Source organism: Arvicanthis niloticus, chromosome X (genome assembly GCF_011762505.2).
Source record: "Arvicanthis niloticus isolate mArvNil1 chromosome X, mArvNil1.pat.X, whole genome shotgun sequence".
NCBI lineage: Eukaryota > Metazoa > Chordata > Mammalia > Rodentia > Muridae > Arvicanthis > Arvicanthis niloticus.
This window is the reverse complement of record NC_047679.1, coordinates 114,564,749-114,798,580: the sequence shown is the minus strand read 5'-3', so window position 1 is coordinate 114,798,580 and position 233,832 is coordinate 114,564,749. Positions and strand designations below refer to the sequence as shown.

Genomic DNA, 233,832 nt, shown 5'->3' with positions numbered 1-233,832 from the left:
GCTGTGTGTGCTGGACCACACAGGCAATCCCAGCTCTAAGTGCAGAACAGAAGAGCTAGGGAGATTGGTAGTGTGAGGTTGCCTGACTACATAGGGAGTTCAAGGTCAGATTTGGGATATAAGAGACACTGTCAAAAGGAAAGGGGAGAGAGGGATGGAGAGGGAAAGGGAGAGGGAGAGGGGGAGGGGGAGAGGAAGAGAGAGGGAGAATTCTTTTGCTCCCTTCAAAGAGAGAGGGAAGGAGGGAAGGAGGGAAGGAGGGAAGGAGGGAAGGAGGGGCGGACGAAGGGAGAGAAAGCTAGCTATTGGAGACAATTATCAAGATAGAAGCCAGAATTGGATTTAGAGCTGAGTGAGAGGTGATAAAATGGAGGTACTTGGTGTAGATTTGGTTTGGTTACTATTTAAGTTACAGAATTACAAGAATACTATATAACCCCCTTTAAAAATCAAAACAGCCAGTGATGGACACCTTTAATCACTGGTCTGCCTTGCCCCAACTCCAGAACATCCATGGCTACATAAAGAGATCCTGTCTCAAAGCAAAACAAAAAGATTACTGAGAAGATGAAAATTCCGTGATATTAACCTTAGTTTCTCTTCCATCTCCCATAAAAAAGCTTTGCTACATGGTTGGTGTGGTTTTCCTGCTTTTTAATTTACATGCACACATATATACACAGTGGTATATATACTTAGTTATATGTTAATTTTGGTATGGCATGGCATAGAATGGACTACCTAATTATTTTAAGATATGATATTAAATTAGCATATCATAGGCTAAAGAGATGACTCGGTACTTAAGAGCACTAACTCCTCTTGCAGAGGAGCCCAGTTCAGTTCCTAGATTGCATATCAGGCCCCTCAAAATTGCCTGGAATTCCAGTCCCAGGGTATCTCAGTGGACACCTGCATGCATATGGTATACATAGACTCATGCAGGGACACATACATGCACTTAATAAAGGCACATCATTTTTTGAGAGTAGCTCATCCTATCTTATTTGACTGTTTCTCTTTTTGTTTTTGAAACAGGTCTTCATGTTCCTCAGGCTGGCCTTGAACTTACTGTGTAACCAAAGATGGCTTTGCATTTCTGATCATCTACTTCTTAAGTGCTGGGATTACAGCTGTGAGTCTCCATACCTAGCTGTATTTATGGTCATTTAAATTGTATTTTTTTCTTTCTGATCATTAAAAATTCTATGAAAATATATTTTATGTATTATACCCTTCACCTGTTAGATACTTTTCCAGAATGAACTGCAAGAAATTTAGTAGAGCCAGGTATAGTGGTGTATGCCTTTAACTCCAGCACTCTGGAAGGAGAGGCAGCCGGATCTTTGTGATTTTCAGGCCAGCTTGGTCCATCAGACCTTGTTTTAAGAAAGAAGGGGAAGGAGGAAGAGAGGGAAGGAAGGAGAGAGACAAAGAGAGAGAGAAAATAAAGAGAGAGGGAGGGAGGGAGGAAGAGAAGGAATGAAGGAAGGAAGGAAAGAGAAAGAAAGAAAGAAAAAGAGAGAAAGAAAGAAAGAAAGAGTTTAGTAGATACTAATTATACTTTTTACTTTCTTAGTTTCCTTTTTTCTTTTATTGAAAATAGATGTTTTCTCATATAATATATCCAGATTATGGTTTCCCCTCTCTCTATTCCTCGAAGTTCCTCCCCTCCCATCTGGACCCACCCCCTCTGCTTCTCATTAGAATAAAAACCAGACTCTAAAGGATAATAATAAAATAAAATATACTAAGATAAAACAAAAACTAACACATCAAGGTAGATCAAAACAAACAAGCAGAAGTTTAAAAAAAAGCCTGAGGGAAGACACAAGAAATAGGGTCACTGGTTCTCACACTCAGGAATCCCATAAAAACACTAAACTGGAAGCCATGATATATCCACAAAAGATCTGAAGGGCAAATAGAAAGAAAAAATATAAACAAAATAAAAACAAAAAGTTATAAGATACTTTTAAAAATCATTTATTTATTATGTACAGTGTTCTGTCTGCATATGTCCCTGCACTCCAGAAGAAGGCACTAGATCCCATTATAAATGGTTGTGAGCCACCATGTGGTTACTGGGAATGTTCTCAAGCCTCTGAACCATCTCCCCAGACCTAGATACTTTTCTTTTAATTTAAAACAAGAGGAAAATTCATGACAAGCCTGTATGAGACAAAGCACCTTCAAAGATGCTGTTGTTCGTTTCCTGTTTGCCATCTACTGTTCGAAATGCAGCTTACCCATAAGAGTCATTGGTTTCCTCAGTGAGAGTCTCTTGGAGGGAACTAATTTTTAAAATTCACTTTACATCCCACTGACTGCCCCTCCTTCTGGTCACCCCCTCCCACAATCCTTTCCTCCTTTCCCCTCCCTTCTCCTCTGATACTCCCCTGGGCATCCTCCCACCCTGGCACATCAAGTCTCTGTGGGGCTAGGTACATCCTCTCCCATTGAGGCCAGACAAGGAAGCCCAGCTAGAAGACATCCCAGAGACTTGCTCTTCATGTGAGTCCAAAACAACTGGACCAAGTGTTATCCCAAAAGCTGTTGCCTGTCTGTGGGAAACTAAGTTTTTATTTGCAAGTGATTATTACCTAGAGGTAGCTTCTGTGTTAGGGATGGAGTGTGTGTCCACTTCTCCTTTCTGCTCTAGGACCCCATTTGGTGCAGACCCATGCAGGCCCTCTGTGTGTTGCCTCAGTCTCTGTGAGTTCATATGTCCATCATATTGATTTAGAGAGTATTAGAGGGTTTTTTTGTTTTGTTTTTGCTGTTTTGTTTTTGTTTTTCTTGGTATCCTCCACCCTCTCTAACTCTTAAGACTCTGTCTCTCTGTTGGGGTTCCCTGAGCTCTGAGGGGAGGGCATGATGGAGACATCCTGTTTAAAGCAAAGTGTTCGAAGGTCTCTCACTTTCTGCATAATGTCTGGCTGTGGGTCTCTGTATTTATTCCTATTTGCTCTAGAAGGAAGCTTCTCTGGTGATGGCTGAACAAGGCACTTGTGTCTTGAGACAACTTCCCAGTTGTCAACTTGATTGCATCTGGAATTAACTACAATCCAGAAATGGAGGGCATACCTGTGATCCAGATCTTGAGGCTGGAAGACACAAGTTTCTGACCTGGATCTTGGCATGAAGATCTTGAGGCAAAAGTGGTCATGAAAATCTTAGGCCCAGGCAAGGTAGTACATGCCTTTAATCCCAGGAGACTGAGGCAAAGAGATCTTTGAGTTCAAGGCTAGCCTGGGACAAAGCAAGTCCCAGATCCAGGCATGGTGGTACACACCTTTAATCTGGGCCACACCTTCTGCTGAAGACCTCCTTAAGGACATAAGAAGAAGAAATATTCCCTCTTCTTTGCCTGTTTGTATTTACTTGCCAGCACATCTGTTAGAATCTACTTCAGCATTCTGACTTATACAGAAGGTTGTGAAACTGAGCAACTACTAGATTCTTAGACTTCCAATCCACAGCTGCCCATTGTTGGGTTACTTTGATTACAGACTGTAAGTCATTCCAGTAAGTTATTTTAATAGAGAGAGACATTCTATAAGTTCTGTGGCTCTAGAGAACCCTGACTAATATAGCACTGATCTATGAGTATGAAAGACTGTCATTAGGAGTCATTTCATTGCTTTGGGTTTTGTTTTTAGAACAGTAGTATTTTTGATTTTACCTTAAGTCTCTGGGCTGTCTAGTCTCAAATTCTTGGTCATCTAAGCAGTGTCAGGTATGGGTCAAATCTTTGTATGGTTGGTAACTCACACAAACCATTGCAGTAGCATATCTTGCAGGTAAGACAGCATTGTAGATCAAAGGGGTTGTAGCTGGGTTTGTGCTTATCTTTCTCTTTCGTAGCATGCAGAGTACCTTCCTGTAGAAAAGGCATTAGCACATAGGGGAGAAAAAACAAATGCTGCTTTGTTCAGGCCTGGCATGTTGACACATCTTTATTTCCAACACTCAGGAGGACTAGACAAGCAGATCCATGTGAGTTTGAGGTCAGTGCAATCTACATGGCGTTATGAGGTATCATCACCAGAGAAGGCTACTGGTGAAAGGGTTAAAAATTTTCAAAACCTCCTAGCAGACTGAACAGAACCAAGAGTGCAGGTCAGCTTGGTCATGAGCTCTGTGTTTCAGGAACTTGGCTGACCACAAGAGAGATGGTTGATTATGAATAGGCTCTTAGAGAATAGCCTATACAAAATGTTCCCCATGACTGTTCCTTGGACCGTGTCACAAACTGAATAATGGGCTGGGACTTTCCACAGGTGCTCTCCAATACCCCTCCTTTACTCCCCCTGGGTTGTGGTTCCCCCCTGAGTTGTGGTTTTTTGGCTTTAAATTCTCTCTGTCTCCAAAGCCCCGGGGTCAGAACCCATTGCCCCTGCATGGGCTACAGGTCTTAACCTCAACATGTTGATTGAAATATACCTCTTGCTGATTGCATCAAGTTTGGGGTCTTGTGGGTTAATGGGTGACCGAGAATTCCTGAGGCTTGGGTGAGGTCCTCCCTTCGTGGGGGCCTTATACTGGGACACAGTTCAAGCCAACAGAAAGTCTTTATTACCTTGTTAGCAGCTACATTGGGTGTTTGGGACCTAAGTGCAATTCTAAGCCTTTCTCATGGTGAGCTTTTAAGCACAAAACCACATCCTGGGCTGACATACCTCAGTTAGCAAGAGCAGTTCCAGAATCGAACTACAGAAGCTAAAAAGCAAGGTTAGTACATTCAGGGGCTTTCCAAGAACTATGTATGGACTTTGATGGATTAAGTCTTTGCTCCCATTTTGCCAGGTGTTAAGGTCTACATGCTGACCTGTTAAGTCAGAATGGTGCCTAGGTGTCTCTAACATGATGTCAGATTTGCTGAGGTCTTGGAACCTGTCATAATAGCAAGTTCAAGGCCAACAAGGACTACAGAGAAACCTTGTTAAAATAAATCCCTGCCCAATATGGGTGCTGAAATGGGAGGAAGAGAAACAGGATGGGTACAGAACTGTGTATATATTCGTGCTTCCTGTGGGTTGGAGAGTTGGGTCAGAGGTTAAGGGTGGCCCAATGCTCTTACAAAAGACGTGGGTTTCATTCCAAGCAGCCACATAAAGGCATGCTCACAAGTGTCAATAACTCCAGTTCAGGGGTGGGGCAATCTAATCCCATTTCTGGCCTTACTACATGCAAATCACAAATATAGACAACATAAAACAATAAATCTTTAAAAACTGTTGCCTTTTACCTCACCCTAACCCCACGTTTGTGGTTCTATGGGTCTGGGGCTACACAGAGACTTTGCACTGTTTTGTAGCATGAATTGAAGTCTGAGAACCACTCTTATACATAGTAGGACAAAAAGAAACAGGATGAGTACAGAGCTGTGTCCATAAGCATGAAAACAGAAGATAAAGAAGTTCCTATACTAGACTTTACACTTTTTAACCATGAGTATGTATGTAAGTATATAAAATAGGCATATAAATCAAACATTTAGTTATAATAAACTATATAGAATTCATTACACATAATCCCAACTGAATGTTTGATACTGGAGAACCTAGAGCTTCTTCAATATTTTCAGAGTTTATCAATATTTTTACTTTATCAAAGTCAATGCTGAGAAGACTGCTTCACATACATAGGTAATATCAAATGAAATACATGGTTAGAGTTGTTTCAGAAATTGTTGAGAATTTTGGCTTAGTCCCAAGCCAAAATTAATGTTTTTTTTTCTCTGTAGATAGGGTCTCTCTACGTAGTCCTGGCTGTCCTGGAACTTACAAAGATCCTCCTGCATAGGCCCCAACTCTAATTAAAGAGTGGTGCCACAGTGTTCATCGTTTTTAACATTTGTATGTGTGGAGTAAAATTCAAGTCACTAACTCAAAGAGCAATCATTTAGGGACAAGACAAAGCTGCTTGGAGCCCTGGATAACATCAAAGCCATTATATATTTAAACTTGCTCTTGAACTACTAATTCTCCTTTTTGTGATGGCTAGTTTTGGTTGTCAACTTGACAACATCTGGAATTAACTAAAATCCCCCAAAGGCAGGGCACACCTGTGAGGAATAATTGCTTAATTTGAAGTAGGAAGAGCTACTTCCTGTGTTTGTTGTGGGCTTTTTGTTGTTTTGGTTTGTTTTTTTGTTTTGTTTTGAGGCACAGTTGCCCTGTATAGCCCAGGTTGTTCTGGAACACACTTTGTAAACCAGGCTGGCCTCCAACTCAGATCTGCCTGCCTTGCCTCCAGAATGCTGCGATTAAAGGCATGTGCCACCATGCTCACTGGAAGATCCATTTCTAATCCTGACCTTTTAGGTAAGACATACCTTTAATTCAGACCTTTTGATGTGGGAAGACTAGATCTGGATCTTGAGGCAGGAAGACACACACCTTTAATCCAGATCTTGAATACTGAAGACACTTTTAATCTGTGCTACACCTTCCAAGTCTCCAGACTGCTCCTCTTTCAGTCTCTGTCCCACGCTTTGTCTCCACATTTGCTCCCTAGAGTATTTTGTTACTCCTAAGAAGGACAGAAGCACCCAAACTTTGGTCTTCCTTCTTCATGAGCTTCATGTGGTCTGTGAGTTGTATATTGGTTATTTCAAGCTTTTGGGCTAATATCCACTTATCAGTGAGTGCATGCCATGTGTATTCTTTTGTGATTGGGTTACTGCAGTCAGGATATTTTCTAGTTCCATCCATTTGCCTAAGAATTTCATGAAGTCATTGTTTTTAATAGCTGAGTAGTACTCCATTGTGTAAATGTACCAAATTTTCTGTATCTATTCCTCTGTTGAAGGACATCTGGGTTCTTTCCAGCTTCTGGCTATTATAAATAAGGATGCTATGAACATAGTGGAGCATGTGTCTTTGTTATATGTTGGAGCATCTTCTGGGTATATGCCCAAGAGTGGTTGGTATAGCTGGGTCCTCAGGTAATGCTATGTTCAATTTTCTGAGGAACCACCAGACTAATTTCCAGAGTTGTTGTATCAGCTTGCACTCCCACCAACAATGGAGGAGTGGAGTGTTCCTCTTTCTTTTTTTTTCAAAACACTTTATTTATTAATATTTGTATATATACTCATACACATATACATATATAAACAATAATTAAATAATAAGATGTATTTAAAAAGTATGGGGGGTTGGGAAAAGTGGGAGGAAGGAGAAAAAGGGGAAAATTATGCAAATACAGTGTTTATATGTGAAATTGTCAAAAAGGAATCCAGTTTTTTAAAATGTTCAACAGATCAAATAGCATTTTACAATACGAAAATAAATATGACCTATAATTATGTTAAAGGACATTTTAACTCACTACAAACTTTGAAGTTTAAAATGAGATCAATAAAAATTATTTTACCCAGCATACTAACAAAAACCACAATAACGTTTTATAATTCAAAGTATTGCCAGGCAGTGGTGGCGCATGCCTTTAATCCCAGCACTTGGGAGGCAGAGGCAGGCGGATTTCTGAGTTCGAGGCCAGCCTGGTCTATAGAGTGAGTTCCAGGACAGCCAGGGCTACACAGAGAAACCCTGTCTCAAAAAAACTAAAAAAAAAGAAAAGAAAAAGAAATAATTCAAAGTATTTCTGAGAAAAGAAAATAGATTATCAGGAGCCAAGTCAGCAGAACCAGGGGTACACTGTGTGTGTGTGTGTGTGTGTGTGTGTGTGTGTGTGTGTTTATCAAATCATAATTTTTACTTTTTAACATGGGGGTTATAAACACAAAAATGCAAGATGTGGGGAAGAGGATGACACAAGAGCATAGGTGTTCAGGGGGAGTACAGATATCTTTCAGACCAGGGTATCAGCTGGGTGAAGGTTCAGGGGTCAGGTCACTATGACTCTGCCTATGATTCACTTGTCCTTATCTAATTTGGTACTATCTGCCAAAGGCTGCCTATTTACAAGGTCTATGACTATTCAGGCTGGTAGATTTCAACAAAAGCTGCCTGTTTACAATAGTTTATAACCCTCTGTTTCAGTGTTTTTTTCCATAGAGACCCAAGACTTTGTGTTAGCAGGCATGTAAGTCAGACCTATTGCTGATTTTACGCTTATGGCTGACTTTAGGCCTTCAGTATATAAGCAGGGCTGCCCCTGACATCTCCTCCCTTCTCCAAGTATAGAAGGGCTATGGCGATTCTAATCTTGTCAAGGCAGGGATAGAGGCCTGACCTCCAGTAATTAAAGGGGACCTTATAATGGCTCCAGTCCTCCTGTCATTGTTCAGTGAAGCATGAGGGCCATACCCGTCCTGATGTCTTTTTCCTGGAGAGGGGATACTTTTGACATCAACCCCTAATATGCAGTCAGGCTTGTCCCTCGGGGAACCCAGAAACATATTTTTAACTTTTATTTATATTCCCTTGCAGTGCTTAGCCTCGCAGCCTACGAAAGAATTCAGATCGCCAGACAGAGGGGGTTCTGGGTGACCCCTCTCTGCTTGGTCTAGGGGCGGAAGTCCCCTCTTTTAGGTTGAGTGGAGATGGAGAGCGTTCCTCTTTCTATTCATTCTTGCCAGCATCTGTTATCACCTGAGCTTTTGATCTTAGCCATTCTGACTGGTATGAGGTGGAATCTCAGGGTTGTTTTGATTTGCATTTACCTGTTGACTAAGGATGTTGAGCATTTCTTAAAGTGCTTCTTGGCTTTCCCTTGGTTGAGAATTCTTTGTTTAGCTCTGTACCCCATTTTTAGTAGGGTTATTTGGTTGTCTGGAGTCTAATTTTTTGAGTTCTTTGTATATTGGATATTAGCCCTCTATTGGATGTAAGATTGGTAAAGACCTTTTCACAATCTGTTTCTTTGTATATATTGGATATTAGCCCCCTATCTCGATGTAGGATTGGTAAAGATCTTTTTTCCAAACTGTTCATTGTCATTTTGTCCTATATTGACAATGTCCTTTGCCTTACAGAAGCTTTGCAATTTTATTAGGTCCCATTTGTCAATTCTTGATCTTAGAGCATAAGCCATTGGTGTTCTGTTCAGGAACTTTTCCCCTGTGGCCATGTGTTCAAAGCTCTTTCCTACCTTCTCTTCTATTAGTTTCAGTGTATCTGGTTTTATGTGAAGGTCCTTTATCCACTTGGACTTGAGCTTTGTACAAGGAGATAAGAATGGATTGATTTGCATTCTTCTACATGCTGACCTCCAGTTGAACCAGCACCATTTGTTGAAAATGCTGTCCTTTTTCCACTGAATGGTTTTAGCTCCTTTGTCAAAGATCAAGTGATCATAGGTGTGTGGGTTCATTTCTGGATCTTCAATTCTATTCCATTGATCTTCCTGCCTGTCTCTGTACCAATACCATGCAGTTTTTATCACTACTGCTCTGTAGTACAGCTTTAGGTCAGGAAATGGTGATTGTCCCAGAAGTTCTTTTATTGTTGAGAATAGTTTTTGCTATCCTGGGTATTTTGTTATTCCAAATGAATTTGCAAATTGCTCTTTCTATCTCTATAAAAAATTGAGTTGGAAATTTGATGGGAATTGCATTGAATCTGTAGATTGCTTTCGGCAAGATGACCATTTTTACTATATTAATCTTGCCAATCCATGAGCATGGGAGATCTTTCCATCTTCTGAGATCTTTGATTTCTTTCTTCAGAGGCTTGAAGTTCTTGTCATACAGATCATTCACTTGCTTGGTTAGATTCACACCAAGGTATTTTATTTGTGACTATAGTAAAGGGTGTCATTTCGCTAATTTCTTTCTCAGCCTGTTTATCCTTTGAGTAGAGGAAGGCTACTGATTTGTTTGAATTAATTTTATATCCATCCACTTTGCTAAAGTTGTTTATCAGGTTTAGGAGTTCTCTGGTGGAAGTTTTGGGGTCACTTAAGTATACTATCACATCATCTGCAAACAGTGAAATTTTGACTTCTTCCTTTCCTATCTGTATCCCTTTGACTTCCTTTTGTTGTCTAATTGCTCTAGCTAGGACTTCCAGTACTATATTGAATAGGTAGGGTGAGAGTGGGCAGCCTTGTCTAGTCCCTGATCTTAGTGGGGTTGCTTCAAGTTTCTCTCCATTTAGTTTGATGTTGGCTACTGGTTTGCTGTATATTGCTTTTACTATGTTTAGGTATGGGCCTTGAATTCCTGATCTTTCCAAGACTTTTACCATGAAGGGATGTTCAATTTTGTCAAATGCTTTCTCAGCCTCTAGTGAAATGATCCTGTGTTTCTTTTTTCCTTTAAGTTTGTTTATATAGTGGATTACATTGATGGATTTCCGAATATTGAACCATCCTGCATTCCTTGGATAAAGCCTACTTGATCATGATGGATGATTGTTTTGATGTGTGACAATGTACTGTAGATAGAGCTGCAATGACTTACACATGCCCTTCATGTGAAAATGTAAGTTAGACAGGAGAGCTGCAACTTAGTCACCCCACAGTAATCCCCATTTACTAACTGAACTGGGGGTGGGGGGTAGCTTTAATCCTAGCATTCCAGAGGGAGAGGAAAGAGGATCTCTGAGTTTGAGGCCAACCTGGTCTACAGAGAGAGTTCTAGGACAGCCAGGACTATGTATAGAGAGCTTGTCAATAGGCATAATGACAATAAATAAGTAAGTATACAAAGCTTCCCCTCCCCCAGCTCTTTCTGACTTCTTTTTCTTTAATTCAGATCTTCAGTTATCTTTCCCTGATTTCTTTTTTTTTCTTTTTATTTTATTTATTTATTTATTTATTTATTTATTTATTGTTTTTTTGAGACAGGGTTCTCTGTGTAGCCCTGGCTGTCCTGGAACTTACTCTGTAGACCAGGCCAACCTTAAATTCAGAAATCCGCCTGCCTCTACCTCACCTCCCAAGTGCTGGGATTAAAGGTGTGTGCCACCACTGCCTGGCTTCTTTTTTTTGTTGTTGTTGTTTCTTTCTCTTTTTTTGACAGCTTAAAATTCTGACAGGTTTTATTATGAATACAAAAGAAGGAGGGTAAATGAGCATGAAAAAACAATATTGATAAAAGCACACTAATGTTACAAAACCTGGAATAAAACTGTTTATACATGTAGACAAGTCCTTTAATGTAGCTGCACTCACGAATGATTTTCACTTTTACAGAGATGTAGGCTTAGTTACAGGAGGTAACACTTGATCTAAACACATATCATCATAGTCATGACTCAGAGGCCAACCTACATAAAGGCAGCTGTGTTCATTCTTGATAATGAGCTGTACAAGGCTATTGGCTTAAAACAGGAAAAGGTAATTCATGTGATACCATGTCTTGAAAACAAACAAATGTTGGGAAAAAGCAAAAGAAACTTGCCCTAAGGACTGTCTTTTTGTTACCAACCTCCATTTAATCATAAATTCAAACTAAGTTTTAGGTCATAGGGGATCTGTGTACTTGACAATATCTGACCAGCTTTCATCACTCATGTTTTGTTACCTAAAACATAGCAACTGTTCCTAACCATGATTTCTGTTATTCATGTTTTATTCCTCAAAATATAATGCATGTTTCTAACCACAAAAGAACAAATGGCTGTGATAGTGTAGACCATACAACCTACATTCTGTATCATTTGACATAGAGTAAAACAGAAAAAAAAAAAACGTGATTGGGAGAAAAATGTAGCTGTAACTTGGCACAGGACTTTGTGGGTTTGACTTTTGGAAGCTATATAACTTTCTGGTTCAGGGTGGGGGTGAGGCTGGGGTATTGAAGCTAAGATCCTGAGTGTAATTTTGTGGCCCTGAATTATCAGCAGTTACTTGATTACAGTAAATTCTTATCATTTGCCTTGTCCTGTGTTTGAGTTGCATTGAACATCAGTGGACCCCATAACATAAAGGCTTAACCACAGTATGTAACCACTATCCAGTATGAATATTTTCATAATAATGAAGACTTTAGAGGTGTGCAAAGGCTTCATTATCTTAAACATATTAATAAAGTTTTTCTCTAGCACATATTCTTTCATGATAATGAAGACTAGAGAATTGTGCAAAGGCTTGACTGTATTAAATACAATCACAGGGTGTCTGTCTTAGTGTTTCCATTGCTATGAAGAGAAATGATGAACAAGGCAACTCTTATAAAAGCAACAGTTTAATTGGGACTGGCTTACAGTTTTAGAGATTTAGTTCCTTTTCATCATAGCAGGAAGCAAGGCAGGCATGCAAGAAAACATGATGCTGGTGAAGAAGCTGAGAGTTCTGCTTCTTGATCCAAAGGGAGATAGGAAGAGACTATCTGCCAGGGAGATAGTAGGAGGGCCCATTCTACACTGGGTGGAAACTTCAACGCCCACCCCCACAGTGATGCACTTCCTCCAACAAGGCCACATCTCATAATAACATCCTCCCACTCCCTGAGCCAAGCATATTTATACTACCACATTCCACTGCCTGGCCTTCATATGATTGTACAAACACATGAGTGTATGGAGACCATATTTAAAAATAGCATAATACAAAATATTTGAGGTTCAAATTAAAAAGTCCCCATCATCTATCGAAGTCTCATAAATGTTAAAAGTCGAAAGTTCAAAGTGTCTTCTGAGATCATTCCAATCATGTAACTATAATTCCTTATACTTTACAAAACAGATAGTATATCATATCCATCCAAATTCACAGGATATACGTCACCATTTCTAATCACCATTGTGAGGAAATACTGGGCCAAAAGAAGACCAAAAGCCAGCAAGGCAATCTCCAAACTCTGCATCTCCATGTCTGATGTCAAAGCCTTCTTCAGATCTCCAACTCCTTCCTGCCCTGCTCACTGCAGCACAATTCTTTCTCTTTGGCTGATTTTATTTCCTGAAAGTAGTTTTCCTGAGAAGATAGCTTGGGAATCTAAAACTCTTGAGGTCTCCAAAGTAACTTCAAAATTACAGATTCTTGTTCCAGTATCTGGGATCCACAGATGATCATCTGAGCTCCTCAAAAGAAGCTGGGTCTCTCTCCAGCTCTTCCCTCTATAGTACACTAGGTTCTGCTTGACTCCACCCAACTGCTGCTGCTGTTCTTTTTGCTCATCCCACGGGACGGACATCTTCAACATGCTGGGTTCTTCTGTGACAAACAGTCTTCACTGCGTTCCTCTCATGCTTCCTTCATGGTGCCAAGCCTCAGCTGCACTGCATGAAACATTCATGCCTTAAAACCAGTGCCACCTGGGTGATTCTTACACAGGACTGAGTCAAGCTGCACCACAAGGTACAACCTTGTCTACCTATGGAATACAACTTCGTTCTCCTCTCAGAAAACACTTACCAGAAGATTTTACATCAGTGGTGCTGGTTTCTTCTTCATCCCCACTAATATTTTAACTACAGCCAACCAGCATCAATTGTCTCAGTCGTTTCTTCTATTCTTTCCTCTAAAGCCAGAGCCACATGGACAAAGCTCCTGAGTTCCTCTGCTTGCTGGGGCTCGAACATGGCCCCTTCTCTTACATCATCACCAGCTTTCTACTTTTCAACAACTTCACTGCCTAAGCTTAGCTGTCCTTGAACTTGCTCTGTAGATGAACCTTGAACTCAGAGATCTGCATGGCTCTGTCTTCTGAATGTTGAGTAATACATGTGTAACACTGTGCCCATACCTAAAATTTCCTTACTGAAAACGTGTTCTGTACCAGGAAGACTTGAATCAGAGATCTGCTTGACATTTATCTGGGATTTAAGACGTGTACCTCCATGCCTGTACTTAAGTATTTTATTTTAGATCTTAAAATGATAACCCAGAATAGTAATCACAATCCATCAATTGTCAATGTTACACATACTGGTAACTCTGGAGTCCACATGAAAACAATAACTAGGTAATAATAATGCCTAACATGATATAGTTCTTCTTTGTCCAACTTCACATCCATACGTTTAGGTGGGTGGAATCTTGCCCTAATGTCACTGTTCCTTTAATTCCATTTAATATCATTGATCACAGAATTTAGATTCATTCAACTTCCTGGTTAGTTTTCCTTTTTTGACCTAACATTTTATATTTTTTTTCTTTTTAAGATTACTATGCTTGCTCAAATCATCATGAGACTAAACACAGGTCAAAGGCTTTGCTGACTTCACTGAGGCTTCCTTTTTCAATGCGATGAACATCAACCTCTTTATCTTATCTTCAAGGACACGCTTTCACGCCTTCTAGAACTTTGACATTGTTCTTCAATATGATGATCTTCCCAACTGTAACCTATAGCAGTGAGGTTTCGGTAGGTCTCCAGCAGCACATCTTTGTAGAGATTCTTCTGGGAAGGATCCAGCAAATTCCACTCTTCTGTAGTGAAGTTCACATGCACGTCATCATAAGTCACTGCATCCATGACTCGATTTCAGAGCTTCCCTGAGGTCTCCACACAGCACCCACAGCAGAGCTCAGAGCAGGGCACAGATGACCATTCAAGCCTGCACAGGCACAGGAAACCTGCAGAATCTTTTGGTTTTTCGAGATAGGGTTTCTCTGTGTAGCCCTAGCTGTCCTGGAACTTACTCTGTAGACCAGGCTGGCCTCGAACTCAGAAATCCGCCTGCCTCTGCCTCCCAAGTGCTGGGATTAAAGGCGTGCGCCACCACTGCCAGGCCTGGCTTCTTCTTTTTTTTTTTTTTTTTTTTTTTTTTTTTTTTTTTTTTTTAAACAGGCAGTCAGCAGTCACTATGGCTTTACCGGTTGGCAGTCATGCTCTTACCTCAGCCTACTGAAGTGGGCATGACAGACCTGAGCCACCACAGTCTGCTGTTTGGATGTGTTGATCAAATTTCTCCTCCCCAAATATTGTTCCCTAAAGCCATCTAGTTTACTTCCCCCTGGTGCTAGTCACAATATGTAGTGATTTGTTCTATTTTTTTTAACTGGATATTTTATTTACATTTCAGATCCCATCCCCTTTCCCCATTTCCCCTCCCTGGAAAACCCCTATCCCATACCCCGTTCTCCTTTTTGCTTTTATACATTTTTTAAAATGTTAACCAAAGGCTTTATAAATTTGGTAATGCTCAATATCAATCAGAAGTGTAACCTAATACCCAACCTAGATATATCAACTATCTTTCACTGGTGGAGACATGTGAACATCTGCCTCCATGTCTGGCCCCCCTCTCTCATTCTCTCTCATCACCTAGCTCCTCCTCTCCTTCTCCTCCTTCTCTCTTATTCCTCCTCTCCTTACTCCTCCCACCTTAGATCCTCCTACATATCACCCTTCCTGTTAAAATAAAATTTTTCTCTCAAAATACAGTTAGAGCATAACTATACCAATTTATGTCAGTTAGGTGCAAGATAGACCTAATACCCAGTCCATCATTTTGTTGACTAACCAGAACCTCTGTCATCTCTCCTAAATAAAAGACTTAGTTCTGAACCTGGCTTTTTTTTCTTGGCTTTAGAATGAATGTCAGCTGAAAACCATCCTCTCAAATCTTTTCTCTCAAAGTAAATAGCCAGGATTGGCTATGAGACTATAAGTTTTCAACCCCATCAGAAATCTAGAGTGACTGAGCTAACTGAAATTGTGGGAAGCACAAAGCATAGCTTCTAAAACTTAGCCAATTTATAGAGACCTCTGAACACCTGGACAGTCCCTATACTACAAAATGTTGGAGCATCTGATCTTCAGCCTTCTGGCCCAGGATCATCTGACAGACCTAGTGATGCAGAATTATTAAGGGCTGATTACTCTGTCTAGGCAGATATAATCAGTCGACTGTTCTGCAAGTGTGTCCTTTTCTGGACAGTAATTTGTCTGTAGATGGAAAGAGGCAATTCTTGCCTAGTGGCTGTCTCACCACAATTGGAATAACTCCAAAGATGCTCAATTTCTTCTTAGAATCCAAGACAGGAAGCTGTCAGGAGCAGACAGGTCTCTAATCAAAATGAACATTAATACAGAAATGTTTCTGTGGATTTCTGATGTTTTGAAAACCTTGTTCTGTTTTGTTAAGTGAAGTTTTGTTTGGTTTGTTCTGAGTCAGGGTCTCACCAAGTAGCTCTAGCTGTCATTGAACCAGACTGGTTTCAATCTGAGATACCTGCCTCTACCTCCCAAACTGGAGTTAAAGGTATGAGCCACCACAATGGGTTGAATTTTTTTTAACTTGTAAGGAAATTAAAAGCCCAGCCAGTAGGGTGACGGTCATACACATCTTTAGGGATCTTTAGATCCTTACACTTGGGAGGCAAAGACAGAGAGATCTCTGCTATTGAGTCCAGCCTGGTCTGCAGAACAAGTTCTAGGACAGCCAGGGAAATCCTGTCTCATGAAAAGAAAAGGAAAAGAAAAAAAGAAAGAAAAGAAAAGAGAAAAGAAAATCCCAAGGTTAAATTGTAATTTTCCTTTCACAAGGCAGATAAAAATTTTGAATACAGAACCTGGTATGGTAGCTCATGCCTATAATCTCAGTACTTGGAAATTTGAGGCAGGAGGATAGCTGTGAATTCCAAGACCACCCTCAGCCTGATTTACACTGTCTCAAAACACAAAACAAATTATGAATGCCCACTTGAAGTTCAAGCATACCTGGTAGCATTTTCTTTTGTTTTTGTTTGGTTTGATTTTTGAGACAGGCTCTAACAAAGCCAGAATGTTGAGAGTCCTAACTGCCCTACTTCAGCGTCCCAAATACTGGGATGAAATGTGTGGGTAAACACTCCAGCTATCGTCAGGGATTTTTATTTTGCTGTCTTAACCCCGAGGCACCTGACCCTGGTCTCACTTGTACACGAATCTAAGTTAAGTATTCAGTAATTGTTCTATATGGATGCTGGTTTTGTGATACCATTACGTCCTGTTTTCACTTAACACTTAGCAGATTCTTCCAATGTATTACTTATTGCTCAAGAAAATTTGGCCAGTTATGGAGTAGCAACAAAACTTCTTTGTTTCCTATTTCTACAACATTGGCATTGTACTAGGTACCGTTCTCACCTTGCTTTTGGAATTAGGATTTTCATGCAAAAGTAAAAGTTTTGCACCTTGCTTGACCTACTAGGTCGCTCAATAAATTTATTTCTCTACTCAATAAATCCCGCGCACTGTTTTAGCATAAAGCTAAAAGGCGTCTTGGAGGAGAATGGATGGGGGCAGGGCAAACGGTTAAAATTCTGTACCGGCCAGAACTTTAAGAGACACAGGAAAGAGGCGGAGTGACTAGTGAATGACAAAGGAGACAGCCAATGAAGAGTCTGGGAACCAGTCCCTTCCCTCCCTTCGTGCTTCAAATTCTAAGCTTAATTTCCATCCGGGTTCTTCAGCCTCGTTCCCGGGTAGTATAAAGATTGCTGTCTCCTTTGTTCGCCCTCGTTGCGCAGTCGTCCTAGCGTCATTTCTGTTCAGTTCTGAGAATCGGTAGCTGTCACTTGTGCGGCGCTGCTCTGGAGGCCCCGTCCAGCGAGCTCATAGGAGCTTGAGACCGTCGCAGTCCCCTCGGGTAGGACCTTCCTTTCCTTGACCTGTTTTCCATACAGACTTGTCCTGTTAAGGCAGGATATCATTTGTTTCCCGGGAGATAGTGGCGGCGAGCGCCATTTTAAGACACCCAAAGGTGTCAACCTATTTAAAGCAGAAGGGGTGGAAGCAGCACACTGAGGGGTCCGTTATCTTGGGTGCGTCTCCCGGAGGTTTGGCTGTTCCCTGTCGCCGGAGGGCGGAGGGCGCTGCTTTGTAGGTGGGGCGGGACATTCAGGGACCGCGGGAGTAGCGCCGGAATAGCGTCGGTGCCAATGATAGGTTGGTGGACTTCACTGCGGCTTCCTCTGGTCCTTGGCGGTAAGAAGAGGAAGTCTTCAGAGTTTTCGCTGCTAGTGTCAATGCAAAAGTTAGTTTGCCCGAAGGTTGTTGGTAGTTCTGGGTTGGATCCAAGTGTCGCCATTTTGTCTTTAACACGCGGTTTTTAATGAGTGTTAATTAGGTGCCAGGACTGGAGAAGAGTGTTAAGAGTGTGTGATTCGGAGATCCGTTATTTTCCGACTCTGCCACTTTTATCTTTTCAATCGGATAACAATCTTCCGTTGGGCTAGATGCAGCGACTTTGTTCTAAGTTTTGTTCCTAAACTTAACTAGGAAATCTAAATGTGGAAAGGAAATCTAAATGTCTTTTACTTGGTGCGTCTGGCTGGTGACCTTGAATGAATAGGAAGTTTTTTATACCTTTCGCTGCGGGTTAGGGGCGGGGAGGGGGGCGGGTAGCAAGTAAGATGATAAGTAACCAATTGTTTTAAAGATAAGAGATCAATACCTTAGCCAGGTGTAGTGGCCCCCCTCTGTTAATTCCTGCACTCTAAGGCTGCAACCTTGTACTAAAAATAAAATATATTTAGAAGTAAAAGTAGTCTTTTCAAGTGTTGAGTAGCTGTTCATTGACTAAATCATGTCAGGGCAGATGAAAACGGTAAATTAGGCGGGCTTTTTCAACCCCGTTAATGAAAATTGTCCTGCACTGTTAGCCAAAGTATTTTAATTGTTTTTTTTCTGTACTTAAGGTTTATCAGTGTCTTTAGTTACTAAATAATACAGATTTTAATAAGACATGAGCCATAACTAAGCTGTTCAATAAACTTAGGGGACTTTCTTCCAAAGAGGTAATAATATCATTTTTCAGCAGACCCCCGTCAGTTGAGAGGAAAAATGGTTGAAGCAGATCGCCCAGGAAAGCTCTTTATTGGTGGGCTTAATACAGAAACAAATGAGAAGGCCCTCGAGGCAGTGTTTGGCAAATATGGACGAATAGTAGAAGGTGAGTTATCTAAAATTATGTGCTATATTAATATTATTAAAAGACAAGCTGTGATGAATTTGAATGAACTGATCATCTGACATGATAATGTATTTTGTCCTCTAAGAAGTTCTGAGCTTGCTTTTTGCAAATATGCTCTGATTATCTTTGTTTGAATGAAAGTAACCCCCCCCCAATTGTTTCAGTGCTTTTGATGAAGGACCGAGAAACCAATAAGTCAAGAGGATTCGCATTTGTCACCTTTGAAAGCCCAGCAGATGCAAAGGATGCTGCCAGAGACATGAATGGAAAGGTATGATTGTTTAATAAAAAGGTGTTTCTTGGTGACAAAAATAACTAAAGTGTTATCCAAACTTCAGTCAGAACAGCTCTGGAATTTTTATTTTGTGTATGTATGCATAGCCAGAGACTTTTCATCACAGCCACTACTCTTCTGAATTTTATTTTATTGTATTTTTTTTTTGAGTCAGTTTGAGTCGATGTATATAGATTTTGTTTTTTTTTTTTTGTTTTTTTTTTTTTGTTTTTTTTTTTTTTTTTTTTTTTTGTAGTCTTGACTATATAGATCATGCTGACCTCAAACTCACAGATCCTCCCCTGCATGCTAGAAATAAAAGACCATGCCCAGTCTCAGGTCTGATTTTATTGTGATTCCACAACCAAATTTTGTGGCTAATGATAAGGGTTATATGCCTAAGAAGAGTTAGTTCAGAGCAGTATATAATGATGTTATGTGATACCTTGTATATCTTAGAACCCATAAACCATAATTTGATAACTTAGCTATTTTTTGTTTTGGTAACAACTTGAACACATACTTAGACGTTTATTTTCCTAAGGAGTAGTATAGTGAATGTCTTGCATCTAGTAGAAATTTTAAATGAATGGAATTGTATTATATATAGAAATAGTATTTCCATCATTTTTCCTATGATATTTGGCAGATAAAGCTATTTTAAAGGGCCTATTGGAGTCACAGGGCATAGTGAGTGGATCTTTTAAGTTTTCTTTAAATCTTGATACAATTTTTTTTCTCTTTGAAGTCCTTAGATGGAAAAGCCATCAAGGTGGAGCAAGCCACCAAACCATCATTTGAAAGTGGTAGACGTGGACTGCCTCCACCTCCAAGAAGCAGAGGCCCTCCTAGAGGTCTTCGAGGAGGAAGAGGAGGAAGTGGAGGAACCAGAGGACCCCCCTCACGGGGAGGACACATGGGTAATGATTGGAACTCAGGCTTGGACACATGAGTAATGATTGGAATTCAGGCTTGGGGTTTTAAGTTAAGCTGTAGATCTACATTGGTGTGTGCAGTCTTTTTCAAAGGCTAAAGCCTTTGAAATGGAGACTGACGACCTTACTCATGACTTGAAAGGAAAATGTGGATGGCCCAAATTATATTACAATGTTAAAATTATGGACCACATAGTCTTACCAAAGTAAAAAAAAAAATGAAGGGCAGGATTGGAGCTTACCCAGATCATTCTTTTATTTTCCTAGTCTACAGGAGGTCTGGATTTCTGAAACAAAGTTTCCCTTGTTAATTGAGGCTGGTCCTGAACTCTTGTCATGCTTGCTCTTGCTCAATGGAAAACAAACCCAGCCTCCCCAACTAAGCAGAAAAGATAATGTTGTGACCCATGCACGTGCACATAATTGTGTTTTTTTTCCCTCGAGGCAAATAGTTCTTAGTCTTTTTCTTGGGTTTTTTTTCTTAATTATTGTGTTAATGTATTTTCTTTCTATTCTAATATAGATGATGGTGGCTATTCCATGGATTTTACCCTGAGTTCTTCGAGAGGACCTCTTCCAGTAAAAAGAGGACCACTGCCACGAAGTGGAGGTCCTCCTCCTAAAAGATCAGCACCTTCAGGACCAGTTCGTAGCAGCAGTGGAATGGGAGGAAGAGGTAGGTGTGACATACATTCAAATCTGGCCTGCTATGTCAGTCAGGCAAGGTGGTGCTAGTCCAATTCCAGCATTGGGATGTGAGGGATGTATGTGTGTAGGAGGATCATCAAGAGTTCAACACCTTTTTTATTTTTTTAAAATGCTTGGCCACTGAGATGACTCAGTGGGTAAAACATTTTTACCCACTGAGTTGATTAAATCACTTTTTTTAATAGCCTGTGCTATTCGAGCATAAGAACTTGAATCCAATCCCCATTCACACACAAAAGTGGAAAAGGCATTCACTACAGAGTTGTCCTGATCCACATTTACGCCATCACAGGCACAAAAGCCTCCACCATAAATGCACAGTAATACATTTTGTTTAAATGCTTATGCTTATAATTGATGGATGGATTCCAGTTAATCTCATAATTAGTGAGCACTGAAATGATGCGACTGGGAGGCTTCCTGTCTTAGCTACACTGAACATTTGATTAAATCACTGTCTTTTTATTGTCTGAGCATAACTGACATTTTAGCTTGTCGATGGCTAGATTTTAATGATTATTTTTTTTCTTTAAGCCCCTGTGTCACGTGGAAGAGATGGTTACGGAGGTCCGCCACGAAGGGAGCCGCTGCCTTCTCGTAGAGATGTTTATTTGTCCCCGAGAGATGATGGATATTCCACTAAAGACAGGTAACAGAAAAGTGCATTTTCTTTTTAAGAGTCCTGTTGAAAGAAAGCACACCAGAAGCATACACCAAATTTTCTTTTATTGCAGTTATTCAAGCAGAGACTATCCAAGTTCTCGAGATACGCGAGATTATGTGCCACCACCAAGAGATTATACTTACCGTGATTATGGTCATTCCAGTTCACGAGATGACTATCCATCAAGAGGCTATAGGTAAGTGGCTACTAACTATGATTGCTTATAGGAATTTTCTGGCCGGGCAGTGGTGGCACACACCTTTAATCCCAGCACTTGGGAGGCAGAGGCAGGCGGATTTCTGAGTTCGAGGCCAGCCTGGTCTACAGAGTGAGTTCCAGGACAGCCTGGGCTACACAGAGAAACCCTGTCTTGAAAAACCAAAAAAGAAAAAAGAATTTTCTGTAAGACTTCATGCCGTGGGGGCTTGAGAGGTAACTTAAGCTGTTAAAAGCACTTTACAAATATCCCTGGTTACCCAACTTCCAGCCTTGAAACCTGTGTAAAGATGGAAGGGGGGGGAAGAGATTCTTTTGACCTCTACAGGATTGCCATGGCTCGCAGATTTCTCCTCTCATACACTATTTATTTTTACATCAGACAGTTAAAAACAGAACAAAGTAATAAGAGATTTGAGACTTTGAAAGCCCTGTTTTGTTTTGTTTTTGTTTTGTTTTTAGGATTGGGATATTTTTAGAATTTATTATGAAATAATATTTTAATTAAATATTTAATATATTTTAATTTAACAACTGCTTTTATTTAGTGATAGAGACGGATATGGCCGGGATCGTGACTATTCAGATCATCCAAGTGGAGGCTCCTACAGAGATTCGTATGAGAGTTATGGTAAGATACCGGTTAAGGATCTTAACCATCACCAGCTTGAGGTTTTAGGTTCATGAGCTGGATTAATAGGCTGCGTGGTGCTTGCTTTTCAAAGGGACATTTGCTTGCTTTCAAAGGGGTAACTTTATCAGCTGGGCTTTTCCTAGTTTCATGAAGGGTGTTTTGGTTCTTTCCTTGTTTCATTTTTGTTATTTTGTTTGTTTGTTTTTTTTCTTTTGAGGCTGTTCGCTTGCTTTGGAGGGGATTTTGCTTGCTTAAATTGGCAGCCTTATGTGTTTTCCCCCAACAGTGAAAATACAATTTAAAAATTTTATTAACCAGATCAATATTTACCATTGCAATATGAAGGAAACTCAACAGTTCAAAAATTGCAACTTATCACTGGAAAGTGGCTGAGTGTCTACTGTAAATAACAAGCTGTCTGGAATGTCCTCTTGAAATACACAACGTCTTCAGTCTTTTCAAACAAACATTAAAATCAATCCGTACCTCAGCAGATGAGCAATTCCCTCTTATGGCCAGCAATGGTAGAGTTTAAAACTTCCCAGTTGAGAAAGTAAACTTTTAATACACACAATTCTGTAAATTCAGATTTAAATGTTGTATATATACAATTTATAGTGTTGCCATATTACCTGACCATTGACCCTGCAGGTAACTCACGTAGTGCTCCACCTACACGAGGGCCCCCGCCATCTTATGGTGGAAGCAGTCGCTATGATGATTACAGCAGCTCACGTGACGGATATGGTGGAAGTCGAGACAGTTACTCAAGCAGCCGAAGTGATCTCTACTCAAGTGGTCGTGATCGCGTGGGCAGACAAGAACGAGGGCTTCCCCCTTCTATGGAAAGGGGGTACCCTCCTCCACGTGATTCCTACAGCAGTTCAAGCCGCGGAGCACCAAGAGGTGGTGGCCGTGGAGGAAGCCGATCTGATAGAGGGGGAGGCAGAAGCAGATACTAGGAACAAACAAAACTTGGACCAAAAATCCCCATTCAAAGAAACAAACAAAAATGGAAACTTTGTCATAAACTACCCAAGAACTACTAAAAGGAAAGATTGTGTTACCTTTTTAAAATTTCCTATTCCCCTTAATAATTTTTATGTTCTTGTGAGGGAAAAAGTAAGACATGATTAATTTTATTTGCTATTATGAGTTGCTTTCAACAAGCAAATGGTAGAGATGTGTAAGCCTTGACTTGTTACTAGTGTTGTACTTTTCCAAGTAAAAGTGTCCCTGAAGGCCACTTCCTGATTTTTTTCTAGTCAATGAGGCAAGCAATCCCAAGATCTTCCACAAACGTTCAGCCATCTAGATGTCCTTTGGTCTCCATTGAGAGATGAATCACCCTTCCTGTGCAGACAAGCTAGCCATTAGAGAGGGTTGGTTGGGTGTGCTACTTTCAGGATTTTATGGTGTCTTCCAACTGAAATCTCAATGTTCGAAGTATATATATTAAAACAAACAAACAAACCTGAGATCCGATGCCTAGGGATGTACTATTTACCCAGAAACCCAACAAAAAAAGCAAATGGATACTGGCCATATTTTGCTTTTCTGACATTTCCTTGGGAATCTACAAGAACCTCCCTTCCCCTCCCTGAGTAAGACCATTTAAGTGTGTGTTAAAGAACTACAAAATACTCAATAAAAAGTTTGGCCAAAATCAACCATGAAGCTGCAAAACGATGCTTGCTCTTACTGTTTCAAATTTTTGCAACTCTGTAGTGTCTCACTTTTAAAGGAACAGCTTGATTGCAAAGGAGAAAATAGATAAGCAATGAAGTTATCTCCAACTTCCTAAAGGCTTATGACTTCTAAAAAGTGAATCTATCAGCATTCCACATCAGATTTAAAGCACCAAATGCCTGTGAAACCGCAAAGATGGTAAGCAAAGCAAACTAGTTTTTCCGTCTAAGTCGAAATTGAGCACTTACCTTCCTCATAGTACAGTGAAGCCTACTGTACTTCATGGCAATGGAAATGCCTTCTAGATTTTAAAAAAAAAACTTGGAAAAAACCCACAAATGTTCAATAGCGTATTAGAAGTCCTCCAAATTCAACACTTGGAATTTTTTAACGCATGTATGACACTTAGAGGCATTAATGCAGCCAGTTTGTTTATCAATAGCAGTCTGGGAACTGGGAGGGGGAAATTTTTTCTTACATATTTTTGATGAAGACCTGTAAACATGCTTCATGTTTTGACTTTTTTTTTTCAAATTAGTCTTTTAGTCAATATAAGAAATGGCTTAGGATTGGGGTCCCCCGTCTGACCCCTATAAGCCATTGCAAACTTGACCTTTAGTTGGATGCCTGACTTGTTTTAGTTCTATGAAACTACACTGTATGGAGAAAAAAATCTATTGCAAGTGGTCTTTAAAAAAGCAAAAAACCTGAGGCAGCATGCATGACCCAGGTCCAGCCATGAAGTTGAAAAAGATGCTCTTGAATATAGTAAACTTGAAGACCTCCAACTAAAAATCCTTAGACTGCACTTATTCCTTCAAATGTTTTGTCGGTTCAACTTATGGATTTAACGTGGCAGTGCACCATTGGAAAAGAATGAGAATCCATAAGCCATGCAACTTAACCATTTAAGCCATTCCAGTCCATCCCAAGCCAGTGAACCTTCCACCAATTAAGAGAAGTAGTAGAACATGAAATATGCATTAAGCTGCAAGTCTGAACTTGCCTGTTCTTTCTGGAAAAAGGTGTGTGGGGGGAGCATAGGCGAGTGTTCAAGAACTTCCTTTAGAGAAATAAGTAGTTTTCATTCATGTAATTTTTGCAGGTTGAACCTAATGGTCATTTGGTCATGGAGTGCTGATTGATTCACAGTAGATAAAGCTGGCAGTAAGGAACAGTCAGATGCTCAGGTGAGTGTTGGAAGCAGTGTTGAAATACTTGTAGCTTTGTCATTGGGTGGCCATAATACTGACAAGCATTTTCTGACCTCTAATTCATCTGTGAAATGTGGATAATGCTCAACTCTGGACATGTGGATGAAGTTATTTTGTCATGGAACATCTAGCCCATCCATTTTGAGTGAATGCATATCGATGTATTTTCATTTAGAGTATCAGTAGTATGGTAGTACAAGCTGTTTCTGAAAGTTACTAACAGCTCTTGCCTGCAGGAGTTCTTATTAAAAGAGCCTATCTAATTAATGGTTTGCTGTGTGAGCAATGTATGAATTGCACGCTGTTGGGGCTTGCTTATTTTCAATTGACTAGTTAGTGATACAGCTGCTACTGCAACTTCCAAATTTCGTGGGCACAGGGTGGCAGGGTATCTGATTTTAATGTGACAAAACTAATGCTTATAATAGTAGTTGTAATGAATATAGCCACCTTTGGAAGCTGGCACTTTAGAGCTAATACTTAAACTGAAAAACCAAGACTGAGGTACTTTACATTGTAAAATTTTCTGTAATTTGATCCTATGCTTTTCTTTGCAGAGTTGTTGAAGCAGAGGAATGCTGAGACTAAGCCACAGCAGTTGCTTGCCCAGTGCGCAGCAGAATTGGTTTGGTACAGGCAATAGATTTTTTTTTGTCTTCAAGGGAGGGAGGCTGATTAAACCTAATCTCAGTGCTGGTTAACCCTTTAGGGAGTGGTGATCACTTAAAAACTGACTGGATAGAGGGAGACTAATTGTTAAGTGGAGGCACCTACTCAAGAAGTTCCGGTGACTCTTTGTAGACGTTCAGTGGTTCCGACAAAGTAATGGAGCAACTCTTCAATTTAGAGCTGATCACTGACTAGAGGAAACTTGAATTATCTGGGACTGTAACTCCATGGTGGAATGCTTGCCTGAGTACCAGTGAGGCCTAGAGTTCAACCCCTGGCAGAACACACAGAAACACTTCAGTCATAAAAATTACACCTCGGTGGTAACTTTATTCATTGATGTCTGATTTTCAGAAGGAACCCATTTGATGAATTGCCTCATCAGTAAGAAACATAACTAGTTGTCCTGTAAAACTTAGAAGGGGAAGGGCAGTGCTGGGAAATGAAAGCAAAAACTGGAAACATTGTTAGACTAGTGGAAAGCATATTGAAAACAAAAATAGGTCACTGGGTCATTGTAGTTTTATAAAGGTACTTTACCCTCAGGTCTCCGTCTTGAAAACGAATCATGATACAGCTCTAGTTTACTGCTTTGGAAATTAAGAACCAGTAATGTAAATGCAGATATTTTCAACAGAAGCAGGTTGAGTTATAGGGTCAAAGAATTTAACTCAACTTCTGTGATTTTTCTTAAGAATTTGTTACAATACTGTTATAGTTGAGGGAATTTCAAGACTTTAATACTCTAATCAGGCCTGGAGTGGGTTCTTCTGTCAAGACCTTTAGGCTCTTGATATTTTATGTAGATTTTTTTAGTTTGTCATGGACAATGCTACACTGAATACGAATATTAAATTCAAAGTAGGGAGTAGATGGAAAATTTTAAGAGACTTTTTTGACAAATGGTAGAATATAGAACCAGCAGGCCTAAAATTTGCAATTAGAAAAAAATTAGCCTTGATTCTTCTGGCTAAAGTCTGGTTGTAGAAGAATTTAAATACAGAAAGTGTTGTGGTGTGTTTGGTCGCTGGATGTAGAACATAGGTATTATAGATCATTTTTTGGAATGTTTCGCATTGAAACCCAATAAAACTTGAACATGTGTCTTTGTGGTGTTGGGTTCTTTTTTAAGCCCTTTTTGTAAATAGAAATTCATTTTAGGCTTTTCAGGTTTTTTTCCACCTAATTTTCCTCCCCAAACTTCGGTTCTGGGGCACTGTTGGTACAGGGACATCCAGAGTCCCTGAGATGTCTGACCACTGGCCTTCCTCTACTATGGCAAGTTAAAACCTTAGGTAAACATGATGATTCAGGTGCTTTCCTTAATCCTTAACATAAAAGTGAAATGAGAGCTGTCATACCTAAGAAGTCAAGGCTCATATACCAATGATTTCCCCTGTTGCATCTACCTTGATTTCTTGCATATCTTGGAACAATTTTTCCCCCTTTGAGTTAGATTCCCTAAGGAGGACTCCCAGCAGACCCTTACCTTGACAGGTATACCTAGTAACTCAGAGTATAAGATTGGGTTTTTAAGTGTGACCTCTGGGACTACCCATGTAACATGCATGCTCCACGATCCAGCTGGCCTTCAGAGCTGTTTCTTGCTAATTCTGTTTTCTATCTAGGTTGAAGTAGGGAATGGTTTTCCAGTGAGTTTAAATCCCAGTTTCCGCATTACCACTTGTGGGAACTTTGGAGAAATTAACCTGTAGCTGGTCTTTCACCTGTAAAGAAGGTTGATATTATATGTATCCCGAACGTTGATATTATATGTATCCCAGATGTAGAGGAGATTGAGTTCATGAACCTGGCTCATATAGTAAAAGCTTGTTATTATTTTACATCAATTTCCTCTTGTGTTATCTTCAGGGCTGGGCTTTGGAACTCAATATGTTCTGTTAGTTTCCCCTTTTATTAGGGACTGAAAGTTCTTACAAGCTAATTTTTTTTGAAACACTTTATTTCAGAGGCTTGGGGGAAACTTGTAGAAGGTTTCCACTGTCTGCTGTCCTATGCAGGGCAGACCTTAGAAATCTGACCGTTGCTGAGAGGACAAGCAGATTTGTTTTCTCCTAAGTTAGTCATATTCAATTGTTACATTATGATTAGTCCACAAGTGTTCTCATTCTGTTTTCACTTTCCTCCATCCACACTCCACCATTAGCAAAGTACCATGTATGTCCCTATGTATGAGATCTTATTAATTAAATATATATCAGGGTTTTGTTTGACAAGGCTCTCTCTACATAGTCTGGCTGCCTTGGAACCAGGGTGGCCTTAAAGTTACAGAGATTCACCTGCTTCTGCCTGCTGAGTGCCACCACACCCAGCCTTCGTATTGATATTTTTTTGAGACAAGGTCCTCACAGAACATAGGCTGACCTTGAACTGCTGACCTCTGTCTTTCTCTAGTATGTTAGGTTTATCCCGTACTGCCACACCGAGTTTTTGAGGTGCTGGGAATAGAACTCAGGGCTTATGTTCATGCCAGGCAAGCACTGTACCAAGTTATATCCCCAGCCCCATATTGATATTAGTCCATTGCTTCTGATTATAACGTAGCCTTTATTCCATGCTGACACTCCACCCATATTTTGCCTATGCATTCTTCCCAGCTTGATTCATATACCCTTAGGTTGTGTGTCCGTGCCTGCTCAGATTATCCTGACTTTTGGCTCTGGCTATTCAACTGTGGGTTGAATATGGTTGTGGTGAATGTAGAGGAAGATAGAATCTTTCAAATTGTCCCAGGAAAATCGTCTGATTTTTTTGTTAAGCAGAAGAAGGCTCATTTCTACAGACTATAGGGCAAGGTGCTTCGAATTAAGCTGTTAATCTGGGAGAGGTCCAGGTATCAATGTTCTGTCAGATGAGAGACTTGCTAAGATTCAGTTGTCATTCTGAGTTCTTCATATTGAGCAGTATCTGTCAGAAGATACTTATTTCTTATAAATAAGCTTTTATAGAGCTGTGGGGAAGCCCTGATTCTCAGAGCTTCTTGTGCTGAACACCCGAGCTTGCAGTTTTCTTTGTAAGCACAGTAAAAGTCAAGACTTCATGACGTCTCTGTTTGGAGGTCATCCCTACTGCTACCATAGTGCACTTGGGGTTTCAGTTGGTACTTTATGAATCACAAAGGTACCTTGATTATGATGTTCCTACCTGCCAGACATTTGTAGCAGCTCATTTCCGCTTCTAAAGAGTATTGTGCTGTCTGAAGACATTGCCTAACAGACCCCATATTGTGGATTCGAGGAGGAGGTACAAGGAAAATTTGGTATGAAGAATTTCTTAATGGGTAACAGTGATGGAAGTAAAGGAAATCAAAGAGTACAGGAACACCAGATAAAATAAGAAACATTACATTACTCTAGTCAATACTGGTAGGGTTGAGATTAAGGTACCCAAGGGAGGACCCTTCTCCACCTTTCTAGTCTTCAAAACCTACTGCAGGGCTGTTCTAGAAAATCAAGGAAGAGTCTCACCACTTACTTAATGAAAACATGGAGAGACATGCCTGAGACTTGTTAAAAGTTTAAGGGATACTGGTACCAAACTAGTAGAACCTACTAGAAATCTGCTCTGGCTGTTGGAGGATCTACATAAGGAAGTGTCTTGCCAGATGTACTGTAAAAACAGCCTATGGTTGTTTCTGGGGACTGTGCAGAGTCCAGAACATATGTGCCCTGAAGGACCATAACCCAGACAGGCTCCTCAGGCTAGAGACGTCTGTGCTTTGGAACCAGGAAACAAAATCAAGTCCTGCGGTGGCTTACTAATACTCCACTGACTTACTAATACTCCACTGACTTACTAATACTCCACTGACTTACTAATACTCCAAGTGTGCCAGCTGGCAAAGGGTCAGAATTCGTTTGCATGGAGACAGAATTAATTTGGAGTCACACTATAAAGGGTACTGGTGGTCACCTAAACTAAATTAGGAAATTTTTCTCCTTTGTAATTAAAAAAATAGACATAGCCATTTCTGAAAATGTCATAGCCAGGCAGGGTGATTACACAGTTTTAAATCCTATCACTTAATCCCAGCTAGATTTCTCTAAGTTTGAGGCCACCCTGATCTAAACAGAGCCTAGATTGACCTTGAACTCCTACCCATACTTCCCAAGTGCTGGTATTACAAGCCTGTACCACCACTGTAACTAGTTTATGTGGTGCTGGGGATGGAGCCAAGGGGTTTTTGCATTGCTGGACTAAATAGCATGCACTTTAGGTAGGCGTGGTGATCCATACCTATAATCATATTATTTGTAATATAGAGACTAGAGGATCAGGCTGTATCCATTTCATAGTTTCTTGATTTGTAGGTAACAGTAGCATTTTACTTAGTGGTGTAGCTGAGATTGAATTGCTTTGTGGAGTGAGCCTTTTGCATTTTACCTATGTGTTGTTTCATTGTGGGATTGACCTAGGACCTTGTGCAACTGAGTTATATCTTCAGTCTATTCCTTGGTTTGGTTTGATAAGGTATTTTGAGACAGTTTCACTAAGTAGCCCAGTCTGGCCTAGAATGTTCTATTGTAGAGCAACCTGCTTTTGCCGCCCACATGCTAAGATTCTTGGCATCAGTCAACATATTTTGCCTAACTGTTTTTTGAGGCAAGATCTCGTAAGGCTAGTTTTGAACTTAACCCTTTCAAGTACAAAAATTTTGGATGTGTACCCAGTTTTATGTGCTGATGGGAATTGAACTCAGGGCTTTAGTTAGGCAAGGCACTTTACAAGCTGCTGAGATATATCCCAGCCCTGGCTTGGCTTTTTAAAAGTATTTGTATTTTATGCATAGGAGTTTTTTATGTGCATGTGTATCTGTGTGCCACTTGCTTAACTGGTGCCTGAGGAGTCTAGAAGAGGGTGTCTGATCACCTTATAGATGGCCAAGAGCTGCCATATGGTGAGTCCTCTTGAAGAACAGCCAGTGCTCTTAACTGCTGAGTCATCTCTCTCTTCACTTGGCCAATAAACAGGAAAAGATAGGCATTCAACCTCATTAGAAAATGCAAATCAAAACTGTTGAGATTCTATTTACTCTGTTAAGAATGACACTCATTAAGAAAAGAGTAACAATGAATACTGGCAAGGATGTGGAGAAAGGGAACCTTGATTTTGTGTGAATATAAGCTTGGACAGCCATTATAGAAGTCAGTATGGGGTTTCTTGTTTTTTTTTTTTTGTTGTTGTTGTTTTTGTTTTTGTTTTTCGAGACAGGGTTTTTCTGTATAGCCCTGGCTGTCCTGGAACCCACTCTGTAGACCAAGCTGGCCTCGAACTCAGAAATCCGCCTGCCTCTGCCTCCCAAGTGCTGGGATTAAAGGCGTGCACCACCACCGCCAGGCCAGTATGGGGTTTCTTAAAGGTAAAAATATATCTTGGATATAACCCAAGCTATACCATACCTGGATATTTACCCAAAGGACTTCAAATCAATATTAGAGAGATACTTCTACATCAGTGTATACTAGTCACCAAAACTAAGTTATGGAACCAGCCTAGTTGTCCAAGAGAGAAATAATAGTTAAAGAATCTGTGCTACATGTCCAAAAGGGATTTTTTTTCAATCACGTTGTTTATAGGAAAATGAATACAACCAGAAATAATCATTAAGAGAACTCAAAAAACAAATTGATGTTCTCTCTCTCTCTTTGTTTCTAAATTTTGTGTAGAGAAACAGAATCATTCATTCATTCATATGTTACATGACTGTAGAAGTGAAGCTATTTGGAGAAACCAAGGCAAGGTAGAAGAAGAAAAGGTTTGGGGAGTATAGGTGAGAATATGTTCAACATAATGCGTACTTAAAACATTTGCACCTCTTTTGAAACTTTGATTTATAGTGGGGCATGTGTGCGCCACGTATTTCCATTTCCAGGACATTCTGTGAGAAGGGAGCCATGTGAGAGGGGCCCCAGGTTTACTCCTGCCTAGGGGACAAATTTTCTGATAGCATCACACAGGGAAGTAGAGTCTGAGCTCAGTACGTAAGTGTTACTGGACTTGGGGCAGAGGTCATAACTGATGGGGCAGAGGTCACAACTGAAGTTTCAGAGAGGAAAACGGGAAAAAAAGCACAGGGTCTCCCAGATGTCACTTGGAGCTTTCCTTGTGGGTCATTCATTAACAACTAGCTTGAACATTCACAGTGTGACATTTTTCCAGGCCTAGAAACAAATCTAGCTGCTGTGGAGCTGAAAGAAGAACAGAAATACTAGAGGTCACACAGTGTTGAAGCTCCTGGGACTCTGACCTAGTCAGAGTTCAGTCAGCTTAACACCCAGTTGAAAAGCCACACTTGAGAACCTGTCCCTGAGCTGGGCGGTGGTGGCGCACGCCTTTAATCCCAGCACTTGGGAGGCAGAGGCAGGCAGATTTCTGAGTTCGAGGCCAGCCTGGTCTACAGAGTGAGTTCCAAGACAGCCAGGGCTACACAGAGAAACCCTGTCTCACAAAAAAAAAAAACAAAAAACAAAAACAAAACAAAACAAAACAAAAAAAGAGAACCTGTCCCTGAGTAAGGACTATTCTCTGTGCAGAGGCTTGACAAAGCCTAAATTGTGCTTCACAGGGAGCAAGGAAATTCACTGTGCTCAAAACAATGTTCTCCTTTAAAAAAAAAAAAAAAACAACTATTTTTTGAGATAGGATCTCTCATGTAGCTCAGGCTAGCATTAAACAGACCTAGCTTTGAACTCTTCTCCTTTCCTCTTCTTCCCCTTTCGCTCCTTTCTCTCTTTTCCTTCCTTCCTTCCTTCCTTCCTTCCTTCCTTCCTTCCTTCCTTTCTTTTGCAGTTGTTTTATTTTTGATTTTTGAAGCAAGGTTTTACCTTTATAGCTCTGATGACCTACAGTCACTGTGTAGACCTGGCTGGCCTCAGACTTGACTACAAGGATCAATGAATTTGGGCATGAGGCAGGAGAATCATGGAGTTCCAAGCCAGTTTTAGCTACATGGAGAATTTAAGGCCAGCCAGGGATATATGAGAAAATTTATAGAGACAGAAAATAGATCCATTGTAGCATAGACGTAAGGAATCTTAGATGGAAATTTCCTATTGGATTTTCACAATGGTCACATAGCTTGTGTTATAGAACCAAAAATATAAGTGTTAAGTTTTTGTTCCAGAACTACTTGTATGTGATAGAAATTTTAAAAGGTCAAACAGAATTAAAGTTCATCTGGCCTTAGGATGAAAGTTATTTATTGGGACTCCAGCCCCATCATGTGTATACGTCTTTTGTGTATCAGGCATTGGGTGAATAGTGCTGCCATGTGCTACAGCCATGATATTCGACCTCATTGTAGGCTTATAAGCAATATGCTAATATTCTCAGGTACTTGCCCTTTAAGAGAAAGGTAAAACATATACTCGTGCCAGCTTTATAATTTCCAACAACTAGGGCCAGAGATGGTGGATCACACTTAAAGTCCTAGGACTTGTGAGGCTGAGGCAAGAGTATCAGCATCTTAATTTAAGGCCAGCCCAAACGAGAGAGTGAAGTCCTGTCTGAAGGAAAAAGTACATAAAAATTAGCCAGAAATCAGAAATGATTGGAATATTTAGAGTTGTGACTGAATAAACAAAAGATCATATAATCATTTGACAGCATACTGTTTAGCAATAAAAGAAACATGTGAATACATATTACAACATACAACTTCAAAAACAACAAAGAAGGGGCTGATGAGATGGCTGCAGTTACTAGTACTCACAAGGGTGTGCTCCAGGGTGTCTTGCACCCTCTTCTGTCCTGTGGACACTGGATGCACATCTTGCATATACGTAAATTCAGGCACTCAGCAGCTACAAAAAACCATGTTGTCTATTTTTCCATTTATGATAAATATTCAAGAATGATGAATTTATAGAGACAGAATTCTCTTAGGTTTGAGGAAGTAAAGATTAGCTGTGAATAGAATTTCATCAAAGGAAATTACTCATATCCAAATTTCATCTATTCCAAAAATTATTGGATTTTTGAAGATGGTCATACAGCTTTGTAAACTTGCCCAAAAATCTGTTACAATTATAACTGAATTTTGTGCTTTCTAAATGACACATCAATAAAGCTATTTTTACAAACATCTGTTGAATGTGAAAGTGTGATAATTGTCACTAGTATTTAATGGGGATACAGTCTAGGAACATGGTCATTTTGTTTCCCTCTAGTATCCCAGAAACCGGATTGCTGGATTTTCCAGTTTCATATGTGCTCCTGTGTTTTAGTTTTTGAGGAGCCACCATACTGCTGCACTAGTTCGCTAACGTCTTCCCTATCGTCTGTGTGCAAGGCTCCCCCATTTCTTTATAGCCTCACTCACACACACACAACAGCCTACTGGGTCAAGGTGACATTTCAACATAGTTTGATTTCTATCTCCCTGATAGTGACATGGACCATTTCCCCCTAGATCTATGGGTCATCCTTTCTTCCTTCTCTCCTTCCTTTTTTGTCTTTCTGTTTTATTTTCTGTTTTGAAACAGGGTCTCAAATTATAATTGAGGCTGGCCTGGAACTCATTGTAATCCTCCTGCATTGGCCTCCTAAGTGCTAGGAATATAGGTATGTGCCACTTCCCTGGCTCTGTGTGTCTTAAAAAATATTTGTTTAGAGCTAAACGTGGTGTCATTTACCTCTGAATTCTAGTTACTCACAAAGCAGAGTCAGGAGACTGAGTGAAAGGTCATCCTGGCCTACATAGTAAGACCCTGTCTCAAAAATGTAACAGCAACAAAGGTATGGCAGGGGGAAATAACAGAATTTTATTAAGATATTTATTTGGCTCACTTTAAAAATAGGGTTACTTCTTTCAGGTGTCCATCCCACCACTAGTAGCCCAGGATAGCCTCCACCTCCTAGGAAACCTTCTGGTGAGCCTGTAATATCTAGACTATTTTTTGTTGGTTAGTTTGGGATATTTTTTTTTCCTTTTTAGCTTTGACTCATTTGAGTGGTTTATTAATTTTGGATATTAAAAAGTAGAAAAATGGGTGTTGGCAAGATGACTCGTTGGGTAAAAGCAATTGCTTTGAAAGTGATGGTATGACTTTAATCCTCTGATGGAAGGAGAGAACCAGTTCCTAAAAGTTGTTCTCTGATCTACACACACACACACACACACACACACACACACACACACACACACACACACAATAAAAATTCTGGATTATACCCTCTTGACAGATATACAGACTTTTGCTCTGTTGATGATTTCCTTTGCTTTGGCTATATAAAAGCATTTTGTTTTGATGTAATCTTATTTGTCTATTGTTTGTCTCCAGTGTTTTTGCTGCCTTATCAAAAACTTGCCCATTACGGTGCCATGATGAACTCTCCCTTAGTGTTTGATCTGTTTTGCATTGATTTTATTTTATTTTTATTGTTTTTTGTTCTTTGTTTGTTTTTTTAAAGATTTATTCATTTATTTTTATGTGAATGCACTGTCCCTGTCTTCAGACTCACCAGAAGAGGGCATCAGATCCCATTGCAGATGGTTGTGAGCCACCATGTGGTTGCTGGGAATTGAACTCAGGACCTCTGAAAGAGCAGACAGTGCTCTGAACTGCTGAGCCATCTCTCCAGCCCCTGGTTCTTTGTTGTTGTTGTTGTTGGTGGTGGTGGTGGTGGTGGTGGTGGTGGTGGTGGTTAGAGACAGGGTTTTTCTGTGTAGCCCTGGCTATCCTGAAACTGACTCTGCTGACCAGGCTGGCCTGAACTCACAGAGATCTGGCCTACTTCTGTCTCCTGAGTACTGGGATTAAAGGAAGACATCCATCACCACCATCAGTCAGCCTAAGTTGATTTTTATAACTGACAAAAAGTAGGAATCTGGTTTCATTTTTCTGCTGTGAGTTTCTAGTTTTCCCTAGCACTGCTTATTGAAAAGACTGTCATTTGTTCATTTTACATTGCCTCCTTTGTTTAAAATCAGTTGGCTATAACTGTGTGGATTTATTTCTGTGTTTTCGACCCTGTTCCTTGGTGTCTATGTGCATTATTATGTCCGACACGTAGTATTTTGGTTATTATATCTTGGTAACGGGTTCTCTTTTTTTTCTGTTTTGTGGGTCATTATCCTTCCAGCTACTTATGCTGGTCACTGCCCAAAACCATCATCCCCAAACCATAGGACTCATGTTCTAGGGAATTCAACAACAACAGCCCAGATCACAGTGTTTCAGCTGTTCTGACATTTCTTTTTTTAATTAATTTTTTTATTGGATATTTTATTTACATTTCAAATGTTATCCTCTTTCCCAGTTCGCCCTCATAACCCCCATCCCAACCCACCTCCCCCTGGGTTTTCTTTAGAAAAGAAAGATCCATTTGTGTATGTGTGTGTGTGTGTGTCTCTGTGTGTGTGTGTGTGTGTCTGTGTGTGTGTGTTCCTATGTATACAGGTGCCCTTGAAGGCCAGAAGAAGGCAGGCATTGGATTGGTTGGAGCTGGAGTTACAGGTAGTTGTGGATGCAGGGAACTGAACTTGAAAAGGTGTTCTTTACTACGAAGCCATGGCTCCAGCTCTGGGGTGTATTGTAAAGCCAGGCAGGGCATGCTTCCAGCCTTGTTCTTTTCACTGAGTGTTTTCGCTGACATTGCAGGCTCACCAGGATTCCCATGAGATGGAGGCTAGCTTGGGCTATAAGCGATGGAATGGACACCTGAAAGTAACCCAATTTTTAAAGTGAGCCAAATATCTTTTTGTTGTTGTTGTTGTTTTGAGACAGGGTTTCTCTGTGTAGTCCTGGCTGTCCTGGAACTCACTCTGTAGACCAGGCTGGCCTCGAACTCAGAAATCCGCCTGCCTCTGCCTCCCAAGTGCTGGGATTAAAGGCGTGCACCACCACTGCCCGGGAGCCAAATATCTTAATAAAATTTTATTATTTTCCCCTTTGACTATTTAGGGTCTTTTGCAGTCCCTTAACAATTTTAGGATACTTTTTTATTTCTGTAAAGAATGTGAATAGAATTTTGATAGCAGTTGTTTTGAATTTGTTGATCACGTTGGGTATATGGACTATTTTGAAATATCAATTCTGTCAATCCATGCCCTGAGTTATCTTTTTATTGCTGTGAATCACTTTCAATTTCTTTCATAAATATTTTATACTTTTCAATGGCAAGACTTTTTTTACCTCTGCCGTGTTTTGGTTCTCATTCGTACTGTACACACTTACCAGAGCTTAGTCTCTAGAGAGATTTATGTTATGGAACCTTAAGGGCTAGAGCTTAGTAGGAGGTCCTTAGGCCACTAGGGTGTGCAAATAGAAGGCATTAGGTAGTCAGTCTGGGACTGTGAATTCTTCGGTTTTAACTTTCTTCTTCTTCTTCTTCTTCTTCTTCTTCTTCTTCTTTTTTTTTTTTTTTTTTAAAATTTCTAGCATATATACAATGAAAAAGATCTATTCCCCATTTTCTTCCTCTAACTCTCCTCCGTCCCCCTTCCAAGTTTGTCTTTTTAAAAATAATCCACAAAGTTCACTTAGTGTTGTCTATATGTGCATGGGTTTGGAGTCATCCGCTGCCCGTGTCAGCACCAGTTGACTCGGGATTTCATGTACTCTGGCTTGCTCCACTCCCCCGAGGCAGTGAGTTAATTGGGCTGAGTTAATTCTTGCCAGGATAACATATTATAAAAGCTGTAGCCTGAGATGAAGCAAATGGTGGCTCTTTAATCCCAGAATTTAGACAGCAGAGAGGCAGAAGGATTGCCACAAATTCAAGGCCAGCCTGGCCTCCTAAATAGTTAATATCAGACTAACAAGAGCATAGAGTGGGCCCTTTTCTCAGAAGACAAACAGATGTGCTGGATAGATAGCTCAGCACTTAACCCGTCTGCTCTTCCACAATGTGCAAGTCAGAGGACAACTTGAGGGAACTGGTTCTCTCTTTCCACCACTTGGGTCCCAGGGATCAAACTCAGGTCACCCAGCTTGGTAGCAAGTTTTTCTACCCACTGAGCAACCCTGCCTGCCTTTTTCACATCTAGATTCCTACTCCATTATGAAACAATTTACCATAGCCAATCTAAGGAATCAACCCGTGTCCATCAACAGATGAGTTCTCTGTCTCTCTGTCTCTCTCTTTCTGTATGTGTGTGTGTGTGTGTGTGTGTGTGTGTGTGAGAGAGAGAGAGAGAGAGAGAGAGAGAGAGAGAGAGAGAGAGAGAGAGGGAGAGAGAGAAACTATTCGTCCATAAACTGGGTAAAAATCTGTCCCTTTCAACAACATGGATATATGGATATCAGAGAAATAAAAATACCGAATGATCTCATTCATGCATGGAAGATTTTAAAGCAAATATATTTATTTAGTATAATGTAAGAGTGTGCAGTGGGCATTGCAGTAATGAAGGAATGTCCTGTCCACACTTGTAAGGTTTAAAAATTGACTTCTTGTATATTTGCATATGTGCGGTCACAAGACACTGGGGAGGGTAAGTGGGAGATGTTGGGTAATAGGTATGCTGTTGTAGTTAAACAGTAGGGATAAGTTCTGGTGTGCCGTTGCACAACAGGTATCTAGTGAACAGTAATGTAGGACATATTTCAAAATAGCTGGAATGTTGTGAATACTGTTATTAGGAAGGTTATGGATATGCTAATTATCCTTATTTAATCTCAAGGTTTAATGTTATACCCCTATGTATTTAGAGATATCTGTGAATTGCAAACCAAGTTAGGAACTGCTGTGGTAGTGCAGGTCTATAATCCCAGATACTAGAAAGGTTAGGACAGAAGGAGTCCAAGTTCAAGATCAGCTTGGACAAATTAGTGAGATTCTATTCTAGAGTAGAAAAAAAAAGTGACAACATTTACAGTTCTTTTTTTTCCTTTTTGGATGTGGTTTTATTTTGTTTTCCTGGTCTGGAAGTATTTGTTGGACTGGGTTTTATTTCTTTTTTGTCTTTATTTATTTATTTACAGTCCAGATTTTATTCCACCTTCCCAGTCTACCCTCCGACTGTTCCACATCCCATACCTCCTCCCCACACCCCTGTCTCCAGGAGGATGTCCCCACCCCCACCCCACCAGACCTCTAAACTCCCTGGGGCTTCCAGTCTCTTGGGGGTTAGTTATGTCTTCTCTGACTGAGTCCAGACCCCGCAGCCCTCTGCTGTATATGTGTTGGGGGCCTCATATTAGCTGGTGTATGCTGCCTGGTTGGTGGTCCAGAGTCTGAGAGATCTCCGGGGTCCAAGTTGATTGAAACTGCTGGTCTTCCTATGGCGTTGTCTTCCTCCTCAGCTTCTTCCAGCTTTCCCATAATTCTTTTTTTTCAGGCCCATAGTGCACTCTGGCTGAACTCCCACTCTCCTCCTTTGGAACAAGAAGGGAGCATACATATCCAAGCAGCAGCTGCTCACTGTACCCACGGGGCACTCAGAGGTGGGCAGCTTTCCCATAATTCAACCACAGGGGTCAGCAGCTTCTGTCCATTGGTTGGGTGCAAATATCTGCATCATGATAGGCCCCTTTTTGTGAGCACTCGATAGCCTCAGTAACAGCGTCAGGCCTTGGCGCCTCCCCTTGAATGAGATCCCACTTTGCGCCTGTCGCTGGACCTTCTTTTCTTCAGACTCCTCTCCACTTCCATCCCTGCAGTTCTTTCAGACATTTTGAGAAAGAACTTGTGTGGGTAGGGAGGGGCAGAGGATCTGGGGGGACTTTGGGAAAGGGAAGAATATGATCAAATGTGAAGTTTGTTTTAAATGATGAAAAATGCAATACTAAACAAAGAAAATGAAGACTGGGATATAGCTCAGTTGCACGGCACTCACATGCCACATGCGAGGTCCTAGGTTCAGTCTCTAGCACTGCACAAGACAAGTCAGATAGGTCTGGGAGGTGGCTCCCCGGGACAGTGCCTGCCTAGCATATGCAAGACTAGCAGTTCATCTCTAAAGGGGCTCAGAATTTTTAAAATAAAAATAAATAAAACAAAATAAGCTCACAATGGTAGAACATCATATGCCTACTGGAAAGGGTAAAGAGGTTAGGGAGTAGTAAATTCTGGAAGATGTGGAGAAAGAAGTTGCTTATCTGAATGGCATGGTGTGTTCACTTTGGTACACAGATTGGCAGTTTCTTAATATGCAAGTAAGTTTATAATATAGCTAGTGATGTTCCTCCAAGATATATGCCCAAGGAGGAATGGGTAAGTATGAATGTACAAAGACTAGTACAAAAATTTCCCTAGCTGGATTACTTATGCTAGCCAAAATGGAAATGGTCCGATGTCCATCCTCTGGTTACTGCATAAGTAAAAATACAGGGTATAATATCATTAAGCCATAACAGAAATGTCCTGACATGTACTACAACTTGGATGAAGCTTGAACACATGATGAAAGAAATCAGACACAATAGATCACATGTTATACAAGTCTATTTATATGAAAAGTTTATAGTAGGCAAATTCATAAAGATAGTGATTGCAGGAGCCTTATGACAAGAAAGGGGATTTAAAATAAATAGAATCTAAATAAAATACCTAAAACAGATTCATCCTGATAGTTATATAATTTGGTATTATCTTTTTAAAAATGTCACAAACCTACTGGGTGGGAGGAGGGGGAAGGAGGGGCAGGATCAAGTATGGGGAGAGACAAGAGGGACACCCAGAGGGCCAGGAGAATGATAATATGCAGCAGTGGGGGTTAGGGGGAAGGGGAAGCTCTAGAATGTCCAAGAGATCTGGGATATGAGAGGCTACCAAGACCCAATGGGGATGACATTAGCCTAAATGCCCAACAGTGAGGAGATGGAACCAGAAGAGACCACCTCTAGTAGATAGATGTGGCCTCCAGTTGAGGCAGGGGGACACCCACCCACTTTCAAAATGTTTAACCCAGAATTGTTCCTGTCTAAAGGAAATGCAGGGACAAAAATGGAGCAGAGACTGAAGGAAAGGCCACCCAGTGACTGGCCCAACTTGGGATCTGTCTCATGAGTGCACACCAAATCCTGACACTATTACTGGGGCCATATTGTGTATGCAGACAGGAGGATGACATAGCTGTCCTCTGAGAGGCTCTACCAGCAACTGACTTAAACAGGTGCAAATACTTTCAGCTTACCATTGGATTGAGGTCGGGATCAATATGGAATAGTCAGAGGAAGGACTGAAGGAGCTGAAAGGGATGGCAACCCCATAGGAAGAACAACAGTGCCAACTAACCAGGACCCCTCAGAGCTCTCAGAGACTAAGCCACCAACCAAAGACCATACACAGGCTGGCCTGTGGCCCTGGGCATGTATGTAGTAGAGGACTGCCTTTTCTGGCCCCAGTGGGGGAGGATGTGCCTAATCCTGTAGAAACTTGATGCCCAGGGAAGAGGGATGCTAGGGGAGGGTGGGCAGGTGGGGGAGCACCCCCTCAGAGGGGGGTGCACAGAGTGAGGGGATGGGGTGAAGAACTCATGAAGGGGGCTTTGGGAAGGGGAGCAACTTGGAATGTAAATAAATAAAATAATTTAATAAAAAATGTCAACAGACCAAGAGGCAGCATAAAATGTTGGCTAGAAGAAGGGTGGGAACAGTACAGAATGCTGACTCTGGGAATCACTTTGTGGCTATTGCACTCTTGACCCTACAGGGGCTGTGATTGCTTGCAAAGCGCCTCCACAAGACTGAGCCTGTCAAAACTCCATCATGGCTAGGCATGGTGGTATTCACCTTCAGTCCCAGGACTCAACAGGCAGATGTAGGTGGATCTCAGTTCCAGGCCAGCTATGGCTTATATAGAGATGTTGTCTCAAGAAAAATAACAGCAAAAGCAACCAAAAACCCCATGACATGGAAGCAGGGAGAACTCATTGAGAACTTACACACAATTAAATGTTGATGGGGGAATTAGAGATACTTTCTTTAAGTGGTTTAGCTACTAGCCAGGCACCAATGCTTCTATAAACAACTCTAATGACTTATTAGGTCACACTAAAGAAAAAGACTTGGTAGAGGGTTGCTACCACAAAAATGGGAATGAACAGGAATGGGAGTGGAAGGAGGACAAGAGGGTAATGGGAGGTGAGTATAATCAGAGTGCAGTATGGATATATGTATTTATACACATATAGATAATAAAGCTTACTATGTACAATTAATATATGCTAATAAAGACATTTTAAATTGATAAATTGGGTCAAGTATGGTGAGTGGCACAGGCTTCTCATTCAGTAATTGGTGGCAGTAGAAAGCAGGTTGATTCTGAGTTCAACATCGTCTTCAGCTATGTAGTGAGTTCAAGGCTGACCTGGGCTGTATGAGATCCTGTCTCAACAAACCAACAGAAGAATTGTGTACTTTAAATGGATAAATTCTATGATATATAAACTATGTATGTAGCTGTAACAAACTAATAGTGAATTTCAAGATTGAGGTCAGGGATCAATATGGAAGAGTCAGAGGAAGGAGCTGAATCGAATTGCAAGCCCATCAGAAGAACAACAATGTCAACTAACCAGGACCCCTCAGAGCTCCCAGAGACTAAGCAAAACAAACAAACAAACAAGGAACATTCATTGACTGGTCCATGGCCCTGGTTACATGTGTAGCAGAGGACTGCCTTGCATGACCTCAGTGGGAGAGGATGTGCCTAATCTTACTGTGGAAACTTGATGTCCAGGGAAGAGGGATAACGGGGGGGGGGGGGGGCTGTGGTGGTGGGGTGTTGTTGTTCTGTCCATATGTCTTTTGAGTCTTAACTGGTTCATTTTGTGGTCATTCTATCTTTCCCCCAGGCTGGTCTCAAACTTGTGATCCTCCTGTCTCAGCCTCTTGCGTGCTGCTGAGATTATAGGTATGAACCACCCTGCCCAGCTACAGTTTCTGAGCATTCTTTTATATATGCTATCCCATAAGGCCTATACTTTGTCTCTTGGGCTAGCAACTTAAAAGGAAGGTTTAGTTTAGCTCATGGTTTCAGTCCCTAGTCACTTGGCCTTATTGCTTCCTGACCCATATGTCATGAGTCATCATAGCAGACGCATTCGGTAGGAAGAAGTGCTGATAGGCAGATAGACAAGCAGTAGGACCAGGTATTCTCCCCAGAGGCAGGCCTGAGGAGCTACTTCTCACCAAGCCCTCATTACTCCCAATAAGGTCATATATAACTCCATCAGTGAATTAAGCCATTGATTGTATAACATGCTTCATGACCCAAATGCCTTACCAAAACCCCAGCTCTAAAACATTGCACTGGGGACAAATAGTTCATCATATGAATTTTGAGAAGCAGATCTTGAATCTGGAACCTTAGATCACTTAGGAATCATGACACCCAACCTCTGAGTTTTAGAATGACATGGTCACATCTGCTGTGGTTTGATCATCATGAGATGCTAGGGTTCCTGCCTAATATGGGCACAAAGTCTGCCTGACATTCAGTGACCTATGGGAGGAGTCTCTTGGTATTCATTATCTATCCCTTGATGACCTTAAACTTGCTATGTATCCTAGTTTGGTCTCAAACTCATGTTCTTACATCAGTGTGAGTGCTAGGATTACAGATGCACACCATTATACCCTAGAAGGACAGTTACTCTGGATAAATGACCACATTGGTAGAGCTTCTTGGAAAGCTGTTGCTCCAATTGAATGAGTTGCTAGTACTTATGGGATGAATATTGTTCTAAATGAAGTTCATATTTTTTAGGAAGAGTGAGACAGTGAAGCTCCTCTTCCTTTCACTCTGCCCCTGCCCTGCATGCCCTAACCTCTGCCCCTACATCTCCCTCCTCCTTCCTTACCCTTTACCCTTCTCCACCACCAGTTCTCTTCTAGTGGACAAAGTCTGATCCTTGTTTGTTTCTGCTTATGCAGGACTCAAGCAAAGGACTTCTCATGAGTTTTGAAACTCCCTCCTGCGTAAATGCTTAGAGAATTCATTTTACCAGAGGCATCTATAGTTTTTTCACTTGCTCAGAGTCCCAAACACCAAAAAAGGAATGGAAACTGATGGAAAGTTTCAGTCTGAGAGCCATCCTGTTTTGCAGATCAAAATGACATGCTAGAAAAAAAACCATAGTAATATGTTGGTGTATGTGCTGAATTTTAATCCCCATTATGTTATCAGAAGTTGAGGATGTGAGGTAGCAGTGCCACTTGGTGGTAGGCAACTTGCCTGTGTCCATGGCGTTTATCCTCAGCCATACAGAACAAAATCAAAACAAGGAAGAAGCTGGACATGGTGGCCCCTGTAATCTACATCCGTGGGACATAGAGACAAGAGGGTTCCTGTGAGTTCCAAGGCAGCCTGATACACACTGTGAGTTTCAACTTGTCCAGGGCTGCATAGTGAGACCCTGTCTCAAGTAAACAAGCAAACACCAGACCAAATCACCTGAAGGAAACAAAACCAGGAGCCATGTATGACAAATGCCTGTAGTCCCAGCACTTGGGACACTGAGGAGGAGGATGAACTCTACATTGTGAAGCAGGCTCTTTACTGACTGAGCTCTCTCCCCAGACCCAGAATTCTTTTTTTCCTTAAGTCTTACAACATTATCTGAATGTGCTTCACTCTCATCCACATAGACTGCAGGTTTTGAAGATAGTAATAAGAACATAGATTACCAAAATACAGTGCTTGTTTGGGGAATCATGACCAGCATTACATTTTCTGGATAACCACACACAGACACATGGGGTATATGGAACATCCCTTACTCCTTTGCCCCACACATCTTATTCACAGCAGATGCTCCTATTTCTTTGAGTGTGGGGGTAACATTCGGCAACGTGAAATTGCCCGTGAATGTAGCTGGCATATTCTCAGTCACTAATGGTAGAAGGATGCTTTTTCTTTCTACCCTCTTTTTGCTGATTAATGGAATCAAAATGTTTGAAGTGTTGGAACTCTTAAATGATCATGTTTTACAATCCAGGATAGTCAAGGAGGCAGGCAGACCTCTTTGAGTTCAGAGCCAGCCAGGGCTACATAGTGAGATGCTGTCTCAAAAGAATAAAAACAAAAGTGCTCTCTTTAGGTTTTTTTGTTTTTTGTTTTTTTTTAAAGCTGGAAAAAACAACAGAAGAGTATCCCTACTTGTTGAAACATTAACATTAAGAAAACTTTATTTTGCTTATATCATTTAGATTTGATACCAAATGTGTGCTTCATAAAAGGAAAAACTTTTTCCTTTTATGGAGAAATTGGAGTTCATCAAAAGAAAACTTTTAATTAGACATGGTGATACACCTTTGAATCTTAGAACATGTGAGGTGGAGACAGGAAGAACAGGAGGAGTTCAACATCATCCTTGGCTACATAGCAAGTTTGAGGCTAGCCTTGCCTACATTAAAATTCTGAAAATTCAAGCTTTTATTCAGCAAAATCCTGTATAAAAAAATGGCAACCTACAAACCAGGAAAATATTTTTTAAAAATTAGGCGCTAGATTAAGTGATTAGTTCATAGGACAGAATACGACTTAGTAATAAATGGAGTGATTGTAATCTTAAGACAGAAAGACATGAAGACCAGGAGTTCAAGTCCAGCCCGGGGACTAGAATTTGAGACCAGCCTAGGCTGCTTGAGATTCTGTTTTAAAACAAGCAGAGAGACAGATAAAACAAATGGAAGGAAGAAAAAACACATTCAAAGTTTCAAAATTTCCCTCTTTAAATGATTTCTCAGCTAATGAGTCTCAGCAATGAAAAACATGACTAACACTGAAATATATCAGACAAAAGATTTGTAGTAAAATATATACAATAATAACATCTATAACCATTAGCAAAACCTAAAACTAACCATAAAAATGTTAAAAAAAACACTCTGGAAAAATATATAAATAGCAAAAACACATGAAAAAACTTGTTCAACATTGTTTATCATCAGAGTACAATTACTATGAGATACAATACATATTGCAAGAATAGCTAAATTGTGATGGAGAAATGACTCAGTAGTTAAGAAATCTCGTAACTGTGAGGATTGGATTCATGAGTTTGGATCCCAGAACTCATGTAGAAATGCCCAGAACTCCACCTCTGAGATAGCCATTGCCCTCTTTTGCCCTCCAGGGATGCAACCATGAACATACATGTGTGCATACAGTCCAACAGACATACACATACATACAAAATAAAATGATTTCTTTTAAAAATGCATTTACTTTTATAGTGTGCGAGTGAATATATGAGAGAGAGAGAGAGAGAGAGAGAGAGAGAGAGAGAGAGAGAGAACAAGAACACACCTGTGAATACGTAGGAAGCATATGCAGCATGCATGCTAACAGAAGTCAGAGGGCAACTTAGGAAGTTGGTTCTCCACTCCCACCATGGGAGTCCCAGGAATCAAACATAGGTCCTTAAGCCTAGCAGCAAGCTTCTTTACTGGTTCAGCCATCTTACAAGACCATAAAATCAATCTTTTTTAAAAAGTCCCTAACTGAAGCAGCCACAGCAAATGTTGAGAAAGATGTGGGTCAGCTGCACACTGCAGATGCTATGGTGTGTGTGAACTAGAGTAACAACTTTGGAAACCATGTAAATATTCTAGTGTTAATTTGGTTAGTTTTAAGTTTTTAATTCTTCGATAATTTCATACATTTATATGATAAATTTTAGCCATTTTCAACCTCCATTTGCCTCTCAGCCCCTCCTTCTACTTCCTGACAAGTTGCCCTCCTAAGTTTGAGTCCTCTTTTTGTGTGTAGGCCTCTAAGTTTAGTTAGAATTCTTCCCTGAGTGTGGCTGGGGAGTTATTTCATGGAGCAAGGAGAATTTAGCATTGGCCGCCCAATGAAGAAAATGACACCCCATACCCCAATGACTGTTAACTGCTAATGGTCCATGAGGACCAAGCTGAGTTTCTTGGGCCCCTCCCTCTCTATGATGCAACGTTGAGGGGCCCAGTCTTGTGTTTTCTGGGTATAAATACCCACAGCTGCAGTGAGTTTCTGAGTATGATTGCTTTGTCTTATCCAGAAGATGTATTTTGTTGCACATCTACGTATTTTCTGGCTTTTCCATTTTTTTCCTTCCCCCCTTTTCCAGAATGTTCCTCGAGCCTTGGTGAAGATGATGTAGCTTTTCCATTTAAGGCCAACTGTTCTGTGATCACATATTCTCAGCACTTTAGACAGTTATGGATTTCTGCGTTAACTGCCATCCAGCATACAGACACATACATACATATTATTAAAAATAAAATCAAAATATTAAAAATTCCTCCTGTGAGATTACTGCATGTATGTTATTTGTAATAACTCCTAACATTCTGTTATCTGTTCTCTCCATCTTATCTCTGTATATTCAGATAAAGCTACAGCTGTAACATCATACGAATTTTTATTTTTTTTCTCATTTTCGTGACAGTATGAATCTCTACCATCTGTAGATTGTTTTGTTCTGGTTACAAATGTATACTTATAGTATAATGTATTATAATATAATATTATATAATATAATTATAATATAATATCATATATATAGTATGTAAATTCACTTTTATTCTGTAGATGTGATTGTCATCTCAGAGGCTTACTTTTCCCATCTGCTAACCTAGGCCTAGTCCTGGAAGCCTGTGAACAATCTAATCTAGGCCTAGGATGTTTTCAGCCTCTGAGACTTACTACTGAATAAGTCTCTTTCTAGCTCTTTCTGAATTCTTGTTGGCTGATCCAAATCACGTGTTCTGGCTCAAACTCCTCTTCAAGCTGATTGATTCAAGCTCACTTCTCTCACTGACTGAATTGCTCCACTTGGCCTCAAAATAACTCTAGCAAGCTGTTTTAAGCTTTTGGCTCCTGATTCTCTGGCTCATTCTGTCTTCACCTGTGTCTAGCGTGTTCTGTCTTCAACCTGTCTCTGTAAAACTCTCTGGGTAAAACTACTCGAGTTCCAGGAATTGAACTGCCATGAACTCCATTCGACTCTACTGCCTCTCAACTCACTGACTTAACTAAACTCCCTGAATAGAACTGACTAGAACTCAGAGGTCTTCCTGCCTCTGTCTCCTGAGTGCTGGGATTAAAGGCATGGACCATCATGCCTGGATTTAAGCTTTTCTTTACCTGAAACTTACTCTACACCAGGCTGACCTTGAACACTGAGATCTGCTTGCCTGTGCCTCCTGGGATTAAAGGGACATTCCAGTCAGATCACACAGACAGAGAAGGCCTTTGGATTTGATCTCTTGTCAGAGCAGCCATGTTCTGAATTAAATTTTCTCTACAACTGTATTCATCAGTTATAAAGAGAGTCCCTCATCCTCTTTCCATTCACTCAAGAGAGTCCTGACTTTGAGAATGTCATCGTACTTTTTTCTATTTTCATGGTGCTGGGAAAGAACTCCGTCTTGTTGGACAGGTTTCTACCACTAAGCTACATCCTCAGTCTGCTAAGGTGTTTTTGTGTCTGTTTTCAGACAAGAATTTGAAGCTGCATTTCAGGCTGGCCTTGAGTTTATGTGATCCTCCTATCTCAGACTCCTAATTTCTGGGATTACAGATTTGTGACACCATGGAACTTTTGACTGTTATTTATATATTTATTGTTATTCAATAATCACTTGTTGTGTGTCTTTCTATGTGCTGGATAATTTTTTTGACACCAAGCATATCTGTAGTCGTAAACCAAATAAATGTTGCTGACATCATGGAACTTCGTTTGTGGTAGGAGTTACTAACAAATATTCAATCTGCCGGGTGAGTGATGCAATATAAAGAAATACAAACAAAATGAAAGTGATAGGGTTTCTATCGTCTTGTAAAAATCTTTTACAGGAAGGCTTTTTACTTTTGTTTGGTTGGTTGGTTTTGAGATAGGTCTCACATATTAGAGGCGGGCCTAGAACTTAAAATGTATTTGATAATGACTTTGACTTCTGACCCTCAAGCCTCCCAGGAGCTGGGACCACAGCACACCCACCCAGATTCTGCAGTGGGACAGGTAATATCCAGGGCTTTGCACCTGCTAAGCACCTACATTACCAGTTGAGCTCCAGCTCCAGCTTTGTCTTTTAAGTATTTTTACTAATTCCTTGAGAAATTCATAGAATGAATTTTGATCATACTTACCCTTTCTGCCAACTCCTCCCAGGCCCACCCATACCTCCTTACTCACTTCTGGTCCTCTTTGTTTTGAAACAATGTGTGCAACTCAAATACTCTTGGGTATGGGGCCACTCCCTGGAATGTGGTCAACCTAGCAGGGATCACACCCTGGAATGAAACTTGCCGTTCTGCTCCCGGTGTGGAAAACAAACGGACAGTTGCACGTGTGAACTCACAATTGTGCTGTCAAGATCTGTGTATACGGGAGCCAGACAAAATCCCACTGTGGTGGGGGGTGGGGTGGGCATGGAGTCCTTGGTTTTTGCTTTTTTTCTTTCTTTATTTTTTTTTTTTTTTTTTTTTTTTTTTTTTTTGGTTTTTCGAGACAGGGATTCTCTGTGTAGCCCTTGGCTGTCCTGGAAATCACTCTGTAGACCAGGCTGGCCTCGAACTCAGTAATCCGCCTGCCTCTGCCTCCCAAGTGCTGGGATTAAAGGCGTGCGCCACCACTGCCCAGCTGGCTTTTGCTTTTGCTTTAGGTGTTTTATGATGCTGTATCCTAGTGTGGCTGCACACTTGGGATCGTTGTGCCTCAGCCTTTGAATTACTGGGATTATGGGTTCATACTACTACCCCTGGCTAAAGGAATAATATTTTAGTAGCTGAGATAAAGACAAATGCAAAGGTCCTGTGGTTGAAACTTCCTTGGTGTGTGAAGAATCCATGGGAGCAGGCCACACAAGAAGTACTGAAGAAAATATAATTTAAAATAGGCATAGGGCAAAGCATACTGGCCTACCTGTCCAAGGTCAGTCCTTTGGATTTTATCCCAAATATTTTAAAAACCCCATTGGAAGAGCGAGCACACAAGAAAAAGGATTCTTTCTTTCTGTTGGTTATTGACACAAAACCACCACATCCAGCTCATTTGTGTTTTAAAACATTTTTTTCCTGAGGGGTGGGACTATAGGTCTGTTGGTAGAGCTCCTGCTTAGTATGCATCCAACATTGTGTGTCATGCCCAGTATGGACTAAACCTGGGCATAGTAGCCCTTACCTGTAGCTACACTAGGGAGATGGAGGCAGAAGGAACAGCAGTTTAAGAGCTGTGTGAGATCTTGTCTAAAGAAATATTATTCTGGGATCGAAGAGATGGCTAAGGTTAAGACCATTTTCTGCTCTTGCAGAGGACCTGAGTTTCATTCTCAGAATCCATGTCAGTTATCTTACAACCTGCCTGTAACCCTAGCACCAGACAATCAGACACACCTGGCTTCCATGGACATGTGCATTCATATGCACAAACCCATGTACAAATGCGCGCGTGCGCGCTCGAGCACACACACACACACACAATTAAAAATAATAAAAATGTAAATGTTATCCCTTTTCCCTATGTTTATGTATAGAAAATGTCTGCAGCATTATAGGGCAAGACGAGAGGTAGCAGGCCTATGGGGAGGTGCTATTAGCTGAGATACCGATGAGAAGCAAAATATCCTAGACCACCATGACAGCAGTAGAAAGAATTGTAGGATGGTAGCTTCTGAACCGGTAGAGTGGACGGCATTGATAGTTGTTTAAGAGACCATTAAGTTTGACTCCACGGCTGTTCAACTTCGATTTCAGAACGCCCACTTATGGTCTAACTATCCCCCTTCTCTTAGTTCTTTAGGAAGAACAGGCCTGAAGTACTTAAGGCATGGAATCTGAGTCACGCTGGCTTCCAGATTAGGTCATTCAAATGGGAAATGTGAGTAGGCAGTTGAATATGAGTCCTGAGTTCAAGGCACAGATCAGGACTGGCCATTTATAGTTATGAAATCACCCAGGAAATGAATACAGCCAGAAGAAAGATGATGCTCGAGGTCTGAGCCCCAGGGAACTCCGATCCCAATCTGGGAGAAGTGGAGCAACCAGCGAAAGAGATTCACGTAAGCTAATGAGGTCAGAAGAAACTGAGGTCATAGAAGTAAGGTAAAAGGTATTTCCAGAAGTTACTATGAGGCTAAAAACAAAAGGAACAAAAGCCCTCTTTATTAAATAAAAAACAATTAACTAACTGCTTTACATGGTACCAGGGATTGAACCCAGGGCTCCATGAAAATTGGCAAATAATCAACTAAACTGTATCCCTAGCCAGTAGGTGTCAATTTGGAGACAGTAAATTCATTTAGCCCCATTAATAGATTTTTCTTGCACACCATTGTTCATTGGTATTTTTTTTTCTTGATGATTCATCTCTAACACTATTCAGTCCCTTCCAGAGCACATGTGCTTGGGTGATCCAGGAGGGTTTCTAGTACTCATGACTTTCCAAACTGAGTGGGGCTGCCGCTCTCTAAATGCTACTTCTTCTTGAGAGATGGAGGGAGCCAGAGGAGAGTGGAGAGGGGCTCAGCTGACTGTGTGGAGCACATTCAAATCACTAGTCCAAATTCCTCAGAATCTCACTCCCCAGAATTAGAAATAGATATTCTCAAATGTTTGTCAGTTTCCATAGTAGCTATGTTAAACTCATATTGTGCAAAAGGAAGACCTTGGAACTTTGCTCATGTTTCATCTACAAAAGAGTGTTAACACTTTCAGCGGTGCAAATATCATTAAGACAATTTTGAAGCACTTCTGTGATGTAGCCTTCAGGGAAGTAGGAGTTGGCAATAAAAAAACTCACAATAAACGTGACATAAGGTATCTCCGATTGATATTTTCCAACTCTCTTCATTTTTCATGTGAGGTAGAAAAGACTAGTATAATATATATCTTAATTTTTTATGTTCCAATTTCATGAATTTGTAGCAATACTGTTTTGATTACTTTTGAAAAGACTGACTGAATTTAAGCTGGGCAGTGATGGCACACACCTTTAATTCCCACACTGGGAGGCAGAGGGAGGTGAATTTCTGTGAGTTCAAGGCCAGCCTGCTCTACAGAGCAAGTTCCAGGGTAGCCAGGGCTACACAGAGAGAAGCCCTGTCTTAGAAACAAAAAACCCCAAAAACAAAAGATTGGATTTAAAATATTAAAACCTTCAGCTTTGAAACCAAGAGTCCTTGAACTAGAAAAATATTTTAAAAATCTGAATATTTAAGAAGTCTATGAATGGCTCAGCCATCAGGAGCACAGTGCTCTTGAAGAGCCCCAGAGTATGATTCCTAGCACCCATGTGGGTCAGCTTACTGCTATCTATAACTTCAGCTCTAGCGGATCCAATACCTTGGGCCTCTAAGAGCAAGTGAACTCCTTGTTCACACAGGCACACACTTAAAAATAATCCTTCTTTTAAGAAGATGTATACAACTCACTCCTTTAGCTGTTAGGATTTGAGGATGGGCTTCCTTGTGGAGCAACATGGATTTCTGGAGGGTAGTAACTGAGCATTGTAAACACTGCTGAGAAGTCTAGGGAGGAACTCCAGAATTGATCACTGGGTAACACAGAGGTTGTCTGGGGCTCAATTCTCTCACCTCAAAATTTATATGTTGGCTGTTTATATTGATTTGTGCTTGTAATCCCAGCACCCCAGAGGCTAAAGGGGGAGGATTGTCAAGAGTTCAAGCCTATCCTGAGCTCCGTAGTGAGTTTCAGGCTAGTCTGAGCTACTGAGTGAAACCCTGTCCAGTGAAAGGGGCAGGAGGTGGAGAAGAGGAGGAAGAGGGAAGAAAAGGAAGAAAATTTATGTTCAAGGGTGAATCCCCAGATTCTCATAATATAATCATGTTTGGAGATAGGGTTTGTTTTGTTTTATTTTGTGTTGTAGTGTATTTTGTTATTTTGAGAAATGATCTCACTGTGTGGCCCTGGCCAGCCTTGAACTTGAAGGAATAGGATTACTTCTCTCTCCCCCAAGTGCTGGGTTACAGACATACATACATTAATACAGTATGTATGTATGTATACTGACATACATTACTGTGCCCGATTTTACAATAAGATCTTTAAAGAGATGATTAACTTAAAAAAAATTTTTTTTTTTGGTTTTTCGAGACAGGGTTTCTCTGTATAGCCCTGGCTGTCCTGGAACTCACTCTGTAGACCAGGCTGGCCTCGAACTCAGAAATCCACCTGCCTCTGCCTCCCAAGTGCTGGGATTAAAGGCGTGCGCCACCACCGCCCGGCTTAAAATGAAATCTTTATAGTGGTCCTTAATCTACTATGACTAGTGTGTTTATAAAATGACATGGAGACAGACATCTGATCGATGCACAAAGAGACACTCATGCGAACACACTTGGCTGTTCGTTTTGAGAACAGGGTCACATGCAGTCCAGACTGGCCTCCAACTTTCCTACATTGTTAATGATGACCTTGAGTTGCTGATCCTTTGGCTTCTATGTTCCCACGTGCTGGGTTTACAAGTGTGTACCACCAGACCTGGTTTATGTGGAACTGGGGATCGAAACTAGGGTTTTGCGTCTGTCAGGTAAACATTCTATCAACTCAGTGATATCCCTAGGTCTCTATTGTCATGTTTTTTTGTCTTCCTTCCTTCCTTCCTTCCTTCCTTCCTTCCTTCCTTCCTTCCTTCCTTTTGATGACTCAATGAATTTAATTACGATAGCTTACAGTAGCATGGGTGGGGAATTACTTACTGAAGCACGGGCAGTTTATTAGTAGTTATACTACTAAACAAAATGTCTTCCCTTCCTCCCACTTACTAGTAACTACCAGTAGCTTTTCACAGGGTCTATGAGTCCCCTCCTCCACTCCCTGACTGACATCTTGATGGTAAACATCTAAGGTTCAACTGTGAGAAAAATTAGCTTTCCTTTTTAGGCCATCCAGTCCATGATATCTTGTCATTACATCCCCAGCAAGGTAGCATGGAGGAGTGGGCGTAATTACTGGACCTAAGTGTTCAAGTGCTTGTGACTCAGACTAGAGAGGCACACTAGCAGTTAGCAAGCTATAGTCAGAGGAAGGGAAGACAGAACACAGTGACAACAGACACAGGTAGCCTGCTTGACTTGAGATAGATGAATCACTGCTTCCTCAGTTAAATACAAAGCAAGACCTTCAACTAAATGGGGAAGGTAGGCAAGGAATTTCAGATTGATGAGAAAGGAATGTTTTAAATGGTCTTCTGATAGATGAGTGCTGTTTTCTTTTAAATACCATAAGTTAAATTACCTCTGAGCAGGTGTGGTAGCACATACCTACAATCCTAGGACTTGGGAGGTAGAAGCAAGATTATTACTGAGAATATGAAGCCAACTTGGTCTGCAAAGCAATTCAAAGACACAGATACATAGGAATCCCCTGTCTGACAAAAAACAAACACACAAGATAAAAATAAAGAAGGAAAAAATCTCTTGTTGTAAAGTCATTTTTTAAAATTTTTTTCCAATTTAATTTTTTTGATTATTTGTAAATTTTACATCATGCACTAGTCCTTGCAGGTCTACCCAATCACCCTTGAGAACTTCCTCAGGAAAGAGTAGGAGGAAGAGGAAGAAGAGGAGAATACCAAAATACCAAGTCCAATTTGTGTTGCCCATATACTCACTGGGACATGGTCACACTCTCAGTGGCCAGCTTTTTAAAGAAAACTAGGTCTTTACCTGCACCCTCACCAGAAGCTGTCATTTGTGAAGGCCTACATCATTCCTATCACAGTTCTCTTCAATGGCTTCCTGTCTAGGCTATTTCTTTTTATACAGGGGAATGGGGGAGAGAGGTTGTCATAGAAACCTTCTATGTCTTTCATTCTCAACTGTGAATCTACAGTGATCCATACCACTGGGGAAAACAACTTCCTTGCCCTTTACAATCAGCAACAGCATGGATCATGGAATTCCACATAGTTTCTGGTGACACAGACATCTATCTACTTGGCCTTTAGTGTCAGAAGGGACCAAGGACCTCAGCATGGTCTCTGGTGGCAGTACAGACCACAGACATAAACATGGCTCTTGGCCATAGCCTGGACCACAGACACCATCATGACCTTCAGCAGCCACACAGGGAATCCCTCTTGAATGATGTAAGTGGCCCCATGAAGGAGGTTCAAGAGAGATTTCTGTCTCTTTCTACAATATGATGACAGCAAAAGACACTACCTGTGACTCAAGAGAGGGGGCTATCAATAGACACCAAATATATTGGCAACTTGGTATCAGAATTCCCAGCCTCTAGGGCTGTGAGGATTTTCTGTTGTTTATGAGCCATCAAAGGCATCTAAGTAAGTGAACCCAAGAAGTGTATGAAGATTGTTGGGTAGTGCCAACAACCCAGTTGAAGCTAGGCTAGTGAAAAGTTGAGGCTAGCCAGGCTTACATTTTTAAAAGATAGAATAAAATTTGATGGTTCATTTTCAAAATTGCTTCCAGCCAGTTTAGATCCAAATACAGATACACAAAAGGCAGAAGACTCCTAGCAATGCTTTCTCATTTAGCTAGCCCCAACTTCAAGACTATGTAAAGCGAATTTCCTACCCAAACTAGAAATTTGGAGTAGAAAATTGCTAACAGCTATGATTGTCTGCAACCCCATGTGCCTGAAAAGTTTCGACATAAAAACAATGTAAAATGCAGAGATGAATCCATGCACACAGAGATGAATCATGCATGGTATTGTGAGAAACAGATAGATGTAAGCAATAGAGAGAAAGGTAACACCTAGATGATGTGTAAGATTTTACCCTCCTAGTTATTTAGTAAGAGGGAAGAGAAGAATAGTCAAGCTGTAAGGTTAATAAGCTGTTCTATGCACTCAGTTACAGTACCTGCCTGTCATTCTAGGCTGATGGCTGGCTTGCAAAGTCATAAAATAATAAACTCTCACTTTCGCTACTCTGAGTTTCCAGTACTCGTATTATGAAGTAAGGCATTGTTTCTTATAAAAAGATGAATGGAATGGAAGGAAGTAGAGCAAAGATGGGAAGGGATTTGTGAGGAAATCATTACAATAATGAACTGTAGAGTCTTGGTTGGGTAGTAATTCGAGTGGTTATCTGATGGCACAAATGCAAGGATAAAGACAGTTGTGGAAGACTCGTTACTGTAATCCCAGAACACGGTGGAGACAGGAGTGGAGTTCTGAGACAGCCTAAATGATATAACCGCTCCCCCTCCCCCATTTGAAAACCAAGATATTTTGGTTGGTGCAATGTTCTCTTCCCATTGATGATTGATGTCAGATAGGCCATCCTCTTTTGGCCTCCTTTTTCATTAATTGTTATAGTGTGTGTGTGTGTGTGTGTGTGTGTGAATACACACATATACATATGCCTGAACATATAAATACAACTGGCCATTATGTATGTTACTTGTATGTATATCTCTAGGAAAGACTATTTCTCCTGCCCTCATCATTCCTTAACTTCCTGTTGTCTTTTTTTAGGGTTGAGTCCTTGTGGACTTTCCCCTGTCCATGTTAGCATGTCCATTGGTGTTGTCCTTGTTTCTACCTGTGTTTAGGTAGTTGTATCAGTGAGACTTTATGGGTGTGGCTTCTGATATTACTAGGAGACACAAACCCTCACAGCAAACCCCTTGGTCCTCTGGCTCTTACAATCCCTCTGTTCTCTCTTCTGTAATGATCCATGATATTGCAGATGCATCTGTTGGGACTGGGATCTACATCTATGTTTTTTATTGGCTATGACTTTCTCTAATCGTCTCTGTTACAAAGAGCAATTTCTTTGATGAGGGATGAGGTCTACACTTAACTGTGAATATAAGGAAAGGTGGAAGAAGACTGAAGACACTATGTCCTTCAGACATAGAACCCAGAGGCCCCTGAGCTAGAACACTTTTGAAGGTCTCATCCCTGAAGACTAGCTTTTATGGTCCAAAAAGATACTGTGTAAGCTTTCAAAGGAGGGAAGCAACACATAATACTACTCAGCCATGATATCTATGAGCTACAACAATGACCTGTAACATGGTACAATAACCTTAAAGGTACAGCAGTGGCATGCATGACTTGACAGTAACCAACAGCTCTCTAATTGGATTTAACACCCACCCAACAAGAGGCAAATCATGCCTAGTACTGGAAACCTAACCGGGTATCTAAGGCCAGTGAAGTCATAGATCTTAGAGAAGAATCTAGAACTACCACTTTATTAAGCCAGCAGAATTCCTAACTAAATCCCCTTGTAACATACATTCATTTTATAGGCTGTGTTTCTCTATAGAACCCTCACTAATACACCCAGGTAGATGGAGAGAACTCATCTACAAAGGCGCAATCTATGCCTTTGTATGGTTTGTCAATGGTACAGTATTTAAAGATTTTTATTAGCAATGTATTAACTATATATAATAATGAGTTTCATTGTGGCATTTACATACTTATATTGTCCTGATTACTCTTTGTCTACTAGACACAAATTAGAGTCACTTGGAGGAGGGACCTCAGTTGAGGAAATGTACTCAGATCAGATGAGCCTGTGTCATGCCTGTGCAACATTTTCTTGACTATTGACTGATGTGGGAGGAACCAGCTCACTACAGGTAAAGCTATTTCTGGGCAGGTGGGTCTGAGGGGTATTAAAAAGCTGTCTCTGAACAAAATCTTGAAAGGAAGCCAATAAGCAACACCCCTCCATTGCCTCTGCTTCAGTTCCTGCCTCTAGGCTCCTGTCTGGGTCTTGTGCAAATGTCCCTTCATGATGAGCTACAGCTGTAAATTGAAATAAACCCATTCCTTCCCATTTGGCTTTGGCTTTGGTCAGTGTTTTATCACAGTATCAATAAAGCAAACTAGGACATGTCTATAATGTGTAACATAGTCACTCCCACAGTACCTTCTCTTGTCCCCATCCCACTCCTGCTAACCCTCCTCCCAACTGGTATCCCCCCCCCGTTCTACTTCCCTGTCTTTCTCCCTCCTCTCTCTCTCTCTCTCTCTCTCTCTCTCTCTCTCTCTCTGTCTCTCTCTCTGTGTGTGTGTGTGTGTGTCCCAGTGAATTTGATTAACATTGCTTACAGGGTCATTACTAGAGCATGAGTACTTTACCAGTGGACATATCACTGAAGACAATGTCTCCCTTTCCCCTAGGAACCATGAAGTGCCTATAGATCCTGCGGGAGGGGTGGGGCCTCATGAATCCCTGTCTCCTCTAGGATGGGCCCAATCTGGTGCAGATAATCCTAGCTGCTGTGATCACAAGAGTGCAACAACTGTCTTATGCCATAGTATCTGACCTCTTCCTTTAGCTCTTACATTCTTCCTGCCTCCTCTTCTGTAGTGTTTCTGGAGTCTTGAAGACAGTAGTACTTTTTGATTATTTTAACTGTGTTTGTGTGTGTGTGTTTGCATGGTAAGTGTGTGTCTGAGTACAGGTTTCCATAGAGATCCCTCAGAGCTGAAGTTTAGCTACCTGGCCATCTAACATGAATGCTTTGAACTGAATTAAAACCCTCTGTAAAATAAACAACCACTCTTAACTGTCAAGACATCTTTCTAGTTCCCAATATTTTTATAGATGTTATTCCTCTGATACCAAGAAAGCCCTGAGCATCTAATATTTCAATATTATTAATAAATTGGATGATTACACACATATTCCTAGCACTTTGGAGGTAGAGCCAAAACCAGGAGCTCAAGGCCAGTCTGGGCTACATATTTGAGTCCAAAGCCAGTCTGGGATACATGAGATCCTCTCTCAAAAACAGAGTATTAATAAATACTATAGTATGCAACATTTTGAAATTGAGTTTTGTTCCTATGGTTGGTACTTCATCCAAGTTGTTGCATATATTTCTCATTAATTTAGTCTTATCATTAAGTGGTATTCTACATTATGGACATAGAGCAGTTTTAGACATTTGCCTATAGAAGAACATTTGAATCAGATAGTTATAGTATCTTGAGCTTTTAATTACAGCGCCCAGGAAACAGGGGGCAGGAGAAATTCTTCGAGTTTACTGCCAGTTTCAGTCACAGAGTGAATTCCTGACCAGCTTGGGATATACAACAAAGTTCTGTCTCAAAAAAAGTATTTTGAGTTGAATTGTTTCCACTTTGGGGCTGTTATGAATAAAGAGCATCCATATATTGGTTCCTGTATATTCATTTCTGAGGGAAATGCTCACAAATGTAATTCCATGGTGAGTGCTTGTTTGGTTTTTCTCACCTCAAGAAACTCACGCTGTCTTCAACACAGATGTAGCACTTTTCTGGCCACCAGAGACACTCAAGTCCAGTTTTTCTGTATTGTTACCAGCATTTTGTGGCATCACCCTTCTTTTACTTTAACCCTTATTCTATCTTCTTGTATATCATGTATCAGACAAGCATTTGTCATTTCTCCAGTGATTAATTAAAGCTATGCATCTTTTCATGTGTTATTTTATATCCAAATATTCTATTGCATGAAATGTCCATTCAGGTATTTTGTCCATTTTCTGTTGGATTGCAACTGGGGAGAGGTTGAAAAAAGCCTCACTACTGTAGCTCAATCTACCCTGGAATTTACTATGCAGCTCAGGTTAGCCTTGATCTCATGGCAGTCTTCCTGCCTTGGTCTCTTCAGCACTGAAATAATAAAAGTGAACCCCTGTGAACAAGTGAAATACACACACCCCACCACTATCATAAAGGAGTTGTAAGAATTTACAAATTTCTTTTTAGGTAGTAAGACATCATCAGATAGTCTAGGCTGGGAGTGAATTCAGGTTATGACCCTAGTTCAGCCTTCTAGATGCATGGATTACAGGTGTGAGTCACCATACCTGGATGGTCTTTAAAATTTCCTTTTCATACAACATATTTTGCTTGTACTTTCTTTTCGCTCTATCCCAACTCCATCTAGAACCTGCTCCCTAATCACTCAATTTTATTCTCTCTCTGTTTCTCTCTCTCCACCCCTCTTTCTCTTCTCTCTCTCCCCTTTCTCTTCTTCATGTGTATGGGTGTAAGTAAAATTTTAGAAATCAGAACTATCCAGTGGTCAATAGGAAATCATAATGTCGCTGTGGAAATGCAAACTTACACAGTTATTTTGGCAAATTATTTGGAGGTCGCTGCAAGGTCTAGGAATTATATGGGAGAGATGGAAAAATATGCTTCAACTCATGATTCAGGAAGGTGGTCTTTGGTTGTATGAGAAAGCGAATTGGCCAATGCAGTGTTCCTCTGTGGCCTTTGCTACAGTTTCTGCTCTGCCTTCCTTTCATGATGGAGTCAAACTCATAGTATGTAATAAACCTTCATAATATGTACTAAACCTTTCACTCCCCACTTGCTTTTGGTCATGGCTTTATCACAGCAACAGAGAACCAAAGTAGGCCAGCCTGTAACCCTAGCTTCTGGGAACTGGAGACATGCAGTTTCTGGGCTTCACTGGCTAGTTGGTTTAGTCAAACCAAGGGGTTCCAGGTTCAGTAAGAGCTTTTGTCTCAAAAAAACTTATGTGGAGATCAATAGAGATTGCCCTCTGAAGTCAACCTCTGACCTCCATAAGTATACAAGTAGGAATGCACATCTGCCCCCATATGTGCACATATATGCATACCACACATGAAAAGAATGAACAGCCAGGCATGGTGCATACCTTCTGTAATCCCAGGACTTAAGAGGTAAAGTTTAAGACCAGCCTGATTACATGAGATCTTGTCTCAAAAAGTAAAATATAATACGGGTAGGTATGGTGGTTGGCCCCTATAATCCCAACACTGAGAACTCAGGTTCTCAATGTCTGTACAGCAAGCACTTTACCCACTGAGCCATCTCCTCAGCCCCTCTGGCTGCCCTGCTCCCCTCCCCTCCCCTCCCCTCCCCTCCCCTCCCCTCCCCTCCCCTCCCCTCCCCTCCCCTCCCCTCCCCTCCCCTCCCCTCCTCTCCTCTTCTCTTTCCTCTTCTTTCCCTTTCTTTTATTTCCTTCCTTCTTTTCTTTTCCTTCCTTTTTTTTTAAATTTTGAGACTGGATAGCTCTGGTTATCATGAAACTCACTATGTAGACCTAGCTGGCCTCAAACTCACAGAGATCCATCTGCTTCTGCCTGCTGAGTGTTGGGATTAAAGGCGTATTCATCATGCCTGGTTTTGACTTAAAAATTTCCTTTTCAAATCACTGTAAGATTTCCCCATCCTGACTGAGCTTCAGTTGATTCACCAAAGTCTGATACTAACCTAGGCTATAAATATAAGAAGCTAACAGTAACAGATCTGAGAATTGGTTTGTTGAAGTACTGGCTGGAAGTAAAATTCATACAGTGTACAAAAGAAGTAAAGGGAACTCTAAAAGAATATAGGACTTGCAGATTAATATGGAATACTAAATATGATAAATATAATATGCTACATTCAGAGCCCCAAGGACTGTGATAACCAGCTCTTGACCCATAGCTGAGTATTAGGCCTTGTTGGAGACAATGCACTCTACTGAATCAGTGCAGCTTGGTGGACATCAGCTGTCTGCAATCCTCCTGAAACTATGCTCCTTTGGGGTGCTTGTTCACGTGGGAGGTGTCTCACCAGGGCACTCTGCTACAAAACCACTCAGGGTAATGAGAAGGAAAAGTGCCTCCCTATACATCAGAGAAGCCAAGGCTACAGAAAGTGAGTGTGAGTCAGCCAGAGCCTGTAACCTAAGGAATCAGGAAGTAATCTGCCCAATTTGCTCCTTGTCCCTCAGTGATGGATCCTAACACTATGGAGACAGCAAGGCAAAAAGTATTTGAAAATCCCAGGTCCATTGAGAGAACAAGTATAAAGGCAATCTGAAAAGGTACCACATCAATCCCAGTCAGAGAAACTCTGAGAACTGAGGAACTGAGTGGACATGGTGTTGAATTGCCAGGGGTTGGAGTGGAGTAGAAGCTCAGAGCCAAGCTGTTTCTTTAAATGTGACTCCTGTCTGTCTGCATCTGAGTCAAGTGGAGGACTCCAATGCAGGTCTTCTGAATACCTGGATAGAGTTCCACCAGATCTTTGTTTTCACAAGTGCCAATTGAAATAATAAATCAATTGTGAATATTTCAAATGTATAAAAGACAAGAAAACAGTATACCAGGTCCCAGTTTACTCATCAGCCAGCTTTAACATATGTTCACATATGCCTCATTTCCTTTAGTTTTTTTTTTTTTTTTAATTTCTAACAAAATGCTACTTGGTTCAGCTCAAATTCTATGCTCATTCCTTTTTCTCTGTTGCAACCAGGAGGTTACCATTGTGCGCATTCTTGTTTGTCAACCACTGCTTTAGGCAATGGAAAGCCCTTGAAGGGTTTTTTATCTTTTTGTTTTTAAAGTAGGGGTTTCACATAACCCATGCTGGCCCCAGACTTACTATGCAGGCAGTAATGGCCCTGAATTCCTGATCTGCCTCTACCTCCCAAGGGCTGGGGTGACAAGCTTCCACTACCTTGTGTAGCTCCTTTTTTTTTTTTTTAAAAAAAAAAAAAAAAGCAGGATGTCACTGGAAAACAAACACCCCCCCCCCCAAAAAAAAAAAAAAAAAAAAAAAAAACCTCAAAATAGAACAAAACCAGCTACTGGGAGTCTTAATATTCATCAGGATAAGAGGAAGTAGGAAAACTTTTAAGCAGGTAAATTCAGTGGGGCAGAGAGTGTGAAGGTAGATTCTGTTCCTTTTCCTCAGGCCCTTCTGGGAAGCCTGCTCTGTTCTGGTGACCTCCGGTATCTGTTTTCCCCTTCGTTCCCAGCTCATCAGCTCTGTTATTATCTTTACCTACTTCCCAAGTCAGCCTGTGTGGTTAGTCACTTCACGTAGAAGGTGACCTGGCCTGACCTTGTTTTATAACAAATGTAATTTTAAAATCTCAATGTTAGCAACTCTTTCTTTTGCCTTGCTGTGCTGGTTTGTGGCCCTCTCCACGTTTCTTTTGTTACTTACAGTAATTTGTGATAGCTAAATGTTTAAACTGAGGTAGAGAGATAGAAGTGATAAGGCACATCTATCCTCCACTAAAGAGACTGAGGCTGGAGGATCACCATGAGTCCCAGGCTAACCAGGGCCATACAGTAAAACCTTGTCTCCACAAAACAAAACAAAAAGCAAAACAAAACAAAAAGCAAAACAAAACAAAAAGCAAAACAAGGCAGATTGTTAACCAGCGGACACTGGCCATGAGCCTATTTTGGGTTAAACTATATTTCTGAAGTGCTTCAGTCTTGGCTTGTCATCGTAAGCTATGTGTAGGACCTCAATAATACTAATAATACTGCCAGCTTTCGTTTGCCTGTGGAGTAAAATTTGCCTGAGCAATAGCAGTGCTGTCCAAATGACTATAAAACTGTGTTGAACTAGGTCACACTGAGGAAGTAAATGTATCAACAATTAGATTCTGTTTATTTCTATTACATAGATTTGGCCATGGCTCAAATCCAATTAAAGTTTTGATCCACTATATTTATTTTACTTATAAGTACAACAAGCCAAAAACCACAGAAGTAAACTCTTCATTTTATAGAACTATGGCTAGACCCAACTACAGAATCTCAGAATGTTGGTGTTAGAACACAGAAAGCAAAGTACTGAGGCAGGTGAGCATAGGAATAGCTTAGAGCATGAGACTCTGCTTGGCTTGGGCTATGGCAGGTACCTCCCTTTGCTAATAATACATCTAGCAACATATTGGCAACCCAGACCTCAACATATGTCTGCTTTAGGCTGCACATATACCTGCTTTAAACAGTGGATATATGTTACTCTTGTTAGCATCATTTTGATCATGTTGGGCCCTTAAGTGCCTTCACTCATGTGGCTGCTTTCACTCTTGATAGTGTCCTGCTCCCTTTGATCTGGACTCTTGCTTCACCTTGAATAAAGTTTCCTTGCTACTTTCACAATATATGGGAGCCCTTGTTTCAGTTCTTTGATTGAGAAACCAAGAACCTGGTCCAGATTGTGACCACCAGTAATACCACCATACTGTATATTCCCTTTATGCAAGATCCTTGAAATACACGCTAGCATAAAAGGCTTGAGAGCAGATGGGCAGTTGTCTATGATGTGGAAAGAAGGAAGAAAAAAGGCGGTGAAAAGGCACATTTTTTTTCTTTCTAATTTTTATTTATTGAAAATGGCTTTTTATACAATATATTCTATTTTCAGTATTTCCCTCCCCAGTGCCCCAAAGATCCTCCTCCCTCCCCTCCCATCCAGATCTACACCATTTATGTCTTTGGTCAGAAAATAAGCAGGCATCTTAGCACTAATAATAAAATAAGACCAAAACAAACAAGTCCGAATATGACAAAACAGGCAAACAGAAGAAAAAGAGCCAAAGAAAAAGCATAAGAAACATAGATAGATGCAGTGTCACCTGTACACACACACACACACACACACACACACACACACACACACACAGGAAAACATAACACCAATACAAAGGACCTATAAGGTTTAAAAAAATAAAACAAAACCAAAAGCATACCCTGACAAAGCATTATGAGACAATGAATGTCCAAAGTTGTATTGAGTTCATTTTGAGTTGACCATCTACTGCTGGGAACGGGGCCTGCCCTTAAGAGTGGTTTGTATATTCTGTGAGATTCTGTTGGAGAAAATTAATTTTTTCATTTCTGAGTAGCTATTAATTGGGGATAGCTTCTGGATTAGGGATGCACATGTACACTTTTGAGACTGATAGAAAAAAGTTCATCTAGCTCAGTCTTCTCAACCTTCCTAATGCTGTGACCCTTTAATAGAGTACCTCATGTTGTGGTGAACCCCCCCCCCCCATTATAAAATTATTTCGTTAATACTTCATCAGCGTAATTTTGCTACTGTTATGAATCATAATGAAAACATCTGACTTGTGAAATATATGGTATGTGATCCTCCTGAAAGGGCCCTTTAAACCCAAAGGGGTTGAGATCCACAGGTTGAGAACCGATGATCTAGTTTGTGTGATTGTAACAAAATAACCTGTACATGTTAAAATTATTAAATTGGCCTGGGGATATAGCTCAGTTGGTAGAGTGCTTGCTTGTCTAGTGTGTACAGCATCCTAAGATCAATCTCAAACACCCTGTAAACTAGATTTGGTTCGGCATACTTCTAATCCTAGCACCTGGGAGGTGGAGGCAGGAGGATCAGGAGTTCAAAGCCAGCTTCAGCTACAAGAAACTATCCTTATCACTCTCACCATCAAAAACGCAGAGAGGTGGGGGACAACAAGAACAGGATTGTGAGACTTAGCAGGAAACAGCTATAATTAACTGGATGCCTCACATATGTGTGGAGAGGTGGTGACGGCCTGCATTTGCCAACATAGAGCTATATAATTAAACTCTGCCTTATCATAAATTTCTCTATAGTATGACTATTTTACCTGGTGCTGAAACTGTTTGACAGTAACAGACCTCTCTGGATTCATGAGCGAGGCTGGTTTGCAAATCACCATTTTAAATGTGCAGTGTTTGTTGATGACAAGAAGTGAATCTTTCAGTATGTAGTGTAGACAGAGAGGACAAGTGCTCCTTTGTTCTCAAAGTGCTCTGTCTCCAAGCATATTTCCCTCATTTTCTGTGACTGTGTCTAAGCCTTTGCTAAGGGTACTGCAGCTGGACTGTGGAGTGGAACCAGGTCCAGAAAAAGAATTGCTAAAGAATGCAAGTAAACAGGATGTCAGATGTTATCCTTAGCCTATTTCCCTAAACATAGCTTTTTTGGCTACAAAGTAAAATGCCATTCTTCCAGCTTCTGCTTATATGCAGCGATGGCTGACAGCAGGGACAATCTTCATTTGCTTGGCAAGTTGTCACCATGCGGCTCCACGTGTTTTATAAGGAAGGCATGATCGTGACACACACTGTCTGTGTGAGATTGTCTGAGGACATCCGGCCATTTCTGGGAGGAATTTTCTCACTCCACCTAAGTCTTTGTTTGAGCTCTTTTTTACCAGCACAGCTCCCCATGAGGCTCAGATCTGTCAGACCTAAGAGCCAGTTGGCATCCTCCTCCTGACAGAAGCCAGATTTTTCACTGAGGCTAGACTGTATTGACAGTGTTTTCCCAGTCTGCCCCATGCGTGTCTCATTTCCAAGGCTCTGTAAAGTGCTGGCTCACTCCGGTTTCCACGAGCACTTGCTGCCTTTTCTGCCTCCCCAGCATCCTCCTCACTTCCTTTCCTTACAGCTTCTTGCACTGTTGTACGTGTTCCTCCCTTTAAAAAAAAAAAAAAAAAAACCTAATGAGTTTGTTTTGCAAGTTTCGAAAAAGAACCAGTGATGTTCTCCCAGGAGTTTGTCCTTATCATTCCTCTCCATATCTTTAGGTATGATCTCTGTGGTTTAGAAATCCCACGTTCCACTGTTGTCAGAGAAAAGTTGCCTTAAACCTTTGCCCTGCAAGCACCAGAAGAGCGCTCATAAAAAGGAAGACAGCAGCAGATGCAATCACGGATGTGGCTTAGTCCTCACAGCTGCCCCGAGAGCTGTTCAGAGCGTACGAGCGCCTCAGTCATGAATCCAGAAGAACGCGTTGTGACATGGCTTATATCTTTGGGAGTTCTAGAGTCTCCCAAAAAGACCGTCTGTGATCCAGAGGAGTTCTTGAAGTCCTCGCTGAAAAATGGGGTAGTGTTGTGCAAACTCATAAACAGACTTCTGCCTGGCTCGGTGGAGAAGGTAAGGGCATTTTGCTGTGTCTTTGGGACTGCTTTCCACCACAGAGCAGCAATAATATCATTCTTGAGATTTTTCTATTGCCGGGTCATGGGAATCCCCTTCTTCAACATCTCTCTAAAAGTTAGGCATTTTTATTTACTGTTGTTGTACTTTGAAAAAGTCTGAAAACGAAATGTTATCCTTCAGTAATTGGTCCCCTAACGTTACCCTACTAAAGCCGTGCTACAGGACTGACAGTCGGGGATGGGAGGACAGCCTTATTGTGCAGAAGTTTGCTGGGTTGGTGGAGATCCATGCTAAACTTCCGTGTACACTTTAGACATGTTTTGAACTTTGAGTACATGAGTCTCTGGAATAATGGAATAATTTGTAGTACATCTTTCTGGTGTTTGAGAATTTGCCTAAAAATCTGGTGGAGACTTCCTTGTTCTTTAAAAAAAAAAAAAAAAGATTCATTGAAGAAAAGTCTATTCACAAGTGTCAATGTTACTTAAAACTCCCCCAAACCAAAGAGAAACCAACCATATGCATCGAAGGCAATGGGCATTCAAAGTGAAACTAAACCTTGCTTTAAAAATATTTCAAGATTTTTTTGATGTTAGAAGTCCGTGTTATGACAGTGGATCGCTTCTAAAGTAGGTGTTTTTGTGTCATTAAAGGTAAAGTACTTTTGATTCTTAAGGTCATTGTGCACATAACTTAAATAGGGGCCTTTTGCCTTTTGGAATTGGTTCTATATTTATGGAACAAGTAGATTTACTTATAATTTCTTAAAAATGAAAAAGTGATTAAACTGATGATAAGATGCAGAGAGACAGGATTAAAAGCTGTGGTTCGCAGGAATAGTGAAATATCAACAAATTATCATGAGTAGAGAGAGGTAATCAAAGTAGCCTTCTCGGGCAAAAGCAGAATCTAAACTATATACACACAGACACGTGTGTGTGTGTGTGTGTGTGTGTGTGTGTGTGTGTGTGTGTCTTAGTTTCTCCAACTCGCTAGCACCACAGTGGAATCAAAGGTATGAGAAAACCTTCTCAAGTAGAAAGGGCTTGGAGACGTTTGAAACAAAAACCAACCGTTCAGGCATTTGCATCACTTCCTTCAGTGGTTACTTCTCTTCCTGGATGGAGAGCAGGGCTACCCTCTGCCTTCCAAAGCCAACTGTGTCTAGTTATTAGCAAAAGATGGTGGTAGTCTGTTTGTCATGGCTTAGCAATCTCCAAGTGACATTTGACTCTTTCTCTCTAGTATTGTCTGGAACCCCAAACTGAGACCGACTGCATCGACAACATCAATGACTTCCTGAAAGGATGTGCAACCCTTCAAGTGGAAGTAAGCTTACTTGTCTTGTCTTTTATTTTGCCATTATTTTCTACTCTGTTAATTAAAAAGTCTGCAAATGCACGTGATTGATTTTCGCTGCCAGTAGCCACAGAGTAAACAGAGGTAGAGAATCCCTTTGAGACTGGTGATGACCAATGGTGTCTTTTCAGAACCTAGTTCTAAACAAAGCAAAATTATTGACTGGGCATGGTGGTACACATGTATACTCTGCAACACTAAGGTGATGGAGACAAGGAGGTCAGAAGGTCAAGGTCATCCTTGGTTATACATTTAAGTTTTGGGCCAGTTTGGGCCATATGAAAGTCTTTTTCAGAATGAAAGAAAGAAAGAAGAAAGAAAGAAAGAAAGAAAGAAAGAAAGAAAGAAAGAAAGAAAGAAAGGAAGGATCAAGCTTTTTGTGAATGTGCTTCTTTATCAATGGGGGAAATGCCAGCCAGAGAGTCACTGGCAACAACAGTAACAGTAAAGTTCCAAGAAGAAATGGCCCAGATAAGCAGCCTTGAAAACATATATACAAGTAACATTATATGAACTGAGCAGATTATATTTAAGAACATATATGTGCATGCATATACATATATAATGTGGGAGTAATTAATGGGAAAAGAGGCCATAAAATTGAAGGAGAGTGGGAAGGGGTGTAGAGGAAGAAACAGAAAGGGAGAAGTGTAATAATAATAAAAAGAGAAACAGAAAAAGAAATGGCCTTTCAAAGCCCATTAACACTTCTGAACAAAGGGAGGTCTTGAAAACCTACAAGAACCTGGCCTTTAGGTCTAAGCTATATTTAAGCAGAGTGGGAACTTCAGATCAGAGGGAGAGGTTTGCTTGCAATGCACAAGGCCCTGGGTTCAGTCTCCAACATCAGAGAAATAACAATGAAAAGCAAAACCAAAATGCAAGCCACATTAAATAAACTATGTTATATTACACGTGCATGCATAAATTATATTACTGGGAAAGAGGGCAGACCTTTTGGGTGTGTCCAGTTACATTTTTGTGCTTCCATATTGTTTCTGTAGTGGGAATGGATCCTTGTCATAGCGTGTCACACCTTCATGCCCTTTCAGAAGCCTTTTGTCTGTGAAAGAGACACAGTACTAACCGCATCCTGATGGGTTTTCAGGGTCAAACGAGATACTGCTTAATTCTGTAGTCTTAGGAAAGTCAACCTCCTAAAATGTATGCGATAATTTATGTATTGTGTTCATTTCAGGGCCAGGTCAGAGGTGCTTTTTACTAAGGTAAACAAATATTGTCTGGGCAAGTGGTAGGAGTTTGAGCATAGACTCTGGTGCTAGACTTCTTGGGTTTAAATCTCAGTTCCTGCTCACTAGTGACATTTGCATCCGTTGCTATGCTGCTATACCTTGGCTTCTCTACCTGTAAAATAGGAATACTAGTGGCACTTGCATGTCTATTGATATTGATCTAAAATTTCAATGAATTAATATATGTAAAACCCTGGGAAGAGAGCCTGGGCCACATCTTTCTTTAAGGAGCTATCTGTCATCATCATCACCACCACCACTGCTGCCACCACCAACACCACCATTATCATCACCACCACCATCATCATCACTAACTGTTGTCTCAGCTAAACTTTTGTTTCTTTCAAAAGTTTTCTTAAAGCTATCTGACTATGGTGGTACAAAAACTCTACTCTCAGCATTTGGGAGGCAGAGGCAAGTGGGTCTCTATGAACTTCAGGCCATCGTGGGCTACATAGATAGTTCCAGCCATCCAGGACTACAATCAAAGACCTTGTCTCAAAACTGGCTTTTTGTTTTTTTGTCTGTCTGTTGTTTGTCTTTTTTTTTTCTTGAAGCCAACCCTAATCTAAAATTACATTGGAGTCAGAATATCTTATTCCAGTCTTCCCTGTTTCTCAGTTTGGGGGCCCCACCTTGGCATTCATGGTCCATGAATGTGCTATCCCTCATAGGATGCTGTCTACTGTGGAACAGACCATGACATTTTCATGTTTAATTTTTTTCAAATAAAAACATGGTGAAGTTGCCAGTGATTTCTGTGCTGAAGCAGGCAGAAGGTGTATTGTGGTTCTTTGCAGTTCTAAGAATACTGGATGATACAGAAACATCTCCTGCTGCTGCCACTCTTGGGGGCTTTCTGATAACTAAAGATTATTCCTTTAAGCACAAATGCTTAAAATAGTTTTTTTTTTTAATCCAAAAAGTTCTTTTCACTTTGGGTAGAAATTTTTACTAAAAAGTATATCAGACTGAGATGATATAAACATTGGACTAAAAAATAGCTGATATTGTAGTTATCACATTCCTTTTGTAGCTTCATAGATATGTGGTAGAGTCAGTCCATGCCTATGTTCACATTTGTGTCCTTGTGTGTGTGTGTGTGTGTGTGTGTGTGTGTGTGTGTGTGTGTATGATATGTATGTACATTTTGTGAGTACATGTGCAGGGTCAATGTTAGTGTCTTCTTCTATGCTTTCCATGTTACCTAAAGTATTTTGAAGTAGTATAGATACCTTATATGTACAGATCATCTTACATCTTACAGCCAAGTATGTGGCCTGTCCATCTTAGAATCATCTTGTCCATTTCTTTTGATTCCTTCCTTCCTTCCTTCCTTCCTTCCTTCCTTCCTTCCTTCCTTCCTTCCTTCCTTCTTTTCTTTCATAAAATATCTCACTGAACTTGAAGCTTGCTCTTTTTGTCAACAAGCCCCTCACCTACGCAGCATTTGGGATTATATGCAGTTGCTGACACACCCAACCTTTACATGAATGCTGGGGACCCAACTTTTTGGTCCTCATTCTTGCGCAGCAACAACTTCACCTACTGAGCCATCTTCCCAGCCTTACATTTTAGTTCAGTCTACTCTTCACAAAGTTACTTGGCATCCTTGTGTTCTTGCTTCCTCATCTGTGTGAAAGGGACTAACAAGATTTCTTACAGGAGACTTTAATGTGTGCATGTGCACATGCGTGTAGTATGTCTGGATATTTTGTCTGGATGTATGTCTGTGCCCCACATGTATGCCTGGTGCCTATAGAGGCTAGAAGATGGCATCACTCAAGAACTGGAGTTGCAGATGATTGTGAGCTTCCATGTGAATGCTGGGAATTGAACCTGGATCCTCTGCTAGAGCAGCCACTGCTCTCAACTGCTGAGCCATCTCTCTAGCACAACAGAGAAGATTTTGAAATTAATTCCTAATGTTAGCATTCAATGTGGTGGGTATCATTACAGAGAGCTATTTTAAGGGTCAGATGAAAGAATTCATCTACAGCTCTTAATGTATCACTGTGTCTTAGCATGAGTCCCACTGCTGTTACCTTATGACTAGGTGCTCTTTGTACTGTTGTACAAAAAAACCCTGAGCCACAATGAGTCACTCACAGAGCCCTCAAGGAAGGCGCATAGAATCACCCCAGAAGGAATGAGGCTGAAAGATGAGCCGGAAAGCACGGAGCAGCCAAGTATGTGGCCTGTCCAGTCTCAACGTTTCCAGGTAGCTGAAAAACAGACCTGTATAGAAGTATTCTCAAAGGTCATGGGGGAAGAGGCAGAGAGGAAGAGAGAGAGGGAGAGGGAGAGCGAGAGAGTGAGTGTGAGAGAGAGACAGAGAGACAGAGACAGAGAGACAGAGACAGACATACACACAGAGAGAGAGAGAGACAGAGACAGAGACAGAGACAGAGACAGAGACAGAGACAGAGAACAAGAAAACTCAGGAACCAAGTACTTAGAACTTAGTGTGTGGCATAGGACATGCTTCCTGGATCTCAGTTAACTTTGTAAAGCTCTAAGTGTATTAAATGCAAGAACAGGGCTTGGCTACTTATCTAAAGAAGGCTGCCAGTTTGAATCGGTTGCTTTGGAGGATTGAACCACTGAGTCAGAGAGGTGGTGACTGAGTTTGGGGTTCAGAGGTGGGGAACCACATTATATCACTTGGCCTCTCCAGATACCCTCTATCTTTTTGTTGTCTTTGGGTATGACAGTTTAGGGGTCTCTAGTGGTCCATACAGTTAATAACAGGTAAATGTGGAGAACAAAACCTTTCCAACTCTCATACTGTTATTTGAAACATTTTTTTAAAAAAGATTTTGATAAAGTCATATTTGTTTTTATTTTATTTTGTCTTATTTTATTTTTGTGCATGTGTCTGTGTGTCTGCCCCAGTGTGTGTGAAGGTCAGAGGACATTTTTCAGTAGTTACTTCTCACCTTCTGCCTTACTAAGGCAGGGTCTGTCTCATTTCTGTTGTGGTCGTGTGTCCTCTAGCCAGTCTGAGAGCCTGCCAGCAATTTTCTCATGTGCTTCTTATCTCACCAAGGGTGCTGGGATGACAGATGTGCACAGAGGCATCTAGCTTTTTTAAAATTAAAAATGTATTTCATGTGTATGAGTAGTTTGACTGCATGTATGCTTGTATACCACTTTCATGCTTGGTGCCCATGGACTATAAAAGAAGGTGTCAGATCCCATGTGACTGTGGGAAATTGAATCCAGGTCCTCCTCAATAGCAGCCAATGCTCTTAACTACTGAGCCATCGGGTTCTAGAGATCCAATTTAGGTTGGCATACTTGTCCAGTAAGCAGTTTTACCCACTGAACAACCTCCCCAATTCTCAACTGTTTTTTATTTTGTTTTGTTTTTAAACATTGATGTCTGGTGTCATCTGAAAAATGCTTGTACAGTCAAAGGTATTTTGTTTTCCCCATTTGACTCTCACATTAGAGCCTTTGATCCTTTTTAAGTTAATTTCTGTACATGGTATATACCATACCATATTACATGTATGGATGGAGTCCAGATTAATTCTTCTAAAAATAAACTGCATGTACCATAGATTACTAACTAAAACAGCCAGCTGGGCTGGAGATGACTCAGCGGTTAAGAGCACTGACTGCACTTCCAGAGGTCCTGAGTTCAATTCCCAGCAACCACATGGTGGCTCACAACCATCTTAATGGGATCTGATGCCCTCTTCTGGAGTGTCTGAAGACAGCAACAGTGTACTTATATACATAAAAATAAAATAAATAAATAAGTCTAAAAAATATTTTTTTAAAAAAAAAGAGAGAGAGAAAGCCAGCTAAGATCTTCAGAGGACTGTGTTGACCTTACATATCACTTTGAGGAGTAGTAACTAAGGTTTTGAATCTTTGAAAATGGTTATCTTACCACTCACTTGGGTCTTCTTTACTTTCGTATTTTGTTTTTATAGTTTTTAGGATAAATGTGTCATGCCATTTTGGTTCAATGTTTTTCCATTTTATACTTTTTCTGTGTGTGAAATAAGATCTCATGTTAACCAGGTTTGGCCTTAAATGTTGTAGCTGCATAACTTAACTTACACTCTACTTAAACTTAAACTCTGGATCCTCCTGCCTGTGCCTCAAAGTGTCAGGAGAGACTTTTGGCTGCTATTACATGTGGTATGTCTTTAAAAAAATATTTATGCCAATCGTGGTAGTGCACATTCAAATCAAAATTCTTCTTTTTTCCCTTTTTTTAAAATGTATTTTTCATTGGATATTCTACTTATTTACATTTCAGATGTTATCCCCTTTCCCCATTTCCCCTACCCCCAAGAACTCCCTATTCCATCCCCCTCCCACTGCTCCTATAAGGATGTGCCCCCATCCATCCACCACTCCCACCTCCCCAACCTCGAATTCCCCCTCTTTTCTTTCTTAATTTTTTTTTTTTTTTTGATACAGGGTTTCTCTTGGAACTTTCTCTGTAGACCAGGCTGGCCTTGAATTCACAGAGGTACTCCTGCCTCTGTCTCCTGAGTGCTGGGATTAAAGGCCTGCACCACTATTACTGGGTCAGAATGGTCTTCTTTGGGGGGAGGAGGTTGAGACAGGGTTTCTCTGTGTAATCCTGGCTGTCCTGGAACTCACTCTGTAGACCAGGTTGGCCTCAAACTCAGAAATCTGCCTGTCTCTGCCTCCCAAGTGCTGGGATTAAAGGCATGCGCCACTACTGCCAGGTAAGAATGGTCTTCTTAATTTGGTTTTGGAGCTTTCCTTGCCAATGCATGGGAATACAATTAATTTTTAATATTTATCTTATATCTTTCAACTTTTCACATTTTGTTTATGAGTTCTAATAGCTTCTTCATGGAGTTCTGATAATATTTATTATACAATCTCATGTTGTCTATGACTAAGGGATACTTGTATTTCTTTCTTTTGGGTCTGGACAATTTTATTTATTTTTCTGTACTACTTTATAGGCTAAAATAAAAACAAATTCTTTGGCTTTTGATTTTAAGGAGGAAAGTGTTAGTCTTTCCCTACTAGGTATGATGTTAGATGTATATTTTTCATAAATGGATCTTAGTACTGAGGAAATTTCCTACAATACTAGTTTGTCGAGTATGTTTGTTATTTTTGTGATTGTTGATGTTGTTACAAAAGATGATACACTTTACCAAACTCTAGATCAGTTGGCTTTGGGAGGTAGACGGAGGAGATTCCAGAGTTCAGTATCATCTTCAGCTACATTTACGAGCTGCATGTATGTATGTGAATTCAAGTTTACATGCAGAAGTCAGAAGAAAACCTTGGGCACTGCTCCTCACTTACCCCTTGTTATTTTAAGTTTCTTTTGTTCAGTCCTGCATAATACAGGCCAGCTACATGTGAAATTTCCAGGAATTCTTCTCTCTCCACTTCTCATCTTGCCATAGAAGCACTGGGATTACAGATGTGTGCTGCTGTGCTTGGCTTTACATCAATTCTGGGGATTTGAACCCAGGTCCTCATGATTGTGTGGCAAGCATTTTACCCACTGAAGTATCATCCCCACCCCCACTTTTCTTTGTGCATCTTATGCTTCTGTTGAGATGATCATTTATTTAGGCTCGTTATTATGCCGCCACATTGACTGATATTCAGATGTTGCTTCAATCCTTCATTCCTGTCATAAATTCTGGTGAGTTATGTTGCATATGTACATATAATTTTGTGTGCATTTGTGATTATTCTTGAAGACTCTTTCATCGTAGAAGTGGAATTGCTGTGTCAAATTTTAATAGATAATGTCAAATTTGCCTATGAAATTCCTCTACCAAGTTACGTTTCTACCAAAAGGATAGAACCTGTTTTCTGTGTCCCTGTCAACACTGCATTATTTATCTTTAAAATTTGCCAAAGTGATGGATGAAATAGTGTTTCATTTTCTTTCTGTTTTGTTATAACTTGTTTTTCTCTGATTCCAAATGAATTTGGACATATTGTCACTCCTTTATAGTCCATTTGTATTTCTTCTTTGTAAATCAAATGCATCTTCCCTTTTTTTTTCTCAAAGCATGGAAGAGGTGGTGGTGAATATATTCAGCCAAGTCAAAACTCTCTCTCCCCCTCCCAACCCTCCTCTCTGTGTATGATCCTTATTTTAGGTTAATTCACTAATAAGGAAGTCTCTCAACAACATGAGGTTTAGAAATCACGAGCTCTGTTCAGTTGGGCGTGTCCTGAGTACCTGAGTGATGCTTCTCTGACTGTACTGTTTGGCATTAGCTATGGGAATACTGGTCTATGGAAGCTTCAGTCCAGGGATTTTTTTTTCCTTTCATTCCCAGTATATACTGTTCCTTCAACATTTCTTATTGCTGCACCCTGCCTAGGATACTCTCTCATCTCCATTGTGCAGAAATAGACATGTCCTCTGCTTCTAGATTCAGCTTACATTGTTAAAAAAAAAAGTTCATGAAGGAGTCATTGAATGAATATATGATTTAAACAGTGTTTCTCTCTTCTCCTTCCCTCCCTCCTTCCCTCCCCCTTCCATCCATCCTTCCCTTTAGTACCACCCTATAGCAGCATGGTTTTTCTCTGCCCCATCCCCTCACACTCTCCTGACTTCCTGAGTCACTCCATCTGCCTTGTCACAGCAACAGCACAGGTGCTCTCCCTAAAGTGAGGCTGTGGAGTGGACCACTTAGCATTTCCCAGGGACTGCTCTGCAGAGGGAACTCCTAGAAGTAAGGCAGCTCTGCCAATGTTCATGAGTCAAAGTTGAATCTGTCACTGTCCTGCTCTGCATCTAAGAAAGTAGAACAAAAGGGCCGGACCTGTTCCGCGCCCCTTTTCGAGTCCCCTTCGCCCACAAAAGAGACACGTGAGGCAGTGTTCGGGTGGTTACCACAACGAGGCTTTATTCTTGTATCAGCAGAAGCGGAAAGACCCCAAGCCCGGGAAAGGCACTGCTATATGTACCCTAGAGTGAAGTGTTCACTTCTGATTGGCTGTTCACTCATTACCCATATTACGCCCTGGGATGGGCAGTGACTTTGGCGCGCTTTTGCCTTTTGCACCTGTGCAGTTAGTTGTTTACTTGTGGGAGCACAGGATGCCCGTGCCATCTTGTAATGGCGAATGTTGTCACGCTCACCGCGGCTCCTAACACAGACCAATGGCAGAGTGGACTTCTTCGAGCCCCAGCAAGGGTACTTGTGTGAAGTCAGAGTTCCTCTCTCTGTGCTTCTCACTATGTAGCTCAGGCTGGCCTGGAACTCACTATTTAGCCCAAGCTGGCCTCGAATTCACAGGCATATGCCCATCTCTGCCTCCTGAAAGTGTTAGGATTAAAGGCATGCACCACCACACCCAACTAAGAAGCCTTTATAGAAGTTGAATAATGTCTCCTGATCTGGCCCTTTTCCATCTGTTTACATGGGGTAAAGCTTCTACTCGATCTAACTAGTAGGAAGACTAAAGGGGTTTTGACACCCTTTTCCCCCTTCACTGGCTGAGCCAATGTGATACTCCCATTACTCTGGCTGACCTGTGTTGAACTTCTATAAAAATTGAGCTTCAAGATGTACACTGTAGCACACAGGTGTTCTCAGCTATCCCATAGGCTGAGGCAGGAGGATGAGAATTCTAGGCAAGTCTGGGTTATATAGAGAGAATTCCTCTAAACTATAAAAGGAGCCCGGGATGAAGTTAGGCTTTAGAACACTTGCCTAGTATGTGCTTCTTTGAAAGGACTATGCGATTTGGGGTCTGTTCATGGAAGAGATTAATGTGAAGGGCCACTGAGCACTGCTCTGCTTCGGGGAAGGGGTGGGGGGGGTGTCTCAGTGGGTCACTCTGCAGCTCACAGGTCCTGAGTTTCATCCCAGGGGTAGTAGAGGAAAGCAGTCTACTAACTAGTAATAGCTAGTCCTTGACTCTAGCATTCCCATTAGGGTTTTGGCAAAGGCCCTGGGCAGCCCAGGCACTGGTAACCCTGATCTTGGGAATTGGGTGGCAGCAGCATGCGCAGTGTAGCTGCAGCCCTTACACCTCGGATTTTGCTCCTTCCCTGGCTACTGGGGTGCTGAGGCTGCTGCCACCACCGCCACCACCACTGCCGCTGCTGTTGCTGCTGCTGCTCTGCCCTGCGCCGCTGTCACTTCCAGTTCCTACTTCTGTGATCCAGGTCCGGGTCATAGCTTCCCCTCTGCTGGCCCGGTCTCTCCAGGCTGCTCTCCCTCCCGGGTTCTGGCTCCGGGCAGCAGAGCTGGGTCTGGAGGAACCCTGGGTCCAGGCTTCCACTGGCCACCCGCTCCTCTCCTGTGGCCGCCCTGCCGGGGCACGCCTCCTGCAGCCCTTGATTTGTGCTCTAGAGAGAGAACTTGAGGGCAAGAACCTGACTTCCCTCTTTATTAAAATAAATACATAAATAAATACATAAATACATAAAATCCCTTGCCTGGGGAGCTTGGAGGCACAGAAAGGAGTTTGGAGACGGGCTCCCCCTCCTCACGCGTCCAGGAGCAAAGTTGCAGCCGCCCCTCCCCGCCGGCCATACCAGCGGGCTCTCCAGTTTCGCCCTGGTGGCAGCCGCGCGGGGCAGGGTCCCAGCTCCATCTGGGGACAGCGCTTCCCGCAGCCTTGGCACGGGCTGGCGGCGCTCGGCAGCCCCGTGACTCTGAAGGGCGAGCCACTTCCGAGGAGGAGGCTGGAGGGAACGAGCAGCAGGAGGACAATCAAGCCAAGCCAGGTGACCTGCGTGAGGGGCAAGGGGTCAGGAGGAGGGGAACTACAAGGGCCTGATGCTGGGGGGCTGGTGGAGCCAAAGGAGGAGCCGCCCTTCTTCCAGGATTGACCGCCTAGGTCTGCAGCCCTAGCCGCCAGTCTGTTCTTTGCCAGGGCCTTTCCTTGGTGCCGAGTCTGCGTACCCAGAGAGGGGGCGGGGGGCCGGGGCCAGGGCTGAGGGTGAGGACGCGCCAAACTTAAGGGCGGCTGTCCAGCTTCGGCCGCAAGGTTTGTAGCAGACTGGATTCTGTCTTCTTCCCTCCCGCGAACCAGAACAAGAAGTCAACGGTACTGTTTCTGATATTAATTTGATGCTCTCCCAAGCTGGAGCAATCCTTGCATTGGGGAATGTTTGACACAAGTCTGTCATAGGAGTCCTTTTCGGATGGACTCTGCCTGGTATTCAGTGTAGCTGTAGTTGATTTAGAGTCTTCATTTTCTATTCTCTGAAGGACCCAACAGGTACTCCAGCTATTTTATTTCTTAGCTCTGGAGTAGACAGTCCTTGAGTTTATCTCTGTCTCTTCAAATATCTTTCTTTTCAATATCTTATATTTTTAGTTTGGGTTTGTTATTGGTTTTGAATGTAGGAGTGACTCATATCCCCCCCCCCTTTTTCTTAATGTGTAGTGAGAGTAAAAATATACTCAAAGAATATACTTCGCTCTGAAACTATTTTTTTCCAATAAACCCATAAACCAAAAAGCCCCATAAAACAGGATAAATTTTGGTAGATGTTTAAGTTTTTAAGGTATTGATTTTAAAGGTAAGATTCTAAAGTCCAGACTGCTTTTCTAACTTGTATTTGCCTGGAAAAATCCAGTTTGTCCTTGAACTTCCTATCTTAATTTTGACATTGACCACGGTAAGAGGATCTCTGATGACGTCATTTGCTCCAGCCACAGTTCAGCATTCCTCCACTGAGAGCACCTCTGTTCAAAACTGTAAGGCCTGGGCCTGCCCTTGGACTTAAGCAGATTTCTCTTAAGCAAAATATTCTGCTACATGCCAGGCAATGCTGCAGTCCCTTCTTACATAAGCAAGCTCCAGGCCCATGTGGTGCAGGGTATGCTTGGAGCAGCAGTTAAAACAAGACAGGGGCTGTTTTCATGTGAATTGCTGAGGGATGGCCCAAGTTTTGAATACAGTAAACCGGCAGCTAGAAATCTCACCTTGTACGTCTTTAGTGCTTAATTTACTTTTCCTTAGTTTTCTTTTTCTTCCGTTCCTTCCTTTCTTCCATCTTCTTCCTCCTCTTCCTCCTCCTCCTCCTCTTCTTCTTTTGGAATACTTTCCACTTATCTCAAACTCCAACTCACCATGTCCTTATAAAGGACGTTTTAGAGCTGGCATTTCTTCCAGTGATCAAAGAAATAGAGAAGTTTGGTTAAGCCGAGTCGCTTCTAGTAGTAGAGCCAGAGAGCTAACTTGGAGCTCTTGCTTGGGGGCTAGGTTTTGTTGTTTGTTTTCTCCAAAAGGTGGTACTTTGTACAAAAGTGTTTCATTAAACACATTGTGAGCATGTCCCGTGGCCTCTGAACTAACTGTTCATTTGGTTAGCTCTTGCTTTGGCCTCTTTTGCTGGCATAGCCTCTGCTCTGTAATTAGGGGTGAGGCCAGGGTCTGCAGCTTTTGTTCACTCCTCTGGTCCACCACCTTTCCCATCATCTTCTGGGATAGCAAAGGATAGCTAGAGGTAGCCGCCAGGACCTAGAACTTTCCAAAACGTATTTGACACCATTCATAGAGAATTACTTCAGTCTCTAGAAATTTATTCGGGGGCAAAATGAGAGGGCGTATATTTGGTTCACTTACAGCAATATTAGCATTACTGTTCTTAGGGGCTTAGTTGCAAAGGTGAAAATGTAGTTGGATACTGTTTCTCCAGAACCTTCTATGTTCTAGATCTTTGGATGAATGCTTTAAGTATATTATCTCATTTAATCCTCACAGCAACCTTGAGAGGCAGGTGGCATTGCACCCATTCCACAATGGTTTAAACTGAGGTTTAGGAAAGATCCATACTCAAGCCGTACCCTGGCAGTGCAAAGCAGATACAGAATAGTCAGCTAGACCTCATTTCCTGTCATAACCCATGTTGTGGCCACCAGGGAGCCACTGATAACATACAGAAACATTGATATCCTTGGTTTTCAGACATGACTACACATTAGAAGTATTTGGGGTACTTTTAAAACCACAAGTATTAGAGTCTCATTGACCAGAAATCCTGACTTTCTTGTTCTATAGTGAGGCTTTTGCATTGGTATTTTTTAAGGTTTAAGTCAGTCTAGTAACATTAATTTTTTAAAATTGAAAATATCCTAAATATTTATCTTGACAAATCCCTTCAAACTGACACACCCATATACTTCCTATTTGGAGTAAGCAACAGGACAAATGGATGCCATTGAGTGCCTTTTGTGCCTTCTCAATCATGATTCCTCATCAAGCACCTGACTCCTAAGAGAGCAAAGTGGTGTGGGGGGTTGGGTTACCTGTTTTGGTATATGAGTTGGGTAGTAAAGTGTGTGCTTATTTTCATAAACAACCTTGCACTAAGCATAATATTTGAATAACTGGCATGTTGTAGGTACCACTGTTTTATTTTTTATTGTTGAATAGTATTCCATTTGTTTTTTCTATTTATTCATTGATGGACATTTAGAGTGTTTCCAGGTTTGTGTATGTGTGTGTGTGCATAGTACACATACACTGCATTGTGTGTTGTTGTTTCAATGAACTATGTTGCCATAAATATCTTTGTGGGTATCTCCTGAAGAACATTTCTGTTGAACTTATGTGTAGCAATAAAGTTGTTGCTAGGTCATAGGACATGTCTATACTCTGCTTTAGGGAGAGCCCCCAGAAACATCCCTAAAGAGGCAACCTATTAAGAATATGTGCTTTGAAAACTGTGCGAATGATTCTGGTATGCGTCCAGGGTTGAGAAGCACTTCTCTAGTTTATTCACATTTTAGCAATCTAGCCACATCGAGCATTTACTGAGACCATAAAGAAAGATGTTAGTGGAGTGGGCACAAGCCTGTAATCCCAGCTCTTAGAAGGCTGGAGCACAAGGATTGTTGGGTTAGAGGGAAGCCTGAGCTACATCAAGTTTTAGGCAAGCCTGGGCTACAAAGTCGAACAGACAGGAGAGAGAAGTGCTCGGTTAGGTCATTTGTACCCATTTCCTCATAATCCTTTACACAGATTCTTTAAGAACTTTTGCTGTTTATTATTGTTGTAATTTGTACTGTGTGTACATGCATGTGTACGTGCACAAATGCCATAGCATATGTATGGAGGTTAGAGGACAACTGTCAGGACTCACTGTGGTCATGTTTTAGTATATCTGTAGGCTTATCTTAGAAGTCCATAAGGGTGGAGACCAAAGATTCTTCATCCTTATAACTCAGGTCCTCGGGATGGAAGAAGGTTCATAGCAGGTGCTCACTAAGATTCACTAAATAAATGATTGGTAGAAAGGCTGAATATTCAGAATATTTATGAATATTTAACCTTAGTTAAAGAGGTGATCCAGTTTACACCGAGACTTACGTGCTTTGATCTTAGGACATTGCCTCTGCTCCCACTCAGACACAAATAACTTTGACTTATCTAAGCATGTGGGCATTAAGAGTAACCTGTCTGATCACCCCACACTGATGAGGAGGAGTAGATGAGGTGTAATGAGGGAATGATTGTGGAAGCACTTTGCAAAATGAGACGCAGTGCCTGAATAGACATCTGGGATAAAGGAAAAAGAGGGGCTACTGCAGATAGCACAATCTGTGTGTGTTGGTGGGGGGGTGGACAGTATAGTAACACAGTGGGTGAGAGCTTCAGCTCAACTTTGAACTTGGTTTGGCCTGGGTTGGATACTAATTGTGTATAGCCAGTCTTGAAGATGGTAATAACACATAGGACCACTGATGAGGTATATGGTACCCCTAGTGTTAGTGCCAAACCAGCAATAAAAACAAGTGCCTGGCACCAAGTATAGATTCAATGAATGCTAGCTCCTTTCCTCTGCCATATCTTTCATCTCCTCCCTTCGCCTCCCCTCCTCTCTCCCCTCCCCTCCCCTCTTCTTTCCTCTCCCCTCCTTTCTCCTCTCCTCTCCCCTTCCCTCTCCTCTGTCCTTTCCTCTTTTTTCTCTTCTTTTCTTTCTTTCCAGTGGGGTCTTCCATAAGCCAGATTGCCCTCAAACTCTTTACATAGTAGAGGGCAGACCTTGAATTTCTGATCCTCCTGCCTCTATCTCCTGAGTGCTGGGATTACAGGTACATGCCACCAGGCCTGGTTTATGTGATTCTGGGGATTGTGCCCAGGGCTTTGTGCATTCAAGGAAAGTACTCTACAAAATGAGCTTTACCCCAGCCCTGAAAGCTCTTTTCTAAATGGAACTTTGGAGTCTTCTAGTAGATGTATTGATAAATGGATCTGCATTATAAAAACAGCAGCTTCCTTGGTTTCATTATGTTGAGGTAATCCTATTTGATAAGTGAGCCAGATGATCTCTTGAAATCAGCATTTTAACAAATTAGATGCAGAACAAGGATAAACAGTGTGGGTGCTCCCAGGGCTCTGCTTTTGTATGACCTATGCCGGAAAGTTAGGCATGGATGAAACTTGGAATTGGAAAACAAACACATCCAGCCATCTCGTATCTTACCTCCATGTTCTATTTGATAGACTGCCTGGTTTGAGAAAACCGTCTAGATGTTAAAGCCAAAGGCAAAAGCCTCACATAATTTGCAATACATAACACATTCCTTTTTCAGGAAGCAAAACAAAGTCAAATGTTTCTGGGCTTTTTAGATGAAAAGTGGCAGCAAGGTTGGCTCCAGTTCCGTGATTAACTGCAAAGATGAACGCACTCAGCATTGGGAGTGCCTTTCCTAATTGAAGAGCCATCCTTCCCCACCCCCACCCCCCAAAATTGAAATTCTCATTAAAGTCAGTCACTGCAGCTTAAAATAAGTTGCAATGTGTTTAAAATAATTTAAATAACATATTTGCTTTGGGAGACTACAGACAGTTCATATTTTATTGCTACTGTAGGTCATTGTAACCCATGGAGCACAGATTGAAAATTTTAACAGTAGCTTCAGACAATCATACAAATTTTAAGAAAAGCTTGCACTAGTTCTCATTTTTCTCTACCCTATAGTTTCAAATGTGTATGTGTATGCATATATATATATATATATATATATATATATATATATATATATATCCTGGGTATATATTGAGAGTATGATATATGTCTAAAAGAGGCTTCACCCTGTTCTAGAACTAATTGTGTAAACCAGGCTTGACTCAAACTCATAGAAATCTACCTGCTTCTGCCTCTTAAGTGATTGAATTAAAGGTATGTGCCACCATACCTGGCCAGATTTTTTTTAACTGATAAGAACAAATTGTATATGGTTTTCTTTACAGTGAGCCAGGTCTAGAAATATTCATGGGAATCCAGTTATAAGGGGACACTGAACTACTGTTAACCACTGTAACTTCTTTAGATGCCATTTTATGCTCTAATAATAGAAACAACTTGGATAGACTCTTTTTACAGTTAAAAACTCAGGTTAGGTATCCATTATTTTCTAGTCTACACACCAACTAGACAAATATGAGGAAGGACTATTTCACTTTCTTGTGTTTGTCTCCATGAAAGGGGCTTCATTCATGTGTCTTTTTAAATGAACATGTTTATTGTGCCATTAAAATATCCTGAAATGACCTAGAGAAGGATGCACATTGTTTCAGTTAAATCAAATAAGTCAATGAATGATCTTTTATTTTTTTGTGATGACTGTAAAACATTCCTCCTTGCACACCGGAAATAAGTAATAAACCTGTCCAATTGAGCATAGTCAGGGAGATCAGAATCAATGGCCTCTATTTTTTTTTTTTAAATAAAGTATGTAATGTCTAAAAAGGGAGCCCATTGTTTCTGAGTTGAGTGGTATGTACCCACTATCTATGAAAAGGAATGCAGTGTGTTAGTAAATTGGATCGCTGCAATCTTCCTGACTGGAAATGTAAGTTCTTTTTTTTTTTTTTTTAAACTCTCACTCACACTAATTTGGTTTTAATGTTGACTCTAATCCAGACTGTTTCTGAGGGCAACTGAATACAATATGCCTCTTTATTCAAACCATGTAGTCTCGCCCAGCTATCCTCAACTTGAGCTCATTCTAACTTGGTCACATGCATCTATGCCTGCAGCAACCTTTAGGATCAGTGGAAGAGCTGATGCTGGGTTGGCCACACAGCAGAAGGTGTGCACCACAATTGTTGAGGACATTGGCCCAGTGTCACATTATGCAGCTCTTGCTGTATCAGTACTTTTATCTTTAGTCCAGGGTAGCACTGGACTTGTAGTGATCTTCCCACTTCTCCTTCCCAAGTGCAAGGATTACAAGCATGATGCTTCTCTCAGGCTGTTTGTCTCCTCCAGAGATAGTCTTGCCCTGTAGTCATACCTGGCCTCCAACTTAGGATCCTCTTGCCTGTGACTCCCCAGTAATAGGATTGTGATGCCTGGCAGGATCATGATGTGCTTTTTAAAAACTATTGATTACTACCACCCTTCCTCCTGCTCTCTCTTTCTGTATGTGAATGAGGGTCCAAGTGTGCCAATGGCATGCATGTGGAGGTTAGAGGGCTTGAAAGTTTTCAAGAGTCAGGTCTTTCCTCTCCTCTCACCATATGGGTTGAGGGATTGAGCTCAGGGATCAGATTTGCAAGGCAGTTCTTGTACTGACTGAGCCTTCCTGCTGTCCTAGCATGTACTTTTTGAGTTGCAAATGAGAGAAGTGTGAAGGCACACAGAGGACCCTTAAGACCCTTACTTACCAGCAGTTTATAAAGCATGATTGCCCATCCTGGCCAGAAACAGCCTGGTTCAGAGAATCAGAAAAATGGATCTTTTTATTTGATTTTACAACAGAGTTTCACGTAGCCCAGTCTGGCCTCCAACTTTCTATCACTGTGTAGCTGAAGATGACATTGAACTCTCATGATTTTCCTGCCTTTCCCTCAAAAGTGTTGAGGTTACAGGTGTGTGCAGCACCATGCCCTGGTTAGAGATGTGCATCTCTGATGATGGCCTTTGGAGTGTGGTGATGACTCCCTAGAGTAGATAGTCACACATCACTTCTGTTTGGCTTCTGGCAGAAGATTTACCTTTCTAATTAAGTTCCACTTAGACAAATAGAGTAAAATGCCAGCTTTATTCATTCTTGGGGACTTGAAGATTATTAGAGAGATCAGACATGTCAGTTGAGAGATTGAATAGGACATGAGGGAAAAGAAGGAATTAAGTCAAGGTGAGACAAAATGCAGCAGCTTTCAGAGTGGCAAGTAAGCCCTGATTAAGGACTGCTCTCACTCCAGACACAATAACAAGACATTTTTCTACTCTGTGGAAGTGTTGACTTTATTTTAAGAGGCAGCTTTAAGGTGTCAAGTTCCTAACATCTTTTATGAAGAACTATGCCTGTGAAATAGCCCTGGATATGAAGAAATATTTTCTTTTATAATTTGTGTGTTCTTCAAAGCTGGATCTACAGTAAAGTGAGATTATCTTGTCAATAATTTTAGAGAAATATATGTAAATCAAAGGGATGATGTATTTTACTAACGAAATACTTTTATAACCAGGCATGGCAGTGCATGCTTGTAAGCCCAACACTAAGGAAGCTGAGGTAGGAGGGTCACAAGTTTGAGACCAGCTTGAGCTATATAACATTTTCCAGGTCTACAGCAAGATCCCATCACAAAAAGAACATTCGAGAAGGCCAGAGAGATGGCTCAGTGGTTAAGAGTACTGGCTATTCTTCCAGAAGACAAAAGTTTGGTTTCCAGCACTTACATGACAGCTCACAAACTGGCTGTAATTCCAGTCCAAGGGGATCCAGTGTTTCTTCTGGCCAATATGGGCACAAGGCATGCACGTGGTATGTAGATATACATGCAGGCAAAACACTCACACATATAAAATTAATTAATTTTAAAAATAAAATAAAATCTGGTAACTTTGATGAAGTATACTGCAAATAAGCATTTTCTTTGGACTTATTAGTGTTGAGCTTAAAATAAAATTACATTTCTCCATTACTTTTCCTCTTTCCAACTCTTTCCATGCACTTTCCTCATTCTCTCTCAAATTCAAATCCTTTTTCTTTAAATGGCACCACACACACACACACACACACACACACACACACACACTCCTAAATAGAAATACAGCCTTCTCAGTCTGTGTATGTATATATGTACATACTTGCATGTATGTATATGGTGATTTAAGGGCTGACCATTTGGTATTGAATAACCAATTTAAGGGCTCTTCCCTGGGGAAGACTATTTCTGTCTTTCTCAATATTCTATGTTGCCTGTACTTTTCTATCTAGGGTTCAGGCTTCATGAGATTTTCCCCATTTCAGGTTAGCATGTCTATTCATGCTACCTCTGTTCAGGTCTTGTTTAGGAATCCATGCTGGTCAGATTTTGTAGATGTAGTTTCTCTGATATTTATAAGAGAGGTGGTAACTTACACTGTTTGCATTCTCTGAAGGCAGCTGATGCCTGGGAATATGTTATATATTAGTGTACATCTTGACACGGAATTTTAAAAATTACCTTCAGGGGAAGACAATAGAATGGAAAGCTTAGTGGTGCATACACAGAATCCTAGCACTTTGGAGGTAGAAGCAAGAGGATCAGAAATTCAAAACCAGCCTCAGCTACATGGGACATTGTCTCAAAAAAAGTGCCCCCTCCAAGTAGGAACTTAGTGTAAGTGGGGGTGACTTCTTTATTTTTAAGGTTTCTTTTAATTATAAAAAGAGAGAAGGTAGTGAGAGCTTCGTCCTGTGATGTCATATGGAAGCTCTTCTTGGCTTTCCCTACCTGGCCACTTTTTATTTCTTATCTTACCCCAAATCTCTTGGTTTCATTGGCCTTTCAAGGTGAGACTTCTATCTACATAGGGCATATTCCTGCCTGTGACCTCTTCCAAAGTGACACAGGTGGTAACTTCACTTCATTTTGTGAAGTGAAGTCTCCCAATCACACCTTGTATCAAGAGCATTTACAGAATGATAGAAAATGTATGAGCCCCGATTTATCAAGTTTTGGTAGGAAAATAAAAGTCTTTTGCCTTGTCTTCTTTCTCTACCATGACATGGCAAAAGGGCAGGTATAGTTGATATAAAAATTCAAATATTCATATATTTGTTTGTAACATGTATCTGTTGTCCATGAAGGTGAGAAGAATCAGATCCCCTGGAACTGGAGCTATGGATAGTTGTGAGTCATTATATAGGTGCTAGGAAATGGACTTGGGTCTTCACAGAAACAACAGGCGTTTTTAACCCAATTTGAAGACATCTTCCTGTCCCATGTTTGAATTTTAGATTGGGAAAGAGGCTGGCAACCAGTGGAACCATGCCTGTGACTAAATAAAAAAGGTAGAATTTAGCCTGGCAGTGGTGGCACACGCCTTTAATCCCAGCACTTGGGAGGCAGAGGCAGGCGGATTTCTGAGTTAGAGACCAGCCTGGTCTACAGAGTGAGTTCCAGGACAGCCAGGGCTACACAGAGAAACCCTGTCTCAAAAAACAAAAAACAAAAACAAATAAACAACAACAACAAAAAAAGGTAGAATTTGACAGCGTATAGCTAGGTATCCAAGTTAGTGGCTCCAGAGTCTAGAGGCCAAATGTAAGACAAGTTCAGAAATAGGGAATTCCACTGGGTAATAATGAGTAGTGTCTGGAATAAGCCTTGTAAATGAGCCATGATGGAGATCTAGGGTTTGGGTGCTATGTAACATTTTATAAAGGAGAAGAATAAATGCAAAAGAGGCAGGATGAAGAAAGAAGAGCCAAGGGAGTGCACATTGATAGATTGAGGTAGTGAGAAAGATTGGACTTGTTAAGGAGGGTCATCTTGAGAATAGTTTTGCATGCTACTCCCTGAGAAAGCTGAACATGCTTTTTTGTTTTCTTTGTTGTGAATACATATTCTTTTTAAATTTTATATGTATGAGTGTTAGATGCTTCAGGTGGGTGCAGTGCCCATGGAGACCAGAAGAATGTGGTGGATCACTTCAAACTAGACATAGGGACACTTTGTAAACTGTCATGAGAGTGTTGGGAATGGAACCGAGGTCCAGTGCAAGAGTAGCAAGTGCTTTTAGCCACTGAACCATCATTTTCAGTCTCTCGGGGCCACACTCTAGTTCACACTGCCGTGCATGTCACTGTGTAGCCCAACCAAATGGGCCTTGAACTTGTGGTGATCTTCCAGTCTTTGCCTTTTGAGTGAAGTGCTGGGATTAAAACCAGTAGCTTCCATGCCTGGCTTATGAATGTGATCTTTCAGGCAGTTTAGGTTAGGTTTTTTTTGGTTGGGTGGCTATTCATTGACCTGTGGATGCTAAGTGAAACCTCTAACCAATGTCTCTGATATCTGAGTTTCTGAATGCCCAAGTTATAGTACTTGGATTGTTTCCAAGGTAAAAATGGTGTTTTTAATGAAATGTTGTAAAATTGATTAATTAACCAACTAATAAACTAATTAATTAATGCCCATTAAACATTGCTGCTTCTGAAGATGACTTCTTTAAAAAAAGTTACACAGAGACAGAAACACGAAGTGCCAGAAAAATTGCTAAATGTGATCTCTAACTAAAGAGGTAGTGGGGATATGGCTTAGTTGGTAGAGTGATTTCCTAGCATCCAGGAAACCTTAGAGTTTGTTCCCAGAACTACATAAACCAGTATGGCAACACATACCTATAACCCCAACACTTGGGAGATGAAGGAAGGAGAATCAAAAGTTCAAGGATCAGATCTAACACAGTGAGGTCCAGGCCAGGCTGGGCTACGTGAAACCTTGATTATAAAAGAAAGAAAATGACAGTTAATTTTGATGAAACATCCTTCCCACCCAGATAAGCTACTATTAGTAGAACTTTGGATGTGTAGATTATAGTCTTTCAAATTGAAAGTTACCTTTTCCTGTTTCTGAAGTGTTATTTTGCCATATCCTCTGCACATGAATTGAAACTGGTTTTAGAACATGTGTAAGAACAAGTGGGTACAGCTTGTAATCTTGGTCATTTTGCTGCTATATAACACAATAAGTAAAATACAGTCCATTTCAGCAAGGCAATGAAAGCCTACAAATCCTTCATGCTTCTCTTCTCTAGAATACTTAGGTCATGGTGTTTATGATGGGATTTAATGGGCTGGGGCCATATTTGGTACCTGATTCAAAAGATACACAGCAATAGAGTTTGAAGTGCCTCTGGTCACTTCCCAGACACAGGGACTAATTACTCAGACATGGAAGGTAGAAGAGTCAAAAGATTATACCGGTGTTACATGGCTCACGTTGTAGAAGTAGTCTGTCTTCATGTAAGTCTCTCTGATAGAGCATTCTATCAGTCAACTAGTGAGAGACTGTTATTCATCATGGATTTCCCATGTGTTGGCAGAGTAGTAGGTCCATTTGGACTTCAAAGACCCAACCATCCAATCGGAACCCTGTGAGTAGTCTTGGTACTCTCAGAGGAAAAAAGAGACATGTAGATTATGAAGAACCGGTAGATCACTGAGGATCCTGCTGTGCGGCATTGCATGCTCCAGAACTTCTTTCAGGAGAAACATGAAGGTTGGTCCATAGAGGACTTCATGGAAAGTAACATAGGGATTGCTGTTACAGTGGCCTGCAGCTGCCCCTGTGTTCATGAACTTTGTCTCTCTTCTGTGTGCAGACCTCATCACTAGCCATACGTCCTGTACCTAGAATGTGTAGGGAAATGGTTGCTTTCCCTATCCTTTAAGGCTCCAATCAAGTTATCCAAGGCCCCTGGGAAAGCAGAGGCTTCAAACCATCCTCCCTAACTGTCCAGATTGTTACAACATTAAAACGGACACTACTGGGGAGATTCTCAGTCCTCATATACTTACTATGGCCCTCAAACCACCGAGTTCTAAAATGTGGAGGCCCTTTGTCAGTCCAATGAAAGTAAAAGAAGAAAGCCTTGTGGGTGTTAGAATTTGATTTGGGAGTGTGTGGCTAGTGGCAGTGAAGAGTTTAAATATATTATAGAGGAGGGTAAAATGGCTCAGTGGATAAAAAGCCTGACATCCTGTGTTCAGTCCCCACAGGATGAGAGGAAAAAGCTGACTCCTACAGGTGGTCCTCTGACCTTCATATGCCTTCAGTGTTCTCCATGCACAGTGAATGGATGACATGTAAGATATGAGCAGAAATATGTGGTTAAGTGAAATGTGTTCTTAAAATACAAAAATAGGTGATTTTCCAAATATTCACTTGTGAGTTGTTGTTACTAACACAAACATTTTCCCATAGAAATAAAGTACATGGTGATTATGTTGTCTGGCTGGCCCACAAAAGCTTGTTTCATACTTTATGTGGCTAAACTATAAAAACACACAGACACTACGTAGCAGGTGCAATGCCAGGCCTCCAGGAAAATGTGCTCTTCGTTTTAGAACTCGTGGAAATCAGTCCCTCTTCTTAAGCTGGTGGTGGTAGTGGCTGGGGAGGCCACTCAGGTTCTGACATAAAGACACCCCAGTGGTGAGGCATCACCCCCTTCCCTCCTGAAAACTGGCAGCCATTGTGGTTCTAAAAAGGCTGCAGTGACTGGAGAGAGTTGATGGGGGAGCTACAAGAGCCATCCATTCGATTCCGACAAGTCCTTTCTCTTTCTGCTGGTTATTCTCTTTTTACAATCCAATGGCTGCCTTCCCACTCTAGATGATTCTATCAGCTCTCGTCTCTTCTCCTCTTTCCTGAACACTGAACCCTCAGTTGAAAATAAATGTCTGCTGTGGAGTTTTCCCTGAAGGTGTAACACAAAAGAGTAAACATCCTGGACTGTGGTGCACTGATGATGCTTGGGAAGTCGATTTGGTGACTCGAGAATGTGAATAGTGGGGAATGAGGCTTATGCCTTAGCCTTAGCTCTTTCCTAGCAGCACTATGAGGCCGAGGTTCCCGGCTCAGAGTCTACGAGGTTCAAGTCATCTAGGAGCCTGTGTTAGTCATATAAAGTGACTGCATAGCAACCCGCAGAGACAACAGAATACGTGTGGTTAAACAGACTGCCTTTAATCACAATCACAATCCAGATGTTTAGTGGCGTGATGATAGAGATAGAATTTGAATGTGTGAGTAGGTCATTTTAAGTGACATTCTGGATAAAAATTAACTTATGAAGTCTATTCTGTTGTTCACAGTACCATTGACTCCTTTGCTCTACATATTTAACTCACACTCTAGGCAAGCAGTCTACCACTAAACTATATCCCCAGCCCTTTTCCCTTTCTGTTTTGAGGCAGTGTCTTGTTAAGTTGCTTAAGCTGGCCTTGAAGTAATTCTATAGCCCAAACAGGCCTTCAACTAGTGTTTTTCCCACATGAGGCTCACAAGTCCGTAGGATTACAGTCTAAGTCACTAGATTCAGTTCACTGTTCATAGTATAAGGAATCCACTTAGCAGTATTTTTTAGCAAGCATTAAGAATTTGACATTTGAGTTCACGCAGTAGGCCTTTGATGAAGTTGGCTACTCTGCGTCCATTTTCTACAGCCTTGAGAACTGAACCAGATTTTAGACCTCAGAAATCTTGCTAAGATGTTGCCGTGGAGATTCTCTATTAGACTTCTCATTAGCCTGGATTGGTCGAAGTCTTTCTGGTTATAAAAGCCCTGAGAGAGAAGTGTTGCTTTCCTAAGATCTTGTAACTGTTTACCAGCAACAATGCTGGTATTAGAGTCTAGGTCTCTGGACCTCCAGGCTAGAGCTCTTCTCAAAATATCTCATGTTGCCTTGACTACAAGCACAAGTCAGACCCTGTTTTCTAAATTGTTGAAATGCAGAGAAATGGAGGGAATCAAAGTCCAATGAATTCAGGGTTTGCGCTTTTAAGTTTGTTCCCCATCAATAGACAAGCCGTTATTAGCCCGGGTACAAAGACCATTACCGTATTCTAGTAAATGGAATGCTAGTGGGTAAAGAGTCCAATTTCGAAGCTAAGAGCATTATTTGTTGCTGACTTTGTGACTGCTTTTAGCAGGAGCTTGGTGGAGGCCTCACAGGTTACAGAGCCAGAAGCAACGGCACCAGCGAGATATGACTAAGCAGCTCAGAGTGGCTTCCTCAGCTGTACCATGTAATGACATTTCCTTCAAAGTTCGGGAGTTAGCAGAGGCAGTGTGTTCAGCTGTGAGAATTAGAGAACGTAATTCAAGATGAGCTCAGTTAATTTAAAATGCCTTTTCATAAGAGCAGGATGAACAGGGAAGCACTGGAATGTCCTTAAATATTTGGCATCTTTTCTTTAAACAGGCTGGAAAGAGAAGCTGTCCTTGTGGTTCCGTGGGATCACTTGTTTTTCCACTTGATTAGATGTGAAAAAAAAAATGATGGGGCCAATTGTGATCAATGTAAACCTAAAATTCTAACCTGAAATGGGACTTGACTGGGTACAGTGACATTAAAGGAGCTGCTGGTTCTGAAGTATAATATGGGGGCGGGGGTGGATTCCTTTCTTAACTAGGATGTGGCTGGCAGCTGTGGCTGCTTAGCTCAGGTGTGTTAGGTGTGATAATGAGTCGGAGGTGGCTTAGCTCCTTGTTGTAACCACAAGTCCCCCCTCCCCCATCTGACTATTGCCTTACAGAACTGCCTTTCTTGACTCTGGCAAATGCAGTATGACTTGTGTTGGGAAATGGAAAGATGGCCCAGAAATTAGGCAGGGCCTCTTGGGAGGCAGTCTAGTATGGGGGAGTTTCTCATTGCCACATTGTAGAATTAGTCATTTTGGGGATTCTAGCAAACTGCAGATGGTACAGATACTACTTGGACTGAAGTACCAAGGAATTTCTTCCTGTGCAAACCCATGGATGGCTTTTCTGGGTTTTCTTGTGTCTCATGGAAAAGCCAAGAACATGTGCAAGGCCTACAGTGCCCCTCAGAGCACCCACTTGTAAATGATTTGAGGGAAAGTGTCATATATCTCACTCAGGCTGGACTCAAGCTTGCTGTGTAAATGAAGATGAACTTGGCCTTCACATCCTCTTGCTTCTGCCATGTCGCTATTGAGGTTACAATAATGTCTAAAGACTCTTGATTTACAGAGAGCTAGGAGACAAATCCAGGGCTTTATGTAAGTTAGGCACACACTCTACCAACCAACCCACCCCCCCAATTCCACCACTTTCTTGGTCTGTGACAACTACTCTGGGTCTTAGTTTACTCATTTAAGGAAGTGAGCAAATAATTGTTCCCATATTGCAGGCTTGCTGGGAGAAACAAATAAAATGAAAAAGTTTAATCTATGATAATGTCAAAATATTATAACCTTTTAAGAACAGAAATGTATTGTGTTATTCATGTCCCTGAAGGTTGGAAAGTCCAGTAGCTGGTAAATGCTCACAGTGTCCTCGTATGGTGGAAAGGGCAAAGCAGTTGTTTGGGTCCTTCTATTTACTCATTTTAAAATTTGTGTTGTGTTATGTGTGTGAGTTTTTGCCTGCACGAATGTCCTTGTACCACATGTTTGCCTGATACCAGCAGAAGTTAGAGGAAGGCATCATATTCCCTGGATCTTGAGTTGAAAACAATTGTGAGCTGTTATGTGGATGCTGTGACTTTAACTCTGGTCCTCTGGGATAAGCAGCCAGTGGTCCTAATGACTGAGCCACAGCCCTGTTTTTACCTGTTTAATAAGCTTGCTAATCCCATTTATAAGGTATCGATGCTTGAACCTAATAACTTCCCAGTATCACCACTTCCAAATAGTACCACCTCAAAGATTATGTTTCACTCTAAATTTTGGTGACATAAACACCCAAATTATTGCTATATATATTTATTCTCTAAGCATCATGCCAGGCAGATGGAGCCACACAAATCAGTGATCATAGTTATATGATTAATGAGGAACGGAATGGAGGTGTAGCTCAGTAAGTAGAGTGCCTGGTTAGCGTGCATGAAGCCCAGGGTTCCTTACCCAGCACCATATAGAGATTGCTATAGTGGCCCATGTCTATAATCCCAGTGCTCTGGAGGTAGAAGCAGGAACATAAGAAGTTGAAAGGTGATCTTTGGCTATACAGGGAGTTTGAAGTCTAGACTACGCTCCATGAGATCTTGTCCAAAAGTGGAAGGTAGAAAAAAACGGACCAGGAAGTGAAGGAGTGTGTTCTACTTTGACTCTTTGTCTTACATGTTGAAAGTGAGAGTGACTCCAAAAGGATATGTTTATGAAGTCATAAATATAATAACTTTTGCATAATTTACCCTGGTAGATCCCCAAGATCCCAGAATTCATAACTGGCATCTAGAGGATGGAAAATCTAGAGGTTTCGATGTCATTACATATTTCCAGAATGGAAAAACTTATCAAAACTAAATGTCTTGTCTCATATCATCTGCTGGTATTGGAGTGGACTTTGGCTGGTTATATATGATTGTTCAGAAAAGAATCCCTAATGATGTCTACTTAGTGTCTTCTCTATTGCTTATCCAGAATTGAGTTTCTGTTGTTTGTGAACCTGAACCCCATCTATCCAGTTGCTGGAGTGGCACCTTCGGGGTCTCTGGCCATATTTCACGTTCTTTTTGTTTGAGTCACAGAAGTGATAAAATGAATGGAGGGTAGGAGTACTGCTGTTTATCTGATCTTCATGAGTCTAAATGAACCACATGCCTTATTTCTGGACTAAAATAGGAATAAAGAAAGGTCAGCTAATCAGAATCTCAATCATATACTGGACACTAAATGGATGATATCATCAAAACTCTGACATGATTTGACATTGACTTTGAAAAGCACTTTGGATAATTATATACTTTAACTTTCCACAAGCCCCAGGGTTTGCAGATAGAAACTCAGATTAGTTCTCCATTTTGAGGCATTAGGGTTGGGTGTGGTAGCTCAATCCTGTAATACTAACACTCCAGAGGCAGAGACAAGAGAATTCCTGTATACAGTGTACTCTAGGCTAGCCAGAGCTTCATGGCTGTCTCAAAAATAAACCAAAAAAAAAAAGGGAACAAATGACAACAAAAATGTGGTGTTCTTCCTACTTGAGTGACCTGTATGGTACCTCATTTCTCCTTGTTTTTTTTATCTCATGCCACTCTAAGGGATTCTCCTCCACTTTTTTTTTTCAGTTGGACACCAGTGCACTCCATCTTTCTGAACATCCACAACTGTAAATTCAGTCTCACATTTGTCCTTTGAATTATGGTCTCAATGGATGGAAGTGATGTGCTCTCTCCAAATGATAGTTCCTTCTCTGAAGGGGGCCCAGGTCAAGTTCATAGCAGAAAGATCTAGAGTAGAGCTTCCAATACTTGCTTTGGAGAGCCTGAGGATATAGCTCACTGGTCGAGTACTTGTTCAACATGCACAAGACCCTAGGTTTGATCCTCAGGACCATAAGAAAAGGGCATGGTTCTGCACACCTCTAATCCCAGAACCTAAGAAGTAGAAGCAGGAGGCTCAAAAGTTCAAGGTAATCCTTGACTGCAAAGTACGTTCAAGGCCAGCCTGTGCTACATGGAACCATGTTTCAAAAAAAAAAAAAAAAAAAACAATTTAGAGCTTAGGAATTTATGGTGTAGTGAAGCCTATCTGTAGGTGTATCTGGTCCCCCAAATGCTCTAAAACAATAACCCCTGTGCATTGGTTTTCTACTAGTCTCTAAAGGCCACGTGTAATGCCTTCCTGTATCATTCCCACTGCTCTATAGAACAGACTAGCTGTGAGAAGACAAGCATCTGTGGAGAAGCTCAAGCATATTTGGGTTTTCTCAAAAGGGAACTGGGTGCAGTCCAGGCAACTTCCTCATTTGAGCGGTGACTCTCATTGAGGCATGTTTTATTTTATGTTCAACTCATGTGTTCTAAAACTCAGTCAAATACCAGGATATTTTAAGATTACCAGTGTTGCCATATGTAAGCCATCAAGCTGGGTAAGGAACAGCTACAGAAGTAAAACACAGGGGAGATTTTCATTCCACGTTTTACTCTCATCTCTGTTTTAACCTTGCATTCTGCTTATTATTGTCTACCCACCTTTCCTGTATCTGTCTAACACATATATCCACGGGCATACATATAAGCACAATCCCACTGGGGAGTATAGGATTCAAAACAAATGAACTTCACAGACAGCCCTACTTAGACTCAGGGGTTAAAAGCAAAAGAAAACATAAATAAAGGGAAGAGATGTGGGGGTGGATAATAGGGGTGTGGGGGGACTGTCAGAGAAGGTAGCATGACAGTGATGAGAATATATAGTCTACGTCTCTTTCTCTCTCTCTCTCTCTCTCTCTCTCTCTGTGTGTGTGTGTGTGTGTGTGTATGTGTGTGTGTGTGTGTGTGTGTGTGTGTGTGTGTGTGTGTGTGAAATTGTCAAAGGAACACACTTAACACAAAGGAAACATGGAGGAGACTCTGCCTGGTGACCATTTTGGCATAGATGTCATAAACTCTCTCCCACTGGTCAGTTCTAGGGGAGATTGATGAAGTCATCTTCTGGGGCTCAGGTTGCTCTCACCACTATCTACTGTACTGTGTTCACCTTGGCTTTGGCAAACTAAAATAGAACTCCTCTCAGTTCATTCCTGGAAATGTGCTTTTTAAACATTTGGAATGTAGTACTATTTAATTCTTCAGAAATGTTAATGGTATCCTTTTACTAAAAGTCTATCTGTGCTTCTTGTTTATTTGCACTCCCCCTCTGTGTATGTGTGTAAGTATGTGTGTGTGTTCCCATGTCCACTTCATAAGTATGATTATAGAGGCCAGCAGAGGACAACTTAAGGAGTTAACCTTTTAGTGCCACATGTGAATTCTGAGACTCAAACTCAGGTAGTTAGACTTGCTATCTAGACTAAGCAGGCCTTGAATTTTTGGTGATCCTCCTGATTCAAATTGCCGAATGATGGGATTGCTAGTATGAGTCACCATACCTGGCTAATATCTACACTATTGAGTGCCTACTTTAGATTGTGCCTGTGGTTGATACTAGCCTCAATATACAGAGGCTATATGAAGCCTCCACATATCTTAATAGAGGGAATGTATTTTAAAACCAACATTTTATATTACATTGAAAACAATGGTGCTGGTGAAATGACTCAGTGATTAAGGAAAGGCACTTGCAGTTAAGCCTGATGACCAGAGTTAATGTCCAGGGATACATATGGTATGGTGGGGGAGAGCCGATTCTCAAAAGTTGTTCTCTAATGAGAACACACACACACACACAGAGAGAGAGAGAGAGAGAGAGAGAGAGAGAGAGAGAGAGAGAGAGAGAGAGACAGAGACAGAGACAGAGGCAGAGGCAGAGGCAGAGACAAAGATTGAGGATATATCAGTAGGTAATTGGCACTTTCAGTAGGAACAGTAACCTATAAGATTGCAAAATCTGGCTATGCAGATGTTATTTTTAGGCAGGTCTCACTCTACCCTAGGCTGACCTGGAACCCACTCTGTATGTAGCCCAGGGTGACTTAAATTTTATGGTAATTCTCCTGCCTCAGCCTCCCAAGTGCCAAGACTATAGATGTGACCCACCATGCCTGGCCAAAGTGTCAGAAAGGCCTGGCATCATATCTAGAAAGGTCACCCAAAGCCAGGAAGAACTCACAAGCTCAGGCAGATGGAGAGTCAGATCCTTGCGGGTCAAGATCAATCAGCAGAAAACAGGAAGTGAGGCTTCGAGCAAAAGGCAGGTTGGGACAGCAGTTCTGCAATGTGGCATTGGGACCCTAAGCAGAGAGGAAGGGGAGGAGAGACAGGGACTTGTGACAGTGCCACCAATGAGGACAGTTAATAAAAGGTAAAGCAGAAAGCCTCACCTCCTTATTTGTAGGCTTCTGAGGCCTTTGGAGAGGTGTTGGGCAGTAACAGGAACCCCTGCACACAGGCTTCCTGTAACTAACTGACTGAGGAGCTTCATATGTTCAGGTCAGGAGAGTGGGTCTGAGCATGCGCTTTAGATTTCCTGGTGGGTGCTACCTTCTCAGCTTGCCTTTCATATCCCAAGTGCTGTTTTGTTCTGAGTCACTGATGGCTGCCACATGCCATTAGGCAGCTCAGCTGCTGCTCTAGTTCCTCCAGAAGGTTTGCAGAGGTTTGCATCTTGTCTTGTACATTTTTCCCTCTTGAATACTAAAGCAAAGGGTCTTCTCACAGTTTTATTTGTTGAGTTGATTACTTACAGTGTCTTACAGTTTCAAATTTCCTTTCTAATAGGTATTTGAGCCTGATGACCTCTATTCAGGGACCAATTTCACCAAGGTTCTGAATACTCTTTTAGCTGTCAACAAAGCAACAGAAGGTAAGACATGTTGGTGATTTATGATCCATGTTTCTAGAAGCTAACTATGGCCAAATTGTTCAAATGGTGCAAATTTCTTCCCTCCCCAAAATAAATTTTAAAAATATAAAATATTTAATTTTTATAACTCAAATGTACCCATCACAGAAATAACAAGAAAAAATAAATATCTATCAAATTCTAATAGTCTTAACATAAAAATAAGAACCAAAAAGTGGCTTCATGCAAAGCTTTTGGATCACCAATTGAGTATAACAAGACAGAAAGAAAAGGGAAAGACCAGTTAGTTCCTCCTTTAAAAAAAGGTTTACAAAAACCAGCCATCACTTCCCTTTCTCTACCAGAGATATTTTTCTTGCAGTCATAAAAGGGAGCTTGTCAGTCGCTTTGCACTTGAAATGAACCCCCAGATTCCCCAGTGAATGTAAAGAGCAGCTCATTTAAACATTTCATATCTGCTGTGTTGGAGATTATTAATTATAATTTGAGTAAAGAGGAAACTGATAAAACTGTACTAGAAAGCCATTTCTTCTGTGACATCATGTCTTAACTATATCAATAGTAGTCATCATGAGTTCAAGTGCTTTGAGCCCTTTCCCTGGGTCTAGGCTGTCTTAGTAGCTCCAAGTGGTCTCATTCAAACAATCAAACACCACCAGTGGACATAGGGATGGTAAAGCCCACATTATAGATAAGGAAAGCCAGGCCCACAGTTACCCAACTAGAAAATGGATGGCTAAGCTAGGATTCAAACCCACACAAAACTGTCCAGAGCCCTTATGCCAAACATGAATCCTACTGCATGAATGGCTTAGGAGCCAAACGACTCTGCTCAGTACTGCCAGGTGCCAAGGAGGAAGTAGAAAATCTGGCCCTGCCCTTGAGAAAATTACTATCTATTTATGGAGACTCAACTTACCCACGTGAACCAATTAGAGAGCTGAGCAAACAATATAATCAAGTGCGGCGGAGTAGGATGGAGAATCTAGGAAGCCATCAAGTAATTATAGTTTTACCCCAAAGAGCTGTAGAGAATGGCAAGATGTGGAAAAATACTTCTCTGAAGTTGTTCTTTTGCTATTTGGGAAAAAAAATGGTTTTTGAGCTATTGCAAGGCGTATAGCAGAGAGTACAGCTAATTCAAGTAGCTATATTTAACGCACATGACAAGTATCCAGTTCTGGGAAGGGAGGATGGTATAATTCTAACATTATGCCACACAAATTATACGTTTCTTTGCCAAACTCTTCTAGCAAGTTTTACAGTCTCTTCGCTCACCACAGATATTTATAAAAATACAAGGAGGTGAAAGTAAAAACCCACAGCCTCAAGGAGATTCCTCGGATGCTGAGCCTGTCGCCTGGGGAATGTTTGGGCTTTAGACTTTTGCAGTTTATATCTTTTAAAAATAAGTGGAAAGGAAAGGAGCCTCATTTGAATTTGTCAAGAAGCCAGCCTCTCCCTTCAATACACCCAGCTCAGCTCAGGCCTGATCAAATTTCACAAAGAATCAAGCAAGAGAAAGCTCCTGTATTTGATTTTACAAAATGATTCTAGTACCAAGATTGACTGTCTCAAAAACACCCTCTCCCTCATTCGGATTCTTCACCCCACCCCAAAGCACCAGGGAGACTTGGTTATGTGGGACACACATTTTTACATGTAAGCAAAGAACCCCTAAGTTATGAGCCAGCAAACAAAGAGAGAAATTTGAAATATTTCAAAAGTATTAAGAGCCACAAACAGCTGCTTGGTACCCGATATAGGCCTGCCTTGGATAACAGAGCATACATACTGTGGCAACTGGTTTCGTAAGGGAGAGTTATAGAGAAATGGGTTAGGAGAAAATGTGGTTCTGCCGCTGTTTTTCATTATACTGGACAGCAGTGGCCAGTAAGGTTAAGAAGAAAAAAAGTTGGCCATTGAAAGGGAAAAAGGGGGCGGGGGGGGGGAGGCCTAAAAACAGAGCCTGTTCAGAGTGATAGAGTCCCAGGAACTGCTAGGATGGCTTTGGCAATGTCCTGGGCTGGAGTGTCTCCTGCTGTAGGTGGTTTCCTGCCGTGAGTGTTATTTATTTATTTGTTTTCCCCATGCCTTTTCCTCTCTTCACAGATCAGCTCTCAGAAAGACCATGTGGACGGTCCTCTTCTCTTAGTGCTACGACCAGCTCTCAGACAAACACAAACCCGCAGGCAGCCGTTCCCAGCACAACTCCAGAGCAGCAAAGCGAGGAAAAGACAGTGGTAAGTAGCGTGTGTCCCCCCATTCCCTACCCACTGTGTTTTAAAAATCTGTTAAGTGGGTTGAACATCTCCCATGTATTTCCATATGTGGTGAGGTAGATGTTCTGTTTGTTTGGAGTGTCACCAGAGAGTGAGTATGAGGTGCAGAATGAACTTCCATTCACGATGGAATACTGGGAGGAAGCAGGTAGGTGGAGCCCCTCAGGGGTGAAGCTCTGTTGTTTACTAGAATTCAGCTAGCCACTTAACTGGGAATGCTATGCAAATGTCAGTCATTATGAGTGCTCCTGATGGCACTTTGCTGTCATTTACCCTACCCCATGAGCTTATTAGAATGAGTTATTACCTGGCACTCGCAGGCAATCAATAAATACTCATTATTGTTCTGGTCTTGATTGCAGTCTCTTTTTTCCCCCTTGGATTCCTATTGAGCAAGAAGGAAGCTTAGCCGGATGTGTTGGCACAAACCTGCATTCCCAGCACTCTGGACACTGAGGCAGGAGCATCACTAGTTTGAGGTTAACCTGGGCTACATGTACAATGTACATGTACATCAAGTCTAGTGTCTCAAAAGAAGAACCACTTTTAAATATCAGCCTATGATAAATCTATACTGGATCGCCTAGTTGTCTTTGCATCTGGTTTTAGACCAATGGTTCTCAACCTTTCTAAAGCTGTGACTCTTTAATACAGCACCTCATGTTGTGGTGACCCCCAACCTTAAAATGATTTTCACTGATACTTCGTAACTGTAATTTTGCTCCTGTTATGAATCGTCATGTAAATATCTGTGTTTTCTAATGTTCTTAGGCAGCCCCTGTGAGAGGGTTATTCAACCTTCACAGAGGTCGACACCCAGAGGTTGAGAACCATGGTCTTAGAAGCTTTGATTTGGGAGAAAATGCGATTTTCTGTTCTTTCATTCTTGTCGAAAGCCACTGGCTTACTGTCGGCCACCACAACCTTTTATTTCCAGAGTGTCTAAACAGGTGCTTAGCCTTGTTGAGGTCACTTCTTCCTCCTCATTCTTTTCAGACAGGCTCTCACCTAACCCAGCCTGGCATAAAACTTGCTATGTCTTGGGGGAGGATGATCTTGAATTTCTGATCCTTCTGCCTCCACCTGCTAAATGCTAGGATTACAGGTGCGTTCAATCATACTTGGTTTACACAGTGCCCGGGATCAAACCTGGGCTTCTTGCATGTTAGATAATAAGAACTCTACCAACCTGTCACTGCCAAGCAGCCTGGATAGAGAAGCTGGTGAGCGCTACGGCACCATATTCTTTGCCATCTCTGAAACTGTGTATAAAAGCTCATGTGGGTAAACTAATATGAGCAAAGAAAGCTACACTGAGCTTATGGGATTCTCATAAGGGTCTGTGACTTTCAGATGTTAACCCAGAACTTCTGACTTACATAATTGTGAGTGCTATTAGGTTGTGTCATGGAGCCCAGGCTGACCTTGAACTCTCTGTGTGGCGCAGGGTACCCTTGGACTCCTTATCTTTCCCCTTCAAATCCTAAGTGCTCAGATCATGCATACATGCCTTCACCTACCCAGCCTAACTTTGATCACAGCGTAACTGATCTTTACTTATGACTGAAGGCTGGTCGAGTTAAGATTTGTTAGTAACTGCAAGATGGGAGTGAATTTTGTAAGCGTGGTTAATAGCTAATCTTTATACCAAGTTTTATGTTGGATAGAAGCAGGATGAAGTGGTATATTAATTTACTTTAGTAGCTGGTTCAGCTAAGAAGCCAGGCTTAGAAAAAGAAGAAGGAAATGAAAACTATGACTCCCTCAAAAATATACATTCTGAGAAATGAAAGTTTTTTATTTTAAAAGTTTATATCATTATGGTTGTTGATGTTTGCATGTTTTATCTGTGTATAAATGCAGATGCATATGAAGATCAGGGAACAACTTTTTACAAGTCCCTTCCTTCCTTCCTTCCTTCCTTCCTTCCTTCCTTCCTTCCTTCCTTCCTTCCATCCTTCCTTCCACCATGGGCTGTCATCTCTCTGCAAACATTTGCACATGGATTTGAAGGGAGTGGTAACATCCCCTGGACCTATTCATAGACTCCTAGATTCTAACTAAGGCTAAGCTAGGCATAATGTCACACACCTGGAAACCTAGCTTGTGGGAGGCTAAAAGGCAGGACTGCTGTGAGGCCTACCCAGGCTACATAGTGAAGCCCAGGCCAGCCTGAGCTAATGTGAGACATTGTCTCAAAGAAAAACCCCACAAAATAAAGTAAATAAATGAAATGACCTTGGGTTTTACTCTTTGAAATTGAAAACCAATTGTGGGTATAGGAGTTTTGCCTGCATTATGTCTGTGCATCACTTACAAAAGTGCCGAAGAAGGCCAGAAAAAGGCATCAAATTCCTTAGAACCGGGGTTACAGATGTTTGTGAGCTGCCATGTAGGTGCTGGGAATCGAACCTAGGTCCTCTGCAAGAGTAGCCAGCATTGTTAACTGCTGAACAGATTCCTGGGGTTATAATTTTGATCACTCCATGTTGTCTCCATATGCATGATTTCTACTCATGCCTCAATCTGATAGGCAGTTAATCTGATGTGGCTTTTTTTTTTCTCTAGGAGATGACGGAAAATGGAAGTCACCAGTTGATAGTAAAGGCAAGATTCAACTTCAAGCAGACTAATGAAGATGAATTGTCAGTGTGTAAAGGGGACATCATTTATGTCACTCGAGTTGAAGAAGGAGGCTGGTGGGAAGGCACATTAAATGGAAGAACTGGCTGGTTCCCTAGTAATTATGTTCGAGAAATTAAACCCAGTGGTAAGTAAAGCTTTTAAAGTCTTCTTAAGTGTGAGACTTGTTCCTTCTTGGTATTCTTATTGAAAATGTTTGATTTTAAATTACTTAACACAACCGATACATGTATGTCGGAAATAAGACTAGAACGGAACTAGGAATAATTAGGTATGTTGAAACAAAGCTGTATTTAGTTTATGTGAAAGCAAAGGAATCCAAACTGGAAGCAACTGCTGTACTGTAAGCACAAGCCTCTCTGGCCGGAGTGGACAGTGCAGAGGCCTTCCTGCTCCTCTCAGAATCACCATGGCCGAGGACAATAACAAGAGAAGCTGAGAGCTAACTTCCCCTTTTAGCTCTCCAGCCTTTCAGCAGACCTAAAACTGCCTCAGAGATGTGTGAGAGAGATAACAGTCTCCCTGCAGAAAGCTGCCTGACCACTTTAAGAACAAGATGGTCCTTAGCTTATTGTAAACCATGAGCTACTTTTCCCTTTCTTGAACAATGAACACATGATAGACTCTAATTGCTTTTTAGAAGCCTCTTTTAGAGGTTTTTGGTAAATTATTTCTTCTTTAAAATGAAGGCAGATTCTTCTTGGAATAATAGGAAGAAATTAGCAGTCTTGTGGTGTATATCTGGTATCCTAGCACCGGGAAAGTGGAAGCAGATGTGTTAAGAGTTTAAGGTTATCCTTACCTGTAAACAAAGTTCTAGGCTAGTTTGGACTGCATCAGGCCTTCTCTTAAATAAACCAACCAACAACAGAAATCAATAGAAGCCTTCCACAACCAGTTCACAATAGTACATGATGAGACAGATAAAAGTGCTGTTATTATAGCTCTTCAATTTTTTTAAAATTTACCCAAGGGCTTCTTTCAGTAGCTTGATTCCCAGTGTATTACTTCTTTTGTATGTACTTGTTTTTAATTTTAATGCTTCCAATAGGTGGGCCCAGTAGATTAAGCTGCTTCCTGCTAAGCCTGTCTACCTGAGCTCAAACCCCAGGACCCACACAGTAGAAGGAGAGAAACAACTTCCAGATGTTGTTCTCTGACCCCCATATATGCACCGTAGTGCATGTCCCCTAAAATAAACAAATAATTTTTAATTTAAAAAATCCTATGGGCCAGCGAGCTGCTCAGTGGGTGAAGGTGCTTGCTGCACAGCCTGGCCCTAGTCTGATTCTAGAATTCATGGAAAAGTGGAAGGAGGGAAGCAACTGCACAGAGTAGCCCTTTGACCTCAGCATGTGACCTCAGCATGGCTGGAGTACCCTCCCCCTCCCCCAGCATGATCACACATACAAAGAATATCTTTTTACAATGATACTTCTAATTAATGAAAATATAGACTCACTCTAAATAAGATAATATTTTAATATATATATATATATATATGTAACTATACTATAGTATAGTTAATGAAAGTTCCTTCTCCCTCCACAGCTATTCTCAGATAACTATCACTCTTAAAAGACATTCCTTCAAGAACTTAAGATGTAATTTAGCTGTGCCACTTTCTGTGTTCTAGGATAGGGGAGAGGAGCACCTCATTTAGAGGAATGTGTTTGTGGAAGATTTATAAATATTTGTTTATATCAATGTCTCATCAGCTTTTGTCATACATGGAAATAGAACCCAGGTCCTATCTAATACATACTGGGCAAGCAATTTACCTCTGATCCAGAGTCCCAGAACTCAACATTTTTATTTACTGGGAATTGAGACATTTCTTTTAAGCTCTGAAGTATTTTCACAAGCCTTGCCTGGAATTTCCTTGGTTCTGATTATTTTTACAGCCGACCTTCACCTCCTGCAGTATCTTTCCTTTGACATAATCTGGTTGTCAGGATCCCTAAACCATTTTCTAGATTTACACTGATGTTCCCTGGTGCAGTGGACTCATCTGCAAAACTAAAAGGAACAGCTTTCGCTGCCTCGCCTGAAAATTCCAAGCATTGTTTACAGGGCATTGGAAATGAACAGCATGTCTCTCACTGTGATGTCTTACAGCAATGTGCCTGATCTTTTATGGACCACCCTAGGCCTTGGTCTTCATTCCCTTCAGGCTTAGGATATTCTGGTTTAAGACTCAGAGTAGCAAGCTCTGGCCTTGATCCCTAGAAACATCCTGCTATTGGGGGCAAGTCTGACTTCAGAATCCAAGAAACTTGTGATGCAAGAAAAGCATAGGGTCTGTTGTGTATAGATCACACATGAGCATCTCTCACGTAGCTCACTGTCATTGTGTCCTCATCTTCCCTGTTGCTGTCCTTGTCACTTCTGTAATCTAGTCTAAACTAAGTAATTCGGGAGAAAACCAAATCATGGCTCCTCTCAGAAAACATAAAAGCCTATGTCACCACAGTAGTGCTACCCAACCTTGTCCTTAATGACTTCATTCCCCATCACTCATCCCACTTTATGCACACTGGCCTCTTGGCCTATCTGGCTGCCGAGTCATCGGCAATGCTCTCCTCGGAATTCAGAACTGCTGCTTACCTTGTGACCTTAAGGTCTGCTCTCTTGTGCACATTGTAGCCAGCACCTTCCTGAGTCACCCAGGACTGAGGTGAATTTTGTCCCTGCTGCTTCTATCCATCTCTCTGTCCTGCTTCAACCTTTGCCCTATTTGTTTTCCTTCCCCCTAATGACCAACGTGTTTACTTCTTTATTTCATTTACTGCCCACAGTGAACCTTTCAAATGTAAGTACCATGAGAACAGATATGCTCTTCTGCTTTGTTTATGCTTGGTAAAATAATTGTTAAATGTCTGGGTGTGGTGGCACTTTGAAGAGTGAGACAGGAGATTGCCCATGAGCTCAAAGCCAGCCTGGGCTACAGAGTGAAACCTTGTCTCAAAAAAAAAAAAAAAAAAAAAATCAAGACCAAAACAAAATACACACACTTGTGTAAGGTAAATATGGTCAAAATATATGATTTACTTTAAAATATTGTATATTTTATATACAATATTGACTGTATACCAGTAAAAAACCCAGGCTTAGAGAGAGAAAAAGATAATATTGTAAAATAAATAAATAGTGTGAAGTAGGTGTTAAAATTGCATTCCTCTTGTCCATTGAGTATCTACCAAGCACTTAGGGTGTTTGTAACAATATTGCTCACAGACTCTGCCCCTAGGACCTGTTTAGGCTTATGTGCTTAACCTATAGTAACAGCATTAGGCAGAGCTGGCAATACAGATAAAGTTCTAAGCAAGATGTGATTGGAGCAGTGAAGAAACAATTTGATAACCAATATCCTAAGTTGAGGGGAAGCCCTTGAACTGGGTTGTGAAGATATGAAGATGGTTCTGACTGGTGGAAGAATAGAGACAGTGAGTTAAAGAATGCTTTTTATAGGGGCTGGAGAGATTGCTCAGTTAAGAGTACTTAACCACTTCCAGAGGTCTTGAATTCAATTCCCAGCAACCACATGGTGGCCCACCACCATCTGTAATGGGATCTGATGTCCTCTTCTGGTGTGTCTGAAGACAGCTACAGTGTACTCATATACATAAAAAATAAATAAATCTTTAAAATCCTGTTTACAGGAAGGTATAGAACAGCATACAGGATGCTTTCCCTTGAGAATGAATACATGAAAAAAGACTGGACCCTTGAGCTAGAACTCCATGAAGAGGGGTGTGACTATTTTAAGTTACTTTTTATTTTTTACTAACATTTAATGAGTTTCGTTATTATATGTCCATATTCTCCACTTCCCTGTACCAGCTTTCCTCTACATCTCCTGCTATTCCTTCTACTCCGATGAATAATCCACTTCTGCTTTAATGCCATTAAATGTATGTGTATACACATTATGTAGATTCTGCATAAAAGAAAATATGCCATATTTTCTTTCTCCCACATATCACCCTTATTTTCACCTCTCTTGTCTTGTCTTAGTCACTGTTCTATTACTGTGAAGAGACACCATTGCCAAGGCAACTCTTGTGAAATAAAGTGTTTAATTGGGTGCTTGCTTACAGCTTCAGAGGTTTAATTCAATTATTACCATGATGGGGAGCATGGCGGCATGCAGGCAGGCTCTGAGAACTACATCCTGATCCCTAGGCAGAAAGAGAAACTGGGTCTGACATGGGCTTTTGAAACCTCAAAACCCACTCTCAGTGACATTTTTCCTCCAACAAGGCCACACCCCCTAATCCTTCTAATCCTATCAAAGAGTTCCACTCCCTGTTGACTGAGCATTCAAATATGAGCCTATGGGCAGATATTTTTATCTAAGCCACCACATCTCTCTTAAGACTGTTCCCTCCCTTCACAGTTATATTTCTACCCCAATATCCTACATATATAATCTAGCTTCTGCATCTATATGTATATGAATGTATATGTATATAATCTAGATCTCAAACTCACTATATAAATGAGAATGACCTTGATTTGTTGATTTTCCTGTCTGCAACATCACATGTGCTAGAGTTGCAGGTTTGCACACACCATGCATGACTCATCTTCTCATCTTTCTATACCTTTCTTTTTCCATCATGCCTAGCACACTGCTTCAGACAAACGAGATGATGTTCGACCTGTGTTTGCCACAGTTTCAAAATGTTTTGAGTGTATGTGCACTTGCTGGGAGCTTGCCACCCCCACCCCCCGGCACTGTGTGGTGATGTTAACATGGTAGAATCTAGTAGAAGGTAAGACTTTGGAGACAGCGCCCTTAGAAGAGAGATTAATGTAGTTCTTCAGGCACTTTGAATAGTTCCTGTAACCATGGTTGTTATAAAGAGAGTAAACTGGCCTCCCGAATCTCTGTGGTCTCCTGCCGTACTGTGCAACCTCCTCTTCTTCATGGGGCTGATTCTCTTTCTGTTTTCTTCCATATTGTGATCTAGTCAAGGAGGCCCTTACCAGAGGCCAAATAAACAAGGCCACCCAATTCCAGGCATTTAGCTTCTAGAATTGTGAGATAAACAAAATTATATGTATGAGTACCTGGATATAAATATTTTGCTGTAGTAACAGAGGATGGATTCATTCTGAGAGAAGACAGAGAAGGGTGTGTGTGCGGGGGTATGTGGGTGCTGGGGGTTGGAAAGTGTTGGTACTGAAGATGATGAACTGTTTGAAAGTTACAGAATATGGAGGAAGGGAATAAGAAAAACTGAAGATGAAACACACAAGTGGCAATATAAGGCAGTGGATGATGGAGTAGGAAATACATTGCAGACCAGCAATTTTCAGAGGCAGAGAGCATAGTAAGAGTGAAGAATTTGTGGGAAACTTAATGGAGGAAGTAATATTTGAGCTGGATGTTAAAAGACAGGAAGCCTACAGATGGGCCCAGAATGGAAGCAAAGATAAGTCCTAGAACTTGGTCAAGGAAAACCAGTGAACTTCTGATGTCAGACTGAGCAGAGTGAGCTTTGGATCAGTGTCAAAGGTTAGCTTGGTGTAAATGAGGGTATTTTGTTGGGAAAGTTAGGTGAACAATAAGGCTTTTTTGACTTGAATTCATTCCCAGCCCAACTCTTACTGGCTCTACAAAATTTGGAGTAAGCCCAAATGTACCAAAATGTCACCAAAGAACATTTTGTATTTGTTGTATCCAACGTTTGTGAATGGCTGTGTTTTTATAAATGTTTTTCCATAAATTCTTGCTGATATATAAGCTTAGAAAATAAGACTAGTCTACAGGGAGATTGAAGGTGGTTCAGTTCATAAATGAAATATGTATCCATAGACACAAATCTTCACTTTAACATTTTAAAGCTCTCTGCTGTACAACCTTGTCAACCACTCAGGAAGCTGATTCAGGAATGGAACTGAAAACCTCGAGTGATCTCTATCTGCTTGCTATTGCGTCAAAGGCATGGCCATATGGTCACATGGACAGTCAGTAGTTCTGACAAAGTCACACACCTAGCCTGGGGTGGGTGACACATTCAAACTAATATGAAGAGTATTTTTGTAATGTCATGTAATATAAGGTAATGACAAAGCAAGCCTAGAACCATAACCTCCCCCACCCCCAGCAGTGCTGTACCAGGGGAGTGCCATGCAATTTCTATCTCTTGAGACTGTGATTCACAAGAACTCTTATTGCTGGGGTAAATTGTCCTCAGGGAATAGCATATTAAGTTTTAGATTCCACTGTACATCTTCTGTAGAGATTACTGTGACCAGAGGCGCAGAGGCAGCTTTTCCCCCTGCTCTTTGAGAGAAGAGAGATTCCAGAAAAGTGCAGCATAAAGAATAACCCATAAGATATTATAGACAGGCAGGAAATAGAGTTTCGGACTCTCTCTCTCTATGTGTCTCTCTGTCTCTCTTTGTGTCTTTCTCTGTGTCTCTGTATGTCTCAGTCTCTCTGTCTCTCTTTGTGTCTGTCTCTCTCACACACAGAGACACACACATGCGCACACACACAGAGATGGGAGAGAGGAAAAAGTCCTTTCAGCAGTCTCTTATAAACATGATGATAAAAATCTTTCACTAAGATGATTGAACTTCAACATTTGTGATATCAAGAAGCTCCGGTTGGGCTAGAGAGAAGGCTCAGTAGTTAAGAGTACTTACTGCTCTTTCACAGGACCTGGCTTCAATTCCCAGTACCTGCATGGAGGTTAACAATTGTCTTGTACTGACCTTTGCATAAAAATACATATAATATGAATTTGGTCACAGAATCCTGACTCCTTTATTGCATTTGAACCAGATGTATTATAAATAAAAAACTACTCATCTGTATAATTTAAGTTCTCTTTTACAAATCAGTGATAACCTATATACTAGCAAGTTGTTAATACAGCAAAAGCATTTCTACCAATACATTATGGGAATATAGCAAGCTATAATACTCATTTAAAAAAAAAAGGAGGGGGGAGTTACAATGGCATCCTCAGTATACAGCCCAGTCTATCTTAACCAAGAAGACCAAGCCGGTCTTAAACTGGCACTCATTTGTACTCTTTCTTTGCCATTTTTCCTTTGTTATCTGAAAAGTCAAGGCTTGAAATTCTTGTATTGTTGATGTATTCATTCATTCATTCATTCATTCATTTATTTATTCATGTGTGTGTAGATATATGATGGGTATGATCATGCCAGAGCATGGGTGTAGGGGCCAGAGAACAGATTGTGGGTGTTAATTCTGCTGATTCTGTTGGAATTGGTTCTATGGGAAGGAGTAAGTTCTATCCTTCCACCAGAGGATTACACTGAGGCCATCGGGTTTGATGGCAAACAGCAAACATCTTTATCCTCTGAGCCCTCAAAGCTAATTTTGTGAAGATTTTCCATTCACTTTCCCCAAGACAGGCATTGTGGGTAACACCTGTAATCCCTGTGCTCAGCACGCTGGAGATGATGGTCACGTGTTTCCAGCCAGCCTGGGCTACTGGTAAAAACCTTAGTTTAAAAACAAACCTGGATGAACGAAAGGAAAAGGAAGAAAAAAAGCCAAAGAAAGGAACAAGGAAAGACACCTTCTTATTTTTCAGTGGGAAATTTTCCATATTAGGAATGTGTTGAAACAAGCATGATTAGAAGAAGAGATTTTAAACAAATTTTATTTTCACCAACTGATCCTGTTTAGGAGTCATTAAGTCAGTCGAGAAGGATACGTCCATGGTTAACCAGGTCTGGATTATGGCCCATTAGGAAACTGCTCTTCCTCATTGCAAACCAAAGCTAGGGTTGAGCTTTAGATTTGGACTTCCTGTTTTAATCCCCCAGCTGTTTCACGTACATGCTTCATGTCCAGAAAAACTGCCACTCGATTTATTTTTGGCGCCTGCAACAGGCAATAGAAATTTGGACATCAGCAGAAGCAAGGAAAGCTTCCAAAATGAATTGTAAAGGAGTCTTTACAGCAGGAACAGGGGGTTTCTTATTCCTGTGCCCGTGTAACATTGCCATTTGTTAGTTTATGTCGAAAACCCCATTTTAAAGAAATGCTTATTGATTCTTTGTCATGAATTGAATGGACCTGACCAGTTTTGTTTTTTCCAATGCTTTAGCAATGCTACCAAAAATGTCTATGCATTCATGGTTCTGATTAGGCCACTTTGAACTAGCTCTCAGCACTTCCACATATTTATCTCTTATCTGAATGCTGCTGAGTGTGGAATTTAGAGAGAGCTTCACAGGGTGAGAAATTAAGGCAGGAGTGTAGAGCAAGAGAAAAACGAAACACCAGCAACTGGGCCTGGGGACATAGCTTGGGTGGTAAAAGTGCTGGCCTGGTATGGAGGAAGCCCTGGGTTCAATCCCCAGCACAGAATAAACCACCATGATACACATCTGTAATCTCAGCACTCATGCAGTGGCTGCAGGGAAATCAGGAGTTCAAGATCATCCTCTCCAACATAATGAGTTAGAGGCCAGCCTGGCATATGTGAAACCCTATCTCAAAACTAAATGAAAATATTCCCCATTTTTCAGAATCTGGAGTAATAATAACCTGTTTCATCCCTGATGTTGGCATTACTTCCTCCACCACCACCACCACCAGTAGTAGTGCGGGGAGGGGGGGGTAGTAGTGGTAGTATTGGTTTTTCAAGACAGGGTTTCTCTATGTAGCCCTGGCTATCCTGGAACTTGCTCTGTAGTTCCTGGCCCTGGACTCACAGAGATTCTCCTGCCTCTGACTCCCAAGTGCTGGAATAAAGGGGTGTGCCACCACTGCTTGGCTGGTAATTTATTTTTAAAATATTAAATTAAATTAAATTAATCCCCCCTCTCTCTGTGTGTGTGTGTAAGCAGAGGCTAAAAGGACAACTTTTGAGAGTCAGTTCTCTCCTTCACAGGGATCAAACTCAGGTGGTCAGCCTTATTGGAAAGGGCCTTATCCACTGAGCCATCTCATAGCCCCTGATAAGAGTAACCTGTTCTCCCTTTCTCTTTCTGTCTCACTCATCTCACAGTCTTATTAGAGCTTTGATGATTTCATTGACCTTTAAAAAAATAAAAACCATGTAAACCTTTATTAAATTTGCTCTTTAACAATTTCAGATTTGCGATGTATTGTGATTCCTCCCACCTTTACCCTCTCTTACATTTTCAAAGCACTAATTCTTTTTCGGTTGCTTTCAGTCATCCCAGTCACCAAGGGATCTCTACAGTGTCTACTTATCTCATATATGATTGTCCTTTATTCTTCTTTGCATAGAGAACATTGTGTTTTAATTGCATTATGCATTCTTTCGGGGCCTTTCCTGCCCTTGGCTGTGTCTTAGCAGGCACTCCATAAGTGGAATGCACTTTTCTTGGCCTTGCCCCTGATTGGTGACCACATCTTGCTGATATCGTCTCTCCACATACTAACCAGACTTGAGACCTTGCTTTGTTTCTGAGAACAAAGGAGATAGGGCATGTTCCATGTGCTGTGGCTATAGACCTTGCTTGTACACCTAAAAAGTGGTTTTCATTTATTTTTTTAAGACAGTCTTGTTATGTAGTTCAGTTGACCCGCAACGCTCTAGGTATTGTTAGCTAGTCTAAAAGTTATGACAATCCTCCTGCCTCAGCCTCCTTAGGACTGGAATTATGAATGTGACACACTGCAACAGGCTCCAAAGTTTTATTTTAATTAAGATCAGCTTAAATAATAACTGAACAAAAAACTTAAGTTCTAATTAAAATCTCCTCAAATTGTGGGAAATGTGCCTGATAAAACTGACAATTGCTCATTATTTTATTCCTGCCTTCATCCCTCCTCTGATTGCTTCTGCTTTCACTTCTGTTTCTCCCCTCCTCTTCTTCCTCTTCTCCCTTTCTTCTCTTCTCTATTCTTCTCTTTTCCACCCTTTCCCTTTCTTTGCCAATTCCCTTCTCCTTTCCTTTCCTCCCAAGAGGGTCCAACTTTACAGATCAGCCTATCCTCTTTCCTCCTAAATGCCATTTGAATTTTAAATCTAGGAAAGAACACTGGGCACAACAGTAGAATGCTTGGGTTCAGGTCCTGACTATCATTTACAATCTCAAGGAATAGGTGGAGTGGCTCTACGTTACTCAGTTCTGTTCCCATAAGGTCTTTTTCTTTCAAAGTTTTCATCATGTAAATGCAGACATTCCTGAGTGTGTGGGTTTGTATGAGTAAGGGTTGGTGCCCTCAGAGGTCAGAGGTATCAGGACCTCCTTGAACTGCAGCTAGAAGCAGTTCTGAGCCTCCAGACATAGGTGCTGGGAATCAAACTAGTGTCTTTGGGAGCAGCAGAGAATGCTCTTAACCACTGAGCCATATCTCTAGTCCTCTATAAAGTTTTAATAAGCCACTAGTGGACCAAGATGAAGCGTGAAGTAGCATAGATTTCAGAAACTGGACAGTACTCGTTATCAGAATAACAAAGCTGGCTTTCTTTGCTGGGTTTTAAGCCTCATGAGAATGGCCCAACTGGCATTCATTTTTACAGGCACACAGCACCTTATGGTTTGTTTGTTTGTTTGTTTGTTTGCTTGTTTTCCCTACCTAGAAATTGCTTTGCTTTCTTATCTATAGGCCTCGAAAGTCAGATCAAGTCCCTCTGTGGCCATCCCAGATATAACTGAAGTCCTGCATCATCTTCTGCCCAGTACTATTCACCAAGCCCTTTAGTAGCTCTGTCTCTGAGAATTCTATTGATTGGGAGCAGAGCCTGTATATCAAGTCATGCCTTAACTTTGGTTTTAATTTTGCCATTTCCTATCTGGATGACCTTAGGCCAAAGACATCACATCTAGTTTGGTGTTTTCTCTCCTCTATAAAATAAGATGATCTTCATTTTTCAGGGTGTTGTAAAGATAAACAATGCTATTAGTCCCAAATAAATATTAGGAATAATTTAACATAATTAGAGTTAAAATTAAAATTATGTTGGAACTATTTATAAAATGATATTTTAATAGAATTATAAGGCTATAGAAAAAGATGTGTGTATATGTGTGTGTATGCATAAATATATATGAAAAGAATAAAAAGATAAACTCATTAGAATTTATTCATGTTTCTACCATTTTTAATTTTTAGAGTTGGCCTATAAAAGATTCATAACTTGAAAAATATAATTTATAAAAGCAATGTTAACATATGATGACATACTCTTACTTGGTCATGAGAAGTCCACCATGATTCAGAATGCATTTAAAGCAGTATATAATACAGGGAGATAATGAAATACAAAGCAAAATGAAGAAGAGACAGCACAGGCTAGAAAGATACTGTGCAATAATGCTGTTAACCATATACAGCCAGGAGTGCTGGTGTACACCTCTAATCTGGCACTTGGGAGCCTGGAGATGGAGGATCAGGAGTTAAAGGGTATTTTGGGTTACATGGAAATGCCTTATCTCATAAAGAGAAATATGAGTGTGTTGTGTTTCATTTTAAGTGGAAGAATGTCCTAGGGTATTCCATGATTATGATTTAATGGCTAAGATTAACTTTGTAAAATAAAGGCAGCATTTTCTAATATAATGTAATAATATTAAAATGATACATAAAACAGGAGAATTTTGCAGAAGTTTTCAGTGACTGGGAGAATCTTCTTTATTTTCTCATTGGCACAGTAGGCATTCCCAAGAAATGCATGGTTGGTATTATGTTCTTTCCTGTTTGTGTGTTAATTTGCAAGTTATAAATACACTTTAGGTTGCTTTGGTTCCACTCACCTGTTGTGAATAAATTAAGTGGACACCCTGAGTTCTATAAATAAATCTAAACTTTGAATGACACTCTTGCCTTGGCTCTGCCATTGCTGAGCTATGGATTAACTCTTTGGACTGGCCCTCCCTTGGAACTTGAGGAGTCTGAACAAGAAGATTGAGCTTTGACCTTCTGCAGTTACATGATATTTCCACTTACTTAAGAGGGTCCATTTCCCTTTTATTTCCACTTCAACTCTTCATAGTATGTCAGTTGTCCTCTGTTATCAACTGTATGGTATTAACATTATCTAAATGTCTGTTTTACAGAGAGACCTCTGTCCCCTAAGGCTGTCAAAGGATTTGACACTGTTCCACTTACCAAGAATTACTACACTGTGGTGAGTGTTCAAAGGGCAAAATTGTTTTGACTGGACATAAAGATGTTTCACTTGTCAAACCACTGCTAATTTTGAGGTAACACAAAGGAAAGATGGGAAAAGGTTGCTTTGGGAAGTTCCAAGGTGCTTTGCATTACAGTGGCGTTCATATACTTGTGACTCTTACATATATCTAGAGGTTTTGCATCCACAGTACTGACTAACACTTCAGAGCAAGGTGTGCTGCCAGTGGTGAAAGAGAAGATCATTAATATGTAGGCACCGTGCTGAAACTCAGTCACTCACCTAATTGTGTATTTAGAAGAAGGCAAGTCCCCAGGTTTCTGAGATGCAATGAATTTTAAGTGATTGTGCTCTGTGATTTTATTTGAGAGTCAATCAACCCGTAACACCTGCTGGAATATTCTCAATTCTATTTTTGAGGAGATCCTGAAAGGAAGGCTGTCTTTTGACAGAGAGGGACGAGTGAAATGGCTCTGGCTTAAACACAGATATGTCAAGCTATATTAGCTATAAATAGGGTATGTGTAATGCTCAAAATAAGCTCCCGTTTGCAAAAAGAAATTACATCACTCTCCTTAATCTGTTTTCCTTCTCGTCTCCTTTCCAGACTTGGCCCAGTCACTAATGAAAAGGTCAAGTTACCATTAGCTCTAAGTTGCCTTTTCTGGTAGCCTCACCAGCTCCCCAAATCTCTATTGCAATACAGCTTCTGATTTTACCCAGTGTTCTGTGTGCACTTTTACTACATACTCATTTCATTTTGTGCATGGAAAACAGTTTTTAATCACCACCTCTATACAGGTATGTTAATGTAATTTGGCTTCTAAAATTAAATCCCACTATCCAGTGAATTTGTTCTGTACTAGTGACATAAACAGTAAGTGATATAAAGAATCAAGGAGGAGCTTCACAGGTGCCGTGGGCAGCCATCAGAGGAGAATTGTTTGTCAGCGTGTTTCCTCTGGTTTCTAGATGGAAAGGCATGATGCATCAGAACTAGCCTCCCATTTCCCTTCAGGCCTCACCATCACTTCTTCCAAATGGCTCTCTACTGATTTCATTTTTAAGGAAAGGACTGAATCAAATGACAGTTGAAAGTGTGCCATAGTGTCTTCCTGTGGACCTGCAGCGTATGACACTCTGCTGTGCATATCACTATCTTCTGATTGCAACACATTAAAATGTTGAGAATGGGAGTTGAGGTAGCTCAGTGGTACAGTATTGTGTAGCACATACAGGAGAGCAACTCTTGTGATTCTCATATGCAGATATTATACACAAAAACTGGATGAACTGCAGCCTGTATAACCCAACCCCTATTGGAAAGCATGTATATTCTTTCTAGCTTTAGACATTATGAGCAATTCTGCAGGCAGCACCTTAGCTATAGAGTTTAAGGATCTGCAGTATAGATTCCTAGAAGTCCAATTTTTGGCTCAAAGATATATATGTTTTAAATTTTTGATGTATCTTATATCAAATCTCAAATTTAATTAAGAAAAGAGATGATCTGGGCATTTCATACTGACCAGAAGGGAAAACATGTAGAACTTTTGTGTTAATATTACTTAATAATTTTTACTATTTATTTATTCTATTGTTTGTTATTTTAAAGTTTCATCTCTTATAGCTAAGGCTGGTTGCAAACTTGCTATCTAGTCAAGGATATATAATAATTGTATTAATGTAGCCTTGAATTTCTAATCTCCTGCCTCTGCTTCCCATGTGTTGGGACAGTAAGCATGCTCAGTTTGATTATCTATCTGTCTATCTATCTATCTATCTATCTATCTATCTATCTATTTATCTATCTATCTATTTTTAAGACAGTCTCACTTTATTGGCTAAGCTAACCTGGAATTCAGTACATAGCCCAGACTGTCCTTGAATGTACAATCTTGTAGCATCTGTTTCCCTAGTGATAGGATTACAGGAATGTGTCACCATCTCTGGCTTATTACTGTTTTATTATTGAGTACAGATATAGTGTGTGTGTGTGTGTGTTACAGCTTGATATGGGTATAAAGAGATTATTGTTGATTGGGTATTTTTTTAATCCATACTAATTTGGAGTTGAATGTTTAGGAAAAAAACTTGTGACAATGAATTCAGAGTATGTCCCCAAGTGATCTGAGTGTCCTTCTTATCTGTGGATATCTGACACAAATAAAAAAAAAAATACTATTCCATTCAGAAGACTAGAAAAACCAAGTTATTCCATATGAGAGATGTTTCCATCTAATCTTATATCAACTCTCCCATCAAAGCACTGTTAATACAATTATTAGATATCCTTTACTAGACATAGTGTCTGATGTTTTACTCTATTAAAAATAACTCATGTAAATAACAATGAAACAATATAGAAAAATATAAAGAGGAAAATAAATGCCACCTTTAGGCTCACGAATTTGAAGTGATCACTACTAATGCCTAACATTTCTTGAAAATGTATTTGTGCATATATATTTACATATATGTAGCTGATGGTAATATGTGTGTATATGTGCCTATATATTTTTAACAACAAAATAAGATGTATGTATTCTTCATTGTTCTCCATCATGTACACACATACTCCAAGTGTATTTGTCTCTCATTAGAGCTTTTCTTAAGGTCTTCCATTCAGTGAGTCCTTGCTAATACAAACTGCCTTTACTTGGTACTGTGTGTTAATCCAGTTTTTCAGAGAAGCAGGGGAAGGAGATAGAAGGTGAGGAAGAAAGGTAGGAGGAAAGGGAGAAAGGAGAGATAGCCATGTGCAAGAAAGAGTGAGTGAGGGCTTTTAGTTTTGTTTTTATTTTTGAGACTGTGTCTCACTATGTAGCCCTGGCTGGCCTAGAACGTGATATGTAGATCAGACAGGCCTCTTACTAGAAAAGATCCACCTGCTACTGGCTTCCAAATGCTGCTATTACAGGTATGCAGCACCACACCTGGGTTATTCTGTCTTACGAACATCTGTCCATTGCCCATAACTTTATGTTGTACATGAGGAGGGGCTAAATGGCATGGCTTACAGAACTGTCACACACTAGGAAAGAACTTAAGACTAATCTCTTGACAGCTCTTAGGACCTTGTTGTGGCCTCCCACTAACTAACCTCATTTTTTTGTGAGAACATAACCAGGGTGGTGGTGGTAGTGGTGGTGGTGGTAGTTGGTGTGTGTGTGTGTGTGTGTTTATGGTGTCTGTGTGGGTACACGTGGGAGTTAGAGGACAAATTTGTAGATTCAGTTCTGTCCTTCCACCTTTTTGTTTGAGAATGTCAAACGTGCATATGGTGTGTTCTGATCAAATCTCCTCCTTCCCTTCTCTCCAATTCCTCCCTGTCTGCTCCAGTATGCCTCCCTTGCAAATTTCATGTGGCCTCTTTCTAAACCCACCGAGTTCATTTACTGCCACTTGTATTTCCACGGTTGAAGAATGGTATACTGGAGCATGGATAACCTCTCAGGGCCTATATCCCAGAAAGAAATGGCCTGTACTTCTCCCAACAGCTCTCAACTGCTAATAGCTGTTCAGCTAGGGTGGGACTTCATGATCCTCCTCCTATATTCATGCTGTTAGGTTTTATATGGCTTGATCTTGTGCATTGGTGCTGAGAATAGAATTCAGGTTGTCTGGCTTAATGGCATTGGCTTGTACCTGCTGAGCTATCTTAATGATCGTTACTATCCCCACCATCACCCCTTTTTGAGGCAGAGTCTCACTATGTAGCCTTGGCTGGCCTGGAGTTCACTATGTAGACTAGGCAAGTCTCAGACTCATAGAACTTTACCTGTCTCGAGTGCTGGAATTAAAGAGGAACACCACCATACTCAGCCTCACCACCCTTCTTAACCCACAGTATAGACTTTACACGGGTCTCCATTGAGTCTCTTCTCCATATTCTCCATTAGTTTTCACCCTTATTCTTCCTGTCTTACTCCTTCACCAATCTCTTTCATTGGAGAGCTGGAGGTGAGGATGGGGCTGGATGGGGCTGGATGGGGCTGATAAGTCCGTGGTGTTGTGAATGAGGTTGTTGGTGTTTTGAAAGCCGGTAACTTGGGGGTGGGAAACCAGTCAGTACCCTTGATGGTAGGCAAGCAGTTTTACTGTCATAAAGTCACCTGCAACATTAATACAGAAATATAGTGTCTCTTTTGCTTGCAAAGGGTGTTTCCAACATGCTGTCATTTTTACAGGCAGCAGAATTATCTTAGACTCCTAAAATGTAGTCTTGCTTGGATTTAAGGTTTTTTGAGGTTTCTATAGTCTTCCTTTATAGAGAATATCTCTATTTTCTGACATTGTTTATATATTTGAGCATCTTAGGACAATTTCTTCATATATTTTATTATTTTTCATTTTTGAGACAATGTCTTTCTATGTCTCAAGCTGACTTAAAATCCACCATATAGTCTAGGCTGGCTTTGAACTTGTGACCCTCCCACTTCAACCTCCTGAACAGAAATTACATGTGTGCACTGCCATACCTCACAATTTTCTTGTATTTATATGGCTCCTTCCCCCTAGAAAACTTAGTTCTAAAGGTGTATTCACTCCAAAGCCTTTCCAAGAACTGCAGGAAATTTATTTTAGGGGAAAATTATAGTCCAGAGAAGAGATACAAAAGATTGCCATCTCTCTTTTTTTCCCCTGTGGGTTCATGCTATCTGTTCTATTCTGAAGTCAGGGAAAGGTTAGTACAGCAAATGGATCCTCACTTGGCCTCATGAAGACAGAACCAGGGAGGTGCAGGCAGTTTCTGGGCACAGCCTATCTTGGTAAATTTGAAGAGATTTCATCCCGTTCAAATTGTACTGCTCTGAAGTTGGTTAATCTGCCAAGCTCCTTGCCTTCTGACTCACCACTGAGGCCTTCTGTTAAGGAGCACATAGCTTCCTCTGTCTGCTTCTCTCCTTATCCTTTTGCCCCGTGCCCTGAAAGAGGGGGATGGGGAACGAGAGAGCTCCATTCATCAGCTGCTCTTTTGAGTTTGAAAAAAGCAAGAAAAGTCTGAATTTAGGAAAGAATCTCCAGTATTCCAGAGGACCAGAGCTGCTGCTGCAACCACAGCAAGGGCAGCTCTGTGTCTTGTATGGCGAGTCTCCTGGGGTTTGGGAGGAAGTAATGTGATGAGAAAACTTTGCTCTCTCTCTCTCTCTCTCTCTCTCTCTCTCTCTCTCTCTCTCTCTCTGTGTGTGTGTGTGTGTGTGTGTGTGTGTGTGTGTGTGTGTGTGTGTGTGTGTTGGACAGAAGCATGCATGGCATGGTGTATGTAGAGATAAGAGGACAACCTTGTGGAAGTTGGAGTCTATTTTCTCCTTCCATCTTTCCATGGGTTCTAAGTCTCCAGGGTCACTTAGCAAACGCCTTTCCCTGATGAACCATCTTGTTGGCTTTTTACTGTTGTTGTTTTCATTTGTTTTTGCTTTGTTTTGAGACAAAGCCTCACATAGCCTGAATTTAGTTTAGAACCCTGAATCTTCTTGCCAATAACCGCTCCCCAAATTCTGCTGTGCATCACCACGCCTGACTTTTTTTCATTGTCTTTTATTGAACGTATATTTTTACAAAATGACTGTATTTGTATTTATTTAGTAGTGTGCTAAGGTTCCCTTTTTTTACATTAATGTTTTTATCATTTTATGAGATTGGGCCTCAAACACAGAACCTCAAGCATGCCAGGCAAATGGGCTCAACCACTGGGCTACACTCCCCAGACTAATATTTTGTATTTTCAGCAATTACCAACCTAACAGGGATGAGGTTTAATTTGTGTTTCATGATAGGTGGTGTTGAGCATTATTATATACATGCTGGTGACTTACACGGGTTTTATTTTGAAAAATGTATATTTAGATTTTTGTGGGGTTTTTCCTCATTTTAAAAGCATGGAGTGTTCTTTTGCCTTTGAGTTCTTTGAATTCTTAACGTATTTTGGATATGAACTCCTTAGTAGATAATAGTTTGAAAAGAGTTTTCTCTCATTTTGTAGGTTATCTCTTTATTCTGTTCATTATTTTTCTGTGTATGTATATGTTCATGTTTGCATCTCTCTCTCTCTCTCTCTCTCTCTCTCTCTCTCTCTCTCTCTCCTCTCTCTCTCTCTCTCTCTGCGTGTGTGTGTGTATGTGTGTACATGTGTGGAAAGAAAAATGTCAGAGTTGGAGGCCTTACTCTTTGGCTCTAATTAGTTAATTAAGACAGGGTCTCACTATGTAGTTGGCCTGAAACTCAGTTCACAAAATTCCCAGAGCCCTGCTTCCTGGGCACTGGAATTAATGGTGTGTGGAGCTACCATGCCCCACTTTCTGCCTTACCACCTTGTCTTTTAGGCAAGAAATGAACTTAAGGGTTTGTTTTCATTCTTCTGCATGTCTAGCCAATTTTTCTAATAGCATTTATTGAGGAAACTGTTCTTTCACCACCCTCAATTGGGTTTTTTATTACATTTTATTTACTTATTTACTTACTGTGTGTATGTGTGTGAGTGCACACACACAGCACAGTGCACACGTGGAGGTCAGAGGACAACTTGCAAGAGTTGGATCTTGTGGGTCCCAGGATCCAACTCAGGTCATAAGGCTTGGCAGCAAGCACCTTAACTGGCTGAACCATCTAGCTGGTTCCTTTGTTACCGTTTAGTGCTTCTTGCCCTTGTTCTTTGTTCTGTTTTTTCTATTTTGTTATGCTTCTTGTAGCTTTAATTGAGTGTTTTATATGATCACATTTCTCTTCTTAACATATCAGTTGCGCACCTGTATGTGTGTATGCGCACACACACATGTGTACAGCGAATATACAGAGATCAGAAAAGGATGTCATATGTTCTGTTCTATTGCTGTCATCTATTCCTTTGAGCCAGGGTTTCTTAATGAACCTGGTGCTAGGCTGCTGGCCAGCAAGCCTCCTGTCTCCGCCCCCACGCAGTGCTGGCATTACCAAGTGGCCATGCCTGGCTTTTTATGTGGGTGTCAGCATCTGATCAAATTCTCATGCTTACACAGTGAGTGCTCTAACACACTGCGTCATCTCTTTTGTCCCCCTCCTCCCCCTCCTCTGCCTCCTCCTCCTCCTTGTCTTCTTCCTCCTCCTCCTCTTCCTCCTCCTCCTCTTCTGTTTTGAGACAAAATGTGATGGATAATCTTCAGAACCATTAGCATGACTAGATTCAGAATCACCTAGGAGACAGATCTCGGTGTGTGTCTCTGAGGCTGTTTCCTAAGAGGATTAATCAAGATGAGAAGTCCCATGTTGGAGATATCATGCCATAAACTAAGATATGAGAATGGGTACAAAGTGGGGAATAGAAGCAGTACCTGTTCAGTCTTTCATGTTCCTCACTGAGATGTGAGGAATGGAATAGGCTCAGCCCTCCATTCCTCTTGCTAAGGAGCTGTAATTCTCAGCACCCGCTTGTCTCCCCACTCTCTGTGATAGCTGTTATCTATAGTCTCATTCCTCACAGATCCCAACTTACACTTTCACTTGGTCTGTATAATCTACGTTAGAAGGAAATAATGGCTTTCCTGCCCCTTGGATCCTAGAAGGAAAATTAGAAATCATCTTTCCTTTAAAAATATATATTTATTCTTTTATGAATTTCCTTCATGCATATAACGAATTTTGACTGTATTCACTACCTCTGTGTCGCCCTCTTTTTTTAAATCCATTGAGTCAGTCCAATAAGTGCTTCCCATAAGCATGTCTGTTTTAAAATTTAAACTTTTTCTTAATATTGGCGTTTGCATCTATAATTACCTTCTTGAAGCACCACTTTAATTAAAACCAATAAGTTTTTGCTTTATTAAAGAGAAGGTCTCATGTCCCGGGTGGGCCTTGGACTTCCTATGTAGATGAGAATGACCTTAAACTCCCAATCCTTCTGCCTCTGCTTCCTGAGAATACTGGGATTATAATCCTGAACCACCATACCCAGTTTTTGTAGTGCTGAGGACCCAGCTCAGGACCTTGTGCACACTGGGAAAGCACACTGCCAACTGTCCTCCAAAGCCAGCTTTTGCATGCCGTGTCTGCTTTTCATTCATCTCAAAGCAGTTTCTAGTCGCCTTTAGTATAACTGGATTTTTTGGAGGCAGTAACATTTCTTTTTCACCATTGAACCAATTTCAGAGAGCCTCAGTACTTTCAGACCTCTGAATTTACATTTGTAAAGAATAGTTTCTGAGCAATATGGGAACTGAAAATAGACAAGAGTGGTAGTCAGTAGGGCCTACTATTTAACCCTTCACTGTTTTCTGATTCCGTCTCTGTTTCTCTCCCTCTCCCTCTCCCCCTCCCTTCTCCTCCCTCTCCCTCCCTCTCCTGTTGCCCCTTCCTTTCCTCCCTCTCCCTCCTCCCTCCTCCTCTCTCTCCCTCTTCCTCCCTCCCTCTCTGTCTCTCTTTCCCTCCCTCCCTTCCTCCCTCCCCCGTCTCTCCTCATTATAAGCCCAGACTGGTTTCAAACTTATCATGTAAACTGACCTCAAACAATCTTTCTGTCTCAGCTCCCTCACTCAGTGTTGGGATAATAAGTGTTTGCCTTTATGCTTAGCAAAACTTTAGCCTTGGTAACCATCCTGTGGCCTTCTAAGTCATTGATTCCCAACTAAGATGACATTACCCTTCTGAGCACACTTTTTTGATAGTCAAAATTGTACTGTGGGATGGTCTTTAATGACTAGATGTCAGGGATGCTACTTAACTTACCACAAGACATAGGGCGTTCCTCTCCCAACAATGACTTCTGATCTGAAATGCCAATGGATGCTATTATTGAGAGAGATGTGTTAAACTGGTCCAAGTGCTTCTCACTTGCCAGTACCTACCTGTGTAGCATCTCACAGCTGCTTCATAATGGTCCCTGAAATGTCACAATCTGAGATGAGGTAGGTTATGCCTTAAAACTGAAGTAGCCTGCCAGCCACTAGCACAGTTGGGACCACCATTCCCCAGGTCAGTTGTTCACCAGAAAGCCAGTGGCTCCTTGGGCCTCTCCTTACTTCAGCCACTCCATCATCATCATGCTTTGTCTTGTGAGTATTGTCACTCTTTGGTTTCCACAAGGATTGGCTCTAGGGCCTCCTCCAATACAGATATTCAAGTATCTTTTTAAAGAAAGATTTATTCATGTAGTTTATGTATGAGTACTCTAAATGCATGTACAGCTACATGCTATTCAAGAAGAGGGCATCAGATCCCATTACTGATGGTTGTGAGCCACCATGTGGTTGCTGGGAATTGAACTTGGGACCTCTGCAAGAGCAGTCAGTGCTTTTAACCACTGAGCCATCTCTCCAGTCCCATCAAGTCTCCTCTATAAAATGGTCTGCCATTTGCACATGTTCTTTTTACCTCCTCTCTAGAGTTCAGATAATCTCTAGGCTGCCTGCCTTTGTGTGTGCCATATGAATAATTGGTACAGTATTAAGAAATACTTGTGATTCTGGAGACTGAACCTAAGGTCACACACATGCTAGGGCAAGTGCTCTACCTCTGAACTACCCCTTCAGCTCCCCCCACACACTATTTATCTTGAGACTGGATCTGACTAATTTGCCCTGGTTTGAACTTGTGGTCCTCTAGTATCAAGCCCAAGGATAGCTGGGATTAGAGGCTTGAGTGGGGGAGGGGGAGTCCATACATATTCAATTCAGATGATATTTTAAAAATATTTTCAATCTGAAATTAGCTGAATTCTGTGGAAGTTGAAGCCCTAAATAACCTACCTAATATGGAAGCCACGGACACACAGTATCAGCTGTGTGTTTCTGCCAGTTTGGTTGACTAAAGTGCTTCTCCTAGCCATATATGTTTCTCTCTGTCCTGTAGGTTCCTACTTAATGTCTCCATCTTCCGATATAAAGGAAGCTCCTTCCCTGTAAAGCAGCATAGCCATTCAAATAGGGAAGACTTGTTCAATAAATTAGAAGATATGAAAAATATATAGCAAAATATTAAGTTGGTCATGTATAATTGCTCTAAATGAAAGTAATTTCTGCTTTCAGAACAGGCTGAGAAATGGGACATGGCCTTATAAGTGGTGGGAGATTGTATCATTAGCTGGGTGTGGTGGGTCACACTGACAATGTAATTTCAGTACTATAGAGTCTGAGGCATGTGATTTATGATTAATTTGAAGCCTTGCTGAGCTACATAATAAATTCTAGGCCATTATGGATTAGGGTGAGAATTTGTCTTAAAGAACAAAAAAGAATTTTGTGATACTAATAACAGATACTTATTGAATTGTTCTCCTCATTAAATTCCTCTCAATACTATCTCCTTTTTAAAATTTGAATTGCTCATAAGAGAAGACTTTGTTTTTATTGAAAGATCAGTTTTAACACTGCTTAAGAATGGACTATATGGCAAGAATTTGTCTTATCAGAAGCAATACACAAACCAAATCCTTGATCTTTTGTGTTATAATTATCCTTGAATTCTCTTAGTCTTGAATCTCTATGTTTTATAATTTTATTATTCATAAAATGAGAACATTGAGAACGTTATTAGTTAACCTAGCCATTTCCTTGATAATTTTTTGATAAAATGATTTAAAGCATAAATGTGGCCAGTATCATGTAAATGGCGAGGCTTTTCCAGTAGAGGGTAATTCACAATTCATGTGAGCTATGTGATATAGCTGGCTGCTAGATAATTATTAAAATGTTTTTCTAGTGTGAAATAAAGTGCATTTGTATTCTTGTGTTTCTTATATCTATCTAGCACCAGCCTAAGTAAATTGAGGCACCTTTTTCTAGGAATTTGACTTAAAGAGCTAAAGCTCCATTTGACTTTGGACTTGCTTGACGGTGATGGACCTTAATTCTTGTTTCTCCACAGGTGTTACAGAACATCTTGGACACTGAAAGAGAATATGCCAAAGAACTTCAGTCTCTTCTTGTTACTTACCTAAGACCCTTGCAGTCTAATAACAAGTAAGACTTTCTAAACCCTTAGTGAAATAAAGCGAGAGAATCTAATGTCAGCACTTGGAGGCATTGCTTCTATGTCACTGAATAATTGATTTTGCCTTTTAAAATAATTTCCACAGATCACAGGTTGCCAAGAATTTAGTCAGAGCAACAACAATTATGCAAAATGTTGCTTTTGGAGAGCTTGGCTTGCTTTCTGAAGAAGGAATAGCTAATCTGAGATTCTGCCTGCAATAATTTGTATATTGGATATTTTTCTTTTGCCTCTTTTCTATGTAATATTAAAACATCTTCAACACTTGGCACTGAAAAATTGTACCTGCCCATAGAATGGAGTAAGATATTTTAATACACTTCTACAACGTGTAATGATCAGATCAGGGTGATTGTCATATCCATAAGCTATTTTGAAATATATAATAACCTTTTGGCACCCTTAAAACCCCTACTGTGCTGTAGAACATTTAAATGTTATAATTTACATCCAGCTGTACTCTTGCTCCTCTTAACTGTTCTTTTCTCCAGCCTACCATCCTCATCTTCCGGGGCCTTGGCAACTACTCTCTGTTTCTGTAGTATTTACTTTAAAAATATTTTAGTTAAAAAATTTTATACAAAAGAACACACATGGTATTTACTCACTGATAAGTGGATATTAGCCCAAAAGTTTGAAACAGCCAAGATTCAACTCACAGACCACATGAAGCACCCACAAGTGTGGGTGCCTCAGTCCTACTTAGAAGGAGTAACAAAATACTCAAGGAAGCAAATATGGAGACAAAGTGTGGGGCAGAAACTGAAGGAGGGGCTGCCTGGAGACCATTCCACCTGGGTATCCATCCCATGTGAAATCACCAAAGGTAGACACTGATGTGGATGGCAGAAAGTGCATGATGACAAGAGCCTGATATAGCTGACTCCTTAGAGGTCTGCCAGAGCCTGATGCATTCAGAGGCAGAAGCTCACAGCTAACCACTGATCTGATCAAGGGGTTTCCAATGGAGAAGTTAGAGAGGAGACTGAAGAAGCTGAAAGAGTTTGTGGCCCCATGAGGAGAGCAACAATACCAACCAACCAGAGCTCCCCAGGGTCTAAACTACCAGCCTGGGAGCACATAGGGAGGGACCCATAACTCCATCTGTATATGTAGGGGAGGATGGCCTTGTCGGGCATAGGTGGGAGAGGAGATCTTTGGTCCCATGAAGGCTGGACACCAAGTGGGGGGGAATTCGAGGGTGGGGAGGTGGGAGTGGGGAGGTAGGTGGGGGCATATCCTCATAGAAGCAGGAAGAGGGGGAATGGGATGGGGGCTCCTGAGTGGGGGGGGATGGGATAAAATCTGAAATGTAAATATAATATCCAATAAAAATGTCTGGGCTTTCAAAAATTTTATGCAAGTACATATTTTATGTATTAAGCATATTTTCCCACCCCTTATTCTTCTTTCTTGTCCTTGTTATTTCCTTTTATTCTCCTACATAGTTTTTCATCTATTTTCAATACACACACGCGCACACACACACACACACACACACAATTTTTTTTTATTTATATGAAACAAATCAGAGGGAACACCTAATATTTGCCTTCCTGAGGCTGGCTTACTTTGTTTAATATTCCTTTTTTCCAATTATATTCATTTCTTACAAATGACATATCTTCAGTCTTCTTTATAGCCAAACGATTTTTCTTGTACATAGAGAGTAAATTTCCCCTGTGCATTGCTTTAGAGACAGACACCTGGGTCCCTCCCATTGCTTAGCTGTTGTGAATGGGACTGCAATGTTACACAAAGGATCCCTTTCACTAGCGCTGCTATATACATCCATGTGCAGGTGTATGGGATTCTCCTCTTTAGCTTTCACATTTCTGTGCATTTGAAAGTGCTGGACCTCGTTGTACCATAAAGAAAGAAGGACTCCTTGGTGCTTTTATTCTGAAAGCACATAAACTGGAAATTCTCATGCTCGCTCTGACCTCTGCTTGCCAGGCTGGACCTCTTTCCCATGCTCCCAGAGTGGAAAGAGTGTGGCATTTTGCAAATGTTTAGAAGAGCAATTCAAACCAGCATCTCATTCAGGCGCATGTGAATGATGATGAGATGGAAAAGAATTCCTGAAAGCAAAATGTACAATGTGTACTAAACCTGAAATGATTTTCTAGTGTACGCTAAAGACTGGGTTTTCATGAAAAAAAAAAAAAAAAACATGTTAACACTAATAATCCAAGAAAAAGAGACCATGAATTTGTGAGGGAGTGTCAAGGGGGGTAAGCTAGAGGGAGGAAAGGGAAAGGGGAAATGATGGATTTATATTTCAATTCAAGTATTTTAAAAATACTGACCATTTATTTTTATGCTTTAGGGATAGCATGTTTAACAAATAATGACTATCCTTACTTGTTACTTTAATTATTAAATTTCGCTGGTGACCATGGTCTGTAAGTGAAATAAAAACCTTAGCTCACACAGTGGAAGACAAAATCCTCCCCCCTTACTTCAGGAAAAACTGACTTTGGGGGAAGTTTGTTTAAAGTAGCAACTTTAGGCTTAAATGAGTTTAATGTAGCTAACTGATTTTCTCCCTTTTTTTTCTCTCCCCAAATTATGTCGGGTAGGCAAAACATCATGCTGAATCTTGATTCAACTGCTCTCCTGGTACCGTGGGAAGCGTTCTTCATGTGGAAGGGTTTTAGATTCCTGCATTTGGTTTTATTATGTGAAATGTGAAGTGTTATGTTAATCACAGGTCTCAGAGAGATACAGGAATACAGCACGTCACCCTTTCTAGTTTCCTGGGAGAATTGGCTGTCTCCATTGAGTAGATAAGAGACTGAAGTCTGGACAGGATCATCGCTTTGCTTGTCACACAGCCAACAAGTGACCAGACTGGCTCTCCCATGTCTCCCGCCCGCCTGCCACTCACTATTTGAAATGTACCTTCAGTTTTCTGGCTGTAACATACAAAAGAGAAGTGCTCATCATGGGGGGGGGGGGTAGATGGTCAGATTTCTAATGAAGATGGGGCTCATATGCTATCCCGAAAGAGGGCTAGGAGCTGTGACAGTGAAGTCAGACCTGCCCTTGTCCTCACTTTGATACTCATACCAGGGTCAGAGTCTTTCCTCTCACCACACAGTTGTTTGAGGAAGCCAGAATGGTTAATGTCTGATGGCGAAGAAGCTAGAAATGTCCCCAGGCAGGCTGCAAAAAGTTCAGGGACCCTGTTTGCTATGGCTGTGACAAAGCTGTACCCAGAGAAAACTGGCTGGCTGCCAGAGTCCCCTCAGACAAGCGGTAGGAGTTTCCAGTTTGCAGTTCAAGAGGGCAGAGCAGCAGAGGAACTGGGAGCATTTCATATTCTGAGGGTTGCTGGGAATGCTTCCTGGGATCTTCCCTTTTAGATTAGTCAGCAGAACTCCTTTGCAAATATTCCCCTAGGAATTAACTATGAGATGTATGTGCCTTTAAAATTTGTTTTGAGACAGTGTGTCTCATGTAGCTTAGGGCTAGCTTCAAGCTGAGACCCTTGACCCTCTTAAATCTGCCTTTCAAGTGCCTTTCAATATATATTAGGATTATATATATAATTCTAAATGTTTTATATATAATCCTAATAAAACAGGTATATGTATCTTTGTCTATGTGAAGCAGGCCACGTGGGCACAGGTGCTGCAGGAGGGCCAGAAGAGGGTGTCAGATGCCTGGAGCTGAAATTATAGGCAGTTGTAAGCAGCTCCATTGTGGCTGCTGAGGACTGAACTTGGGCCCTGTGCAAGAGCAGCAAGTGTTCTTAACCTCTGTGCCCTCTCACTATCCTCCTCCCCGGATTATATATTCTGAAGGAGAGAGAATATGAGGCACACCTACCTCTTAAGTGACTCTTCAGACAAGTTTTTTCCCCAAAGTGCTTAAGAGTCTCTGTGCCTGTTTTCTCACCTGTAAAATGTAGACAGCAGCGGCACTCAGCTCACAGAGTAACGGAAGCTCCTGCTTGGGAAGTGTCAGCATGAGTGCTCCAAGCCTTAGGAGGCTTGGCTCCTGTTCCTGGTGTCACTTACTGTTTGGTAAGGGAAAATGAACGGGAACATTCCTCATATAGAGACGCTGTATAGTCATTCGGTTTGCCTCTGTTCACCCCACAAACAGCAATAAGAAAATTCAGTTCTATTTTCTCCCCTCTCTTCTCTTTCATAAAGATTTTTTTAGTTGCTATTTGAATATTTTCATTTCAGAGAAAGCTGGTTTTGCTAACCTTTCCCTTCTGTACTTGTTGAACACAAATATTTTAATCATGGTCCCGTTTTCTATAAAGGAGACACACCACAGGTGTTTAACTTCTTCCTAATCATGTTGGATTTTTAGTCTATTCTTATACTTTGATATTAAGCATGTTTTATTTTCCTCATGGCTTAACAAAATACCTAAATGCCTCTGATTACCACCAGTGTTTTTTAGGATCGTTGTTCTTATTTTAGAAAAGATGAACCAACAAAGGAAGCTAAATAAGAGTGTCAGAGTCGGGAGAAGCTAAAGCTGCAGAACCTACTTTGACTTCCCTTATTTCCAGCTATCAGCAAGCTATCAGCTAACTGGGCTCCAACTGACACAAATTTCCATTGTATTAACTGGAACATTATGTCCTTTTTTTTCTTTAAATCAGCCTGAGTACTGTGGAGTTTACATGTTTATTGGGAAACTTTGAAGAAGTATGCACATTTCAGCAGACACTCTGCCAAGCCCTGGAAGAATGTTCAAAGTAAGTAAGGCAGTTGCTTTGCTGTTTCCTTCTACAGTTAAAGATTAACTGTTTTTGAGACAGTGTAGCACCTAGACCAGACTGGGTTTGAATTCATTATATAGTGGAGGCTGACCTTGAACTTTTGATGCTCTTGCTTCCTCCTCTAACTTATTGGAATTATAAGCTTAGGCCAGGCTCAGATGCACTTTATATTTATGTACTTGCTATGATTTCAACAAATTGTCCCAGAACAAAGTAAAAACATGAGGATGAAAGAGCCTACAAAGACCACGATGGTGCTATTCAGTGCCAAGTCACTAAATGTATACAAAGTTTGTAATCTAGCGAACTGTTTCTGACTTTAATTTTAAACCACATTTATTTTATTTGTATGAGTATTTGCCTTCATGTATATATTGTGCACCAGAAGAGGGTGTTGGATTCCCAGGAGCTGGAGTTCTGTAAGATCATGAGTCACCATGGAAACTGGGCTCTGGTCTTCTGCAAAAGCCCAACCACCATCTCTCCCGTGCCAATGATAATAGCTTGGTTGTTGAGAAGATGTTTTTATTTTATGTGCTGCAGATTATTTGAGAAAGTCATTTACATCATTCATTGAATGACACCCCCCCCCACACACACACACACTTTTTCTGGCTCCTTGGATTGGGGCCTTGTGCCTTCTAAGTAGGCTGTACTGAACTATATCCCTGCCCCTCAGTTTTCCCACTCCTACCCCCACCCCTAATCCTGCACCTCCATCTCTCCAATCTCGGCATGCCTCAAGCTCACTATGTAGCTGAGGTGGGTCTTGAAATTCAGATATTTCTACCCCTGGCTTCTGGCATTACCAATACTTAACACCATACCCAACGTGTTTCTTTGTAGCACTCAAAGTATTGAGTCTGTTATATTCTGACTGGAAACACATACAGGATTGGAGAAGGAAAAATATATGTTCTATGTGAACCACACCACGACTTTTTTGTGTATGGGTGTTTTCCTTGTAGTATATGTGCATGTGTACACTATGCACATGAAGTAACCTTGGAAAGCAGAGAGGGAGACTTTAGTTACAGACAATTGTGAGCCACCAATATGTGAGGGTGCTGAGAATTGAACCCAGGTCCTCTAGAAGAGAAGCTAGTGATCTTAACCACTGAGCCATCTCTCCAAGCCCCACAGCACAGCTTTGATGGCTATTTGATGGCCGAATTAGTCAACATTATATTACAAAGTTCACTGGAATAATCATCTGGCAATATATGTCTAGTGTAAAATTAATTTTCCAAGAGTATATCTTGTAAAAACCGGTAACTTTCATCAATCTATGGAAATTGGGGAATTGACTCTTTTCTGAGCTTCATGCAATGAACTTTTGCCTAAGGTATGTTATGCTGTTGAATTCAATCAGTTTTATCTGTGCTTGAACTTGGTAGAATATTAGTGTATCAAGAAAAATTTATACATCAAAGTTTTCCTTGGTGACTAGAATCTTTTTATTTGTTTAATCAATTTGTATTGGTGTTCTTCCTGCATATGCCTCTGCAACATATGCATGAGTTACAGACAGTTGTGAGCCACCAGGTAGGTGCTGGGAATTGAACCTAAGTTCTCTGGAACAGTAGGCAGTGCTCTCAACCATCAAGTCATCTCTCCAGCCCGGTGGCTAGCGTTTTAATCAGCCATCAAAAACTGTATTCCAGGGATAAAGTGCTTTCAGTCTACCTAAATAAATAAATAAATAAATAAATAAATAAATAAATCAATCCTATGGTCTCAACTGCAAATGTCTTTACTTTCTGCTTCCTACTTTATGTTGCATACTTGACATGTTTTACTTACAGGTTTCCAGAAAACCAGCACAAAGTAGGAGGCTGCCTACTGAACCTCATGCCTCATTTTAAATCGATGTACCTGGCTTACTGTGCAAATCATCCTTCAGCTGTCAACGTGCTCACCCAGCACAGGTAAAGTCCTGGCTTTCCCCCAGCTCAGCTGTTCTGCAGTGGGAGCCTTGCTCAGGCGGACATCTTCTGGGAACCCAAGGTCTCTAGATCAACTTTAAATTATTTCTGCTCTATAGGCTAAGACTGAATTCATTGTTCCATGGCTTGGTCATCCACTAATGCAACAAATAATTTATTGAGCTCCTAATATAAGCAAGACTGTGTGTATACTGATGAGCATAGTAGTACCAATCAAGAAAAAGATTGTCCCACTCTTTGTGGGAGATAAATACAATTATCAAGTGAAACACTGTGGACATGTATTGCAAGGGATTTGTCAAAAGGAGACTTGGAGACTTTGCAATGCAATAACAAATTAGTGGAGTGAAGGGTGGAGGAAAAATCAGGGATGATTTTGCATTAGCGAGTTAATGCTACATATACCAACTATTACTGCTCAGACTGTAATCAATATATATTAATTGCACATATCATTGAGTTTTCCTGTGACATTTCCACATATTCACATATTTTGATTTAGTCATATCCGCTCTCTTAACTTACTTTCTCCCCCTTGGTGACAGATACTCAGTTTACTATATTCAAGTTGATATTTGTTTTGTTTTAATTTAGGATCAGATCTCAGCCCCTAGTTCAGACTGGCATAAAACTCTTGGCAATCCTCCTGCCACATCCTCTCAAGTACACAAACCACCTGCTATTTTTTTAATTCTAGTTCCTGAATATGAGAAAAATGTGTGATTTTTGTATTTCTGAATTAAACTTGTTTCAACATGATTACCTTTATTTTCATCTACTTGATGCAAAACAACATTCACTTTTTTGTGGTTGAATAATATTCCATTATAGATACACAGAAATAAATATAAAGATAGACACCCACACAGAGAAGGGGCGCTGATTCCATTGCTTGGCTATTATAATTTGAGCCTCAATAACCATGGGTGTGCAGATATCTCTGTCATGAGCTGCTTTCTTGTCTTCAGTTAGATTCACAGTTCTGATTTTAGTGTTTTCCTGTATAGTGGTTAGACTAAAGTATATTCCCAAAGCCAAGGATAACACAGTTTCTTTTCCGGTATCTGCTGGCATTAGTTATTGCCTTCTTGATGAGAACCATCTGACTCACAGTGAGTTGGGAATCCTAATACAGTTTTTGATTTTCATCTCCTCAATGGCTGAATATTGAATTTTTCCCCATAAATTTTAGATTTGCGCATCTCCTTTTGGGAAGTGTTTACTTAGATAATTTGCCCATTTATTTATTGTGTTATTTCTTCTTTGGCTAAGTTTAATGAGTTTTTGTTTTTTTGAAGCTTGTAGAAAATCTACTTAGAATTAAAAAGAAAAATCTCAGGGAAGGCTAGCTGTAAATCTTACCAGCTACAGGGAGAAGGGAGTTGGGGAGAGGGGACAGGGGACAGGGGACAGGGGACAGGGGAGAGAAAAGAGGGGGAAAGGGGAGGGAGGACAGGGAGGGCAGAGAGGACAGAGAGATTACCATTTTAGCCAAAGCAGCATGAAGGTCAGCCATATGGTAAAGAAGCAGATGCATATAGCAGGAACATCAGAGCAGGAGTGCCAGAGAAACTATGCTTAGGCTCTGCCTAATATCTGAAAAGAAAAAAGACAAAAAGGAAAAGGTATGAGTGTCAGGGTGGCTGTGCAGCAACTGCACTTTTGAGTTTTTAGAATGTGTTTGCTTGACAATCTGGAGGAGATTTCTCTCCTTTTCTGTAGGCCTTCTCTTTGTTCAGTTGTTTGTTTTGCAGTGTAGAAGGCTGCTTGCTTTAAAAAAAAACATCTCTGTAGTTGCATATGGCACATCTTGCTTGATTTCCTGGCATATGGGAGTTCTTCTAAGAAAGTGTGTGCCTATATTTCAGTGTTTCCTCCTAGCAGTTTCAGTGCCTGGTCTTACATTGAAGTCTTTGATCACTTTTTTGAATTTCTCTTTGTGCAGGGTGAGAGATCTGAATGTTGTCCCATGCTCTGACATGTTGTTTTTAGCCAGTTTTCCCCAGTTGTTGTTTCACTGATCTTTAATATTTTCTTCTACTCTGTTTAATTAACTAACATTTCCTCCAAACTGTGTACCTTCTGACAGGCTGACTGATATAAGTCTCAGTAAGTCAAATGGGTGAACAACAGGCAGGGTAGGGAACCTAACACTTGCTGTGATCTGTATGACAGTCCTTTTAATTATTTGCTCCAGTACGAATGGTTTTGAGTTTGTAAAAAAAAAAAAAAAAGAATGATATCTCCCATAAGAATAAGTCTTTACAGAGCTGAGAAGGTGGCTTTGTGGGTCAAATGTTTCCCACATAAATATAAATACCTGTGTCAGGATATCTAGCACTCATGTAGACAAAACCAGACCAGGTATGGAGATGCCTGTCTATAATGCCATCAGTGGGAGAGAAGAAACAGGCAGAGCTTGGAGCTCACTGGCTAGCTAATCCATCAGAACAGGGAGTCTCAGATTGAATGATAAGGTAAGAAAGTGACACAGGAAGGCATCTGATGCCTATCTCTGGTTTTACAAGTATATATGCACATACAACCAGATGCACATGCACATGCACATGCACACACAATTGCACACATGTACAAACATAAATGCACATGTGTACAAACATAAAATGGGACATGTACACACACATACACACACCCCTACCACAACAACAACCACCATCACCATCATAAATAAGTTAAAAAGAGAAAATGTATTTTTAAGAGTAGATATTATTATAGACATTATAATGCAAGTGGCTCAACTGCTTAAAGGGAACGTTAGCTATAATAGCACTGAAAATGTACCAGGCATGCAGTAGTAAGAGGCTATGAGGAAGTTACTATTATTACCATCTCTGCTTACAGCTAAGTCACTGGCAGCCTTAGGCTGAGTGATGTGGCCAAGAGCTCATAATTGGTAAGTGATAGTTAGAAGTCAGATCAGTCAGGTTTCTAAAGATGTATTTTTACCCACTAATAATAGATATTTTACCCACTAATAATAATAATATAAATGCAGTTTTGAAGAATTATAATAAAATGTGCACTCAGGAGTCCACCAACAACAACTTATGTCACATTCTGCTGAGAAACTTTCAATTCTTCTTATCCCAAAGTAAAGAATATAATGACTTGATCATAACTGTATTCACAGAATTGTGCAATTGTCAATATTAGATTATTTTTAGCACCCCCAAGCAAATGTATCCTTTAACAGTCACCTGATATGTTCTAACACCAATTAACCAAAGGTAACCATACTAAACTACTTCAATCACTAGGCATTTACTTATACTAGGCTAGATATAGGTAGACTCATATAATATGTGACTTTTTGTATCTAGTTAGCTTCCTTTACTTAGCATTTTGCCTTTTGTCTTTTTAGTTACATTTTAATGTAGCAAACACAATAATGAGTTTAATTATGATTATATGTATGTGTTCTTATTTGCTATTCTTTTAAACCCCTTTCTTGGCAATCAAATCTGCTTTTGTGTCACATAAATTTATTTATATTTGTGTGTGTGTTCTGCATATGAAATAAAATGTAAACCTTGTCTCTGCTAGTTCTTTTAACTGTTAACTTGACACAACCTAGAATTACCTAGGAAGATTTATCTAGCTCAGACAACTGACCTTTGATAATTGTATTGATTGTTAATTGGTGAATGGAGATGAAGGTCACTGTGAGTGGCACCACTCCCTAGTAATGGGTTCTGAACAGTGTGAGAAGAAAAAAAAACTAGCTGACAACAAGAAAGGATCCATGTATTTGTTCTTTCTGTTTTTGACTATGGAGGTTTTACTTTAAATTCCTGCCTTGATTTCTCTACAATAATGGACTATAACCTGGAATTATAAACTAAATGGACCCCTTCTCCTCTAAATTGCTTTTATTTGGGGTATTTTATTGCAGCAACAGAAATGAAACTAGTGACAGTTTGATTTCACTGAACAATTCTCTTCAGTTCCATCCACTTTCATTATGGCTGTACAAAATCCCACTGTGTATATATATCATAAATTCTTTATCCATCTTTTATCAATGAACATCTAGTCTGCTGCTATTTATCTGGCTGTTGTGAATAAGGTGGTGGTGAATCACCATGTGGTTGCTGAGACTTGAATTCAGGGCCTCTGGACAAGCAGCCAGCTCTCCAACCCCTGGCCAACATTTTTAAAATTACATTTACTTGTTATTTTTAACTTTTTATAAAGTATATATTGAATATTAGGCATCTTCCTTCATAACTTTTAATTCCCCCCTTTCACACCCTTCTACTCCCGTTCAGCCTTATGATTTTCCTGGCTGGTTTCACTTCAACTTTCATGTACATATATACAATTTTATATACCTATAAACAATCTGAGAACCACAAATGAGGGAAGAATGATCTTACCTTCCTGAGAAGGACTTAATTCATTTAATATGATTATCTCTAGGTCTGGTTATTTTCCTATTGTTTTCTTAGTGGAATTGGATGGATTCTCCATTTAGCTTTAATTTTTATTTTACTGGTGTTAGTGTGTTTCAAAGCTTTCCACACACTATAAGTTTAAATATATACTGAGGGGGCTGGAGAGACAGCACCATGGTTAAGAGTGAGTGAGTACTAGTATTGCTTCCCAGCTCCTACATCAGAAGGCTCACAAATACCTGTAACTCTAGCTCAAAGGAGCCCAATGCCTTCTTCTGTTCTTGCAGTCATGGGTGTAGGCTCATATAAACACATAAACATATATATATATATGAAAAATAATTATTTTAAGAATTCTGTTATATAGATGCCACATATTGTTCTTCCATTCATGATCAAGAACCTGTTTTTTCATCAGCAGATTTATTTTCATATTTTTATCTCTTTATAAGCTTTATTTTTACCTGATAAACACATAAGAGTTCCACATGGTTACAGGGTATCATGTAATGTTTACACACGCACACACAGACACACACAGTATATTATTATATATTTACATAATATTAAACACATCTATGTATTGAGACATTTAGCATTTCTTTATGATGAAAAGTTGTGAAAGCATTTCCTCTGTTCTGTTAAGGTGTACTGTTGTTAACGAGAGTCATTTCCATGGGCACTAGAACAGCTTGCTTCTTTCTAGGTAACTTCCCACCCACAACTCAGTCTTTTCCCCTCCAGCTCCATCACTCTCTCCAGCCATATGCAACCATTATTATACTATCAACTTCCACGGGGCCAGCTTTCTAAAATCCCATGTACAAGTGAGATCATGATATTTTTTCTTTCTTTGCTTGGCCTTTCTTCACTTAGCATAATTATCTTCAGTTCCTTCTATGTTGTCACAAATGATGATACTTTGTTCTTTTTTTTTTTTTTTTTGCTAGTTTGAATACTGTTTCTTTGTTCACCTGTAACACATTGTCTTTAACTGCTGGTTAGTGAACACCTAGGTTGGTTCTATTTCTGGAATATCATGGATTGTGTTGTGGTAAATATGGGAATCGAATGTTTGTTTCTACAACATACTGATCTGATTTCCCGTGGACATATACCCAATAGTCTTTGCTAGATCATATGGAAGTTGTTAGTTTTAATGTTTTTGAGGAACTTCTGTACTTCAAAATACTGTATCGTTGCATGCTATCTGGGCTCATTTACATTCCATCAACAGTGTGCATAAGCTCTGGTGTTTCCACATCCTTATAATAATTTGGCATTTATTTACATGTTTTATTTACCATTTGGTAATTGGTATTTTTACTAGAGTAAACCTCACTGCCTTTCCCCTGGTTATTTGTTGAACATTTGTGTGATCTTCATTTGAGAAATGCATATTTCAATTTTTAAATCAGATTAACATTTTTGATTACTGACTTTTTGAGTTTTTTTTTTTTAAATTCTGGGTAGTAAGTCTTTGTCAAGTGTATATTTTGAAAATATTTCCTTTCACTCTATAAATTATTCCATATTCACACTATTCATTTTTTAATGTGTAGAAGCTTTTCTCTTTGACATAAGCCTATTTCTCCTTTTGCTATTTTAAAAAATTACATTTATTTATTATATGTATGTGCACATATGTACTAGAATATGTGTGAAGGCCAGAGGACTCTCCTTCCACCATCAAACTCAGGTTACCAGGATGGGTTACAAGTGTCTTTACTGGTTGAGCCATTTCATCTCTCACTCCCCTCCCCCACACACATACTTCTTTTTGCTATTTTTGTATTTCATTGCTCATCCCTGTGTTTTTCTAGTATGCTCACAGCTTTTGGTCTTACATTTATGTCTGGGATCAATTTTGAGTTCATCTTTATAGCTGGTAAAAGATAGAGGGTCTAGTTTCCTTCTAGTGCATGTGACTGACCAGCTCTTCCACCATCATTTATTGACACTAGTTTTCCACTGTGATCTATACTCTTGTCAAAGTCAATTTTCCTCTAGACTCTCTATGCTTTTCCATTGGTCTATGTGTCTGTGTTTGTACTGATGGCTAGTCCATGTTGTTTGCTCCCTGCAACATTGTGCTGTTTTGAAATCAATGTAATGCCACTTGCCTTCTTCTCCAGACTGCTGTGGTTTTTCCTTTTTGTTGTTGTTCTATGTAGATTTTAGAGTCTTTTTCTAATTCTATGAAGAATATCACTGAGTTTCTGAGAAGGATTGTAATGAATCTGGATTTCACTGAATAGCACTTATTTAGGTGTGTGTTATGTAAGTATAAGTAAAGGTATATCCATGTCACGTGGCACTTAGAGGACAACTTTTGGAAGTTGGTTCTCTCTTCCTACCCTGAAATCAAACTCAGGCTGACAAGTTTGTACAGTAAAAGTCCACTGAGACATTGTACCAGCCATGCCCACTTTAATAATGAGGAATGACTTCCTGTTCCTTGAGTTCTCTTTGATTTCTTTCAACAATGTTTCATGATTCTCACTTTAGGCATCTTTCACCTCTTGTTGAATTTATTCCTAGTTATTTCATTTTTGATAGCTCCTATAATTGAGATTACTCTCTTGGTTTCTATTTCAGATAATTTAGTATTGGCACACAGTGATGCTACTTTGTTTTCTATCTTGCCACGTCACTAAGTTCGTTTGTTGTTCTAATATATCTTGTTAGAGTCACTTCCTGAACCATATCATACCATTTGTAAACATTGGCAATCTGTTTCCCTCCTTTCTAGTTTGGATGAGCTTCCTTTTTGCCTTCTTGATTGCTTTGGCTAGGACTTTTGTACTGAAGTTGAATTAAAGTGGTGAAAGTGAGCATCCTTGTTTTGTTTCAGATCTTAGAGAAATAAAAATCCAGATTTTCCCTGTTAGATATAATGTTAGCTGTTTGGTTAGATATATAGCCTTTATTTGTTCAGTAGTTTTATAATGAGGGCATGTTGAAGTCTATCCAGTACTTTCTTCTGCAGCCAATGAGGCAATAACATGGGTTTTGCCCTTCATTGGGCTGGCATGGTATACTGTGTTTATTAATTGGTGAATACTGAGTTGTGCTTGTACCTCTAAGATGAACTTCACTTGATCAAGATGAATAATCTTCTAAATATGCTATTGGATCAAGTTTCCAGTATTTTGTATTGAGTGTTTTACATCCATATTCTTCACTGATACTGGTCTGTAGATTTCCTTGCCTGGTCTTGGTACTAGGATAATGCTGACCTTGCCAAATCTACTTTGAATAATTCCCACCTCTTTCATGTTTTGGAATAATTTAAGAAGAACTGGTATTTATTTTTGCAAAGGAAGAATTTAGCAGTAAAACCCACTGGTCCTGGGCTTTTCTTGGATGGAAGACTTATTTCTGATTCAATGTCATTACTTCATTGGTCTGTTTAGGTTTTCTACTTTTCATGTTTTAGTCTTGATAAAGTATATGTCTGAGAATTTGTCCATTTCTTCTACCTAGCCTGAGACTATATAATTGTTCATACTAATCTCCAAAGATCTTTGTAATACTTCTGTGGTGTCAGCTGTCTCAAAAAAATGAAAATTCCCTTTTAGTGTATTTTTTTCCTGTATACCAGAATTTACAGCATGTTGTGTCTCAATTTTATTTGTTTCAAAGAGTTTTCAGTATCTGTTTCTTAATGTTTCCTTGACCCACCACTGGTTATTCAATATTAAGTTGCCTAAATTACATAAATTTCTGTAGTTTCCAAAGTTTTTCTTATTATAGACTTACAGTATTAATACATCATGTTGAGTTTGTTTTTAGTTTGCTGTTTGATGTATTCCAGAGAATGTTCTATATGCTGCTGAGAAGAATAAGTTGTCTGCAGCTGCTGTCTGGAATGTTTTCTTCATGTCTATGAGGTCCGTTTAGTCTAGTCTGCAATTTTATTCTACTGTTCCTTTGTAGCACTTATCTGCTACAGCTGAAGGAGAAGTGTTAAAGTCTCCATTTGTTACTATGTTGCAGTTTGTCTCTTCCTTCAGGCTTATTGATATTTGTTTTACATATTTACTTGCATGAGTTCCATATACTGAGTATATAGAATTGTTTTGTCTTACTGAGTTGACTCCTTTATTGTTATTGAGTATTGTTTTACTGCTGCAGATTTAAAGTCTATTTTGTAAATATTGCTTTTTTTGGACTCTATTTGTATGGAACATTTTTGTGACAGAATCGTTTTCTATCACTCAGACTGGCTTCAGACTTGTGATAATCTTCCTGACTCTGTGTTAGGATTACAGATACAAGCCACAACATTTAGCCACCTTCATTTTAATTTGGGACTTGTAGGGTTTCTTCTGTATAACATATAGTTGAGTCTTGCTTTTGTTAATCCTACCAGGATATTCAGTTCTATTTATATTCAGGTAATTGTCAATAGAACCAGAGCCATTTGTAACTTGTTTATAAGTTCAGCTGTAGTTCCCTCTTGCTTCCCTGTCTTACAACCTTCCTTTGTGGTTAAGTGATTTACTGTATTGGTATGTTTTGATTCTTGTCTTATGGTTTTTTTTGGTTGTTGTCCACTCTACAGGATTTTTTGTGGTTACCTTGAATGTTATGAAAGCTATTTTGATGAGAAGTTATTTTGAAATGTTCATAAAAGTGAAAACAGAAATACCAAAGAATGAGAAAATATACTGACAAAAAGTGCATATTTGTATTTTATTCTTCTACATAATTTTAATGCCTTATTTGATAGCTTTTCTAATGTCTGTCTCATAATACATTAATATTTTAATTAATATTTTAATTTTTAAATTTGATTTTTTAGTCTTCATGGTAGAATATTATCATGTTATCTGCCATGATTATGATATTAGAGCATTTTGAACTTATATAGCTGTTTTTCCCCTTAGTTGATACTGGAGATTGAACCTAGGACCTCATGCATGCTACAGAAACATTCTACCACTAACCTATACTCCCAGGCCTCTTTTATAAGTTTTATTTTGAGGCAAGTTCTCACTGAATTGCTCAGACTGCTTTTGAACTCACTCTGTAGCCCAGACAAGTCCTGAACTTGTGATCCTTTTGCATAACTGGCTTGGGCCACAAGGCCATGTTTTCAAGCTTTATTTGTTTATATATTTTTGTGTAGTATGTACATTTTTATATTTTTTATGTGTCACTTAAAAATAAATTTAGCAAATACCCATCAACCAACAGCAAAGTGGCAGGGAGAGTAGGGAATAGGAGTCACATTGCCATCATTGGTCCACAGCAATTCTCAATGTAGCTGCTAGCTGTCTCCAGCGGTTATTTCTTCTGGGCTTAGTACTACTTTCTGCTGTCAGTTCTCAATAGCCCTTGGCAATATGGTTGCTCTTTTAATTTTACCCTTTAAGTCACTTTTCTGTGAAATTATTTTACATTTGCAGATGACTCTTTTTAAAGTCTGGTTTCCGCCATAATTGTCTGTGAATACGAGCATCTTTATTTAGTGAGCACTTTGACTTCCTTAGTTTGAGCCAGAGGTTCTTAGACCAGTACATACCCCTTCGAAATTTTGTGAATTGTGTGCTATAATGAGAATTTACTCCATATTACAAAATCTTCAATCATAAATGTCCTTGTATCAAGCCCTTTTGTATTTGGGGACTGCTGCCAAGCTGTTAAAAGGCAACATGTTAAGAGTAGCCAAGGGAGGGGAGCCATTTCCTTCACTGGCCTAGCCATTGGTAAATTGTTCATACTCTAGTAAATGACTCCTATGCATGTAAGTGATTCTAATTAAACCCTTTAGGCCACACATGAAAGACAGGAAATAGGAGGAAAGCTAGATGGAGAGAGGATAAGAGATGGTAAAGGTTGGATATGATTTATGATAATTATACGCATGAAGAAAATTGTCAAAAACAATAGTAAACAAAATCACACATACATATACACAGAGACAGAAGGAGACAGGGACACACACAGAGAGACTGAGAGAAAGAGAGAGGGCAAGTCATAAATTCCCCACCTTTTAAAACAAAGCTTTCCAAGGAAGGTTTTTATGATCATAAGAATCATTTTGTATTCAGCTGGATCTTTCTGAGTTCTTAACACTGATCTTGTGTGTGTGTGATGTGTGCACCCTCCATACGTGTGTATAATAGTTTTGTTAATTATTTAATGATTTAATATATGTGTACAATACATTTTGTTCACATCCACCCACCACTGCTTTCCTTAACTCCTCCCAGATCTGCCTTCACCACCACCCTCAACGTAATAGACTCCTTTATTTCTGATAGCTCATTTGAGTGACCCATGTTTTCCATTTCCATGGCAGTATTATCTACTAAGCAAGGGTCACACACCTAAGGAAACAAAACTGACCCTCTTTTTCCCAGAGCAAATCGCTGTGCAGAGCTCCTCATCTGAGGGCAAAGGCTTAATACTGAGCTTACAGCCCATTCTTGAGTTTTTGCATTGAAGCCATTTTCTAATTTAAAAATCTTTTAATTTTGGAGATGGAGGAATGACTCAGCACTTATGAGTACTGACAGCTCTTGCAGAGGACTCAGGTTTGTTTCTTAGCACCCACATGATGGCTCACAACATCTCTAACTACAGTCCCAGGGAGATCCCATAACTTCTTCTGGTCTCATGGGTACCAGGCATGCATGTGATACAGAGATAAACCTACAAGTGAGATACCCATACACATGAAATAAATGAATTTTTAAAATTGTAAGTAATAATTTAATTTCTAGAGAGACTGAGACCATTCCGTCCAGAATGTCCTACCTCCTTAAAATGCTTCAAAATTCTTCTTTAAAGTGGTCAAAGTTCTTTAGCACTCACTCTGTGCTTGTGTGTTACATAGTTATGAGAAAGCAGAATTTATATGCTTTGCCTGGAAATCTTTGCTTCATCAATTCGTTCGCGTTTTCCATATTACTATAGGTGACAATTTTCCCAAGCCTTCTACCATTGTGTAAAACCGGCCCTCCTTTCTTCATCTTCCAAGAACTTAGTTCCCTCTAAGTTCCTTTGGAGAGTGTCCTTGAGGATGGCAGGGGCAATGTTAGAGCCTCTTGTGGCCCCATGCTTTGGCACTTGGAGTGGGATGACTCTGTCAACTGGATCCCAAATACCAACTTTCCATGTAGCTTTGGATCTTAACACGGCTGTGTTGGGAGAGGATCTAAGGATAGGTTAACCATAGAGATGATGTTACAGGAGAAATTGGGTGGTTAGAAGCTGGGTTGATATTTCAAGTCGATCTCAAAATTCACAAAGAATTGCTTCTTCTATGTTTTTTTGTTACTAGAGAGTCAGCAAAACCAGTCTAGATTCAAAAGAAAATGAAAATATTGTTGAGATGATTATATTTAGAGAAATACACTGCATATTATTATTAGATGATGTGGTTCCCCACATTTTTTTTTTAAAAATCAGTAGTTTCTGATCAATAAGTGTTTTAGAGGCAGTGATTTAAGTTATTGCAGTTCAAGGTGTTAGTCTCTTAATGAATACTATCTACCAAAAATCATCAAGGGCTTAGCTGTGATTAAATAAAAACTTGGTTTGTTTATCTTATGTAACTAGAAAGATATATATGAGAAGAACCATTGGGTGTGTTAGTAAAAAAGAATTGGTAAAATTTAGTAAAAAGGAGGTCTAATTATATGTTTTTCATTTCCATAACAAAATACTTGAATCTGAGTAGCTTTATAGGCTTGTGATTCTAGAAAGCTCATGGCCATGACACTGACATTTTCTTAGCGTTGGTCAGGAGGTTCCCATCATCTTGGCAGTAGCATGGCAGAGAGAAATCATGCCACCAGCTAAGGAACTAACGAGGCTGGAACATGACCTTGCTTTGTACTCTCTGTATGCACACATACACATGCACACAGAGCTCAGAAGCCAATGGTCAGCATTTTCTTTAATTACTGTTCACCTTATTTTTTTTTTTCTTTTGAGAGACAAGGACTAAACCTAGAGCTCACCCATTTGTTGAGGCCAATGTGGCTTCAGAGATTGACCTGATTCAGGAAATAAGGAAATACAAAAAGACAGGCACATGTACAGAAAAACTGTGAGCAGAGAGGCCATGTGTACTCTGATGTAGTGGTACCAACAGTGCAACAGCCCAGAGCCTCAGCACATTTAGTAAGTACAGTGCAGGGGGAGGAGTTAGCTAGTCTCAGGAGGAGGTCTCTGTAGGGGAGCAGTCTCCAGTTACAATTAGAAGAAAGTTACAGTTGTTAGTTTTTACTGTTCAGTCATTCACAAAAACTCACTATCAACATTCCCACTCAGAACAGATAAAACCTTTGCCATCCCTCTGAGTGTCACCTAGTATGACACCTTTGTCCCTCACGTGAAGTCCCAGTATTTCCAGCCTTCTACTCTCCGAGAGTATAGCCTCCACTTTATGTACATGGTCTAGAGGAAGGGCGTGTCCTACTTCCCAGCGTTACTTGCTTGGAATTCAGTTCCTTTTACTTAGAATTAAAGAGGATGTGATACATTGGTGGCATGCCCATTTTGGTGAAATGTATCTGTTGACCAGGCGCTAAGGGTTTGTCTGGTAGCCTTTTTATGGAGTATGGTATCTGTGAAGCTGAACTGTGAAGAGAAAAGGTTACAGTAGATTGGCACCCTTCGTATTTTCACATCTTTATGGGCAAATATTTCTCTTCTATATCCCATTAGAACAATTTCTAGAGACTGGGATGGATCTTGTGTTATTTGCATTAGTTATGCGTGGCTCACTGAAGAAAGTAGAATTTGCCACCACTTTCTTGGTTTCCTGATTGATTAGTTAGTTAGTTTATTTGTTTCTTTGTGTGTGTGTGTGTGTGTGTGTGTGTGTGTGTGTGTGTGTGTGTGTTTGAAAGAAGGGGAAAGAGAGGGAAGCATGGAGTCCAGACAAGGATGTTGGATCATTCAGAGCTCATTTACAGGCATTTTCTTGACACACAACTAGTCACCTGAGTGCTAGGATCTGAACTATAGAACTCATGATTTTGTGGCAAGCAATCTTAATGACTGAGCTATCTCTTTAGCCCTACAAATTATTTATTGATTTTTCTTTCACCACTTTATTTTTACTTATTTTTTAAAATTCACTTTCTATCCTGATTGCTGTCTCCCCTCCCAGTCTCCTCTCCCATAGTCTCTCCCACATCCCCTTCCCTTCTCCTCAGAGAGTGGAGGCCCTCCCCCTGGAGATCACCTCACCCTGGCAACTATGTCACTGCACAGCTAGGCTCTTGTTCTACCACTGAGGCCAGACAAGACAGCCCAGTTAGGGAAATAGATTCCACATACAAGCAACAGCTTTAAGGACAGCCCCTGTTCCAGTTGTTTGGGACCCACATGAAGGCCAAGCAGCACATCTGCTCCATGTGTGGGGAGGCCTAGGTCCAGCCCGTGTATGTTCTTTGAATGGTGGTTCAGTTCTGACAGCCCCAAGGGTCCAGGTTAGTTGACTTTGTTGGTCTTCCTGTGGAGTTCCTATCTCCTTCAGGGCCTGCAATCCTCCCCCCAACTCTTCCATAAGACTCCCCAAGCTCCATCCACTGTTTGGCTGTGGGTGTCTGCATCTGTCTGAGTCGGCTGCTGGGTGGAGCCTCTCAGAGGACAGCCATGCTAGACTCCTGTCTGCAAGCATAACAGTATATCATTAATAGTGTCAGGGATTGGTGCTTGCCTGTGGGATGGGTCTCAAGTTGGAACTGTTATTGGTTGGCTATTCCCTCAGTCTCTGTTCCATCACCCATCTTCGCATTTCTTGTAGACAGGATAAATTTGGTGTCAAAAGTTTTGTGGGTGGGTCGGTGTCTCTCTTGCTTCATTGGGATTCTTACCTGGCTACAAGAGGTGAACTCTTCAGGTTCTATGTCCCCACTGCTGTAAGTCTCAGTTAAGGTCACTCCCATTTATTCTTGGGTGCCTCCCGAATCCCAGGTCTCTGATACATCCTTAAGATGTCCCCACCCCCATTAGCTGCAGATTGCCATTCATTCTCATGGCTATCTCTCCTGTCTCTCCCCACACCTGATTCTGAACCCCTCCCGTTCTACTCCTTATCCCCTCTCCCACTCAGGTCCCTCCCTCCCTCTGCCTCCTATAACTTTTTTATTCCCCCTTCTGAGTGAGATTTCAAGCATCCTCACTTGGGCCTCCCTTCTTATTTAACATGTTAGGGCCTGTGGGTTGTATCATGGGTATTGGGTAATTTGTGGCTAATATCCACTTATCAGTGAGTACATACTATGCATGTCCTTTTGGGACTGGGTTACCTCATTCAGGATGATATTCTCAAGTCCCATACATTGGCCTGCAAAATTGATATCTTTTTAAAACAAAGATATGAACTATAGAACCCATAATTTTGTAGCAAGCAATCCTGACCACTGAACCATCTCTTTAGCTCCCAAATTTATTTTTTTTACATTTGTATATGGACCTGATCTGATCGTGCTTTTTAAAAATCACTTTTATACTGTCCCAGTTAGAAGCTGTGTTACATGATAGGATTCATATAACTTCTAAATAGCGGTCCCATCCTTGAATATTAAACAGTAGTGCTTTTGTGAGAATTTTATGATATACCTTAAAATGATAGAAGACTCACTGGACCAAGAACTAAATTTCTGTCTTCTGACCTATTTCCATGGATGAGATGAGATGAGATGAGATTAAACTGAAATGCTGCAGGTCTCCCTCTGTTGGGCTTTGAGTATAACTTCTGCCATTTTGCATGGATCTCTGGGTCACTGATGACGGATGAAATACAAAACATAGTTGAATGAAGTTCACAGAAAATTCAGATTAAGGTTGTGTTTTGATGAAGGCTTCTACTGAAACAGTGGATTTCTCTCTGCCTTCTCAAGTTGTCCTGCCCAGGTGAACTTCTGCCTTTGGGTCTGTAGGTGGCAATATTGAACCAGAAATACTCACGTGTGCCTGTTGGCTATGAGGACATATTTCAGCCTCCAAATTGGATGGTTTCATACAGATGCCTTGTTTAAAATGTGGCGACCCGTCTTGCCTGAATTTGAATATGTAATCAGACACCAGCTTTGCCAGGTCCCCATATTTACATATATTTGAATGGCTGCTTCTGTCTTCTGTGATCCACTGGGTGAGGTCTTCTGGGATTTCCCCTTCCTCTCCCCTGCTGACTTGTTAAGGTACCTTTCTGGCTCTTCTTGGGAATAACTGCTTCATTACAGAAATACCCAATTCTTCCCCATGTTTTTGTATAGCACCTGTCCACTCTTTCTATGAGGGAGACGGTTTAAAAGAGAGACAAGAGGAGAGTGTGCACCAACAGATCTGAACCTCATTTCCACTGCCGTGGCAGTGACTAGCACAGATACCCCTGTATACTTTTCTCTTTCTTAATTGTCCTTATCCTCTGTTTACCATGATTGCTAGTAATGATGACTTTGAGAAAACCCTCAAAAAAAACTAGTCATCTGCTCTATAGACAAGGAACACAGGTAACAATTCTAAGCCTTAATCATGTTTTGTTTGTGTCTTTGAGGAGTCATGGAATGCAGTGAGACTGTCTAGTCCCATTAAAAAGTGGTAGGGACAAAAAAGCAGACAAATCACATATGGAGGTGTTGGGTTTGGCTATAATCCCAGTATTTGGGAGTTGAAGGCAGGAGAATCAGGAACTGAAGGCTAGCATATACCATATACCATAGGCTTAGAAGGCTATCGAAGACCATTTACAAACCAACAAAAGCAGATAGTCTAACATTGGAAAAGCAAACTAGGGATTATTCAACCCAGACTAAGCTGCACCCCTGTGTCTTTTCCACTGGTTATGACTCAAAGCTTCTTATTCCTCATGCCAGGACACCACAATTCCAAAGAGAGGCTGTTAGGGAGGGAATAGAGTGGGGACCAGGAATCATTTACCTTCTGCTGGGTTAAGGCTGTATTCATTTAAGTTAAAAGTCTGCACAAAGAGTCCACAGAAACAGTTTTTGACATTTCAATTTAGTGTGTGTGTGTGTGTGTGTGTGTGTGCGCGCGCATTACAATAACACAAGTGTAGAGGTCAAGAGCAATTTTCAGGAATTTGTTTTTCCTTCCACTATGGGTCTTAGGGATTAAACTCAGATCACTTGTAAAGACTCCCACTCTAAGCCCTTTGACCAAGCGAGCCACCTCAATGGCCCCAGGAACAATGTTCCAGAGATTAGTTAAGCATTCTAGTGTTACTGTGATATAGAATGTTTTTCTCTATCCTTCCAGCCCAACCCAGAATATAACAGCCCCACCCACCATATTTTCTATGAAACAAATGTATAGTAAATTTGAGATGGCGTTTATAAATTCATTGAAAAGTGCTTCTTGTGAATCATACTAGGCTTCAAAAGCAAGCCTTGAGCCTGGTGCAGTAATACACATTTGTAAGTCCATCTGAGGCAGTAAGATCAGGAGTTCAAAGCCATTCTTTGCTATATAGCCAAGGTCAGCCTAAGCTCTATGAGACCTTCCTCAAGTAGCCAAAAAGAAAGGGGATGAGGACTGGAGAGATGGTTCAGCAGTTAAGAACAATGGCTGCTCTTGCAGAGGACCTGGGTTCAAGTCTCAGCACCCACATATTGGTCCACAACCATGTGAATCTCCAGTTCCAGGGGATCCAACACTCTCTTCTGGCCTCTGGAGGAGCCAAACATGCCTATGGTACCCAAACAATACATGCAGACAACACACCCATACACATAATAAAACAAAATATGATTTTCTTTAAAGCTATTATAAGTAAAAACAGTTTCAAGCCTGATTGGTTTTTGCCATAACGATTATACATTTGTATATTTTTATTTACATATAATATTACTTTTCATATTAAACTTATTTAGCTAAGTAAAGTGTGTCTTTTGGAATCAGTTTATCACTCCGGGTAGTATCACTATAAGACAAGTGGGTTCATTTCACTAGTACCAGTTTCTTTTCTTCCCAATAATCTATTGTAATCCAAGACAGGTGTCTCATGTTATTTTGAAAATAGTTAACAGCTTTATAATATTTACCAAGCCAAATAATTAGACTATTTCTTGGGAAGCAATAGCAACAGTGTCCATGAGCCTATGATATTAACTGCTGTAACTCTCACAGCAATTGGAGCAGAATATGGAATATTGGCAGTCATTTAGTCATAGAAAGAAAACACAAAGCATATTTACCAAACTGAAAGCAAATTAGGAAAGCTATTTTCTTCATATTGCATGTCTGCTCAAATGTACTTTCTTAATTATAATTTATAAGTGATGACTTTTAATGCCTCTTTAATCTCTTGGTTGGAAATTAAACATTAGACGATTATCCATTAAGCTGCAAATCATGGGTACTAGATTTTAAAGATAAGATTCTAGCCAGGCACATGTCTTGAAAAGGTAGTAATAATGCATTTGTTGGCTAACATTGACAAAAACCCCTCTCTGTAGAAAGGCAGAGTGGGGATGTGGACAGTCCCAAGGTTGACTTCAGACCTACATATTACATGCACCTTAGCCACTTACCAGCTGTTTTGCCCTCCTGGCCCTCAGGTTTCTCAACTATAAAATGGAGAAACACCCAAAATGCTCAGCATAAAATGATAACCTTACAAATCCCATTAGCTTAATACAAACAGTTTAATTAGAAAGTAGGCTTTAGGGCTGGAGAGATGTCTGGAGAGATGGCCTCTTCCAGAGGTCCTGAGTTCAGTTCCCAGCAACCACATGGTAGCTCACAACCATCTGTAATGGGATCTGATGGCCTCTTCTGGTGTGCCTGAAGACAGCTACAGTGTACTCGTATATATAAAATAAATAAATCTTTAAAAGAAAAAGAGTAAGTTTTATCTGTTCTTTAAAGGATTTATTTTACTTTTGAATTGTTTGTATATTATATACAACAATATATACAATATTATATATATTTCTGGGGGTTATGTGCACATGTGGGTGAAGATGCCCATAGGATCCAGAAAAGAGTATAGGATCCCCTAGAACTGGAATTAGAGATAGTTGTGAGCTGGTCCCCTGCAAGAGCATCAGTATATGCTTTGACCACCAAGTCTTTCTCCAGCTCCTGGTTTTGTGCTTTATGCATGGGTTACTTGAGGCTCAGGGTGTATCCAGCACTTCCCCTCAGCTGCTTCTAGAACATGGCTGTGAAAACGGATATAACAGATAACTACAATGATTTGATGCGACTGTTCAGTTGTGATGTAGCATCCCCTAAGGCAGTCGTTGTCAGCCCTTTCCCCCTTGACACACACATACTACTACATAGTCAGGGCTGCTGCTGTGGTTGCTGAAACTGCATCCTTGACTGAGCACCGAAACCTGAGGACAGAGTGTTCATTTATCATAGAGATCACTTGCAAGTTACTCCACTTCCAACCATATTTGAACTCTATTGCTGATAGTATGGTTTCTTTGAACTCATTTCACAAGCTGTGGTCCCACAATTGGGGACCAGTATATAAAATATGTTCAATTAAAAAAATGGCCATTCTTTAGTAGAAAACTCTTGTTTGGGGTGACAAGGAATATTGGTGAGTCCAGCAGGAGTCTCAAAAGTTAAGATGACCTTGTAGACACTTGGAAGTTCTCTTTTTTTTTTTTCCTTTATTTTTCTTTCTTTTTTTATTTTCCGAGACAGTGTTTCTCTGTATAGCCCTGGCTGTCCTGGAACTCAGTCTGTAGATCAGGCTGGCCTTGAACTTAGAAATCCGCCTGCCTCTGCCTCCCAAGTGCTGGGCTTAAAGGCGTGCACCACTACTGGCCAGCTTGCTTATCCATTCTTTAGTTAAGGAACATCTAGGGCCAGGGTTTCTTTCCTTCTTTTTTCTTTTCTTTTCCTTTCTCTTCTTTTTCTATCTTTTCTTTTGGGTTGTGTTTGTTTGTTTTGTTTTGTTTTGTTTTGTTTTGTTTTTCAAGACAGAGTTTCTCTGTGTAGCCCTGGCCATCCTGGAACTCACTCTGTAGACCAGGCTGGCCTCGAGCTCAGAAATCCGCCTGCCTCTGCCTCCCAAGCGTTGGGATTAAAGGCGTGCGCCACCACTGGCAGAAGTTCTTCATAGGAAAGCTATGATACTAAAGCACTATTGCAGGATGGTGAACAGGGAAAAACAGTAATCTGGCAGAAACACTTAGCCTTCTGAAGTCTGCTAGATGATATCTGATGAAGGCTTGGAGTTATGTGGTAGAGGTGGGGTGGACAGGAATAAAAACGCCCAAGGAAACCTGGAAGTGTCTGAACATGTACAGATGACCAAGGGGGTTAAGTGGTCAAAGCAAAAGTTTCAAATTAAGTTCTCTAGAAGTAGGTTCCTCTTTTTTTAATTGTATCTTTCTTCCATTACCTTCCTCCCATCCCCTCTCCATCTTTTTTTCTATCTCTTCCTTTTCCTTCTTCCCTCCTACATTCACTCCCCCCTCTCTATTTCTGTATTTTTTTCTCTCTCTCTCTCTCTCTCTCTCTCTCTCTCTCTCTCTCTCTCTCTCTCTTTCTTTCTTTCTTTCTTTCTTTCTTCTTTCCTTTCTTCCTTCTTTCTCACCCATTTTCTTTTTCTATTTCATTATTTTATACAGCACTTCACTCTTCACCCCAATGTGCCCTAGAAGTCATTATGTCACTCAGGCTGACCTCAAATTCCTAGAGTCTCTCCTATGTCCTGAGGGCTAGGACAGCAATTGCTACCACACCTGGTTTTCTCTATCTTTTTAAAGCATATATCGAATTGCCTTGCAGCCCCAGCCCTCATAGATGGAGACAATCTGGAATGGTACCAAAAGAGGAAGCAGCATGTGAGATTTATACATTTATAGGTTAGGGTCATGAAATATACTTGTATCTCCACTAAGATGCTGCCTTATGGAAGTGTTCAGCTAACTTGCATAACTGTACTCAGGTCTTGGGCAAAATGACTCTTTGCTTAGTCATACCAACACCCTGCTGCCCGAATATAGCTTTTGGTTCTAGAAGAGCAGAGTAGAGTGAAGTAGAGGGTTTACTCAATTGTTAATCTTGGCATCAGACCAGCAAATAAGTAGAATGTTTGAACTGACCTAGAATGAATACTATTTTAACCTGAGATTGAGGTCATCTGATAGACTCTTCACCCTGTCACCTGGGTACATAATCCTTAAAGGTGGGCAACTTGTGTTCATTGCTGTAGTACTATCCAAGGACAGAGCCTTCTCCCCAGGAGTTGCTCCATGAGTAAGTATTAAATGGGTAAATAGCACCAGAGATCCCAGGTGTGGCCCCTCATCATCTCCCCTGTGCTGGCCACAGAGCTGATGACATCGGAGAGATGAGTAATGGCTGATTTCACTGTGCAAAATATACTAACACAGTAAATTAATACTTGACATCTGGTATTTAGGATTATTCAAAATATATTCATTGTTTTTCTCTAGTGATGATCTAGAACGATTCATGGAAAATCAAGGTGCATCCAGCCCTGGTATTCTCATTTTAACAACAAGTCTCAGCAAACCATTCATGCGACTGGAAAAGTATGTTACTCTCTTGCAAGAACTGGAACGACATATGGAGGTAAGGAAAGGCAAGCTTTAGCAAGGTCTGCTACCGATTGGTGTCCTCAGCACTGCACAAAGCAGATGGTCTGCCTCCAAACCAACTTTATTAAGAATACAGAAAACATCTTGGTGGTTTCAAATTCGACTTGATGAGCTCTTTCCTCTTTCTGGATGGTATCCCAGAATGCTTCTTTATGCAACAAAATAAGATATCCAGTTTTTTTCTTCCTACACAGTTATCATTTTCCCACCCCCCTCCAGGCCTTGGCCCTGTTGCTTCCCTCAAGGCCATGCTCATTTATTGACTTAGGTCAGTCTTGTCAAACTGTGGGTTGCAACCCTTCCAGTGGTTGAACGACCCTTCACTGGGATCACATATCAGATAGCCTGCATATCAAATATTTACATTGTGATTCACAGCAGTAGCAAAATTATAGTTATGCAGTAGCAATGAAATAATGTTACGGTTGGGGGTCACCACAACATGAGGAACTGTAATAAAGGGTCACAGCATTAGGAAGGCTGAGAACTACTGACTTGGTTTTCTATTGCCAACTTGTCTGTAGATGACAGTTCAGTGGCAATCAGTTCTACAGATGTCTTTTGTTTGGCAAACCAATGTCAAAAACCATGAAGACCAAACCAAAAATAGTAGAAGAAAATATTTTTAAAAATATGTTTGTTGTAGATGGGAACACTGTGGACATTTGATTTTCTGACTCTGGCACTCCTTAAAGATTATAAATGAATCCAATACTACTATCCACTGCCCATCAGTATCTGTACATCAAAGTCCACTCACATTTTTGTTTAAAAACTTCAAATTTGCTTGTAATGATTGTAGTGCAACTATATGCAACTATAATCTTTTCTAAAATTAGGAATTGCAACGAGGTCTGATAAGTGAGTCTAGGCACCCAAATCTTGTGATTTTAGCATGCAGTTCTTTCATGATCTGGCACAGGGTGTGGAGGCGTGGGTGGCAACGACTGTGTTTACCATAGTTGCTCTTCCTGCGTCTGGGGAAAGGTTTTGAGGTTTTAAAGGGGTTGATTATCTTTAAAGAAAAAGGTTACATGCTACTGTGCTTGTCAGCATTTGTAAGTCTTAAGAGCTTGAGCTTGCTCTCTTTGAACAAAACAGTCTCAGGGCATTTGGACTGCCCTAAAGTTGGAGACAGTGAGGAACTGGTCAGGAAAGGTTGCCAGAAAGAAATTTCAACTGGGGCTCTAGAAGGCATTGACCTCTGGATGCCTTTCCTTATGCTAAACCAGTTCTCCAGATGGTTTGAGGTTTGCCCCTCCTTCCTTATCACAAAAATTCAGAAACCAGTGGCCTCCACTTGTCACTTGTCACAATGCTGCAGTACATACAACTCCAGGAACACACAGTTAAGCTCCTCCTGCCTGCCTGCCTGCCTGCCTGCCTGCTGACCTCACCTGTCTTTAGCCCAGTCTCTGTTTGGTCACATTGGCTTTGACTCTTTCTTCAGATTCTACATTCCCCTTTCTGAGGAGTATACCACTGGGCCAGGCCCATCCAAATTTCTAATCACTTCTTAAAATAAGTTTTACCATGAAAGAATACATACACTAACTTTTCATGGACAATCGGCCTGTGGCTTGAGTCAGATCTTTAGTCTGTTCTACCATGTTTTCTATCTGAGACTGGATGAACAGAATTGGCTTTCTCCCTTCTTCAACTGAATCCGTGAGATCAGTGCATATACACTCCTAGGTGAGGTATGCCTACCATGTCTGTATACCTCTTGTAGATGCACTACAAGATCAGTGATGTCCCTCTGAGTAATTATTTAGTAATGGTATTTATTATTAAATATTACTGATTTATTCTATTTTAATTCATTAAAATAATTTTAAATTTAAATATATTTGATCATATTCTTCCCTTCCCCCAAGTCCACCAAACCCCTCTCTCCCTCCTACCCACACAACCTCAAGTTCTTTCTCAAAAATCAAACCCAAGCCCTACAAAACCTAGATAACAAAATATGATACCCCCCCCAAATAAAAAAGAAAAGAAAGACAGACCAAACTGTAACCATATCAAAGCATACAAAAGTCTGTGGAGTCCATTATTTGCTGGTCATGGAAATGAGAAGTTTTACCTCAATAATGACATCTATTATGTTTTTACTAATATTTGGTATGTTGGAAACTGTCTTAAAAGCTTGGCTAGATACTACAATATGAATGTGTATATGTGTATGCATATATTAAAACATCATATTATACACCATAACTATTGACAAATTCGATTGTCAATTCAAGTGAAAAAATAGCAGTAAACTTTAATTTTATGAGCAAAACAATCTGTTGTATAGTATAAGTTAAGAATTCAGAAATAGACCAGAATTTAGGATCTCAGTGCTTCTAGTAATTAAATGATTAAGAAATTTTCTGGGGCTGGAGAAATAGGTCAGCAGTTAAGAGTGCATACTCCTTTTGCAAAGGACCCCAGCCTCCAAGTCAGCTTGCTCACCACTGCCTGTAACTGTGGTCAGCTCCAATGGGACCCAAAGCCTCTGGCCTCCTCAGATAGCTACACTCAGGTGTACATACACACTTTCTCATACCCACATCTAATTTAAAAATAAATCTTAAAAGATAAGAATAAGTAAAATTGCTTTTGGTTCATAGTTCTTTGAGTTTTTTTTTAAAAGATTTATTTATTTTATGTATATGAATACACTGCAGCTGTCTTCAGACACACTCTAGAAGAGGGCATCAGATCTCATTGGAGATGGTTGTGAGCCACCATGGGTTGCTGGGAATTGAACTCAGGACCTCTGGAAGAGCAGTCAGTGCTCTTAACTGCTGAGCCATCTCTCCAGCCCCTCCTTGAACTTTAATACAGGCGTGGATTCATGTAATTAACCACAGTCAAGATATAAGACAATTCCAACACACACACACACACACACACACACACACACACACACTTCTGTTATGTTATCCTTTTGTGGCCCCATCCATGGCAGCATCGTCTCCTCTAATACTGTTTTTATTATTTACCTATTTTTAATTATTTTTATTTTATATTGGTTATTTTATTTATTTACATTTCAAATGTTCTCCTTCCTGGTTTCCCACCCTCCTCCCCTTTTCCTCTAAGAGGGTGCTCCTCCACCCACCCATCCACTCTCAGCTCATTTCTCCAGCATCCCCTTATGCTTTTTTTGAGATTATAATATATCATTTCCTCCCCCCCCAACCCTTCCATATACCCCTTCTAGGTCTCTTCCACTCATGGCCTCTGCTCTCATTGAATGGTGTTATATACATATATGTACATGCTGATACTGTTATATATGTGCACATGCTGATACTGTTATATACATATATGCACATGCTGATACTGCTTGTAAATGTATTTCTTTGACAGGACACTCATCCAGATCATCAGGATATTCTGAAAGCAATCATAGCATTTAAAACACTCATGGTAGGTGACATTCTCGGATTGTCCTTCTGTCTTTGTTGCTAAAAGAGTGATTTGTATGTGATTTTCTTTCCTTAAGCAGAGGTCCTCTGGAGAGAAAGATAAGCTCTGATTGCAGTAGCACCGTGATTTGTTGCACTTGGTTTTGTTCTCCGAAAAGTACGCTTACCTATAAAAGGTTGCCAGGCTGGGGGTATAAAGCAATCACAGTTGAAAGCCTTGGCCACATTAAGCATTGATGTGTAGGTGGGGGTTTCCTTTTTTTATTTCTTTGCCTTTACCCCCACTGCACACCCTATGTCTGTATAACTTGTCATTCACTGATTGGCATCAATACTGAATTTCACTATTTGTACCAAATGATGTAGACTTGGGTTTTTTGCATATGAAAAAGAAATCCTTCCTAAAAGAAAAAACAACAGTGTACTAAAATGTAGTTGCTTAATATAGACCGCTACCAGAGGTAGCTGTAATCTTGCATCTTGAGCATCAAGGTTAACCTATCTCATTGAATCTACTGATGTAAAACCTTTTGATGCTATTTTAGAAGGAAAAAAAGTAACCCTTTATTTTGAGTAATGGGTTAAGTTTTGATATATTTGAAGGTTATAGTCTACCATTCATCATTGATTTACTGTTGAAAGATAAGTAGCTGACATGTCAGTGGTTAAAGAGAAAGTTGAAAATCAGGCAAGGTATTATGAGAAATTTGTTCTCGTTGTTAGGAAAAAATAGTAAAAATACTAGCATTTTACATGGCTCAGTTTTATAGAACAGCTCACTCAAACCCATGGCATGGCATTTGTTGTAACTTGTATTTCCTGTATTCATTCTATGTAAATGAATATAGAAGGCCTTTGAAAACACAGGCAAGCAGACAGTACAACAAATTCAAGTGTCTGCCAAGCATGTTGGGGTATGCCTGTAATACCACTACTTGGGAGACTGAGACAAAAGGTCCATTTCAAAGTCAGAGCCTCAGTTACATAGTGAGTTTGAGGCCAGCCTGAGCTGCACAAGACCCAGTCTGAACAACAACAACAACAAAAATACCAACCCCCAGCAAAAAGCAAACGTGTCTCTTTTTTGTCATGTTAAAAAATTGTTTTGATGGTGGTAATACATTTACTGTAAATACATGTGCTTTAAAAATCGGTAGTGTGTTTATTTCTTAAAGTCTTAGTTGAATGATGTAACAGATTTTAAAATTTACTTCCAAAAAGAATTATATGCATTCATTTGGATGCAGTAACGTAGTGACTCATTTCCTTAGACTTGTATTTGCTTTGGAATAAGTACTGTTAAATTATTCCAAGATAACTTTTGTCTTCTGAAACAAGTTTTATATCTCTCTATATTTTTCATACTCCATATAATATTGGCAAACTGTTTCTTGATTTGAGTTTCCCACTTAATCATCGTGAAACCCACTTGTATCTATTTTCCCTAAACTTTTTAGGGATAAAAATAACTTGACTGTTTTACAAAAATTTCCTGTTGCTTCCTAAACAAAGTTGGGATACTGCATGCATGTTTCATGATAAATTCAGTTTAATTCACTGTGGCACAGAATAAATAAATAAATGATTTGGCCATTTTCTATTCTCAAACCTCTGGGAGTGATTTTGTTTGTTTTTCTTATCATCGAGCTGCTACTTTTTGGACAGTCAGCATACTATGAAGTTGCTTTGTAATTCCAGCCTTATTTACCTATAGTAGTGAAAGGCTGATAGCTTTCCTGGCTCTAGTTGGTAGGAATCTGCTCCTTGTCTCTCCAGACTCCTCATGGGGAAGGAGAAATAAGCTCCCCCCCCCCCGCCACCCGTTACCACTTTATCTTGATGGTTTGGCAAGATGGAAATGTTCTCCTCTTCCTATGACTTTGAAAGGCTAGAAGCTAGGTAGTGTATTGGTTTGTCTGAGAGGAGCACAGATGATCATAGGAATAAGAGCAACAGATGAAATGAGAAACAAGGACTCAAAAGCCATGACTTATTTTGAACTTGCTTTGGGTCTGAGAACTTTCCCAATCTCGTCTCGTCCAAATCCCCATTGCATCATGCTCTGTTTGGCATCTGCAGGGCCAGTGCCAAGATCTGAGAAAGAGAAAGCAGCTGGAATTGCAGATCCTTTCAGAACCTATTCAGGCATGGGAAGGAGATGATATTAAGACTTTGGGAAACGTGATCTTTATGTCACAAGTAGTGATGCAGCATGGGACCTGTGAGGTAAGTCCTTAGCATTGCTTCTTCCAGCTTTCATATTTCCCTTCCATTATTAGTTTTTATGTCAAGATCAACCAGGGTAACCTTGAGACACATTTTGATGGTAATGCCAACAGAAAGGGGTGGCTTATGGGATACAGAAGATTGCAAATATACTTTATACCTGTTAACTTTCAAACCACCCTAGGTATCTCTGCAGAGATGTCCTGTAAGTACAACGTCAGCACACTGACATGTAAGTGAGAGGTCAGTGTTAGAGAGATTTAAATGTCTCTGGCAGATGTGCCTTTCTAGAAAGTACATATCCAAAGAGAACCACAGAGGTTGAAAACAGATTATTTCTTTTAGGAAGAGGCCACAGTAGGGGACAAAGGTTGATCATGTCACCTGGTATGATTTATTGGGTGTTAGAATTGTCTCCCTCTTCCATAAGCCTTCCTGTACCCTCTGACATGCTTGTGGCAGAGATGCATTACTGTGGGTTAATAAGCAATCTCATTGAAAATGCAGACACCCTGGGGAAGGGTAAAGCAGTGAGGGTAACTATTAGTCATTCACATCTTTGGGATAAAATCCTTGGATGAAAGGAGGAGGAACCATTGTGGGGCTGGGTGCAGGACACAAATAGAAGAATAGAAAAGAATTGGGGGTTATGGTGTCATTCAGATTCCTGGAGGAACACTTGAAAGTGGCCAGCAAGCTGAGTGCTATGGAAGGTTCAGAGGTCAAGGAATGTGAGGACCAAAAAGAAGCCATTGGATTTTGCTAGAAGGCAGTTATTGATGACTTTGAGAGAGCAGTGGGAGAGTGCAGTTAGGGAGGGATCAATGGAGAGGAAATGAAGACAGGGAGTAATTTGGCAATAAAATGTCGAGAAATGAGATATTGTAAGTGAGGAACCACATGGGGTGATAGTGATAAGCATATGTTAAAGGCAAAAGAAGAGAACCCAGTAAAACTGGAGAGGCTGCTGAAGAATGGCAATGTTTGTGGAAGGAAAACAAGGCAAGAGAAAGATCTGAGAGAATAGTGGTTGCTCTAACAGTTAGCTCTGGTGCTTTACTCAAGTGGACAGGAGAAAGAGGAGACAGCCATGAGGATAATTGTGTGAAATGGAATTTTCATGTCTAACTGTGACTCTGTTAAGGGGATCAAAGCAGCCCTCACGTGTTAAGTTTACTTTAGTGCAATCAAAATAAATTTAGTTGACAAATAATGCATTATAATATATCTTAAAAGAGGCAGAAGAGATTTCCTTTCATTTAAAATCAGTTTATACATTCATTCATTCATTCTGTATATGCACTTGTGTGCCAAAGCACACATGTGGAGGTCAGAAGACAACTGGTAGGAGTTGGTTCTCTTCTCTACCACATGGGTCTTGGGGATCAAACTCAGCTCTTCAGATAATCAGATTTGCTTAACAGACAAGTCTTTACTCAGTGAGCCATCTTGCTGCCCTTATAAAGGATTTTGTGTATGTTCGTCATGAAGAAATGATGAAAGTTTAAGACCATAGGTATGTTAATAACTTGGATTTGGTCATCATATAATGTGTACAAAAATTGAAATATAATATTGTTTCTTATAAATCTGTACAAATATTTTATGTACCAATGAAAACACCCAAGAAATTGGGCTGGGGTAAAAAGGTAGTGGAAGGATGTGGATTTAGTATGCATGAGGCCATGGGTTGGATTTCAAGTATCATTCATGAGACCAAATAATCTAGACCATTTTTTTTAAATGTAAAATGTATTTATTTATTTGTCTTGCATGCCATACTGAAACTATATCTCTCAATATGTATGTGTGTATGCACTTATCCATATATGTGCATTTGTGTAGAGAAAATAAGTGTCTTCCTCTCTTACACTCCAATTTTGTTTCTCATTGAATCTGTAGCTTACTGATTTTGTCTAGACTGGCTAGCTAACAAGCTTCTCAGGTCTAATTGCTTATGACCCTGCACCATTCAGCATCTTGGTAATAGATGCTTGCTGCTATGCTCAGCATTTACATGGTTGTTAGCAATCCTAACCCAGGTCCACATGCTTGAACAGCAGGTACTTTATCCATTGAACCTATAATTATTCTAGTATTAATGATTAGAAATAATTTAATGACTGTGAATATTAACAGACCATACATTTCTTAGCCATTGAAAGTTGTTTCACTTTGCTCCGGTTTAAAGCAAAGTTATATTTTAGTTTTGTGACCCTTGAGAGACTTACTTTGTGTCCAGGACTAGCATGTCACACTGGTGCATAATCTATGTGGGTTCTTATACTCACTCACACAGTCAGAGACTAATGTGCACACTTATTTGGTGCTTTTGAGTTGGCCATCTTTTTACAACTCCCTGCAGATGCCCAGGTTGATGATTATGTAAGCTCTGGTTTTCAAAGGAGTGATTTCAGATGGTCTTAATAAACACATTCCGATTTCTGTTCCCCCTTTCATGATCTTTATTCTACTTCAGGAAAAAGAGGAACGATATTTTCTGCTGTTTTCAAGTGTCTTGATAATGTTGTCTGCAAGTCCTCGGATGAGTGGCTTTATGTATCAGGTGAGTAGATCTATATAAAATAAATTATCAAAGGGCAGATGAGGACAGGATTCTGTTCAGATGTGATATATGCACCATGCCATTGAAAGCTCAGGCCTTCAAAAGCAGGATGTTTTGACCTTTTATCATAGTGAAATTGCTTGTAAGAACAGATGGTCTTGAGATCAAAGACCTTTGTATTAGTAGAATCTTGCCCTGGCTATCTGCTGTTCTACTCACGAGCTAGGTCTCCAGTTGTATAAATAGAAATCTAAGTCTAATTGGATAAATTAGCAGCAACAGTTTACAGACTCATATTATTACTGCTGAGAAATACGTAGCTGGCATTTGATCCTGTGACTGTAATTGCAGCCATATTTTATAATTTGGGTTTGTAAAATGCCAATCCCTAAATGCCTTAGGGAATGAAATCTCCCTTAGGCTGTTCCCAATATGTAGACCATTATGCTATGATTCTCTGTCATAAGTGGCCATTGCTTCTTTTCATAAAATGTGAGCCTTCACTTTTCAGTTCATAGGAAGATAAGTTAGAATGTCAACCGCTTTGTAAATCATGAACTTAGGGTTTAAGATGTATTAGCCGAAGGCACATTTCTCCCTCACTTTCTTATCTGATTAAAACCTAGACTAGAGAAGCCTTATCTCTTGTCAGACTAGTAAAATATGTCTTGCCATGTGATTCCTGAGAGGATCAAAAGTCTGAGAGAAATATGTACAATCATAGAATTAATAGGAAGACTTTTTTCTGCTAGGGAAAAATACCAATAGCAGGGATGATGGTGACCAGATTGGATGAGATTGAGGGGAATGATTGCACATTCGAAATCACAGGTGGGTCATTTTCTTTTTTTCATGTAACTACTTCAAATCCTTTTCGGAATAAAGTGGAATTCAAACAAATACATGCTATTATTTTTCCCCCCGTGTAGTTCATCAGCAGGTTTTATGGGGATATGGCAAAGCCCATTTCATTCTCCAGAATAACTAGAGTAGACCCATAAAGCCACGAGGCTTCCAGGTCATTTAATAGCCCCAGCTTGGCCATTACTTTCTATCTTCTCTTGCTTAAGAGCTACTTATAAGAGCTGGAGAATAACAAATGTGACTGACTTTCTCCTTCTCTGTCATATGGTCCATGGTGGCCAGGAAGCCAAAGGTGCAGTCTTCTATCCACTCTTATCACCAAGATATAAACCAGCAAGGCTTGGTTGTGTTCTAGGAAGCCATGCAACTTTCTATACAAATGGAGCAAAATGCCCAGGCTTCATAATTCTCCTTGACATTGTCCCATTTGCCAGGCCTCTGTGAGTTGCCTGTGTAATGGCTGCACTTCTACATGGATGTTTCAGATTGCTAGTGTGATTATTGTTTGGTTTTATAGTATGTTTAAGTTCTACAAAGTATGTTTGTGAGACAGCTCCTTGCTTTTTGTTCCTAAATGCTCATCATTTGGTGATACAGGTAGCACGGTCGAGAGAATTGTGGTCCATTGCAACAATAACCAGGACTTCCAGGAGTGGATGGAGCAGCTGAACAGACTGATCAAAGGACCAGCCTCTTGCAGTTCATTGTCTAAGACCTCCTCCTCATCATGTAGTACCCATTCTGTAAGTAGTTCATTGGGATTGTTTGGATTATTGAAGTATTAGGATTATTAGAAGTTTCTTTTTTTTTTTTCCTGTCAGACTTTGCCTACTAAAGACCTCTAAACTTCAGCAGCAAGCATGCCGTTTGACTTTGAGTGGTCTCTATTTAGAGTTTGAAGTACAGTTGAACTTCACTGATTCTCATTGCTCATCATTGTGAGGCCCATTGAAGTTAACAAAACATTTCACTTCGGTGTATGTGCTTTTGGTCAGCAGTCTTAAGACACTCCAGCTAACTACTACCCAAGCGTTGCCTACCAAAGGCCCTTCTAAAGTGTTTTAATTAGAAACAAGACTTATTTGTCTTATAACTGATATTCTCACAATAATCATGTGCTAAATCAAAGCAGGGATCTCACTTCCCTGAGTGCTTGAACGATTCCATGTAATCTCAGTCATCCTCTCACATCTGCTCAGTAACTTGCATTGGAAGGGAAGCTTTTAGCATTGCCATCCTCTGAGTTCTCAGAAACCAAGAACTTGTGGAATTGGAATTAGTGAGATATCACTGTACTTGCTGGGTGAAACGGACGCTTCCCTCTGTTGTCTGTTAACACTCAAACCTGCAATGCCAACATTCCTATTTTGGGTGCTGTGTGTGTGCTTTGGTGGCAGATCACAGGCTTTGGGTTCAAATCTTGTCTTTGCCAATTTCTAGCCAGTTACTTTACTTCGTTGGGTCTGTCATCGTAGTTTAGTCGGATGAAATAATCCATTTAGATTCTAAGTGAGTGCCAAACACATCGCTGAACCTTCAATGGTTTCTGTTGTTCCACTTTCCTCTCTTACAGAGGATACATTCCTCCCTTAAATGAAATTGCAGAAAAGAGAAGACAGGATCATTGGGACACCGAGTCCATTTCGTGCTGTTACTTAGAGACCCCAATAACCTTATGTAGAAACTGTCAGTTTTCCAATTGGACACTTTCACCATTCCACATTTCCCATTTCATGTCTGGCTTTGCTATCCAATGAAGCTATTGTCATTTTCTCACTGTGTGGTACCAGGTCGGGTTCAGATGGCAGATTGCCAGCATCTCATGAGACATTTTCCCAGTCTTTTAGCTCTACCGGACAGCCCCGAGGACCCTTGGAGCCTCCTCAAATTATAAAACCGTGGAGTTTAAGTTGCCTACGACCTGCACCTCCACTTAGACCATCAGCAGCACTAGGTTATAAAGAGGTAATTTTAATATGGTGTAAAATGCTTCTGACTAGCTAATTTTGGAGCTTACTGCAAATAGTTCAGTGAGAATATGCTAGAATTTATGATAGGAGATATATATATATATATATATATATATATATATATATATATATATAGTCTTGAATTGCTAGATTCAGTGATTGCTTTTTAAGTTTGCATTTCTCTGTTCTCCATATACACACACTGATAGAACTGAACAGTTCAAGTACACTACCTGTTTCTTTAGTTTTTTTCTTTAAGTGTCTCTGTTGTCTCTCTACAAAGAGAGAATGATTCTTTAGATTGGCTAACTATATATACACATCTCAAACAAGAAACACATCTTTGGAAGTTGCATTTCTAATCAAACATCCAATTCTGCATTTTATAGCCTGTTGATCAGTGACGCCCAATCACTAAAACATCATGAGACCAACAAATGTGTCTCAACCATGAAAGCAATGTTTGCTCTAGTGGGAAGGACAGAAGAATATAATGAAAGAAATGTCTTTTTTACAGAGAGGCTTCTCAGTAGCAACTTCCCGCACAGGGCACTAGTATCTGCCATGGCCTGTGTGGTTGATCCTCTGCCCTCCAAGTGTAGTCAAGGAACTTCAGTCAATAGCTCCCGTAACCGTTACACAGTATTCATTACCTTTGTCATCCAGCAAGGTTTTCCCCTTTTACTTAATTCTACTTATTTCATATTTCAGAAAAGATGCTCATTTATTAATAACTGCTCTTTAGGTCTTGTTGTATGAAGAGTAAGTTGCTGACCGTTATGAAATGAACCTTAGAATTTTGATGTAAAGACAGTGTTTTTACAAATTCTGTTTGGTGTGCTTTGATATTGGAGACTTTGCTCAATTTTGAGTGTATTTTGGTTTGAGCAACCATGCTTTTGCTCCAGTTAATTGTTGCCTCTGTCTCTCAGTGCAAAATAGAACAATATACAGACAATGGAGGATTTTTTAACTCCTTCAATTTGTGTGATAAACATGATTCTTGAGCATACTTTTTAAAAAATGTAACTATTTAGAATTTGGGCAGGAAACAGTCCTGCAGATTTGCTTTGAAATTGGCCTGCAACCATTCAGTTTTCTTTTATTACTTAAACCAGGAGTGCCACTTCATAGTATTCCCATTTTTAATAATGGACATTTTGCAACTGTCAGTTACTAAATTCATACCAAGGCGAACTCTGAAGGGTAAAGTTGACTTTAATCCTACACATAACTAATCTATTAAAACTAAGGCATGATCACTTTGTTTCTGCTGGGGAAAGAGAGTTATTAATATGTTCTTGCTATGTCCTGTGCGTTTTGGTGATTTTTCAGCATTTTTAATTCTGTAGAGAACTGGATTCTTTGGACTTTTGCATGAGGGTATTGCATCCGAGACTAATGTGGGAAATGTGGCGGTATTCTTTCTGTGTAATTGATGATAACACTAACATTTCAAATGTTGTTTTAGAACTATTGATAAATGGATGTGGTCATTATAACCATCGACCTCTCACGCTCATCTTCTCTTTCTTTACATATTCATTTTAGAGGATGTCTTATATCTTAAAGGTAAGGGTAGAACAGTGACATCGTAATGTCGTTGTGCTGTAATCTTTGGTGAATGAAGCTTTTCCTTTATGCTTGTTTTGTCCCTTGCTATAATTGGTGGCTAAAATGTGAAGATGTAAGTCTGACATGTAAGTACTTTCTTTAAAAGCAGGCTTGTGTTTGGTCCTTGTAAAATGTTGTCACTTTATATTTCATACCTTTAAAATGCTCATTTTCCCTTTGTTTTTAATGCTAGCTTTTCCTCTTTTTTTTCTTAAATCACATGTAGTTTTCATGTTTGCCTCCTTTTAAGTTTAAATGGAGCCACTGTGGTTAAGCAAAGGCAATTAAATACTTTTTGTTCCCTATATTTTAAAATGCTAGTTATTCCTCATATATCAAATAGATACATAGATATATAGATTCTGGACAATATGGAATATCAGAATAGTATATTGGGATTCTGAGTGTTCCAATTTGTCTGCTTGCATATTAACATTGAATAGACTTTTTTAATGTGGCAAAAGGCAAATTCACTAAATTTCATCTTTATTGTGCACTAATTAAAGGTGTGGTTTGGCTATATAAGCCAACTTTGTTTATCAGGAAACCCTTCGTGAAATTCTCTCCGAGAAAATAAATGTCTCACCACCTTAATTTTCCCATCTGACTGATAGGAATTATAGTTTCCTTTGTAGGGCTACTGCTCAGCAAAACGAATTCAAGCAGTTTCAAACTCTTAGACCTGTTCTATAAGTAGTTGCATCACTTACTTAATTCACTTCAAACTATCCATGGTGAGTATAAACCAAGTTAGGAATGCTGGTACTCTCCTGGGGTTGAAATCCCATTACTTCTGCTGCAGATGGTACCCTATAGGCTCTGACCCTCCTGCACAATCTGCATCCTTCTCCATTCTTATTCTCATGCCTGTGGCAACTGAAAGTGGAATGTCATTGCCTGTGCTTTGTTGAACCTTTCCAAATTTACTGGAGCCATTTATAGTTTGTGTGACCTAAAATTCTGACCCTTCCCTAATGGATGCTATTGAGATGAGAGATGTATTCCAATTCATTTTATTTGCTTTATTTTCATTCATATTTGGAAGAGAATGTTAATTCATGGAGAAACTATTACCCTTACAGGAATCTAGTAAGAGCCCCAAAACGATGAAGAAGTTTCTTCACAAAAGAAAGACGGAGAGAAAAGCATCTGAGGAAGAATACGTGATTAGGAAAAGTATGTGTTCTGTACTTTTGCAAAGTTATTTGTGGGTGAACTAACATGAGAATTTTTAAAAAGCAGATAATTAGAGCAGTTTGTTCTTGGCATCCTCTGTTGTAAAAAAAAAAAATACACAGAAAATTTGGTCCCTTCTGAGACTTCTGAATAAGCTACCTCCTGCTGCACTTCCTGCTGACTCTGATAGACACCAATCTGTACCATTTTCATGCTGTAGAACACTTTACCCCACCTGGTTGATATCCCCCAATGGTACCCATTTGCTATGGACACATTTTTTTTCCTTTAAGATGTCTGATGCCTGGAATATTTTTCTGAACAGATAGACCAAATGGACCTGAGGGCAGAAATCTGTTCTGGAAGTCTAATGCCCAGGGATGTTCTCAGTTGCCCATGGAGTCAGCCTACTAACATCAGGAAACAGTGCTTTATTTAGGAGGTGACTACAAAGCCAGCCAGTCAAATGACATGTCTGTATTTGACTCTAAAATTGTGAACAAGGGAACTTTGGGACATACATGAAGACGTCAGTGATGTAGCAGCACTGCACATATCAGTTGCAAGCATAGTTTAATTAAATCTTTCCTGTGGCTAGGGACGTAGCTCAATTCATAAGAGTGCTTGCCTAGCAAGCACAAAGTCCAAAGTTTGATCCCTAGCACCATATAAACTAGGTATGTCCCTATGTGCCTCTAATCCCTACTTGGGAGGTGGAGGTAGAAGGATCAGAACTTCAACTCCATCCTCAGCTACATAATGAGTTAGATGTAACCCTGGGCTATATGAGAGTCTGATATAATATATATTAAAATTATATCTTTGCTGAACTTCAACTCCTAAAGCTCCAACCCCACTTCACCTAAACTTATTAGTGGAACATTGCCATCTGAGTATTTAAAGACTGAGTTGGGGAGATGGTGAGTGATATGCTGGCTGATTGAGAAGATGGGTGGGGTCAACAGGGAAAGGCTCTTAAAGAAAACAAGCCTTGAAATTTAATTGATAGAAAGACTTTGGTGTACTGGATGAGAGTTGGAGCCAACACCAAGCCCACTGACATCATTTTAGCCTTCAAGAGTTGATTAATGAAACCATTACTACTTTAGAGTTCTGAACTTTAGAAGCAACACTCCTTCCCCCGAGTACTGACCCCAGAACTCTCAGGGTTACTCTTGATGTCATTCTTTGGCCTCATGGGATTTGAACAAATTTCTTCCTGCCTTTCAGAAGCACTGCGAACCCTTGGCAGTGATGGGCACAACATCATTTTGAGTGTTCAGGGTCATATATGTAGCAAAAGTTATTACTGATTAAATTTGACAGGTACTGCTGCCCTGGAAGAGGATGCTCAGATTCTTAAGGTGATCGAAGCTTATTGCACCAGCGCCAGTTTTCAACAAGGTAATGACTCAATTAAAATTCACCACACTACTTTTGCTAATGAATGGGGTTTATTCTTTGGTACTCACTGTCTCTTAGAAGAAGAAAAAAAACTTCAATACAGATCGGGTTTGCAAGGTGTGGAGAGCATGTGACTCAATGCAGAGCAGAGATACAGGACTGAATCTTTTAGATAAGGTGTTTTAGCTCCTGGGTGGTTTGTTTGTGAACTGTTGCTTTTCACCCAGAGAGAAAGAGAGATAGATGCAAGAGGGAAAACGTTGAAGGTGATAGAAATGAGAAAAAAAAATTTAAAGTCACTCTCTTTTGATCTACACAGATACCTCCCCCAGCACCAGTTAGGAATTAAAGAGCCAGAGAGTTCCTGTGTCTGCTAACTGATGCTAATCTCGCCTTATAGGCAGAATAGGAAAGGAAGTCAGAATACTATCTCTCATCAGCTATGTGCTGAACTGAGCGATGCTTCATCAGACTTAGGTTTCAAAGTTGCTCTGAAAATCTGGAAATGTAGCTGCACAGCTGAGATGCCTCACAAATGTCTCAAGGAGCTATAAGATGAGGGCATTTGCCTAAACAGCTTTTCTAGCCTTGAAAGCTAGATGATACCTTCTGGCAAAACCTTGTCTTTTTCCCAATCCGGGCCACATGGGTTATCTGTTTTGTTTTCTCTCATCACAGACTTTATGTCATTACTGATGTAGCCCCTTTAGAGAGTGTCTCACATCTGCACAAGGAGTGAATGTCCCCCCAGTGCTGTATTTTTCACAGTTGCTGACCAGCTGCTTACTTGGTATGAGAGAGATTTCATAAGAGACTGGCTTAACACAAAATAACACATCTCACAGGCTGTCACAAAAGGAAAGCATTTGATGTGGAAATCAATACATTTCACTGTGAACAGGGACACTGCATCACAGATGCAACCTGGCTGCAGCTTCTGGAATGCTCGGTTCTAATAAGTTTTGATGAGCTGGGAGAGGAAAGTGAGAGAAGTTTTTCTTGTGAAAGCCAGGATGGAGATGGAGATGGAGATGAAGAGACACCAGAAGAGCATCTCTCATACAAACTCTGACCTTATCTCACCTCTGAACCACTTGTTTTTCTAGTTGTAGAGTCTATCCATGTACTCAAAAGTAAAAGCTCAGGCATATGATCTGCTCTAAAGAAGACCAGTCTTGTTCCTCCTTCTTACCTTCCTTTGTACATGTGGGAAGTATCTAATGTCCTGCTTGACACTCAGATATGGCCAACATTTCAGCACTACCCCAGTCTAATGTTCTGTTTCCCTAGAGCTGACAGTTCTTGGCTTGCTGTACACATTCTTTTATCCATTCATTTATCTTCTGCATACTGATTGAATACTTATGAAGAGCTAGTCTCTGAACACGGAAACACATCTTACCTCTGGGGAGATAGGAGTGGTCAAGAAAAAGCAGTGAATGTGTACGTCTATGAAGGACACTGTCCCAAAACAGTGATCTAGACAGTGACCTAGACAGACCAAAGATTACATCCCTGAATCCAGAGAGAAAGGATCTAGATTACCAGGCTGTATAGACAATGTGGGCAGAGAGCAGTGAAGATGCCTGAGTTTTGTTGCTGGTATGATAATCTCCCAGCTCCACTGTACCCATCACCAAAATAGCTTTACACTACTCTGCATTTCCTGGAGGACTGCAGAAGGAACGAGTGCTGCTTCTGAAGCCATTTCACCATGTTGTACCTCAGAACAGTGCTGCTCTCGGCCCAATCTTTACTGAAATTAAAGAATTTCCAATGATCATAGGATGTGGTGTGTGACTCGTAGAGGCATGCAGAGACTGAGTGACCACGGATGAGCTCTTTCCTCTGGGAAAGGGAAAAGAGAAAAGTCTGGGGCTCCTACCACTTCAGTTCCCCTTCTTGAAGATCAAATAATGTCATTTGGTCATTTAGAGCCCCCCCCCCCCAAAAAAAATATCAGGAAAATATAAAAGTGGCATGCTTGCCCTTTGATGACAAGGCCATGAAGAACATCACTGCTGTAACTACAGTGGATAGGGACAAAGACCTAGGGCAGCCTCTGATTATAACTCCCTACCCCCCACTCACGTGATCGTGATCATCACTTACAGGTACTCGTAAAGATTCTGTTCCACAAGTACTACTCCCTGAGGAAGAGAAAATCATTATTGAAGAAACCAGAAGTAATGGGCAGACCATCATTGAAGAGAAGTGAGTAGAGTGTTCTTTTCTTGACATGTCTGGGGCCTAAAGTAGGCATGACAGGCTGTCTTGGGGCTTCTGTTGCTGTGATACAACACCATAACCACGAACAAGTTGGAGGAGGAAACTCTTTATCTCACTTACAAGTCAGGTCACACTCTAACACTAAGGGAAGCCAGGGAAGGAACTCAAACAAGAGGGGAACCTGGAGGCAAGAGTTGACACAGAGGCCATGGAGGGGTGCTGCACATAGTCCTGGCTTGAAGGGCCTTCAAGGACTCTTCCTTCTCCTTCCTCTTCCTTCTCTTCCCTCTTCCTGGTCCTTATTTTTCTCCACAAAGAGGGACCTCACTGCTGAGCATACACTTGGAAGGTCCTGGGAGGCAGGAGGAAAGGCAAGCAGAAGCAAAGGGCTGTAAGCTTCCTGCTCCTCTGTGCAGTCAGCAGCTTCCCAGCACCAGAGATCTCCACACATGTGTCTGGAGATACCCAGGAAGGCCTTAGCACCAATTTGCCTGCCTATAGCATTACTGTTCACATCTTTCAGTAAGAAGCTCAACTTTCCCACAGTTGACCTTTTGTAAAGTCCTAAAGTGATCTGGTTGAAAACTCATCACTTTCACAGATGAAGAAAATAAGGCTCAGGAAAACTGTGCCTATGGCCCAACTTGCACAGTATCATTGGTGTCAGGTTAAATACTTTCTACCTCATAAAGAAGCATGGAGTAGCCAGAAACCTCACTCTTTTATACTTGAGTTATTTCTGGAGTCAGGCCTGATTTTGCATAAGACATCGCCTCTCTCAGCACTTGTCATAGTAGATGTGTTTCCATGCCTGCTCTATGCCAAAGCCCTAGAGAACAAGCTAGAGTCCAAGTTCTGTTCTCAATTTGCTGTGTATTGCCAGTGTCACCCTGAGCTACCTCTTCCACATCTCAGAGTTTGTTTTCCTCATCTGTAAAATGGGAATGATGGAAATACTTTCTGAGTTGTTTTGTGATCAAATATAATTTATAAAGTTAGCACTCAAAAACTTTATGCCATGTATACAGCCATGTAATTACTGTTATTAAGAACATTATTATTGATGTAGTAGTCATCACAGCCTTGTGAAGGCTTTAAGGAATGTAGTATTATCCTTATTTCATATGTAAAGAAAGCAATAGGCACCAGAAGGAAACTGGTTACACAGGTTCAGAGTGATAGTAAGTGACAGGATTAAAACTACAACCTAGGGCCTGAAGAGATGGCTTAGCAGTTAAGAGCACCAGCTGATCTTTCAGAAGACCCTGGTTAAGTTTACAAGACATGTTGGGCAGCTAGCTCAAAACTGCTTGTAATTCCAGCTCTAAGGGGTCTGGCGCCCTCTTTTGGCCTCCTTGAGTACCTGCATTCACGTGCACATAAACACATACATCAATTATAAAAATTAATCTTTAAAAAGTCCCCAACTGAAATCCAGATCTGTAAATTCCTTGAGTTGAAAAAAATCAAGAAGCAAAGAATGCCACCACTTACTAGGGAACTTATTCATTTTTTAAAAAATGATGTTTTTAATGTCCTGATTCTCTGTTATGTGAGGTTAACTAAATGAAAAGGGCAATACCATAGCATGGCTATTATCACGTACATAGGGTCTTGTGATAGCTTTTATTATATTGTAAGTACTATTGACTCCTACTCTAAGGCTGCAGCAATAAAGCCATAGGATAGGACTCTTAAAAAACTGAACTCACAAGAGCAGAGTAGACTAGTAATTACCAGAGACTTGGAGGGGGTAAAAGAAATAGGTGGTGCTGATAAAAACAAACCCTATAATGTTCAATTGTATAATATGATAGGTAAGTTTTAGTCCATCAAACATGCAGCACAGTGACTATAGTTAATAATATCTTTTATATAAGAGCTTAGACCTGTGTTCTCAATACACACATACATACTCATAGGTATGTGATCATCACATGTGGTGATGGTTGTGATAACTTCATTTATGGCATAATTTTATAAGACAAACCCACCAAAGCACCATGCTGTATACTTTAAATATGTAGTTTTTAATTTGTCAACTATATCCTCAAATTGAAAAGAAAACAATGTTTATGGCCGTTATCTGTTGTTTTCTGACCACACAAGCTGGGAGTGGGAAGAGAAATTGGCAGTATAGAAATGATGCTGTAACATGGTATTGAAATGGGCATGATGCATGATGAGAGTTTTCCTTCTATGAAGAGAAAGAATGTGGACCATCCACAGTCGGGATATTCCCCATCGGGTAGAAACCCCACTGATATTTCCATCTCTGTATTTATAGAGACTTGTAGGTTGCTTATTGATCAACACTTTAGTACCAACCATTCATTTATGAATTTTTCTCTGTATATTTTAGGAGCCTTGTTGATACTGTCTATGCCTTGAAGGATGAGGTCAAAGAACTGAAGCAGGTAATGCATTACTAAAAGTTATCTTCTCAGATGATAGAATTGCTCTGTCTTCTTTGCCACTGGGAGATGGATTCAGGAAGAGCCCAGGAGAGTTGGTATTTTTTTTGTGGTATCAGGTAGGTTTTATTTCTTTTACCATGTGACCTTAAGCCTTTCTATTTAGATATATTCAGCAGAGTCCCAAACTTAGATACTGATTTCTTGTTCCCTCACATTTTAAAATAATGTAAGCAAGCTCAGGTATGGCAGTGCCTGTCTGCAGTCCTAACCACTAGGAAAGTTGAGGCAAGGGCATCATGGGTTTGCTAGCCTGGCATAGTAAGACCTTGTCATGGAAACAAAGGGGGAATAATGAAGGATAAAAGATAAAAGAAGGAATGAAGGAAAGACAGAAAAAGAGAGTTGTCTGTAGTGATTTGTGAATTTATGGGTATTGTGGTCCTATGTTCCATGATATACAGTTTCCCTATGTGATAAGTCTGATTGTACCTGTGAGAAGGGGACACATAGGGAAGAGGGGAGTCAAGAGCCTGCAGGAGAACTTGTGGAATGCTTAGCAAATTCTGGATGAGGCATGGTGAAGTCCTGAGCTGAGGCTGGCCAGTGAGGCCAATGAGGAGTAGAACAAATATAAAGAGACATTGCAGAGTTGAAACTTGTATAATGGCACAGTGCTGGGATTCGGAGAGAACAGACATTACAGAAGCTATGATGGGCAATCTTTCAAGGATCCAGAAGCACTGGAAAAGGTTTTGGGTGATAGAGGAGGTTATACTAAGTTCCCTTTAGAACATAATAAGTTGAAGGTGCTTATTATCTCTCTAGATCAACCTGCCTCACGGATACGGTGCTGTGGGTCTGATACTCAGAAGATGAAGTTGGCACTAGAGATATTTGGGAAACCTCTTAGCACACACTTGCACTGAAAGAAAAGTGATCCTAAATGAGGCTGCTTACACACAGGCAGAGGACCAAGAGACAGCCTGCTCTCTGAATATGTAGTCAGAGTAAAGGATGCCATGAGGAAAAGGAGGAGGAACAGGGGGAGGTGGGGGAGGAGAGGGAACCCCGAGAAGGACTGTCTTGGCTCAATGATGAATAACTCTTTTCCCTTCTAGGAGAATAAAAAAATGAAGCAATGTCTGGAAGAAGAATTGAAGTCGAGGAAGGACCTAGAAAAGCTGGTCCGGAAGCTGTTGAAGCAAACAGATGAATGCATTCGAGCTGAATCCAGCAGCAAGACCTCAATTCTCCCATAACCATCACCATCGCTGTGCAGCTGAGCACAGTGCCTTCAGCACTTGTTAAAATGGCCAGCTGAATGATTTAACTGTGCACTTGGGCTTTGTGCTTTGTGGTGTTGGGATATTCTCTCTCTCTCTCTCTCTCTCTCTCTCTCTCTCTCTCTCTCTCTCTCTCTCTCTCTCTCTTTCTCCCTCCCTCCCTCCCTCCCTCCTTCCCACCCCCTCCACTGTTTGATTCAGCATTTATTGCTTGGTTATCAGTTGATTGACACTTGTTTTAACAGGGGAAATAGCCTGAGGTGGTGGCAAAAAAAAATGGCCCCTGTACTTTGCTATGCCCCACAGCCTTTTACTACCTAATTTGCTGGAGGCTAAGCTTCTCAGGCTATGTCTAGAGTAGGTGAAAATGAACACCTTTGCCCAGTGACCCAACCACACTCCCCTGGACTGTCATATGGCCCCCTTCAGTCCTTTTAAGACCTTATTGCCCATGTTGTCTGTCAAGATCAAGAACAGTAGTGCCCTCATGCTCTTTGTGCTGGTGTCCATTTAAAGTCAGTGTGGTAGCAACTCCAACCATCCACGCCAGCACCAAGTCTATCAGCAAATTGCTTCAGGCAGTCCACCCTCAGTAGCAGGGCAGAGCAGCTTGATGAAGCAGATGTCCCTAGTGTAGTGTAGCTTTACAGCGCAGCCCTCTGCCTCTATGTAAGTTTTCTACCTCTCCCCAACCCCGTGCTTTTAGCCAGCCATACAAAGTGGGGTGTAAACTATCATGGATTTGCTTTGCTTATTTTGTCAAACAGTTACTATGAGCAGTGATTTTACTTTGAATATCCAACGACAACCTTTTCACCTTTCTAAACAACCTGGGTAAGAAGATACTGTCCCTCAGTACACACCTTCCATCCCATCTCACCAAGCTCTGGTTTCTGCAGTGAGAGGTTAGAGTCATCATTGGCCTCTAGTATGATGAGCTGGATTATAGACCCTGAGTTAAAGGGCCCCTCCTAGCTGAGTAGGTTGTCAGCGAAGCTGATTGTTTGAAATGAGTTTGCTCAAGTTGTTTATAATGTCAAACCATTGACTTTGTAAGTAGTTCATAAAAAGTGACCTGTGAGAAAGCAGATTTTGAAGAGAGCCCCAGAAGAACACTGTATATCTAAATTCAACACAAGTCAAAATGGGCCAAGGATGGAGAAGTACAGTTCTTTCCTACCTCCTCAGATGGAAAGACAACTTGGTCAGATGGCAAAGTCACTGGAAAGAGATTCAGAATGCCAACCAAAGGCTTACATGTATATTTGATTGGGGCCTGTAAGTGCTGTTTCAAAACCTCGAGGCCTAAAAGCTTGTTGAGGAGCCCTTCTTCTTTATGGTATGGAGGCTCTCATGGTCTCCATAATTTCATGGTACAGTGCTATTGTCCCGTGTTACATGGCCGACATCATAGCACCCACAAGATATGGAGAATTCCTGAAGTCCAACCTCAGACAATTGCATACAGCCATCTTTGTAAGCTTAGAGAGTACAGGTTTCTAAGAACGGCTGTCCTGTTTCTAAGCCCAGGGATTTCTATGAGACATCTTTCATGTAAAACATTTTTACAAAAGGAATAACAATAGCAACCCAGATGTTCACATGTGTCCTGTCTGTGCTTAGTCAATAGTTTGCAATCAATGTGCAAATTTTGTCCATAGGAAAAACACTTTTGTGGTCACCAAATAATTTAGTTCATTGCTTAAGACATTGAAAGGTCTCATAAAGGATGTGTACATATGCATGTTTGGGGACTTTGCCCTTCTGAGGAGAGGCCCTTGGTACTCTGGATTATGAAACTTGTGAAGTGGGCTGCCCATGCTTACACTAAATAATATAAAGGAAATGAAGCCATGTTAACCCCACAGTCATGTCTCCATAGTTGTGTTGTTTACAATACTCTATAAATGGGTTCCTGTTACTCTGTAAGTAAACTGCTGCCATTAAGGGCCCTTCAGTTTCCCCCCTGTTATGTCCCTTCTTATAGGAGCTCAGATTTTCTAAACTTGTTTTTATTTTAAAGACTTTTAAAATGGACATTTTCAATAAACAAGAATAAACAGTGCTTTATAAATAAGACCATGTGTTTTGTTTTGTTTTCTTGCTGACTGATGTTGAGGAAGGTTGTTCTTTAAATGTCATTTTATTTTTAGCTGACAAATATGAATTGTTTATTGGTGACAGTGGTTTGAGCTTTCATTCCATGCATATATCATGGCATTCATGTATGTCAACTATTACAATGCCTGTAGTGAGAACTTTGAAAATCTTTGCTTTTAACTCTTTTGAAATAGACAAAGAAATATAGTCACTGTATTGTACACATACAAATTCTTCCTGTTCTACTGAAACTTTGTCCACTTTGATCAAAATACTATCCTCTCTCTTTCCCCACTCATGCCCTTATTAAGTCCTATTTTCCCCTCCAAATCTATGAGTCTCTGTTTTTATATGCCACATGTGAGGAATGAATGAGATTATGTAGCATTCATCTTTCTCTCCCTGGCTTATTTCTCTTGGCAAAATACCCTCCAGGTTCGTTAATGCTGTTACAAATTAGTTTCTTCTTTTTAAAGGCTGAGTAGCATTCTATTATGTATATACCATATTTTATCCATCTATTTATTCATAGATTCTTCTATCATTCCATTAACTATCTATCTTTCTATGTATTTATGAATGCATATCTATCTATCTATCTATCTATCTATCTATCTATCTATCTATCAGCAAGGCCTCACTGTGTAGTCATGGCTAGCCTGAAACTCACTCTGCATACCAGGCCAGACTTTTAACTCACAGAGATATGTCTTCCTCTGGCTGTCCAGTGATTGGCTCAAAGTATGCTTACCACCATAACAAGCTTTAGGTTATTCTAGATCTTGATGTAGTGCCTAGTATTTAATCATTCTGTTTCTTTTAGAAATAGTTAGGAGTAGGTTGAGGTTGGAAATTTTAGCTAGTCCACTCTCATCAGCCTTACCCCAACCTACCTTTTCCACTTAAGGTTCTACTTCATAGTGTGATCATACCTGTAATGTCGTGAGCAAATGTCACCCACTGGTGACATAGAATTTTCCTTAACTGCACTATCTTTCATCTTCTGGCTTCAACTTACATACTACTTGAACTACATCTCACAATTTTCCTTCCAACATTAGGAGAGATACATTCATTTTCCAAGTGCTCCTCCAGCTTTGTATTTTGCAAGGGTTTGTCCACGTGTGATATTTTCAATTGTGATCTCTGGTGTCAGCAGGTAGGATGAAAAGTATGTAAGCTGTGGGCTAGGGGGAAATAGCTCAGTTGGTGAAGTGCTTGACATGAAAGCAGGAGGATCTAAGCTATATTTCCAGAATACATGTCAAAATAGTGTTGTGGTGGCTTGCACCTACAGTCTCAGAACTGAAATGGCAAAGACAGGTGGATTCCTGGGACTTGCTGGCCTGCCAGCCTAGCCTGTTCATCAAGTTTTAGGCTAGGGAAAGACCCTATCTCCAAAACCACGGTAGGACTGGTGAGGTGGCTGAGCAGTACCTATCCTGAAAGCTTGATGGTTTGAATTAAATCCCTAGAGCACTCAAAGGTGGAAGAAGACACTCCCACAAAGTTGTCCTCAACCCTCTCCCTCCATGGGATGCTGCATGTGCATGCCCTACCTATCACAAACATGTTATAATAGTAAAATGAAGTTCAAGAATCCAAAAGTTAGATGAGTCCTGTTCAATACCTGATGTCGACATATACCTTTTACATCCCCACTCTCTCATATGGACACACACATACAGGAGAGAGAGAGAGAGAGAGAGAGAGAGAGAGAGAGAGAGAGAGAGAGAGTCACACACCACATTTTTGTAGATACAAAATTAACTTTCTGCCTGAGCTACCTTGCTGGTTCTTTCTTGCTTTGAACAGTTAAGTTTAACTCCCACATACTATCACTCTATTAAATAGTTCACATATTTAGGTTCATGTAAGCCTTGAACAACACTGTCAGGTCTTCCTTGCTGTAATCTCTATCTTACAGGTAAATAAATGTGCTGAGATATTGAATTATGTGCTTCTTCACCGTGGAGGTGTGATTTGAGCCTATATTCTGGTCTACCTCTTGGAATAGAGCTTTGTATAACACATTTCTTCTGCCTTTTGTACCCATTAAACACTGCTTCTATATAAGCTGCCAACCCTTGTGAAGTCCTCAAGAGGCTCCATTTTGTGTTTATTTTTGCTTTTGTTTGTTTGCTTGTGTGTTTGCTTGTTTGTTTGAGACAGGGTTTTGTATACTCCAGGCTGACCTCAGATATACCGAGTAGCCCAGGATGACCTTGAACTTGTAATTCTCCTGCCACTGCCTCTGATTTCTTGGATTATGCATACGCATTACCATGCCAGGTATCATGAGGGGGTGGGTATTAAACCCATGATATGTGAGCACTATGAATTCAACTACATCTCTAGTTTACCAGTGAACACTTGTCAAATCTGGAGAATTGCTTTTCAATACCCCAAAGTGGCTTCTCTGTTGTATTTAAACTCTATTCTTTGCAACTGAAGTGGTCTTTTGTTTGTTTTTGAAGGTATCTCACTGTGTAGCTCAAACTGTTCTGAATAAGTCAAGTAGCTTAAGCTGGTCTTGAACTTGTTAGTTTTCTGCCTCCCAAGTGCTAGGGTTACAGATTTGCAGATGTGTATTGCTGCACCTGGCCCTTTGCACTCGCCCCCCTTCCCTTTCCCCGCCTTTACCCCCTCCATTTCCTCTCCCCCCTCACAGAGGTCTGTCTTTCTCCTGCTATCTTCTTTCTTCGTATTTTTTGCTTTCACTTCACTCCACACTCAGTGTCTTCTTCCTTCTACTTCACAGATAAGGGCTGTCGGGATGTCTGAGCTACAGAGTAGGATCCTTGATTACTGAAGTTTCCACTACTTCAGGATGCCCCCTCCCCTCACCCAGTTGCAGTGCCACTGTTATGGGTTCCACACTCTGCTTCATTTGATGATGAGCCCGAGAAAGCAGTCTACTTGGACTTTCTGCTGACCCTCACCAACCCCATCAACTGTGCAAAAAACAATATCTTCACCATGAGAATTGGAGGCAGGAAGATCATTATGGATTCAGGCCCTGCAAGGAACACAGGCCAGCCTGGGCCCTGTCAAAAAAAATGCCAACTTTTCAGGTGCGGATACTAACTGACAGGTTAAACGATTTGCCCATGGTTATAAAACTGATCAATTGTGAAGCCTGAACTAAAATTCTGACTAGCTCCAGAGCTAACCACAATCCTACAAGAGGAGCAAAACAGCAACTCGGTTCCAAGTTCCCTCTTCAAAGACAGAGCAGCTCTCAACATAGGAGATTGGGTCCTGTGGCAATGATTGAATACACCACAAAATCCATTCCCACTTGAAGCCCAGGAATGCACTGCTGCTTCTGTTTAAGTTGGGTCCTCCTGTCCGGAAAGCATATCACAGCAAACATTTGCATTTTGTGGTTCCTTGCTTCCTATCAGACAGTGAAGACTGCAATATTTTATACCTTGCTCATTTTCTCTTTGTTTAGAAACAAAACAAAAATGAGCGTGTATTTCAATTCTTTCTCCTCTACCTTTCCATGGAATGTAGAAGTAACAGGGCTATAAAGCCAGCACTATGGGCTAGGGACTGTGGCTTAGCTGGCAGACTGCTTTCCTAGCATGCACAAAGCCTTGGGTTAATCCCCTAGTACTGAACAAATCAGGCATGGTGGCATAGGCTTATAATTCCAGCACGTGGGAGCGGGAGGCAAGAGAATCCTTGGTCAAGGCAGGTTTCTTCTGCCTTGTTTAAATGGAATAGAGGAAGATGGCAATCGGTGGAATGAGCAACATTTGCAGAAGATGTTGTCACATGAGCAGCAAGATCCAAAGCCTGAGCCCACTGCTGAGAGATAGAGGAGACTTCTAGGGGACAGATAAAAACCCAAACTATTAACTGAGTGGCTCACTCCTGCCGTCCCAGGAGGATGAGAATTGGAGGGAGGAAGATCGTCATGGATTCAAGCCCTGCAAAGGACACATAGGTCTAGGCTAGCCTGGGTCCTGTCAAAAAAAATGCCAAAATGAACAAATCAAACTCCAAACACCTCCTACCTCCAAAGTATTTCATCAGTAACTTGAAAGTGGTTACTAAAACCACAACTCTTGCAGAGAGATCCTAGGAAATATAGGACAGGAGACAGTGAAGAGCTGCAGTTAGAGACTTTTGAATGAGCAAGGGGACCTTGTGAGGAAATATGATGAGAGGCTGGGGGCCCTTGGCTGCTTGTAGTAACAAGGTCCAGAGGTTGGGGGGGGGGGGTCTGGGATGGAGCTGTGGGAAGTGGCTCTAGAGGGCAGTAGAGATTATAGGAGAAGAGGAGGTAGTCTAGAAAATGCAGCATTTTATATCAACACTATTACAATCATTTAACTAATCAATTAATTGAAACTTTCAGTGCGCGGGCCTGGCTAGTCTGAATCTCACTAGGTAAAACAGTCTGGCCTTGAATTTGCTGCAACTCTCCTTCATCTCTCTGAAACTACGTTGGTATCTGCAGTGCACACCACCACACCCAGCCATATACAGCTGTTTTGAGCAAATTCCTTGCTAGAAGTAGAACTAATTTGGAAGATAACCATTCCCGAGGCACAAGAATGTAGGTGGAAACACAGGTAATCTTTAAGTCAAGAAAACATGACTATATGAAGATTTTTTTTAAAAAAAAATATGCCTGGGGTATTCTGTTCTTGTTTGTACAGCTATTTCTAGGAGATACTGTTTATAAAGTGGTCTATATATTTCTATTGAGTTACTAAATCCACATCACTCTTGCTCATATCAAAAGTCTCTTGTTGGGAATGTGTGCAGACACACAGGCTTGTACAGCACCATTTCAGCTTTTCAGTGAGTCTTCATATTACAAGAGCTCTAGTCAAGATAGAACTGTGTCATCCACAAGACTGGAGAGCAAGGACAGGAAAAAGACACTTTCTCCTTCTCCTTTTTATTTCTACATTAGTATTTTTTGGATGAATATGTTTCTTTTAAGCAAAACATTCTACCAGTTAAACTCTTGAGTTTCTTACATAGTAGTTTCTTACATCACAGTTGGAGGTGGCAAGAAATGACACACACACACACACACACACACACACACATACACACGCGCGCGCGCGCGCACCCGACTTCAATGAGAGACTCAGAGCCAAAAAAATCACCCTCAGGATGTTCCAGCTCTGTTTTCTTCTTGCTTAGAGCACAGCCACCTAGACAGCTGTTAAAAGGTTGACTCCTGCTTCTCATTTAGGGACCTCTGTCCAGTCCCCTTCTAGCTTTTTAGAGCAAGGTGGGAAGAGAGGAAGAGACTGTTTTTCACTGACCGGGGTTCCATGTCATCTATCAAAGGCCATGGCAGACTTGAAGAGAGTATTCTGTTACCTATATAACTTGCTGTATGTTCAGCTTGAGAACTAAGTTTATGGCAACAGCCTCCCCCCTCCAAAATAGTTGATAAAATTCCTTTCAAATACTTCCTCTTCCTCCTCACAACCTGGATGAGAGCTATACAACAACAATAATGTTAGAGGATCTTTATTAATCAAAAAATAAATAATAACATAATCATTAAGTTCACTATGGAAACAATAGAGATCTCAGGGAGCTATGACAGATTCCTTTAAATATAGTCATTCCATCAGGAAGAATGGGCAGGCCAGGGGCTGCTGTCTACATTGCCCTGACAGTGCTGTAGACAGATACAGGGTAGATAATAAGAGAAGTAGCCAACAACAGTCTGACTCCGTGTGTGTGTGTGTGTGTGTGTGTGTGTGTGTGTGTGTGTGTGTGTGTGGTGTGTGTGTGGTGTCTGTGTGGTGTCTGTGGTGTGTGTGTGTGTATGAAAGAGAGAGGGGGCAGGAGGGAGGGAGGCAGAGGAAGAGGGAGGGAGGAGAGAGGGGGAATGAGAGTGGAGACACTGAAATACTGAGTGTTGGGGTATTGGGAGGAAGGTGGAGGCAGAGTTTCTCAGTTCTCCGTGGGAGACTTTAGAACCTGGCCTGCTGGGGCCATAGGGACCCCAAGTCAACCATAGCAGATTATGAGCTAAGGCTCACAGTTGCCCTTCTGCATCTTTCCCAGTAAGACAAGTACACTGTCCATTTAATGACACACCCATAAAAAAAAAACAAAAACAAAACTGAGCTTGGTTCGTTAACTCCTGTTTCATCAGAGTTCTGTCATCTGTGCATTATGGCTTTGTCTTTTCCTAGGGCTCTATGGTTGTCTGCATCAGTGGGGTTGCTGTTTCAGATTGTTAAGTTCTTAGGGAGAAGGGTCCGTTAGGATTTTGCCTGTCCTGTAATTCTCTTATTCCAGCTCTATGTGCCTTGCGGGGTACAAATAAATAGTTCTCCATGAGGAGAGTCCTAGGGTTATAAATAGGCAGTTCAACACAGGGCAGGTCCTAACTGATTTGCTGTATAGGGAAGACTGCCAGCATCCACCCTGCTGCAGCCTAGGACAGCACACTGTTCAGAGTTTGAGTAAGCCAAAAGATGAGAAGCCAATTTTGTGGATCACTTGGCTTGCTTCAGTCACATTGACAAACAGAGAAGCACCTGTTTGTAATTCAAATACTCCGCCCAAGTGAATGGACTGCTGCTCGCAAAGCTTGGAGGAGCTGTGGGTATTTGCTGCCCTGAGTAAGATTCTCTCAGATCCACTGCTGGGCTTCAGCAAGAGGCTGACGATGAACGGACGTTGACTCAAAGGTTCCCGATTAGAGCAGAAGGTGACTTGGGTGTAGACATAATAGAGTCCTTCTCTTTTAACTGTCAGCTGTTTCCCATTTTCGAGCATTACCAAGTTGCTTTTCATGGTATAATATCCTTTCTTGGCCCACTGTAGAACTGTAAGAAAAAGAGGGGATTCTCTGGTGAGTATAAGCACTGCATGGTATATATTCTAACAGAAAATAAGGTTTACGGTTGTATGCCGACTTTCTTTGAGAATGAATTCTCAAGGCATTTTATGGCCCTCAGAGGCACAAGGGATTACAGATAGCAAGTTTATATGGGCTTCAGAGTTAGTGTCAGGTTCCAATCTGGGTTTCCTTCAAGCTTGGGCAAGTCACTTGATCTCCCCAGATTGGAACCTGACACTAACTCTGAAGCAACAGAACAGGGACGGTATCACAGCATGTTTCAGAGACCTGAAAAGGTTAAAGTGGCAGATGACAACAAAATTTTTCTTCTCTCTCAAGTTCTCTAAACCAATTTTCCCTTGAATTTAAGAAAGTGCAAATGATCAGCCAGGCCTGGTGATGTGTGTTCAGAATTCCCAGACAATACTGAGGCAGGAGAATCTTGAGTGCAAGATTAATGTCATCCTTGGCCACATACTGACTCTGAGACCCATTTGGGCTAAGTGAGACCCTGCCTCAAAATAACAACAAAAAGGGACTGGGGTGGTCGGGCACAAAAGAGATCACTGAGACATGCTGACACCCAACCTACGTGAGAAAACATGAGTCCCAGACTCAAGGAAAGCCCCTACTCCAGGAGACTAGGTGGAGTGATTAAGACAAGGGCATCTTCATCTGATCATTGTGTACCCCCACTACCCTTCACCTATGTATACATTCACACAGACTTATGTACACAAACATAAATGAACAAATAAACGGTTTTAAAATGAAGTGCAAATGATTTCAGATTCATGCATGTCATAAAATTCTTGCTACTGAGAGTGAGCATACTTAGGGTTATCGTGAATGTTACAAAACTAGAGTTGTCAGTCTACCTAGATTAGCGTCAGCTCAGAGGCAAGACCCCACTTCTTCCTTCTACCTTACGCTGTTGCAAACCTGACCTGCCTCCCACGACCACGCCTAAAATAGGCAAGGAAGTATGAAAATAAACCATGTGCTCATTTAACTGTGTTTTGATCTCCCATTGTAGTGGGTACCACCAACTTGAAAGTACCCATATTTTTGCGGCTAGGCCAGAGTCCCCACCAACAGTGCGCCCTTTTCTCTACTGAGTTGTTGAGTGGGTTCAAAGTGGCATGTGCACCCAATTTCAAATCTCAGCTTCCACAGCTAGATTTGATGGGGGTGAGGGGTGGGAGGCAAGGAGAAGTAAACGTATTGATGTATTTGCTTTCTTTAGGTTTTCCAACTATTTTATTTGATGGTCTTACACATATTAGGGCATAAGATACTATTGGTTAAGATTCCTCTTTTTGCACAAGAAGGCATCTCATTGCACCTGATACATTGCACCTCAAATTCTCTATAAAAAAAATGTTGTTTTGTGATGTTTTCACTTTTGAACCATTTGATTCGGAAAAAAAGCCAGATTCTCTTCTGTTTAATAAATAGATTACCCACTTGCACTTTTGTTTTCTTTTCTGAGACAGGATCTCACTAGATATCCTTGGCTGGTTTGCAACTTGCTATGTAGACCAGTCTAGTTTAGGGCTCACAGAGATCTACCTGCCTCTGTCTCTGAATTTGTCTACTTTTGAGGGAAGACAAGATTTTATGGAACCCAGGTTGGCCTGGAATTTACTTTATAGTTTAGGGTGACCTTAAACTTATTATCTTTGTTTCCTCCCTAGCACTGAGATCACAGATAATGTGCCACTTTGTTAATTCCTTATTTCATTTTGATTCTTACTAGGGGATATAGGTCAAGTTTGTAGCATCATGCCCAGGAAGGAATGAGAAATTTGGGGTGGCAGCGCACTGTATTATTTTCCCTAGGTTGTCCTGTACAGATCTGCATCTACTGTGATATAGACTGTGACATATTTTACAGGCAGGCAGTACCAGTTCTATGCTTTTTGAAAAATTCAAAATTTCACTAAGTATATCCAAGGACCAAAAGATTTGGGTGCAGGCGGACAAAAGACCAGGAGGAGGTGATCTGAGGTTTCTCTTTTGCTGTGATCTAATGCAAACATGATATGTGAGTGGCTTCTCTGGTCACAGCAATAATTGTGGTTTTTTTTCCATAAGCATATTTTTGAGAGAAGTATATATGACAAAAGTAATAAATATTAAAAGAACAACTGGTATGAAGAATGTTAGGTCACTCTCTTGATATCACAGTGAAGGAAGCTAAGTCGTGACATGTTACTCAGGTATAGCATAGCTTAATAATATAACTTTCTTCCACAATAGTTGATTTGATATTCAAAACTACTCTATGAAGTAGATGAGAAAGGAAACTGCCGCAGAATGAATGGGATTTGCCTAAAGTCATTTAGCAAGCAGTTTTTAGCTTTTAAACCCTGGTGCTCACAAACTCCCTAACTAGTACTCTTATATAGCATGAGCCACAAGACCCCATATATGTGCTGCTGTGTTATAGTCACGGAGGAGCTCGAGTCACCTCAAAAACAGCACAACACAGTGTCTTCCTTTGTTTCTCTGTGGCCTTGTCTCTTACACACACACACACACACACACACACACACACACAGGTGCCTGTGCGTGTACATGCACAAGTGACACACATGATTTAGAACTCGATTGTAAAGCACTTTGCTGAAGCTTTCTAAGGCTGAGCCCATGCTCATGCCTTTATGTACACGGAGAATTTTATGCTAGCTTACATGTTTCCATCCATCTACAGAGGTGATTCATTTTACAGTACTAGCTATTACAGAGTAGAGATTTGGGGAAAAGTAAGGGCTGGATGATGGTAGAATACATATGGAAATAAAAGCATTCGTGTTGAAAAGACCACAGTATGCCATCTGTTGTTACTTCATTGAAAAATCTAACGTCTCAGCGCCTATTGATCTTTACAAAACGATTTTTACCTTTAATTTCCCTGAGGTCAGCCCCACTGAAACTGGGGTTAATCATACAGGGATTGACAGATGACAAAAAAAGACCTCCTGAGGCCCATTTATACACAGTGAAGAGGTTTTTAGAAAGAGAGATGTTCCCAGCGAGGAGGTCACTACCTGCCATCTCTTTTTATGCTTGCAAAATAATGGTTCCTCCACCCAGTCATTCATCATTTAGAATTGGCCACTGAGAAAAAAACATAATGGGAACAGAGGGACTGTTTCCCACCTCCTTTGTCCCTCTAAGTCCCATCTGTGCATTTGAGCTGACTCTGATAACAAAGGACAATGTATGGAGAGTTATATGGGTAGGTTGGTAAATTGGTCCCTGGAGGAAGAAAAATGCCTAATGATTAGGCTGCATTGCTTTGGAGTACCCCGACACACACACACACACACGCACACGCACACGCACACGCACACGCGCGCACACATGCTCACGCACTTGAGTGGCTTTCACTCTGATGTTGTGGGACTTACCAGATGCTGCATTACTGTTGGCTTCACTTACAACATGTGCTGCAATTTGAGGATCCTCATCACCTGAAGTGAAACCAAAAACTAACTGTCAGGCCAAAGAAATATACAACAGCTCATGGAACTGATGGGTCCAGTTCTGTAACAGCGTAATAGTGGCTGTGCTAGAGTAGTTATGTTAAAGGGAGGATAACTGGTCTGGAATCCTTCCCAATGAAGGAAAATGTGATTTCTAAAAAAAACCTCAAAAACTGAATTAGCTGTTTTCATAGAGCCTTTTTCCTATTTAATACTCCATTCCACTTAGCGCAGATAGACACAGGCTAAATATTGGTCTTTATTAAATCTGCCTTGAATCTTGCTTTCAAGAACAGCTTCCATACACTGGTGTGGTAGTGGACAACAATGCTGTACCTGCATACTGAGCTAGTGTTATAATCATGGTATCTGGTTGGGTCAAATGACCGTCCAGACTTTCAAATCTTGCTCTGTTTCTTATGCAAGAGCTTTGCTTCCAAATTAAAAGTGTTCATCTGCTAAATGTAGAAACTGTGGTTACTTTCCTTCCAGTTGTGAGCCTGGTGCTGAGAACTTTGTCGGTATATTACAAAGGATGTTTTGTTCTGTCTGACTTGGAAGTTCAATTCAGTCAGCTTTATGACTTGTCTGGAGACAAACATCCATTTTGAAGGATGATTCCTCCAAATCTCACTGAAATGAACAGCCAGCACGGCATCACTGCTCATGCCTTGTAGTCACTGTGAGGATGAAAGCTTCAGGGGACTACGATGAGCCCTGGGCATCCAGACCAGTGGTTATGACAGGTTCTGAGCACTCTCTTGCCCTGAGAAAAGAGCATACCTTTCTACATATGCAACTTTTTCATATGCATTAGAATTGTGTAGTTGCAGCATTGTGTTCAATAACCTTGTGATGTTACAGTTTCTGCAACAGCACCATTTCTTTTTTCTGCTACTCAATACACTTCAGATAGCACTGCTTTGGGGATGCTATAATCTAAAAGGAATGAGAGAAACTAGTGTTCAGAAAAGGGAATAACTAAGAAAGGAAAGAGGCTGAAAGGGATCCTAAAGGGAACAGTGAAAGGTGTTGAGCAGGTTTAGCTTGAATATGAATAAGTTCAATGGACACTTGGGGCCATGGTAGCTGTCTCCCGTGTCCAGACAGCTGCTGTATAGAGAAGTAATTATTCTTTGCTCCATACATCCCCAAAGAACAGAAATGTGTCCAATAAGTGTATGTTCCAGGAAATTTTTGAGGAACACAATTAGGAGGTAAGACTTTTTTGAGTAGATGTTGACCTTAATATAATTATTAGAGCTATTTAAAGATAGACCAGGATGTCTTATTGCTCATAAGGTATTCTATCTCTAGGCATGTCTAAGCAGAGGCTATATGCTCAGTAATGCCTTCATTCATATTCTCAGGACAGTATTGGAATTGAGAGCCATCAAGGACCTTTCATGACCTCCAGATGTTCAGGACACTCTCATTTTAAGAACAGACAAAGATTAGAATGTAGCCATTCTGTATTCATTGATCCCAGAAGACCCACTGGGTACTGTCCTCCCACACACTAGTTATCATTGAAAGATGAATGCCAATTTTACCAAATGATGACTTTCTTACTATTTGGTCCTCTGAAGGTGGAGCTAAACTGTGTGATCCTTTGGATAAAGGTATTCAATATGGGTTTTTTTTTTCATATTTACTCTGATCAGTATTAACAGGAACATCTCCTTATCGACATGGACATAAAAACCTTTCTGTATCACAGAGGCCTGAGAATGTGGCAGTTTAACAAATGTCTTTCATTTTATTCGTGGAACTAAATGTTCCTTGTTTCATGTGCTCAATCTAAAGCTTCTTTTCACTCTTAAAGCATTTATCGAAATTGGTAAATAGCAACCTACCTCTTTGCATTTCAAAGCTGTTTTCCTTTTTCTCTTCTTTGTTTAACGTTATATCCTAAAAGAAGAATCATTGTGAAAGATCAGTTGACCAAAGCTTGTTTTAGGAGTTTTAAAGGTATCATTCATTTCTCGATTCTCAGTACTGTGTTGTCTGCTTCTGGTGAAGGTTATAATATAGCTTAAGACGCTGCTGTTAATTCCACCAGAGCAATTGGAAGTCCCTGGCTCTGACAGATGAGCTGACAGCTCAGAAAACCCAGAGGAGATCCTGGAAACAAAATCCAGGCCTTATTATCTCTATTACAGTGCTCTTCCCAGATCAGAGGTTGTGACTCTGACCCTTTCTATGACCCTGACCTTCCTGCCTTTTGACAGATATTGATAAATAATGCTGAATGGGGTAGTAATTCAACCATTAAAACTGGCATATGGAATATTATCAAACAAAATGCAGGCTGTAGGTCTCTTAGAATCAGGTTAGTTTGAAACCTCTTAAGAAAAGATTTCAACATGATCATAGGAGAGAAATCTACACTTTGACTTTGAATGTATTTTGTGGGTGGTTACTCTGTATGGCCTATGCTTATTTAAAGTAATTAACATTCAGCAAAGATAGACCCTCTAATGCTGGTGGTATTCAGAACACTTAGTTTCTTATTTTTATTTTATTTTCCCTTTGAAAATTCCATGCAGGTTGTTTTGTGCGTTTGAAGGCAGGTTCTCAGGAAGCCTAGGCTAATCTTGAATGTGTTAGGAAGCTGGGGAGGACCTTGAATTCTTGATCCTCCTGCCTCACCTCCCAAATGCTAATTGCAGGCATGTACCACAGTGCCTACTAAATGCAACACTGAAAGATTTCTTTTATTTATAACCTGAAAGAATGCTGGACATACTTGAGGAAGCTAGTACATCTTGAGAGATGATCAAGGCTGTTGCCGCCATTTTAAGAAGACTGAATCAAAGGCCTGGCAAGTATGAGATCAACCAAGGGCCTGAGGCTTGAATGAAGTACAGAAAGTAGGGTCCCATTCACAGACCTGGCTCAATCTGTTACATCACTCTCTTCTGAACAGGCAGGGGAAGAAAACAGTAGTGCTTTCAGATCTGATAGTCCTATGCTTCTTGCCAGTCCTGGAACCTAATGCCTGTTGGGCCTTTCCTTCACATTCCTTACCCCAAGAAAGCATTTTTGTTGTTAACTCTTGACTATTTTAACTATAGGCTCAGCTTGGTTGCCAGATGTAAGGGCTTAAGGCATGGAGAGCCCCACAGATCAACTTTCCATTTGAGCTGTGGTGGGGGCACCATGACAATGCAGCAACAGGAAAATGTTTGCAAGCTGACAAGTAAACAAAGCTCTCTTTGGTGTCTCTTCAAACACTAGTGTGTGATGATTGAAGTTGAGGTACTTTTAGGCTAGATGGTTGCAGTGCTGTTGGGGCCTGGCCCAGGTGAAAACGTGAAATCAGCAAAGTTTGTCTTGTCTGCACCCAGCCTTGACTTTTGTGAACTTTCCCCCACTCACACTCCCAGAGCCATTTTTTTTTTTTTTTTTTTTGTGGCTTCACTCGTCACTTCAATCAAAAGGGTTTTTAAAGTCAAATTTCAAAAAAAAAAATCTTGGATTAATAATTTCTCTCTTCGTAGAAATTTTACATGGCAGATAAGGCTATTTTGTGCTCTTTAACCTGAAATGGAAATGATTTGATGATAATCAAAGACACCTCAGAAATTGGTAGACAGGTAACCATGAGACTGACCATACTAGAAAGAGAGCAAAGTAGATTTTACTATGTAATTACACTGTTTAAAGTGATGCCTCCACTTTCCCTAGCATGAGCCCCAACTCGCGTCTTCCTCCCACAGTTAGCACTCCATGATACTTGTCTCCGAAGTTAATGAGCTCTCCGTCGTGAGAGGTATTTAATTGAAAATTGGCTGACCACTTTGTAGAGATGGTAAAGAGAAGACTGAAATTCTAAGAACTGAGAATTACACCAGAGTATTTCTAGGACCCCAGCAGGCCCTGTGACGTCAAGGTTATTCTGGGCCAGACAGCTCATGGTCCAAATTTCTCTGACATTAGCTAAGAAAACACAACTCTAATCTGGAATTAGTCTATAGTTGACTTGCTGGGCTCAACAGTTCCAAATCCTATTTCTAAGCGATACATCTAGGAAAATGGCGACCTAAAGGGGAAGCAGTAGATAGGGGAGGATTAACTGATGGAAAACCCTTGAAGCGTAGCTTTTATATAGCGTAGGTAAAGATGGCATTGCTTGGGGCTCCATAGTGGACAAGTTAAAAGTACAGTCCTAGAGCCTTGGCTCAGATACCTAAAAAGGTCTACTTCTTTTTTCCATATAAGCCTCCTATCCTAGGTAGATGATTCTGGAAGCTTTCTACATCTGACCTGAATGGGGACAAAGGGAGTTGGCAGGTCACCTGTGAAACCTCTCTGTAATAGGGAGAAAAGGGAAAAAGAACAAGCCACTTTCGCTGCCATTGAAGGAAACTGAAGGCTGATCACAGAATGAGAGAAGGCCTGCGCTGGTAGTGCCCTTATAGAGAGTCTCAGCCTCCAGGGCTCTACATGTAAGCACTGGAGAAACTAAGACATTTCCTAAACTCACCAGTCTTACAAATAAAGTGCTAAGGATTTTATGTAAATCTTACATTTTAGAACAGGGGCTTAACACACAAGGTACAAACAATTAAGCATTGCACAGAGCTAAAACCTAGATTAAACTGGACATAGTGGTGCATGCCTGAGGTTAGAAGCAGGAGGATCCAGAGAGCAAGTCTTCAGCTACATACAAGTCTTCCACAAGTTGAAGACCACCTTAGGCTACTCAAGACTGTCTCAAACAATTAAAATAAATAAATAAATACATTCTAGCTTAATATAAAGAACTTAAAAGTCAGTGGCAGGTTTGAACTGAATTTGGATCCCAGTAAGTGGCCTAGGAATAAGCTTTTAGAATCTTCTTCTTCATTAGATTAAATTACACCTTGCTGACTGTATAGGAGGATGTATATTAAGTTCCGAAATAAGCTTTGACGAGGACAATGAAGTGGCTCAGTGAGTAAAGGCCAAGCCAAGTTGTCCTATGACTACCATATGTGTCATGAATTTACAAATGAAGTAAGATCTTGAGCTCTTAACTCCGTTATTTGATTACACATCATTTGTACATAAGAATGAAAACTGAGTTTTGTTGCAGTAGTATGCACATGTCCAACTCAGCTCTCCTCTTCATTTTATTCTGAGGCTTTGTCTTCTTTTCTTTTTGTATGTACACATTTTTATACCTATGTATGTGTGTGTATACATGTATATATGTGCATGAGTGTGTTTATACACAGTACATTTTGATAATGTTTCACTCTGTAGACCAAGCTGTCCTGGAACCATGGCAGTCCGTCCTTTGACTTTGGCCTCTCAGGTGCTGACATCGCAGCCGTAACCACTATCCCTGCTTACAGTTTAAACCTTTCCAGGGTCAGAATTCAGTCTGTAGAACTGGGAAATGTACTAAAACTTCTCAGTTAAATCAGCCAGAAACTGAAAACCTTACCTTGACAAGGTCTTCAAATTGTCTTCTCATCTCCTCACAGTTCAGCAAGGATAAGGATCCATCTCCTTTGTTGCATCTCTTTAGCTTTTTTATGAATACAAAATCTTCATGAAGGTTTACTTCCTCTTCTACCTGTTTTGAAATAACAGGCTGGTAAGAAATGTCATAGTGAAGACGAGTGCTGCTAATTGCATCTGCTTCCACATTTGCTTCCATGGCACTGACAAGAGGGGGACTTTGACAGTGTAAATGGGAAAATATTAAGTTATTATGCTGGATTACTGCTGTTTGGCACCTACCATTTAACAGTCTACAAAGCCAGTGATTCTGATGTCATATTATCTGTGCCTCTGGATAGAAATCACAGCTATTCTAACAACTTTTCATCTCAGTGTACCACAACAGCCTTGTTCTATAATTGCCGTGTTTCCCACCAGCCTTAAAGTAGTTTGTTGCTGAGCTAGCTTGCCTACTTCATGGTAGTGTTCATAACATGGGGCATCACAAAGGTGTTCATTCACAACATGAATTTATAATTACATCTCTCATTTCTTCAGTATTTATAGAAAGCATTTTAAAGAAATTACCTCTCATCCCTAAAGTGAATTTGATATTTTCTTTTTTTAATATTTGAGTAATTAAATGTATGTGATTAACTTGTGTTGTCAACTAATTTCACACAACTTCTTCTTGCCTTAAGTGCAGATTCTTAACTTTCAAAATAAGAACTGATACAGGTATAGTGGAACATATCTGTAATCTCTATGCTTATAGGATGAGGCAGGAGTGTTCCTGTGAGTTAAAAGCCAGTCGGGTTTATCTAGTGAATTCCAGACCATTCTGAGCTATAGTATGAAACTGTCTCAAAAAGGGAGAAAAATTCAAAATCAACCAAATTAAATCAAAACAAAATCTAAGGTGGAATTTGCCAATGGCTTTGCGTGTCATTTAAAGTTCACTTAAATACTACAGCACATTTGAGTCTGTATGGTTTACAACTTCCCCACAACTCTCAAGGCCTATATACAGGCATTTGACAAAAAGCCTTTCAGGCCACATATGAATAAACAAACAAACAAACAAACAGATACCAAACCTGTCTCTGTGCTCTGCAGTGAAATCCAGTTTGAATAGGCAAGCAGAATATCTCCACTCTCATTACTTGTTGCTACCTCTCCTTATATTGATAGAACCTTCATGACCTTCATTTATAACCTCATCTCAATAAGGGGCAGCCAAGGGTCCCAGAGAGAAGACTGCTACCCATTTGTCGGTGGCTAGCCACTGTCCTCACTTCCAGACTTTTAGGAACAGATAAATACTTGATTACTTTTCTCCTAGTTATCTGTGATTAGCTTTTCATATCACAGCCCGTAAGCCCCTCAGTGGGTATGAACCAGCACATGGAAACAGGGTAAATCCTGAAGTTACTTTTAATAGTCTGCTACCTTCTTATCCTCTTTTGTCTTTATATACCCAATCATTTAACCATGTAACAGAGGTGCACAGAGCAGCTTCCAATGGCAGCTGACATTGAGGAGTTGCACAGACAGCAGATTCCAACTTTACAAATTGGCAGATTAGGAGCATTGTTCATGAATCACTGTTTAAAGTTGTCTTCCTGGGACTCATTTTTAAAGTTGTCTTTATGGAGAAAAATAGTTTACTTTTGGAAGCAACTTTTCGGAACTAACTAGCTGCTGCTGGTTTGGCTCTATTCTATGTCCTTTTCAGGGCTAGAATCATTTTATCTGTGGCATGGGTACCATGTCTACCTCTAATTCCCTGGTACTGAAAGAGAAATGAAAATATGAAGTAACATGTCCAGAATCTCAGAGCAGTTAAGAGCTAAGCTACGATTTGAAGCCAGACTGTCTGGTTTCAGATTCTGAGGTCTTAGTCCAAGGCAAAACTTGGAGGTCCCACTTTCTAGACAGCAAGCATTTTTGCCACAAGACTATCAATCTACTTAAAGTTTCTACTGTTCTCCACCATTTGGGTAGGACTTAACTTAACCTGTCCACAGATCAATAAGACCCCCCCCCCCAATTTAGCTAATTAAGTCTTGTAGGTCACCTTACCTTATCCAATCTTCTATGAAGATACACAGCAAAAAGCACCGACCCAATCATCTGGGTGATAAGAAAAACAGTAAGTAAATACATAAAAATCTTCATGCTTGCTGGAAGCCCAGTAGCCACGGATCTGGGAGAAGGTTGGCTGTATGTTTCTATCATGCTGGCTGAAAGCTGAAATGGTATCTTCTGACCAAGAATGTGACAGAGGCAGCATGAGAAGACTGTCAAAGTGGCCACCTTACTCAGGATTAGTTAAGAGCGCACAATCGTCGCAACCCACACTTCCTGGAAAATGTGCTTCGTAGTCTTCTGTCCCAGCAAAAAAGTTACGTAAAGGTTTTTTCTTTTCTTTTCTTTCCTTTTCTTTTTTTAAATTACACCCATATCATTCACTTCTAGGCTTTCCCTTTTGTTAGTAAAGAAGAAACGAGTTTCTTCTTCCATACATTCATTCTTGCCTTGAAATGTCAGACTTCTTAAAAGACAATGGCAGTATTTTCCTATTGCTGTCTAAATTTTGGGGTTCACCAGTTTCAAGGAAAGTGACAAATGAGTCCACTAGTAATAAACTCATTTCAATTTCAATCTTACTAACATAAATCTGGAACCTGGTATAAAGGTAAAGAAACAGATGTTAGCAAAAATAAGAATTGATTTCACGCCCAGTGTGCTGCCTGGTAATTGATTCTCAAGACTTTGTTTCTTTAATCTGTAAGCTCAACAAAATCTTCCTAGCTTTGCTAGTCAAAACTACATGTCATAAAGCAAAAAAAAATGGCTCCACACTTACTAAATAAGATGTAACTAGAAAGAGAATTTATGTTAAAACAACAACAACAACAACAACAACAAAAAACCTTTGCTGAAAAGCAAACTTAGTACAGTGTTTGGGAAATCAGACAAAAACTTGGGGAATGAAGCTAAAGGAGAAAGATTAGTCTGACTTAGCCACATCCCCTGTCTCCACAGCTAAAGTCCACTATACTGATGTGTGGCTAAGGATAAGAAAACCGAGCTTTGGCTGAGAAACCTGGATTCTAGTCCTTGCTCTACTAATAAATTCCTACAGACCCCCAGTAAGTCACTTTGCCTCTCTAGGTCCCCTACACAAAGGGCAGCCACCTGCTTTGCCTAATGCATAGGTTTTGGAGAAGACAGCATATAGATGCTAAGGAAAAAGTCTTTGGAGGTATCTTATACAATCTATAGTTATCCCCATTTTTAACAGTTTTCAGAGCCTAAGAAATGAGTTTTCCGAATGATTGCTAACTCTATATGATGAACAAACTAACAATGGCCAAACCACCTCAGGTCGTGACACTGTATGTCAAAAGATTATACATGTATCAATGGCAATTGTGATGTCATATCAGATAGCCTTCAAGCTAAACGCACCTTTGGAAATCTCTCTCCCACATCCCAACCCCCTGTATAGAAACTGATAAAATTGCTTTGGTGATTCCTACAAACTTGTTTCAAGAGACAAATAGGAAATATAAACATTGCTCTGCTAGGGATGCTGTAGTTAGCACCTGCTGTCTTCCCCTCCCACGCCTCAGCATCCTGTCCTGGGCCCAAACCTATGCAGTTTTTCACTACATCTGCTAAAGAGGTGGCTTCAAAGCAAATGATAAACTTTGATCAGTCAAGTCACAAGCATTGGTTCTTAGACAAGTGATCATACTTGGGCTCAAGGCTGTGCCCCAGGCCAACTTGACATAATTATAGAAAGTTCAATTTACAAAGACCCTGTGAAGATCAGCCTGGCCCAGCCAAGCTCAAGCGAGAGGTTGCTACAGGAACCTTGGACAGGCAATCAGGGTTTATTTGCATGATTAACTTCAAGAAAGAGTTGTAAAGCCCCCCTGATCTCCCTTCTTCATCTCCAGATTCCTGAAGCCTGACTTTTGCCCGCACTGTAACACTGAAAGTGATGCTTCAGCTATTAGCTCAGAGTTTGGGCTGAATGCCTTTTACCATTTATTTTTAGTGCCTTCTCTCTTATGCTCCTGATCTATTTTTCTGCCATCCTCCTGAATACTCTTCACTCTTAAATCCTGTAACACCAAGGACCCTTACTCCGATTTCTTTTTCAGAGTCACATAATGTAATTGGCTAATGCAAATTGATGGGTGTCAGATGTACAACATGATGTTATATGCATTATAAAAATGGTTGCTCTTGTTTTGAACCAGTTATTTTACAGGCCATCTGTGACATATCCTGCTCAGACATTCCTTATCTGAGCTTCTCTCCTTGTGTCTACCAAAAATAACTGTATTCCACTATTGGAAATGTATATGGCTCAGTTAATACCACATATTCCCCTTGCTCAATTCACAGGCCACTCATGGACCTAGAGGGTTGTTCCTTTTAGAATGGTCTTTACTCTTCATTTGATCTTTTTCCATTCCTCATATACATCTTTAATTGCAGCACTCACAGTCAGAGGCAGGTGGATCTCTGTGGAGTCCAGGTCAGCTCTGTCCCATAGCTAGTTCTGGGACAGCTAGAGTTACACACAGAGAAATCCTGTCTCAAAACAAACAAACAAACAAACAAACAAACAAACAAACCCAAAGCTTTGATTTTCTCTTTTCCTTCTTTTCTGTCTTTCCTTCCCCTCTCCTTTCCTCTTTGTTCCTCTCAAAGAGAGTATGTCTGAGCTGGAAATGGTCTTTAACTGGTCCCACCATGCACCTAATTGTAGAGGCTAGAGATCCAAGAGTCATTCGTGAGCCCTTCCTGTGTTTAACGGAGATGTTTGTCCATCTCCAGTGAGTTTCTTTCTCCCCAAGCTTCTTGACTACTACTACTTTTCATCCTCCTGTCAATGTCCAAACCCAGGCCTCCACCCACTCCATGTCTTGGCTTACTAAACTATAATACCCCAAATTGTCTCCTCGCTTGCTTGCTTTCCTGCCCTCCACTCTATTAGATTAAATTAAAATCATTTAAGTGACCATATTAGCCAATCTGATTGGACCCAAGACTCAGTTCCAGACACAATGACATGTGCCCTGCTGTGTCAACATGGCAACATGGCTATGTCATGCTGGGTTTAGATTTTGGTTCATTCCCTCAAAATCAATCAATCAATCAATCAATCAATCAATTAATCTCTCTCTCTCTCTTCCTCTGTTCCTCCCTCACTCTCCCTTTCTTCCTCTTTCCCTATCACCCCTCTTCCCTTCCCCCCTTTCTTCCCTACTCCAGTCCCCAAGACCTCTTTTTTTCTATGCGAGTGCTTTACACTGAACTATATTACCAGAGCTGCTTTTTTTCTGTTCTTTTCAGAATAGTCTTTTTGCCCAATGCAACAATGGCTAGCTTCCCAGTTTCCACACTTTGGCTCTATGCTGATGTCAGATTCTGAGGCAAGAGTCCTTCCTGATGGAATGTTCTATACTTATTTCTTTCTAATACTGAGAGGGTTGGCCATTGTGGTAGGCCCTACTGAGAAATCTGGAGCTAAGTTTGGGATAGTAAAGTGTCCTTGTAATCCTAGCAATTGGGAGCCTATGGCCAGAGTATAGTGAGATTGATGTCATCCTGGTTTATATCGACCCTTTCTTAAAAAACAAACAGAAACTATAATTCCTAAAACAAAAATAAAACCTTCAACTTCCTATATCCAGAAGCGACTCTCAAACTTTAGTCCCAGGGAGTATGTAGCTTTATGGCATCCACGAATTGAATGCTAATTGAATGTTGACCACCATTGTTTCAAGTTGTTAGAAAGAGTTAAATCAGTGTGAATTGTCTCACTATTCAGTTGTTCTGATACAGACTTTTCTTAAGTCTCTTCATTTTTTTTTTTTTTGTGCTACTCCCCTTTTTTGCAAGCTGGTAACTGATCTGTAACCAATAACTATAAAGGGAAAATTCTTTCATTATATTGTACTTCAAAAACTTGCTTTGGGTGTGAATACACTTGTGGTTGAAATCTTATATAGATAATCTAGAATACAGTCATAATTTCTGCAAGGAAAAATTTTTCCAATGTATATGAAAGAGTTAACTATATTAGTGTTCTGCTTGTTTTATGAAGGGTGTCACAGAGACTGTTCTTGTTTTTTCCTAAATATGCTGGAAGATTATCCACTAGAGGATATGTTTTTTGATTTTCAGTACAAGAAATGAGAAATCCCTGCTCACATTTCTTTCCTCATCTTTCACAAACCACTGATGCTCATCCCTGCTTATCATGCACATTAAGCTAGGTTTGTCTCCCTTCACATACTGTGCCTATTGTACTATTCCCTATGCACAGGCTGATTCCCTGTCCCTTGACACTAATGTCTGACATGAAATACCCCTCCCACAAGGGGCCTGCATCTGTGCTTAATTTATCATAACATTTGCCACATCCTATCACATTTGATTTGTCTGACATCTCTGTCATTAGCTTCTAGAACAGGGTGTTTGCTTTGGTAATTTCAGAGTCCTTGACATCTGAAGAACTGTTAGAAATTAGTAAATATAACTAAATTGTCTGTTAATGGGATAGAAAGAGAAAGTACAAAACATTTCAAGCTGAAAGAATGCCTCTGGGATGGGTTGGGGCTAGAGAAGTGGCTCAGTAGTTAAGAGCACTGGCTGCTCTTGTAGTGGATCTGGGTTTGATTCCCAGTACCCACATGGTGGCTCACAAACATCTGTAACTCCAGCTTCAGTAGATCCATTCCTTTTTCTGACCTTCTTGTATACCAAGCATATATATGGTGCATATATATACATGCAGGCAAAACAAAAAATACTGAAACACAGTTAAATATATATATATATATATATATATATATATATATATATATATATATATATAGAGAGAGAGAGAGAGAGAGAGAGAGAGAGAGAGAGAGAAGTAAAATAAAAGGAGGAGGAAGAAGAGGGGAAGAAGAGAAGGAGGAGGGGAGGAGAAAGAGTACTGACTATCTTTGCTGGTGATACAAGTCAGAATATATTTGTTTTGAAACTTATTCCAGTCCTTTAATTTCTCTTCTGCCTGGAGTCAGTTTCATTTGCTTATTTTGTCCCTTCTTTTTTTTGTCAGCTTTCCTGAAATGTCTAGTGATCTTTACCTATCTATCCATATCCTTTGGTATAAGGCCAGGTTGCATCATGCAGCCATGGCTGGCCTGAAACTAGTTGTATAGAGCTGCCCCATGAATGCTGGGGCTTGGAAATGTGTGCCACCATACCCTGCTAGTGTTCTGCTCTAATTTATGAGTGGAAACCTGTGTTGATTTTTGTGAGTAGATGGCATGGGTTTCCTCTATAATTGTGTTGATCTGTTTCCCCTACAAACATCTCTCTGCAGTGAGAGGGCTGGGTGTGGCTTCTGTTTAGTGTGTGAGGCCTGTCAATAAGCAGGCTTCCCTTTAGGTTGTGTGGGTAGAGAGACAGGAAAACCAAGGACCCTCTCCAACTGATATGGTAAGGAGGTGGAGTTTTCTAGAGGTGGAGTTTAGAGACACTCAGTCTTGACTGATTGATGCTGGGTTTCCTTTGGTTTCTCTTCCCATCCTCAGAATGCTACCTAGCTAGACCCCTTTCTAGACAACTTTAGCCTGAGGGCAAAGGCTGAAAGCTGATGCTGACAAAAAACGTTTCTAGGGGACTTGCTGTCAAGATCTAGAGGGTACCTAAGAACAGTGTCAATGGTCTGCAATATTTGGGGTGGGGTTGTGGGACCTCAATGACCAACAATTCTAAAAGAGGTAACCCATTCCTGACATGAGGCTTTTTGTTTAGTTCTGTGGTGTCTAGTAGGAGACTGTTCCCTTATAGGGTAACCCATTTTTATTCTTTTATGTTTATATTGTAGAAAGCTTCTACCATAGTTGTTTGTAACACAATTTTTCAAAAGGTTTTACTTCCTTCTTTACTATGACTTTCCTTCCCCCACACCATCTAAGCCTTTCTGTCTTGCTCTTCCCCCATATATCACTCTATTCAATATTCTCTCTCTCTTGTATGGCCTGTTATTAATTTCCTGATCCCAGAGGGTATTCTGAATGAAACACAGATATCTAAAGATTCAAAAAATAATATCCACAAATATGAAAAGACATGGGACATTTTCTTTCTGGGTCTGGGTTACCTTGCCCAGAATGATTGCTTCTGGTTCTATCCATTTACCTGTGAATTTCGTAATTTTCATTAACAGCTGCATGGCATTCTACTGTATGTAACACATTTTCATTATCCATATATCTGTTGATAGACATGTAGGCTTTTTCAAGTCTCTGGATAGGCCAGCAATGAACATGTGTGAACAAGTGTCTCTATAGTAAGATGTAGAAACCTTTGGGGATATCTCTGAAAGTAATATAGCCAGATTACATGTTAGATCTATATCTAGTTTTTTTTTTTTTTTTTTTAAGGAACTCCACACTGATTTCCACAGTAGCTACAACAGCTTGCACTTTCACCAGCAGTGAAGAGGTATTCATTCCCCTTTTCCCACATACATGCCAGCATTTGCTGTTGGCATGCCCAAGACCTGTGCAAGCCCAAACCAGATCGAATCCCAGCATCAAGAGGGGAAGTGGGCACATGGTCCCATCCCTAGCTGAGGAAACTAATAGCTGCTTGGAGATGGACAGTTTTATTTAATAATGTGGTTCTTAATAGGTTGACTATGGTTCAGTGGAAGGTCATACTTTTTTTTGTTTTTTGTTTTTTGTTTTTCAAGACAGGGTTTCTCTGTGTAGCCCTGGCTGTCCTGGAACTCACTCTGTAGACCAGGCTGGCCTGGAACTCAGAAATCTGCCTGCCTCTGCCTCCCAAGTGCTGGGATTAAAGGCGTGTGCCACCACCGCCTGGCAGAAGGAAGGTCATACTTATAAGACTCTATGAACAAAACAAGCAAAACAAACTGGACTTGGTGGGTTAAAAAAGGACATGAGCCTGGCTGAGTAGGGAAAAGAGATGGATCTCAGAGGCAATGAGGGAGGAAGGGTAAATATTATTAAAAGGTATTTTATAAAATTCTCAAAGAACTAATTGAAAAGCCAAAAAACAAAGTTCTATATATTATTTTATGAATTATGACAATGTATTATTCTGAAAATATCTCTCACATTCTAGGAGACTGGAACTTTTGCTGGGCCTCACAGTCAATGTTAAGAAAACTTAACGATCAGCTGAATCTAGAGACTTAATCCTTGTAAAACTCTTTTAAAGACTTCTCTCAAGTATCCCATCCTTCCCCATATGGTGCATTTTGTGCTGCTCAATAATACAGAGCAAAGCCCTTTGTTAGGAACAGTCACACACAGGCAGAAGACAGACACATGAACAAACAGATTCTCAAGGTAGCCCCCAGGCAGGCACTGATTCAGATTTATGCAACAGAGAGAGGATGGAACACATAGGGAACATAAAGTAGAGAATTCAAATCTGGACTTGCCCTTGGTTAAATGATGCCAAAGGGAAGTGATTGTGTTGTTGTTGTTGTTGGTGGTGGTGGTGGTGGTGTGTGTATTTTATTTATTTAAATGAAAAAGACATTTAAATGTTTAAATATCATATTTTTACTCACTTTATAGGGATTGCCACATATACCAACCAAAAATAAGAAAGCTAAATTGCAGAGGCTGTTTGACAGAATTGTAATTCCTTTTCTTTTATTCTCTTTATTTTTATTTCTTTCTTCTAATAGTATATTTGTGCCATATCAAATAACCCTGTACTTAAGTACTCATTTAAATACTTTTCAGTCATTTTCATAAGCTCCAGAAAGCCAAAATTCATGTTTATCTTAACATTGGACAATCAACCTGTAACCTTAAGTCATACCACAATCATTATTTTTCAGTAGTTAGATCAAGTCATAGCAAAAAAAAAAAAAAGTTATATATACATTTTCTTCAAAGTCTTGTAGCATACTTTAAGCCCCCATTGGAAAATTCTGTATGGCCTTAAGAATTTGGGTCATACCATGTGGCTCTGAAGCACAAAGCTAAAGATGCTGTGATCTTTGGTATCTCCATCCAAGATGATGTACTTGCTGACTACATTGGCAAGAGGCAATTTCAAAAGTTACTCCCTTCAATCAGTTCACTTGGTTGAATCAATGTCCACTGAGCACACACTGTGGCCAACTGCTGAGCTGGACCTGGGGATACAAAAATGAGATGAAAGTTGAATCGTATGTGACAAAGCTTAGAATGTAGTGTTCATCTGTTTCCCTTGGCTTTTATAACCTGGAACATGTCCTCATTTCCACTCTTCAGACTATTCTTGTTGGTTCCCAAGGTCCAGGAGCAGTAAGCCAGGGAAGGACTGAGGATAATCACCTCTCATATAGACACAGGAAGTTGGAAAGGCAAGTGCTTGGAGTGATGGCCTGGTTTCAGGTATTAGTTTCCATGATGCAACTAGAATCCTAGAATCAATATGGACTAGCTGCCTACCTTCATCCAAGGTCTCCAAGGTGAACTTTTGTTCATTTGTTTTGGAGGTAGGGTTTTTTTGTTTATTTGTTTGTTTGTTTTTGGTTTTGGTTTTTGGTTTTTTGAGACAGAGTTTCTCTGTATAGCACTGGCTGTCCTGGAACTCACTCTGTAGACCAGGCTGGCCTCGAACTCAGAAATCCGCCTGCCTCTGCCTCTCAAGTGCTGGGATTAAAGGCATGCGCCACCACTGCCCAGCCCTTGGAGGTAGGTTTAAACAGTCTTACTATGTAGCCCAGGCTAGCCTCTCGAAATTACTTTCTCTCGTCTTGAATGTTGAGATTATCATCATATGATATAACACTCAGCTAAGAATAATTTTCTTCTTGGTTCAACTGTAAATTCTAAAAATATTTAAAATTTTTAGTGTGTATGTATACATGCCATGCCAGGGTGTGGATGTCAAAGGACAATTTTGGGGGATTGGTTCTGTCCGTCCACATGTAGACTCTAGTGGATAACACTCATGTCTTCAGACTTGGTGGCAAGCACCTTTACCTAGTGAGCCATCCTGTCAAATCTCTACTTTATGTAAATTTTATAAGAAAATAGCCTATATGTACTGACATGCTTAGACAAGAAACAATGGCTACCATTGAGAAGTAGACTTGTAGCGCCAAGAGGGACAAATTTTACTTTTTGCTCTATATCCACTGAACAAGCAATTTTACCTTTATGATAAGGTATTTCTGACAAACTTTATATAGAAGTGAAGGACACAAGCCATAAACCAAATGAATTTTCATAAAGTAGACACATTCATTGTGGCTATCATCCAGATTTTAGTCTTATTACTACCTTAGAAACGTTCTTCCAGTCCCCTTCATGTCTCACAGTGATAACCACTGTTGTGTCCTCTATGACCAAAGACTACTTTTGACTGGCTGAGGGTTTACCAGTGCCTAGCCTACTAGCATTTGGTATCATCCACATTATTTATTGTAGTCATTCTTATAGCTCTGTAGTATTATCTCTTTTCGGCTTTCATTTGTATTTTCTATTTCACACCTTCATGGAATTTTTCTGAGTATTTTTATTTAAATCTTAAAAAATGATTTATAATTTTTATTTTAAAAAATATGTATGTCTATCTATATATATATAGGTTTGTACAGATGTGGCTGAAGTGCCCATAGAGACCAGAAGAAGGAGTTAGAATTATAGGTGAACCATCCAACACAGATACTAGAGTATGAACATAAGACCTCCGGAAGAGCAATAGAGCTCTTTACTGCTGAGCCATCTCTGTAGCCTTGCCTTAGTCCTGAACGGGAAGATTATATAAGGTTATGCTGTATGCAAAGCATCGTGTATGTTCAACAATGTTCTCTTCCTGTCCTTTAGCCAAAAAAAAAAAAAAAATAGTGTTAGCAAGAGAGGGTGTCCTTGGAGTAGTCTATGGCTTCTATCTAGGGAAGAATGGGAGAAACTTCTCTTTCTCTGACTTTATAGAGAAAAAACCCTCAAAGGCAGGTAGGTGTTATAGGTAAAATTCTATCTCCTGAATAACATACACTTCTCCCCTTATATACAAGAAGATCTTTTTCCAAGGCAAACCTAGAAAAAAATGTATAGCCATAACAGGACTTTTGGAAGTCATTAGACCTTCCTTCTGTAGGACTGTAACATCTACTGCTAGTGTATCTGACACAAACACACTGTCCCCGTTGGATCTTTCTATATAATTTCAAAAAGTTCTTCTATTTATGTTTCCTATAGAAAGGTCACCCAGGGAAGCTAATGATACTGGATATTCTGTTGTCAAGTCATTGCCCAGTGTTCAGCAAGTGCTGGCCTCTCTGACAGGTCTGGAGATCCAAAGTGAAGGAAGAAAGAACTGCTAGCTATGAAGATAGAAAAAGCAAAGGAAAAAAATAACCACAGTGCACTGGGTAAGCACTGTGTTAGAGAAATACTGGTGGAGGTGTGCTTAGAAACGTGGAAGAGAAATGCTCATAAGGGTTCATGTGCTCAGGAGAACCAATGACGAGGAGGGGCAAGAAGACATGTGAGGGTTTCAGAAGGTTTTCTGAAAGAGGTAACATTAGAGCATCTAGGGAATTTTCTGGGCTAGGAAAGAATGCATTGGAAATATGGGGTATGGGCAGGGGTAACATGTGGAAGGACCCAGATGCTGAAGGTCAGGAGCTCTTTCTCCACTTGGTCCAGTATTCTTGGGACCCAAGCTTTGCTCTGGGGTTTTCATAGAAAGAACTTACCTGTATGCTTTAGCCTGCCTTTTAGTTTTTAAATCTGCCATATGCATGAGGCTCAGCCTGCCTTATGCATCTTCCTTTGGGGCTCCAAAACTCCCTTAGGCTAGCTTCTATATCTAGACATTTTTCCGCATAGCTTTTCCCTGCCTACCCTGAGTTTCCACTATCTAATCCTACTTCTTGATCTAACTTGTTAGAGATCCCTCCCCTCTGTCTTCTCCTTCTCTCTGTTTCTGCTATCACGCATAAGGTTGTTGTCAGCTCTGACCTTTTTGAGTTATGTAGTCCCTTCCTGACAACTTCTGGTGCGGGTATTGCTTCTGAAATGTGTTCTCTGCTTCCACTTAGCCTCAAGATGTCCTCAGAGGACCCGCCCTGTCTTCCCAATGGGATCCCGATTAGGAGACTTCTAGTTCTACCACCAGTGTCTCCTAGTGCAGACCCTATGTTTTCTTTATAAAAGGGAACAACTGAGGTTCAGAGAAAAGGAGTGACTTACCAAGTCAAGTAGCAAAGGAGTCTCATGGCTGAGACTAGCCTGAGTTGAGTCTCTTGGATTCCATCCTCTTGCTTCTTTTCTCAAGGCTCAGGGCTTCAGGGCAGCAGCAGGCTCCCACCCACTGCTTGCACTGTGCACCCATCTCTCTCAGCACTTCCCACCTGGACTACTTCATTACTACCCACCAGAGCTAGCCAGTCCGCCCTTGTGACTCAGCAAAGGACATCTAGTCATGTCTTTAGATGATTAAGGAAACATTGGAGACAGGAAACATTTTTTTTTTCTAGTTGGGTGGGAGGTGTTGATGGTGCAAAAGGAGGTGGAGGCATTCAAATAAATAGTAAGGTTAGAATGACAGGTACTCTCCCAGCATAAGCTATAGCAGGGAGGGAATGCACATGGAAGTATTATATTAAAAGATGTAGGGTTACCCAGTAGATGTATTATATCAACAAAGTATTTTTACTAGCTTAGAAGGCATCAGGATATTGAAAATGCCATGGCAAAAAATAGGATGTTCCCATAGATCCACTTTTGTAAAAACAAGTGGTAGTTAAGAATTATCTTAGTTTTCCTTCCATTGCATCCCTGCCATTTCTTTGGTCCACAAGCCAAAGTGCTTTCAGAATTGTAGTGTCATGGGTACTCTTTTGTGAATGAACTGAGTTGAGAATTTCTCTCAGCTGCACTGCCCCAGGATCCATGGTGCCATATGGGTAAGTGTCAGTGTCCAATGGTTCCCACCTGAGCACACTCACATCCAACCTAATGGCACTGGCTTAGAGATTGAGATATTTTCTGACTGAGTTACTAGGTTGCTAGTGCCTACAGAGCTATCTCTTGAGATGAGGTAACCAACTACATGGAAGCATGATTCAATAAGTAGTGGGAGTGACACTTTTGTGGGGTTGAATGGGCCGTTCAACATTCAAATCCATGTGGGACCTGTTTATGTGATCTTATTGAGAAATACCCCTGGCAGAGAATGCTAGTTAAATTAAGATGATGTCATACTAGGGGGAGGGAGCCTAATTCAATGGCTGTTATCCTTATTAAAGAGACAAATTTGCACTTGCTCTTAGCTAAAAGTCCAAGAAGCAACAGAGAAGACAATTAGACATGGTCTCTCTCTCTCTCTCTGTCTCTCTCTCTCTCTCTCTCTCTCTCTCTCCCTCTCTACCTCTCTACCTCTCTCTCTCTTTCTTTCTCTCTCTCCCTTTCTCCCTTTCTCCCTCCCTCTCTCTCTCTCTCCCCCTCTCTCCCTCTCTCTCTCTCTTTCTTTCTCTCTCCCTCTCTCCCCCTCTCTCTTTCTTTCTCTCTCTCCCTCTCTCCCTCCCCCTCTCTCTCTCTCTCTCTCTCTCCCCCTCTCTCCCTCTCTCTCTCTTTCTTTCTCTCTCCCTCTCTCCCTCTCTCTCTCTCTTTCTTTCTCTCTCTCCCTCTCTCCCTCTCTCTCTCTCTTTCTTTCTCCCTCTCTCCCTCTCTCTCTCTCTTTCTTTCTCTCTCTTCCTTTCTCCCTCTCTCATACACACACATACACACACACACACAAGAGTGGGGGGAGGGGGAAAGGTCTAACACCACCAGAAAACACAGATATTCATGATTTGTAACAGTAGAAAAACTACAGTTATGAAGTAGTAGTGATGAAAATAATGTTATGGTTGGGGAGTCACCACAGCATGAAGGACTGTATTCAAGGAAGTATTTGGAAGGTTGAGAACCACTAATCCAGGAAGTAAGCTATGTAAAAGCGGTACTTTTGGGGTTTTTTCTTCACAGGTTTTCCTTCATTACTTAGAGTAGTCCTGGAATATAGTAAGATCATTGTGCTTTGAATCAATCTATAATTACACTGCAGTGAAAGCAAGCTTCTCCTGGTTTTGTTCAACCAGGTTGTGGCATTCTGCAAAAGATGGGCAGGGTTGCTGAGGGGGTCCTGCTAGTGTTCTTTCCAATGTCTGTCCTTTCATGACCTGACCTTTGCTCTAGACAAGAGATAGTTTGGTTCATTCTTCAGTCTACCCTTCTATATAACCTGCAAGGAGGCTTATATATGTTGACAAGGCATGATGTGGGACAAGGGGTAGCACTGGAAAGGTTTCTGTATCCAAACAGAACACCTCCAAGTGTAATGTAGGTCTGAGAGGAAGGAAGACTGTGTGAATGTGTGAGCTTTGTCACCTGTGCAGGGAATTCTTTCATGGTCGAAGACACAGAAAGATAAAGATGAAGACACAAGGTGGAGGGGTGCAGCTGGTTGGAATACTTTAGGAACAAAAACAGTGAAAAAGAATCTGGATTATTATTTTTTTTAAAGGAGTCAGAAGGAAATACTGGTGTAATAGATGGGACATTTTAAATGGGAAACAAACTGGAAGTAGAAACTAAGAGGGCTACAGGCTGAAAAGAATCTCTAGTTGCCACAACTTAGGCTAAGGTTGGCCTACCACAGTTCTCAGCCAAGGGCAATCTCTGCAGGGTTTGTCTTCCCTGCTGTGGCCTGGCCTCTAGGTGTTCAAATGTAAATCATCTTGGATTTTTCCTAAGGAGGACAGAAAGTTTAAGCAGGGTAAAAAGGCTCAACCAATTTTGAGAAAGTTGCCTTTAAAAGGTACCACCGTCTTAATTAGAGACTCTTTGTAAGTGAGAGTCAAAGACTTTGGGAGAACACAGAGTTTTGAATCCAGGTAAGTCCATATCCATTTTGGTAAAGGATGTCTTCTGTGACCTGCGGGATGCCCTAAGATGTGAGGAGGCTCCGAGGCGGTTTTCTACTTTTCCAGCATGGCTTACTGCTGCTACCAGATTTCTCAGTTCACTGTACTAGTTAGTATTTGCCACAGAAATGAAAGATTCATGCTGCTTCACCAAAGTCTCAGACTCAGGAAACAGAAGGTGGTGGGCCGAATGAGTTTTATTCACAGTGAGTAGTGAGAAAGATAGGGGAACTTTTTTTTAAAAAGCCACAGATCTCATCTTAGCGGCTGGGATCCTGTAGGGCCTTTATAAAGGAAAGAAAGAAAGAAAGAAAGAAAGAAAGAAAGAAAGAAAGAAAGAAAGAAAGAGAAAGGGGAGAGAGAAGGGAAGAAGAAAGGAGATGGGGGGAGAGATACAAGATCTGTACCTTGGTTCAGGAGGCACCTGCATTTCTTTTGAGATATTTAAGTATATAAGCTGAGGAAAGGAGACCTTCTTATAGAGAGGTCTGTCTGTAGTTATTACAGTACTGTATGAAGGGGCAGTTTCAAGGTTTTCTTTCTTTCTTTCTTTCTTTCTTTCTTTCTTTCTTTCTTTCTTTCTTTCCAGACAAACATCTCACTCTGTATCCCAGTATGGCTTTGTAGACTAGGCTGGTCCTAAACTTATAATTTTTCTGTTCAAATTCCAACTGCCCCTGTGCTGGAATGAGCTCTTAAAAATGAGTAATGGATTGAGAAGGGGAAGATAAAAGAAATTAATTTTACTAGAAACATCTTCCCTAGAAATTTGGTGTTCTGTTATAGAATCATTGTGTACAAAATATGAGTCCCAGGCAGATGTAGTAGTACATACCTGAAATACCAGCACTCTAGAGACTGAGGCAGGAGGACAGCAAATTTGAGTCCATTGCAAGATACAGAGTGAGAATTTGACTCAATTAAAAGAAAACACAAACCAACTCAAAATGCCAATCTAGAATATCATGAGTCTTTCTCTCTAAGAATTAATGCACGCTATCTTTTAGAGCTTCTATCATAAGCTCTCTCTCCTCTTGTTCTTCCTTTCACTTCATCCTTTTGAGATAGCATCTTATTGTGGTAGTCCAAGCTAACCTAGAATTCACAGAAATGCTTCTCCCACAGCCTCCAAAGAGCTGGGATTACAAGCGTGGGCCACTAGCTTCTTAAGCAAAATACCCATGTAAAAAATCTGTGCTCATTTGAGGGCAGAATGTCTATGTTTGTTCAGTTTAGAGTATGTAAGAATTTTTCCAGAGGTGTGGAATTTGAGCATGTGTCTCACTCCCAGACCTGGTAGACAATGCTAGTTGCTGCATTTCAGAGCTAGTGCTTCTGAAACCGGAAATGTGAACAGAGCTGACTTAGTGCTAATACTTTCTCTTACTCCTGTAAGAAAGAGGAAAGACGGCATTCGTTAGCAGTAATGTGCCAAACCACAGAGTAGAGGTTTTGTAAAGAGGAGCATTTGTGGCTTTTGCACAAGTTATTCCTAAACGAAGGCTGAGGACAGCATATGACACTTTTCAAAGCAGCTTTTGGATTGCTATTTCACTGAAATGAACATCTTTGAGCACGACCGGAAAGACGAAATCTATGTTTCATGACCTCTGCAGGAAAGAAATAGTTGCAGTGTGGAACATTCTAGAGCAGCAGGCTCAAACCATGGCCCCGGAAGAACAGTAGGCCTTTTTGGGTAGGAGGGGGGCAGAGAGGGAAAATCTAATGCCCTATAAGGCTTCTGATAGTTTTCCACTCTCTCCCCCTCTCTGCTTACCTTAGATACCACCTCTAGCCTAGCAGTGTGGGCTAGGAAAGCCAGGAAAAAAGAAAGTAGATGAAATAAAAAAAATGCCAATTGCAGAAAGTCCAGAACTTCTTGAACACTAAAGTTGCCTGAAAAATCTCTGACTCTATATCAGACACACAGCTGTACTGATACTGCACCTGGGGTGTCCCAGGCATGGAGACATGGTCCTAGAACTCAATGCTGATTCAAAAACAATCCAGACTGAGGGAAGATAGAACTGAGAGCTTTGCTACAGACACGTGCGGACACGTGTTTCTTTGACTCATTGTAGTAAAGAAGCTGCCTTACAACCAAGTTCCCCCTGACTTTTCTCATATGCACAGGAAGGGCTTTTTCTTGAAATTCAATTAGCCTTTCAAAGAAGAGATCCAATGGAACTGAACGTGGTTGCCTTCCAGTCTCCTCTTTGAATTTTTTTTTCACCAGAGCACATTGAATTCAGTTCATGGATGAGTGGAGAAAGTCACCATGTTTAGATGGACTTTATATTGTCTGTTCTTTGGTTCAAATAATTTCCAAAAAGGATTACTCACAAATTATAGTCTGCACAATTGTACACATTCATTCTTTTGAAAGCTAGCCGTTGCCTACAATCCTCCTGCTTCCTTCTCTTCCTATGAAGGCATTTGAGCCTCGACGGCTTTGCCTGCTCCCTTTTGCATTTGCTATTTTGTGTGGCTCCTGAAGAAATATGCAGATGAGTACAACAGTATGTCCTCTTATCGGTGTTGGTCTGTGTTGTCAGCAAGGAAGGGAGAAATCCCTTGACAACTGCGGTTATCACTAGTAAATAAGTTAGCTAAGGAGAGAAACAAAGGATGAAGTTAGGCCATTTGCAGGAAAGTGGATGCAAGGAAAAGTAATCATACTAATCAAATTAAGCCAATCCCAGAAATTGAACTATGTGTCTTCCTTGGTTGTAGTTCCTGGATCTTATATAGCAGAATAAAATTTTTATATAGATGTACAACATGGTACACATGTAATATGAAAGCAGAAGTAATGCTGTCTAGGGGACAAAAGGCCCACCAGAAGGGAGTGAGGGATTAAGATGGGAGGTTAGGAGGATTGGGGGGGGGGGAATGCACTCAATGTACAACATATGCATTATGAAGGCAGTGCTCTTTACTGCATTTCTTGGGCTACCTTAGGCTTCGTGGACTACATTAAGAACATTCTTAAGTAGCCAGGTCTCCTAAGCAAGCATCAGGCTCAAGGAATTTTATGAATAAGTTATTTCCTTTTTGGCCATAAAGAAGCAATATACAGAAGTTTTCTATTGTATCTGTATAAAATTTCTCTGTAAAGTAACTTAGCTTTTAAGAATAAACTAATGAACAAGCAAATAAGTTGTCACACTAGGTAGGATACTTCTGTGCAAGACAGAAACCTCATATACACTGTCTCAGACAGAATGCTATCATTTGCATAAAGGATGCCAAAATCGCTGGGCATGCTGGCACATGCTGGTTTTTCTAAACTTATTTGTTCTTTCACAATTTCATTTATACATATAAATCGATGTAGACATATGATATTCTTGGTCAAAGTTGGTTCCAATATCGTCTCTTATAACCACCCCATGAATTCTTTCATACTTTCAAGGAACAGGTAATGTTACTTTTCTAAATGTTCCAGAACAGACAAAAGAGGAGGAGGAGCAGGAGCAGGAGCAGCAACAGGAGGAGGAGGAGGGAGAGGAGGAGGGGGAGGAGGAGGAGGGAGAGGAGGAGGAGGAGGAAGAGGAGGAGGAGGAGAGAAATTGTCTTAGTTTTTCTTTCTCAGATCTGTCATCTTCTTATTTATCTTTTTCTTTTGTTCCCCCACCCCCTCCGTTTCTCTGCATAGTGCTAGCTGTCCTGGAACTCAGTCTGTAGACCAACCTGCCCTCAAACTCAGAGATCCGCCTGTCTCAGCCTTCTGTCTTTTTCGTTCTCTCCTCTCTCTTCTCTCTCTTCTCTCTCTTCTCTCTCTTCTCTCTCTTCTCTCTCTTCTCTCTCTCTCTCTCTCCCTCTATCCCTCCCAAATCCTCTCCCTCCCAAATCCTCTCCCTCCCAAAGCAAGGATAACATATCAAAAATCTAACAACAGGTATAAAAATGAAGCTCCCAGTCAGTCTCACACATAAATATATATTGGAAATCGCCTTGCAAAATATTAATGCTATGAATCTGGCAGCACAGAATGCTCCTCCATGAAGTGAAAACTTAAGGGTTCTTTGGAGAGTCAGTTGTGTTGGATGGTCTTTTACTGGGCAAACACTTGAAGTAGTGTTTTCCTGAAGTGGACACAGGTAAAAGGCTAAGACAGACTCACGAATGAACGTTTTGCTGAAGCAGACACAGGAGACAGGATGTTCTGGTAAGGCAAGCACGTGAAAGGACACTTGATGAAAGATTCTTTGTTAATGACACACATGCATTGTTCTGCCTTACATTGCATAGTTGAGCTCCATTTGACAGGACTCCATAGAGAAAAACACACCAAAACACTTCTAGTGGCGCGCTGCAGTTTCTTGCTGCATCTGTGGACTCAGGCTGATTGGCAGAGTGATGTCAGCTGAGATAGACACAGGTGCTGATGCAAGACCTGTGGAGGAAACGAGATGTTTGGAGGGAGTATAAACAGAATTTGATGGACAGTGACAGAGGCTCAGCTAGGCTTGCTTTTAGAGCTAGCGGTACAATGCTTGTTGATTTTGTATCTTTGCTAATCGTTAATCTTTGCTTCCCAGAGAAAGGCACAGCTGAGAACTTCTCCTGGCGTTCTGTTCCTGTGGGTCCCTCCTGCTGGCTGAGGCCTGACTGTCTCTGCTAGGTCGTGCCACCATTGCTGTTCTTGTTTGCTATCTTGACTCTACCGAACTGGACTGCTGGTGTATCTGGAAAGCGTTTGCAAGTGGATCGAGCTGTTGTTGCTTACCTGTGAACTGAACTGACATTTCAGACCTGTGAATTGACATTTCCAGACAACACAGATGGGAATTGCTCCAAAGAACCTTTCTAAACAGGTCCACTTCCCCTGTATCTTTTTTTTTTTTCATTACCTCTGGTGGGTAGTGGGCTATAAGAGAGGTTAAAGTGTTGAAGAACCGTTATTAAAAATAAGATTTAAAAAATTAAAGTTATACCTACACGTGCAGAAAGATAGAGACCATTCGAGTCATCCCAGAATGGCTTAATATTTAAACACTATTAGTGGAATTCATTTCCCTAACAGAGTAAAGAAAAGGCATTGTTGTGAGAAGTGCTGACAAAGCTTGGCCGTGAACACCCATTTCTGATGCTGCTTTCAGAACATATGCAATGTCCATCATGCCTAAACCAATCTTACTATTTTTACACGTCAGAATACCTCACTGTTTGTCCCCTTATTTCCATTCATATTGTTCTTTCCCTTTTTATCTTTTTGAGACAAGGCCTCATGTATCTTGTACTGGCTTCAAACTCATTATGTAGCCTAAGATAACCTTGAATTTCTGATCTTCCTGCCTCTGCCTTCTAAGTGGTTGAATTACAGGTATACAGCACCATGCCCAGTTTGTAGGGTTCTGGGGAAAAACTCATGCATGCTGAGCTGGTAGTCTACCAGTTGAGCTTCAACTTGCCTAGCCTCTTAATTCATATGTCCAATAAGGACAATAATATGTACTTCTTAGTATTGTAAGGTATGCTGGTTGGTTGGGTTTTGTTCCTTGTTTGTTTGTTTGTTTGTTTTTTCATCTTGACACAAACTAGGGTCATCTGGGAAGAGAGAACCTCAATTGAGAAAATACTTCCATCAGACTGGCCTATAGGCAAGTCTGTGGAGGCATTTTTTAAATTAATGGTCTACTTGAGAGGGTACAGTCCATTGTGGGATGCCACCTTTAGGCATCCTGGTATAAGATAGGGAGCTAAGAACATTATGGGGGCGGAGGGGCAAGCCAGTAAGCAACATTCCTTCATGTCCTCTACTTTAGTTACTGCTTCCAGATTCCTGCCTTGAGTTCCTGCCCTGACTTCCCTCAGTGATAGAGTGTGACCTGGGAGTTGTAAGATAAAGTAAAGCATTTCATCTCCTATGTTGGATTTAGTCTGTGTTTAATCACATTAGTAGAAATCAAACTATGCAGATTCAATAATAATATTTGGAAAGTGCTGCCACACAACTCCCTTTCCTTCTTCCACTTTATTTTCTCACCCATGTAATCACTAACACTCCTGAGTACACTAAGAGATGTGATAGACACCTGTTTCATTGATTTCCCATTTTCTTCCCATTTTGCCAATAGATACAGAATAATTTCACCACTGCTCAGGCTTGTTTATTCATATATGGTCCTATCAACCTAATAACACACTTCCTGATGAGTAAGACATTGCCCCCCATGCTAACTCCAAGATCCCCTTAATGTGTCACTATCCATTCACTGTAATAATTTAATTGTTCCTGGCCCTATTTTCACAGTAGAGTTACTTTACAACTTTCCTCAGATTATCTTAATGGACAAATAGAACTATAAAGTCATGTAGTCATCATTTGACTCCAGCTAGGAAAACTGCTAGCTTCCACAGTTTGAATGGTGTGCCCATAACTCCTGTTGATACTTAGAGGCTTGAACTTTCATCTCAGTATGGTATTTGGAGGTGGGATATTTGAGGAGTAGTTAAAGTTCCATCAAGTCATAGGGTGAAGGTCTAACTTAATAAGACTGTGGTAATATAAGAAATGAAGAATATGATGGGGTGCTCCATTGTTGTAGAAAATATTTAATCTCATTCTGGACTTCTACCCCACCTTTGATGATTCATTTCCCAGATAATAAAAGACACACAACTTTTATTATTTATAATAAGTCTTAATCAACACTAGAGCTAGGCAGATATTTACACTCCATACTATTAAATCTACTTTCCTGTTGATAACCCCAAGTTATTACTTACTATGTTTTATCTGGGATGCTCTGAACTCCAATTGAATAAACCTCAGGGCCATACTTTCTTGACTCCTAACCCTTGACATCTTTCTTCTCTCTTTACTCTCTTCTCCCCACCCCTGCCACACTCCCCCTGCCATGGTTTTCTTCCAACCCCAAGGCTAGGAACATCAAGCTCCACCTATCTCAGTTCTGCCCATCTATAGGCTGTAGGCATCTTTATTCACCAATCAGAAATAACTTGGGCCTAAGGTCACTTGGGTCTACATGCAGACTCTCTTGTCTCTGGGGCAACCAGGTCTCGGGGGCCCCACTAAGCATTACAATACATAGTAACAGGCCAAAACTCTGTTCACTTAAGCAACTCAGAAATCAACAGAGTCCAGCAAGAAGGTTCTTTCCAGGAGCTAGAAGTCCATCATTGTGAGGTCTAGACAAGGCTCTGAGAATAGTCTTAGAAAACAGAATCATTGTGCTAGCTATTATTACTTCAAATGCCCCCACTATGGATCTCCATGCAACTCCTTTAGCATTTGTCTCAGTTTTTTTTCTTAGTTACCCTTTGTGATTTCATTTGACCCAAATAGGTTGACTGTCCTTTTGAATAATTTAAAGCTATTTGGGGTCTTAATTACATCTGCGACATCTTTTCATATTTGCTTCATAATCTAACTTAATCATGAGAACATTATCCTATTACTAGTTACTTCCCATAGGCAGGCAACTAGATGGAGCTATGTAATGCATGAATATGGATGGATATGTGTGTGAATCTTACAGTCCACTGTAGAGCTGTATTTATATAACAGCTATGTCAATAATTTCTTACTCCTTTGATAGATCATAAACAAAGAAATGGATAAAAATAAGAGACTGAATATGCATATACACATATATGTTACATGCAATTCTAGGTAAACAAAATAATATGATTCTGTATGTTTTTTTCAAACAACCTTAGTGTATTTATTTCTCCTCCCTCTTCTTTCTCTCTTCCTCTCACTTCCACATTTATAGCCATCTAATTTTTCCATTTTCCCCTTTCAGAGTACCCATGTTCTGCCAGTACCCACTTCAGAAATGCATCCATGAACTCTCAACAATATGGTTGCCCAAGGAAAGCCAATATAGTGACAACACCAGTTGTTATATCAATGTGGACAAGGAAAATTTCACATGGTCCCACCCCCAGATGGAGAGCTGCAGGTGGTCAATGGCTACTGAGAGAGGGCAAACTCCAGGGACAAACTCCCACAGAGATTGCCCGATCCTAAGTGATCATTCCTGTACATGTGCTCATGTGAACAAACTGAAATGGACTCAGTAGGTTACACATATATTCATGTAACAATCACATGTGAGGAAGAGATCATGAATTCTGAAGGAGGAACTGGGAGGAGTTGGAGATGAAGGGGCAGGAGTGATACAGATTCAGTGCTTTTGTATGAGTTTTTAAAAACTTATTTTATTTTTAAAGAAGAAAATTACTTTGCATATGTCTGTTTTGATTCACAGACAACTTACTATTATGCTAAAAAAAAAAAAGCTGAAGGAACCTTTAGAATTTCCTGAGAAGTCATAAAGCTTATGCTTGGGTGAGAATCCAGACTGAAAGCCCTCTCTGGTGCTTATTATGTTACTGAGGTCAATTGAGTTGCCTGCCATCTCTGTTGATTTGGGCAATCTTTCACCACAGGGTCTCCACACACCCATCTCCAGCTCCTTGAAAATACTCAGAACCTAACACCTGGGCACCATGTGATCTCAACTGTTTATGAAGAGATCAAGGGCATCCTGGGTGAAGGAAGTGGAGGGCTGAAGAAACCCAAAGCAGAATGTAAGGACTTCAGACAATGACTAGAATACCTCACTTCGAAGGTGGTGGTGTTAGTTCTTTTGCTTTTTGTCTTGTTTTAGTTTGGTTTTTGGCTGAGATGTATGAATGCTGGAGTAGTTATGTATTCTTTAACAAATATCATTTTATTGTTCTAGCATTCGTTAGCTCCATTCTCCTTCTAGTGGACATGCCCCTGTTCTGAGACATGACTCAGTCAGTATTTTTTGTGGCACCTATATTGACTTATAATTTCCAGACCACAGGATTCACTCATTTCAAGTATAGACTTCAATAATCCTTGCCGGATGCATAGTTGTGCAACCATGGTTATCTCCTAATTCCAGAACAATTTTCATCAACCCCAAAAGAAACCATGCTCATCTCATTTCCTTCCCATCTACTATTCAGTTTTGATTGCAGCAAGATTTCTGTCCCCAAAATTTTCCTAGCCCAGTGACACACCTCTAGGAGAGGAGATCTGAAGACTAGTGTGAAGTTCTGTGTGCATTCTTGGCCAGCTACCTGGTGATACAGACCTTTCTTTTAGCATCTCCATTTATTAGACTTAAAATGAATGGGTTTGGACCATCAGAGGAGTCTGTTATTCTTGTACTCCATGCACAAAACACTCTGTAAACAAGGTACAGATTTAGTTCAACAGCCCAGCTTGAGCTCTCTCTGTCTCTGTCTCTCTCTCCCTCCCTCTCCCCCCTCTCTCTGTGTGTTTGAGCATACCTGTGCCTATGTGTGTGGATGGAAACAAGAATTTTATGTTGGGTGTTTTCTTTACTCATTTGTCAAATATGGAACTTGCTATTTCAGCTAGACAGCCTATCCATCAAGCTCCACAGATCACCTGGCTACATGCAGCCCTTCTTTACCTACCTGTACCTCAGCATAGGGTTATAAAGTATGTCACCATGTGGGACATTTATGTGGCTGACTGGGATCTGAGGACAGGGCCTGGGGCTTTCACAGCAAAGCACTTTACCTTCTTAGTAATCCTTCCAGTCCTCAACCCACAGCCCAGCATTCTTATCCCTTCCCATCATGCCTTGACCTGTTCTCCTTATCTGCAATGCTTCCCATCCATTTAAAACCAACTTCAGCTGTACCTCCTCCAGGAAGCCCCATGGAGCTCCCTATTTTATCTGAACTCTTCTGGCAGCCATACAACTTGGACCTTCCTTATATAGAGAAAATCTGCGTTTCTTGTGGATGATTTCAGAGCCACACCCTGCAATGCTATTTATTCTCTTTCTCTACCCAATGCCTCGTCTTACTATTTTCATACTCTTCCCTGTTTGGCCTCTGGCAAAATACCACACACAGTACTTTCCAGTGTGGATCGGAGGTAGTAAGGAAACAGTATGGGACTCACAGGGTTCCAGTACTCATGCTATTCCTGGTCCAGGCTACGACTTAAGAAGCTATATATCCTTGCAGCTTCAGCAACAACATGAAAGCTAGGAAGAGTCAGTCTAGTTACTTGGTCAAGCTCATATGTAACACAGAGAAAAATTCCACATGTGTCTGGTTTCTGTGTTTTATCTTTCACACTATGAAGGTTCTTTTTACAGTAGGAGATACCGAGATATGATGAGTTCAGATTTCTCCAGTAACAGATGGGTAGGTATTGGGCCTAAGACAGAGCTACACAGAGACTCCCACTATCTTATTACACTTTGCATTTCAAAGAACATCCCAGAGGCACCAAGCTCTTGATTGCTCCAGCTTTAGACGATCTGTCAGGCTACTGAGAGGTGAGAACAAACAAACGGTGGGGCCAAAGTGAGGTTGCCTTCCCCAGTAGAGAAATATTCACCTCAAAGGGGCCAAACTTCAGTTAAGAACTCACTTTCAATTAGCCAGAGATTTTCTCTCAAATAGTTTTGAAAGTTATATAAGTATTTTCAGAAAAAGTTCTACATTCGAGAGTGCTTCACCAATGCTTGCTGGAGCTCTGCTTCTCTGATGAGAAAAGTGATAAGCATTCATTGTGGGAAGCTTTAAAATGAAGAAAAACATAGAGAAGGAAGCAAACGGACCACAGTGCAGAGATAAACAATGATAACATTTTGGAGTATTTCCTCCTAGACTCACTGGTGTGCATGCTCCCTCTCTCTCAAGAAATAAATAAATAAATAAATAAATTCATCATACATCACTGAAATCAAAGCCAGAATATGTGTGGATACTGTGTTATCCTGTTTTACATTAATGTTTAAGCTGGCATATAAAATAATAAGGCATAAAATAATAAAATGATGGGTTTCACTGTGGCATCTTTAGATGTATTCGTCAATATACATTCCTTCTTTATCCTTGAACTAGAATAGTCCTCTATTTGCTTCTGAATTTGTCCCTATCAGGACCTGATTTTTTTTTTTTTTTTTTTTTTTTTGCAAATGATTAAGTCAACCTTAACACTGGTTTTTCAGAAGCACTTTCTAGAACCCACAAAAATGAAGCCTAATCGATGAAGAAAAGGGCTCCAAAATTCCAGAGCAGCAGAGAGCTTTGCAGAAAATTTTCTGGTAGCTGAGGAATTCTCTTGAATTCATGTAGCACTTCATTCTGTAGCATGAGGCTCTAACACCTCACTGTCTCTTATATATGTAAATAGCTTATGAACTGCAAAAGCAGAAGAAGCTGCTGGTGGTTCACTGTACTTTCTTCCCTCATTTTTCAACAAATAGTACCTTTGAGGGATTTTTTTTCAATGAACTGAGGATCCCCATAAAAACATCCTTGTGAATCCAGCAACGCAGTTTGTGTCCTCTGGGGAGCAGGACACAACCAACCAGAAGATTTTAGCTCTGTGTCATTCTTTGCCCAGGAAATACAGGCGCCATCATCCACCCCAACACACCCTTTGGTGAAGCAGGTCTCGTTCCTTGTCCTTGGTGCTTGGCTGTAACAGCAAAATGGGCTGCACTGAATTTCTCCACTGAAAGGGAGAGAAGGATTGAGGCTGGTGGTTCTGGTTGTGGGAGTGACTCAGAGTCTCTCTGGGCATAGTCACCAGAGGCCAGGGCTAAGTAAGCCCTTCTCCTAGGCAACCGTTTTAAGGTGAAAAATTGCTCACCCCATGGAGAATCTCTGTTTCTGGAAGATTGGGTTAGGCTAGAGGAAAAATCAGCTCATGCTTTCAACCTTAATTTTACAATAACCGCACACAGAAACCCTTCTTTTACATAAAATTGTGAAAATGGCTAGAAAGAAGTTAATATTATTGCCAAACAAAGGAAGAGAAAGGGAATACAGTTGCTCAGAAAAAATTTAAAACACAGCTGTTTGTCACATCACCTTTTCTGCGTCATATAAGCTTTTCATGGTTGCAATTACAGACTTATATAATATTTGTATCCCACTTTATTTACGTAGGCTTTCCTAGCAAGAATCTTACTAGGAATTAAAAAAATATTGCTCCATATTTTCATTTTACATTTTACTTTATTATTTTATATATCCAAGGACAACCTTTTGGGGTCAATTTCCTCTTCCTACCACTGGATTTTGAGGGTTAACTCCAAGTTACCAGGCTAGTATGATAAGCACTATCTACTGAACAAACTTCCTGGCTCAAGGAAGATTTCTTTTTGATGATACCACATCACTATAACTTTGTGGGATTTTTTTCCTATTTTTTTGCATTAGGTACAGGATTAAGACATTTAACATGTGGTTGTTTACTCAAAGGGAATGTACTACTTCTGGGAAAACAGTCAAATCTTGTGGATGGTTCCAGAACCACACCCTGCAATGCTATTTATTCTCTTTCTCTACCCAATGCCTCATCTTTCTGTTTTCACGCTCTTTCCTGTTTGACCTCTGATGCAAAATACCACAGTACTTCTCAGTGTGGATTGGAAACGGTGAGGAAACAGTATGAGACTCACAGGGTTCCAGTACTCATGCCATTCCCGAAGTCCTTGCTATGACCTAAGATACTGTATGTCATTGCAACTCCAACACCTTGTAATTGGGAAGAGTCCCGTTACTTGGTCAAGCTCTTCTGCAACACAGAGGGGAAAAAAACCATATATGTCTGATTCCTTTGTGCCTTTAACCTTCACACCATTGAAGGCTCTTTCTACAGCAGGAGATACAGAGCTGTGATGAGTCCAGATTTCTCCTGTAACAGACGAGTGTTGGACCTGAGACAGAGCTCCAACAAAGACACCTATAATCCTTGAGTTAGGTTGGAATCCATGAGCAGCATCAAGTTGAGGTCTGCCCGAACAGTTCATAAGTAATAGAGTCCACATCAGTGCAGTCGAGTGAGCTTTCAGCGATTTGTCTGTCACCTTCAAACTCAGATTTTGTATTGGAACCGCTGAACTACTCCTAACTGAAGTGCTATCTCAGTGGCCTTGATGTGGGGGTAGTATTGTGGAACCCTCCCTCACACCCCTTTAATCTTTGTTGGTTGGTTTACTGGAGAGTGTGCTCTGGTGGGTTAACACCTCACCCCCATGGTAACCAAATGAGAAGATTCTAGTGTCTTAGAGGGCACCAAACATTACGGTGAGAAACATAATCTTCCAACATGAGAGATTCTCACTTAAGAGATCTAGGATTTCAAAATGGAATATAACTAGAGACCAATAAATGCTTATGAGTTTCGGAAAGCTTGAATTCCAATTGATTAGTTTGCATAGGCCTCACCCTCCCAAATCATTGTCTCAGGAGCTTTTATTTCTCAGGATCCTCATTAATATAGCACACTCCAGGAGGAAGGTGTGTCCTTGTACCAGGAAATCTTCAGAACTAGTAAAGCTCATGAAAGAAAACTACCAGCACTGATATTTTCTCAAGTGTGAAGATTCATTTGAACATTATTTGATAACGTTTGTGTAGCCCTGGCTGTCCTGGAACTCACTCTGTAGACCAGGCTGGCCTCGAACTCAGAAATCCGCCTGCCTCTGCCTCCCAAGTGCTGGGATTAAAGGCGTGTGCCACTACTGCCTGTATTTGATAACTTTTAGGTCTGCAGATTTATGTCCTGACTTCCAATCAGGATATCAACTCTCAAATCAATACTTAATTATCTTTGGAGATTTTGTTTGTTTAAAACATGTGTTTTACATGTGTGTGTGTGACCTTGGAAGGTCATTCTCAATAGCTCTCCACCTTATTCATTGAGGCATGCTCTCTCAAACTCAAAATGTGCTAGTTGGCTAGTCTAGCAAACCCAGCTTGTCACAGGGATCTCCTACTTTTGTCTCCTGAGTCCTGAGGTTACAAATGACAACCATACTCATGTGGTGCTTATATGCATTCCAAGGATCTGAACTCTGATCCTCAGACTTGCAAGGTCTCATAAGAGCTGAGATACTCTGTAGACCAGGCTAGCCTCGAACTCAGAAATCCACCTGCCTCTGCCTCCCAAGTGCTGGGATTAAAGGCATGTGCCACCACTGCCCGGCTGGGGGGAGAGCTGAGATACTAAAGATGACACATAGAAGAAAATATGTTCTTAATGCAAATAAATAGGAATGATGACTCTTGGTATCACTAAGTCATCTCCAAGTCCCACATATATGACTCTTTTATTTTTCTTAGTTTTCTTAGCTAATACTGTAGTATGTTTTCAAATTGCAACCAAGAACATATCTTTGTGAGTCTTTGTTCAATAATATCTTGGATTGTTTGAAATGAGTACCTTATACTAAGGTATCAACTCAGGTACTAGGATATGGGCATTGGCTTGTCTTATCCTCTGAAAATCAAAATTTACATTTTGAGTTGTAGAAAGATTTCAAAAAAAATGTGGTAGACAAGAATCAGTGAAGTCTGCAATTCCCTACCATTTGTGAGAGGGAATCTTGCACACTCTTATAGTCACCTGTAAGAATGTTTTCTAGGCATTTCCCTACTAAATGATGCAAATTCCAAAAGGATATGTTCCAATTTTTTGACCTACCTTGCATCCTCAGTAAGTATCTTAGTACCTTGTCCACACAGCCATTAAACTTCCTCTAATTGGCCTGACTCAAATGGAGACTAAGTTTGTGGTTGGAAATGTTGTGACATTACCAAGAAAGTTCAGTTAGCACTAGGACTCTTCTCAGACTCCTGTTTGCTAACCCAAGGAAATAACTTTAGCAGGTAAGGCCATATACTGATATGCAAAGCTATTATGCGATTCTTGTTAGGAATTGGAGGACCAAAAGCTTACACCCCCTCCCATCCTTTGTCAAAGGAACCAGTTCAAGGAAATTTTTAGTGAGACTACCTACAGATCATTTATGTTCAAGAAGAACAAACAAGTTCTGGAAAATCAAAAGCCAGGCAATATCAAGAATTTGTTAAGCTAGCAGTTTCAAAATTATTCCCCACCTAACCTTTGTTTTCTATTTTCTCCTTGCTGTGGAGCTTCTTTTGCTGGAAGTAGAGGTATGGCTTTATATAACTAGAAATCAAGCAACAAATGGTAAGAAGCCAGACGTGAAAGTGATATTATGTGTAAACAGATGGTGAGAATACTGTAAATGGGACAGTGGAACACGGATTCATGAAATGTTAACTTGACAGTGGTCTTAGAGCATATTACAAGGCATATTCCAAGGACACAACAGCAGAGATTCTGACCCAGTGGATATGGGATTGGAACCTAGACGAGGATAAAGTGCATTAACTTTATACAGTCTTTAAAAGGCATCTGAAGAGGTTATATCATTTGCTTAAGGTCTGTAATGATAACTTTCTGAAGGCTTGGATTCTCAGCCCTGAGACTTTTCCTCTCTGTGTGGGGTCCTAGAATGAGTTATTTTCTTTTGGATTCTCAGAGTCTAAGCCAATGGTCAAGTCAGGCTTCTGTTAAATGGGGCCAGAACGTTTGTTCACCACAAGTTTCAGAGTGACTCAACTATGCTAGGATGGGTGGGGCATCCCACAAAATATATATAGCCCCCTTAATTTCATTGTTACTCACAAACTGACTGAAGTGCAGATGTTCTCATTTCAGAGTAGCGCTAGACTGTGAGCATAAATTGTCATTACTGTTGGCTTTACCAGCTGGCCATTTGATATATGGTCCCCCAGGGTCCTGAAATTGAGCATTCTTGTTCAGGACTTTTTCTAGGAGTATGAGTTCCTTTACCCACACAGGACATTATAAATTTGGATACTAAATCACCCTATACAATCAAAATGAATCTTAACTGACCATATAAATAGTTTATTAATTTGTTAACCACAAACATATTTCAAACAATAAAAATGTATTGTGATATGACTGTAGGAGGAGAAAAGTCAGTTAAGATGCCAGTCTGATTGATTCCTTTTTAAAATGCTGCTGAGGGGTACGTTCCTTTTCTCTGCTAGTTTGTTGGCAACCATTGGTGTTCCTTGTTTATTAACTTATAATCACAATTCCCAGCCGCTGTGTTAACATGGCGTTCTATATATTTGTGTTTCTGCCAATTTCCCCTTTTATAAAAATAACAGACAAATTGGATTAAGAGTCTACCATATCTTAGTACAATCTCTTAACCAATTATCTGTGTAGCAACCCTATTCTAAAACAGCACCATATTCTGAAGTACTTGGAGTTAGGAAGTCAATGCATGAGTTGTTGGAATACACAATTCAACCCATCACACATCGTGTTTACTTCTGTGATATATAGGGATGAGTAACTGAAGGGAGAGGCAAGAGGGGCAGAAGACTAGGAACAAATGTTTTCACTGTCCTCGTGAAAAGAGAAGTGTATAAAAGAATTCAGATGCTAGGGAGAAAAATCCATGGACTCCATAGTAAAATCATGGGCCATTTATTTTTATTTGAACTATATCCAAGATTTCATAAGAATAGATGAAGTTGTGAAAATTATCTACATGCATGAATTAGCATTACATTTTACTTATAAATATGCTCTTCTGAATCAAGAAGCAAAGACAATTATGAGGTTTTTTTAATTCTCTGGAACTTTATAATATAAAGTTTTCCAGAGTTCTTAACTGTGAAAGGGGAAAAAAAAACCAGTACATTACCTTGAAGAAAATAAGAAGGTATTCATCATCAAACCTTTCCCCACTGAGAATATAAAGACATTACAGGCTTCTTATTTGGGTACTCCTTAAGTGAAATGTACTTTACTGTGGCTTGTTTAAAAAAAAATGGAGCCCATAGCTACAAGGTAGTCTGCTGAAGGGAGTAAGACTGTAGGGGAGAATGGAAAAAGCCAAATGTGGTGGTGACATTTTCTTGAATGGGTTCAACATTTCACTAACAGAGATTAGGAGGCTATTTTAAGTCGAGGTGATTTGGTTTAAAATGTGAGCTTTGTTTGTTTGAAGAGCCTTTGCTCAATCAGAACCTCTGTGGCCACATGCTAACAAACAGATGGATGCCTCTTTGCAACAAAGGCATGCAGAGGGAGGAAGAGTCCATGGAGCAGACACTGGCAACTGCAGCAATGCAGGCTAGCCTCTCCTCAGAGTACTTTTGGGGAGTTAGAAAGTGAGTGCTGAGTCACCCAGACTTTCTAGAAGGCAAAGGTGGGCAATTCTGGGTTTTGGTGGTCACAGAATGTGGCTTCTGGTGGGCCACAATTTAGCTATTCTGGGGCTCATAAAAAAAAAGAGTTAAAAACAGGGAGGAGAAATGCTCGATGCACCGAAGTTTTAATCTGTAAAGTTGACCCTTGATATGGAGCTTTTGCTTAGTCTAGCTGATGGCCTATCCATGGGACAGGCTTCTAAGGCAGGATCATTCTTTACTTGAAGCAGCACAATACCTTCTGTGGTGTTCATTGTCTGCCAAGTTCTGTTGTCACTACCATGCAGGTAGCATCCTACTCAATCTACACCTGAGATGAAGAAATGGTGTTACCCATATGTGAATCATCTTGGCCAGGTTTATACTGCTAGCAGGCAGCAGAGCTGTGATTTGAGCCCCAGCCTGACATATGTGGACCATCACTGCTACTGACTACTTCCCTGCCAGGGGACATGAAGGAAGGCTAGTGGAGGGGAGCAAAGCTGCTGTCTGGAGCCTTTGAGGGAAATGACTCTTCTAGAGAAGCTTATCTCTACAGGCTAGCCTCTACACAGGAGACTGCTTGGAAAGGAGATATTGATAAAAATTCTCCTGCAATGTTACTTCCCAACAGAAGACTGCAAGCATGTCATTTTCTTGAAGATTTCATGGCTTCTGTATATGTACCACTGTGTACTCATCCCACATTTACTGCAAATGTAGCCTATTAAAGTTCTTGTGAACACCAACATGTATCTAGCTGAATAAACTTCACACTCTGTGTAGCATAGTAGCATCCCAACATTCCACTGAATGTTGCATCATCCCAGATGACGTTGCTTGTGTGTGCAAACACAGAATCAGATGAACTTAAGAAATTCATGTTCAAGTGGCTTCATGGACATAAAGACATCAATGGACTTTAACTTCTCCATATGTCAATAAGGTTTTAAGGTATTTGCTGCCTCAAGGGCAATGGAAACCCCATAAGAAAATGTAGGAAAAGCACAGTGCTTGGCCCCCAGGGAGTGTTGTGATAAAAAAAATAAAAATAAAAAAAAAATAAAATCAAAAGATCCCTTTCAGTTTATAAAGGGAATCCAACAGTCTTTTAAGCACTGCAGCATCTCAGGGCCTCTGGTCTTCCTGGCTTTGCTCATTTGCAGTTGCATGAACAAGTATTACTGCTCTTGTGAAAGTAGGTACTGAATGGGTGGCAACTGACTGCAGTATACACTGAGGTGGGCTGTGGATTCACTCTGCGCTGTGGTGTCTGTGCCTCACTTGCTCCACCTGCACACAAGCCTAATAATACTTGCCACCTACATGTCTTACTGCTGGAGCGAGGCTGTTTGTAGGCAAGGGGAGCGGCAGATCATTAGAAGATGTACATCTAACAAAGTGGAAACCTTTGAACTTTCAGAGCTGTGGGGTTGTCGTGTTATCTTCATCTTTTAAACTCCATTTTGACATTTCAATTACGTTAGAATTGAGTTTTTCTCTTCCGCCATCAATCCGGTTCAGATGCAGGAGTGTACTCTGACCTCTCGTTGTCATATAGCCCAACTCAATTCTCACTGGAAGTCCACTGAGTGACTGTGACCGAATAACACTTGGTTCCTCTCATTTCATCCTACTTTGAATACAGGGAGAATGAAGGGTAGTCTTGTTTGACCTGTGCAACAGTGATGAGGGCTGGATTGTCCAAGGCAATGGTGGCTCAGGGTGTGTGGGGGTGTGATTGCTTTATTTTCAGGAGAATTTGTTTTAAAAGTATCTTTTCATACATCCCACACATACTTAATGAGCACTTATTATGTACCAGGCACTGTTATAGTAAACAAACTAAAGTCTTGTACACATTGTACTTTTGAGAGGATAGAGAACTGGTGATCACATGGATAAATTCAAAAGATAATTTCAAATAATAATAATAAGGGTTCTGAAGAAAATGAAATGGGGTACTTGATTTGAAAACAGCCAGGATTGGAAGATGGTTTAGCTGAGACAATTACCCAGACCCAGAAAGACACGCACGGTATGTGTGTACTTACTTATAAGTGGATTAGCCATAAAGTACAGCGTAACCAGGCTACAATCCACAGACCCAAAGATGCTAAGCAGCAAGCTGGACCCAAGGGAGGATGCTTGAATTTCACTCAGAAGAGGGAAATAAATAGACACCTGAAGAAGATGGAGGGAGGGCATGGGTGGGAGAGGGATAAGGATGAGAACGGGGTTGGGGAATTGGGAATTGGAGGCTAAAGGTTGGGAGAATGGAAAACAGTGGGGACATCTCTAGGATGGGGGAAGGCTCCTTAGAGTCTGTAGGGGTGTTCCTAGCCGAGACTTCTACCAGCAGGGGACACGGAGCCTGAAGAGGCCAACTCCTGTAGCCAGGCAGGACTTCCAGTGGAAGGAGGGGGACACCAACCCACCCACAAAACCTTCCACCCCAAATTTGCCCTGCTTACAAGACATTCAGGGATAAAGATGGAGCAGAGATTGAAGGAATGGCCAACCAATGACTGGCCCAACTTGAGACCCATCCCATGGGAGAGAACCAACCCCTGACACTATTAATTGTACTACTCTGCTATGCTTGCAGACAGGAACCTAGCATGACTGTCTCCTGAGAGTCTTCATCCAGCAGCAGATGGAAGCAGAGACAGAGACCCATAGTGAAACATTAGTTGGAGCTCAGAGAGTATTGTGGAAGAGTGGAGGGAAGGAATGAGGGAGCCCAAGGGGTCAAGGAGACCACAAAAAGACCTACAGAGTCAACTAATCTGGGTCCTTGGGGGCTAACAGAGACTGAATCTCCAACCAAAGAACATACATGGGCTGGACCTAGGTCCCCTGTACATATGTTGCACATGAGCAGCTTGGTCTTCGTGTGTGTCCCCTAACAATTAGAGTGGGGGCTGTCTCCGACTCTGTTGCCTGCCAGTGGATCCCTACCCCATATATGGGCTGTCTTGTTTGGCCTCTGTGGGAGAGGATGCACTCAGTTCTGCTGGGACTTGATGCCCCAGAGTGGATTGGTACCCATGGAGGGACTCTCCTTCTCTGAGAGAAAAGGAATGGGGAGATGGGGGTGGGTGTGAGGGTGGGACTGGAAGGAGAGGGGGCTGTGATCAGGCTGTAAAGTGAATAAATAAATAAATAAATAAATAAAGAGCAAAAGAAGAAAGAAGGAAAAAAGCTCATTTAAAATACCTCGTCCTGTGACTTGGGGACTAGAGGTCAGAATGCTTGGGCTCCACCTCTAGAAACATCTCAATCTATCTGAGATTCCCTTTAGATTTAAAATCTGAGTGAAAGGGGTCACTCTACAATGTTTGTGCATGAGTGTGGATTCTGTGTCAAATCGTTCTTGTCCTATTGAAAAGGATGCAGCCCAATGTAGGCCAAAGGTCTCAGTGGGTAAATGACGATGTGAAGTAGACGTGGATCTCTTGGCCACCTCTCTGTCATCATTTCCGCCTTCCCCTCAAGGTGCTTTACCCTCTCAGGGACAGTCTTGAGATGATGAGTGACTAGAAATCTGTGTGAGAGGTTTCCAAAGCCATAGATCTTGTGATCACAGTTGCCATACTTGTGTTCTTCCCTTCCTAGCAACAAACACTGGAAAAGCTCTGATTCATGGCCCCGGAGCTCTTCCACGCTATGCGCCTCTTGTTCTGAGTCAGAATGGAAGAGCTCAGAGCCTTTGGTTGGCAGGGCTTAGTAATGCGGAAGGAAACGGTTACTAGGAAATGAAGAGTTACACGCATCAAAGCTATCAGTAACCAAAGAATGGTGACTTGGTTCTTTCTTACATGGTGGAATAGAAAAGAGTAGGTGTGTGACAGACTGGGACCCAGATGACCCCCACACTACTCAAAGGGCCAAGGCCAGCTTCCTAGGAAGTAGGTGGGGACGGTCCCTCTCGTGCCTCCATGTTGTTTATTTGTGCTTTCCCGAAATAAGCAATCTCAATCTTTAATTTCCATGTGGAAACATGCGCCACTCTCCCCTCCCCTCAAAATGTGGGTGTGTAGAAGAACAAGAACATAAAATCACTCAACAATAGAGTTTGTAGGTAGTCGTCAATGACTTGAACTGGGAAATTTTACTCACAGAAGGTCTCCTCTTATCTACCTTTCCTTTGTTTTGTCACTAAGCTGTGATTAACATTCTGGAAACATTTAGAATCTAACAACAACAATATATAGCGTGTTGCACGCACCTTGAGGCTGTTTTAGTCACTTTCTAAGAACACATTCAATCTCACAATACCTCTTTAAGGCAACTATCAAATTATTATTATTATTACCATTATGTAAATTAGGAAACTGAATCCCCAGGACATTTATGTTACTTGCCTTGCTCTAGATGGTGAGGACAGGATCCAGACAGTTTATCTTCCAAGCCTGTACATACTCAAATACACGTACATGCACACACCCACAAGCATATACATATGCACACACGCACACACACATTTTAAATTAATTCTTCAAGAATTGTGTACAGGTATACACTGTATTTTAATCATATTCATCCTTACTTTCTTCTCCATATACTCCTGGATCCCCACATGCTCACATCCCCTTCCTAAATCTATATCCTCTTTTTAAACATAACCTATTCAGTCTCTTTAGTGCTTTTCATGTAATCGCTGGAGTTTGGTCAACCTACCTGGAGTCAAACTCTTAGAGAAACCTGAGAATCCTTTTTCCAGCATCCATCAGATGTCAATAGCTCATCATGAGTCAGGACTTAGCCGGGCGGTGGTGGCGCACACCTTTAATCCCAGCACTTGGGAGGCAGAGGCAGGCAGATTTCTGAGTTCGAGGCCAGCCTGGTCTACAGAGTAAGTTCCAGGACAGCCAGGTCTATACAGAGAAACCCTGTCTCGAAAAACCAAAAAAAAAAAAAAAAAAAAAAAAAAAAAAAAGAGTCAGGACTTAGGAGCTCCTTCCCCTCCAAGTTAAAATGTTGGCTGGCTTGGTTTTGTGCAGGCAACACCAATAGTTCTGCACTAAAAAGTGCAAAGGTCCTGTGGTATCCAGAAGACACTATTTTGCAGTTATGCTTCCTTTTACAATCTCCCAGCCCCATCTTCTGTGGTGTCACCAGCCTTGCAGGGAAAGGGGTGTGACATAGATGACCCATTTATGGCTGTACACTCCACCGTCACTTGTTCTCTGCACTTGGACCAGTTATGAGTCTATTAACTACCACCATCAGAGACACAAAGGCACTTCTCTGATGAGGATTAAGAGCTGCCTTGATCTATGGGTATTGAGTCCAAGAGCGTCTCTTAATCATCATAGTAGCCTGCTTTTCCCTGCTTCTATAGCAGGTGCTCTAATGCTGGGAGCTTTTAATGCTTCTTTTTGTTCTTGTGTGTTTGTTTAAACTCTGCCTCAGCCGCTCAGTTCTTGTATGACTTCATGTACTATTTATCATCTTCCCAGCCATTTCCAGAAAAGATTGAAGGCGGTGACTTATAATTCATTAAACACCTACCAGCTGGCTTATAATTATTTGTTACACACCCACACATTTCCCCCAAGTGTTTCTTCATACCTGCTCTTTCCTCACTGAATCCGGACTGTGAGCATCTGAAGCCCATATGGGTACCATAATATTTTCTGGAAAGTATGACTTGGGTAGGCACAATGCCCAGAGCCAGGCCTGACAGGTACCCCATTTTATCTTATTTTTTAAAAAGAAATGACCGACTTTATTTTTAGAAACTTGGAGCCAACGCAAAAATAAGACTAAATACTAAGACAAGAAACCAGAGTTTTGTTATTACATAGAACAAGAACCTTCCTGAGGCTCGCAGAAGAGCAATGAACTGGTCGGCTTGTACCTGCTAGCCACGCAGAGCAATGTGCTCCTCCTAACAGAGTCATGGGCTTGATGCTGACCAGGTGCAGTGTATGACTATGTGTGTGCCTTGTGTGAGGTGAAAGGGGTCTTTTGAGCAGTGGTCCATTCACATTCCTCCAGGAACAGGTCAAAGTGGGAACAGGAGCTAACATTTGTAGTACAATGCATTGGGAAAAAAAACCCTCCCAGGAAGCTAGTTGCTAAACTTGTTTTTTTGTTGTTTTTTGTTTGTTTGTTTGTTTGTTTTGGTTTTTTGAGACAGGGTTTCTCTGTGTAGCCCTGGCTGTCTCACTCTGTAGACCAGGCTGGCCTCAAACTCAGAAATCTGAACTCAGAAATCCTCCTGCCTCTGCCTCCCAAGTGCTGGGATTAAAGGTGTGCACCACCACTGCCTGGCTAGTTGCTAAACTTGTATTTCTACCATAATCTGCATGTAAACATTGAGATGTCAGCCAACATGACAGTAATTCTCAACCCTGGGTTGTTACCCCTTTGGGGGCATCAAATGACAGGGGTCACATATCCTGCATATCAAATATTTACATTTCCTGTAACAAAATTACAGTTACAGTAGCAATGAAATAATTAGATGGTTGGGGGTCACCACAACATGAGGAAGTGTATTAGATGGTCACAGCATTAGGGAGGATGAGAAGCATTTAAATAGAGGAAAAGTCACTAACAATGCAGGTTTACTTCTAGTCCATGCTCTTTCACGGATATCTTCTGTCATCTAGGTCATCCGGCAATATTTTCTCTCTCTATGCCAACCTTCTCTGTTTAAACTTTCTTTTAAACGTCATTGATATGACGGTAATATAGCAAAAGGAATTTCAGACTCTAGGGTGGCCTCCAATTCTATTATATGTAGCTGAGGAGGACTTTGAACTTGTGACCCTCCTGCCTGCACATCCTGAGTGCTGGGATTCTGTGTGTGCACTATCATACCTGGTTTTAATTTGGTGGTGTGGATGGAATTCAGGGTTCCATGTATGCTAGGCAAGTACTCTATAAAGTGAGCTGCATCCCTAGCCTTCAGCAAGAGGAAGCACTAAAAGACTGTCTTTGTTTCTATAGATGGAGACAGAAGAAAACAATCCTACCTTTGAGACCAGGGGATTTGCCTGACTGCTCCCCAAAATCTCTTGTCTGCTTCAACCAGTAGCCACTTCATTTTCTAACTTCTTTGTGTTTTTTCTTTGCTTGAGTAAATGGTGCTTTTTTTATTTTTACAAACTCAATCTAGGCTTGCAATGCTCAGAACTTAGAGGAATTCTTTCCTGAGTTCAGGTGAGTTGATATCACATGCTTTCAATGAGGTACAGTAGCATCATCTATGACCAGTTACTCGTTCGCCATTGTGTGCTCCTCTGTCCATGCTGAGGCAAAGAGAAGTCTTTAAAGTCTGATGCGTTATGGTTGCTGTATTACCAGCAGTGGTCTTTACGTTGAACTGCCCCATTTTTTTTTACTGTGCACAGAGGGAAAGCCCTTTCATTTGAGCACCCCAGGAAGTTGAATGGATGAAACATGAAATCATTCTCCATTTTCTGAGCGCGTACTGTGTTCAAGGAACTTTACAGGAATTAGCTCTTCTTATCCTCCCAGCAGGTCTGGGAGGCAGAAAAGACCAGAATCATCCCCATATTATAGGCAATTGACAATGAGAAGGACTGGAAAACTCCCAGGATTTCTCAGCTTCTAGTAGCATAGCTAGGACTCAAATATAGGTAGTGAGTGGCATTTCGTCACCACACTATACTGTCTCTCACAGTACCCTAATGCAGGGAGGTGGGGCTGGAACTGAACTGTAGGCATCCTTTAGGTTTTATTCACTTTTGCTATTTAACACAGAGACAGTGTGTGTGTGTGTGTGTGTGTGTGTGTGTGTGTGAGAGAGAGAGAGAGAGAGAGAGAGAGAGAGAGAGAGAGAGAGAGAATTTACCTTTCCTATGTCTTGGTTCCTTCAAATGACAAATAAGATTTTACCTAACACATAGGCTATAGAAGAGTTAATTCAGATAAACTACTCAGAAGAGCCTGGACCTGGGGACATGACTCAGTTGGTAAAGTGTTTGCCATGTAAGCAA

At 40.6% G+C, this 233,832-nt stretch overlaps 3 protein-coding genes, 1 long non-coding RNA gene and 1 other non-coding gene across 10 annotated transcripts; 4 read left to right on the top strand and 1 right to left on the bottom strand.

The window, feature by feature from the left end:
- Positions 1 to 17,296: 17,296 nt before the first annotated feature.
- Rbmx (RNA binding motif protein X-linked) lies at positions 17,297 to 23,865 on the top strand. Its single transcript, XM_034485324.2, has 9 exons — positions 17,297 to 17,438; positions 18,612 to 18,743; positions 18,929 to 19,035; positions 19,787 to 19,958; positions 20,497 to 20,649; positions 21,216 to 21,330; positions 21,416 to 21,541; positions 22,110 to 22,192; positions 22,847 to 23,865. The coding sequence occupies exons 2-9, from the start codon at positions 18,635 to 18,637 to the stop codon at positions 23,155 to 23,157; spliced, it is 1,176 nt and encodes a 391-aa protein (XP_034341215.1). The 5' UTR covers positions 17,297 to 17,438; positions 18,612 to 18,634; the 3' UTR covers positions 23,158 to 23,865.
- On the top strand, positions 18,791 to 18,862 carry LOC117695592 (small nucleolar RNA SNORD61). The gene has a single exon (XR_004604645.1). It is a non-coding gene; the product is annotated as a small nucleolar RNA SNORD61 (small nucleolar RNA).
- Positions 23,866 to 23,931: 66 nt separating the features above from the next.
- LOC143435569 (uncharacterized) lies at positions 23,932 to 25,808 on the top strand. The gene is made up of 3 exons (XR_013105995.1): positions 23,932 to 24,082; positions 24,990 to 25,074; positions 25,656 to 25,808. It is a non-coding gene; the product is annotated as an uncharacterized LOC143435569 (long non-coding RNA).
- A 40,135-nt stretch (positions 25,809 to 65,943) lies between these two features.
- Arhgef6 (Rac/Cdc42 guanine nucleotide exchange factor 6) lies at positions 65,944 to 177,052 on the top strand. Of its 6 annotated transcripts, XM_034485820.2 has the most exons (22): positions 65,945 to 66,338; positions 67,590 to 67,673; positions 98,038 to 98,122; positions 100,235 to 100,365; positions 102,973 to 103,174; positions 115,081 to 115,151; positions 125,991 to 126,085; positions 130,744 to 130,839; positions 132,669 to 132,791; positions 153,640 to 153,778; positions 157,168 to 157,227; positions 159,306 to 159,452; positions 161,932 to 162,018; positions 162,771 to 162,849; positions 163,480 to 163,625; positions 164,722 to 164,847; positions 166,404 to 166,424; positions 167,549 to 167,642; positions 168,969 to 169,046; positions 171,161 to 171,260; positions 173,638 to 173,692; positions 174,811 to 177,052. In XM_034485820.2, the coding sequence occupies exons 1-22, from the start codon at positions 66,102 to 66,104 to the stop codon at positions 174,949 to 174,951; spliced, it is 2,397 nt and encodes a 798-aa protein (XP_034341711.1). In that variant the 5' UTR covers positions 65,945 to 66,101; the 3' UTR covers positions 174,952 to 177,052. The 6 variants fall into 6 exon arrangements, with proteins under 6 accessions (XP_076774934.1, XP_034341711.1, XP_076774933.1 ...); XM_076918819.1 differs by lacking the exon at positions 164,722 to 164,847 and having other exon boundaries at positions 65,944 to 66,338; XM_076918818.1 differs by lacking the exon at positions 166,404 to 166,424.
- Positions 177,053 to 182,535: 5,483 nt separating this feature from the next.
- Cd40lg (CD40 ligand) lies at positions 182,536 to 195,149 on the bottom strand. Its single transcript, XM_034486157.2, has 5 exons — positions 194,917 to 195,149; positions 192,836 to 192,967; positions 189,258 to 189,312; positions 187,327 to 187,389; positions 182,536 to 183,896 (listed from the first exon to the last, which is right to left on the bottom strand). Exons 1-5 carry the CDS (start codon positions 195,070 to 195,072, stop codon positions 183,520 to 183,522), a joined length of 783 nt encoding a protein of 260 aa, XP_034342048.1. The 5' UTR covers positions 195,073 to 195,149; the 3' UTR covers positions 182,536 to 183,519.
- Positions 195,150 to 233,832: the final 38,683 nt, after the last annotated feature.

What these genes read in the sequence shown, in the direction of transcription:
- Rbmx (XM_034485324.2), top strand. Translation starts at nt 18,635, where the DNA reads ATGGTTGAAGCAGATCGCCCAGGAAAGCTCTTTATTGGTGGGCTTAAT. An exon ending in CCAGAGACATGAATGGAAAG is followed by an intron (nt 19,036 to 19,786) that starts GTATGATTGTTT and finishes TTCTCTTTGAAG; the next exon opens with TCCTTAGATGGAAAAGCCAT. An exon ending in TATCCATCAAGAGGCTATAG is followed by an intron (nt 21,542 to 22,109) that starts GTAAGTGGCTAC and finishes GCTTTTATTTAG; the next exon opens with TGATAGAGACGGATATGGCC.
- Arhgef6 (XM_034485820.2), top strand. Translation starts at nt 66,102, where the DNA reads ATGCAATCACGGATGTGGCTTAGTCCTCACAGCTGCCCCGAGAGCTGT. An exon ending in TCGAGAAATTAAACCCAGTG is followed by an intron (nt 103,175 to 115,080) that starts GTAAGTAAAGCT and finishes TCTGTTTTACAG; the next exon opens with AGAGACCTCTGTCCCCTAAG. An exon ending in CCAAGAATTACTACACTGTG is followed by an intron (nt 115,152 to 125,990) that starts GTGAGTGTTCAA and finishes GTTTCTCCACAG; the next exon opens with GTGTTACAGAACATCTTGGA.
- Cd40lg (XM_034486157.2), bottom strand. Translation starts at nt 195,072, where the DNA reads ATGATAGAAACATACAGCCAACCTTCTCCCAGATCCGTGGCTACTGGG. An exon ending in AATTTGAAGACCTTGTCAAG is followed by an intron (nt 189,313 to 192,835) that starts GTAAGGTTTTCA and finishes TTCTTCTTTTAG; the next exon opens with GATATAACGTTAAACAAAGA. An exon ending in CAACAGTAATGCAGCATCTG is followed by an intron (nt 183,897 to 187,326) that starts GTAAGTCCCACA and finishes TTTTTCTTACAG; the next exon opens with TTCTACAGTGGGCCAAGAAA.